A 246,368-nucleotide genomic window follows, 5' to 3' on the forward strand; every position below is an offset into this window, starting at 1 on the left:
ACGGGCTGGGAGACGCAGGCTGTGCCCAGTTGGTTTGTGTTACTAAATGGATAAGAAAAGATGTGGTGGCTCTTGACAAGTGATGCCTCAGGCTGTGCCCACAGAGAGGGGCAGGACTCCTGGGCCTGCAAGAGTTAAGCAGGGCTCTGCTGGAGGCTGCAGAGAGAGAGATAGCCTGTCAGGCTCAGATGGGACAGGACAGGTTTACAGGGAGACAATTAGACCAGAATCCATCCAGACCCATGGGGCGGATGAAGCCTGAGGGTCTAAGCCTAATGCACTGTCTGATTTTAGTAAGTTCAGGAAGTCAAATAGGCATATGCACTTGAAAGTAGATTTGAGCCCATCAAGATTTAGGAAGAAAAGACACAGAAACCACTGGCCAAAGGCCTAAGCTGATTCTAATATGTCTGGTATTTAAGCAGCGACTGTGCAGGAAATCATCAGAGTTCAAATGGACAATCCATCTTCAGACCAGAATGGAGGAGCAGTGGGAATAACCAGCAGCCAGAATGAGCACATGAGCTTCCAAACAACAGCTTTCTGCATCCTCCTCAATAGGGAAAGAAAAAGAATGAAAAGAAATGAAGTGAAAAATAAAGTCTGGGTCTTCAGTTGGATTTGTGCCTTTTGCTAAAGAGTAGTATTCTATCTTTCCTTCTTTCCCTCCCCATGCTGCAGCAAATACATGGAGAGAGGGTTGACTCCCCCACTGTGTTGCAATAGCATGATTTGAGGGGTTGATACCAGCTCCATGGATGGACTCTGTGGTCTACACTAAACAATTGTAATTTGGTCCTCTAAGTAGAGATTGGTTCAGGAACCTAGGCCTAAGCCCGTTAGGGAATGGATTGATTCAGAAACGGGCATGTGGCTCAATTCAAACCAACGCAATGCAAGAAGTCTGGGTTTCTGGGTTTCTGCTCTTCAGAGAACCACAAGACATAAAACTCTCTCCCACTGGATGTGAACAGAGAAGCACGGAGTCCTGACTGAGCTGCAGCCAAACCACGACTCCTCAGAAAGCTAGTTTGTGGATGAAACTGATATTGCAGATGTCAGAAGATACCTGGATGCTTGAAGACCAACCACACTGAGCTGCTGGATCAAACAGCCCCGGAGTGCACCATAACCTTGGATTTCTGTATGCGAGTCATTTCATTTTCTCTTAAAGCTGACTTTAGTGGAGTTTCTTTTTCTTTGCAATTAAAACACCCTAATGGTCCCCCCTCAATTTGGACGAACCCTCAGTCTCATGGTTCAGCATGCTTCTCACTCAATGTTCACCTAAGTGCGGGTGCTTGTCTATTAGCACCTTAAAAATGCAAAATGTGAATTGAAATTTCTAACATGATATTTTTAAGTTTGTTCTTTTATAATCTACAATGTTTCAACAAATTAGTGTTGCACACAATAAAAATTGTGCAATTGCAAGTACACAAACACACAAATACATTATTCCCTCCAAAACGTTGATTTTTTTTTCCCCTCGTTAAGATTACACTAAGTAGACAGTAGGGCTCTAGTAAAAACAGTGAGCAAAAACCATAGTAACAGGCATGACACCAAGGATATCACAATAGCCCACATTCTACATGAGTAAATAGTCTGTTTGCTGCGCTACTCTGTGGTCAGGTCTGCGCAACGCTAAACATCTGGTTGAAAACTAATCAAGTAATAATGAGGGTCTCCAAATAGTCATGGCTTTCGAATATGAAATAGAATTTTATATGTTAAAGTTTTCATCCCACAATCTACCTATAACACAGTTTGTTGGAATTAAATTAAAATCTAAATGTTAACATTTGTGTACTTTGCAAATTAAGAGTTAACATATTGTATTCCTCAATTACTCCATAGACCAGAACTAGAAAATAAAACATAAAATTGAAGTCCCTGTACTTTTCCTTAATAAGGTCATCTAAATTTTGAGACTCCTATACATTTTCCAGATGTAGATTCCACATTAATTTCACAATTTAATTTTGAAACATACATTTATTTCAAGTGTTCACAGATGTTAGAATTCAAATACTCATATTTAAGACACATACATTCTCTGGCAGTAGTAAATATATACTATATTTTTGAAGAATTCACAGAACACTTCAAAAAATGTTTGTGTAAGGTCGAAGAAAAAAGTAACGACATTTTAACTGAAATCTGCCTCATGACAATTATGAAAGAACAAAAGCAGATAATTAACCTGTTTATTGTAATATAAACACCAGTAAGTTTTAGATAAACTATCTAATGAATGGTCTAGAATATAACAATATGGTAAACATCATCTCCAAACAAATTTTTAAATATTTGACTTAAGTGGAAAATAAAAAGCAATAGTATTGGCATTTGCCCAAGACACTCACTTGCAGGTTCCTGTATTGATTTTCTAGATCTACAGAGTATCTTTCATCTCGAGAATTCCAATGTAATGTCAAAAATCTTGAAAATAACCAGGGGCTAACACACTGCCTAGTTCTCCTCAAAAAACTCCCTAAGCGATTATATATCCATCAACATGTAAGAATCAGCTTAAACAATTATATTTAAAGAATAACTCTTGGAGGCCAGGCACGGTGGCTCACGCCTGTAATCCCAGCAGTTTGGAAGGCCGAGACAGGTGGATTGCTTGAGCCCAGGAGATCGAGACCAGCCTGGGCAACATGGCGAAACTCTGTCTCTACAAAAAATACAAAAAATTAGCCAAGTGTGGTGGTGGGCACCTGTAGTCCCAGCTACTCAGGAGGCTGACGTGGGAGGATCACCTGAGCCAGGGAGGTCAAGGCTGCAATGAGCTGTGATCGTGCCACTGCACTCCAGCCTGGGTAACACAGTGAGACCCTGTCTCAAAAAAAAAAAAAAAAAAAAAAAGACTCCTCTCTCTCCCTCCTCCTGTCTTTCTCTTTCTTTCTCTTTCTCTCTCTGTCTCTCACACACACACACCCCACACACATGACCACATACATAAAGAAAAAAATACCAAATTGATTATTTGGATCTGAATAAATAGGCAGTAACTAACTATTTAGCCTAATGTTTTTAAGCTACTATCATCTGATATATTTTTGGAGACTCTCAAATTTTCTGCCTAGATTATTAAATTTTCACTTCTTCATTTCAGTAATAATCTAACATAGTGAATGCAAGCATGCTCTGGGTTATTTAGGTGTCTGATTTCATTTGTGGTTGTGCTTCTTGATTACATGGTCATCAGGTAACATCACTTTAAGTTTGGTGGGCTATGCATAGATAGACTTAATAGATCAAGGTTTTTTTTTTTTTTTTTTTTTTGAGACAGAGTCTAGCTCTGTCACTCAGGCTGGAGTGCAGTGGCGCCATCTCTGCTCACTGCAACCTCCCCCTCCCAGGTCAAGCGATTCTCCCACCTCAGCCTCCCAAGTAGCTGAGACTACAGGCATGTACCACCACACCCGGCTAATTTTTTTGTATTTTCAGTAAAGAAAGGGTTTCACTATGTTGACCAGGCTGGTCTTGAACTCCTGACCTCAAGTGATCCACCCACCTTGGCCTCCCAAAGTGCTGGGATTATAGACATGAGTCACCGTGCCCAGCCTAAGGATTATTTTTAACTCAGTGAAGGTAAATTTCCTTGCAGACCACAGAAGAAATACATATTTTGCAATATTCTGAATAAAGAAAAGAGTTAGCAGAATTGCATCGCCTCAAGAGCGGAGCCTGCCAAAGACCACAGAGGAGGGGAGGGGCAGACAGGAAGATTGTCAAGGTTAGGTGCAAATTTGTTTCACTGATGCTGTTAATTTGAATTAGATTGGTTTCATAACTTTGTTTGGATTAAATGATACATTAATCTTATTTTACAATTGAAGAAGATCTGTGTAAATAGAGATGTATAGGTTTGTATTTTTACATATTCATATTAAATACAATAAAAAATAATTTAAGGTTAAAAAAAAACAGCTAATTGAGTCTCCTGAATTCTTTCATTTACACACACACACACACACACACACACACACACAATAGGTTTCTTATTAAAATTTACCATTTCTCTGAAATTTCACCACAAATTAGCAGAGTGGGAAATTCCAGACAACTGCTAAATCATGGCCTAACCCAGGCTCCATGGCCTGCATCTTGCTAGCACAAAATGCAGTCTTACGACATATTCTTAAATACACAGATTTTCATCCAACAATATGTCTGCTTATAGCTCTCCAAACAGAGGTTTCATAACATAGGTTCTGGCATTAAGGGAATAAAAAAATAAAAATAGTCACTCTGATTCAGTTCATTCATTCAACCAATATTTATTAAGTGTACAGTACACTGTAGCAGGTTCTGGGGATACAATGCTGATTTTCTTTTCTTTTCTTTTCTTTTCTTTTCTTTTTTAGACAGGATCTCGCTCTATCTCCCAGGCTGGAGTACAGTGGCACGATTACGGCTCACTGCAGCCTCGAACTCCTGGACTCAAATTATTTTCTCACCTCAGCCTCCCAAATAGCTAGTATTATAGGTGCACCATCATACCCAGGTAATTTTTTTTTTTTTTTTAAGAGAGGATGTCTCACTATCTTGCTCAGGCTGGTCTCAAACTCCTGGGCTCAGGCAGTTCTCTCACTTTGGCCTTCCAAAGTGCTGAGATTATACGCATGAGTCCCCACACTCAGCCACAATGCTGATTTTCGAAACAACAGCAAGGCTTGTGCCTTCATGAAGCTTGTGACCAAGTGGAGGAAATAGCTATTAACCACACAATCACATAATCAAGAAGGTAATGACTAACTGTGGTAACTGCTCCAAGGCCACCTAGTACTTTGAGAAAGTTATACAGACAACCAAGTCAGGCTTCCTCAATCTAGCAGTCTATTGCCAAAAAGGAGCCCTTGCTTTGATCTAGGAGTTGATTTAGACTAGCTTTCTGGCTGACAACACAATGAACACAGCTTTAGAAATCACACAAGTCACACTTTAAATAATCTTTCATAATCTTCTCTCTCAACTCTCAGGAACACAGCTGACCCTTACATTGCAATTTAAGGAAAAAAATTTCATGTTGATCCACCAGGAGAAGGAAAAAGAGAGGAAGAGGAAAATGAAGGGGAAGAGGAAGAAAAAAAAGAGAGAGAGATGAAGCCTGGCCAACATAGCAAAACCCCATCTCTACTAAAAATACAAAAAATTAGCTGGGCCGTGGTGGCGCACACCTGTAGTCCCAGCTACCCTGGAGAGTGAGGCACAAGAATCACTGGAACCCGAGAGGTGGAGGCTACAGTGAGCTAAGATCACACCATTGCACTCCAGCCTGGGCAATAGAGTGAGACCCTGTCTCAAAAAAAAAAGGGGGGAGAGAGAGAGAGAGATGAAAGAAAAAGAAGGAAAAAGGAAAGAAAGGAATGGAGGGAGGTTAAAAGGAAGCAAGGAAGGAAAGAAGAAAGGGAGAGGGTGGGCGAGAGGAGAGAAAGGGAGAAAGGGAGCGGAGAGAGAGAAGGAAGAAGGATGGAGGAAAGCAAGGGCAGAGCGGAAAGAAGAAAGCTGTGATATACAAGCTGAGCAACGCACTCTCAACTCACACCCCATCCAATGGCTCCCATCTCATCAGAGCAAAAGCCAGTGGCCCTCCAGAGGCCAATAAGTCCTCAGGGAACCACTTCCCTAGACAATCTCTCCACCTTGAGCCCTGAGTGGGGATGGTCTTCCCTAGATATCTGTGTGTCTCACCCCAACTTTCTTCAAGTGTTCGCTCAAATGATGCCTCAGGGAGGCCTACCATGCACCCTTCGTATAATGCCCCCTCTTCCCCACAGTCTCGCTCTACTCTGCTCCATAGCACCCTCGCCCTCTCCTGTATTCAGTCATTTCCTTAATTTATTATGTTTCCTGCCTGCTCACCCAATGTCAACTAGAATACAAGCTTCTTGAGGGCAGGGGTTATTTAATGTTTTGTTCATTGCTCTATCACCAGCAAGTTAAATTACGCCTGGCATGTAATAGTCAATCAACAAATACTTATTGAATAAATGAATGAATGAACATTTTGGCAACAGCCTTACCATAATACCACAAGGGACCCCTGTCTTACAATGTTACCCCCATGCAGGCCAAGGACAGTACACAAATGTGCAGTTAATAACTATGTTAAAATAATTTTTAAAAATACATTAAAATATATCTCAGCTGGGTGAGGTGGCTCATGCCTGTAATCCCAACACTTCAGGAGGCCAAGGCAGGAGGATTGCTTGAGCCCAGAAGTCTGAGACCAGCCTGGGCAGCATGGCGAGATGGGATCTCGCCATGTATAGATATGGAGAGAGAGAGTACTTACTATGGGCCAGGCACTGTGTTAAGTGCTGTCCATGAATTATTTGTTTCATCATTGCCACAACCCTGTCAAGGGTATCTTTAACCCATCTTACAGATGAGGAAACTGAGGCAGAGAGGTCGGGTAACCTGCCAGCGGTACACGGCTGGCAAGAGGAAGAGCCAGGATCAGAGCAGGGTTCAGATCAGGGCCGTTGGTCTCCACAGCCCAAGCACTCAGCTACTTTCTTCTCCCCACCTGTTCAGTGAATGGAGGCCTACAAAAGGCCGCAATAACTCAATGCACATGGGCAGCAGCCCAATGGTCTGCCCAGTTCAAGAATAATTTCTAGAGCATCTAGCAAAGTCCAGAGAACAGATAGAATTTATCATCATTATAAAAAAGAAGAGGAAGCCCATGTTGAGGGTGGGGAGAGAGCAAAATCTATCATTTATGGATTACTGTGTAATGTACTAGGCAGTCATGCTTCAGACAAATTCCTATAAGTATTATTTCCTAATTTGTATAAATATTGGTCAGCAGTTTGGGGTTTTGCTCTGACAATTATCCAAAGTAAAATTACAGTATATGTTACAAATTACGGACAGGTCTACCCTCCTCGTGAACCAATAGGGTTGAGGCAGGGTCTCCAGAATAAACTACAATGTGCCATTCACTCCACAGGAGGTGGCCCGGGATGGCAGCCAGAGGCAGAGCCATCATTTCCCAGGGGATGGTTCCAGAACCCCTAAACACACAAATGGACCCTTGAAGTCCAAGCTGTAGGCCATTAAGGATACCCACAATAATTCTTACCAGGCAAGTGTTTTTAAATGAATTTTACCAAATACTATTTGTAGCTGGGTTTTTTTAATCTTAGTAAGGAGCCAGAAATGTCTTTAAACATTTTTACTTTTCAGAAGCTTAAATAAACTGAACCAATCATGCAGTGTGCTTAGCAATGAGCCTTCAGAATGACAGTCGGGCTTTGGAAGGGGCTACCTTATGTTACACTCCCTGATGATCATGAGATGTCTATTTAGACAACTCCTTGTTATTCATAATAAAGCCATCAGCATATGGGGTAATGCTTTCTAGTCTGTTTTCCTCAACTAAAAATATACGCCATCTTAACTGGTAAAAACGATGTACTAAAATAAAATGTGAGAAGGAAACACTCAAGGAGAGAACTGTTAGGTTCTAAGTATTCCCCATTTTAAATTGACACGCGCTAGGCGCCAAGCCCTGCGATAAGCTTTCAGGACACAGAAGTGAATAAGAGCCCCATTCCCACCCTGAGAAACTTGAAGTTGTGGAGAAAACAGACCTAGAAGCAGATTAAACCAGCAAGTACCAGAAAGAGGGAGGAGCAGAGGGAGTGATCGATTTGGCCTGGGACCTCAAAAAAAGGCACCGTTACACCGAATCACAGAGAATAAGGGGATTTTCCCAGACAGAAGGCACAAGAGAAACATTTGAGGAATCAGGAATTGAGAATTATAACTTACACAAATCGGATTACCTTCTTGTGGGAAGAAACTCCCAGGCAGGAAGTGAAGGGAATAAAATAAATACACACCATCATGATTGGCATTCGCACGGGCGGTTACCCTACTGCCCCTTCACATGTCCGAAAACTGACTGCGACAACCTGATAACCTAAGTAAGTCAGAACAAAGGATTCAGAAAAAAAAGAACTTGAAGCACGAGTTCTTGCCTTAGGAAATGTTTTCTAGATGGGTAAGAGAAAGGAGAACTATACCAGTGCATTCAAATTGGCATATGATAACAACTGATCCCTGGCAGATTGAGGCTGCCTGTGCAGTACTGCGTATGTAAGCTAAATACTCTACTCAAATGTATCGTACAAGGCAAATGGAAAGAGTGTTTTTCCATGGTTCCCACTTGCACGGGTCATGTCACGGGTCATGTCAGCATCTAATGCAGGTTTCAAGCCGGTTTTAGTCCAGGTTGTTGGAGGCCAGAGCCAAGGCCAGCTTCTTAGACGGCGGGACCTGTGCAGATGCACAGGGACCATACACAGAAGATCCTTACTTTGTTTAATGCTCTACTGGCACCATCTGCAAATCCTTAATAATTTTATCTTTGAACTTGTGTTTTGGACTTGAAGTCCAACACGACACAGAACATGTGAATGAGCAGAGGAGACAGGCACAATGCCCATGTCTGCAGTTCCCAGATGTCACATGCATAACATTGGCGATGCCCAGGAGCACAGAATTCCTGTAGCCCATGATGAGTGGCATTCGGTGACACCCAAACCAAGTACACGGCAAGTACATGCCACATTTGTGTCAGAGTAACAGGGCACCGACAGCTCCAGGAGCCACACTCTGCATTTCAACTAGAACCTTTTTCCAAAGTAATGAAAGGAACACAAAAGACCAAGGAACCCTATCATGTTCGTTATGACTCGTGTTATTTTGTTTTAACCAGCCAGCTACACAGAAAATAGTGAGGTAGAAGGAAAAGCAAAGAGAGGGCTCCACATCATTCCTTGTCCTTTCCATCCTCCCTTACTCATCAGTAAGCCAAAGGCAGAGAGTGTCATAGAATGTGCATACATCAGGAGGAAATAAAAACAGGTGAGTTAGTGCTGTACGGTGTTTCCACCTTTCTGGTAGGAACAAAATACTCCTGTACGATCTGCAAATTATGCATTGTGTCATTATCAGTGAGTCCCCATATGAGTTAAATGCTCTTATATTTGCATTGAAAACTAGCATTACGGCAAGGCGCTGTGGCTCACACCTGTAATCCCAGCACTTGGGAAGGCTGAGGTGGGCGGATCACCTGAGGTCAGGGGTTCGAGATAAGCCTGGCCTACATGGTGAAACCCCATCTCTACTAAAAATACAAAAGTTAGCTGGGTGTGGTGGCACACGCCCGTAGTCCCAGCTACTTGGGAGGTTGAGGCAGGAGAATCGTTTGAACCTGGGAGGCAGAGGTTGCAGTGAGCCGAGATCGTGCCACTGCACTCCAGCCTCTCCAGCCTGGGCGACAGAGCAAGACTCCATCTCAAAAAAAAAAAAAAAAAAAGAAAAGAAAAGAAAAGAAAACTATCACTGCACAACATAAAGATGAATGTTAAAATTAATGCTAGTAATTTAAATTTTAAATTATTCTTTCCTTAGAATGGCACTAAATAGCAAACAAAAATACTGTGAAAAGCTAAGAGAGGCTGTGAAAATACAGCAAAGGTCTATATTTCAGTACCTTTAATGGCCCTTTTTTTCTGCTTTTTGAACAAGGGACACCACATTTTCATTTTGCACTGTGCCTTGCAAATTATGTACACAGCTCTTGTGTGAATTCATGGTTTTCAATATATATAAATATAGAAATAAATGTAGCTGTATTTGTCTGATATATGTATATATGTATACATATGTATATCTATACATATATCTATGTATGTATACATATGTATATCTATACATGTATGTATGTATACATATGTATATCTATACATGTATGTATGTATACATATGTATATCTATACATGTATGTATGTATACATATGTATATCTATACATGTATGTATGTATACATATGTATATCTATACATGTATGTATGTATACATATGTATATCTATACATGTATGTATACATATGTATATCTATACATGTATGTATACATATGTATATCTATACATGTATGTATACATATGTATATCTATACATGTATGTATACATATGTATATCTATACATGTATGTATACATATGTATATCTATACATGTATGTATACATATGTATATCTATACATGTATGTATACATATGTATATCTATACATGTATGTATACATATGTATATCTATACATGTATGTATACATATGTATATCTATACATGTATGTATACATATGTATATCTATACATGTATGTATGTATACATATGTATATCTATACATGTATGTATGTATGTATACATATGTATATCTATACATGTATGTATGTATGTATACATATGTATATCTATACATATATGTATATCTATATATCTATACATATGTATAGATATACATATATGTATATCTATATATCTATACATATGTATATCTATATATCTATACATATGTATATCTATACATATATGTATATCTATATATCTATACATATGTATAGATATACATATATGTATATCTATATATGTATACATATATGTATATCTATATATGTATACATATGTATATCTATATATGTATACATATGTATATCTATACATATATGTATATCTATATATGTATACATATGTATATCTATATATGTATACATATGTATATCTATACATGTATACATGTATATCTATACATATATGTATATCTATACATGTATACATGTATATCTATACATATATGTATATCTATATATGTATACATATGTATATCTATACATATATGTATATCTATATATGTATACATATGTATATCTATACATATATGTATATCTATATATGTATACATATGTATATCTATACATATATGTATATCTATATATGTATACATATGTATATCTATACATATATGTATATCTATATATGTATACATATGTATATCTATACATATATGTATATCTATATATGTATACATATGTATATCTATACATATATGTATATCTATATATGTATACATATGTATATCTATACATATATGTATATATGTATACATATGTATATCTATACATATATCTATATATGTATACATATGTATATCTATACATATATGTATATGTATATATGTATACATATGTATATCTATACATATATGTATATATTTTGTATATGTATACGTACATATAAAAATATCTGTAAGTATGTGTGTATATGTATATATGTATAGCTATACATATATATCTATATAGGTATTTAGCTCTGCCCATCAAAAAGACCCACAAGCAATGATACTCTAACAGCAAGGAGCTCACTCGAAACCACTCTACACAAAAAGACCCAGGGCTCTGAGGAGAAATGGCTGCTTTGGGATCAGAGGAAATACAATTTGAACTTTGAACATGTTGTACCAGAAATTATTGATGGGCATATCAAAAGGTCATAAAAGACATCTCGAAGTACTTTCCACTGACTAAATCTGAAACAATTTGAGCATCAAAATAACCTATTGAAAGAAATAAAAATTCGTCAGTCTATAAATAAATAAATAAATAAATAATTTGAAAGTTTGATAATAAACATGATACATAGTCTCAAAGTAACTCCTCACAAAAGTCCTATTAGCTACAAAGGGAAAGAGAATCTGTTTCCAATGGAGAAGGCTGGCAGACACGAGGAGAATCAAGTGATCAAAGTTAACATCACTGATAATGAGACAAATCAACACGGTGTGCCATCTGATGGTATGCAATAAGATGTCTGCCAAATATGCGTAACTTGAATCTGATATTACAAAATTTAGACAATCCCAAATTGAGGGATATGCTACAAAATAATGCGTGTAATCTCAAAAGTATCAAGGTAATGGAAGACAAGGAAAGACTATGGAGCCAGTCCAGTTTGAAGGATGGTAGGAGATATGATAAGTAAATACTCGGGGTGATTGTGGACTGGGTTTTGCTACAAAGAGCACTACTGGAACAATTGGTGAATGGTATCTGAATGGCATCTGAGGATTACAAGATGGTAAGGTATCAGCGTAAATTTCCTGATTTTGATGGCCATATGGTGGCTATGGAGGAGAATGGCCTTGTTTGCTGGAAATGCACATAAAGTATTAAGCGGTGATGGGACGTCACGTCAGCAACTTACACCCCAGTGACTCTGGAAAAACTAAGGTTCTTGTACTATAATTGCAACTTTTATGTAAATTTTAGATTGTCTCAGAATAAAAATAATTTAAAAGTTTGATAATGAAAATAAAGTAAAAGATTATCAGTTCTCAGTGAACAACAACAAAAAAGTTCTGGGTAGAGCTCCTGTAATCTCTAGGGATTACACCTGTAATCCCAGGTACTCAGAAAGCTAAAGCAGGGGGATCTCTTTAGCCCAAGAGTTCAAGACCAGCCTGGGCAACACAGTGAGACTCTGTTTTATCTAAACAAACAAACAAACAAACAAACAAACAAAACAAAACAAAACAAAAACTTCTGGGTAATATGTGTCTTAGCAGAACTCCTTTAAGACTGTTCCAACACCCTGAACCCACTCTGCTTTTAGGTAAATCCTATAACGTGAAAGGCAGAAAAGTGTAGAAATACTGCCACCTACCGGTTATGGAACAAATATATTTAAGTTAATAGAAAAAAAGAATTCTGAGATTTACTTGGTTGATGGAAAATGGAGCTTTTAAGGGACATTAACCTTAGAAGTTGTTGGAGAGCAATGGAAACAGAGGTCTTTTAACCTTGAGGCATGCCTAGGAATTCAATCTGAAACTCAGAGCAGATGGCAGATGGTTTTTTGATTTTCAGATGAGCCCCAGGGCATACTCTAGAATGGGGAGTTTAAAGAGAAGAGGTTCATCTAGAGGGTATAATAAAGACAAAATAATTTTTCACTCCCCACCCCAACCTCAACAGCCTTGGCAAAGATGAATTCCCTAGAAAAGAGAAGAAATGGGAGTAGGGTACCAGGCCAGGACTCAAGGAGGGAGAAGACTGCTAGCAAGGCCTAAGCTAACTCGTGGGGCAACATTGTAAGACCCAGAAGAGGAAGAATATCCTCTTCCTCCGAGCAGGTGCAGCTCCACGGGAGAAGTTTCTGACCTTACCTGGAACTGAGTCAATTTAGAGAGCTGAGTGAATTACAGGGGTAGAAGAAGCAGCGGAAAGGCGCTGGGAGCTCACTGGCCCCCAAGCAGGCCATTCCTGCCTGGCACCACCAGGCACCTTCGGGAGGGTGGCCAGAGGCATGGTGGAGGTGGGGGAAGGATGCCACGGGGAGAAGGAAGTCTCCAGCTGAACTTTGTAACAATTTGAACTGGGTGAGAAGCCTCCTGCCCAGAACTCGGGGGAGGGTGCGAATCTGGTGTGCAGACTCCACAGGCAAGGAAAGAACCAAACCCTTTTCTTTCACAGCTGGGAGGTGGGTAGCCTGGGGCAAGTTCTGAAGCCCTGCTGGGGCTGTTGGCAGGGGCACTGTGGGAGTGAAACCAGCTCTTCGGATTGCATGGGAGCTGGGTGAGGCCTATGACTCCCGGCTTTCCCCCGCTTCCCTGACAACCTGCATGACTCTGCAGAGGCAGCCATAATCCTCCTAAGAACACAACTCCATTGACCTGGGAACCTAACTCCCAACCCCCACAGCAGCAGCAGCAAGACCTGCCCAAGGAGAGTAAGCTCAGACACTCCTAGCCCTGCCCCCACCTGATGGGCCTTCCCTACCTACCCTGGTAACTGAAGACAAAGGGCATATGCTCTGAGGAGTTCTAGGGTCCCGCCCACCGCCAGTTCCTCTCCATACTACCACCGCTGACGCTCTCTAGAAAGAGCTACCTCCAGCAGGAGACCAACCAGCACAAAAATAGAACATTAAACCACCAAAGCTAAGAACCCTCACAGAGTCCATTTCAGCCCCCTGCCACCTCCACTGGAACAGGTGCTGGTATCCACAGCTGAGAGACCCATAGATGGTTCACATCACAGGACTCTGCAGACAACCCCCAATACCAGCCGGAATCTGGCTAGACCCAGAAGAGAGATAAAAATTACTGTAGCTCAGCTCACAGCAAGCCACATCCATAGGAAAAGAGGGAGAGTACTACATTAAGGGAATACCCCATGGGACAAAAGAATCTGAACAACAGCCTTCAGCCCTAGACCTTCCCTCTGACAGAACCTACCCAAATGAGAAGGAACCAGAAAACCAATTCTGGTAATATGACAAAACAAGGCTCTTTAACACCCCCAAAAAATCACACTAGCTCACTAGCAATGGATCCAAACCAAGAAGAAATCCATGATTTACCTGAAAAAGAATTCAGGAGGTTAGTTATTAAGCTAATCAGGAAAGCACCACAGAAAGGTGAAGCCCAATGCATGGAAACCAAAAAAACACAATACAAGAAGTGAAGGGAGAAATATTTAAGGAAATAGATAGCTTCAAGAAAAAACAATCAAAAATTCAGTAAACACTGGACACATTTATAGAAATGCAATATGCTCTGGAAAATCTTAGCAATAGAATTGAACAAGTAGAAGAAAGAAAATCAGATCTCAAAGACAAGGTTGTTGAATTAACCCAATTCAACAAAGACAAAGAAAAAAGAATAAGAAAATATGAACAAAGCTTCCACAAATTCTGGGATTAAGTTAAATGACCAAACCTAAGATTAATTGGTATTCCTGAGGAAGAAGAGAAATCTGAAAGTTTGGAAAATATATTTGGGGGAGTAATCAAGGAAAACTGGCCTTGCTAGAGACGTAGACATCCAAATACAAGAAGCACAAAGAACACCTGGGAAATTTATCGTAAAAAGATCATCACCTAGGCACTTTGCCATCAGGTTATCTAAAGTTAAGATGAAGGAAAGAATCTTAACTGCTGTGAGACAAAAGCACCAGGTAACCTATAAAGGAAAACGTATCAGATTAACAGCATATTTCTCAGTAGAAACCCTACAAGCTAGAAGGGATTGGGGCCCAATCTTCAGCCTTCTCAAACAAAACAGTTATCAGCCAAGAATTTTGTATCCAGTGAAACTAAGCATCATTTGTGAAGGAAAGATACAGTCTTTTGCAGACAAACAAATGCTGAGAGAATTCACCACTACCAAGCCACGACTACAAGAACTGCTTAAAGGAACTCTAAATCTTGAAACAAATCCTGGAAACACATCAAAACAGAACCTCTTTAAAGCATAAATCACACAGGACCTATAAAACAAAAATACAAGTTAAGCAAAAACAAAACAAACAAACAAACAAACAAACAAACAAAAACAAGGTATACAGGCAACAGATAGCATGATGAATGCAATGGTACCTCACATCTCACTACCAACATTGTAAATGGCCTAAATGCTCCACTTAAAAGATACAGAACTGCAGAATAGATAAGAACTCACCATCTGCTGCCTTCAGGAGACTCACCTAACACATAAGGACTCACATAAAGTAAAGGGGTGGAAAAAGGCATTTCATGCAAATGGACACCAAAAATGACCAGGGGTAGCTATTCTTATATCAAAAAAACAAACTTTAAAGCAACAGCAGTTAAAACAGACAAAGAGGGACATTATATAATGGTAAAAGGCCTTGTCCAACTGGAAACTATCACAATCCTAAACATATATGCACCTAATACTGGAGCTCCCAAATTTATAAAACCTAATAGACCTAAGAAATGAGATAGACAGAAACATAATAATAGTGGGGGACTTCAATACTCCATGGACAGCACTAGACAGGTCATCAAGACAGAAGGTCAACAAAGAAACAATGGATTTAAACTATAGCTTGGAACAAATAGACTTAACAGATATATACAAAACATTTCATTCAACAACTGCAGAATATACATTCTATTCAACAGCACATGGAACTTTCTCTAAGATAGACAATATGATAGGCCATAAAATGAACCTCAATAAATTTAAGAAAATTAAAATTATATCAAGCACCCTTTCAGACCACAGTGGAATAAAACTGGAAATCAACTCAACTCCAAAAGGAACCTTCAAAACCATGCAAATACATGGAAATTAAATAACCTGCATTTAATAAATGAGCATTGAGTCAAAAACAAAATCAAGATGAAAATTTTAAAATTCTTCAAACTGAACAACAATAATGACACAACCTATCAAAATCTCTGGGATACAGCTAAGGCAGTGCTAAGAGGAAAGTTCATAGCTCTAAACGCCTACATCAAAAAGACTGAAAGAGCACAGATTGACATTCTAAGGTCACACCTCAAGGAACTAGAGAAAGAAGAACAAACCAAACCCAAACCCTGCAGAAGAAAGGAAATAACCAAATCGGAGCAGAACTAAATGAAATTGAAACAACCCCCCCGAAAAAATACAAAAGATAAATAAAACGAAAAGCTGGTTCCTTGAAAAGATAAATAAAATTGATAGACAATTAGCAAGAGTAACCAAGAAAAGAAGAGAGAAAATCCAAATAACCTCATTAAGAAACAGAATGGGAGTTGTTACAACTGACACCACTGAAATCCAAAAGATGATTCAAGGCTGCTATGAACACCTATATGCACATAACCTAGAAAACCTAGAAGAGATAAATAAATTCCTGGAAAAATACAACCCTCCTAGCTTAAACCAGGAATAATTAGATACAGACCAATAACAAGCAGTGAGACTGAAATGATAATTAAAAGCTTACCAACAACAACAACAAAAAGTCCAGGACCAGATGGATTCAAAGCAGAATTCTACCAGACGTTCAAAGAAAAATTGGTACCAATCCTTTTGACTCTATTCCACAAGGTAGAGAAAGAGAGAACCCTCCCTAATTTATTCTATGAAGCCAGCATCACCCAAATACCAAAACCAGGAAAGGACATATCCAAAAAAGAAAACTACAGACCAATATTCCTGATGAACATAGATGCTAAAATCCTTAACAAAATAATAGCTAACCGAATCCAACAACATATCAAAAAGATAATCCACCATGATCAAGTGGGCTTCATACCAGGGATGCAGGGATGGTTTAACATACACAAGTCAATAAATGTAATACACCACATAAACAGAATTAAAAACAAAAATCACAAGATTATCTAAATAGATGCAGAAAAAGCATTTGACAAAATCCAGCATCACTTTTTTTTTTTTTTTTGAGATGGAGTCTCGCACTGTTGTCCAGGCTGGAGTGCAATGGCACGATCTTGGCTCACTGCAACCTCTGCCTCCTGGGTTCAAGTGATTCTCCTGCCTCAGCCTCCTGAGTAGCTGGGCTTACAGGTGCTCACCACCAGGCCTGGCTAATTTTTTGTATTTTTTAGTAGAGACAGGGTTTCACTATGTTGGCCAGGCTGGTCTCGAACTCCTGACCTCGTGATCCACCCGCCTCAGCCTTCCAAAGCACTGGGATTATAGGCGTGAGCCACCGTGCCCAGCCCAGCATCCCTTTATGATTAAAACTCTCAGTAAAATCAGTATACAAGGGACATACCTTAATGTAATAAAAGCCGTCTAGGACAAACCCACAGCCAACATAATACTGAATGGGGAAAAGTTGAAAGCATTCCCTCTGAGAACTGAAACGGGGCAAGGATGCCCACTCTCACCACTCCTCTTCAACACAGTCCTAGAAGCCCTAGTCAGAGCAATTGAACAAGAGAAAGAAATAAAGGGCATCCAAATCAGTAAAGAGGAAATCAAACTGTCCCTGTTTACTGATGATATGATTGTTTACCTCAAAAAACCCTGAAGACTCCTCCAGAAAGCTCCTAGAACTTATAAAAGAATTCAGCAAAGTTTCTGGATACAAGATTAGTGTACAGAAATCAGTAGCTCTTATATCCACAACAGCAACCAAACAGAGAATCAAATCAAGAACTCAACCCCTTTTACAGTAGCTGCAAAAAAAAAAAATAAAATACTTAGGAATATACCTAATCAAGGAGGCAAAAGACCTCTACAAGGAAAACTACAAAACACTGCTGAAAGAAATCACAGACAACACAAACAAATGGAAACACAGCTCATGCTCATGGATAGGTAGAATCAATATTGCGAAGATGACCATACTGCCAAAAGCAATCTACAAATTCAACACAACCCCTATCAAAATACCACCATCATTCTTCACGTAATTAAAAAAAAACAATTCTATAATTCATTTGGAACCAAACAAGAGCCTGCATAGCCAAACAAGACTAAGCAAAAAGAACAAATCTGGAGGCATCACACTACCTGATTTCAAACTGTACTATAAGGCCATAGTCACCAAAACAACGTGGTATTGGTATGAAAATAGGCACACAGAGCAATGGAATAGAATAGAGACAGCCCAGCCAGCCACCCCATCCGGGAGGTGAGGGGCGCCTCTGCCCGGCCGCCCCTACTGGGAAGTGAGGAGCCCCTCTGCCCGGCCAGCCGCCCCGTCCGGGAGGGAGGTGGGGGGGGTCAGCCCCCCGCCCGGCCAGCCGCCCCGTCCGGGAGGGAGGTGGGGGGGTCAGCACCCCCGCCCGGCCAGCCGCCCCGTCCAGGAGGTGAGGGGCGCCTCTGCCCGGCCGCCCCTACTGGGAAGTGAGGAGCCCCTCTGCCCGGCCACCACCCCGTCTGGGAGGTGTACCCAACAGCTCATTGAGAACGGGCCATGATGACAATGGCGGTTTTGTGGAATAGAAAGGGGGGAAAGGTGGGGAAAAGATTGAGAAATTGGATGGTTGCCGTGTCTGTGTAGAAAGAGGTAGACATGGGAGACTTTTCATTTTGTGCTGTACTAAGAAAAATTCTTCTTCCTTGGGATCCTGTTGATCTGTGACCTTGCCCCCAACCCTGTGCTCTCTGAAACATGTGCTGTGTCCACTCAGGGTTGAATGGATTAAGGGTGGTGCAAGATGTGCTTTGTTAAACAGATGCTTGAAGGCAGCATGCTCGTTAAGAGTCATCACCACTCCCTAATCTCAAGTACCCAGGGACACAAACACTGCGGAAGGCCGCAGGGTCCTCTGCCTAGGAAAACCAGAGACCTCTGTTCACTTGTTTATCTGCTGACCTTCCCTCCACTATTGTCCTGTGACCCTGCCAAATCCCCCTCTGCGAGAAACACCCAAGAATGATCAATAAAAAAAAAAAAGAAAAAAAAAAAAGAATAGAGAACCCAGAAATAAACCCAAATACTTAAAGCCAACTGATATTTGACAAAGCAAACAAAAACATAAAGTGGGGAAAGGACACCCTTTTCAACAAATGGTGCTGGGATAATTGGCAAGCCACATGAAGGAGAATGAAACTGGATTCTCATCTCTCACCTTACACAAAAATCAACACAAGATGGATTAAAGACTTAAATCTAAGACCTGAAACTAAAAATTCTAGAAGATAACATTGGAAAACTCCTTCTAAGCATTGGTTTAGGCAAGAATTTCATGACCAAGAACCCAAAAGCAAACGCAATGAAAACAATGATAAATAGTTGGGACATAATTAAACTAAAGAACTTTTGCACAGCAAAAGGAACAGTCAGTAGAGGAAACAGACAACTCATAGAGTGGGAGAAAATCTTCATAATCTATACACCTGACAAAGGACTAATATCTAGAATCTGCAACAAACTCAAACAAATCAGTAAGATAAAAACAAGCAATCCCATCAAAAAGTGGGCTAAGGACATGAATAGAAAATTCTCAAAAGAAGATATACAAATGGCCAACAAACATATGAAACAATGCTTAACATCACTAATGACAAGGAAAATGCAAATCAAAACCACAATGTGATACCACCTTACTCCTGCAAGAATGGTCATAATCAAAAAATCAAAAACAATAGATGTTGGCCTGGATGTGGTGATCAGGTAATACTTCTAAACTGCTGGTGGGAATGTAAATTAGTATAGCTGAGAGATGAAGCCACTTGAGCTTCTGGGTCAGATGGTGACTTGGAGAACTTTTGTGTCTAGCTAAAGGATTGTAAATGCACCAATCAGTGCTCTGTGTCTGGCTAAAGGATTGTAAATGCACTAATCAGCACTCTGTAAAATGCACCAATCAGCACTCTGTAAAATGGACCAATCAGCGCTCTGTAAAAATGGACCAATCAGGAGGATGTGGGTGGGGCCAAATTAGGGAATAAAAGCTGGCCACCTGAGCCAGCAGTGGCAACCCCCTGGGGTCCTTTTCCATGCTGTGGAAGCTTTGTTCTTTTGCTCTTCACAATAAATCTTGCTGCTGCTCACTCTTTGGGTCTGCACTACCTTTATGAACTGTAACACTCATCGCAAGGGTCTACGGCTTCATTGCTGAAGTCAACGAGACCATGAATCCACCAAAGGAACAAACAACTCTGGACGCGCCACCTTTAAGAGCTGTAACACTCACTGCAAAGGTCTGTGGCTTCACTCCTGAAGTCAGCGAGACCACAAACCCACCGGGAGGAACAAACGACTCTGGACACACCATCTGTGAGAGCTGTAACACTCACTGCGAGGGTCCGCGGCTTCATTCTTGAAGTCAGCAAGACCAAGAACCCACTGGAAGGATCCAATTCCGGACACACAGCCACTATGGAAAACAGTGTGGAGATTCCTTAAAGAACTAAAAGTAAAACTAATGTTTGATCTAGCAATCCCACTACTGGGTACCTACCCAGAGGAAAAGAAGTTATTATATGAAAGAGATACTTGCACATGGTTTTTTTTTGTTTTTGTTTTTTTGAGATGGAGTTTCACTCTTGTTTCCCAGGCTAGAGTGCAGTGGCATGATCTCAGCTCACTGCAACCTCCGCCTCCAGGTTCAACCAATTCTCCTGCCTCAGCCTTCCAGATAGCTGGGATTGCAGGCATGCACCATCACACCCAGCTAATTTTTGTAGTTTTAGCAGAGACGGGGCTTCACCATGTGGGCCAGGCCAATTTTGTACTCCTGACCTCAGGTGATCCACCCGGCTAGGCCTCTCAAAGCACTGGGATTACAGGTGTGAGCTACCATACCTAGCCCAAACACACGCATGTTTATAGCAGCACAATTTGCATTGCAAAATTGTGGAACCAACCCAAATGCCCATCAATCAATGAATGGATAAAGAAACTGTAATATATATATATATACTGGAATTACAGGCATGAGCCACCACACCCGGCCCAAGCACACGCATGTTTATAGAAGCACAATTTGATTGTGGAACCAACCCAAATGCCCATCAATCAATGAGTGGCTAAAGAAACTGTGATATATATATATACATATATTCCATCATATATATATATATACACATCATATATATTCCATCATATATATATTCCATCATATATATACCATCATATATATATTCCATCATATATATACCATCATATATATATTCCATCATATATATATTCCATCATATATATTCCATCATATATACTATCATATATATTCCATCATATATATATTGCATCATATATATTCCATCATATATATAGTATCATATATATTCCATCATATATATATTGCATCATATATATATTCCATCATATACATATATATATTCCATCATATACATACACATATATATATGTATGTATATGATGGAATTCTACTCAGCCATAAAAAGGAATGAATTAACAGCATTTGCAGTGACCTGGATGAGATTGGAGACTATTATTCTAAGTGAAGTAACTCAGGAATGGAAAACCAAACATTGTGTGTTCTCACTGATATGTTAGAGCTAAGCTATGAGGATGCAAAGGCATGAGAATGATGCAATGGACTTTGGGGACTTGGGGGGAAGGGTGGGAGGGGAGCGAGGAATAAAAGACTACAAATACGGTGTCGTGTATACTGCTTAGGTGATGGGTGCACCAAAATCTCACAAATCACCAATAAAGAACTTACATAACAAAATACCACCTCTACCCCAATAATCTATGGAAATTTTTTTTAAAAAAAGATTAAATGAAGTCATAAGAGTAGAGCTTGAATCTGATAGGACTGTAGCTCGCTCTCTCTCTCTTTCTCGCTCTCTCTCTCGCTCTCTCTCTCTGTCGTGTGAAGAACACAGCAAAAAGTTAGCCAGCTTTTTGCACACCAGGAAGAGAGTCCTTGCCAGGTTCTTGGATGTCCAGCATCAAGAACTATGAGAAAATAATTGTCTCTTGTTTAAGCCACTCAGTCTATGATATTTTGTTATTGCAGCCCAAGCTAAGACAAACACTGTTGACTTCCTGTTGGAAAACTTATTCCATGGAGACAGCTACAACTCCAAAAGACATGGCTATATATCTGTCACTCCAACCTACATGATATTAATTGAGATATCGCATTTGATATGCTTTAGTTCAGGAGAATCATAAACCCTGGAATCAATAGGGACCATAGACAATTTCTAGTCTGGGGATTTCAAACTGCATTGTTAGAACCTCTCAGGGCCTGCCACAGGCAGAGGAGAGTTTGTATTTGAGCAACGACTACGTACTAGACACAGTGCCTGGAGAGTCAGCTATGGTACAAGGTTCCTGTCATCTTGAAGCTTACATTCTAATGGGGAGAGACAGATAATAGACAAATAAAAGAGTAAATAGCCAAGATAATGATAGACTGTCCTATGAAGGAAATAATAGGTTAAATAGGATGGTCAGGGGAGGCCTCTTGGGGAAGTGGGGCCATGAGAAGAAAGAGGAGTAACTTCTTAGGTGGAGGGAACAACAGGTTCCAAGGCCCAAATGTGCAAAAAGGCTGCAGGTGGCCTGGGAAAGATGGAATCCAGAATACCTAGCACATACAGAGCAAAGGGGAGAGGGTGTGAGATGAGACTGCAGAAGCAGGCAAGAGCCAGCCCATGCAAGACCGTGAACATCTTGGTAGAGGATTTTAGACTTTAAGAGCAAAAGAATGACACTGGACATTTTTCAAGCAGAAGAATGCACAACTGTAGGATTCTCCTGGTTGCTATGTAAGGAATGAGTTAAGGGGAGGCAGGAAGGGAAGCTGGAAGACCATTTATGGGGCCTTTGGAGAAATGCAGTTGAGAGAGTATAGGGAGGAGAAGGTTATATTCTGGAGGTAGACTTGCTGCTAAATTGGATAAAGGAAGGGAAAGAAAGAGAAGACTTAGGAGTAACCTAGGCCGAGCGCGGTGGCTCATGCCTGTAATTCCAGCACTTTGGGAGGCCAAGGCGGGTGGATCACCTGAGGTCAGGAGTTCGAGACCAGCCTGACCAACATGGAGAAAACCCATCCCTACTAAAAATACAAAATTAGCCGGGTGTGGTGGCACATGCCTGTAACTACTCGGGAGGCTGAGGCAGGAGAATTGTTTGAACTCGGGGGGCAGAGGTTGTGGTGAGCCGAGATTGAGCCACTGCACTCCAGCCTGGGCAAAAAGTGAAACTCCATCTCAAAAAAAAAAAAAGAGTAACCTAAATTCTGAGTTCAATCAATTAAGTGTTACCACTCACTGAGGAGAAAGACTCAGAGATGAGCAGATTTGGGAACTGGCAGAATCCAGAGTTCACTTTGGAGCAAGCGAGTTTTGAATGCCTATTAAACACTCCAGTGGAGCAGTGAGATAGGGTGTATGAACTACGAAGTCCAAAGAGTGGAGGCTGCAGCTGGAACTGGAGTGGGGAAGAGTGTAAGTCAGTACTCTTTTGACTGCAAGAGACAAAAATTCAACTCAAGTAGCTTAAGCAAAATAAGTAACTAAACAAAAATTGAATACAATAATATTAGTGAACTTTCAGCTCACATAACCAGTAAACCCAAGGATGGGCTTCAGGCCCAGCTGGACCCAGAGACTCATATAATGCCATGGATGATGCCTCTCTCCATTGCTTGGTTCTTCCTTCCTCGATATACTGGATGAGGTGGCACCATCTCATAGGTCCTCTACACAGGAGTCCAGAGAAAGGGGAAAACACTTTCCCACAGCCCATATGCTGAGGCTTCAGGACAATTCTCATTGGCACAAATTGAGTCATAAGCCCATCTCTGAACTTATCATGCATTCAAAAAATAAAAGGAGAACATGACTAGTGTGGGTTGTGAGCCAGTGCAATGGGTCAAACTGGGGAAAGGAAGCCACAGAGCACAGAGATAAACAATCTTACCAACCTCTGATGAAGGGAAAAGTAGTTGCTCCCCAAAAGAATAAGTAGGGTACTTTATCAGACAGTGGGGATGGCTGCTAGATGATGAGTAACGTTAGTTATTGTAACAAGCAAATCCCAACATTTCTATGTCTGAACACATTAAAATGCTATTTCCTGCTCACATAATTTTTCTTTTTTGAGACAGGGTCTTGCTGTGTCACCCAGGCTGGAGGGCAGTGACATGATCTCAACTCACTGCAGCTTGGCTCTTCCTGGCTCAAGCCACACTCCCACCTCAGCCTCCTGAGTAGTCGGGACCACAGGCATGAGCCACCATGCCCAACCACTCACGTAATCTGCGTGTTCTTGATCGGGAAGCTTTCTTTGAAGCAGTGATTTGAGGAAACGGGTTTCTTCTCTTCTGTATCTGTGCCAGCTTCAACAAGTGGCTTCTAAATTTCTAACAATAAGCCAGGCATGGTGGCTTATGCCTGTAATACCAGCACTTTGGGAGGCTAAGGCGGGCAGATTGCTTGAGCTGGGGAGTTCGAGACCAGCCTGGGAAACTTGGCAAAACCCCATCTGTATGTAAAAAATAAGACAAAAATAAAATAAAAAGTTAAAAACAAACAAAAAAATAAAATAGTAGCACTCACTCCTCTCAAGCCAGCAGAAAGGGGTGAAGAAGATTAAGAAGACACACCCATTTCTTCACCTCTGGTCACATACAGAACTAGCCATGCGGCCCCACTATGTGAAAGGAAGTCTTGCAAAAGTCATACCTGGCTGGGCAACAGCTCCCAGCAGCCACTCTGCACAATGGGAGGGAAACCTAAGCCTTTGGTGGACAGCAGCCATGTCTCCCACAGGTGCTGAGCAGACAAGGAGCAGATGTCCATCTCTAGCATCCATCCAGCAGTCCTGCACAGGACGCAGAGTGATCAGCCTGGGCTTACTCCGTGCTTTTCTGGGCTGGTCTCTCTCACAGTGAAGCTCCATGTTTATGATTCTTGGCCCTAGATGTGTATTAGAATCACTTGTTGCCGGGCGTAGTGGCTCATGCCTGTAATCCCAACACTTGGGAGGCTGAGATGGGAGGATCACTTGAGCTGAGTTCAAGACCAGCCTGGGCAACACAGATAAACCTCATCTCTACTAACATTAAAAAAAAAAAAAAAATCAGCTGGGTTTGGTAGCACATCCCTGTAGTCCCACCTACTTGGGAGGGGTGGGCTGAGATGGGAGGATAACTTGAGCCCAAGAGGTTAAGGCTGCAGTGAGCCCTGATTGTGCCACTGCACTCCAGCGTGGGTGACAGAGCAAGGCCCATATCCATGTTCAGACTGATTGAATCAGTCTTTCATGGGTAGAGCCTGGCATCATTATTTGGGTAAAACTCCTTTGAAGTGGCTCTAATGTGTACCCAGGAATGAGAACCATTTGGCTTAAATAAAAGAAAGACATTTGGCTGGGCACGGTGGCTCACGCCTGTAATCCCAGCACTTTGGGAGGCCGAGGTGGGCAGATCATCTGAGGTCAAGAGTTCAAGACCAGCCTGACCAACATGGAGAAACCCTGTCTCTACTAAAAATACAAAATTAGCCAGGCATGGTGGCACATGCCTGTAATCCCAGCTACTCCGGAGGCTGAGGCAGGAGAATTGCTGGAACCTGAGAGGTGCAGGCTGCAGTAAGCCAAGATCGCACCATTACACTCCAGCCCAGGCAACAAGAGCGAAACTCCATCTCAAAAAAAAAAAAAAAGAAAAGAAAAAAAGAAAGACATTTAATAGTTCTCAGTAATAAAGAGAGGAACCAACTGTCTTTTAAAATTGTAGTCTTAAAAATTTGAAGGAAGAAACCCAGTGAATCCCATCTTGGGACAGGTGGCCATCACTATACCGGGGACCATAGCAAAAAAAAAAAAAAGAAAAATGTGTCAGACAAAACTACAAATGTTCAGCACGGTGTTCAAACACACACTGGGCGTGGCAGCAAGATCAGAGGATGGGAGATGAGAAAGAAGGGGGACTGAAGTCTACACGTTCAAGGAGTTTGTCTCAGAAGGAAACTGCAAAATAAAGACCATCCCTGACATGTTGACATTGATGCTGAAAGGGAGAGAGAGCCCTGAAGGCCGGGCGTGGTGGCTCACGCCTGTAATCCCAGCACTTTGGGAGGCCAAGGCGGGCGTATCACCTGAGGTCAGGAGTTAAAGACCAGCCTGACCAACATGGAGAAACCCCACCTCTACTAAAAATCCAAAATTAGTTGGGTGTGGTGGCGCATGCCTGTAATCCCAGCTACTCCGGAGGCTGAGGCAGGAGAATCGCTGGAACCTGAGAGGCGGAGGTTGTGGTAAGCCAAGATTGCACCTTTGCACTCCAGCCTAGGCAACAAAAGTAAAACTCCACCTCAAAAAAAAAAAAAAAAAAAAAAAAAAAGGAAAGCCCTGGAGGAGTGACTCTTGAGACAGAAGGTTTGACACACTCAAAGTGAGAAAATTGATCATTCAGTATACACCATGCAAAGGCCCGAATCTGGCCCCAAATATCTCATTTTGTCTGAAAAAAATGAAAATGTCACTTTTGACACCCCCCAACCAAAATCTCAATTTGTTTACAAGAACCACATAAGGAATCTTATTCCTTAACCATTTGATGGTTGAGTTCCCCAAAAATAGAAATTAAAGCCACACACTGTCTTTCATCTACCCTCTTTGCAGGGGTACATTCACTTTGGGCTCATCCCAGGCATTCTTACAGAAAAGCTTAACCAAATAAAAATAAGCTTTTTAGGGGGTAAAAAACTGTTTTGTAAACAATGATATACTTTGGGACTAAGGAGGAAATGAAAGGATACATTTAAAACATGTATATCAAGAAGTAAATAAAAACATCAGTGGAATTACTTTATTAAATCAGAAAATTACAGCATTTTTGTACATGAAAAAGCTTTCCCCCTACAACTAATAAGGTACAAATAAAAGGCGTTCTGTCGGAATTATCATGCACTGTGGTGGAAAGAACACTAAGGCAGGAAGTGGGTTCCAGAACTAGTCTGGTGAATGTTCCATGTGCTGATGAAAAGAACGTGTGTTCTGCAGCTATTAGAGTGTTCTGCACCTATTAGAATGTTCTGTAAATGTCAGGTCCATTTGGTGTAAAGTGCAATTTAAATCCAATATTTATTGGTTTTATGTCTAGAAAATCTGTCCAATGCTGAGAGTAGAGTGAAGTCCTCAACTACTATTGTATTAGAGTCTATTTCTCCCTTTAAATCTAATAATATTTGCTTTATATCTGGGTCATCCAGTGTGGGGTACATATATATTTATAATGATAATATCCTCAGGCCTGGCACAGTGGCTCATGCCTATAATCCCAGCACCTTAGGAGGCCAAAGCAGGAGGACTGCTTTGAGACCCAGAGTTTGAGACTAGCCAGGCAACATAGCATAACCCCATCTCTACAAAAAAATTTTCTTAATAAAAAAATATGATTATATCTTGCATGAATTGATCCTTGTTTCATTACATAATGACTTTTCTTTTTACAGTTTTTGACTTAAAGTCTATTTTATCTCATGTAAGTATAGTTATTTCTGCTCTTTTTTGGCTTCCATTTGTATGCAATATCTTTCTCCATACCTTCACTTTTGGCCTGTCTTTACAGGTGAGGTTTCTTGTAGGCAGCATACAGTCGAGTCATGATGGTGGTTTTTAATCCATTCAGTCAATCTATATCTTTTAAGTGGGAGAATTTAATCCATTTACATTCAAAGTTATCATCAATAGAGGTGCAGACTTTTTAAACAAATCTCTTCCCAGGAGAATCACTTGTTTTTTGAGAGACAGGATCTCTTTCACCCAGACTGGAGTGCAGTGTAGACTCACACTGTAATCACAGCTCACTGTAGACTCCAACTCATGACCTCAAGGGATCCTCCCAACTCAGCCTCTCAAGTAGCTGGGACTATAGGGATGTGCCAGCATGCCCAGCTAAATTTTAACTTTCTGTAGAGATGGGGTCTTGCTTTGTTGCCCAGGCTGGTCTCAAACTCCTGGACTCAAGAGATCCTCCTGCGTTGGCCTCCCAAAGCACAGAGATTACAAGTATAGGCCACCACACTCAGCCTTGATAGGTGAAGACTTACTTGTGTCATTTTTTAAATTGTTTTCTGGTAAAAATGCTAACAGTAACTAGGAGCTAAAAGATTCATTTGTTTTTTTCCTCCAGGCATCCACTCTGAGCCCCAGTGAAGAATGGTGGCAGCTGTAAGCACTACCAGCAAGTATACCCTACTGGTTGGAGAACTTTGTTTAAAGGATATAAGTTGTGTGCCTTCTGTAAATGACGATTTAATAATATCAATATCCATTTATCCTCTATAATCATAGTCAATACACAGAGAAAACCAAAAAATGCCAGACTTGGGTTGGGTTCCAAGATGGCCGAATAGGAACAGCTCCAGTCTACAGCTCCCAGCGTGAGCGACGCAGAAGACAGGTGATTTCTGCACTTCCAACTGAGGTACCAGGTTCATCTCACTGGGGCTTGTTGGACAGTGGGTGTAGGACGGTGGGTGCAGCCCACTGAGCATGAGCTGAAGCAGGGCAAGGCATGGCCTCACCCGGGAAGGCAAGGGGTCAGGGAATTCCCTTTCCTAGCCAAGGGAAGCTGTGACAGACGGCACCTGGAAAATTGGGTCACTCCCACCCTAATACTGCGTTTTTCCAATGGTCTTAGCAAACGGCACACCAGGAGATTATATCCTGTGCCTAGCTCGGAGGGTCCCACGCCCATGGAGCCTTGCTCATTGCTAGCACAGCAGTCTGAGATCGAACTGCAAGGTGGCAGTGAGGCTAGGGGAGGGGAGCCCACCATTGCTGAGGCTTCAGTAGGTAAATAAAGCAGCCGGGAAGCTCGAACTAGGTGGAGCCCACTGCAGCTCAAGGAGGCCTGCCTGCCTGCCTCTGTAGACTCCACCTCTGGGGGCATGGCATAGCCGAACAAAAGGCAGCAGAAATCTCTGCAGACTTCAATGTCCCTGTCTGACAGCTTTGAAGAGACCAGTGGTTCTCCCAGCACAGAGTTTGAGATCTGAGAACGGAGAGACTGCCTCCTCAAGTGAGTCCCTGACCCCCGAGTAGCCTAACTGGGAGGCACCCCCAAGTAGGGGCAGACTGACACCCCACATGGCCGGGTACCCCTCTGAGATGAAGCTTCCAGAGGAATGATCAGGCAGCAACATTTGCTGTTCAGCAATATTCGCTGTTCTACAGCCTCCACTGTGATACCCAGGCAAACAGGGTCTGGCGTGGACGTCCAGCAAACTCCAACAGACCTGCAGCTGGCGGTCCTGACTGTTAGAAGGAAAACTAACAAACAGAAAGGACATCCACACCAAAACCCCATCTGCACATCACCATCACCAAAGACCAAAGGTAGATAAAACCACAAAGATGGGGAAAAAACAGAGCAGAAAAGCTGAAAATTCTAAAAATCAGAGCGCCTCTCCCCCTCCAAAGGAACATAGCTCCTTGCCAGCAACAGAACAAAGCTGGACGGAGAATGACTTTGACGAGTTGAGAGAAGAAGGCTTCAGATGATCAAACTTCTCCAAGCTAAAAGAGGAAGTTCGAACCCATCACAAAGAACCTAAAAACCTTGAAAAAAGATTAGACAAATGGCTAACTAGAATAACCAGCATAGAGAAGTCCTTAAATGACCTGATGGAGCTGAAAACCATGGCATGAGAACTACGTGACGAATGCACAAGCTTCAGTAGCCAATTCGATCAACTGGAAGAAAGGTTATCAGTGATTGAAGATCAGATGAATGAAATGAAGTGAGAAGAGAAGTTAAGAGAAAAAAGAGTAAAAAGAAACGAACAAAGCTTCCAAGAAATATGGGACTATGTGAAAAGACCAAATCTACGTCTGATTGGTGTACCTGAAAGTGACGGGGAGAATGGAACCAAGCTGGAAAACACTCTGCAGGATATTATCCAGGAGAACTTCCCCAATCTAGCAAGGGAGGACAACATTCAAATTCAGGAAATACAGAGAACGCCACAAAGATACTCCTCGAGAAGAGCAACTCCAAGACACATAATTGTCAGATTCACCAAAGTTGAAATGAAGGAAAAAATGTTAAGGGCAGCCAGAGAGAAAGGTCGGGTTACCCACAAAGGGAAGCCCATCAGACTAACAGCTGATCTCTCAGCAGAAACTCTACAAGCCAGAAGAGAGTGGGGGTCAATATTCAACGTTCTTGAAGAAAAGAATTTTCAACCCAGAATTTCATATCCAGCCAAACTAAGCTTCATAAGTGAAGGAGAAATAAAATCCTTTACAAACAAGCAAATGCTGAGAGATTTTGTCACCACCAGGCCTGCCTTACAAGAGCTCCTGAAGGAAGCACTAAACATGGAATGGAACAACCAGTATCAGCCACTGCAAAAACATGCCAAATTGTAAAGACCATTGAGGCTAGGAAGAAACTGCATCAACTAACGAGCAAAATAACCAGTGAACATCCTAGTGACAGGATCAAATTCACACATAACAATATTAACCTTAAATGTAAATGGGCTAAATGCTCCAATTAAAAGACACAGACTGGCACACTGGATAAAGAGTCAAGACCCATCAGGGTGCTGTATTCAGGAAACCCATCTCACGTACAGAGACACACACACATAGGCTCAAAATAAAAGGATGGAGGAAGATCTACCAAGCAAACGGAAAACAAAAAAAAAGGCCGGGGTTGCAATCCTAGTCTCTGATAAAACAGACTTTAAACCAACAAAGATCAAAAGAGACAAAGAAGGCCATTACATGATAGTAAAGGGATCAATTCAACAAGAAGAGCTAACTATCTTAAATATATATGCACCCAATACAGGAGCACCCAGATTCATAAACCAAGTCCTTAGAGACCTACAAAGAGATTTAGACTCCCACACAATAACAATGGGAGACTCTAACACCCCACTGTCAATATTAGACAGATCAACGAGACAGAAAGTTAACAAGGATATCCAGGAATTGAATTCAGCTCTGCACCAAGCAGACCTAATAGACATCTACAGAACTCTCCACCCCAAATCAACAGAATATACATTCTTCTCAGCACCACATCGCACCTATTCCAAAATTGACCACATAGTTGGAAGTAAAGCACTCCTCAGCAAATGTAAAAGAACAGAAATTATAACATACTGTCTCAGACCACAGTGCAATCAAACTAGAACTCAGGATTAAGAAACTCACTCAAAACCACTCAGCTACATGGAAACTGAACAACCTGCTCCTGAATGACTACTGGGTACATAACAAAATGAAGGCAGAAATAAAGATGTTCTTTGAAACCAACGAGAACAAAGACACAACATACCAGAATCTCTGGGACACATTTAAAGCAGTGTGTAGAGGGAAATTTACAGCACTAAGTGCCCACAAGAGAAAGCAGGAAAGATCTAAAATTGACACTCTAACATCACAATTAAAAATATTAGAGAAGCAAGAGCAAACACATTCAACAGCTAGCAGAAGACAAGAAATAACTAAGATCAGAGCAGAACTGAAGGAGACAGAGACACAAAAAAACCTTCAAAAAATGAATGAATCCAGGAGCTGGTTTTTTGAAAAGATAAACACAATTGATAGACCGCTAGCAAGACTAATAAACAAGAAAAGAGAGAAGAATCAAATAAATGCAATAAAAAATGATAAAGTGGATATCACCACCAATCCCACAGAAATACAGAGTACACAGAGAATACTATAAACACCTCTATGCAAATAAACTAGAAAATCTAGAAGAAATAGATAAATTCCTGGACACATACACCCTCTCAAAACTAAACCAGGAAGAAGTTTAATCCCTGAATAGACCAATAACAGGCTCTGAAATTGAGGCAATAATTAATAGCCTACCAACCAAAAAAAGTCCAGGACAAGATGGATTCACAGCCGAATTCTACCAGAGGTACAAGGAAGAGCTGGTACCATTCCTTCTGAAACTATTCCAATCAATAGAAAAAGAGGGAATCCTCCCTAACTCATTTTATGAAGCCAGCATCATCCTGATACCAAAGCCTGGCAGAGACATAACAAAAAAAGAGAACTTTAGACCAATATCCCTGATGAAAATCAATGCAAAAATCCTCAATAAAATACTGGCAAACTGAATCCAGCAGCATATCAAAAAGCTTATCCACCATGATCAAGTGGGCTTCATCCCTGGGATGCAAGGCTGGTTCAACATACACAAATCAATAAAAGTAATCCAGCATATAAACAGAACCAAAGACAAAAACCACATGATTATCTCAACAGATGCAGAAAAGGCCTTGGACAAAATTCAACAGCCCTTCATGCTAAAAACTCTCAATGAATTAGGTATTGATGGGACATATCTCAAAATAATAAGAGCTATCTATGACAAACCCACAGCCAATATCAGACTGAATGGGCAAAAACTGGAAGCATTCCCTTTGAAAACTGGCACAAGACAGGGATGCCCTCTCTCACCACTCCTATTCAACATAGTGTTGGAAGTTCTGGCCAGGGCCATCAGGCAGGAGAAAGAAATAAAGGGTATTCAATAAGGAAAAGAGGAAGTCAAATTGTCCCTGTTTGCAGATGACATGATTTTATATTTAGAAAACCCCATCATCTCAGCCCAAAATCTCCTTAATTTGATAAGCAACTTCAGCAAAATCTCAGGATACAAAATCAATGTGCAAAAATCACAAGCATTCTTATACACCAACAACAGACAAACAGAGAGCCAAATCATGAGTGAACTCCCATTCACAACTGCCTCAAAGAGAATAAAATACCTAGGAATCCAACTTACAAGGGATGTGAAGGACCTCTTCAAGGAGAACTACAAACCACTGCTCAAGGAAATAAAAGAGGACACAAACAAATGGAAGAACATTCCATGCTCATGGATAGGAAGAATCAATATCGTGAAAATGGCTATACTGCCCAAGGTAATTTATAGATTCAATGCCATCCCCATCAAGCTACCCATGACTTTCTTCATAGAATTGGAAAAAACTACTTTAAAGTTCATGTGGAACCAAAAAAGAGCCTGCACTGCCAAAACGATCCTAAGCCAAAAGAACAAAGCTGGAGGCATCACGCTACCTGATTTCAAACTATACTACAAGGCTGCAGTAACCAAAACAGCATGGTACTAGTACCAAAACAGAGATATAGACCAATGGAACAGAACAGAGCCCTCAGAAATAATACCACACATCTACAACTATCTGATCTTTGAGAAACCTGACAAAAACAAGAAATGGGGAAAGGATTCCCTATTTAATAAATGGTGCTGGGAAAACTGGCTAGCCACATGTAGAAAGCTGAAACTGGATCCCTTCCTTACACCTTATACAAAAATTAATTCAAGATGGATTAAAGACTTAAATGTTAGACCTAAAACCATAAAAACCCTAGAAGAAAACCTATGCAGTACCATTCAGGACACAGGCATGGGCAAGGACTTCATGTCTAAAACACCAAAAGCAATGGCAACAGAAGCCAAAATTGACAAATGGGATCTCATTAAACTCAAGAGCTTCTGCACAGCAAAAGAAACTACCATCAGAGTGAACAGGCAACCTACAAAATGGGAGAAAATTTTTGCAATCTACTCATCTGACAAAGGGCTAATATCCAGAATCTACAAGGAACTCAAACAAACTTACAAGAAAAAAACAAACCCCATCAAAAAGTAGGTGAAGGATATGAAGAGACACTTCTCAAAAGAAGACATCCATGCATCCAACAGACACATGAAAAAAATGCTCATCATCATGGGCCATCAGAGAAATGCAAATCAAAACCACAATGAGATACCATCTCACACCAGTTAGAATGTCAATCATTAAAAAGTCAGGAAACAACAGGTGCTGGAGAGGATGTGGAGAAATAGGAACACTTTTACACTGGTGGTGGGACTGTAAACTAGTTCAACCATTGTGGAAGACAGTGTGGCGATTCCTCAGGGATCTAGAACTAGAAATACCATTTGACCCAGCCATCCCATTACTGGGTATATACCCAAAGGATTATAAATCATGCTGCTATAAAGACACATGCACACGTATATTTATTGTGGCACTGTTCACAATAGCAAAGACTTGGAACCAACCCAAATGTCCATCAATGATAGATTGGTTTAAGAAGATGTGGCACATATACACCATGGAATACTATGCAGCCATAAAAAAGGAAGAGTTCATGTCCTTTATAGGGACATGGATGAAGCTGGAAACCATCCTTCTCAGCAAACTATTCCAAGGACAAAAAAACAAACACCGCATGTTCTCACTCATAGATGGGAATTGAACAATGAGAACACTTGGACACAGGAAGGGGAACATCACACACCGGGGCCTGTCGAGGGGTGGGGAGAAGGGGGAGGGATAGCATTAGGAGATATACCTAATGTAAATGACGAGTTAATAGGTGCAGCACACCAACATGGCACATGTATACATGTAACAAACCTGCATGTTGTACACATGTACCCTAGAACTTAAAGTATAATTTAAAAATAAATAAGTAAAAAATAAAATGCCAGAGTTGGCACCTTAAGATCCTCTTTCACAGCAAAGGAGCAGGACTAAAACCAGGCATCTTGACCAATATCCCACAGGTGCTCTGGTAAAATCTCCAAGACCAGGACCCAGGTCTTCCAGTACCTAATTCAATGTTCTTTCCATGCCCACACAAAGGCAAGCAGCAGAAGGAGGAGCAAGCATAAGGCCTTCCCAGTCACCACAGCCATGCTGTCAAACCTCTCTGTGGATATGCTGTGTTAACTTCTGAGCCTTGGGGATACCCATATTTACAATATGATAAATACATTAAGTCACATTGTTTAATATTTGGATATGGGCCCAGACGCACAAATGAACAAGAACCTCATGTCCTGGGACTTCATGGAGCACAAATTATAGTGGGCAGAGAGGCAAACTTGGAATCACCGTGACGCTGGGCATCGAGACTACTGGGTGCAACAATGGGACACACTGAAAGATGACTAGCATGTCATAGGAACTTGAAAGCATTCGTGCTCCTTCCTTTTCACAAACTGAGAAATCTTAAATTTTTTTTAACGTGTCCCAGAAGCATCTTGACAACAGAAGCACTCTCATTACTGTAAAGCCCACAATGAATAGCAGACAGCATGACTTCACCCTAGACAGGTCATGCCAACTTCACATCCCTTTCCAAATAGTATGCCAGTACTATACCAAATAGTATACCACTTTAGGAAGAGTGGTACCAGGTGGTAAGCTCCTATATTCCAATGACCAGAGTAAAATATCACCAGAACTTTATGTAAAATACATCTTGTAAAAGTATGATTACTTTATTTTTCAGAGTTAAGGCAATAATCTGTGGTTGGTTAATGTTCTAAGATGTTACAAGAACTTTAAGAGACAGGGTCTCACACTGTCACCCAGGCTGGAGTGCAGTAGCACAATCATAGCTCACTACAGCTGCAAACTCCTGGGCCTGTGATCCTCCTGCCTTAGCTTCTTAGTAGCTGGGATGATAGGTGTGAGTAACCACAACCAGCTATTATGAGAAATATATAAAATACTATTTGTGATCATGTTATTTATAAGAAATATATATATTGTCTCAATCCTTGCTTGGTCTCTTGGCTCCTAAACCCCTTGAAGTATCTTTGGTTTGCCAATGAAATGATTGGTGGCTGGGAGCCTCTAGGTAGCTTCAGGACGGGGGGCTGCTTACCAGAAAGACCAAGGCAAGATTGGAGGGTTTGGACTCCCAGCCTCAACCCCCAACCTCCAGAAAGGGGAGAGAGGCTGAAGGTTGAGTTAATCGCCAATTGCCAATGGTAATGCTGACATAATGAAGCCTCCGTAAAACCCCAAAGGGTCGGGGTCCAGATGAGCTTCTGGGTAGCTGATGACGTGGAGAGAGCATGAAAGCTCCATACCCCTTCCCACATGCCTTGCCCTGTGCATCTCTTCCATCTGGCTGTTCATCTGTATTCTTTGAAATATCCTTTACAAGCCAGAGGCAATGGCTCACACCTGTAATCTCAGCACTTTGGGAGGCTGAGGTGGGTGGATGACTTGAGGTCAGGAGTTTGAGACCAGCCTGGCCAACAGAGTGAAACCCCATCTCTACTAAAAATACAAAAATTAGCTGGGCATGGTGGTGCACACTTGTAATCCCAGCTACTTGGGAGGCTGAGGCATGAGAATCGCTTGAACTCAGGAGGTGGAGGTTGCAGTGAGTTGAGACTGTGCCACCGCACTCCAGCCTGGGTGACACAGTGAGACTCCATCTCTAAATAAAAAAATAAATAAATGAAATATCCTTTACAATAAATTAGTATTGTAACCAATATGTAGTTTTAATAAAGTAATAAAATTAAAAATGGGTAAACATAAGTAGAGTGTTTCTCTGTGTTCTGGGAGCTGCTCTAGCAAATAAATCAAAACCAAGGAAAGGGTCACGGGAACCCCACTTTATAGCCAGTCAGAAGTATAGGGACTTGCGATTGGTATCTGGAGTGGGGGCAGTCTTGTGGGCTGAGCCCTCCACCTGTGGGATCTGACTCCAATTCCAGGTAGACAGTGTCAGAATTGAATTATAGGACATCCAGCTGGTGTCCACTGGACAACCTGGTGTAAAAGTATTGAGTGGTATGTGACAACAGCAAAAACACTTTGGTTTTGTCGTATATCCCTAATACTATGCTTTTAGGTTATCAGATGATGTTATTACAGATATGACTGGAGATACAGGTCTTGGTCTTAAGAGTAATATTTCAACTACCCATTATTTACTATTCCTTTCCCATGGAAACTCAGTGAAAATGACAGAAGATTATAGGATTTTTAAAGTTTTTGACATGCAAGCATAATGCAGACCTCTTTGATGGTTGACAGATTCTTTTATTAACAGTCAAAAACTTCACACAATTGGAAAATAAATGTTTCTTCAATGAATAATCAAACAAAAATTATCCAGGACCTTATAGGGTTTTCAGTATGTACCAGGCTTGATGCACATCTTAGAAGACAGGACATTATCTTGCTGGGATCATTAGGGTATGACTGAAAGTGAGAAACAGTAATTTGTAAAACATTTACCTAATAATAGCTTTCCCAAACAGTACTTCCCCTGGAATTAAAACAGGAAATACAATTTATGTTTATACGTGGTTTTAGATATGACTCAATATACATAGATTTTAACTTTATGGTTTGGTATTACTTTTTTAAAGGCGCTCAATAGAAATTCAAATCTCACTTTAAGACCATGAATTTCAAGTTGCAATGAAGTGTACAATAAAGTTGTGATTTCTCAACATCAAAGTTTAATTATTACAAAATAGTTCAAGCAACAGATAGAATTTCAAAAACAGTATTTGCTTTGCTTCCTTGTTTTGCTCCAACACTAATCATGCTGAGGTTTTTGAAGCACAGCTATGACTAGGGCAGGCACTGCTGATTCAGTCACAAAAACCCTTCTTGGATGAACAATACTTGTTCTTTTCAGAAGAAAAGCAATTTTACCTTTTCTATTTCTATTATGAAAAACAGAGCTAAACAATTTTTGTATTTTTAGTAGAGACAGGGTTTCACCACGTTGGCCACGCTGGTCTTGAACTCCTTCAAGTGTTCTGCCTGCCTTGGCCTCCCAAAGTGCTGGGATTACAGATGTGAGTCACCCCGCCCAGCCCTAAACAATCTTAAAGTCTCCTTTTCCACCAGATGACTAAAATCTTTAGTTTGTAAATTCCCTTAGTCTCTTAAAATCAATCTATCCAGAAGACAAGAAAGACAAACTTAGTGAAGGAAAGAATGCTTCCTCACTCTCTCACCAGAAAGCCAAAGCAAAAATAGAGCCCCACAGAAATTTCAACATTGAACATTTTTTAAATCTTAAAGCTTAGTAGGAATCAAAAAGCTTTATATAAGTCAGCAGATCTGCAAACCTTGTTAGTTCAATACAAACCATGATCTAGCAGACAACTTATATTCAAAAGCTCATCTTTCAAAAGGTTCCACCTTGCCCGTCTATTTAAACAGTCACGACCTTCCTTAGAGAGGCAAGCAGTAATCTTACATGACACATAAAAGCTGTTTCACTGTGACACATATATAATGAAAAGTAATCAGTCTCCAAAGTTTTTCCAATCCACAAGCATGCATACACACACACACATACACACACCGCTTTGGTACTCTTGTCTCTAATAATTTTTAAAGCCTACTTTTCTAACTGAATTTTAAAAGTACCTTGAATTTAAATTTTTTTTAAACTTCAGTCTTCAATATTGAAACTGCTAAGTTACCCCATTTTTCCATGAAAAAAAAATAGAAAAATAAACTTGGGGAAAAAATTAAAAATAAAAAATAAACTTGGGAAAACATTACTAAATAGGTTTAAGAAAAAAGCCTATATAGGCCAGGTGCAGTGGCTCACACCTGTAATCCCAGCACTTTGGGAGGCTGAGCCAGACGGATCACTTGAGGTCAGGAGTTCGAGACCACCCTGGCCAACATGGTGAAACCCTGTCTCTGCTAAAAATACAAAAAGTAGCCAGGCATGGTAGCATGCACCTGTAATCCCAGCTATTCAGGAGGCTGAGGTGGGACAATCACTTGAACCCGGGAAGTGGAGGTTGCAGTGAGCTCCGGTCGCGCCACTGCACTCCAGCCTGGGCAACAGAGCAAGACTCTGTCTCCAAAAAAAAAGAAAAAAAAAAAACGCCTATATAAAGAAAATATTCCAATAGGAGATAAACCTATGTACACAGAGTTGCTCACCCCAGCATTATCTGTAGTAACAATTAGAAACAAATGAAATATTCAAAAACAGTAAATTAGGCAGATGATGAAACAACATGGCAAATGTATGATGCTAAGCCAAATATACAAAAAGATCCCTGTGAGACGGAGCAGGGACCCCTCTTTGGGGTGTGCCAGGGGGATTCCCACAAGCACAGAAATAAAGGAGAATCTTGAGTTTCCTTCACCGAAAACTCCAGGCACCCAGCTCGCCCCGAGAAGGAAACCAGCAAGCTGATAAGCAAGAAGGTCATAACAGTTTCAAACAATAGCCAGGGAAGTTAGAGTCACCTAGAGACATCCTTAACACGTGCCCCTGAGCTACTTTTCAGAAACCCAGACCCCCACCAAATGGATTCACACAGACGTCAGATAAGGGGGAACACCAGGGACTAAACTCTGACCTCCATTCTTTGCTCTCAGTTTCTTCCTGAGGGGCCTGGCCAGACCTTAATGTTCCTTTCTGCGGACCCCAAGTTTTTAGACAAAGCTTTGCTTCCTTAACCAATCACAAATCAGGGAGTCTTTGAATCCACCATAACCTGTAAGCCCGCCCCCTGCCTACCCCACTTCACCTTTCAGGCCAAACCAATATATAAGCTTCATGTAGTGATTTACAATTTTGGTATACAGCCATACCACCCTGAAGGCACCCGATCTCGACTGATTTACAATTTTGCCTTTAACTTCTGCTTTCCTGAAATTTACCACTGCCTTTAAATACTCTAGCTTGTAGGTCATCATGGAGATTGGGTCTCAAGCATGAGCTGCCCAATTCTCCTTGCTTGGCGCCCTGCAAATAAACATCCTCCTTTCTCCTACTGCAAAAACCACCTTTTTGCAGTTTTGCTGTTGAAGTTTGCCTTTACTGTGCAGGTGAGCAAACCCCAGTTCAGTTCACCTGCTACATTTAAACAGTATACAGCTCTATTTGCAAAAACTATACAGGAACATTTGACCTAACAAAAACCACTGGGTGACATCTACCAGAAGTATCACTGCAGAGGATTACTCGACAAAAAGTGCAATTTTCTATAGAAAGCCGAGTGTTTCCCTTGGGAAAGTGTTAATATTTTATTTTTAAGTAACTGGGGCAAAAGACTAGATTTTCTATAACTGCAATAGAATAGGACTAGAAAGGCATCCCTACAAGTCCCCAAAGTATATGGATGGAATATTTTTGATGGTTTTATAAATGACAATTGTAATTTAGCTCTCTGAAGAAAATGTCCAATCAGATTCAATCACACAAAGCATTTACTATTTTCAATCACTTGCCCAATAACAAAATGTTTAGTAAGAAATTATTCAGAACATTAAGTTGTTTATGAAATAAGTGACTAAGCAACATCAAGAAATGCTACAATAGAGCAGCTTACTGTATTCTGCAGTACTCTATACCACTACAAAAACAGTCATAAAGAGCTTAACATACTCAGCATAACGATCGTGGTTTACTTTTTGCAAGCCATGTATCTTTCAGTTACATTCTCCCAGTTGATTACATTCCAAATAGCTTTTAGATAATCAGGCCTGACATTTTTATACTGAAGGTAGTAAGCGTGCTCCCACACATCAATCCCCAGCAGTGGAATAAGGCCTGTTAGAAAGAAGGGGAAAACAAACCAACCATCAGTTTCAGTCTAAAACATTGCATCTTCTCAATTTCAACTTTTATTATTCTACTCACACAAAATTACCCTTTGTAACAATCTCATTCACTTGTTTTTTTATATAAGTAGGAAATCTAGATAAGAATGAATATTCCTATAAAATATTTTTAATTCACTGTTTACAAAGAAAATGTGACAAATACTAACAATAAAATAGACTTGGGAAAATTAACAACAGTACTTTAATAGCTATTCTTAAAAATACCAACAAATTAATTCAAGAGCCAATTCCCAGCCTTCCTCATGGTGGTCTTAGGAGCAGCAGGAAGGGTGGGTTACATCTGTGGGAGCAGGCAAAAGCCCACTGAGAACCTCCTCCAAAGGGTCTGGGCACTCACAGGGGTTTACGAGGAACCAGCTCTGCTCCCCAAGGCTAATTTTAATCTTTGGGAATACAGAGCAGTTGGAGGACACAGTGTTTTCAGAAATTAAGTGAGGTAAATGAAGAATTTAGTTCTATCTGTAAAACATCCATTTAAAAAAACTTTTGGTCTGGGCGCAGTGGCTCAGGCCTGTAATCCCAGCACTTTGGGAGGCCGAGGCAGGCAGATCTCTTGAGGTCAGGCGTTCGAGACCAGCCTGGCCAACATGGTGAAACCCCGCCTCTACTAAAAATACAAAAAATTAGCCTGGCGAGGTGGCAGGCGCCTGTAATCCCAGCTACTCAGGAAGCTGACGCAGGAGAATTGCTTGAACCTGGGAGGCGGAAGTTGTAGTGAGCCAAGATTGCGCCACTGCACTCCAGCCTGGGCAACAGAGTGAGACTCCATCACGCACACACAAAAACACTCAAAATAAATTATAGCTCTCTCTACAAAAACAATTCTTAACCAGTATGTCTTGATCAGTTGTGAGGGAGGTCACTAGTAATTTATTATTAATAATTTCAAGTAGCAAAATTTATTAATGATTTTTATAAACAAAAGGCCATGACATTCCCTCATTTTCCTTCTAATGTGCTTTCCACAGGGAGAGGAAGGAGTGTAGCTGGGACTCACTTACAAATATCAGCCTTTCTGGTCATGCAGCTCTACAAATAACCTGACTCTACAGATCGGTGCTTACAAATTTTTTGTGGCTTTTACAAATTGTTATGCCATGTCACTGTCCCAAAAGAGCTGTTCAGATTCTGCCAAAATCTGGGTCTATCCTGTGAAGTGAGCCACAGATCAAGAGTATTCCAATGTCAGGGGTAGAAGAAGGGGCAGAGAATGACTGTTGTTGATGTGAAGGTATCACTTTAAGTTCAAAGTCCCAACCCTCTGCCAGACAACTCATGGCTCTATTTCCCATACTCTTCAGTGACATTTTTTAAATCCAATTAGGCTCAACAGCAAAGTATTTGGTGAGCCCAGCCTGGCACTTCCAAGCCGAATATTTTCATATACTCTACCAAAGAGCCCCAGAAAGGCAGAAGGTCTGGAAACCTGAGATCTAGTCCCAGTTTAACCTCAAATGCTCAGCAGAGGAGGTAACAGTACAAGCTCTGAAATCAGTCTCTGCTTGTATTTCTTTTCCTCACTCTTGTTCTATAGCTAATTTTTTTTTTATTTTAGTACATATAATTATCTAAGCTGATATTAATTCTCTGTAGAATGAAGCAGGGTTAATAAGTAAAACATTTGGCTGGGCATGGTGGCTCATGCCTGTAATCCCAGCACTTCAGGAGGCCGAGGCAGGCAGATACCTGAGGTCAGGAGTTCAAGACCAGCCTGGCCAACATGGTGAAACCCTGTCTGTACTAAAAACACAAAAATTAGCTGGGCATGGTGGTATGTGCCTGTAATCCCAGCTATTTGGGAGGCTGAGGCAGGAGAATCACTTGAACCCAGGAGGCGGAGGTTGCAGTGAACCGAGATCGCACCACTGCACTCCAGCCTGGGCAACAGTGAGATCTGTCTCAAAAAAAATAAATAAAAATAAAACATGTTTGTTAATGTACCTATAAAATTACGTGTACTTAATTTTATGAAATATCAGGACTTCTAAAACATTTTTACTTACACAAGACTCTGGGTGTTATCTGTTAAGATTTGCAAATTATTACATGTTCTTAAAACACTGTTAGTTTTCCTTATTTCTAGTTGAATGCTTTACAGTAGAGCATCTCTCCCAAATGAAATCACAATTTTTAAATCTAACCTGTTGTTCCTTGCAGTGGATCCTGATTTGGACAAGCAGCAATTTGTAAGTGTCCCCGTTCCTTATTGAAACCAAGCCAACCCCAACCTGAGCCTTGGACACCAACAGATGCAGCCGTCAGCTTCTCCTTAAACTTGTCAAAGGAACCAAAGTCACGTTTGATGGCTTCCAGCAACTCCCCTATTAAAAAAAAAATCCAAAACCACCCACAAATGAACAGATTTCAATAATTACAGTAAAATGTTATATTACATGTATTAAAATATTTTTGTCATAGGGCCCAAGAAATTAGACAACATCAGAATGCGACACCTGGATCTAAGTTTCACAATTTTAATTCACGTTTTTGTTTTTTATAACTTCAACTTTTTTTTTTTTTTTTTTTTTTTTTCATTTTTTACCTTTTGAGACGGAGTTTCACTCTTGTTGCCCAGGCTGGAGTGCAATGCCATGATCTCGGGTCACTGCAACCTCTGCCTCCCAGGTTCAAGCAATTCTCCTGCCTTAGCCTCCCGAGCAGCTGCGATTACAGGCACGTGCCATCACGCCCGGCTAATTTTGTGTTTTTAGTAGAGACAGGGTTTCTCCATGTTGGTCAGGCTGGTCTCAAACTCCCAACCTCAGGTGATCCACCCGCCTTGGCCTCCCAAAGTGCTGGGAATACAGGCGTGAGCCACCGTGCCCGGTTCAAATTTTATTTTAAATTCAGAGGGTACACGCACAGGTTTGTTACACGGGTATCATATGATGCTGAGGTCTGGGGTGCAATTGATGCCATCACCCAGGTAGCGAGCTTAGTATACAACAGTTTTCACCCCCCGTCCCCTTCTTTCTCCCTCCCTGCTCTGTCCTCAGTGTCTGTTGCTGCCATTTTTATATCCATAAGTACTCCATGTTTAGCTTCCACTTGCAAGTGAGACATGTGGTATTTGGTTTTCTGTTCCTGGGTTAATTCGCTTAGGATAATGGCCTCCAGCTGCGTAGTTCACATTTTTTAATGAATCGTGTTAGAGGGATTTCCCCACTCACTGTACTATCTTTGTTAGGAAAGAAATACTACTTTCTGTTAGCTTTTTCTTTTCCCTGAATAGAAAATTTTCCTTTGACTTCTACCCTCCTTCTTCTACGCCTCCATTTGGGAATAAAGTCATTGTTCTTCTCCAAGGCAGCCCAGCTCTTCCTGTCTTGATGGGCAGTTTTCTCTACGACTGAACTAAGGGTATACTTTAAGAGCTGTAATCCTTTTATTCTGTAGTAATACAGAATATAATTCTAGATTAGTCACATCAACTAAATCAACTGGGTCAAAATCTCACTTCTCTTATTCTACGGGTTTAAAAGTAATCATCTTTATAAGCACAAATGATGGAATGTGGTACAGATTAAACAAAAATGGCAGCATACCAAAACCACTGGTTGCATATGAATATATCTGATATTCTGGTAACTGACAAAACTTCAAAAGTATTAACCGATAGTCTAGAAGACTGAACTCAGAAAAAAAATAAGTTGGCCAGGCACGGTGGCTCACACCTGTAATCTTAGTACTTTGGGAGGCCGAGACAGGTGGATCACCTGAGGTCAGGAGTTCAAAACCAGCCTGACCAACATGGAGAAACTCCTCTCTACTAAAAATACAAAAAAATTAGCCGGGCATGGTGGCAGGCACCTATAATCCCAGCTACTCGGGAGGCTGAGGCAGAGAATCACTTGAACCCGGGATGGGCAGAGGCTGCAGTGAGCCAAGATCAAGCCACTTCACTGTAGCCTGGGCGAAAGAGCTAAACTCCATCTCCAAAATAATAATAAATAAAAACAAAAATAAAGAAAAAGTTGCCCAGTTTCCCAAGCTTACTCTCCTCATTCATCATTACCTTAAAATGAAATTGCTTATTTCAAGTGCATAAGATAGGCTGCCTTCCATAACACTGATTAAAAATGAACAATAAAACCACAGAAACTTAGGGTGCATATCCGGAGCCCAGAAACAAGAGACAAGAACTACATTTACGCCTCATGCCCTCCCTGGGTGAAGAAGATAATTAAAGTCATCTGGGCCTCCACAAGCTACACAGGAAGTCAAGGAAACAGTGATAGCGAACAAGACCATCTAGCCCTGTACTCTCCTCATTCCCTGAACACTTTTTAAAAATACCCAGAAAACCTAATTTCCTGGAACAACTGACTTTTTATCAGTTAGGAAAGAGTGAAAAATAGCAAATGACACTATAATTTAATTCTCAAAACAACACCATTGTTATCCCTGTATCACATAGATGAAAAAAGGTACAGACGGTTAACTATCTAATCCAGGCCCTAGAAACTAGTAGACAGAAAGTTCATCTTTTCTAGACTGGCGCGGTGGCTCACATCCATACCACAGCACTTTGGGAGGCCAAGGTGGGTGGATCACTTGAGGCCAGGAGTTCGAGACCAGCCCCGCCAACATGGTGAAACCCTGTCTCTACCAAAAATATAAAAATTAGCCGGGAGTGATGCCACATGCCTGTAATCCCAGCTACTTGGGTGGCTGAGACACAAGAATTGCATGAACCTGAAAGGCGGAGGTTGCAATGAGCCGACATTGCACCACTGCGCTCCAGCCTGGGCGACTGTAAGACTCCGTCTCAAAAAAAAAAAGTTCATAAAATGAAGTCTCTCAGTCTTTCCCTAATATGAAGTACCATCCAGAAACCAGAAGGTGGAGTTGATGTGATATTCTATGTTGGCGTGAACATAAAATCTTATGACATAACCCCATGAAAGCATTCTCCATTCCTACTTGTGTCCTTTTGAAAGTTACAACTTTTATCATACTCGTTGTTATGAAAAATATGCCACTATGATACCTCTGGTAAGAATAAGGTAACTTAGGCCAGGCACGGTGGCTCATGCCTGTAATCCCAGCACTTTGGGAGGCCAAGGTGGGCAGATCATGAGGTCAGGAGTTCAAGACCAGCCTGGCCAACATGGTGAATGAAACCTCATCTCTACTAAAAATGCAAAAATTAGCCAGGCGTGGTGGCGGGCGCCTGTAATCCCAGCTACTTGGGAGGCTGAGGCAGGAGAATCACTTGAACCCAGGAAGCGGAGGTTGCAGTGAGCCAAGACTGCGCCACTGTACTCCAGCCTGGGCAACAAGAGCAAAACTCTTGTCTCAAAAAAACAACAACAAAAAAAACAAAAAACAAGTATAAGGTAACTTCAGTAAATCAACAATCGATTCCTACTGTGCACAAAATGTAGATAAGGGTGCACCAATATATACCAACCTTTGGGTTCTCCACCACCGTTAGGGCTGAGGTTTGTCCAGAAAATGCTATGATTGATATGACCACCACCATTGAACTTCAGTGCAGGCTGAAGAGCTATCTGGGCTGTAACATCTCCTGAAAAGTTAAAATGCAAACACATTTTTTTGTAACTCCTACTTTTTCAACCACTGTATACATTATATTTTTTTCTTTGTAAGCTATTAGATAATGGGACCAGCTTATCTATAACATCCGTTTGTCCTAAAATTCAGCACCCCCCCGCCCCAAAATTATTTGTCCCAGACATGCTGAACAACTGATGAAGGACCTAGCAGAGGTGGAAAAGCTAGAAAATTCACTCCTGGCTGCTAGGCTCAGGGATCTCTTAGATAGAAGAGATTTTAGGAAATGAAACACCAAAGAGGACAATCAAAATAATAGAATGCTAAAATGTATGGCTCAACATACAGACTGTACAGAAAACCTTCAACTCTCACTTTCAAGACAGACGACGATTCATTGGGAAATATCTCCAAGTCACATTAACAAGAAACTCAACATACTCAAAATTGAACTCCTGATGTTCTACCCCAAACTTACTCCTCCTATTGTCCTCCACGTCTCAGTAAATGCCAGCTCTGTCCCTCAGGACATCCTTGGGAACCTGATGTCATTTTTGACTCCTCTCCCTTCACCCCACATCCAATCCACCAGCATATCCATTAGCAAAGCCAGCTCTACCTTTAAAATACATCCAATCTATATAAAAGCACACAGAGAAAAATAAAAGAAAAAAATAAAACACAAGCAGAACCTAATCCCTTCTCCCTAACTCTACTGCCACCTCATTGGGACAGAGGACCAGTATTTCTCACTGCACTGGTGCCACTATCCCCTCAGTTTTGGGGGGTGGGGGTGGGCCTTGCCCCCTCCAAAGGCTCCCCTTCTCACTGGAGCGAACCCTAGGTGTTTACACTCAGCTACTCTTACTACCAAGAGGCGCTGCACTTGACCCCGTCATTGAGCACGTGCTCACGCAGCTGCAGCCTCACTGGCCTTTTTGCACTCACATGACCAACTTGGATGTTCCCCTCAAGGCTAGCTGAGCACTGCTGCCTCTGCTGAACACTCTTCCCCAAGACAGTCTCATGCTGCGTTCCTGTTCCTCCTTCAAGTCTCCACTGAAACATCAACCCCATCAGTGAAGCCTTCTCTAGCCACCATACATGAATTAGCAACTCCCTGCCACCCCTCCCAGACCCTTTACTCCTTCTCAATAGGCCCTGTAACTCCTGGCATACTGCATGGGTACCTTGCCAAATAAGTAGGCAAAATAAAATAGTCTTTTCTATGCCTTCAAGAAGCTACAGACTAAATGAACTATTAATATTAGAAAAAAATGGAAATCCTCTTGTTTAATAAATATTTTGTGCATATTATCCACAAGATACCAAGAGAAGCAAAGTAAAGGACACAGAGACCCACTGAGAGCTTTGCTCTCAAGGAGCTTACATTTTGGAAAAAGTTCTCAACTGCTGTTCTGAAAGTGTACGTTAAGAACATATGTCTGGGCCGGGTGCGGTGGCTCACGCCTGTAATCTCAGCACTTTGGGAAGCCGAGGCGGGCAGCTCTCTTCAGGTCAGGATTTCAAGACCGGCCTGGCCAACATGGTGAAACCCTGTCTTCACTAAAAATACAGAAATTAGCCAGGTATGGTGGCGCGTGCCTATAATCCCAGCTACTCAGGAGCATGAGGCAGGAGAATGGCTTGAACCCAGGAGGCAGAGGTTGCAGTGAACCAAGAACACGCCACTGCACTCCAGCCTGGGCGACAGGGCAATACTCCGTCACAGAAAAAAAAAAAGAAAGAGAAAGAAAAAAACATACATACAAGGCCAGGTGAGGTGGCTCACGCCTGTAATCCCAGCACTTTGGGAGGCTGAGATGGGCGGATCACTTGAGGTCAGGAGTTCCAGACCAGCCTGGACGACATGGAAAAACCCTGTCTCTACTAAAAAACCCACAAAAAGTAGCCAGGCGTGGTGGCGTACGCCTGTAATCCCAGCTACTCAGGAGGCTGAGGCAGGAGAATTGCTTGAACCCAGGAGACGGAGGTTGTAGTGAGCCGAGATCACATCACTGCACTCCAACCTGCGGGACAGACTGAGATTCCGTCAAAAAAAAAAAAAAAAAAAAAAGTATGTCTGACTAGGCACGGTGGCTCACACCTGTAATCCCAGCACTCTGGAAGGCCGAGGTGCGTGGATAGGGGAGCCCAGGAATTCAAGAGCAGCCTGGGCAACATAGTGTGACCCCGTCTGTTTTTTTTAGACAGAATTAAAAAAAAAATTTTTAAAAGGAACATACGTAGACAATGCTGCTTTCTGAAACAAGCTCCAGTTGTTTAGCGATTCAGAAAGGAGAGAACCAACTGATATCTGAATACACAGCTAATCTCAAAGGGTTTTTTAAAGACACCAACTTTTTTTTTCCTTTGTTAGGTTTACAAACAGTTTTTTATAGATCTGTGTTTCCCTTATTAAATTTTCTTGAGAGTCACTCTAAAAATAGATGTAACTTTTCTATTGTTTTTTAATAAATCAATAGTAACTGAATTTTTAAAATGGGAAAGATACATGCTTAATGAGAGATAATTTAATAATCTTAACATCTTACAGTTTGCTTACTCATTTTAAAATTAATAAAAATTGAGGGCTTAATATCTGCTTTTAAGAACACTTTTCTGAAATTCAACATTTTATTTGGTTTCAGTTTAGTTTTTGCCTCAAATAATAATAAAAGTCAAATGCTTTTTGTTGAAAAATATTCATATTAGTCAGTTAAATGTGATGAGATTATGACATTGTTTTATCTTTTTTCCCCAAGTTTTCAAACATGAAAATCTTTTTAATAATTTTTAAAATATGTTTAAGTAAAAGAAAGCTCTGCAGGTACTCAATCACTTATAAACAATATAGTACAATACAATAAAAAGCTTTTTTCCAGTGGGTTGTATTACATAAGTAAGGCTCTGATTCCACAAGTAAAGGACTGAAATTAAGTTGTTTTTAAAATACTGAAGAGAAAGGTTCCTGGTGTCAGATGTTGCCTTACAGGAAGTACTTTCACAACTGGGGTATTCCCCAGTCTCTCCCCATTACATGTTTCCCAAATTTGTTATTTCCTAAATCACGGGGCCTTTTCCCGTAATTCAAGGTTCGTCTGTCTCAAGTAAATCTTCCAGAATGTGGTAACTTCCTCCTCTTTTAATCATTTACTTCAAACACAATCAGGCTGAAATACTGCATTTTTCCACTAGATGCCTCCAGTCAACAAGATGTGACTGTCTAAAAATTACTCAACAAATTTCATAACCCCGAAATTCAAAACATTTAAGGAAAAGTAAACATTTTTTACTACGTAGCTTACCAAGCAATACAGAGAGTCTAAAAAACATGACTATCGATTATCTTCCTTGTGCAAACCACTAACGAATAAATTAAAAAGACAATACTATTTTGTAAAAAACGTTAAAACATAACATTCCCATACACACCCCCAAAAGGCACAGACTCAAAAAGTCCACATACCCCTGGTTTTATCAACCGAGCTCTTGAGAAAAAAAAAAAAAGTTAACAACATATATTTTAATTGCATTACAAATATGAGTAAATAGTAAATAAAAACAAGCCTGTTTCAGTTTCCCACTAAAGGGCTATTTTCCTTGTGAACTTTGACCCCTAAGGGAAATCAAGAAAAGTATCAAGTCTAAAGATCCTGAACTGTTCCACAGTTAGGTTACTGCTTTTTTGGTAACGCACACCACAACGGTGTGCCTCCTCCTCTCCCACCTGAAGTCAAGTGGGCTCAGTGAAGTTTCACCTGCAGGGTAGCTGGGGATGCAGGGAGTCTCCAAGTCCTAGGCTGGAGTCCCGACCCCGTTTGCTCTCAGGAAGATGACAAGGACCATGGTTCCTAGCACGGAGTAGTGTCCTCCTGTCTCCCACCTTCAGTGTGACCTGGCAGTAAGACACCACTCCCACTTCTATCAGGAGGTGACCCTGACACTCAGAGACACCTGCGGACCCGATGATGTCTGGCCACCAGTGGACAGGCGCTCTCAGCCCTCCTGCAAACGGCTGGCACACCTACCTGAGAGACCAAACATTTCCCCAAAGCACATTATACAACAAGAACAATTTCAATTTGCAAAAAAAACGAGTGACACAGTAGAGCTTTCTTTTCAGGCCCTACAATTCACCAGTGCTGGCAATATGTGTAACGGAATGTGGCTCACAACAGTAAGGCAAGCTCCTTCGCAGGACCCCAAGTTCCCTGAGATGACAGAAGTGTGTTCAAACCCATCGAGGCACTCCTTCTACAATGAGGTAGACCATGTGTTTAAAAGAGAGACTATCGTGCCTGGAAAACTCGGAACCGGTACAAATACGAAGCGAGTTCTCCTCCACGGAGAGGCCCGTCCGTATGGGGCCTGGCTCCCTGGGGTCGCCTCTGCCGGGGACTGCCTCCCGCCGCTCAGCCTGGAACCTACCCTTGGCCAACGCCTCCTGGTACTTCTCCTCGGTGACGTTCAGGTTGTTCACGTAGGCCGCGTGGTGCTTGCTGTGGTGCAGCTGCATGATCTGCGCGTTGATGTGAGGTTCCAGGGCGCCGTAGTCGTAGGGCAGGTCGGGGAGGCTGTGCTTCTGCCTGGAGCCCAGATACCCCAAAACCGGAGCCAGCTGCCTGCTGGTGCTGAAGACGAGAAAGCACAGCCCGGTCAGTCAGCGCCGCGGGACCGTCTACGCAGGCTGGGCTGCCGAGGAACGGCAGCGCGCGGCGTCCCCCGAGTCCCCGCGTCCCCTCCCTGCGGATCCCCGCTCCAGCCGCCGCGCCGGGCACTCCCGGGAGAACCGCCTGCAGGTGCCCCGGTCCCGCCAGGCCCGGTGCGGCCACTGTCGCCATTGCCGCGGAGGCCCTGCCCGCCGCGAGCCCCTTCGCCCTTGGGGCCGTGACCGGGTCCCCTTTCTTCTCACCCGCACACTGCCCGGCTCAACATGCTGCTAGTGCTGGTGCTACCGCTGATGCCGCCGATCTGCTGAAGCCGCTGCCGAAGCCACCACAGCCACGAGTGCCGCTCCTGCGCCGCCCGCGGGCCTTAAGAAAGCGCGGGGAGCAGGGCCGCGACCCCAGCTGCGCCGCAAGGGCACCGCCGCCCCGCCCCCCCCCCCCGCGGGCCCCGCCCCGCGCCCGCCGCGCCCAACCCCGGGGGTGCCCTGCGTGCCTGTCCCGCCCGCCCGCGCTTGCCGTACACCCCGCGCCCAGGGCACGGGAGAAAGGAGGCTGCAGGCTAGCCTCGGCCTCGGCAACCTCGCTGCCTGTCTGCCGTACTTGAGTGGCGCGCGGCCGAAGGGAGGCGGCCCCTGCCCCCGTGGAGTTGGTACGGCCCGAAGGCCCTGCCTCCGGCTCCGCCCCTGAGGGTGCCGGCGGGGATCTGGCTGCACTAGGCGGCTGCGGCGCCTGCCCCTGAGTTTTGGTTGCGCTGCCGGGGGGCCGCGGGGTCCAGAGGCCTCACTGCAAAAAGACATTCATACCCTCCCAGGGCCCCCGTGGCCGTTCCTAGGGAAGACGGGGCCTAGCTGCTGGTCAGCGCCGCCCAGCCGGCCTATGAGCTGAGGGTAGAGCCAGCGCCCTTCCAACCCGTATTCAGTACTCTTGCGCCGTACCCTTGCTTTGCAAGTAAGCCGACCTTGGGACCTATTCCAGGACAGGAGGCACACAGACTTTGTCCCCACCGGCTGCCTAAGAACAGTTCTTGGACACCCACGACGTGCCCGAGACTGCAGGCAGGATTTGCACACATTTATCTTTATTTTTACCCCTAGGGTTGGTATTATTGATTCTAGTAATAGTGAAATCCTTTGAGGTTAAGCAGCTTCTCCTGGGCACAGTTAACTGAGTCAGGACTAGTTCCCACCTTCCTCACTACTAAGCCCTGGCAGTCATGTTTTGTGTGTTTACAGTAACTCTGTGAACCAACTGTTCAGGATAACATAAAAGGACAACAGAGGATTCTTTCCTGCGCTGTCTTGTAGCCTAGTAAGCTGTTAAGTATCAAGTGCTCTCTCAACAGTTAAACAACAATCCTGAATGGTGTGAATCTTCCATGTGTAGAGGTTAGGAAATCTACACTGCCATTGGCGGGAGTTGCCCCTTTATTGAAAAGAATATGATGGAAGGTAGCAGGTGCTGAACCGTTTCCGTTGCTTCTTGCAACCCCCGTACAGCCCTCCGAAGGATGACTAGGCTTCCGGTAAGTGGAATGGGAAAACAGTCAGGCGAAGAGGAACCACCTGAACTTGGCTTCACAACAGGAAGGGCTGGGCTTGTTTACAGACGTCAGAAGAATGTAACTAGGGCTACGTGTTGGGGTGAAAAAGGAAATTCAGGCTGGGACCAGGTTATAGATACTCTTATTTTTTTAATTTATTATTTATTTATTTTTGAGACACAGCCTCGCTCTGTCGCTCAGGCTGGAGTACTGTGTCGCGATGTCGGCTCACTGGAACCTCTGCCTCCCGGGTTCAAGCGATTCTCCTGCCTCAGCCTCCCGAGTAGCTGGAATTACAGGCGTGCACCTCCACGCCCCACTATTTTTTTTTTTTTTGTATTTTTGGTAGAGACGGGGTTTCACTATGTTGGTCAGGATGGTCTCGAACGCCTGACCTCAAGTGATCTGCCCGCCTCGGCCTTCCAAAGTGCTGGGATTACAGGTAGGAGCCACGGCGCCCGGCCTATAGATACCCTTAAAACGCAGACAAGAGCAGGGGTTTGATGTGATTGTTAATTGGAAGCTGAGAAACATTTCTGCTGAGGTGAGACACACTGAAAGTGGTTTTTCAGGCAAGGTGGTCTGGCACTGACTTGGGGGGATGAAGGGAGTGCAGGCTAGTTAGGAAGCTGGTACATTCGTCTCAGCAGGAGGTACTGCAGGTCACTTTTAGGGCACTAGCTATGAGAACTGGAAGAAAAGGGCATTTTGAAGGATGAATCCACAGGATTCAGAGACAGATCAGTCATTGTAATGGAAAGACTTGATCTAGTGATAATGAAATATTCCTATTGGGAGGCTGAGCTCAGGCTACTTACTTGCACTTCTTGTTTGTATAGAGAGTGATACTTTGAGAGTTTAAAGCGACTCCTAGGACATGCCCTTTAGAACAAGCACCAAACGTTGGGGGCTGGTAGGACTGATAGCAGCAGTCAGGTAGAAGAATCTCCAACATCACACCTGTCATCAGCTACATCATTACAAAACACTACCATGACTGTGAGCACATCCAAGGTTGTGGGATATGGGAGGTAAAGAAAAGTTTACCTTGTCTACCACACCCAGTGAACAGGCTCCGTTTTCTTTTTCTTTTTGTCGCCCAGGCTGGAGTGCAGCGGCGTGATCACGGCTGATTGCAGCGACTTGCTGGGCTCATGTCATTCTTCCACCTCAGCCTCCCAAGAAGCTGGAACTACAGGTGCATACCACCATGCCTGGCTAATTTTTTTTATTTTTTGTAGAAACAGAGTTTCTTCATGTTGCCCAGGCTGGCCTCAAACTCCTTGGCTCAAGTGATCCTCCCACCTCAGCCTTCCAAAGTTCTGGGATCTATATAGGCTTGAGCCACCACACCTGGCTGCCTTTTTTTTAGGTGGCCACTGTAGAGGGTACTGAATGGCCTCAGAAGTTAGATTACAGTCGATTGACCTGTGTCCCAAGTTACTCCAGCCAGCTCAGGATGTCCTCTGCAACATCAGGACACCATGAATATGGATTTCCCATAGATAAACTTCCTAAGGCTACATCACAGCCATCCTGAGACCCACCACAGTACAGACCTATATATTGTTTGGAAGAAGCAACCAATGTGGGTTGAGATGAAGTCATTTTGAGCCAGTTATTAACTGCATTCATATTCCAGTAACAGATCCAACCACAGTTTCTTAAACACAGAAGAGTGTATTCCCTCATGTAACAAAGATCTGGGGCAGTCAGTCCTGGGTTGGGATGAAATTCCATTGAGTCATCAAGGATGCAGGCTTTCTGTCTTCAAAGCTGCCTCATGGTCCATAATAGCTTCCACAGCACCAGCAACCTCATCTCCCTTCTAGGCAAGGGGAAGGACAAAAGTCTGGGCTCCCACTGTCTCCCCCAACCTTTTTTTATTTTTTCTTTCCGAATCAAGAGTCTTGCTTTGTTGCTGGGCTGGAGTGCAGTGGTGCGATCTCGGCTCACTGCAACCTCCACCTCCTGAGTTCAAGTGATTCTCCTGCCTTAGCCTCCTGAGTAGCTGGGATTACAGGTGCGTGCCACCATGCCTGGCTAATTTTTGTATTTTTAGTGGAGATGGGGTTTCACCATGTTGGCCAGGCTGGTCTCGAACTCCTAGACTGAAGTGATCTGCCTGCCTCAGCCTCCCAAAGTGCTGGGATTACAGGCATGAGCCACCATGCCTGGCCCCACTATCTCCATTGTAAGGATCCTTTGTGGTAGATTCATCCAACAAATTCCACTTGCTGCTCACTGGTCAAAATTTAGGTACAAGGCTACCTAGCACAGCCTAGCCACAAAGGAAGCTGAGAAATGTAGTCAGGTATGGGGCCAGGTGCAGTGGTTCATGCTTGTAATCCCAGCTCTTTGAGAGGCTGAGGTGGGAAGATTGCTTGAGGCCAGGAGTTTGAGACCAGCTTAGGCAACATAGCAAGACTCTGTCTCTACCAAAAAACAGTAGCTGGGTGTGGTAGCATGTGCCTGCAGTCCTAGCTACGCCAGGAGGCTGAAGGCAGGAGGATCACTTGAGCCCAAGAGTTCATGGCTGCAATGAGCTATGATTATGTCACCTTACTCCAGTCTGGGCAAGAGAAGGAGACCCTGACACACACACACACACACACACACACACACACACACACACACACACGCAGTCAGCTATACACATTTGAAGTCAGAAAAAACTTGCAATTCTGTACCTACAGGAGAAAATGAGTTTAAAAAAATCGTTGTTGCTAAATATCCTCCTATAAGGCATTATTTCCACATGCTTTGACATAAACTGATCATTAATGGAATTACCTTAGCTACATTCTCTTGTTTTTCTTTCTTCCTGCCTGTGGTTTGTGGGGTTTTTTTCTGCTTTTTTAAAATTTGGGGTCACAAATCTTATCCAGGCAGGAATCTGAGAATTGGTTGTAACCTGTCCTTTGCAAGAGTGGTATTGTTAATAGGACCAAAAGTAGTACTTAAATTGCCAAAATGAAGTGATCTAGGCTAAAAGAGAAAATGATTATAGAGCTATATTAAGGTTTCAATGTGAGCTTAATTTTTTTCCCCACTTCGGGCAAAATTACGATTAGATTGCATCCTCAAAGAACACATTAACTACTGGAAAGGAAAGGAGGAGCTTGGTTCAGAACAAAAGTGTTCTGTTAAACAAAGGGATAAAGTGGGCATGTGTCGCAGGTAATCATGAGTTGATTACGTCCATAAAGGGCAAAGGGAGTCGGCATCATTGAGCAGATCCTCCATGTTGCTAGCTACTAAGTCAAATGCTTTATTCCTGCTGTAAGCAAAGACAGTGACTTGACCAAGGTCACACATAGAGCTAGTAGGTAGTAAGGGGGATATGAATGTACAGTTGACCCCTGAATGATGCAGTGTCAGGGGTGCTGGTCCCTTCACAGTCAGAAATCTGCGTATATGCCCAGCACCATGGCTCACGCCTGTAATCCCAACACTTTGGGAGGCCGAGGTGGGCGGATCATCTGAGGTCGGGAAATCGAGATCAGCCTGGCCAACATGGTGAAACCCCATCTCTACTAAAAATACAAAAATTGGCAGGGCCCAGTGGCTCACGCCTATAATCCCAGGACTTTGGGAGGCTGAGGCAGGTGGATCATGAGGTCAGGAATTGGAGACCAGCCTGGCCAATATGGTGAAACTCTGTCTTTACTAAAAATACAAAAATTAGCTAGGCGTGGTGGCACGCACCTGTAGTCCCAGCTACTTGGGAGGCTGAGGCAGAAGAATCGCTTGAACCCGGGAGGCGGCAGCTGCAGTGAGCTGAGATCTCGCCACTGCACTCCAGCCTGGGCGACAGAGTGGGACTCAGTGTCAAAAACAAACAAACAAACAAACAAAAAACAAAACAAAAAAAACACTTGAACCCAGGAGGTGGAGACTGCAGTGAGCTGAGATCCTGCCACTGCACTCTGCACTCCAGTCTGGGGAACAGAGCGAGACTCCATCTCAAAACAAACAAAAAATTAGCCAGGCATGGTGGCAAGCACCTGCAGTCCCAGTTACTCAGGAGACTGAGGCAGGAGAATCGCTTGAGCCTGGGAGGCAAAGGTTGCAGTGAGCTGAGATCGCGCCACTGCACTCCTGCCTGGGTAACAGAGTGAGACCTTGTCTCAAAAAAAAAAAAAAAAAAAAAAAAAATCCAATAAAACATTTAGAAAAAAAAAAAAACAAGAAAAGAAATCTGACTGTAACTTTTGACTCCCCAAAAACTTAACCACTAATAGCCTGCTGTTGACCGGCAATAACATAAAGTTTGTACATCACAGAGAAGACAATAACAAAGTTGATTAGCACATATTTTTTATGAATATTGTGTTCTTAAAGTAAGCTAGAGAAAAGAAAAAAATAAGAAAATCAAGGAAGAGAAATTATATTTACTATTCATTAAGCAGAAGTGGATCATCATAAAGGTCTTCATCCTCCTCATCTTTATGGTGAGTAGGCTGAGGAAGAGAGGTTGATCTTGCTGTCTGGGGGGTGGGGGGCGGGGGTGGAGGCAGAAGAAAATCTACATAGAAGTGGACCCATGCAGTTCAAACCCATGTTGTTCAAGGGTCAAGTGTATTGCTGTTAAACCTGTGTAGCTCCGTGCCTTTAAACAGCTGCCACTCCCTCTCCCACATTTTTCACACCCAAAAGAATTGGGCCCAGCCTTATCTAATTGGAGCCCAAGATTTGAAACTTTCTTCCTCCTTCTGTCCCTACACAACTTCCCAACTTATCCCTATCTCCTCAAATCCTGATTGGCCTGCTGTCCCATCTCTTACACGACTCTGGTCATCACTCTTGGACCTAAAGCTTGACATTGCTTCTATGCCCTGACCTTGGTCCATCTGCCCCTTAGATGGCATTTGCTTTGTAGCCTCAGTGAAGACCCAGCTTCCTGGAGTTTCCCTTCACAATGGCCCAGCTCATTCTTCCCAACCTAGTCTAGTGAAAGACTCAGACTTGCTGGGGACCCAGGAGGCCAAAAGAGAAGGGTTGTCCCATATTGAGAGTCCGGCAGAGCCCTCCATAAGATCCTTTCATGAGGACTTCCTGCAACATCCTGCCTCCTTTATGGAAATGGACACCACCTCTTCCCCATTACTACTCCACGAGAAAAAAAAAAACAAACATGGTCACTGCATTCTATGTAAGGGTGGGATCTGTCATTATTAAACTGCCAACTTCTAGTTCATATCCCAGGATTTGTCATGGAGTAAGATTGATTTCAGGTGCACAGTTCCAAGAATGACTCTCAAGGGCTACTCAAGCTACTAAAGAGTAGCCCAGACCACTGAGGGCTGTGAGCAAGCATAAGGATCTTGGCTGGCTGAATCTCTGGGCCAGCACAACCCAGGGGCTGCACTCCACACTGTACATCTACTCGGAGCAGCCAAAATAGGTACACAGGAGGAGTGGCCTCGCATACCACCCAGGTCCATGCCAGATTGTGGTCCACTGAGAACAGTATTGATATCACAGTATTTCTGGGAACCTATGTCCCATCTCAGGCAACTCCCAGGACTCAATCCATCTTGGCCTGCATCACCCTCCTCTCGTGCCAGCTTACATCTGCATTTACCCTCTGGTGAGAAATTAGATAAAATCGCATAAAATAAAACTTCATTTTCATGCTAAAGATATTTAGTTTGAGGAACTAGTCAGCTATATGTTGGTACACTAGAGGTGAGCCACTAAAAATGATCACTGTTCAGTTAGATGTGGACAAAACATATTTAAGAGTGGGACAATTATTAAACATTTAAGGGATCAGATTGGTTTCCAGGTGTCTTTAAATGCCACTCCACTTTAGAGAATTAATGGAAATTAGAGACAACACATTACTAGTGTGGTGATGCAGTAGCTCCAGTAATTTTCTGGTTCTTCATCTGAATTCATTTACATGGTTTAAGTTAAAATGCATTGTTGGCCAGGCGCGGTGGCTCACGCCTGTAATCCGAGCACTTTGGGAGGCCGAGGTGGGTGGATCACAAGGTCAGGCGATCGAGACCATCCTGGCTGACACAGCAAAACCCCATCTCCACTAAAAATACAAAAAATTAGCTGGGTGTGGTGGCAGGCGCCTGTAGTCCCAGCTACTCGGGAGGCTGAGGCAGGAGAATGGCATGAACCCAGGAGGCAGAGCTTGCAGTAAGCCAAGATTGCGTCACTGCACTCCAGTCTTGGTGACGTGCGAGACTCTGTCTCAAAAAAAAAAAAAAAAAATCAATGCATTGTTAACATGTGTGGCATGTTTTCCAACTCCCATTTTTTTGATGGCATGGATAAGACTTAGTCTCTAAGTACTAAATGAAGAACAAATATCTCTCTGAGTGCACTTTGAAAGTAATGCTTAAATGTCTGGTCTCTGGGACATAACATCTATCTTTGTTAAACTCTGACTTTTTACTGACCTGATTTTCATTTAGGTTCAGTCTAAGCTTTCCAAATCAAGCAGAGACCTAATTTTCTTAAGCTTCCCTGGAACACAATGTAGGATCTCGGCTTTTAGACTGAACTCTAGGAGACACAAATTCTCAGTGATGGGGTGGTCTCCAAAACCATGAGAAGGAGTCCACTTAAAGCAACTGTCAGGCAAGACAATATGTAAGATTTCCCTGTATTCCACCCACATGCCACCACTGTGAGCAATATAAATATAACCCCACACCTGCTTCCTCTCCAGGCCAATCCCTGGAGATTTGAGAAACCATGGTTAGCATGCTCAAAGATGAGCAGCAGCAGCAGAAGGCAAGACGCTAGAGAAGGCACCTGCCAGCTGCCAACATCTTTCTCCCTCTGTAGGCTGCTGGCCTGCTAGAGGCCTGTGATGAAGTTTTGACTTTAAATCACTTTCAGAGTTTTGCTTCTCACATGGGAGCATTTTGGATAGTGAATTGAGCCTGTGTTCTAACTTAAAGTGATTATAAGACTTTTTATTACTAAAGAACATATATTTTTTAAAAGGTCACGGGACCAAGCTGGGCGTGATAGCACATGCCTATAGTCCCAGCTACTTGGGAGGCTGAGGCCCGAGGATCACCTGAGCCCAGGAGTTCGAGGTTGCAGTGAGCCACGATCATGCCACTGCACTCCAGCCTGGTGACAGAGTGAGACCCTGTTTCAAAAAAAAAAAAAAAAAAAAGTCATGGGACCAGCATTTGATCCAGGGACGAAGGAAAAACAAGCCCATGAAGCAAATTTAATGACCTATTGGGCAATAAAGGAATATCACTTCATGATCTCATCCATGAGTCATTGTTACTGTTAATAGTCACACATCAGTGCTATGGTAGAATCTCAAAATCTCCCACATTTTTGGTATTTGAATGGTACCCAACATTTCCAGCTTGAATGTGGACTTTTCCCCAGCAATTTGTATATTCTATGAGTCATTTCAGTGGGGATTTTAGGAGAGAACCTGTGCTCATTCCCCTTCTTGCCAGAGGATCACCCACCCCGTCAGCCCAAGTGTGACCTTTACAGTTAGAAAGTGCTATACACAGCTGCTTTTCTCTCACTTTTTCCTAGAGAACAAGAACAAAATCTCCCTGCCTTGTATCTAAGGTTTTTCCTACTGAGAAAGAGACTTGTTATTCAGTTCAATGGTTTATGGGCATAAAATATGGATGCCCCAAATAAGGGACCTTACTTTATCATATAAATCTGATGAGCTTAAACATACTTTAGATTACATTCTCTGTAGTTAGTTGTGCCTTTATGCTGCTACGCATTTGTAGTGGCTAACACCTGTAATCCCGGTGCTTTGGGAGGCTGAGGCGGGAGGATCCCTTGAAGCCAGGAGTTCAAGACCAGCCTGGGCAGCAAAGCAAGACCCTGTCTGTATAAAATTTTTTTTTTTTTTTTCTTGAGACTGAGTCTCACTCTATCACCCAGGCTGGAGTGCAGTGGTGCAATCTCAGCTCACTGTAACCTCCGCCTCCCAGGTTGAAGTGATTCTTGTGCCTCAGCCTCCCTAGGAGCTGGGACTACAGACGTGCACTGCCACACCCAGCTAATTTTTGTATTTTAAGTAGATGGGGTTTCACCATGATGACCAGGCTGGTCTCAACCTCCCAACCTCAGACAATCTGCCCACCTCCGCGGCCTCCTGAAGTGCTGGGAATACAGGTGTGAGCCACCCTGCCCAGCCTATAAACAATTTTTTAAAACCTCAGCCAGCAGCAATACAGGGAAGCTCTATCTCTCCAAAAAAAAAAAAAAAAAAAAAAAAAGAAAGAAAGAAAGAAAGAAAAAAAAGCCAGGCATGGTGGTGTGCGCCTGTAGTCCCAGTTACTGAGAGGCTGAGGTGGGAGGATCACTTGAGCCCAGAAGGCAGAGGATGCAGTATGTTGTGATGGCACCACTGCACTCCAGCCTGGGCGACAGAGCAAGACCCTATCTCGAAAAAAAAAAAAAAAAAAAAAAAAGCCAGGTGTTGTGGTATTTGCCTATAGTCCCAGCTACTCAGGAGGCTAAGGTAGGACTGCTTAATCCCAGGGGTTCGAGGCTGCAGTGAGCTCTGATTGCACCACTGCACTCCAGTCTGGCCAACAGTGAAACCTCATCTTTAAAAAAAATGGCTTCCGGCCAGGCATGGTGGCTCACGCCTGTAATCCCAGCACTTTTGAAGGCCGAGGTGGGCAGATCACCTGAGGTTGGGAGTTCGAGACCAGCCTGACCAACATGGAGAGACCCCGTCTCTACAAAAAATACAAAATTAGCCAGGCGTGGTGGCGCATGCCTGTAATCCCAGCTACTTGGGAGGCTGAGGCAGGAGAATAGCTTGAACCCAGGAGATGGAGGTTGCAGTGGGCCAAGATTGCGCCATTGCACTCCAGCCTGGGCGACAAGAGTGAAGGGCTTCTGTTTTTGTATGTATGTATGGAAATTCTGTTGTGTGTGTTTCAAGGAGTGGACAAAGAAAGCAGCTTACTACATGGAAGTTGAGGCTTTACCTCTTTTTTTTTTTTTAAAGGAAGATTTAACAAGTTTCACTTAGTACAATACTTCTAAATGGAAATCACAAGGAAAGATTTAAACCAAAGCCTCAGAATTCCATACAAATGACATGACGAAACTCCTAAAGTATTAGTATTACATCTTAAAATTGTCCCATATGTTAAAAAAAAGTAAAAGTATACACTCAAGTGTACACTCACATGCCTTACAGGATATTAAACCAAAAAGCTAGAATTAACAAACATGCCAAATGTTTTCACTTTGAATCGCATACACAGCCCCTATATTTGATGAGCATCCAAACTTTTCAATGTATTTATGGGGTACAAGAGCAACATTTAACACAAGTGAAACTGCATCAACCTAAATATGCTTACTGCTTAGATACACTCCTACAACATAACTAACTTGAAGAAAGCTGAAAATTGTTTTAATAGTTATGATCAATACTGAACTTTGTTATGTCCTAGATGAATGTTTCAGTGTTCAAAATTACTGAGCTTGAAGTTTTAAAATAATCTTCCACTGTTACAGTAAGCATGTGACACAAGCCTGTAATGCAAAACTGTTAAACTTTTGTTTTCTTTAAAAAGGAAAGGCTGGGCATGGTGGCTCACGCCTGTAATCCCAGCACTTTGGGAAGCTGAGGCATGCAGATCATGAGGTCAAGAGATCAAGATCATCCTGGCCAACACGGTGAAACCCCATCTCTAATAAAAATACAAAAATTAGGAGAGGCGGATCCAAGATGGCCAAATAGGAATAGCTCCAGTCTACGGCTCCCAGCATTAGCGATGCAGAAGACGGGTGATTTCTGCATTTCCAACTGAGGTACTGGGTTCATCTCACTGGGGCTTGTCAGACAGTGGGTGGAGGACAGTGGGTGCAGAGCACTGAGTGTGAGCCGAAGCAGGGCCAGGCATCGCCTCACCTGGGAAGCGCAAGGGATCAGGGAATTCACTTTCATAGCCAAGCAAAGCTGTGACAGACGGCACCTGGAAAATCGGTTCACTCCCACCCTAATACTGCGCTTTTCCAATGGTCTTAGCAAACAGCACACCAGGAGATTATATCCTGTGCCTGGCTCAGAGGGTGCCACGCCCATGGAGCCTTGCTCACTGCTAGCACAGCAGCCTGAGATCGAACTCCAAGGCAGCAGTGAGGCTAGGGGAGGGGCGCCTGCCATTGCCGAGGCTTGAGCAGGTAAACAAAGCAGCCAGGAAGCTCGGACTGGATGGAGCCCACTGCAGCTCAAGGAGGCCTGCCTGCCTCTGTAGACTCCACCTCTGGGGGCAGGGCATAGCTGAACAAAAGGCAGCAGAAACCTCTGCAGACTTAAATGTCCCTGTCTGACAGCTTTGAAGAGAGCAGTGGTTCTCCCAGCACAGAGTTTGAGATCTGACAACAGACAGACCACGTCCTCGAGTGGGTCCCTGACCCCTGAGTAGCCTAACTGGGAGGCACCCCCCAGTAGGGGCAGACTGACACCTCACATGGCCAGGTACCCCTCTGAGAGGAAACCTCCAGAGGAACGATCAGGCAGCAACATTTGCTGTTCAGCAATATTCGCTGTTCTGCAGCCTCCACTGCTGATTCCCAGGCAAACAGGGTCTGGAGTGGACCTCCAGCAAACTCCAACAGACCTGCAGCTGAGGGTCCTGTTAGAAAGAAAACCAACAAACAGAAAGGACATCCACTCCAAAACCCTACCTGTACGTCACCGTCATCAAAGAACAAAGGTAGATAAAACCACAAAGATGGGGAAAAAACAGAGCAGAAAAGCTGAAAATTCTAAAAATCAGAGCACCTCTCCATCTCCAAAGGAACACAGCTCCTCACCAGCAATGGAACAAAGCTGGACAGAGAATGACTTTGACGAGTTGAGAGAAGAAGGCTTCAGACGATCAAACTTCTCCGAGCTAAAGAAGGAAGTCTGAACCCATCGCAAAGAAGTTAAAAACCATGAAAAAAGATTAGACGAATGGCTAACTAGAATAACTAATGCAGAGAAGTCCTTAAAGGACCTGATGGAGCTGAAAACCATGGCACAAGAACTACGTGACGAATGCACAAGCTTCAGTAGCCGATTCGATCAACTGGAAGAAAGGGTATCAGTGATTGAAGATCAAATGAATGAAATGAAGCAAGAAGAGAAGTTAAGAGAAAAAAGAGTAAAAAGAAACAAAGCCTCCAAGAAATATGGGACTATGTGAAAAGACCAAATCTACGTCTGATTGGTGTACCTGAAAGTGACAGGGAGAATGGAACCAAGCTGGAAAACACTCTGCAGGATATTATCCAGGAGAACTTCCCCAACCTAGCAAGGCAGGCCAACATTCAAATTCAGGAAATACAGAGAATGCCACAAAGATACTCCTCAAGAAGAGCAACTCCAAGACACATAATTGTCAGATTCACCAAAGTTGAAATGAAGGAAAAAATGTTAAGGGCAGCCAGAGAGAAAGGTCGGGTTACCCACAAAGGGAAGCCCATCAGACTAACAGCTGATCTCTCAGCAGAAACTCTACAAGCCAGAAGAGAGTGGGGGCCAATATTCAACGTTTTTAAAGAAAAGAATTTTCAACCCAGAATTTCATATCCAGCCAAACTAAGCTTCATAAGTGAAGGAGAAATAAAATCCTTTACAAACAAGCAAATGCTGAGAGATTTTGTCACCACCAGGCCTGCCCTACAAGAGCTCCTGAAGGAAGCACTAAACATAGAAAGGAACAACTGGTACCAGCCACTGCAAAAACATGCCAAATTGTAAAGACCATCGATGCCAGGAAGAAACTGCATCAACTAATGAGCAAAATAACCAGCGAACATCCTAGTGACAGGATCAAATTCACACATAATAATATTAACCTTAAATGTAAATGGGCTAAATGCTCCAATTAAAAGACACAGACTGGCAAATTGGATAAAGAGTCAAGACCCATCAGTCTGCTGTATTCAGGAAACCCATCTCACATGCAGAGACACACATAGGCTCAAAATAAAGGGATGGAGGAAGATCTACCCAGCAAGTGGAATACAAAAAAAGGCAGGCATTGCAATCCTAGTCTCTGATAAAACAGACTTTAAACCAACAAAGATCAAAAGAGACAAAGAAGGCCATTACATAATGGTAAAGGGATCAATTCAACAAGAAGAGCTAACTATCCTAAATATATATGCACCCAATACAGGAGCACCCAGATTCATAAACCAAGTCCTTAGAGACCTACAAAGAGACTTAGACTCCCACACAATAATAATGGGAGACTTTAACACCCCACTGTCAACATTAGACAGATCAACGAGACAGAAAGTTAACAAGGATATCCAGGAATTGAATTCAGCTCTGCACCAAGCGGACCTAATAGACACCTACAGAACTCTCCACCCCAAATCAACAGAATATACATTCTTCTCAGCACCACATCGCACCTATTCCAAAACTGACCACATAGTTGGAAGTAAAGCACTCCTCAGCAAATGTAAAAGAACAGAAATTATAACAAACTGTCTCTCAAACCACAGTGCAATCAAACTAGAACTCAGGATTAAGAAACTCACTCAAAACCACTCAACTTCATGGAAACTGAACAACCTGCTCCTGAATGACTACTGGGTACATAATGAAATGAAGACAGAAATAAAGATGTTCTTTGAAACCAACGAGAACAAAGACACAACATACCAGAATCTCTGGGACACATTTAAAGCAGTGTGTAGAGAGAAATTTATAGCACTAAATGCCCACAAGAGAAAGCAGGAAAGATCTAAAATTGATACCCTAACATCACAATTAAAAGAACTAGAGAAGCAAGAGCAAACATATTCAAAAACTAGCAGAAGGCAAGAAATAACTAAGATCAGAGCAGAACTGAAGGAGACAGAGACACAAAAAACCCTTCAAAAAAATCAATGAATCCAGAAGCTGGTTTTCTGGAAAGATCACAATTGATAGACCACTAGCAAGACTACTAAAAAAGAAAAGAGAGAAGAATCAAATAGATGCAATAAAAAATGTTAAAGGAGATATCACCACCGATCCCACAGAAATACAAACTACCATCAGAGAATACTATAAACACCTCTACACAAATAAACTAGAAAATCTAGAAGAAATGGATAAGTTCCAGGACACATACACCCTCCCAAGACTAAACCACAAAGAAGTTGAATCTCTGAATAGACCAATAACAGGCTCTGAAATTGAGGCAATAATTAATAGCTTACCAACCAAAAAAAGTCCAGGACTAGACGGATTCACAGCCAAATTCTACCAGAGGTACAAGGAGGAGCTGGTACCATTCCTTCTGAAACTATTCCAATCAATAGAAAAAGAGGGAATCCTCCCTAACTCATTTTATGAGGCCAGCATCATCCTGATACCAAAGCCTGGCAGAGACACAACAAAAAAAAGAGAATTTTAGACCAATATCCCTGATGAACATTGATGCAAAAATCCTCAATAAAATCCTGGCAAACTGAATCCAGCAGCACATCCAAAAGTTTATCCACCGTGATCAAGGGGGCGTCATCCCTGGGATGCAAGGCTGGTTCAACATACGCAAACCAATAAATGTAATCCAGCATATAAACAGAACCAAAGACAAAAACCACATGATTATCTCAACAGATGCAGAAAAGGCCTTGGACAAAATTCAACAGCCCTTCATGCTAAAAACTCTCAATAAATTAGGTATTGATGGGACGTATCTCAAAATAATAAGAGCTATTTATGACAAACCCACACCCAATATCATACTGAATGGGCAAAAATTGGAAGCATTCCCTTTGAAAACTGGCACAAGACAGGGATGCCCTCTCTCACCACTCCTATTCAACATAGTGTTGGAAGTTCTGGCCAGGGCCATCAGGCAGGAGAAAGAAATAAAGGGTATTCAATTAGGAAAAGAGGAAGTCAAATTGTCCCTGTTTGCAGATGACACGATTGTGTATCTAGAAAACCCCATCATCTCAGCCCAAAATCTCCTTAAGCTGATAAGCAACTTCGGCAAAGTCTCAGGATACAAAATCAATATGCAAAAATCACTAGCATTCTTATACATCAATAACAGACAAACGGAGAACAAAATCATGAGTGAACTCCCATTCACAATTGCTTCAAAGAGAATAAAATACCTAGGAATCCAACTTACAAGGTATGTGAAGGACCTCTTCAAGGAGAACTACAAACCACTGCTCAACGAAATAAAAGAGGACACAAACAAATTGAAGAACATTCCATGGTCATGGATGGGAAGAATCAATATCGTGAAAATGGCTATACTGCCCAAGGTAATTTCTACATTCAATGCCATCCCCATCAAGCTACCAATGACTTTCTTCACAGAATTGGAAAAAACTACTTTAAAGTTCACATGGAACCAAAAAAGAGCCCACATTGCCAAGTCAATCCTAAGCCAAAAGAACAAAGCTGGAGGCATCACGCTGACTTCAAACTATACTACAAGACTACAGTAACCAAAACAGCATAGTACTGGTACCAAAACAGAGATATAGACCAATGGAACAGAACAGAGCCCTCAGAAATAATACCACACATCTACAACTATCTGATCTTTGAGAAACCTGACAAAAACAAGCAATGGGGAAAGGATTCCCTATTTAATAAATGGTGCTGGGAAAACTGGCTAGCCATATGTAGAAAGCTGAAACTGGAACCCTTCCTTACACCTTATACAAAAATTAATTCAAGATGGATTAAAGACTTAAATGTTAGACCCAAAACCATAAAAACCCTAGAAGAAAACCTAAGCAATACCATTCAGGACATAGGCATGGGCAAGGACTTCATGACTAAAACACCAAAAGCAATGGCAACAAAAGCCAAAATTGACAGATGGGATCTAATTAACCTAAAGAGCTTCTGCACAGCAAAAAAAACTACCATTAGACTGAACAGGCAACCTACAAAATGGGAGAAAATTTTTGCAATCTACTCATCTGACAAAGGGCTAATATCCAGAATCTACAAAGAACTCAAACAAATTTACAAGAAAAAAACAAACAACCCCATCAAAAAGTGGGCAACGGATATGAACAGACACTCCCCAAAAGAAGACATTTATGCATCCAACAGACACATGAAAAAATGCTCACCATCACTGGCCATCAGAGAAATGCAAATCAAAAGCACAATGAGATATCATCTCACATCAGTAAGAATGGCAATCATTAAAAAGTCAGGAAACAACAGGTGCTGGAGAGGATGTGGAGAAATAGGAACACTTTTACACTGTTGGTGGGACTGTAAACTAGTTCAACCATTGTGGAAGACAGTGTGGCGATTCCTCAGGGATCTAGAACTAGAAATACCATTTGACCCAGCCATCCCATTACTAGGTATATACCCAAAGGAATATAAATCATGTTGCTATAAAGACACATTCACACGTATGTTTATTGCGGCACTACTCACAATAGCAAAGACCTGGAGCCAACCCAAATGTCCAACAATGATAGACTGGATTAAGAAAATGTGGCATATATACACCATGGAATACTATGCAGTCATAAAAAATGATGAGTTCATGTCCTTTGTAGGGACATGGATGACGCTGGAAACCATCATTCTCAGCAAACTATCGCAAGGACAAAAAACCAAACACCACATGTTCTCACTCATAGGTGGGAATTGAACAATTGAACTTGGACACAGGAAGAGGAACATCACACACTGGGGCCTGTTGTGGGGTGGGGGGAGGGGGGCGGGATAGCATTAGGAGATATACCTAATGTAAATGTCGAGTTAATGGGTGTAGTACACCAACATGGCACATGCATACATATGTAACAAACCTGCACGTTCGTTGTGCACATGTACCCTAGAACTTAAAGTATAAATACATATATATATATATATATAAAATACAAAAATTAGCTGGGCGTGGTGGCACGTGCCTATAGTCCCAGCTACTGGGAGGCTGAGGCAGGAGAAATCACTTGAACCTGGGAGGCAAAGTTGCAGTGAGCCAAGATCGTGCCACTGCACTCCAACCTGGCGACAGAGTTAGACTCTGTCTCAAAAAAAGAGGAAAAAGAAAGACGACAGAGAAGCTGACCAAGAGTGATCAGAATAAATTATATTTCTCATTTACCCATTATACGGGATATACTAGACATCCCTCCCATTCTATTCAACTCCCATAAGTGCACTGCTTTTATATCTGGAGTAGCTCTTTAGTGCTCCTTCTCTACCTAACCAAGCTTTGACTGACAGTCACTGGAGTTTTCCTCCAGAACGTGGTCATATCCCCTCATACTGCTCTGATCACCCTAACCACCTCCATAACCACCAGTCACACTGCTCTGACCACCATAACCACCACTCATACTGCTCTGACCTCCATAACCACCACTCAGCTGCTCTGACCTCCATAACCGCCTCCACAACCACCACTCACATTGCTCTGATCACCATAACCACCTCATAACCACCACTCAGCTGCTCTGACCTCCATAACCGCCTCGACAACCACCACTTACATTGCTCTGATCACCATAACCACCTCCATAACCACCACTCACACTGCTCTGACCTCCATAACCACCTCCATAACCACCACTCACACTGCTCTGACCTCCATAACCACCTCCATAACCACCACTCAACAGCTCTGATCACCATAACCGCCTCCACAACCACCACTCACATTGCTCTGATCACCATAACCACCTCCATAACCACCACTCACATTGCTCTGATCACCATAACCACCTCCATAACCACCACTCACATTGCTCTGATCACCATAACCACCTCCACAACCACCACTCACATTGCTCTGATCACCATAACCACCTCCACAACCACCACTCACATTGCTCTGATCACCATAACCACCTCCATAACCACCACTCACACTGCTCTGACCTCCATAACCACCTCCATAACCACCACTCACACTGCTCTGACCTCCATAACCACCTCCATAACCACCACTCAACAGCTCTGATCACCATAACCGCCTCCACAACCACCACTCACATTGCTCTGATCACCATAACCACCTCCATAACCACCACTCACATTGCTCTGATCACCATAACCACCTCCACAACCACCACTCACATTGCTCTGATCACCATAACCACCTCCATAACCACCACTCACATTGCTCTGATCACCATAACCACCTCCACAACCACCACTCACACTGCTCTGACCACCATAACCACCTCCATAACCACCACTCAGCTGCTCTGACCACCATAACCACCTCCAATACCACCACTCACATTGCTCTGATCACCATAACCACCTCCATAACCACCACTCACACTGCTCTGATCACCATAACCACCTCCACAACCACCACTCACATTGCTCTGATCACCATAACCACCTCCATAACCACCACTCACATTGCTCTGATCACCATAACCACCTCCATAACCACCACTCAGCTGCTCTGACCACCATAACCACCTCCATAACCACCAGTCACACTGCTCTGATCTCCATAACCACCACTCACATTGCTCTGATCACCATAACCACCTCCACAACCACCACTCACATTGCTCTGATCACCATAACCACCTCCATAACCACCACTCACACTGCTCAGACCTCCATAACCACCTCCATAACCACCACTCACACTGCTCAGACCTCCATAACCACCTCCATAACCACCACTCGGCTGCTCAGACCTCCATAACCACCTCCATAACCACCACTCAGCTGCTCAGACCTCCATAACCACCTCCATAACCACCACTCAGCTGCTCTGACCACCATAACCACCTCCACAACCACCACCCACATTGCTCTGATCACCATAACCACCTCCATAACCACCACTCACATTGCTCTGATCACCCTAACCACCTCCATAACCACCACTCACATTGCTCTGATCACCATAACCACCTCCATAACCACCACTCACACTGCTCTGATCACCCTAACCACCTCCATAACCACCACTCAGCTGCTCTGACCTCCATAACCACCTCCATAACCACCACTCACACTGCTCTGATCACCATAACCACCTCCATAACCACCACTCACACTGCTCAGACCTCCATAACCACCTCCATAACCACCACTCAGCTGCTCTGACCTCCATAACCACCTCCATAACCACCACTCACACTGCTCTGATCACCATAACCACCTCCATAACCACCACTCACACTACTCTGATCACCCTAACCGCCTCCACAACGACCACTCAGCTGCTCTGACCTCCATAACCACCTCCATAACCACCACTCACAATGCTCTGATCACCCTAACCACCTCCATAACCACGACTCAGCTGCTCTGACCTCCATAACCACCTCCATAACCACCACTCACACTACTCAGACCACCATAACCACCTCCACAACCACCACTCAGCTGCATAACTAGACTGGTTGGGTAAGCCCATCTCTCCCATCATTTGCCTACCATAAGCACCACCACTTGCCCCTGCTGTAGATTCAAGAAAAGTTCTACATAGGTGTGTTCATAAACCCCCCTACTTGTTCCTATAGCATTTAAAAAGGTCTCCCTGTACCTGTGCTGCATATTAGCTTTGTCTTTTGCCATAGCTGCCACTGCATCTTCGTGAGCAGCAAACTCAACATCTGCCCTACCAGTAAACTCTGTCATCGTGTCCAATTTCAATATGTACTCTCATGAGGTTAAGAGGTGAATAGAAATTATAACATTCTTAGTGGCTCTGTAAGGTAAACCCCTCGTGTGTACACAGTGCCCTGTGGTGCTCTGGAAACTGGACCCACTATCTCCGTATCTATGATCAGACATTCCTGAAAAACAGTAATTGCGGTCTTTTCCAAATCTATCAGACCTAAAGCCATATCCATCATTACAGCCACGATAGTCATCATAGCCTCTATACCCTCCACCATAGGGACCCTGCCTCATCTTTTCAAACCCAGCTCCTCTGCCAATGCTATTACACCTCAGCCAGCCCCTGGCCTATCACTGGGACCTGGCCACTGCACAGCCATGAGCTTCTGAGAGGGATCATAGTAGGTATGAACTTCAGCTTGGCTATTCTAGAAGATTTCAATGTACCTGTGCCCTATTCTTTCCCTGTGTTTCTTCAATGCCGTCTCAGCTATCTCCTGCGAAGCCAACTGCACAAAGGCTTCCCCTGTGCTTCTGCCCTGAAAGTCCACTCACAGTGTTATCCCATTTGGCACAATTTCCAACCCTGAAAAGAAATGAACAATCTCTTCCTTGGACAGCCAAATGGAAGTCCTCTAAGCCAGACGAAGCCATCGTTGGCAGTATCAGGACTATTCAGACCTGTGTGCTTCGATACCCAATCCATTTCAACACTATTAGACTTGAATACTTCAACGTATCTGTGTCCCATGGTTTCTCTGTCTTTAAAGCCAATTTCGCTTCATCTGCAGATTCAAGTTCAACAAATGCTTCACCACTTGGTCTGCCTTCTCCGGTGTAGATGAAACAAATACCTGATGTGCCATTTTGTATTTTGCAATCAGAGAAGTGCATCACTTCATCAGCTGAGCAGGACCAGGATAGGCCCTGGACCTTCACCACGAACCCCTCCCTGCCTTCCGTGCTCAGCATCGTGGCGACTGTTGAGCTCTTGGTGGCAAGTTTGGCGGAATGCAATTTTGGTGTAGTGGGCAATTATCCTCCTTCTGCCTTCAAATGGGCTATAGCAAGATGACAAGCAGAACTACTTCTGCTCACATAAGCAAGTGATCACATGAGCACACCGGCTTTACCTCTAATCTCTGCTGCCATCTGACTTCTCTGTGCCTCTGCTGTCCCATCTGTCACATAAGACTAATACAGGCCCTCACCTCCCTAGACGTCGGGTTGTGAGGACCAAAGAAACATCATCTCTGCCTATACCTTTTCCTCTATTCTTTTTTCCCTCCAGAAACCCAATGACCTTGGACTTCCCTGAGTCCCACACTGGCTGACATATTACATACGGATTCTTCCCTCCAAGGGAAGATAAGCCTAGCTTCCATCGGGAACAGACCCGCACATTCCATCAGTCCCTTCTCCTGACTGTACACTCCCTACTTCACTCCCCAGGCAGGGCCTGGGTAGTGAACTTTTAAGAACCAACACTGATTTGACTTCCACCAGCAGGCTCAGCAGCACAGCCTCTAGATGTTTTGCTCGTTTCATCGCCAGGCGGTACTCTTTCCCACGGTACTATAAAGCAATTCCTGTTTTTCACTTTGTTGAAAAGGTGTGCCAAATGACTGCAATTCTGTGTGCCCAGATTATGATAAGCCTACCCTGGTGTCCTGCCTAACTAATCACATCACAGCCCACTGGCATTTTCATCAGAAGCCTTTGCTTGAGTGGATGGGGGTAGGCTGCAGATTCTTCTCTGTTGTCTGGCTGGAGTAGAGCAGTTACTGTCTAAAGGTTTTCTGTCTTGGTAGACTGCCTCCTTTCTTGGACCTTTAGTTATACATAAGAGGCTTTTGCTGGTGGCTGTTTTTGTCTGTGCTTGTTGATGTGTACAGATTGCTGGCTTCTGGGATATATGAGGCAAAAATGAAACACAGGGAGTCATTCCTGTGTCAGTCCTTGGGTCCTGAAGTCCATAGCCAGTTTGCCTTTCAGTCTTCTTCTGCTTGTTTTACATATAATATTCAGGATTTTTAGCCATACTTGGTGAGAGGAACATGGAAAAGTATGTCTAGTCCATTTTCCCAGGAGTGGAAATTTCCCAGACTTGTGTTTAGAAAGGGCTTGTTGTGTAGGAGAGAGTTTGGATGGGAAGCAAAGATGGGTGGCAGAGGACCAATTGGGGGGCCACTGTTAGTCGACAAGAAAAGCTGAAGACCTGGATTGGCCAGTGGCACTGGGACCCAAATGAGTGGGATAGAGAAAACTATTTACAGGTTAAGAAAAACAGGGAAGAGCAACAAAAACATGTCTAACAGGAAGTCAGTGTGGTCAACAGTAGAACCATTGCTTAAGGCCCAGTGCTCTCCTCTGGCAGAAGAATGGATTTACAGTTTGTCAACAGTCACATAGTTTTTGAATGGACTGTCTCCTGTCCTAGTGGGTCTTTAATTTGTGGGGAACAAAAAACCGTCCTTTTAAAAACTGAAGAGATTTGACTGAAGGTTTGACCAAACAGGATCTTACCGTTGCATCCATAAGGTTAAACACTATTAGCAAGCAACAGAGGCAAACAGAATAGTATTTTGAAAAGTTCTGAATATAGGCCAGGCATGGTGGCTCACGCCTGTAATCTTAACACTTTGGGAGGTCAAGGTGGGAGAATCACTTGAGCCCAGGAGTTTGAGACCAGCCTGGCCAACATGGTGAGACTCCGTCTCCATAAAAAATGCAAAAATTAGCTGGGTATGGTAGTTCACACCTGTAGTCCCAGCTACCTGGGGGGCTGAGGTGGGAGTATCGCTTGAGCCCAGGAGGTGCAGGCTGCAGTGAACTGAGATGACACCACTGGTCTCCAGCCTGGGCAACAGAGCTAGACCCTGTCTCAAGGAAAAAAAAAAAAAAAAAGTTCTGAAAATAAAATCCTTCAAGACCCTTATATTTTTATTGTAGTTAGCTTTTTGTCTTATAAAAGTTTGGTTTTCTGGAAATGAATAATGACTTTTAAATTTTTGCTTTATTGTGAAACAAGGGCTATGGACATCATAATGTAAAAACAACAACAATAAAGCAAAGTGTCACAGAAAAACCTAGTTTTGCTGGCACCTCTCCATTTTATTTCACTTGCTGATCATGTAAATGCCCTTCCTCTCTAAGTTAGAATGTGTTTGGCTATGGGTAACAGGAATCCTGATGAACAGTGGTTTTAAATATAAGGACATATCTGTTTTACCTAATAAAAAGTACAAGAACTGGCAGTCCCTTGGTGAGTCTGGAAGATTAACAAGGTCATCCCGGACCCAGGGACTTTCCATTCTTGACTCTGAATTCCCAGCAGCCTGCTTTCATTTTCCAACTTGTTGCCTCATCGTCACAAGATGTTTCCTATAGGTGCAAGCAGCACAGCCTCTCACAGCCTAGTAAGAGACAACAAGGAAGGGAGGGGGAAAACATTTCACCTCATGTGCCTCTCCCCGGAAGGAAAATTTTTCTCAGAAGCCCCGAGAGATTTCCTCTGATCCCAGCCAGAACTGCTCAACTGGCCAACTCTGCCTGCAAGAAGACTGAGCACCATCACTATGTGGTAAAGACCATGACAGCCATGCTTGCCTTAGACCAGCAGTTCTCATCAAGGGCATGACGGGAGGGGGCAGTATTGAAAATATAGAAAGGGACACTTTCAGCTGTCACATATACAGAGAGGTGCTATTGGCATCTAGTGGGTTGGTGTGGGGATGCTAAATGTCCTAAAATGCACAAGATACTTTTCACACACACACAAATTGTCTTGTCCAAAATTCCAGTAGCACACTTGTTGAGAAACACTGGCTTACACCAGCCATAATTCATCTCCTGGCCTGAAGATACTATGACTCAAACACAATTTAGAAGTTCCTAGATTGTGCAAGAGGAGGAACATGGCTCCCAGTAGTGTGTGCCACAATACCCCAGCAGATGTTGGAAGGAGTACAGCAATGCCTAGTCATTCTGGCATGCTAAATCCTTTTCAGAAAGCTGCTATTATTTGTACTGAATGGGCAACTAGGAAAGAATTACAGGGATCAGGACAGGGAAATTACATGCAAAAGGTGCCTTTATTTTTCCTAATGAAGGGATTTTTTTCCAGTAGCTGGACAAGCCTGTTTCCGAGAATAATTGACTCTGAGCTACCCATACCTCTGTTACCTCTGTTGACCAACAGATGCTCCTTACTCCCACCAAGGAGTTCAGAATGTTTAAAACCTAACTCTATCTTTATTTTTTTACTATAATTATTTTAGAATTAGAGACAGGGTCTCGCTGTGTTGCCCAGGAGGGTCTTGAACTCCTGGGTTCAAGGACTTCTCCCACCTCAGTATCCCAAAGTTCTAGGCTTATAGGCATGAGCCACTGTGCCTAACCATAAAATTATTATTTTTATTTGACACATAATAACTGTACATATTCTGGAGTACACTGTGATATTTCCATACATGTATACAATGTGTAGTGATCAAATCAGGGTAATTGGCACATCTATCAATTCAAATATCTATTATTTCTTTGTGCTGAAAATATTCAAAATCTGCTCTTCTATTTGAAAATATACAATAAATTGTTTGTTATTATAGTTACCCAATGGTGCTGTAGAACACTAGCACTTATTCCTCCCATCTAGCTGTACTGTTGTATCTGTTAATAACCTCTGGCTGTCCCCTCCCTACCCCTACCCTTTCCAGTCTCTAGTAACCGCTATTCTACTCTCTACTTCCATGAGATCAACTTTTTTAGCTTTCACCTATCAGTGAGAACATGCAGTACTTCTCTTTCTGTGCTTGGCTTATTTCACTTAATATAATGTCCTCCTGTGGCTAAATAGTATTCATACATATATATGTATGGATATGTGTGTGTGTGTGTGTGTGTGTGTGTGTGTATATGTGTATATATATATACACTCACACATACACAATTTTTTTTTCTTTTTCTTTCTCTCTCCTTTTCTCTTTCTTTCTGGGATAGGGTCTCTCCCCTCTGTCACCCAGGCTGGAATGCAGAGGTGCATTCATAGCTCACTATAGCCTTGAACTCCTGGGCTCATGAAATCTTCTCACCTCAGCCTCCCAAGTAGCTGGGACTATAGGCGCACACCACCATGCCTGGCTAATTTTTATTTTTTTGTAGAGGTGGGGTCTCACTTTGTTGCCCAGGCTGGTCTCAAACCCTCCTTGAGCAATTCTCCCACTTCTAAATTCCCAGCCTCCTAAAGTGCTGGGATTACAGGTATAAGCCACCATGCCTGGTCATATATACCACATTTTCCTTATCCATTCATCTGTTGATGGACACTTAGGCTGAGTCTTTATCTTGGTTATTGTGAATGGTGCTTCAACATACATGGGAACGCAGATATCTCATCAACATATGAATTTCTGAAATAATATTTTAATAATAGTCTAGTAAAAATTATGATAACAATCTACTGAATTATTTTTTAAAAAAAACTTAGAATGTCAGAAGTCTTTGTGGTCTGCAGAGAAAATGAAGACTAAATGTTATAGCTTTAATTATAATTTTAAAAATCTAAATGTTCACTAAATCTGAAAGATTAGATATATTGGGTTATGTTGCATTGCTGCTCACAGTAAAATCTTGTAAGTCAGTATAAAATCCACTAGATTAGAAAAAGAAAAGTAGGCTAGGAAGTTTGGTTTGGCTTCCCTATCTGTAAAACCACAACTGTCTATGCTTGACACAAACTAAGGTAAATAAATAATGTGTCTTAGGCTAATTGCTAACTGTGAATAGGAGATAACCTGGCATAGAAGAGTAGAAAGAGCATTCCAGGCAGAAAGAATGGACTCAGCAGAGGTACTAACTGGTGAAACAGCATGACATGGTCATAGTCACACCAGACGTGAGCTCTTGAGAGCGTCGTGGATTAACATTAACATTTTTAACCAACAACTCTGATAATCTCTCCAGGATCCCTGGATTTCTGGGTGCCAATAACAAAAGCTAGACTTACTGTTTTTTTTTTCCTCTGTACTTCTGCAATAGATTGAATGTTTGCGTCCACCCAAAATTCATGTTGAAATCTTAACCCCTAATGTGGAGGTAGGTGGTGAGGCCCTTGGAAGGGGATTAGGTCATGAAGGTAGGGCCTTCATGAATGAGATCAGTGCCCTTATAAAAGGGACCCCATAGAGCTCTCTTTTCCTGTTTTCACCACATAAGAGATAAGAGAAGTCGGCTGGCATGGTAACCCATGCCTATAATCCCAGCACTTTGGGAGGCAGAGGCAGGTGGATCACGAGGTCAGGAGTTCAAGACCAGCCTGGCCAACATGGTGAAACTCTGTCTTTACTATGTCTCTACTCATGTCTCTAGCTGAGTACGGTGGCATGTGCCTGTAATCCCAGCTACTCAGGCTGCTGAGGTGGGAAAATCGCTTGAACCAAGGAGGCGGAGGTTGCAGTGAGCCGAGATCGGGAGAGGTGGCTTGTGCTTGTGGTCGCAGCTACTGGAGAGGCTGAGACAGGAGGATCACCTGGGCAAAGGAGGTGGAGTCTGCAGTGAGCCAAGATCATGCTACCTCACTCCAGCCTGGGCAACAGAGCAACACCCTTTCTCAAAAAAAAAAAAAAAAAAAAGTTGCAGGCTAAGTATTAGGCTGATGGCAAAGAAGTGGCCAATTCACTTAATCTAACTCAGTATTATGGTTTTTTCTTTTATTTTCTTTTTTTTTTTTGAGAGAGTCTTATTCTGTCCCCCAGGTTGGAGTGCAGTCACGCGATCTTGGCTCACTGCAACCTCCACCTCCCGGGTTCAAGAGAGTCTCCTGCCTCAGCCTCCCAAGTAGTTGGATTACAAATGTGTGCCACCATACCCGGCTAATTTTTGTATTTTTTAGCAGAGACAGGGTTTCACCATGTTGGCTAGGCTGGTCTCGAACTCCCGACCTCAAGTGATCTGCCTGCCTCGGTCTCCCAAAGTCCTGGGATTACAGGCATGAGACACCATGCCCAGCCTTGCTTTTTTTTTTTTTTGGTGGGGGGGACAGAGTCTCACTCCGTCTCCCAGGCTGGAGTGCAGTGGCACGATCTCAGCTCATTGCAACCTCTGCCTCCCGGGTTCAAGCGAATCTCCTGTCTCATCCTCCGGAGTAGCTGGGATTACAGACGCCCGCCACCACGCCCGGCTAATTTTTTTGTGTATATATAAATATATATTTTTTTAGCAAAGACAGAGTTTCACCATGTTGGCCAGGCTGGTCACGAATCTTGACCTCAAATGATCCGCCCACCTCGGCCTCCTAGAGTGCTGGGATTACAGGCGTAAGCCACCGTGCCCAGCCTGTATGTACTTTTTAATACAGTAATATGTAAATAACTGTGTGTGTATGGGAAAGCTGTTTTTCATTTCTCCAAAAACTGCACCAAGGCAAAGCAAAGCTCTAGTTGATTTCGGTGTGTTGTGCAGGAGTTAGCAGTACTGCCCTCACTAGGTACCCATTGGACAGTAGTGCAACCCCAAGAAAAGGATGGTAGTAAGTTAACTTTCATCACGCGTTGATATTTCATTTGAAATGGTGACTTGAAGCTGGTTAGATACTGAAACTGAGACTATAGTATGCCTAACTCAGCTGCTCAATAACTATTTATTGCTTATAGTCTTACGACTTTTTTTTTAGAATAATTATCTTTGCTAGTACTATCAGATTTGCATGACAACCCTTTCTCTTGTATTCTCTGTAAACTGGAGGTTGTCCCACTATTACTGATACTAAATTTGATGGTTTGGTTCAAATGGTGACCACCAGATGGCTCCACTATACAGGTGTATTTTCTTTACCTTTTTTTTTTTTTTTTTTTTTTTTTTTGAGACAGTGTCTTGTTGTGTCGCCCAGGCTGTAGTGCAATGGCGCGATCTCGGCTCAGTGCAACCTCTGCTCCTGGGTTCAAGTGATTCTCCTGCCTCAGCCTCCCAAGGAGCTGGGACTACAGGCACATGCCACTGCACCCGACTATTTTTTTTTTGTATTTTTATTTTTATTTAATTTTTATTTATTTATATTTTTTAATTTTTTTTTTGAGACGGAGTCTCGCTCTGTCACCCAGGCTGGAGTGCAATGGCACAATCTCAGCTCGCTGCAAGCTCTGCCTCCTGGGTTCATGCCATTCTCCTGCCTCAGCCTCCCGAGTAGCTGGGACCACTGGTGACCACCACCACGCCTGGCTAATTTTTTGTATTTTTAGTAGAGATGGGGTTTCACCATGTTAGCCAGGATGGTCTCAATCTCCTGACCTCGTGATCTGCCCGCCTCGGCCTCCCAAAGTGCTGGGATTACAGGCATGAGCCACCGTGCCCAGCCGTTTTATTTATTTATTTTTGAGACGGAGTTTTGCTCTCATTGCCCAGGCTGGAGTGCAATGGTGCGATCTTGGCTCACCACAACCTCCATCTCCTGGGTTCAAGCAATTCTCCTGCCTCAGCCTCCTGAGTAGCTGGGATTACAGGCATGTGCCACCATGCCCGGCTAATTTTGTATTTTTAGTAGAGACGGGGTTTCTCCACGTTGGTCAGGCTGGTCTCGAACTCCCAACCTCAGGTGATCTGCCTGCCTTGGCCTCCCAAAGTGCTGGGATTACAGGATTACAGGCATGAGCCACTGCGGCTGACCTTTTTTTTTTTTTTTTTTTTTTTTGTATTTTTAGTAGAGATGGGGTTTCACTATGTTGCCAGGTTGGTCTTGAACTCCTGACCTCATGATCTGCTAGCCTCGGCCTCCCAAAGTGCTGGGATTACAGGCGTAAGCCACCACACCCAGCCTGTAATTTCTTTTACAATTAGGTAAGTAGCCTGTAGAGTGATACTTTGATGGCATTTCCCAGCAATCTTTCATCTAAAGGTTTTGAAGTCCATTGATAGTCCTTGTCTGAGTCAATTATTTCATTAAGGTTTGCATCATGGTTATTGTCTAATTCTATATTTTATTTTATACTTATTAGCTGGCATCCTATAGTAAAGAAGAGTTTTTCCTCATCAACTGGGTATAAACCACATTCTTTATTAAAAAAAAAAAGAAAAAAAAAGCAGGGTAGGTTGGGAGCAGTGGCCCATGCCTGTACTCCCAGCGCTTTGGGAGGTTGAGGTGGGAGCATCACTTGAGCCCAGGAGTTCAAGACCAGCCTGGGCAACATAGCAAGACCCCATCTCTAAAAAAACAAAAAAGCAAGCAAAAACACTTAGCCAGGTATGGTGGCAGGCACCTGTAGTCCCAGCTTCTGACGAGGCACGAGGATCACTTGAGCCCAGGAGGTCAAGACTGCAGTGAGCCATGTTTGTGCCACTGCACTCCAGCCTGGATGACAGAGCAAGACTCTGTCTTAAAAACAAAAACAAATGAAACAAAAAACAAACAGGGTAAATGCTATCTCCCTTTAATAACTAATTTTCAGAGTATCAAATTGGTGTAATAGACACTACCAATGATGGAAAAATAGTTTCCCTCTTCTCATTCTCTCTTCTCTGTACTAGAGAGTAGACTTTTATTTATTCAGTATTTGCAATCAATTGTATTCATTTTCTTTTTGACGCTAAAATTGCCCTAAATTTGCCCCCTGGGAGATCCTTCAAGCTGGCTCCCATGTCTCTAAAATTTATTTTTGAGAGACTGAAAATACAAATGGTAAATGGCCAGAATATACATAAAAACAGAATTCTGACCCATTACCTACAACAACTAGCCCAGTAAACCAACCACTTATTTACCATAAGTGTACTCTCAGCCTGAAAGCCAAACCTGCTATCAACCAGACTTGTAGGAAGTCAGACTGCTATCTCTGGTAGCAATCCAGGAAGCTAAATAATAACTTCTATGACAATCAGCTCAAAATGGCCAGGACTTGATTAAAACTTGACAGCTTCCCTACTTTTTGTCCTCACTTCTAGCTTATGCCCATCCAGAGAAAGCCAAATATGCTCCTTTAACCAAGACCATAGGATGCCAACTTGTAGTTAGCTTCCAGCTTCCCCATGCCAACAGCTTCCAATCAGGCATACCTGTGAAACCTTTCCTTTTGTCCACTGTAAAGCTTTCCCACTCCTCTGCATGCCTTTGAACCTCTGCTAAAACATAAGGGATGGTGGCTGACTCCCTTGCTACAGCAAGTTCTCAATCGACTTTGCTTTTCTCATTTGGTTTGCAATAAAATGCATTCTTTACAGTGACACAATTTGATGAATTTTGACAAACGTATACATTCCCACTAACCATGACACAGAACATTTCCATCACCCCCAAAAGTTCTCCCATTTTCCTTTCCAGTCAATTCCTTCTCTCTTCCCCTCCTAACCAACCACTGATCTGCTATCTACCACTATGGATTAGTGTTGTTTGTTCTCCTAACTACAGTTGGCATAGCCTCATTGGTCTAAGCACTTCCTCTGCATTCAGGCACAACGAAATACCTGGCTCATCTTGTACCTTTCCCGTCCCAGAGCTGGAATCAGCCAGTTCTCCAAAGGAGCTCTGGATCTTTTTAGTGGGAAATGGAATTTAGAAACCAAGATCTCAGTGTCAGATGTGCTCACTGTTACTGTAGGGTGCCCATGCCTATACATCCTGGTTCAGCCAGGACTGTTCCAGTTTTAATCTGAAAGTCCAGCATCCAGAGAAAACCCCTCTGTTTGTGGCAAACTAGAACAACTGGTCACCCTAGTGCTTCTAGGCCCTTTCAGTCCACAGAACTAGGACTTTTTTTTGCAGTTGAAACTTTTTTTTCTTTTTGATAGGGTCTGTTGCCCAAGCTGTAGTGCACTGGTGAGATCACAGCTCATTGTAACTTTAAACTCCTGGGCTCATTTGGGCCTCTCGCCTCAGCCTCCCAAGTAGCTAGGACTATAGGCACAGGCCACCACCCCTGGCTATTTTATTATTTTGTATTTTGTAGAGACAAGATCTCACTGTGTTGCCCAGGCTGGTCTTGAACTCCTAAGCCACTTTGGCTTCCCAAAGCACTGGGATTACAGGTGTGTGCCACTGCACCCAGCCCTCCAGTTTAAACTCAATACTACAGACTTTTTTTTTCTGAACTTCTTAAAATTCTTTATATTAGTTTCCACCCCCACCCCCGGATGAATGAACGTCTTAAAAATTGTTTTAAATTTTTTAAAAAATGGAGACAGGGTCTTGCTATGTTGCCCAGGCTGGTCTCAAACTCCTGGACTCTAGTGATCCTCCCGCTTTGGCCTATCAAAGTGCTGGGATTACAGGCATCAGCCACCCGGCCCTTTTCTGAACTTCTTTGATCTTGTGTTTGTATCTCATTCTCTCACACACTGCACATCTTTGTATATAGTAACATTAAAATACTTATGTTATCCTACCATATACAGTACAGAGTTTTAAAACCACAGTAACAATGTTACCATTAATCATAAATCAGTGAAGCTGAAAGCTCCTGTGCACTTTTTTCATCCTTAGAATACACAGTTGACCCTTGAACAACACTGGTTTGGACTGCCAGGGTCCACCTATATGTGGATTTTTTTCACCCCAACACAGATGAAAAATACAGTGGGGCGAGGGACGGTGGCTCACACCTATAATCCCAGCATTTTGGGAGGCTAGGTGGGAGGATCACTTGAGCCCAGGAGTTCAAGACCAGCCTAGGCAACACAGCTCTCTACTGAAAATAGAAAAAAATTAGCTAGATGTGCTGGCACATGCCTGTGGTCCCAGCTACTCGGGAGGCTGAGATGGGAGGATTGCTTGAGCCCAGGAAGTCAAGGCTGTAGTGAGCCATGATCGTACCACTGCACTCCAGCCTGGACGACAGAGTCAGACCCTGTTCTCAAAAAAGAAAAAAAAAAAGAAAAGCAAGAGAAGGGAAGGAAGGGAGGGGGGAAGAGAGGGAGGGAGGGAAGAAGGGAGGGAAGAAGAGAGGGAGAGAAAGAAAAAAAGAAAAGAAAAAGAAAGGAAAGGGAAGGAAGGAAGAAAACAAAACAGAAGTACAGTGGGATGCAAAACACACCTACACAAAGAACCAACTTTCCCTATGCTCAGCTCCGGGACTTTAGTATGCAGATTTCTGTATATGCTCGCAGAAGGTCCTAAATCCAATCTCCTGCATATAAGGAAAGACTACACTATCACAACACAGATACACTACTAGAGTACTGTGTTCAAAAGCTCAGAGGGGCCAGTGGTGGTGGTTCATTCCTGTAATCCCAGCACTTTGGGAGGCCAACCTGCAGGCGGATCACCTGAGGTCAGGAGTTCCAGACCAGCCTGGCCAACATGGTGAAATCCCATCTCTATTAAAAATACAAAAATCAGCAGGGGATGGTGGCGCATGCCTGTAATCCCAGCTATTCAGGAGGCTGAGCTGAGAGAATCGCTTGAACCCAGGAGACAGAGGTTGCAGTGAGCTGAGATTGCACCACTGCACTCCAGCCTGGGCAACACAGTGAGACTGTCTCAAAAAAAAAAAAAAAAACCCAAAGAATAATTATTTTTTCTGTGTATCTTAGTTATATTAGTTAACAGTTAAGTTCATTTGTTTCAATTTGCTTTCAACCTTAGGATTTACTTTGTTTCCTTTTTTATTTACTTTTTTGGCTATGTAAAACTAAAAGTTCAAAGACAGAGAAATCTTGTCTCCACCCCCCACTCTTTATAGGCAACTAAAAATGTTAAGTTTCCAGGATATCCTTCCAATTCCTCCCCGAAAATAAGCATATACACATAAATATTCATATTAAATATAAATATATATTTTTATGTATTTAAGTAAATACATAAAAGCATATATGCTTATTTTTGCTTTTGAATACAGTGAATACTTACTACACTTAAATATTTAAGTGAATACTTAATACAACCTGAGACTCATTCCAAAGCAACACACGATTATTTCCTGAATCTTTTTAATGGTTGCATTGTGTTCTACTGTATGGATGCACCATTCCCAATCAGTTCCCTATTAACGGATATTTGGGTTATCCCTAACTTTTGCTATGACAAATAGCACTGCAATAACCTTGTATACCTATTGTTTCCATGTGTGGAGCTGCACCTTCAGAATAAGGTTAGGGTTAGAAGTATAACTGCAAGGTATAAGAATAAACACAAGTAATTTTGTACTCCGTGGAACTTGAACCATTTTTCCACTCCCACCAGGAAAGGTAATTTCAACGTGTATTTCCATTGTAAGTGAGGTGGAGCGACTTTCTATGTTTAAAGACCATTACGGTATTTTTTCTGAGAATCATCTGTTCATGTCCTTCCCCATTTTCTCCTTTGGCTTTTGCACTTTTTGTTTTCAATTTTTGAGAGCTCTTGTGATACGAGTTGCAAAGATTTTCTCCAGACCGATCTGATTCACTGGAAATATACTACGACCATCTGGAATGTACTTTAATCTTATCCTAATAAATCACCTTACTACAAGACACTCCTTTGGGGATGAACAGGTTTGATAAAGCCGGCTAAGGACAGACCAATCAAAAGAATTACGTGCTCTTCTAGTAAGTGTTTAGAGACTGTTTCACGTTCTCCAGGTAACACCGCCATTACTCGGCGGTCCAGATGGCAGTCTTACTTCAGGGAGTCTACTCCACTTGCAGGACCTCTTTGATTGAGTTCACTAAACCTCACAGGGCCGCCTTCCCCGTGTTCCAGTTAGCAAGGGGCCCTCAACGCCGCGGACACAGCGCAACCTCCGACGCCAGAGAACAATAGCTCCTCGATGCGTCTCCAGAGATGTCAAGGAGGAACGAACCCAGCGGCCAGGAGACTGCGCCTCACGACTGATGAGAGGGAAGGCATCGGTTTCTAAGTTCTCAAAACTTACAGGTGAGCTTCTGCTAAGAGTAAACGCCCGCGGCTCGCCGCCCACGGCCTCTCTCTTGAGGTGGCACCTGGTCCTCCGACACGCGGAAGCATCACGGATGAGCGTCACGAACACAGAGCGGCCAATCACGCGCCGCCTTCGCCCAGATCCCTCCGCACGAGGCAGCCCCGCAGCCGCAGGTGGCCCCGGCGAGTACTTCCACCTTCCCTTCCCGTGATGCCCTGGGGCTGACCTCCGACCTCGCTGGCCCGCCCCTCCCCTCGGCCGCTTCCCTTACTGAGCTTGCTGAGCTCCGGGGCCCGCGGAGCTCGCGCCAGGCTCCTGGGAAAGGACGGGGAGTGTTACCGGGGAGCAGCTGCTCCATTGTGCCTCGAGGCCCCGATCGGGCTAGGCCGACGGCCTCCCTCCCTTCACCTTTCCTCTCCTGGCGGGGTTCGGCGGCGGGCGAGTGACTGCGGCCACGCCTGAAAGGCGACTCTCCTGTGAGTGGGCCAGAAGGCGAACATGGCGGAGCGGGGAGGCTGGCGGGAGGCGGGAGGCGGGAGGCGGGAGGCAGTGGCGCTGGCCTGCGGCGCGTTCGGACCGGCTGTGGGGCGGGGCAGGGCGGAGCGGAGCCGTGCGGCGGGGCGGGGCCGGGCGGCGGGGCCTGGTTTCCTCCCTCAGCGCCATTTTGTGGCAGCGAGACCCACAAATAAAGGGGAGCGCAGGGGTTGCGGCGGGACTAGGAGCGCGGCGGGGCCGGCGGCAGAGCTGTCCGGCTGCGCGGTGGCCCGGGGGGCCCGGGCGGCAGGGCAAGCAGCGCGGCCTCGGCCTATGCGACCGGTGGCGCCGGCGCGGCTTCTGCCTGGAGAGGTAGGCGCGGGCCGGCTGGCGGGAGCGGACGCGGGGGACCTCCGGGGCCTGAGGGCTGATGCGCAGCCGCCCCCGGCGGGTAAGGGGCGGGCAGGGCCCGAAAGGCCACACGGGCCTGGTGCGGCACCGGTCTCTCGTGAGCCGCTCTACCTTCCCGCCTGCGGGGAACACTTCCGCCGCTTCGAGGCCATTTTATCTCTGTCCTCCGTCCCCAAGGCCCGGGTTGAGAGGGGTGCTCTGGCGGCCGGAGAGACCGGCCACTCACGGAGGCCGGAGGATGCCCTCCCCGGGCTGAGCGGCGGCGCTCGTTTTTTCCTCGCCTCGGGGTCGCCCCCTTCACCTCCCTTGGGCCTCTCCTGAGGACCTGGCGGCACTAACGAGTTCAGCAAGGAAAAAAAGAAACATTCGTTCCCTACATTTCATGTCACGCAGTAGGATGTTACTACGTTCTCTTGTAGACTTCCATTTTTAAATGAGTATAAGCATTCTGAGGAAAGAAACTGAATTATTGCAGATTTTTGTGAAATCCAAGTCTTACCTTGGATCCCTGTGAGACAGTTACTAGATTTTTTTTTCACCGTTTTTCATAAGTCTGTGTACACGTAATGGAAAAGCCCGAGTTCTTGTTTTGATAAGAAAGTCACTTGGTTGTTTGATCCCAAAGGATTAGCTTAACATTATCAAGGACTAGCATAACTGTGATTATGTAAAAAAAACAAAACAAAACAAAAAAACTATTATTTAGTCTGGTAGGGAAATACTTCTATGAGTATGTTACAATTGGAAGTTGTATTTGTGCCTATTTTATCTAGTTTTAGTTAATTCCATTGCTTCGGAAGATAAGTGGACGTCATAGATCCATCGCAAGTTCTCGTTTTTTGGATTTTAAAATTTTGACCATTAAGTTTTCTACGATAGATAAACATGTTGTGGACATTTAAAACCGTAATTTAAAACTATGAGCGAAAAATCTTTTCAAGATGGATACATTTTAATTCATTCAAGTAGCATCTGATTAGCCAAGTCGGGGAAAGATTGCAGTCCGCAAAGCTGGCTTGTGATAAGGTTGAGGTTACATTTTAAGGGTTTGGGTAGGTGTGTTTCTTACAGTGCTTTTATATGTTAAGGTATCTTAAGCAGACACATGGTTTAAAAGTTCAGTATTTTTAGTACTTTTTCATTGGCAGAATTTGGACAAGCTACCAGAATTGCTAACTCCTAAAGGATAAAAGTAATAATAATAGTGTGTCCCAGGCACTGCTTATTTTTACATGGCTCTTTTATGTCTAGCTTTTCCAATTCAACGTTGAGTCATGTTTGCTGAAAATATTTTTGTGTATTGTTTGTCAGAAATAAGCTGGTAGAGATGAAACACAATGTGTAAAAAGCCCTGTGATGTGGAGATGAGCATTGTCACAATTTGTACAGTACATTAAAGCGTTCAAGGTCTCTTATGGTCTTGTATGTAGTATTGAATCCCCTTGAATATATTGTTTAGCAGTTTTGATCATTATGTATTTGCTTCTTGCTCCTCAAAATTGTACGTTAGTTAGTAGGTCCTTCAGCAAAAGAAGACTGAAGATAGTATTTTGGTTTTATTCTTGTTTTTAATTTTTTTAGTTGTCTCCAACTTTTCTGCCTCTAAATATTTTGCTTCTTGTAGTTACTAAGCTTAACACAGAAAAACTTTTCAGTATCTCCACAATAGTAAACTTCATTGTGTATTGTGTATAACAAGATGTTCCATCTGACTAAAATATATTGCTGTAAATATTTTCTGCCTTTGAAGATGTAGTTAATAGAATTTAATCTTTTCTAAGTGCACATTGAAGTTGCCTTTTATGTTCATATTATGTTCATATTTTATTTGAAAAATCTATAGCATTTTTATTGTGCTGAAAGCATTAATATTTGCAGCACTTTGTGAGACAGGCAAAATTATCTTTTTGCTGACTTGGAAACTGCAAGAGTTAAAAGACTTGCTTGGAATCACACATGGCAGATAGAGGATAAGGAAAAGATGGCCTTTCAGTTCCTCATCAGTACCTTGCTACTACAGTGTCTGCAGATTGGTGTCTTACATTCAGCTATGATTTGTTCGCCAAGGTACCGTGTCTTCTTACTGAAGTTGTTTTGGCTGGCGCTTGCCTCCGTTCAGAGGGAACTGAGTTACCTAACTTTATGATGCTAAGAGCCAGGAAGGTACTGGGATCTGGGATGCTAGGCACCTAACCAGTCTAGACTGAACTCCATACTAAGCTGTTTTTCTGTGTTAAGGCATCAAGAGTAGATGGTGGTCCTGATTTTCTGAGATATATTATCTCTGAATTATCTACATAAATAACTGAAACTTTTATGTAATTTTAAAACTAGTCAATCATGTTACCACCCTTTTGAGGGGCACCAAATTTGAGACCCTTACCCCCAATTTATTAATTAATAGCTGTTTTAATCACCTAATAGCTGATCACCTAATGACTAACAGTCATTTTCATCCTGGAAAATGGGAACTAACTTTGACTTTGAAAAGTGCTGTTATTAAATGTGTGATTCATAAGAACTGAACATATTTTCTTTATTATTTTCCTTCAGGATTCAACTTTAATTGACTCCAAATGATGTTATGGTCATTCTGTTTTTCTGATACGAGAATAGATTGTTCTGAGAACCTAGAATATTCATTGCCTTTATGAATCTAGAATTGACTTTAAATTTAGGTTATTGTGTTTGTCATTTGCGCTAAAAAAAAAATTGCCCTGGGGAATACCAAACTTCTCGGTACATTCGTGTGGTGTGAAAGTCAAAATTGCCAATTAGGTTCTATTTTGACCAAATAGTTGAATGTTGTAGACAGTTGTAAATTTTGAACCTGTTCTAATTTGCCTTTTGCCAGATGGCGCATTTAACTTTGTGGCATATCATCGACTTTCAAGGAAAGATTTACTTTTCATCAGATTAAAGTTGAGGAAGGATTTTCTTTCTAAATACTGAGGCTCTGAATTTCCCAAGTTGGATACCCCAGACAGCTAGAGTGATCTTAAAAGTGACTCTGAGAGTTGACTTAGGAAGTGTAGACATTTATCCAAAATCTGTATTTACTCCTGACTTACATTACAAATACAGAGTTTTATTTTTAAAGAAAATTTCAATAAAAAGCACCATTTAATTAAAATCTACTCACCATCAAACTTTTTAAAAAGAACATAAGCCAATGTCAGGAGTTGGAGACCAGCCTGGCCAACATAGTGAAACGCTGTCTCTACTAGAAAAAAAAAAGAAATACAAAAATTAGCTGGGCATGGTGGTGCGTGCCTGTAGTTCCAGCTCCTTGGGAGGCTGAGGCAGTAGAATCGCTTGAACCCGGGAGGCGGAGGTTGCAGTGAGCCCAGATCATGCCCGTGCACTCCAGCCTGGGCAACAGAGAGAGACTACGTCTCAAAAAAAAGAAAAAAAGAAAAGAAATTTCAATAATTGCAGGCTGGGCATGGTGGCTCACAACTGTAGTCCCAGCACTTTTGGAGGCCCAAGCAGGAGGATTCCTGAGCCCAGGAGTTCAAGACCAGCCTGGGCAACATAGCAAGACCTCATCTCTACTACCAAGAAAAAAAAAACAAATTAGCTGGGCGTGGTGGTTCATGCCTGTGATCCCAGCTACAAAGGAGGCTGAGGCAAGAGGATCAGTTGAGCCCAAGAGATGGAGGCTGCAGTGAGCTGTGATCGAGTCACTGCACTCCAGCCTGGGCGACAGAGTGAGACTCTGTCTCAAAAAAAGAGAGGAAAAAAAGAAAATTTAAGTAACTTCTGTTTAGAATCCTAAATATTGGAGATGCCAAAGAATTCTGCAGTAAGTGTTAGAAACAGTCGGGAGGACAGTATGATTATTATCCTCAACCTGTGGATTATCTCTTCAGGTTTTTCAAGAAACACTGAGTCTGTGTTTTTGATGGGGAGAAGAAACTATTAATTAAATGCCCATTTTGTGCCAGTTACCATGCTAAAGATTAATGTCTGTCTTCAGAAATAGCACAGTATTTGGGCCCTGGTTGTGGTAATTCTTTTTGAGATGGGGAAACTGAGGTGCAGAGATTTTGCTACTTTTGTATTTGCAAAGTTGACAACCTGTTTCAGAATACCAAGGTTATCAGAACTTTCTTCATGTGTTTCTCAGTCCTTTTAATGCCCTTTAAAAACAGATTATCATCTCATTTTTTGCTAAGCTTACTGTTAATTTTATTTTAGTGGAATAAGAATATGGATACCTGTCTTTAAGAAGAGAGTAAGCAAGTAAACCTAGGGAAAGTATCAGGTTGTAGAACCACATACCGATGATCCTTGCCAAAATCCTGGCATAGGAATTTGAACCCTGGTGTATGAAAAGTCTGCCCTTTGCATACTCAGGTTTCGCATCCCGTGAATGCTGTATTTTTGATCCGAGTACTGTATTTTTTAATCTGAGTTTGATTGAAAAAAATCCAAATATAAATGGACCCATGCAGCTAAAACCTGGGTTGGTCAAGGACCAACTATAATAACTTTTATAAGCTGGAATTTATATTGAACAGCATCCATGATACTTTAGTATTACAACTAAAGTTGTACATACTGAGTAGGTAGGATGCCTTAGTAACTAGATAAAAGGTATACCACCTAGCCATAGTGATAAATATAGCTGTTTTCAAACTGTCATTCACAGATCTCTACCACAGTACCTGTTACGTGAAGTTCCTGGTTGGTTCTCAAAATTTTATGTTCGTATATACATAGATACAGATACTGATATACCGGTTAAATATGTACAGCTCAAATAGCTAAAATTGTCTTTAAGATTTTTTAAATTAAAAATATTATTGGCCGGGCGCAGTAGCTTACACCTGTAATCCCAACACTTTGGGAGGCCAAAGCAGGTGGATTACCTGAGGTGAGGAGTTCGAGACCAGCCTGGTCAACATGGTGAAACTAAAAATACAAAAATTAGCCGGGCGTGGTGGCAGGCACCTGTAATCTCAGCTACTCTGGAGGCTGAGGCAGGAGAATCGCTTGAATCCAGGCGGTGGAGGTTGCAGTGAGCCGAGATCGCGCCATTGCACTCCAGCCTGGGCAACAGAGACCGGGCGCAGGGGGAGGGGGAGTGTCTCTGTCTGCTTCTTTCTCTCTCTCTCTCTCTCTCTCTGTATATATATATAGTGTGTGTGTGTGTGTGTGTGTGTGTGTGTGTAAAATTGATATTTAGCTCCAGACAAATGGGAAATTACAAGGAAATGCCAGATTTGATATCTGGGTTCTAAGACTTTGCAGCCTAATGCATGTGTCATGCTAAAATAGAAGTAGTTAGACATGTGGAGTTAAATATGGTGATGGTTTCTGAGATGATTAAAATGACTGCCACCAGGTTAAGGTAGTTACAAAGCAGCTTTCTGTAATGGCAGCAGAGATAATAAACTGGGCAACAAGGGAGGAACCAATTTAAAGAAAAAAAGAATAATATACATTTTATATCATAGTAATATGGTTTATGTCTTCATAGGACAGAGTGACTTGCTCAGTGAAACAGACTGTATACAATTAGCTCAGAAACAAATACTGAGGTTTTTATCTGTTTGCTGTATCCCTTGAGAAAGATTAAAGAGGGAAGGCAGGGTGCAGTGGCTCACGCCTGTAATGCCAGCACTTTGGGAGGCCAAGGCAGTTGGATTGCTTGCGCCCAGGAGTTCGAGACCAGCCTGGGCAGCATGGCGAAACCCTGTCTCTACCAAAAAAAATTACAAAAAATTAACTGGGTGTGGTGGCACATGCCTGTAGTCCCAGGTACTCGGGAGGCTGAGGTGGGAGGATCACTTGAGCCTGGGAGGTCAAGATTGCAGTGAGCCATCATCGCACCACTGCACTGTGGTCTAGGTGACAGAGCGAGACTGTCTCAAAAAAAAAAAAAAGCCCAGCACGCTGGCTCATGCCTGTAGTCCCAGCACTTGGGAGGCTGAGGTGGGCAGATCACCTGAGGTCGGGATTTCCAGACCACCCTGACCAACATGGAGAAACCCCGTCTCTACTAAAAATACAAGGAAGTTAGCCGGGCGTGGTGGCGCATGCCTGTAATCCCAGCTACTTGGGAGGCTGAGGCAGGAGAATTGCTTGAACCCAGGAGGCGGAGGTTGCGGTGAGCCGAGATCGCGCCGTTGCACTCCACCCCGGGCAACAAGAGCGAAACTCCATCTCCAAAAAAAAAGATTAAACAGAGAAAGAAGCAAGCCAGTAATCTAAGATCAATTTATGATTTTTCCTCTAAATTCTGCTTTCTTCAACACAATTTACTTAATCTGAAAACCAGGGTTTAATAACAGTATGATTAGAATGTTTCATTTATAAAGTGGAGTTGAGATTGTACGTAGTATAAAACATGCTGTTGGAAGATTATCTCCTTTTGAGGAATCTCAAAATCAAGTGGGAGAAATCAAGTAGTCTTGGTGTGTGTGTGTTTTGTTTGTTTGTTTTAATGAGAGACAGGGTCTTACCACATTGCCCGGGCTCGGTTCAAACTCCTAGGCTCAAGCAGCTCTCCTGCCTCAGCCTCCCAAAGTGCTGGGATTACAAGTGTGAGCCACCACACCAGCCTCAAGTAGCTTTCGAGATGATGCCACAGCACTCCAGCCTGGCAACAGAGTGAGACTCCATCTCAAAAAAAAAAAAAAAAATTCAGTTTAACATACCAAGCTTTTGGTCAAATTTCTAGTAGTTTAGAATTTATAATAAGTATGGGTAATTAAAATAAACCATAAACACTTTAAAGTAAGGGAAGATTCATGAGTATACTATTAGAAATAATAACTAGGGCTGGGCGTGATCCTTCCACAGGTAGTTCTAGCTACTTGGGAGGCTGAGATGAGAGTATGACTTGAGCCCAAGAGTTCAAGACTAGCCTGGGCACTATGGTGGGTCCCCATCTCTTAAGAAAGAAAGAATAGGAAAAACTAAATTAGTATAAGAACTAATTACTTAATTTGTATAAGTTATGAATATGCCAAATGCAATTTAGATGCTTTTTCAAAAGAGCACTGGTACTCAGAACCCTGATTCAATTTTTTAATCCTCATAGAATTTTTATATAAAGATTTTATGTTTGTCAGGTTAGCTCTTCATGTCGTATACTTTTTTTTCCAACCTTGTATTTTAATGTGGTGTTTATGTTTATTACACATTTTTTCTTTGTCTTTTTTTTGTGTGTGGATTTGTAGTTTAATGAATAATACCTGCTATTAGCATTCGTTCTAAAAAACAGCATAATAAAGTGTTCCCTACTTGAATTCATTAACCTATCTTTGAAACAGGGTTAAGTGAATTTTGTATAATAAAGAAGCTAATTTTGAGATACAAAATATTTGGCATAAAATTAAATACTGTAGGAATATTTTTATTAAGGTGTGACATACATGTGTATGTGAGTTTTTGTTGTTTGTTTGTTTGAGATGGAGTCTCTGTTGCCCAGGCTGGAATGCAGTGGCGCGCCATCTCGGCTCACTGCAACCTCCGCCTCCCAGGTTCAGGCGATTCCTGCCTCAGTCTCCCTAGTAGCTGGGATTACAGGCGTGTGCCACTACGCCGGGCTAATTTTTTTAATTTTTTGGTAGAGACCGAGTTTCACCATGTTGGCCAGACTTGTCTTGAACTTCTGACCTCAAGTGATCCACCCACCAGCCTCCCAAAATGCTGAGATTACAGTCGTGAGCCATCACGCCCAACCAGTGTAACATATATTTTAAAATATGTAATAGGATGGGCGTGGTGGTTCATTCCTGTAATCCCAGCACTTTGGGAGGCCAAGGCGGACGGGTTGCAATGTCAGGAGTTCGAGACCAGCCTGACCAACACGGTGAAACCCCGTCTCTACTAAAAATACAAAAATGAGCCAGGTGTGGTGGCACGCACCTGTAGTCCCAGCTATTTAGGGGGCTGAGGCAGGAGAATTGCTTGAACCCTGGAGGCGGAGGTTGCAGTGACCTGAGATCGCGCCACTGCACTCCATCCTGGGCGACAGAGTGAGACTGTGTCTCAAAAAAAATAAAAATAAAATATATAATATATCTAAAAAACTATTGGGCAGTAGTAAATTATGGCTGTGGTAGGTACTACCTTACTTTAACAACATAATGCTATAAAAGGAAAGACTTAAACTGGTATTACCCTTTTATAGTCCCTTAGCAACATGCGTAGGATACTACTTGAGGTCATTATATTTCTCTTCACCCTTTATGGCGACATCAAATGATTTGAATGGCTGATCAGCTTTTTTACGAGGGAATTTGTAAAAACTACCCAATAACTCTAATGATGGAAGATGTTAACAAAGGAAGATCTGGGTACAGAGTATATAGGAACTCTGTAATATCTTTGCCACTTTTTTGTAAATCTAAAACTATTTTAAAATTGTTTATTTAAATTCTAATTATTCAACAGTAATTTAGTTCACTAATAAATTGATTTGAAAGAGTCAGTATTTTTTATTCCTACTTTCACTGGAAGAAAATAAATTGAACTTGTTTTCCGCAACTTTTTTTTTTAGGATTCAAGATGACCAACGAAGAACCTCTTCCCAAGAAGGTATGGGTTTTGGTTTTGGGTTTTTTTGTTTTGTTTTGGGTTTTTTGGGGGCTTTTTTAAGCACTTTAAAAAAAAATAGACTTGAAGGGATTATCGTTGTTTGCTTATTTTTCATTTCTTTGCCTTTATAACAATAATAGCATTGGAGTTGTACAGTGTGCCAGATATTGTATCTTATATCCAGTATATTTTTTAGAATATTTTCAGATTTTGGAAAACTTTAGTTATAATAATATTCCCATGGTCTACTCTTAATGTTCATTATGTGAATATTTCCAGGTCTACTCTTAATGTTCATTATGTAAATATTTCCAGGTACATATATACAAATAATGTCAAAAATGGACATTATGAGTATATTATTATTCTTTTCCTAGTGTAAATCCCTTTGATTGTAATTAAAAACTACTTTATTAAAAAAATGGTTATAGCTAATTTTCAAATTCTACCTTTTTCTCTGAAGTTTTGTTGTCTAGTCTCAAATCTCCCCCTGTTGTGCATTCCTACCTTGAGTTTAATTACTCTTACATACACACACATACACACACACAGTGGCTGTTATAAAAGAGGTAACATCGTCTCTAGGAGGAATTTGTGATTCAATTGGGAAAGCTTACTAAACTTAATATTTAAGTGAATAATTTAGATATTACAGAAGTTTCCTATTGTGGAGTCAGATTACTCATTAAATGAATAAAGGATTGTATTATGCTTTCATAATCTGAGAATTACTGTGTGCTCCCTCTGGTACCCTTTGATTTTCCTCCCTTGGAACAGGGTCTTGCTCTCTTGCCCAGGTTGGAGTGCAGTGGTGCAATCTTGGCTTACTGCAGTCTCCGCCTCCTGGGCTCAAGCGATCATCCCACCTCGGCCTCCTGAGTATCTGGGGGCTACAAGTACGTGCCACCACGCCCAGCTAATTTTTGTATTTCTTGTAGAGATGGGGTTTTACCATGTTGCCCAGGCTGGTCTCGAACTCCCGGGCTCAAGAGATAGCCACCTGCCTCTGCCTTCCAAAGTGCTGGGATAATAGGCATGAGCTGCCTCTGGCAGCCTTTCAATATGTTACATTATAATAGTTCCCTCGTTCCATTTTATGGTAATACTATTTTACTGGTTAGTATTATAATTTGAAACATTTTTAAGGAAAAAAATTTAAGTGTCTTGTAAGGGAATACTAATAAAGCCTTTATTTTATTTTTATTTTTTATTTTCTGAGACAGAGTCTCACTCTGTTGCCCATGCTGGAGTGCAGTGGTACAATCTTGGCTCATTGTGGCCTCATACCCCAGCTTATGCGATCCTCCCACCTTTGCCCCCCAAAGTAGCTCAGACTACAGGTGTGCCACTACGCCTGGCTAATTTTTGTATTTTTTGGTAGAGATGGGGTTTTGCCATGTTACCCAGGCTGATCTTGAACTCCCGAGTTCAAGATATACTCCCGCCTCAGTCTCCCAAAGTGCAGGAGGCATGAGCCACAATGCCCAGCCAAAGCCTTAATTTTATACTGAGGTAGGAGAGGTATCTCACCTTTACAGCCTTTATTTGGTGTAGTGAATATACTGTTTCTCAATTTTTGAAGCATGTTAGCTTATGCCCTTCTTTCAGCTTTTTGTTTTGAAATAATTATAGATTCATAGGAAGTTGCAAATAAATGTACAGAGAGGTTCTGTGCAACTTTCACTGAGCCTGCTTCATTGTTAACACCTTGCGTGACTAGCAGACATCTCTAATAACTGTGAAAATCAGGGAATTGACATTGGTACAATCCACAGAGCTTATTCACATTTCACGTTATACTAGCACTGTTATTGGGGGAAGTGGGGAAGAGCTATATGCACTATTATCATGTCTAGCTTTGTGTAACCATCATTAATCAAGATACATATCTGAACTATCACCATAAAGCTTCATCGAGTTATTCTTTTATAGCCACATCTACCCCGTCCCTCTCCATGCCTGACCCCTGGCAACCACTAATTTATCTCCATTTGTATAATTGTTACTTCAGAGTGTTATATAAATGTAATCATGTAGTATGCATCTTTTTGAGACTATTTTTTTTCCTTCCACTTAGCACAGTTTCCTTAAGGCTTATACAAATTGTTTCATGTATCAGTAGTCCTGTTTCTTTTTATTGCTTAAAGTGTTCCATGGTGTGGCTGTATGATAGTTCAATCATTTGCCTGTTAAAGGACATTTGGATAGTTTTCAGTTTTTTAGCTTTTACAAGTAAAGCTGCTTGCATGTTTTCATTTCTTTGAGATACATGTTTAAGAGTGCAACTGCTGAGTTATATGGCACATTCATTTTTAGTTGTATTAATAAAAGGAACTGCCATACTTCTTCAGATACCATTTTTATATTCTCACCTGCAGTGTAGGAAACTTCAGTTTCTCTGAATCCTCACCAGCGTTTGGTGTTGCCACTAATTTTTATTTTAGCCATTCTAATCAGTGTGTGGTGATACCTGGGGTTTTAATGTGCATTTTCCTAATGATGATGCCCATTGTTAAGATACCAAATAGTTTACCTTAAAAAAAAAAAACTTTTGTAATAAAATACTTTTTCAAAAAATCATAATATGTACTGAGCCGTTTAAATCTCACACTTGGGAGATGTTTCATAGGTCTCATTATAGAACTTTGTGTCTTCAGGAAGAACACTAAATTCATATTGTAATTCTCTTTATAGGTTCGATTGAGTGAAACAGACTTCAAAGTTATGGCAAGAGATGAGTTAATTCTAAGGTAAAATGTTCTCTGTTCAAAAACAAAGTCTTTCTATAGAACATTATATTGTGACTCTACACTGTAATTGTCTTTGTGCCAGATATTGTTTTTAATGTTGTTCTATCCTCAAATAATTTAATGTACTTTTTGAGCATACTATGACCTATTTCTTATATTAACACCGAGGAAAACGTAACACTTTAAAGAACTACTAGGAAGCTATAAGTTTAACAAATATATGGCTTGTTTTGTGTAGTTTTTCCTTTCGTGTTTAACATTTGAAAAAGAAATGTAATCCTAAAAGATGCACTTATATTTATGGAAGAAATACATAATTTACTAATGAAGTGAGGTTACTTTTTCTTATTAGTGTGACCTTCACCAGCTCATATAACTTCATACTCTTCATTTTCTCATCTGTAAGTTGAAGAGGTTGGGTTAAGTTATTGTTAAAGGTGACTTCCAGTTCTGAATTTCTGCGGTTATCTTGTAAATGTCTTACAAAAGCAGATTGTCAAGTACAACGTATAATCTTTTTAGATTGTGTAAGAAATCAGGAAGTAGGATGTTCTGTGTTTTGTAATTTAAATATATTCTTTCTGTATTTTATTGCTATGGTTAGTAAGTTTCTTGATAACTTAGATAAAAATAAAATAAGTATTTTAACAGGCTGAAAGCGGAGGAGAGAAAAGATGTTTTGTGAGATAGGCTAACACAGATTTTGTTGTTTCCTAGAGTGTGACAATTTCCTACTTTCACCTTTGGACAGCTACTGTATTATGAACACACTTTTTACCTTTTTTTTTTTTTTTTTTTTTTTTTTTTTTTTTGCCATAATCTCATACATAGGACAGTTTCCATTGCATACCTTTGTCTTTCTGCACATAAAATTTAAATTTTTGTTATTCTAAAACACTTCTGTCTTATGCTGAAGTATATACTTAAGATACACTACTACTCAATGCTGGGTTTTTTTTTGTTTGTTTTAATGTGCATATAAATTATAATAGAGGTGAGGTGCTGCTCAGGCTGGTCTTGAATGCCTGGCCTGAAGTGATTCTCTCACCTTGGCCTCCCAAAGTGCTGGGATTACAGGCATGGGCCACCATGCCTGGCCATGATTTTTTTTTTCCCTGTCTCTGGCATTGTATACTTTTTTTAATGCCTTCTTACATAATTGCTCTGGTTAGTCTGTGCAGTCATTTTTTTGATTTAACTGTAGGAGGGGAAAAATCAGTAATCTTAATAAAGAATCATAGAAATGTTTTATTTTAAGATACCTTTAAGGTTTCTAAATCATATGCAGTGTATTTCCTTGAGGTCAGTTTAACATCTTTCCTTAGGGAATTCATGTAAGACTTTTAGGCGAGTTTTTTCTCTTTGATTCCCTTGGAGATTTTAAACCAGCTGCTACTTATTTAACTAGTCTGTGCCTTCTATCCTTGTGATATACATGTTCTTGCTTCAGTTTTTATATTTTTCTGTACTTCTAAAATAAATCGTTCTTTTATAGCCTCCACTGAAGATCTTTCTCTATACATCCCCAAATATTTGGTAAACTACGTGTCTTAGGTTGTAAGTGCCGTAAAAATAAAGCATGGCCTTGGCTGAACATCAGTGTTTACATAGAAAGTGGATTAGTTTGGTATTAGGAAGGTTTTTTTTTTTTCTTTTTTCTTTCTTTTTTTTTTTTTTAAGACAGAGTCTCGCTCTGTCACCAGGCTGGAATGCAGTTGCGCGATCTCGGCTCACTGCAACCGCCGCCTCCCGGTCAAGCGGTTCTCCTGCCTCAGCCTCCCAAGTAGCTGGGACTACGGGCATGCGCCACCATGCCCTGCTAATTTTTTTGTATTTTCAGTAGAGACGGGATTTCACTGTGTTGGCCAGGATGGTCTTGATTTCTTGACCTCATGATCTGCCCGCCTCGGCCTCCCAAAGTGCTGGGATTACAGGCACGAGCCTTTTTGTTCATTATGTTGTAATATTAATAACTCATGACAAGCCTGTTTTTAAGATTATAAAATGGTTTTCTAAAGCCAAATTTTAATTAATTGTACCTGAAGAGCAGCTTGAAAACATGGCTCTTAAGTATGCAGGATAGCAGACATTCAGGGCAGGGTGCTTTCCATTAGGAACTGCCTAATAAGACTAGGAAAAATCTTTATTGCTAAGAGGACCTAGCAGTGTATATATTCAGGGTAGAGAAGTATAATGAAGAACAACGGTCCCCTTGTATTCTGATAGCATATGGCATTTATGCAGGTTTCTGACAGTTAGATGTGATTGTTAAATTACAGTCTTGAAAAATGTTATATTCTCCCCCTGTGTTTACAGGCAGAAATTGATACTACCTTGAGAAGAGTCACATGGTATTTTCCCAAAAGAGCCAAGATAAAGAACCTTCAATTCTACATAATGAGGCACATTTCTAATATGCCTTTTGTTCTAAGTGGACAACATATGAAAGCAGCAGTGGGATTTTTTTTTCAGCTTCTATAATCCAGGATTATCCTGAACATCAGTGATATCAAAGTGAATCTGGGGTTTGATCTCACCCAGGGCATGCTTGGCATGTTCTCAGCAGAAAAAACCTTCTCTATATATCTCTTTTTACCTGTTTCCTGTAAAATGGGAAGGAATAATGAGGGACTATTTTATGATCAGTTAAACTAGATTTAGGCTGGGTGTGGTGACTCAGGCCTGTAATTTCAGCAGTTTGGGAGGCCAGGGTGTGAGGATCATTTGAGCTCGGGAGTTCAAGACCAGCCTGGGCAACGTAGTGAGACCCCATCTCTACAAAAAAATGAGCCATGTGCCTTTGGTCCCAGCTATACAGGAAGCTGAGGCAGGGACATCGCTTGAGCCCAGACCCTGTTTGCGCCACGCTGCACTCCAGCCTGGGGGACAGAGCGAGACTCTGTCTAAAAAAAACTAGATTTAAAATGAAAAATCCAGAAGAATGCTCAGTATTACTAAAATCTGTGAGTTTATAGATATCTTCTAGTTTATTTAATAAACTATTTTATCGTAACAACTAATGTATGGATTTTTTTTTATTAGATGGAAACAATATGAAGCATATGTACAAGCTTTGGAGGGCAAGTACACAGATCTTAACTGTAAGTTTGAGTTTTAGCTTCCTAAAGACTGAATAATCTCCTTTTGATTGTTAAAATCAAAAGGATAGTTGTTTTTATTAAAGCAAATGTAATTTTTCTCGTGTTTTATTATAAGAACTGTACATAGGCACTGTGTTGGGTGCAAGAAAATATAAAGATGAATGAGACACAGTCTCAGTCATTGGAGAAGACAGAGGTGTAATAGTCATGTAATGGCATGACTTAGCAAAATTATATGCAAGGTTCTGAATATAGATGCAGTAACTCAGAACTACTTGAAACTTTTCTTACTTGTCCCTAACCCCTTCTGCATAGGAATTTGACTTGAAGCATGAGTTACTAGTCTAGAAGAGAAATAAACAGAAGCAACCAGTAACAGATTTATGACAGCTTAAATCAATATATATAACTTAATAATATATACAGATTTTTTTAAATCTGCTGAAAATAACGTTTATCATTTTAAGCCATTTTAGTCTCACTTTTTACTGTTTGAATCACATACTATTTGTTGAGTATAAAAACCAATATATATTGTTTTGTAACTTCAGAAGGGTTAATACCCTGAAATTCTAATTTTGCGTGACTGTGTTACCCATAGAAGTCATGAACATTGTGAAAGTTTAAGGCTAGGCACAGTGGCTCACACCTATAATCCCAGCACTTTGGGAGGCCAAGGTGGGAAGATCACTTGAGCCCAGGAGTTTGAGACCAGCATAGGCAACATAGGGAGACCTTGTCTCTACAAAAAAAAAAAGAGTCAGGAGGATCACTAGAGCCCGGGAGGTCAAGGCTGCTGCAGTGAGCCCTGATTGTGCCACTGGACTCCTGCCTGGGTAACAGAATAAGATCCTGCCTCAAGTTTAAAATACAAATTGTCCAGCAGTTATTACTATTTTATTTATTTATTTGTTTGTTTGAGACAGGGTCTCGCACTGTTGCCCAGGCTGGAGTGCAGTGGCACAATCTGGGCTTAGTGCAACCTCTGCCTCCCAGGTTCAAGTCATTGACCTGCCTCAGCCTCCCAAGTAGCTGGGATTACAGACATGCATCACCACGACTGGCTAATTTTGTATTTTTAGTAGAGACGGTGTTTCACCGTGTTGGTTAGGCTGGTCTGAAACTCCTGACCTCAGGTGATCTACCTGCCTCAGCCTCCCAAAGTGCTGGGATTACAGGCGTGAGCCTCTGTGCCCAGACAGCATTTTTATATTAAATAGGTTAAAACATACTAATCAGGATTTTGTGAATACTGTATAACACAGATGTTTTCTGTCTTCTGTTGGGAGTAGATGAAACTATAAAAACATAATTTAGTTAGTAGTCATGGAGCACTATGACACCATTGTCTCCTAAAGGAGCTCTCGTGACCAGGAAGAAATTCGCCTGTTATAAAAGTAGTTAGGATGGAAACTAAAGACTTGATTAATTTTTTGACCCTAGTTCTTATTGTTCTTGACAGAGGTATTTAGAACTTGATCTTAAAATTGTATTTATAATTTTTTTTTGAATCATCAGCTAATGATGTAACTGGCCTAAGAGAGTCTGAAGAAAAACTAAAGCAACAACAGCAGGAGTCTGCACGCAGGGAAAACATCCTTGTAATGCGACTAGCAACCAAGGAACAAGAGATGCAAGAGTGTACTGTAAGTATTTCAAGTTATATAAATGTCTTTAGTTGAGGAATTGGTTTTTAGTCCACATTATTACATGTTAATTTTAAACATTTAATGCTAAATATAAGAGCTTATCTTTTATAGGTACGTATGCTTTGAGCTTTAAGAATACTAGATGAAAAATTTTGATAATGTCTCATTTAGACTGTTTTTTGTGGCCAAGAAGGCAAAGTTTTAAGTTTTTTTTGAAATTTTCATGCCTTATAAGTATTAGTTCATCAATTCCAGACATTTTTCAGATATCTTGGTGTCTGAGGATGTAATCAATAAAAGAACATTTGCTCTTTATTGCTTTACTTTCACTGATTAGGAAAGCCATCTGAGGACTTTATCTCTGTTCTCTTGTCCCCTCTGTGTATAGAACTGTTTTTCCTAGTGTCAGCAACCTCTTTAGTGTCTCCTTTTTAATTGTTAGAACTTTGATGTGTACTGTGTAGTATTTACTATGTCTACGTAGATCTGAAATCTAGTGACATAATTGATCATCCAGCTCTGGTAGTTTAGGCTCAATCTTACGGTGTAATTATACAAAATAATTAGAGGCAGCTGTATCCTTGTTTCTGATTTTAAAATCTGAATGTTTCTTCAATTCTTTGTGTACTCTCCCTTCATTTGGTACATATAGAAGTCTTCTTATGTGTTATTAAAGTCTTCTAAGATAGTATTCTGGTCATTGGAGACACCAAAAATCTATGGGCACAGTCCTGTTCTGTTTCTTTTGCCAATAGAATGTTCCTTAAGGTTCAGTCACAGTCCTTTTACTTCCCTTACAGAGATTGTTTAAATTTCCACAAAAGCACGTATTTACTCTTCTTTCACTTGTTACTAAATGACTTCTTCACATTTTACTTTGCTAAAGGCTGGCTTTTATCATTTTCTTTACTTTTTTTTCCCACTAACCCCCCCGCCCTTTTCTTGAGACAGGGCCTCTCTCTCATCCAGGCTGGAGTGCAGTGGTGTAATCACACCTCACTTCAGCTTCCCGAGTAACTGATTTCAGGTGTGCGCCACCAAGCGCAGCTAATTTCTTAATTTTTGTAGAGATGAGGTCTTCCCTATGTTGCCCAGGCTGGTCTTGAACTGCTGTACTTTGGCAATCCTTACTCCTTGGCCTCCCAAAACTGTTGGGATTATAGGTGTGAGCCATCGCACCTGGCCCATTATCATTTTCTCTACCTTCTTAACACATTTTGTCCTTTTGTTTCTATCAGTTTTGTTGTAATTCTTACCACCACTGATACTTCTTTCTCCATAGTTACTAATGAATGTTTTAACAAATTTCCCTTTACACGAGAAATGGATCTTACCTTTAGACTGCTAGCACTTGGGAGATAGAGTGTGAATAGAAGGTGTTGATGGTAATATCTCATAGGATCAGAATGTCTTGAATTCCATTTCTCTTCCGGATTCCTACTCTTGACATCATAGTTGATGTGTGCACATCACAATGTTTGTGCTATTCATGCACATCTGATTCTCCATCTGTCCTATATGCGCTGGCAGTTTTGATCATATTACGCCTGGTCAAGGCCTTCGGTGATACCTCATCACTCTTGTCTCCTCGACCTGGATTTTAAGGTTATTTCAACTATAATGGAACCTAACCTTTTCCAGCTTTTTTTTTTTTTTAAAACAGCTGTCACCTGCATACGCCAGCTGAACAACTTCCTGTTCTTCCAATTATAATACAAGTGAGGTTTTGCAGACAGGGCAGGGCAGCAGGAGCAAAATCACAAGGAAAGGTCAAGATTATATATGGCAGATGAGGATAAAGTTTCAGGTGAGAGTGAAAAAAGATGAGGTCAGCCTGGAATCTTGGGTATTCTAGAAGAGAGGGGACTACTGAAGAATTCTTCAGCAAGAGATGTATGTGATGGATCAGATTTAGATTTACATTTTAGGTAGATCACTCTGACTTGAGTATGAAAGATAGATTTGAGAGGAACAGGACTTTAAGCAGGAAAACCAATTGTGAGGCTGTTAAAATAGTTCAGATGAAATACATGAAGCCACTGGTGGTAGCAGACAGGACAGAATAGGTGTTTTGGAGGCACAATCAATAGGACTTGTTTAGTTTGGATGCTGTTGTGGAAGGAATGAAAAAAATCTAGGGAGGAATCACAGCTTCAGGTTTGTCTTGTTTGACTGAGTAACGATGCTACTAGGATAGATCCTACAAAGATCAAATTTTAAAAGAAGAGTAGAGTGTGGTGTTAGGAAAACAGGAAATCCAGCATTCCCTCCTCCTTCCCCAAAATACAAAGTGATTAAAACAAAGGCATACATAAAGTTCTGTACAATACGAATTTAAAATTGTTCGTTAGATTTGGCAGTTAAGAGGTTGTTGGCCAAGGAAGCCAAAAGATTGGATACCCCTGCTCTAGAGGAACTGTCAAGTGGGAAGTGAGAGAAACTAAATTTAAAGAGTAGAAAGAATGGGAGTGATGTACTATAGGAGTTTGGAGGGAATAGGTTAAGCGAATGGTTGAAAGGATTGGCCCTGAGAAGGAGGGTTTCTTACCCTCTTGAGTGAAAAATAGTGGAAAGGTTTGTATTAGGTACCTGTCCTTTAAAACAGAGCTGCTGCATTTACCCTTGGTGTTTCAAATTAAGCTAAGCTTAGAAAAAATAAAATATACATCCTTAGGAATCTATTTGTGTAGATCTTTTGTTTGTCCAGCATACTAACTCATCCATTTGATCTTTTAATAATAATGCTTTATTTCTTTGTCTACATGCAGTCTTTGCCAAGTACATCAGTAGTCAATTTAGTTAGTTTTGAGCGTAAGGCATAAATTAGCCACGTAGTTACTATATTCTTAACTATATACTGTATTCTTAACTATATTTTATTTTGTTGGTAAGTAAAATCTGTCATTTTTGTTCACCTCAGTGGTATTTCTGTTTTTCATTTAGTCTTTTGCCAATCAACTCAAAATAGATTTAGGAATAAAACTAACTTTGAAAACACTTTACTCAGTGTTCTCTTCCCTAGAACATGGAATTTATTCTAGTCTGATTCACCTCTCTTTTCATGAATGAAAGTGTTGACTATTGGGTCTTTGTAAAGCTAAATAGTAACTGAGTCTCAGTCAGTGCTGTAGACTGTTTTAATCAGTCCTGTCAGTACATGGAGTGCACTGTAAGTCATGGTTTATTCTCGCTCTGTTATCTTAGCAGCTGGCTTCACATTGACTATGCAGTTGTACTAGATTTTTGCTCAGTGAAACAAATATATTCCCAAACCACTTAGTATATTTGTTCCTTTTACTAAATTTATATTAGAAAATTTTAACTGTAATCCTATTTAAGCCTTAGTATGGAGTTAGATCTTGGGCCAGATCTACTTTGAGTATGAAGAAAATGATGAATTTAATGCTAATAACTATATTTCATATTTTAGAAATGTATTTTTAGTGTGCTAGTAAATAGCACAACTGAAGTCGAAATTGAAGGTTTCATATGTAAGTAGAAGGGTTCTGGTATGGTGGAAAAAGCTCTAGACTGGGAATCAGAAGGCCGGAGAACTAGAATTGTAGTCCCGCTATGGCACTGAACTAAACAGTTGGGTTATTTAATCTCAAAATAAGCAGTTTGGATTAGGTGAGTTACTTTCCAGCTTTACAATTCTATGATTCGGATCTATTCAGAAGGGGAAAAATATGAATTATACTTTATTTTGGCTTAAGGTCCTATAGAGTTTTGCTTTTATAAAGCTGTAACAGCAACTCTTGTAGCTATAAGTACTGTATATTTTTTCCTTTAGAAATTCAAATGTGTATTTTAAGTTATAATCTTGCACCTGATGTATTTTTAGGGGACTTTACATAGAATAATTTCCACAGGTAAAAAATTAAGCAAACCAAAGACTTCATTAACTCTTAGGTAATTAATATTTTAAACTTTGCTTTTTTCCACTGGGTTGTCAGCATTTTTAGTAAATATAATGTTGATTTTCGTTTGTTTTTTGGTAATGTTTGGATTGTAAAGTAAAATGTATGTAGCCACTTTAAGTCCCAGATTTGGAGATGTAATCAAATGGCCTCAATTCCTAAGTGAGTAACCTTAAATAGTTATTTTTTTAATTGACAAATAAGTTTTTTACATATTCAAGGACTACTACATAGTGATGTTTCAATACATATAATGTATAGTGATCAGATCGGGGTAATTAGCATATTCATCAAATAGTTTTTAGTCTGTACTTTTTCTAGAAAGTTTTAAGATTTTTCTAGAGAATTTCAGGATCAAAGAGGGGAGGAGCTTAATGAAAGAGTTGGTAAATCAAGTGAATGGAGGGAGTTTTCCCCACCTTCTTATGTATGTTTCCTTTGATTTGGTCGTAATTGTTTCTTTTGCTTTGCACAGACTCAAATCCAGTACCTCAAGCAAGTCCAGCAGCCGAGCGTTGCCCAACTGAGATCAACAATGGTAGACCCAGCGATCAACTTGTTTTTCCTAAAAATGAAAGGTGAACTGGAACAGACTAAAGACAAACTGGAACAAGCCCAAAATGAACTGAGTGCCTGGAAGTTTACGCCTGATAGGTAAACAAATCATACTCCCCAGTCAAGACTTCCCTGACAGTCCCACTACGAGAAAGCTGTGGTGGGACAGCCAAGTACTCGTTTCCACACCAAGACTCAGACTTTTTGAGCCAAAAAAAAGCCACATTCTTACACTGTCCAGCTTGTAATGGTTAATGTAAAACTTACCAGATGAACCTTGTGTTTCAGCTTTTTTCTTTTCCCCTTCCCCTTGCTTCAGAGGCCTGATGGCGTCGGACTATTCCGAAGAAGTGGCCACCTCCGAAAAATTCCCCTTCTAGAACATGTAGACACTTGAGAAATGTTTCTGTTTGAAGAAAATAGAGGGAGAAACAGAAGTCTTAAGTCTGTGGCACACTGTGTCTTCAGACAGTTTGAAGGAATGAAAACCTAGAGATTTTAAATCATGAATTGAACATGTAAAATTCCAGTAAAATGTAAAAACGGAATATGCATCGCTCTTAACCTTGAGCATAGTGACTTAGAGACACTGTGTATCAGTTTTGCCAATAAGACTGTGGACTTCATGATTGTTGTTGAACTTCTGGGTCAAAACTCAAATGAGGTGAATTTTGCCTTTAAAGGGTTTATTTGCTGAGAACCAACTTTCAATAGTCATGAGAGAATCAAATAATAGATGTCCGTACAAGTAGCGCATATATTTAACCATTTAGTTTGGGGCTCTATATTACTTGCTTGAGCCTTAATCAATGTGGTTTTATTCAATGGTTTGTTCTTTGAATGGTTGCAAAAACTGTAGATAATCTTACTGAGGACTGTACAAACATGAAGGTGTGGTATCAAACTTCAGGTTGAAACTGTTTGAAGCATTATAAACATTCATTTCACAACTAGATTGTATAAGGATATTAGCTGTGATGAGACTCACTGCATTATTTTTTTTAGTGAATTTTATGAAATCCCCGTTCCATTCAACAGGCACATGTTTAAAAGAGCTTTGTCGTTGGTGTTAATGGGGGAATGTGTTCCTTCATTGTATTTGGGCCTTTTGTATTGCACTCTTGATATTAAATTAAATGTGCCTTGAAATAGTTGGTTTTTTTTTTTTTTTAAGTTCAAAGAATATTATGATGATTTTGTTGTACTCTTTAACATTTTAATTTGGGGCGGGGAGGGCCTGTTGAGAGCAGATTCATTTTGGAAATACTGTTGCTGTGCTCTTCAAAGTGAAGGAAAAGGCGCTGTGCCTCATTTTTAAAAGACCTACATAAAAGACAAGGAGACTTGACACTTGTTACTTTTATGACACTTTGTCCCAGGGTATTGCAGTAGAAAGTAATGTGGGACAGCTTCACAGGGTGTCTGCCAGAAGATAATGTGTTGGAACTGTGGGCTGGCCTAAGTAAGACATTTTGTGAATTGAAAAAAGGTATAGTGATCATTTCTAGCAAATTCATTTAATCATTTAGATAAATGAGGCATTATTTTCTTCATGCTTCCATCCAATCCTGGAGGTGAATTTTTTCCGTCAGATCATTCTATAAGTCACCAATTCAAATTTTCGCTTGGTGATAATGGAGTCTAAGATGAGTGGAAGATAAATGTTCCAGCTTGTCCCAACGTTTAAGTGCAGTTTTAACAAGGGTGACTTAAGTTCTCTCTTAATCATTCAAATCAATTGTAAGTATCATATGTTTGTGCTTTAGGGAACTGATTGTGGGGCAGAGGGTGGGTTGAAGAAGTGGTTTGTGTGACTTTTCAGCAAGAAATCTGCTTCTAAAATTCTCACTATTTGTGAGGGTTGGAGGGTAAGTAACCAGATCTGTTTGAAATTAGCTTATGTGCTTGCATTAAGGCTTTTGTAAATATTTTATGCCATTTAAGTTCACAGTAGAAATGGCCTAAGTATCTTTTTAGTAGATTTTAGTAGAAGAGTAATCCATAAAATGTATTATTAACATGTACTCAAATTGAGCAGGCATCTTTCTTTGACACTTAGATAACAGTCATGAGTTCTATGGTTTTTTTCTTGTCATTGTTAAAATTTTCTCTTTTAATAAGATAATACATGCTTATGTATAAAATTGAAATACTGTAGAGAAAGGGGGAGATGAAAAGTGAGTGTCACTCCCGGATGTGACCTTGACATCCTCATTCTCTTCTCCAAGAGCAGTAACTGCTATTACTTTTTCTTGGGTATCATCAAGATAATTTCTATGCATATACAGTTATTTTATGTATATTGTTTTAAACAAATGTGATCATACCATAAACACAGATGAGTTGCACCTTGTTTTTTTTTACTTGGTCTCTTTGGCATTTTTCCATTTTTTAATGTATCTAGACAACTACATTTTTAATGCTTACATAGTATATTTCCGTTATATTAAGGAATCATAATTTATTTGAATCACTTATAAATGGATTTTTTTCTATAAAATTGGCTGTAAGCCAGAGTATATCAGGTACTATAAATACATCACTAATTTGAAACAAATAATGGCTCAGGCAATCCCGTCTGGAATATTTCCAGTGGTGGAATGGGTTTTGCTTTGGGTTGCGTGCACGCGCACGCACGTGTGTGTCTTCGCTTTACTGTTTTTCTGTTCTAATTTTGAGGAAGAAAGATTCCCAGAAATAACCTGTCCAGTTCAGTTAAAATATTTCATTCATGTGAGAATGCACACATTTTAGAGTGTTTAGAGGTATATCTTTCAAAGTGCTTTCTATTATGTTTGTGGGTTAATCGATTTTAGGAATGGGTTGATTTTTTTGTTTGTAATTTTAAAAAATTATTTCAAAAACAACTACTTGTAATTAAATTATTTTTTCAAAACTGTGATTTTGTTAAAATTTATTTTACTAATCACTAGTTTTAAACGTGATATGACTATCTTAGCTTAGACATTTATTTATTAAAAGGTATGACTTTTTAAACGAAACCTTTTTTGCATTAGAATTTGTGACATTTTTATATGGGGTTAAGTCAGGTCACAGATTAATGTATCTTACAGTTGTCTTTTTCTACTCTTTAAAATTCATATAGTAAGAAGGTTAGTTGTAAACACCAATGAAATATATATACTTTGCAAGAAGACAGTTTTGAGAGCATAGGCAGTAAAGTGGAAGGAATTCCATTGTTTTTGACAATCTTGCATATCTCTCATTTTCCCATTGTTTAATTTCTAAGTGGATGTTCAGTGGAGGCTAACGCCTGAGAGTGCTGATGGGAAATGGTGGAAATCTGGAGCTACAGTAGCAGTGAACAAGAACACCAGCTAATAAAGTTATCATATCAAAGAATAAAGCCTTTACCACATGCTCACTGGTGGCTTTCACCCTCGGGCTCCTCTGAGCAGTAGTAACCCAGGTTGAACTCTTCAGGTATTTTCTGGAAGAAAGCTTAATTACAAACTTTTCCTTGAATTACATTAGGTTAGAAAACATGCAGCCAGGCACGGTGGCTCATGCCTGTAATCCCAACACTTTGGAAGGCTGAGGTAGGCAGATCACTTGAGCTTAGGAGTTTGAGACCAGCCTGGGCAACAAGGCGAAACCCCATCTCTACTAAAAATCCAAAATTAGCTGGGGGTGCTCGTGCACACCTATAGTCCCCAGGTACTCCGGAGGCTGAGGTGGGAGGATCACCTGAGCCTGGGGACGTCAAGGCTCCAGTGAGCTGAGATCACGCCACTGCACTCCAGCCTGGCAACACAGTGAGACCCCCATCTCAAAAAAAAAAAAAAAATGCTGTAGGTGAAAGAACCATGCAACACTTCAAAGATTGATAAAATATTTACAAAATGCTCTCATTTTTAAACTTATAAGGCATACTGAAGTAGTGTATCAGGCAAGTGAAAGCCTCACTAGAAGAAGGAAAGACTAGAATTTAAAAAATGTTTTAACCCATAAGGTCATCCTGGACTTACCCCAAGGACAAGAATGTCACACTGTCTTTATCCAAGTCTCAAAGGTAAATATCACAATTATTTACTTAGATCCCTTTAAAAGTGATCATTTCTTTTTTTTTCTTTTTTCATAAATAATTACAAGAACAAGCAAATAATTTCTCCTTTTATTGCTGAGGCTAAAGAAAAGCAGTAAAATTTTATTGGGAAACATTTGAGCTTTTCATTACATATTTGCAATTGCTATGTATGTGCACATAGGTTCAGTAGTATGTTGCACTAGCATTTGGAAACTATAATCTGTGGAAAGTGTGACACTCCTAGATTGGCAGATATTTGCGTGTTTGAATTGTGATACGTGACCACTGGTCTTATTTTTGTGTCAAAAGGATGATCTTTTCCAATAAAGTCTTAAGTCTTTAAAAAAAAAACCTTAACTGCTGAATGTGCCTCAATTAATATAATAGATAATATTCTTGAGAGTTATGGAAGATGGATGTACCAGAAAACTTCCCTCTCTCCTCCTCTTTTTTGAGACAGGGTCCCTGTTTCCGAAGCTGGAATGCAGTGGCATGGTCACAGCGTCAACCACTTGGGCTTAAGCAGTCCTCTCACCTCAGCCTTTCCAGAGGCTGGCACTACAAGCATGTGTGCCTGGCTACTTTTTAAAAAATTTTTTGTAGAGTTGGAGTCTATGTTGCCCATGCTGGAGGACTTCCTGTTAAGGAAAATCCTTATTAAATGTTTTTCTAGCAAGAATAAATACTCTCATTCATTTTTATTTGTAGGTACTGATTTTCATAAATATTTGTGATTGATGTTGCATGTACCTTTTCAAGAACTTTTCTGATAAAGCGCTAGATTCCTTAGTGTAATAATACTGGTATAGCCAAGGTGTGTGTTAATTAACTGGCTCTGTTTCCATTTCAAATGATAATTTGAGATGAAAATAGATGGATTTCAGAATTGATTATTGATGTAATAGAAACAAGGTGTAGCTGTTTGGGCACTTTTTGTTTAGGGTTTATTTTTACTGCTGTGTTGGCAAAATACTGAAATGCAGAAGATGGATGTGTCCCAGAAAAGAAGATGGTAATTATGGGGAAGCATCTGCTGTGATATAGTTATGTTTGTATGTGTTACATCTATCACTGTAATAATTGTAAGCAAAGACAGAGAGTTTTGTCTTCATTTTGTGATGGATGGCTCTTTCCTTTGCAGCCAAACAGGGAAAAAGTTAATGGCGAAGTGTCGAATGCTTATCCAGGAGAATCAAGAGCTTGGAAGGCAGCTGTCCCAGGGACGTATTGCACAACTTGAAGCAGAGTTGGCTTTACAGAAGAAATACAGTGAGGAGCTTAAAAGCAGTCAGGATGGTAAGGGGTTTGTTTCTTTTTGGAACGTTGTCTCAACTTTGCATTGGCTTTTTAAAACTGCCAGTCATGAATATTATAGGTTAGATTCTGTACATTGTTAACCTCTGCCCTATGATTGTATATTATTGTGAGTGAAGCATTTTTAGTTGAGTCCGCAAACAAAGCCATATAATTTTAGTTTGTTTATCCCCACCCTCCTAATTCTTTATTGTTCAAAATTTCTTACATTTTTGTTTTTAGTTGGGGGTAGGATTTGGTAAAAGATAAAAGGGTGTTGTATTACTTAACAAGATGGACAAATTTGTATTCATTGTTTGAAAGGGAGAATAAGCATTTCTCGTTAAGTGTAAATCTTAGAAACATGGGCAGTTTTCAGCGATCTGAAAGTAATAAAGTTGATTGTATCTGTGAAGGTTTTATTAGTGAATAAGAGATTTAATCTTTAAATTTGCTGAGATAAAACTTGTCAGCCTCCATCCTTTTTAGTGCAAGTGTAGCTGTATCTCTGTTTCTCTTCTTTGTAAGGTGCATTATTAATAAGGAAAATATCCAAATTCTTTGAAATTTTAAATTGAAAATTAGTGTCTCTGGTTAATTGCAAAGATGATCAGTAGCCAAGTAATTTCTTCTGAACTACCTACCTTTTCAAAATCTTCAGGAATTATTTCCTGTGACTTTTGTCCTTTTATATGTAACAGTCCTTGGTTGAGAACATGGGCCTCTTTGGAGTGTTATAGAGGACCACACTATCCTTAAGGATCAGACTTGCTATGGAACTAAGGCACTGGATCAGGAATAAGGGGATTGGCCATAGTGGGCCCATAGGTAAACGTGAGTCAAACTTTGGGGCTGTAATCAGGCATATGGCAAGATGGATCAAAACAATTTTAACTTGGTTGCTTAATACAGTTGCCCTCGGTATCCATGGTGGATTGGTGTCAGGACCTCCCACAGTAAGCCCCTCATATAAAATGATGTCATATTTACATATAAACCTATGTACATCTTCCCCTTTGAGCCATCTCTAGATTAACAGTACCTAATACAATATAAATGCTAGGAAAATAGTTATTTTACTGTATTGTTTGGGGGATAATGACAAGAAAAAAAATCTGTACATGTTCAGTATAGACCCAGTTTTTTCTTCCTTGAATATTTTCCTTCTACAGTTGCTTGAATTCATTGTTGCATGTGGAGGGCCAACTGTATATTATTTTAAGTATCTGACTTCCCCCAAAACAAACTCAGTCATATTTTAAGATTCCAAGCAAAATTTTTAAATGTAGTGTGATTTTAGAATTGTATTTGTTTACTTGAGCGTTTATTGACTCCCTTGCTTTGTGGCAGGCACTAAAGAAACATTTTTCAATGTTATAAACGATATTAAAGTTGGTCTGACTCTCCTTTGCACAGAACTGAATGACTTCATCATCCAGCTTGATGAAGAAGTAGAGGGTATGCAGAGTACCATTCTAGTTCTGCAGCAGCAGCTGAAGGAGACACGCCAGCAGTTGGCTCAGTACCAGCAGCAGCAGTCTCAGGCCTCTGCCCCAAGTACCAGCAGGACTACAGCTTCTGAACCTGTAGAACAGTCAGAGGCCACAAGTAAAGACTGCAGTCGTCTGACAAACGGACCAAGTAATGGTAGCTCCTCCCGCCAGAGGACGTCTGGGTCTGGATTTCACAGGGAGGGCAACACAACCGAAGATGACTTTCCTTCTTCTCCAGGGAATGGTAATAAGTCCTCCAACAGCTCAGAGGAGAGAACTGGCAGAGGAGGTAGTGGTTACGTAAATCAACTCAGTGCGGGGTATGAAAGTGTAGACTCTCCCACGGGCAGTGAAAACTCTCTCACACACCAATCAAATGACACAGACTCCAGTCATGACCCTCAAGAGGAGAAAGCAGTGAGTGGGAAAGGTAATCGAACTGTGGGTTCCCGCCACGTTCAGAATGGCTTGGACTCAAGTGTAAATGTACAGGGTTCAGTTTTGTAATATTTTTTCAGCAAATTTTTATACAGTGTCATTTAATTTGGGAGAGGATACTGTCCAGAAAATTAATGCATACTTTTGTCACAATTTGCCTTTTTGTGGGTGTACGTTTTGGTTTTTTTTTGTTGTTTTTTTTCTTTGTTTTTTTTTTCTTTTCTTTTTTTTTTTTTTTTTTTTTTTTTGCTTCAATACTTCTGCCGCTTTGGAAATTGTAACAGTTAATTACTTTGAATGTTGCTAAAAGGACATTTTGTGTAGGGTCAAGTTATTTTTATATGAGTTAATGTGAAATTGTAAATGGAAATTTTTCCTTAAAATACAACACAATGATGTCTGTATAAATCTGTCTGTTTAGAATCTGTGCTGTGTAAGGGCATTCGTACTCATGCTGTTACTGTACTTATGCACCATTCAGACTTGTTAGAGTAGATGTGGGTTTATGACTGCCAAGTTTGCCCAGTACAGTAGTTTTTTATCACTAAAAGTTGGACTCATTGATGGAGTCCTGTAGTAGTTTCAGTGTTAGATACAGTTTTTTCCACCATACATCTGTGCATTTTCTCTTTAGGTGACTGTTTAAGAAATTTGTGTGCATAGTTACTCAGTTTTTATGAACTGTTGTATCCTGTTAATGCATATTGCTCTGTGACTCCAGTATATCTTACCTGTACTGACCAAACCTAAATAAAGATTTTTATTGTAACTCCTTAATTAGCTTTTTTGTTTTGTTTTGGGTGTATGTTTAGCATTTGTCATTTTCATTGAGTCATTGAATTTCTACTCATTATCCTTCAAGTACCACAACAGTCAAACTTAAGACCAAGCATCGATTACGATTTTGCACACAATTTTTAATTTATGCCTTATTTTGCAAAACGGAGCTGGAGTTTAGGGCTACACTTAAAATTTTTTCTTGACTTATAATTGTTACAAAATATTTTAAAATACAGAAAAGTATAAAGAAAATAGTCATCTATTTCTTAGGCTTTTTTTTTTTTTTTTTTTTTAATTGAGACAGGGTCTTGCTTTGTCACTTAGGCTCAAGTGCAGTGGTGCAGTCATGGCTCACTGCAGCCTCAAAGTCCTCGACTCAAGTGATCCTCCCACTTCAGGCTTCCGAGTACCTGAGACTATAGGCATATACTACCACACCCAGCTACATTTATTTTAATTTTAGTAGAGACAAGGCCTCGCTATGTTGCACAGGCTGGCCTCAAACTCCTGGCCCCAAGGGATCCTTCTGCCTTGGCTTCCCAACGTGTTGGGATTGCAGGAGTGAGCTACAGCTCCTGGCCCTTTTTGAGTTTTAATTGAAAAGCAGCGTTGGTTTTTTGTGACCTGATTTCAAGTAGAGTATCTTTGTAGTTAGTGATGTTTGTTTTAAAACGCTGGCCAGCACTACTGATTTTTACTAACAACATATCTGGTAATATTATATGAGTAAGGGGTGTTAGAATGTAGGTAGGAGAAAATGTTTTTAAGGTGGAAGAATGTCAAAATTTGCTCCATTTTCTCAGAGGTAATTAAGTATAAAAGTATGATATTGAATGGCCTTCAAATGTGTAGCTTTCATATATGGTTGAAATGAAATTCCATTTCTGTTAAAAGCAAAGTATTGTTTTAGACATAACTTGTAATACAATCAAGGAACCTTGGGAGTGGAGTTATAATACTCGAAAACTGAGGTACAACTTATTTGAAAGTAATTGCTGCTTTTGCTTGTTTAGCTGATACAGGTATATCCGGTCTTCAGCAGTATGTTAAATACTGCACTGTCTCTTGATTAACCTTTTCTTTTTTTTCTTTTTCTCTTTTTTTTTTTTGCCGAGAGTCTCGCTCTGCCACCCAGGCTGGAGTGCAGTGGCACCATCGTGGCTCACTGCAACCTCCACCTCCCGGATTCAAGTAATTCTCCTGCCTCAGACTCCTGAGTAGCTGGGATTACAGGCGTGCGCCACCATGCCCGGCTTATTTTTGTATTTTTAGAAGAGATGAGGTTTCACTGTGTTGGCCAGGCTGGTCTCGAACTCCTGACCTTGTGATCCACCCACCTCGGCCTCCCAAAGTGCTGGGATTACAGGTGTGAGCCACCGCGCCCAACCTTGATTAACCTTTTCTACAGTCTGCTCAAGTGAGTAAAAAATCCTATACGATTTTTAATTTGCATGTGATTAAACATTTTGGTGTTTGATATATCAGATACTGTGTTTGGCTTTTGTTATGTACATCCTTCAACTTGACCAATTTAAACAAAAATGTAATTTCTCTGTCCTGTTGGTGTAATGTAATCAAGAGTTTGTGATAGGAAATTAATTTTTCAACCAGTGATACAATTTTATGACTGAATTTAATATGGACCTGTTAATGTGACATTTTCATGTTTCTGTTGAGTCTGCCTTGATGAATAACTCAGAGCACTTATTCTGTGGTACACAGAGTCAGTATTTCTCATTTCTGGAATTGGATGCTTTATTTTCTGGTATGCCTGTGATAAGAGAGGTGATAGAGTGGCTTCTGCATCTAATTGGTTTGAATCCTGGTATTACACTTAACTGATTTGGGCAAATGTATCCTCGAGGCTCGATATTTTGTTTTGTTTTTCTCCCCTGTAAGAGCACTCACTGCTGTCTTAGCTTGGGCTGCTGTGAAAAAAAAAAAAAACCACAGACTGGGTGGCTTTACACGCGCATTCCTCACTGTTTTTGGAGGCTGGGAAGTCTAAAGATCACAGTGCCCCCTGATTGGTGCCCCAGTTTGGTTCCTGGTAGTCCTCATACAGAGAGCGCAATAGATGTCAGTTTCCTTGGCTCCTCAGGTGTATTGGATACAACTGACTACTCCAGTTTTTGAGACACTTTTGCAAAACAATGTAAAGCCATTCCTTCTGACAACTTACTTTCTCAGATGTTCCCTCTTTCATGAGTAGTTATGCCCTGTACTCAAATCATTGCCTGCTGCTCTACGTCACTGTCTTGGGAGTTCACCTATCCCTGTGGTTATAGTGAACACTTTCATAATCCCAGGTAATGTCATTAACTGATCTGGACCCATCATGGGGTGGCTGTGCTGAGGGAGTGTTGAGCTAGCCCCTAGTGGTAAGGAGTACACTGCTGACCTTCATCCTATGGCAATTCCACTTTGGTGATTCACTGTTCCCCTCATGGAGACCAAGGAGGAATTTGCTGCATGGTAGGTTGGTGAATCCAGCCTGTAGCAAAGACCTGGCTTGGACTCCTGCAACTCTTTATGAAACTTAACCAAGAATGATTGCATCTTCCAGCGGGGGAAGATGCTGAGAAGGCCCCTTCAGGATAAACTGGCTCCATAGCACTGCTGTAATGATGGCTCCTCATGAGTAAGCACTTGGAGATTTTTGTGGCTTCCTGCCCACTCACCCTGCTCACCAGTCCAGGTAGTTTATGATTTGAGATCTAGATGTAATTTTATTTTATTTCTTTTTTTTTTTTTGAGATGGAGTTTCGCTCTTGTTGCCCAGGCTGGAGTACAATGGTGCAATCTCGGCCCACCACAACCTCCGCCTCCCAGGTTCAAGCAATTCTCCTGCCTCAGCCTCCCTAGTAGCTGGGATTTACAGGCATGTGGCACCACGCCCAGCTAATTTTGTATTTTAGTAGAGACAGAGTTTCTGCATGTTGGTCAGGCAGGTCTTGAACTCCCGACCTCAGGTGATCTGCCCGCCTCGGCCTCCCAAAGTGCTGGGATTACAGGCATGAGCCACCGCGGCCGGCCAAGACATAATTTTAAAAATTATCTTCCAGCTGGCCGGGCGCGGTGGCTCACGCCTGTAATCCCAGCACTTTGGGAGGCCGAGGTGGGCGGATCACAAGGTCAGGAGTTCGAGATCAGCCTGACTAACATGGTGAAACCCCGTCTTTACTAAAAATATAAAAATTAGCTGGGCATGATGGCACGGGCCTGTAATCCCAGCTACTCAGGACTCTGAGGCAGAAGAATCGCTTGAACCCGGGAGGTGGAGGTTGTGGTGAGCCGAGATAGCGCCACTGCACTCCAGCCTGGGTGACAGAGCGAGCTCCGTCTCAAAAAAAAAAAAAAAATTCCTCTTCTTTCCTTCATTCATTATTCTTAGTCTCTGTCTGTCTCATATGAGTAGATAATCATATGAGTAGCTATAATGAGGACTCCTCAGGGGACAGATTCTGTTTGGCCACTCAGCAGAAGCATGCAATTACCTTCTCAAGATTGGCTCCTAAACTTACTCTAGATAGAGCCTTCAGGCAGGAAACTCTATATCCCTTGGCTCCAGAAGAATATATTCATACTCATTCAAATGTGCTAGGCACTGGCCATAAAGAATATTGGTGTTCATTCATAACTGCCTATAATGTGCTAGGAGCTGTGCATAAAGCAGTGTAACAGGATCATCTTGGAAAGCTTATGTAGTCAGTAGAGGAGACAGATAAACTAGGAATTACATGGTAAGTTGAAAGAGGAAGTTAGGGGTAAGATGCTGCACCAAATGCAGGAGATTGGAAGGTTTTTCTGGAAGAAGTGATGTTTAGGGGGAGTTTCAGAGGTAAATTTCTGGTTTGGTTAACAGAAGATAGTTTCACTGCTCACTGAGATTACAGAAGAAACAGGCTGGAAGAGTTTGGTTTCAATATGTCAAATTTGATGTGCTTATAGGAAATTTTATTTATTTGAGACAGTTTCTCTCTGTCGCTCAGGCTGGAGTGCAGTGGTGTGATCTCGGCTCACTGAAACCTCTGCCTCCTAGGTTCAAGCGATTTTCCCATGTCAGCCTCCCCAGTAGCTGGGATTACAGGCGCACGGCACCACGCCCGGCTAATTTTTCTATTTTATGGTAGAAACGGGATATCACCATGTTGGCCAGGCTGGTGTCAAACTGCTGACCTCAAATGATCCGCCCTCCTCGGCCTCCCAAAGTGCTGGGATTACAGGTGTGAGCCAAGGTGCCCGACCTGATGTGCTTGTAAGAATTTAAATGAAGAGGGTCAGTCAGCTTAGGAGACGAGGTTAGATGTAAGGATTTCAGACTTGTCAGTATACAGGTGGTGATTGATGCCGTAGGAATGACTGGTATTACCCAGGGAGCTGGTGCAAAGTAGGAGCCTTGGGGAACATGTTAAGGGGATGTGAGAGTAAGCCCACAAAGACTCAGAAGTGGCCAGGGAGTAAGGGGAAAATGGGATAGAATAGAGCAAAAGCCACGGGAGGCATTCCTTGAATTCCTTGGACTCAGATATGTTAGGGGACAGGAAACACATTGAAGACAACTGAAGAGACTTCAGTGTGCTGCTGAGTTCTTAGCAGAGTAGACAGCTGATTTCACCACTATTCCAGACCCTAAAGATTTCTCCTGAAATTGCACTGTTATGCAATTTTTTTCCTTCTCTATTGCCCCACCTCTGGGGCCTACACTCTTTACCTTCTCTGATTTATCTGACCCATCCGCATATCTCTGCAAAGTCTTAATGTAGGTTTCCAGGATTTAATGATTCTTTCAATCAACTTTAAAGTTCTTCAGGAAGATTCTCCAGGTCCGTCAACAGTTTTCCCCTTCATGACTTTGTGACAAAGCTTTCTTGTTCCACTATCCAGGTGTTCCCAACAAGTTGCTGTAACGGTGGCCCCTCATAAGCTTGCCTGGAAACCCTAGAAAGCTCAGAAAAATTATGAACTTTGCCCAGTAAGAGGCTGGGAAGTCAGAAAGGGTTTTAAACAAAACTGACCCCACTTGTTACATGCTCCTTTCACTGTCCAAACGTCAACCAAAGGAACTTTTGTGACGCTAAGACGCTCCCGGCGTCCTCACCCGTTCACAGCCAGAGTTGATCTTAGAAGGCAGGGGGCTCGCACCGAGACGCTCCTAGCAAGCCCCTCACGCGAGCGAATGACTGGCGCCAGGAGAAACGCATAGGACCTCCCGAAGCCGCCGAGAGCAAAAGGACCCATCAGAGCTGTGCTGAGACCCGCCGCGGGCCGGGCTCGCACTCGAGATTCTCGCCCGTGGGATTCCAGTCCTGAGCTGAACGAGAGATAAGTCTTTGTCACCCCCCAGTCTTTACTGTTTCGAGAAACCCTAAGATTTTTTAAAAAAAAGCCCAAGACGTCAAGTCGGGGAACTCCAACATTGGGGTGTCCAGAAACACTGGGGTTTCAGGCGCTCTGTAAATGCGTCCGAGGTCCGCGGTTCTGCCCGCAAGCCCAGACCCCGGCCTCACTTCCGCCCCGCGCCCCGCGCCCCGGCCTCACTTCCGCCCCGCGCCCCGCGCCCCGCGCCCCGCGCGCCTCCGCCCGCCCCTGCTCCGGCCTTGCGCCTGCGCACAGTGGGATGCGCGGGGAGGTGGTGCGCGGGGAGGTGGAGGGCGAGGGGCGGGGCTACCTCAGGTCCCGCCCGCGGCAGGCCTGTGGGCTGCGAGGAGGAGCTTTGCCTAGCTTGCAGGCAGCGCAGGGCAGACGGCGGCAGGAGAAGCAAGATGAATGCAGGCTCAGATCCTGTGGTCATCGTCTCGGCGGCGCGGACCATCATAGGTGAGTGGCCGGCGGGAGCCGCGCAGAGTCCGAGGCGCCTGCTGCTTCGGCAGGAGCGCCGAGGGCCGGACTTGTGTAGGAGAGGGGCGTATGTGGAGGAAGCCGGTCAGGCCAAGCCGCGAGGAGCCGCGGGATCCCTGGAACCCTGCGGCTCCCGCGTTCCCTGACCTGGTGCTACAGCCCCACCCTCTCCTCTCCCGATGTGCGCACTCCGTCCCTCGTGCTTGGATTGGCTCCCGGGGTAGAGCCATCGCGTGGCCTGCCTCTCCCATTGGTTGGCGTAGGGAGGTGTTCTCCTCCGGGGCCCCTGATTGGCCGGCTCCGGGAGGCGCCATCGGTAATGCCTGCGGCAGGGGCGGAACTGCTAGGTGGTCTGAGCCCGGCTTTGGGCTGGGGTCGGGCTGTCACACAATGGCTAGAAGTCGTGACTTCGTCTCCTTCGTGCCGCATGGTTTTCAACGCCCTTGACCCGCCGGTTCCTTTTGTTTGGGAAGCATGGGGTCGCATCCAGTCCTTCGGATTTGGGGAAATAGAAGGGCTACAGCGGCGTCCCTAGGCCGTTCTGGAGGTCGCCTGTCCAGCCCTCGGCTGCTGCGAGTTGTGGCACCCACCTTGACCTTTGCTCAGACCAGCAGGTGTAGGAACGTGTGGGAGGAGAGGGCACTGCCTCCTCGCGTGGCCTTGCCAAACAGGGTCATGAGGCTCCCCTGCTCGTAGGTGGTTCCCGTATTACCCGCAGGCTTGTGATGTCCACGCTCTCCGCCTTTCTATTGTAGGTTCCTTCAATGGTGCCTTAGCTGCTGTTCCTGTCCAGGACCTGGGCTCCACTGTCATCAAAGAAGTCTTGAAGAGGGCCACTGTGGCTCCGGAAGATGTGTCTGAGGTCATCTTTGGACATGTCTTGGCAGCAGGTAAGTCTCAGTGATTCCAGGAGAAGTCAGGCTTATTAGAAACAGCCCATAAACACACACACACACACACACTCTCACACACTCACACACTCTCTCACTCACTCAAGTTCTTGCCTCCTTGCTTTTGCTCAGAGTTCCCTCTGTTATGATTCCTCCTGTTGGCCCCCTTCTTCCAGCCCTGTCAGTAGCTTCTATCCAGCTTGAGACTCAGCTTCTTGGCCAGGCAGGGTGGCTCCCGCCTGTAATCCCAGCACTTTGGGAGGCGGAGGAGGAAGGATCACTTGAGTCCAGAAGTTTGAGACTAGCCTGGGCAACAAAGCAAGACCCCGTCTCTACAAAAAATAAAATAGCCAGGTATGATGGCCTGTGCCTCCCAGCTACTGGAGAGGCTGAGGTGGGAGGATCACTTGAGCCCAGGAGTTTGAGACTGCAGTGATTGTGTCACTGCACTCCGTCATGGGTGACAGAGTGAGACCCCTTCTCTAAACAAACAAAAAGACTTAGCTTCATTAATATGCTTTTTGTGAATGAACTTAGACCACTGACCTACACCACCTACACTGCCTTTTCTTTTCCTTTTTTTTTTTTTTTTTTTTTTTTTTTTGAGACGGAGTCTCTCTCTGTGGCCCAGGCTGGAGTGCAGTGGCGTGATCTCGGCTCACTGCAAGCTCCGTCTCCCGGTTTCACGCCATTCTCCTGCCTCAGCCTCCCGAGTAGCTGGGACTACAGGCGGCCCACTGCCTTTTCATTCTTACGAAGCAGGGCCGGCCGGGCCCGGTGGCTCACGCCTGTAATCCCAGCACTCTGGGAGGCCGAGGTGGGCGGATCATGAGGTCAGGAGATCAAGACCATCCTGGCTGACACGGTGAAACCCCGTTTCTACTAAAAATACAAAAAATTAGCCGGGTGTGGTGGCGGGCGCCTGTATTCCCAGCTACTTGGGAGGCTGAGACAGGAGAATGGCGTGAACCCGGGAGGCGGAGCTTGCAGTGAGCTGAGATTGTGCCACTGCACTCCATTCAGCCTGGGCAACAGAGTGAGACTCCTTTTAAAAAGAAGAAGAAGAAGCAGCAGCAGGGCCAGCCTGACGCATAGGAAAGTATGCCTGCTCCTCCTTACTACCTCAAAGTGTCACTCATTCAACAAAAATGTATTCAGTTCCTCCTATGTGCCCCATACTGTGCTTAGTGCTGGGAGTATGGTTCCAACAATACAGGTAAGTTCCCTGCCCTCTTAGGGCTCAGTTCTGAGCTTGGAAAATAGGTGCCACATCATGCCCCTTGCAAATGGGGCATATCACTCCCCAGAGGAATATAGCTGAGTCCTGAGAGTGCCCCCATCTTCTGATTCTTTGGGTTTGAACACTCGTAATTAATTAATTAATTATTATTATTATTATTTAAAGAGACAGGGTCTCACTCTGTTGTCCAGGCTGGAATGCAGTGGTGTAATCAATCGTAGCCCACTATAACCTCAAACTCCTGGGCTCCACGGTATCCTCCCACCTCAGCCTCTGGAGTAGCTGGGATTACAGGAGCAGGCCACCACACCTGGCTAATTTTTTAAATTTTTTTGTAGAAGTGGAGTCTGTCTGTTGCCTGGGCGTGAGTGCAATGGCTGTTCACAGGCACAATCATGGTGCACCATGCCCTTGAACTTCTGAGCTAGCTGGGACTACCGGTGCATGTCTACTAAGTTTAAGGCTTTTAAAGCACTGTGCTAAATGCTTTCCTTTCATTACCTCATTTAATCTTCCTCACAAGTCTGTTATATCCTATTATCTTCATTTTACAAATGAATAAATGAGAGTTTAAGAGGTTAAATGACTTACCAGGGTCACAGTTTGAAGTGGAGCTAGCACTTGAACTTAGATCTGTCCTATTCCTTGAGCCAGATACCTTCTACAATCATGTAACAAATGTTTATTGAGCACCTACTTTGTGCCAGGCACTATTTTAGCAGCTGGAGATAAGCAATGTTCATATCAGATAGAAATTCTCATTCTCATGAAGCTCGTAGTATGCTAAATGCTAGCATTATTAATTGTGTTAGCACCTCATTTCTTTCTTTTTCTTTTTTTGAGATGGAGTCCCACTCTGTTGCCCAGGCTGGAGTGCAGTGACGCAATCTTGGCTCACTGCAACCTCTGCCTCCCGGGTTCCAGTGATTCTTCTGCCTCAGCCTCCCAAGTGACTGGGATTACAGGTGCCTGCCACTGTGCCCAGCTAATTTTTGTATTTTTAGTAGAGATGGGGTTTCAACATGTTGGCCAGGCTGGTCTCGAACTTCTGACCTCAAGTTATCCACCCGCCTCGGCCTCCCAAAGTGCTGGGATTACAGGCATGAGCCACCATGCCCAGCCCTGTACCTCATTTCTTCTTTTTCTTTTTTTTGAGATGGAGTCTCACTCTGTCGCCCAGGCTGGTGGAGTGCAGCCGTACAATCTCGGCTCACTGCAACCTCTGTCTCAGGTTCAAGCAATTCTCCTGCCTCAACCTCCTGAGTAGCTGGGATTACAGGCGTGCACCACCATGCCCAGCTAATTTTTGTATTTTTAGTAGAGAGGGGGGGTTTCACCATATTGTCCAGGCTGGTCTCAAACTCCTGACCTCAAGTAATGCGCCCCCCTCCCCCGGCCTCCCAAAGTGCTGGGATTACAGGTGTGAGCCACTGCTCACAGCCTGAGGCACCGCACTGGGCCTGTCTTTTTAATATGTATATGATCCTGCATATGTTTTCAGTCTCAAGTAACCTTACCCGTTTTTAGTTTCCAGCCTAATCCCAGATTGATAACATTGTGATGAATATAATCTCTAAGTTTTTATCAGCGACTTATTTGCTAGTTCTTCCCCACAAACTCTCCAAGGAAGGGTGGTAGGTTTGAGTATATCTGAAACTGGGAATAGAGTAACCACTTTATAAACATTTACCATTGACTCTGATAACAGACAATGGCGATTGAGAATATTTGAAACTTTTAACTCCATTCTCTTCTGTGCTACTTTAAGTAAATTATGTATTTCTTCCCAACTAAAGGAAGTCCCATAGTTGAATTATGAAAAGATATTTGTGTTTCAGTACTCAGAATGAGAAAAAAAGGTATTTGTGAATTCTGAGTTTGTATATATTTTGTTATATAACCATTTAAGCATAGTGTAATGAATACTAAGCAAGAACAGAACTGCTTATTATCAAAGGTTTTCCTTTTTAAGTAACCCTTTTTCTTCTCAAGTGTCTTAAGCCATGATCTTGGGAGCAAATGGCCCTAGTTAGAAACACTGATAATGCCTAGGTTATATCCTGTGTTTATTAGACATAGGTTTGATAATGCTTATTTAAGCACCCCCCCGCACTTTTTTTTTTTTGAGACGGAGTTTCGCCCTTGTTGCCCAGGCTGGAGTGTAATGGTGTGATCTCAGCTCACCGCAACCTCCGCTTCCCAGGTTCAAGCAATTCTCCTGCCTCAGCCTCCCTAGTAACTAGGATTACACTCATGCGCCACCACGCCTAGCTAATTTTGTATTTTTAGTACAGACAGAGTTTCTCCATGTTGGTCAGGCTGGTCTCAAACTCCCGACCTCAGGTGATCTGCCCTCCTTGGCCTCCCAAAGTGCTGGGATTACAGGCATGAGCCACCGCGCCCAACTATTTAAGCCATATCAAAAGATGAGGATGACACTTCTTTCTTAATGTATTAATGACTTATTTATGGAGGAGAAAGCTTATATCTATGAAATACCTACAGAGCAGCACAAGGCAGTATATATTCAAGGGCTAGACTGTGACAGGTGGAGAGTGTATACAGGCCTTTTTGCCTCCAGTGGGCACTTACTTGACCTGTAGGCTTTCAGAAGTGGCAGGTAACCCAACTGGCAATTTTCCACACACTTTCACTGTGACATTTTGTCTTTCTCCTTGATTGCTAAGAGTCCTCTGTGTTCCTCTTTCTAGGCTGTGGGCAGAATCCTGTTAGACAAGCCAGTGTGGGTGCAGGAATTCCCTACTCTGTTCCAGCATGGAGCTGCCAGATGATCTGTGGGTCAGGCCTAAAAGCTGTGTGCCTTGCAGTCCAGTCAATAGGGATAGGAGACTCCAGCATTGTGGTTGCAGGAGGCATGGAAAATATGAGCAAGGTAAGGCCTCTCTGATGAGGTGGCTTTCACTGACCTCACACTGAGAAACTCATGTCTATGCCAGAACAGAGTAAACAGATGCATAGCAGAGCTGGAACCAAACAGTGAACAAATAAACAGAAATGACAACCTTGATCCCTACTTGAATGTGAAGTATTCTTCAGTTTGGGTGGGAAATCCGGGTTGATAAGAAGTTTATCAACCAGTGTGATTGGAACCGAATATACTTTTTCTAAACTATTAATGAAGCATGTAATATTTTCTGAATTAAATTCATATTAGTTGCTTGATGTCCTTGGTTTTAAATTTCTTTCCCATTGTGAGTAAAAGGCAAAAAACAGATGTTGCCACTTACCTTCCTGCACATGACAAGGAGATCCTGGGGACCAGACTTTTTGACCTTTTCAGGGTATAGAACATGTAAAAGAGGACCACCAAGTGGTGCCCTTCTCCAGTAGGTTTGCCAGGCATGATTTGTTTCACCAAGTTCCATACCTCAAACTGGCATAGTGGTTGAAAGAAAAACTATACCCCCTGCTTCCTACTGATGCAGCTCAGGGGCTGAGGTGCAGATTCCCTAGATAGAAGCTGATTCAGCCCAGCCATTGCTGAGGTTCAGGAGGAGGCAGGCTAAAGGTAACAAAAATAATCGGAGTGATTTTGATGGGATGATACTGACATCTGTGTAGTACTTTACCAGGTGCTTTTGTACATGTGTTCACAACAGCCCCATATAGGGTAGATGATACCATTCCCAGTTTACAGGTAAGGAAACTGAGGACCAGAGCCAGCATTCAAATACAACTCTTCCGACTCTAAGTCCAATCAATGACTCTTTCCATTCTAATATACCTGCTGTTGAGTTGGTGAGAGTTAAGACTGGCCGCTACTCAGAAATCCCTCCCCATCATTTAGTTAGCCTGATTATTCTCACTGTAGACATTATGTCATCCATTGAAATAGGTAACACATTGTTAGCTTTACTTAAGCCCTTAGAGGATTTCTTCATTTAACAGATAATTAATTGCCTCGATGGAAAGAATAAATGGAATTCTTAAGGAAACAGGACACAGAATGGGTAGGTTTGAGGGAGAATTGAAAATGGGTAGGTAGGAGAGTAATCGTTCCCAACAATAGGAAAGATGAAGTCTGCTAATTCCAGGGGTCTTTAGACCTTGGCCTGGCTGAGGACCTAGAACTGGGGAGAAGGGCTGCAAAGGGGCCTAGATGAAGACTTAGGAAATACTAGATAGTTTTGAGTTGTATTCTGGGGAGAAGACTAATTGCAACTAAGCCTAAATCCATTTTTATTTCTGACTTCTAGGCTCCTCACTTGGCTTACTTGAGAACAGGAGTAAAGATAGGTGAGATGCCACTGACTGACAGTATACTCTGTGATGGTCTTACAGATGCATTTCACAACTGTCATATGGGTATTACAGGTAAGGCAGACATGGCTGAAACTGTATTAGCTTTAAAAAGGTTAAAAAGACCATATACTAATCTGCTTCTTAGGTGCTTTCGTCCTTATGGCCAGAGACTGTCTTAAGGATTTTTATATCTCTTCTTTGATTAACTGAAGTGAAGTAAGTATTCTCTTCTTTGTGAACTCTTGATTATCAGAGAATGTTAGAAGTGGGAAGTACCTCAGAGTTCTTCTGGATCAACCCCTCATTTTACCAAATGAAGAAACAGGGCCCACAAATAGTGCTTCTGTGGCAGAGGTAGTGACAGAGATAAACCAGTTGTTTTTTTGGTACCTAGCTGTACTTTTTGTACTACACAATTGGGTTATTGGTCATTCATGCTGAAGGGTCCTGTGGTCTAAGTTTAATGGCAAAGCAACTGGGAAATCAAAAGCACTCTTGTCTTTAGTATACATGTAAAACTTAAGAAACAGAATAGACATTTTAGAGTTAAAGAATCAAACCCTGAGAAGTTAAGCACCTTGCTCAAATGCATGCAGCAATGGCTCTGGTTTTATGTAACACATAAATATGTGAAAAAGGTAATGGGGAAAAGTACAAGATTCCAAGAGGGAACTGTGTGCATGAATGCTAGGAAGGAAGGAAGGGCTTAGGGATATGGGAAGCAATGAGAAGCTCAAGGCATCTTGACCACTTCTCGACTTACAGCCACAACAGAGAAGGCTATAAAAACACAGGCAGACAATGGAAGACACTGTGTGACCAACTGCCTCAACCATAACTAGAGGTGGTCATTAAAAATTCAGATCCCGAGCCCTTTCCAAGGTGTACTGTGGATTGAATGGTACTCTTCCAGCCTCCAGAACTGTAAGAAAATAAATTGCTCTTCTTTAGAAAAAAAGAAAAGAAAAAAGGCTCAGGTCATGATGGAGTAATTGACAAAGATTAGATTTCCTACTATAAACAAGCATAAAACTTGTGAAAATATATAAAGCCACTGTTTTATGTATGTCAGGTTTTGACTAATACTCATGTAAGACTGAGATCCTTGAGAGAAGGGAAAACCCCACTGTCACTGTCTCTACCCAGGGCACTTCCCAAACTGTGTTATGGAGAGGCAGAGCCTAAGCTGGAAACAGTGGTCTCAGTGATCTGAAGAAGCAGAGAATTTGGGGCTTCTGAGATGGCTGGAGTTTGTGGGGCAGAATAAGGGGGAGAAGAAAAAAAGAGCTCCAGAAATCTGCAAAAGGTTCCCCTTAAGTCTTTGATCAAATACTAAGCTTGTAGATAACAGCTTACAAGGCCTAGTAGAAAAGAGCTGCAAAGGAGAGGTGAACTGGAGATTTTATAGATTACTAGGAGATAAAAGTTCTGGACAAGCGAGTGGAAACCTTACTGAACTCCTTGGACACTCCATTGACATCTCAGAAAGACCACAGTTTAGGGGTAGGGCCAAAGCCATAGAGTAAAAGCTACTCTAGACCCAAACTAATAAGCTTAAAAACAAGCCTCAAAAGGATCAAGGTGATTTGCCAGTATTTTGACTGCTTGTGGAAACAAAACTCAATATATTCTCTAAAGATAATAAAATCTCTATGTCCAGTTATGTAGCAACTATAATGTTCAGCATGCAATGAGAACTTTCTAGATACACAAAGAATTAGGAAAATATAGCTTACAACCAGGGTGGAAAAAAACCACAACAGTCAACAGACCCTGCAATACTAGAATTATCAGATGAGGATCTTAAAGGCTCTATTTTACATATGTTTAAAGATACAAAGGAAAATATAATCTTCATAGAGGAATAGATGTGGACATCTCAGGAGTAAAAGGAAAAAATATAAACAAGAACCAAATAGAAATTCTAGAACTTGCAAAGTACACAATCTGAAATTAAGAATTCACTGGGATGGGGCCGGGCATGGTGGCTCGCACCTGTAATCCCAGCACCTTGGGAGGCTGAGGTGGGAGGATCACTTGAGGCTGGGGGTTTGAGACTAGGCTGAGCAACATAGTTAGACCTCATCTCTAAAAAAAAAGAAAAAAAAATTCTGAATGGCCTTAACAGCATCTTGGAGACAGAAGAAAAAGGGTCAGGAAGTTTGAAGATAGATCATATACACGACCTGAAGAACACAGAGAAAAATAATGAAGAATAAATGAACAGGCCAGGCACGGTAGCTCACGCTTGTAATCCCAGCACTTTGGGAGGCCAAGCCGGGTAGATCATCTGAGGTCAGGAGTTCAAGACCAGCCTGGCCAACATGGGGAAACCCTGTCTCTACTAAAAATACAAAAATGAGCTGGATGTGGTGGCCCATGCCTGTAATCCCAACTACTTGGGAGGCTGAGGCAGAAGAATAGCTTGAACCCAGGAGGTGGAGGTTGCAGCAAGCTGAGATCACACCATTGCGCTCCAGCCTGGGTAACAAACAAAACTCTGTCTCAAAAAATTAAATTAAATTAAATTAAATTAAAAAATAGGCCAGGTGTGGTGGCTCATGCCTGTAATCCCAGCACTTTGGGAGGTCAATGCAGGCAGATCACCTGAGGTCGGGAGTTTGAGACCCACATGACCAACATGGAGAAACTCCATCTCTACTAAAAATACAAAATTAGCCAGGCTGGTGGCGCATGCCTGTAATCCCAGCTACTCGGGAGGCTGAGGCAGGAGAATCGCTTGAACCTGGGAGGCGGAGGTTGCGTTGAGCTGAGATCACGCCATTGCACTCCAGCCTGAGCAACAAGAATGAAACTCCGTCTCAAAAAAATAAAATATAAATGAACAGAGCCTTGGTGGTCTGCAGGACAAAATAAATAGGACTAGCATGCATGGAATAGGAATCTCATACATAAGGAAGAGAGAGAATGGGGCAGAAAAAAACTGAAGAAAATTTCCACATTTGGTGTGAAAAGAAGTTCAAAGACCAAGATAGACAAGGGAAAAATTACACCTTAGCAAATTGTAGCAAAAAGTTAAAAAAAGATCATGCCACTGCACTCCAGTCTGGGCAACAGAGTGAGACTCTGTCTCAAAAAAAAAAAAAACAAGAGTGAAAGTGAAGAGCCATTTTTAGATGAAGGAAAATGAATTGCCTGCACACCTACACTACAAGAAATACTAAAGGAGCCAGGCATGGTGGTATGTGCCTGTAGTCCCACCTACTCAAGAGCTGAGGCAAGAGATTGCTTGAGTCCAAGAGTTTGAGTCTAGCCTGGGCAATGCTATCATAGTCTACTATGATTGCACCTGTGAGTATCTACTGCATTCCAGTCTGGTTAACATAGTGACACAACAACAACAACAACAACAAAAGAATAGCTTCCAGCCGGGCGCGGTGGCTCACGCCTGTAATCCTAGCACTTTGGGAGGCCGAGGCGGGCGGATCATGAGGTCAGGAGATTGAGACCATCCTGGCTAACACGGTGAAACCCCATCTCTACTAAAACTACAAAAAATTAGCCAGGTGTTGCAGCAGGTGCCTGTAGTCCCAGCTACTCTGGAGGCCAAGGGAGGAGACTTGCTTGAACCTAAGAGGCGGAGGTTGCAGTAAGCTGAGATATTGCACCATTGCACTCCAGCCTGGGCAACAAGAATGAAACTCCATCTCTAAATAAATAAATAAATAGTGTAAATAAATACTGTATAAAATGCAAAGCACTCAGAATAGCCAAAACAATTTTGAAGTCAGAAAATAGCACTTACATGCTCTGATTTTAACATTACCTATAAAGCTGTTGTAAACAAGACAATGTGGTTTTGGCATAAGGACAGAGAAAGAGAACAGAGTTCAGAAATAGACCCAGACTTATGCTTGTTTTCAACAAAGGCATCAATGGAATGAAATGGAGAAATTAAAGTCTTTTCAACAAATGGTGCTGGAATAACAGATTACTCACATGGGAAAGATGAACCTAGATCCCTACCTCACACCCTATATAAAAGCTAATTTGAGATAAATCGTGGATTTAAAAATAAAAGCAAAAAATGTAAAGCTTCTAGAAGTATATATAAGAGAATAGCTTTTACAGGGTGCAGTGGCAGGTGCCTATAGTCCCAGCTACTAGGGAGGCTGTGGTGGGAGGATCACTTGAGGCCAGCAGTTTGAGGTTGTATAGTATACTATGGTTGATTTTGCCTGTTAGTAGCTGCTGCACTCCAGCCTGGTCAACATAGTGAGACATCATCCAACAAAAAAAAAAAAAAAGAAAGAAAAACAGCTTGATAAGTAAAGACAAGACATAGAAAGCAAAGCAATAACTTTTTTGTGTGTGTGTGTGGAGACGGGTCTCACTCTGGCACCCAGATTGGAGTGCAGTGGCTCAATCTTGGCTCACTGCAACCCCCACCTCAGCCTCCTGAGTAGCTGGGACCACAGGTACTCACCACCATGCCTGGCTAATTTTTTGTATTTTTTGTAGAAATGGGGTTTCACCATGTTGCCCAGGCTGGCCTCAAACTCCTGAGCTCAAGGGATCCTCCCACCTCAGCCTCCCAAAGTGCTGGGATTACAGGTGTGACCCACCAAACCTGGCCAATTCTCACATTTGTAGAAGAGAGTTACAAATACGGAAAGGGAGAAGAATGTAGCTTGTGGTGTTAGGTTGCATTTTGGAGAACTCAAAATGCAGTATGAACTCAAGGTGTTACCATGAGTGTGTGTGTATATGTAAAATTATAAATAATACATATGGAAGTTTCTACTGAACAGACCTAGAAACAATGACAAACCAGTAACAACAAGCAGTCCTGACACCCAGATCTTCTAAATACATTTATCCACTAAAAGGAACTAAGGTTGTTTGGAGAAATGGCCCTTTCCAAGGCTAGGGAAAAAATGCTAAAAAATTAAGGACATGCTCAGGGACATGTTGAAAGCACACAGGAGGCAGCCTACGGGGCTTCCACTTTCCTGTAGTGGAATTTTGAACAATTTGAGCATCAGAGTCAGTAATGATAGTAATGGGTTGTAACTGCCCAAATTTTGAACAATTTCAGCGTGCAAATAAGTTATGATAGTAATGGGTTGTAACTGCCTAAATTTTGAACAATTTCAGCGTGCAAATAAGTAATGATAGTAATGGGTTATAACTGCCCAAGTATTGAAAAATTTCAGCATCAAAGTAAGTAATGAGAGTAATGAGTTATAACTTATTCAATAAAATGAAAATGTATGAGTCCATCCTGATATAAATAACTGAATAAATGGGAGAAAAGGAAAAGGTTTTCTTTGTGGTAAAATGCCAATTAATATCTTACCAATAGAAGGAATGTTGGAGTTAGAAAGTCATGAATGAATGCTAAAACTAGTGGGTGAAAATATGATGGGGAAGAAGATATTTGGATAATCCAAAAAGAACCTCTGATAAATTATTGATTACTTATAAATGAAAAAATGGTACCTTTAAAAGCTAGAAACCTGGTGAATACCAAACCATTTTAACCAAGTGATCAAAGATAACATCACCTGGGATAAACTGATTGTCATTTGTGTCCTAATAAGACTCACTGAGAAAAATCATACTATCATTCAGTGGTATACCTGCCTTTTGGCAGAATCTTAATCTAATTCTGAGGAAACATCAGACAAATCAAAATTGATGACCCTTAACAAAAGAACTCGCCCATGTTCTTCAAAAATATCAAGCTTAAGAAGCATAGTCTGAAGAACTGTTACAGACAAAAGCAAACTAGAGAGATTGATAGTTGTACAATGCATGCTTCTTTATTGGCTCAAATAAAGGAGCTAGAAGGACATTACTGAAATATAGGTGAAATTTGAATGTGGACCAAGGATTAGATAATAGTGTTTGATTCATGTTAAATTTCCTGATTTTTGTTTTGTTTTGTGAGACAGGGTCACCCAGGCTGGAGTGCAGAGGCACAATCATGGCTCACTGCAGCCTTGAACTCCTAGGCTCAAGTGATCCTTCTGCCTCAGCCTCCCAAGCAGCTAGGACTACTAGCTACATGGCACACACACCATGCCCGGCTAAATTTATTTTTAATGGAGACAGGGTCTCGCTGTGCCCAGGCTGGTCTCAAACTCCTGGGCTCAAGTGATCCTCCCACCTCGGCCTCCCAAAATGCTGGGATTACAGGTGTGAGCCGCCACACTTGGCCCAATTTCTTGAGTTTTATAACTGTGCTTATGTAAGAAAGTGGCCTTGTTTTGGGGAAGTATACACTGAAATTAAAATTTAAGAGTAAGAAGGCATTGTATCTCCAACTTTCTCTCAGATGGTTCAGAAAGAAAATATTAAAGCAAATGGAGGGAAAATATAAATGGTGACTCTGGGTGAAGGAAATTTCTGTAAGTTTACAATTATATAGAAAGGGAAGGAGAGAAGTATGACTCCTGAGAGTCACTGCAACATTTCCAAACCAACTGCCAGTGGCAGGCAGGGCCACCCCACACAGAGCATTGCACAGGCCACCATGAGCCTGCTAGCATATGTGGTCAGTCAGTGCTTGGTCAAATGTGGACGACTTGAGCTATCAAATGCCAGTTCATGAAAATGTTAGTTTTTTGCTGTTTTTCTCCTTTCCCAGCTGAAAATGTAGCCAAAAAATGGCAAGTGAGTAGAGAAGATCAGGACAAGGTTGCAGTTCTGTCCCAGAACAGGACAGAGAATGCACAGAAAGCTGGCCATTTTGACAAAGAGATTGTACCAGTTTTGGTGTCAACTAGAAAAGGTGAGTATATCATAGTGGTTTAAACATCAACCTATTTATAGGTAAGAGTAACATCTAAAAGAGTAATACATAGGAATCTTTAGAAATTATATCTTAGTTATGTTTTTCAGGTTGCAAATATATGTCCTGGATACATGAATGTGGGGAGGGGGTATGCTGGGTTTACAGGACACGGTAACATGGGACCTATGTCAGCACTCAAGCACTCTTGGTTCCAGAGCGTCCATGACCACTGTGCACACACAGCAGGTTTCATGAGAAGCTGGAGCACTGGCTCATGGTTGTTAGGAGGCACCAGCTGACCTGTTTCCTGTATAGGCTCAACCTCCTCAGAAGTGGACACCCATTACTTCTCGCTGTTTCTGTGTGATCTCCATTTCACATTTCTAAAGGGTGGATCTTTTGGGGTCACTCGCTATTTTCTAATACAGAATGCTCCCGTCAAGCTCCCTTATTGATAACTGATATCTCTTATGTCCTGCCAGCAGTGCACGATTGGCTTTGAGACTGCCTGATCCACTCACTCGTAACCAGCCAAGTACTATGACCCAAACTATAGCAGAATTTGGCACAAACAGGTCCCTGGTAGCTACTTTCCTCAGGAAGGCCTATGGATTTGGAAAACACAGGTGTCTCATAAGGACATACTCATAAATTGTTTTCATGTACAATAATTCTTGTGTGTACTTTCCTCCTGTTGTCATCAAAGTGGTCACATATTAAAACTTTTCTGCTAAATATGAATCCTCATGTTTAATGGCAGAGAACCCACCATTCCCAGCACACTTACTTCTGTCTCTGGACTAATCTTGAGTAATTGGTTTTCCTTTGCTTAGGTCTTATTGAAGTTAAAACAGATGAGTTTCCTCGCCATGGGAGCAACATAGAAGCCATGTCCAAGCTAAAGCCTTACTTTCTTACTGATGGAACGGGAACAGTCACCCCAGCCAATGCTTCAGGTTAGATTTTCTGAAGGACATCTGGGGGAATACTATGTTCTATAATGTCTACCGAGTGAATATTTTTCTCTTTATTTATATACAAAAGTACTATTTTTTGGGACAGGGACTCACTCTGCCAGCCAGGTTCGTGTGCAGCAATATGATCATTGCTCACTTGCAGCCTCAAACTCCTGGGCTCAAGTGAGCCCCCTGCCTTAACCTCCCAAGTAGCTGGGGGACTACAGGCATGAGCCACCACACCCAACTCAATATTTATGTACAAAATTATTCTTAAAACAGTTTAAGGAAACATGTCATTTCTCTGTATTTGATCATTGACTTAACCTATACTGAAAGAATTAATTTGGTTTCTTGACATCCCAACTAGACATACAAATGAAGAAGTAAATTAGGGAACTTCAGTTTATCTACCTTTGTATTTTTCCAGTACCAGAAACTCCCAATACCTCCTTGTGAAGCCCAGGCTTATTCTTCCATTTCCTGTCAGAGATCTCCCCTCCCCAACTGCTGTAATCCTTTTTTTTTCTTTTTGAGACGGAGCCTCACTCTGTCGCCCAGGCTGGAGTGCAGTGGTGCAATCTTGGCTCACTGCAATCTCCGCCTCCCAGGTTCAAGCAATTCTCCTGTCTCAGCCTCCTGAGTGGCTGGGACTACAGGCGCACACCACCACACCGGCTGATTTTTCTATTTTAAGTAGAGATGGCTTTCACCCTATTGGTCAGGCTGGTCTCAAACTCCTGACCTCAGGTGATTCACCCTCCTCCACCTCCCAAAGTGCTGGGATTACAGGCGTGAGCCACCACGCCCAGCCCCGACTACTGTAATCCTACCACTTTCTCTAGTTGGAAAGTTTTGTGGTCAATATATTGCCAAACATAATTTCTATGTAAAGTCTGTTGAATTATAGTAAATGCCTTAGCCAACAGGTAAAATCATTTAACTCATGTCTTCAGGTGGTAAAGAAGCCACAGATATGTAACTGAGGTTAATAAGCATGGTAGAAATTAAGTCACTCATATTTTACAGGAATAAATGATGGTGCTGCAGCTGTCGTTCTTATGAAGAAGTCAGAAGCTGATAAACGTGGGCTTACACCTTTAGCACGGATAGTTTCCTGGTCCCAAGTGGGTGTGGAGCCTTCCATTATGGGAATAGGACCAATTCCAGCCATAAAGCAAGCTGTGAGTATAACCCTATTCCCTTTTATGAAATTTGTCTTCCTGTTAGCCTTAAGTGAGCTTATTCATGTAGTTAGCTCTAGTCTTTCCCTACCAGAAGAGTAACCAAGAGCATTTATTTCTATTTTTGAGATAAGGTCTTGCTCTGTTGTCCAGGCTGGAGTGCAGTGGCACCATCATAGCTCACTGCAGCCTCAAAACTCCTAGGCTCAAATATTCCTCCTGCCTTAGCCTCCCATTACCTCGAACTACAGGTGCACCACGCCTTCTTCATTTCGTAGAGACAAGGTCTATGTCGCCCAGGCTGGTTTTGAACTCCTGAGTTCAATTGATCCTCTTGCCTTAGGCTCCCCAAGTGTTGAGATTTCAGGTGTGAGCCACTACCCCCAGCCACTGAGAGCATTTGGATCACATGCTTTCTAGGGGAACTGATTCTGTTACATTAGCCTTAGGTACACATAACAGATGCTACTGGTTCAAAATTTTAAGACAATTTAGAATTTCTAAGGGATCTTTTAGATCACACCCTTAACCTTTTGGATGGAATGGATGTCACTAAGGCAAAAATGTGTGAGAATGTCACTGTATTAACCTAAGAACAAACCAAAGTAGCAGTTACCAGTATCATGCAGCATATATTTATGTTGACAAAGAATGGTTTAACTTTAGCCTTTCCACCCAAGTTTAGACCTCTTTTCTATGAATCTTTCCTCTAGGTTACAAAAGCAGGTTGGTCACTGGAAGATGTTGACATATTTGAAATCAATGAAGCCTTTGCAGCTGTCTCTGCTGCAATAGTTAAAGAACTTGGATTAAACCCAGAGAAGGTAAAGATGCACAAGTAACCCTGAGAGCTTACCAGTGAATTTCACAATCCAATTTTAAGATAGTATCTTCTAGGTGTTGGCCATGTGGGTAATAGTTAAAGAAATACTAGTTACTAGGACTGAGTTCATTACTTCCCAAGGTTTAAAAAAAAAAAAAAAAAAAAAAAAAGACATTGGCTTACTTGGCATAAAAGGAACGAGGTAAGATAGGCAGGGATGAATTTTCACAAAGGTGTAAATTTATTCCTAAGCAGTTAAAATGAAAATTTGAGTTTGAAAGGGTAGCATGCTGATACATTAAGAGGAAAAAGACAAGTTTAAGATTTTAAACTGTGTCCACAGAAGAATAAACAATCTAAATCTTTTCTCCCCCGTTAGGTCAATATTGAAGGAGGGGCTATAGCCTTGGGCCACCCTCTTGGAGCATCTGGCTGTCGAATTCTTGTGACCCTGTTACACACACTGGAGAGAATGGGCAGAAGTCGTGGTGTTGCAGCCCTGTGCATTGGGGGTGGGATGGGAATAGCAATGTGTGTTCAGAGAGAATGAATTGCTTAAACTTTGAACAACCTCAATTTCTTTTTAAACTAATAAAGTACTAGGTTGCAATATGTGAAATCAGAGGACCAAAGTACAGATGGAAACCATTTCCTACATCACAAAAACCCAAGTTTACAGCTTGTACTTTACTTTAATGTGTAATACTCAACTCAAGGTACAAGACAATTGCATTTAACATTGTTATAAATAAAAGGAACATCAGATCAATCATTAAGGGCTCCAGAGTGAACAGCATCTTCATAACTTCCATGTTTATCATCTTTACTTTCTGGATGTAATTTAATAAGATCATCAATTCGAAGAATGGTGATTGCAGCTTCTGTTGCAAATTTCAAACTCTTAACTTTAACTATGGTTGGTTCAAACACCCCTGCTTGTTTGTTGTCTCGAGGTTTACCATTGCTCAAATCAAGACCAATCCTGCAATTAAGAAAGAATTATTTAACGGCCGCTTACAATTTCATTAGGTGGCCTATTAACTCCAGCATTTCATTCAAGTATTAAGGTTGATTTTTAAATCAGACTAGAGATCTTGTAGGTAGTCTTTCTACCAAAAGAAGCAGGGAGAGATTAGCAATCACAGTTAACGAAGACACACCAGTGCTAATAATTAGTCATTATCCCTTGAATTACAGTGACTGAACAACAAATGCTTGCTGTGAAGTTTTTCATGTTAAGTATTTGACAAGTCTGTTACTTATGTTTGCTGACATGTAATTGACTACTATCCTTTTTAATGCAACCTGTTCTGCAGAGGTTAACAAAGAGCGGGAAACCATGCTTACCATTTTAGATTTTTACGTTCTGGGTTAACCTGGGCCTCATTATGAAAAGCTCTTAATTTTGCAACCAGATCTGTGGAGTCCTGGGCAGCATTAACTGCTAGTGTATTGGGAATAACAAGAAGTGATCTTGCAAACTCTGCAATCGCAAGCTGTTCCCGAGACCCCTAGGAAAAGAAGAAAATTAGGTGACTTCACAAAAGGGAAAAAAAAAATTGAAGTCCACAGCTACTGCTCTCAGGCCTCTAAGACAAGAAATGACTGTTCTTACCATGCTGGTTGCATAGTTTTCAAGGTATATGGAAAGGGCTGCTTCTACAGCACCCCCACCGGGAACCACAGATTTTGACTCCAAAACTCTCTTCACTACACAAAGTGCATCATGTAAAGAGCGCTCCATCTCATCACACATGAAATCATTTGCCCCACGTAAGATAATCGATGCAGACGTACGAGCCTTAGTACTGTTCAAAACAAAAGTACAATTCTTGTAATAGCATTTTTAAAAATTTTTTTTTGCCAAGACCATCAATTTCTCAAAAAAAATGGCATTTTAATAAAATAAGTCTACATAAAGTTCCCTTAAGTCCTGCCTACACAGGATATTTAGATATACTATACAGAAACAATGTCTAGTCCCTGCAGAAGAGATGAAAATGGTTACTTCATCTCAATTTACAGTGGCCCAATGTTATTTTATCCCATGCGTATAACTGCTCGTATCACTGTGAGACTACAAGCAGCAAATAAATGGGAAGAAAACCTACTTTTACTTAACAAAATCGGTATAACTTTACAATTTTAGAAAGTGGCTCTTACTTTTTGATTAAGATCAGCTCATCATCACAAATTCTCTCCTGTACCACTTCTTCTGCCTGTCCCAACATTGCAGCTTCAAAAGTTTCTTCACCTTCCAAATTGGCCAGGGTTGACAGAATAGTTGCTAATAAGAGAGTTACAAAGGATCTGTGAATATTGCTCTTTCATGATTTTAATATCCTTGGACTCAGTAGCATTTGTGGTAAAAGTGCTATATTACAAGTTTAGAATTTAGTTAGGCAGCACACGGTAACTCCTTTTATCCTAAGATGGAACTGTCATTTTAGAAATGAACAAATTCAGTTCACAAATTTCCAACAAAATTTCTCCAGTTACATGAAAAATGGCTCTATAAATGTGTTGGTAGCACAAAGCATTAAGAGAATATAAATGTTTTTGAGCTGTTTTCTGTCAATATTCCAATGTAAAAAGACCTTTGATAGGATCAGGGATAATAAAAGTATTTTATGTGACAGCCAGCACAAGACATACCTCCAGAAGCTTTGGCAATGCGTTTAAGGTCCCTTTTTAAAACTCTTCTAACTGCCATAGCACCAGCCTCCACAAAATACTTCAGACACATATCATCAATTCCACCAGTGGTTAGAATAACATTGGCACCAGTTGCCAGGATCTTCTGAATTCTCTCCTTGGTGATATCTGATTCTCTGCAAAGTATTTTTGTAACCTGAGTTACCTTCTGTGATTTTTAAAAATAATTTAACTTCCATTAAGTATTTATCACAAGATAATCATAGATCAAATTGTATTATCCTTTGTTATCTCTGACCAGAATTTAAATTAGTCCAATTCATGGAAAATTTGAAGGAATTAAAAATTACCACTTAGCTCTCCCCAACCCAAATTTGAATTACTAATTGAGAACTATGGTTAAACAGGGAACACAGGTCCTGCCTTCAAGGATCTAGTGGGGAGAGGGATTACCAATCACACTCCAGGGCAAGTGTCACTAAAGTGGTATGCAGAGATTACAAGCACATAAAAGACATAAATTTAGCCTAGGAGGTGGACAATGAAGATGAGTCCAGGCCAAGTGCAGTGGCTCACGCCTGTAATCCCAGCACTTTGGGAGGCTGAGGCGGGCAGATCACCTGAGGTCAGGAGTTCGAGACCAACCTGGCCAACACGGTGAAACCGCCTCTACTAAAAATACAAAAAATTAGTTGGGCCTGGTGGTGGGCGCCTGTAATCCCAGATACTCAGGAGACTGAGGCAGGAGTATCACTTAAACCCGGAAGGCGGAGGTCGCAGTGAGCCGAGACCGTGCCACTGCACTCCAGCCTGGGCAACAAGAGCAAAACTCCGTCTCAAAAACAAACAAACAAACAAAAACAGGAGTCCAGAGTTGAAAGCACAAAAGAAGGCAGAACCAGAAAAGTGAAAAACCTTGCAGGTTACACCAAACAATCTAGATACTAAGCTTAATATCTCTAAGCAAGACTAGTATATCATCTGTGTTTTCAAAAGGATTCCCTGATTATCAATGTGGAAACTGCACTGAATGGCTGAAGACAAGAAGATAATAACATGAGATATAAGCTGAAAGACAACCTAAACAGAAAAGTCAAATTTTATGGCTTGGGTGACTCCTGGAGTAAAATAAATAACAAGAGTTTTGGGGGCAGGATGGGAAATGAGAGTTTAGTTGAGGACAAGATTAAGTTTGAAGTCTCTGCTGTTACTCAGGTGAAGCTCCCAGGAGGCAGTCACTTACATCATGGAAACCATAAACTATGGGAGATCCAGATTTGAAGAGTCAATATGAGTGAAGCCATGTGAATAGATCATTCGAAGAATTTTTAAAGTAAAATGAATTACAGATCAACCTCAAAAGCAGCTTGTCTACTAAACAAGTACTGTGTGCTACACACTGTTATATAAACTCATGGTAAAAACTGTAATAAGCCCCAGGAAGAAAAAATACAGGAAGTTACAACAGAATATAATTTAGATTGAAGAAGAAAGAAAAGCTTCTCTAAGAGACTAGCTTGGGTGTGTTTCTACAACAGTCTAGGCAAGAAAATGAAAAGTAGGTAAATTTAATTTGGAGGTAGAAATCAAGCGGTCTTGGTGACAGATTAGGAGAAAAAGTGTTGGTAAAAAGGAGGAGTTAAGGACATTTCCTAGTTTTCTGCCTGTGTGAAGGACTCCCCATCACTAAAATGGTCAAAAGCAGATTTGCGGTATTATCACAAGTTCAGTTTTAGACATGTTCACTTTGAGATGCTTGAAAAGCATTCTACTAGATAGAGGTATGTGTGTTTGGAGCTTAGAGAAACAGCTGAAAGAGTCTCTGGCATAGAGAGATAATACATGAAGTCATGGGAACAAAGGGGCTATCCTGGAGAGTATTATGACATGGTCCAGACAAAGCAGCATCACAAAGCCTTCCATCCCCGAAAGCATTTCAAGAAGGACATAATCAAAGGGTTGCTAAAGGTCAAGTAAGAGGAAGGCTGAAAATGTCTTCCGAATTTCACGCTAGAGACCTTAACATGCAGTCCCTCAAATGGAGAACAGGGCTGAAAAGGGATGAGAAGAAAAGCACCAGAGAAGTTTTGTGTAGTAAACCACTCATGACATCTGCCTGTAAAGATGTACGATAGGGAGTACCTATAGCACAAGGATGTATGAAGAAGCTTGAAGGACAAAAGAGCCACAGGAAGAATCCAGGAAAGAGCATAATTAGTTGAAGATGCAAGTATGAAACAAGAATCAAAGAAAAGGCTCTAGAGCAGAAGGAAACAGACTCTAGAACACTTACTGTAGAGGGACTGGCTTTGATGGAAGAAAGGACACTTTGTTGTATGAGGAAGGAAGGAAAAAAGAACACCCGTGCAGACTGATTTAAAAGATGACAGCACATTTCTTACTCTTGGCAAAGCTTTCTTGTAGGTCTAACTACTGTTTAAACTATTTTTTTTTTTTTTTTTTTTGAGACAGGGTCTCGCTGTCACCCAGGTTGGAGTGCAGTGGTACAATCACAGCTCACTGCAGCCTCAACCTCCTGGGCTTCAGATTCTTGCCACCTCAGCCTCTCAAAGTGTTGCGATTACAGGCATGAGCCACTGTGCCCAGCCTAAACAATTTATTGTTTTAAGTGACTGTCAGGCAGTCAAATCTATAGCAATGGTCACACTACCTCCACCATTAGCTCTTCTGGCATGCCAACCACTAATATCACCTGCACCTCCAGTATCTAGCAAACAGTAGGTTACAGTCAATACTATACTGCTGAGTTCTGTACTGCTTTGAGGAAATTAGATTCCTGTCTTTTACATCTTTAATATTAATAGACTCATACAATCAAAATTCCACAAAAAGGCCGATTTTCATATAGGTTGTATAACCCCAAATCCCTCTAAAAACACCACCAGGCTAATTTTTCTGGAAGTAAAATAGTTTGACTTGGCTAAAAATGTTAAAGTCCTCCAAGACACTCACACTTAAAAGGCCAAAAATAATCTCTCAACATACCTCTGTCTAATTTGGTCCAGTTTTTCAGGGTCTGTAATGACCACCTGTACACCAAGCTTCATTTTTGTTTTTTGCAGGCTGAAGTCAAGGCAAGCAATTTTTGCATTTACGATTCTCTTGGGCATGCCTACAATTGAACATAAGATTAAGTTAATACGTCTATCCTTAAAAGCATAATAAAGAGTACCTATAATCGATTGTATGTAAACACACAAATTTAGACTAATTCATTGCATTTTATCTTAGAAAAATTTTATGGCATTAAATGCACGTAATTTCTTTTAATTCACATTCCTTCTACCATGTTGTATGTGCTTTAAATTACAAAAAGATGTACTGCACATAATCCACAAAAAAACATTTTTTATTTTTTTTTTTTTTTGAGACGGAGTCTCACTCTGTAGCCCAGGCTGGAGTGCAGTGGTGTGATCTTGGCTCACTGCAATCTCCGCCTCCCAGGTTCCAGTGATTCTCCTTCCTCAGCCTCCCAAGTAGCTGGGACTACAGGCAGGTGCCACCATGCCCAGCTAATTTTTGTATTTTTTAGTAGAGATGAGGTTTCACCATATTGGACAGGCTGCTCTCAAACTCCTGCCCTCGTGATCCACCTGACTCAGCCTCCCAAAGTGCTGGGATTACAGGCATGAGCCACCGCGCCCAGCCAAAAGAAAAGCTAGTTTTAATCTGTAGCAATCTCATTCTATAAACCAAATCCCAAACCTTACCCTGGGATCCCACCACACAGTTGAGTGCATAGCCACTGATGAGCATACTCTCCATTTGACTTCTCCCATGGGCTTTCAAAATATTAACAGAGTTGACTGGATAGCGTGGCTGGCCTCTTATGTCTGTGTATTTAATAGCAAGTACAGCATCTACTACCATGTTAGCAAAGAAATCACCATTTCTACGCCAAAAGTTAAGGACAGTAACAGGTTTGGAATGGACAAAGGGTACACACGTGAAAAATCAAGGGTAATTTCAAGGGACTTCCTTTTAGTAATCTAATCTATTAAAGCAGCAAGCATTACTTGTCACCAAAATGTTACAACATTATCACTATCTGCAATTCATATCACTTTTAGACATGCTTTTTATTACCTTTTCACCCTAAAAAAGCAGGGAAGGCAACAGGTAATTTCAATACAGCATTACTCCTCTCTATTGATATCAATTTGCATAAAATTGGTTATTCAAAATTTTATTGCACAAAATTGATACTGCTGCTACTACGCACGCGTGCGCGCAACACATGCGCACACACGCACCCACTCCCGAGACAGGGTCTTGCTATGTTGCCCACATTGGACTGGCACTCCTGGGTTCAATTAATACTCCTACCTCAGCCTCCTTAGTAGCTGGGACTACAGGCACATACCACCATGCCCATCTCAAAGTCTTATGCTTTAAAAAGTCTAAATTTTATCTGACAACCACAAGGATACATTCCAATGATTTTGGAAGACATGGATGTCTTAGCAGCATTAATCAGGCAATCTCTTCCCAGTTCATCTGTGTTAACAATTAGGTTTTCATTGATATAACGCACTGCTTCCCTGTTTAAAAGTGTGGGGGAGAAAAACGCTTATAAAGTCACTACTCAAACTCTTTGCATTCATCATGCTTAACACAGAGCCAAAATGTCGTAAGTAATAATATCCGTTCAGCCATTTCATATAGGAGGAGGACATGAAAAAACCCTCCCTCTTCAGATCATGGCAAGTTTAATCTATCCCATAAGCATAGCCACTAAAATCTATTATTAGGAGAAAATGTGGTAGTCAAATGAGAAAAAAGATACTGGTCCAAGTTTTTAACTTCAAATATTACTACTTAAATGCTAAAACATTTAAATTGAAGGTTTTCAAATTAAAATTTAGTTATTAATCAAAACGTTAAGACAACACAGTTTACAACTATTACATCAAAAAAAATTTCTCTGAATGCAAACAATCTTACTTGCAAGCAAGTCGATAGCCACTAATAACTGATGTGGGATGAATTTTCTGTTTGACTAATTCATCTGCATTTTTTAGGAGTTCTGCTGCAATAATAACCTGTTGAGAAAACATTCACTGGTCTGAGTGTGCCGGATATTCAACATGTGCAATACATATGGAATGACACTAAAATGGCCATATATTATTAACCAAAATGGTAGTGATGAAATGAATTAACTGGTTATTAGAAACCTGGGCGTGAAGGGAGAAGAACGCTACAAAACACTCCAAGTCCTCCACGTTACTCATAAATTCTTGGAAACTGCCACTTTAAGCAAAACAATGGACAGCAATTTCTCAAATACAGTTGTTTATTGTAACGCTGATGGGGGGAGGAAAACTTGTTTTTTTATACATCATCTTTCCTCTTAAAGTCAGTTTCCATGAAGCCACTGTGGATGTTCAGTGAGGTCTTATTGTATTATAAATGCAAATGGCCAAAACTGGGTAGGAGCCAGAAAAATGTTCTAAGAAACTAGTTCAGCAATAAGAAACTAGTTCATCAATACAACCGTAAAAGACAACACATCTATTACCTTTAGAAAAAATGCTCAACAGAAGCTAAACCGAGTGTGACTATTCATATGACCTATATTAAGCTATTATTTTATTTAAAAAAGATAGTTCTTCAAGTTGATAAAACACTAAGAAATATTTTTAAAGCAAAAAGACTGTCAGCTTCTTATGGAAGGAAAACTACATTTGTTAAATCACATTATCGTAAGTTAGACAAAGATCATATTCATATTTTAGGAGTAGATTCCATTCTTTCATGGCTAAAGTTTAATCTAGAAATACATTTTCCCCACAAACTATCTAGTTTCTCCAGAATTAACATCTTTCTCACCAAACAATAGTGTTTCTACTATACCAGCATGCTGGATGATCTATGAAGAGTTTATACTGTGTATCACATTTACTGACTCGGTAAGATCACACTGTCATATCATGATGTATTTATTAATTTCTCACACTCCCATTTTGAATTCCTGAGATTACCTGTCAGGATTTAAAAAATAGAACAGGCTGAGTGCAGCTCATGCGTGTAATCCCAGCACTACAGAGGCCGAGAAGGGAGGATCACTTGAGGCCAGGAGTTCAAGACCAGCCTGGGCAACATAGCGAGACCCTGTCTCTTAAAAAAAAAAAAAAGAGGTTTTTAATTAGTTGCTTGTGGTGGCACATGCCTGCAATCCCAAGCACTCTGGGAGGCTAAGGCAGGAGGATTGCTTGAACCCAGGAGTTCCAGGCTGCAGTGAGATATGACAGCACTGCAGCACTTCAGACTGTGCTACAGATGGTCTCTTAAAAATAATAATATAAAAACATTGTTTCTCCCCCAGATTGGTAACATTTTATCCTCCAAATAATCAGAAAAGTTGAGAGCTTTCCAAGTCTCAAGGGGTGATGGGGGAGGAAACAAGACTTTTGAGAGACCATAAAAAAATCTGTGTGATGTCTGAATACTGCCATAAAAGGAAAAATAAGCCCTCAAAACTTGTGAATACCAACATTTAAAACAATGGGGCTATGTCAAATGAACTCAAATTCTTTCCTACTTAAACTGTACAAACTAGCTGTAACTATCAACTTACAAATTTTGTTTCTGAATCTGTACCTAAGAAGCTTATTTCCCCTCTTAAATGTGTAACTTCTTTTGTTTTTTCTTCTTGCTCAATCTTCTGGGCATTCAGAATATGTAACTTATTTCTGACACAGCACAAATGACCCACTTATGGCTTCAACTTTCTGAAAGTCGGTCGTTTTTAGAAAAATGATCATTCTTTAGCCAGTCTACCTACCACTGAAGTAGTTCCATCTCCAACTTCTTTGTCTTGCAGATCAGCCAGCTCACAAAGAACTTTAGCTGCAGGATGTTCTACCTCCAGTAACTTCAGGATGGTTGCACCATCGTTAGTAATGGTTACATCCTAAGAAATTCGCAGGAAAAAATATGAACCACTTATAGAAATCAACACAGCCCCATTATAATACACGTTCACCTTTAATATCACCTTCCAGTACGTGGATTCTGATAAAGTCAAAGAAAGAACATAGCAAAACACTGAAGATAGTTTTACTTTAAGGAAACTAACACAACAGTTATGTGTACTTACACCAATATCATCCACCAACATTTTATCCAAGCCAACTGGACCAAGAGAACTTTTTACAATATTGGCAATCGAAGCTGCAGCCATAACTGTAGACAATCAATTAAAAATAAAAAAGAAATGAGGATAAGCCACAACTCTGAAAGACAGTAATTTCAGCCTAAAGGTAAATGACATCCAACAGCCCCCGTATTTCCCAAATCTACAAATCTGTGTTAATTATTTAAAAACCACCTACTAAGAGTGTAAATGGGGCCAGACACTGTGGCTCACAGGTGTAATCCCAACACTGCGAGGCCGAGGCAGGAGGATCGCTTGATGCCAGGAGTTTGAGACCCCTTTGGGCAACATAGCGAAACCCATTTCTACAAAAAATAAAAACAAAGCCGGATGCGGCGGCGCGGACCTGTGCTTGGAGAATGCAGTGAGCTATGATGGCACTCTCGTCTGGGCGACAGGTGGGACCCTGTCCCTAAACAAAGCGAGCCTATTTGGCACAGCTTTGATGCGGGGTGGAATCTGATGGCGGGGAAAAAAAAAAAAAGTAATAACCACCAATTTCATGCTCTGCCACTTCGTACAGCTATACCAGCCTTTTCCTTCAGATTCTGCAAGTTTTTTGCTCATTAAAACTCTCTTTATCTGTGAGGAGAGAAATCGGTAGTCAACGGGGAAGGTGGTGACTTTCAGATTTGTTTACGAAAAAAATTAGGAATCTATCAAGAAACAGTAAGCTCTGTAGGTATCCAAAGGCCTGACAGCAAACGCTCTGCTAAGTTAGCGCTGCCGTCTCCTGGGGTCAATGCACTCGAGTGGCGTTTCCTGGGCTAACTCTACTGTAAGAAGCTGTCAACCCGGATACGGCTGGACGCCGGACGCCCGACCTCGACTGCAGCTGCGGGCGGACAGGGCACCGGGCTCATCCGAGGGCGCGCGGATGGACCTACTCTTTTTCTGGTAAATGGTCCTAAAATAAAACCTGGCGTTTAACATGGACACTCAGGGGGTCGCCCTGAAACAAAAGGGGGTGCGAGGCGTGGCCCGCACGTGCGAGCCCGGGAGGCCCGCTTTCCCGCGGAGGGCGCGTTTCCAACGCCGCCCCGGACACCACATCCACGCGTTGCCGGTCTCAAAACCCTGCCGCGCGCGGCGGGGCTCCTCCTCGCTGTGGGAAAAGTGGGGCCACAGCGCCCTGCCCCAGAGAACGGCGGGTGGGCTGGGTCCGGCTGCGGGGCCCCGAGGCCCTTTCTGCGGAGGTAAAGGAGAGAAACGAGGGCAGCCGGGGTCCGGTCGCGGTGGGACTCGGCCCTCCCCGGCCGCAAACCCGACCCAGGCCCGGCCCGCCCTTACCGTTTTGGGAGCGGATCGTTTCCCCAGTGCTGCGGTCACCGAACACGGACAAAGGCCCCTCCATCTTGACGGCAGCGATACACGTCGAATTCTGCTTACACCGCGGGCAACCAGTATCGCGGCCCCTCGGCCGACCGGCGACCACAGCAGTGGCTGCGACGGCGTGGAGCGTACCCGAGCGATGTCCCAGGAGCTACTGGGTAACACACCACCCCACCCGCTTCCCGGCTGCCCCGGCCCGGCCGCGGGGCACGGCGGGAAGGAAAAAGAGGCAGGGACAACAGGGAGAGAAACAGGACTGTGACGGAAGTGAGGCTCCGGGGAAGGGGCGGGGTCGGCATTTTTGTCCAATTAGATAGCCGATGGGAAGGGCGCGAAAGCGGAGAACGGAAGTCGGATGTTGGACCGCTGGGAAGAGGTTGAACCTTCGCCTCAAACGATGTTGCGCAGACGCAGTGGGCCATTCTAGTGCCTTCTAGAAAAGGTTGTAAGAAGGGTGGAGCTTGGAGCTGGGGTGTAACTGGAGGGGCGGGCCCTTCTCCAAGTTAGAGTTGGGGTTCTGAGCGAGTCGTGCGTTTTAGGTTTAGTGTCTTTTCCTTGTCCCTGCTCGGGGAGCGTGAGGCAGATCGGCCGGCTTTGCTCCAGGCCTCAGGAGTGTAAGTTTAAGGGCGCGAACCTGGGTGGGACGGGGCAGTTTTTCCAGCGGGCCATACGGGAAAATTTTTGGTTCGAGGAAGACAACCACCCTTTTTAAGGAGAAAACTGCATCTTGCCCTGCCTTATTCCTACGCGGTGCCCAGGTGGGGTGTGTGTGGACCAGTCGATGACCGCCCAAGCTCTCCGAGTAGAAAACCCAAACATGGTTTTGTGGGGTGTGTGCCTTTGACCCCGGACTTAAGCAACAAGCGTGGTCTTGGGCGTAGCTACGAGGTGGTTGGTGGGCTCCAGGGCCTGCGTGCCCCTCGACGTGAGCGATGATTGGCGATGAAGGATAACAGATCGCCTTCTCGGCCACTCAGTGGCAGGGGACTTGCTACTTCCGGGTCGGTGGCGTCTGGCGTGGAGAGTTTGGGGATCTACAGCAGCCAAAGGCTTGTCCCTGACTTTATATGGCTGCTCCTGGCGAGCGACTGAGTCGTCCGTGAGGAAAAAGAGGCGAGGCTTTTCCGAGATCGTCTCAGCGATGGCGCTTCGGTCGCGGTTTTGGGGGTTGTTCTCGGTTTGCAGGAACCCTGGTAATTAGTCTTGCCCCCCTTCTCCCAGCTCACTCGCCTGGGCTTGCACAGTACATTGGAACGTGCGGGTTCTATTTTGTATTCGACGTGCCGGATCGAAATAGAGCTCGCGGCACTGCGAAGACCACAGTAGGAAGTTAAGGACGGGGTCAGTGCTGACTCCACCCTGTGGGCATACGTATTTTTCGTCCCCTCGGGCCTAAAGATTGGGGGTGTAAAAGCGGATAGACGTTAGAGCGGGTTCGTGCGCTGTCCATATCCGTCATTTTTAAGCCCTGTGCGGTTTTTCCCGTTGCCCAGGGTGCAGGTTCGCAGCCCTGTCAACCAGCTCCGAGCCGGCAGCGAAACCTGAAGTGGACCCTGTGGAAAATGAAGCTGTCGCCCCAGAATTCACCAACCGGAACCCCCGGAACCTGGAGCTTTTATCTGTAGCCAGGAAAGAGCGGGGCTGGCGGACGGTGTTTCCCTCCCGTGAGTTCTGGCACAGGTAATTAAATCTGCTTGTGATTGACAAGGGCAGTGCACCCTACAGACTATTTTCATTCATTCAACTCCAGGCACTCTCCCAGGTAGCTGCCATGCGGCGGGTAGAGGCAGGGTTCGCGGAGGGGCTGGAACAAACAACAAATAGGTGTGATGGGGGCTATTTAAAGAGGATGTTACAGTAGCGGACAGGATACCTGCCTGTCTGAGGTGACATTTAAGAAGGTGAGATCTGAAAGAGGAAGAAGCCTAGTCATCTGCCAGAAAGAGCAGTCCTAGCAAAGGAAACTGCTGGGGTGAGGAACTGAAGGGCTTGTGGATCTGAAGCTCAATGGGCAGAGGATGAATGGCCCAAGATGAACATGGAGGGGTAAGGAGGCGACAGATGATTAGCTTTGTAAGTCAAGATGAGCACTTTAGACTTTCTTTTCATTATAGTGGGAAACTACGAGAGGATTTAAAGCTTGAGCCCGAATTGGTTTTTCAAGATCATTCTGGCTGGGCGCATTGTCTCATGCCTGTAATCCCAGCACTTTAGGGAGCCAGCCGAAGAAGCCGGATCATCTGAGGTCAGGAGTTTGAGACCAACCTGGCCAACATGGTGAAACCCCGTCTCTACTAAAAATATAAAAATTAGAGGGGCGTGGTGGTGCACGCCTGTAATCCCAGCTACTCCAGTGGCTGAGGCACGAGAATCACTTGAACCCAGGAGGCGGAGGTTGCAGTGAGCTGAGCGCCTGGGCGACAGAGCAAAATTCTGTCTCAAAAAAAAAAAAATCATTTTAGCTGCTTTTTGGAAGATTAAATTTTTGAGGGAGCAGGACTTGAAGAAAGACCAGTTAGGAGTCTAGTATGACTTGAGATACTTTGTTATAAAGGTGGTTGTTTAATGAACACTTACATTTGCCAGGAATTATGCTACTTGCTTTATATGTTTTTTCTCATTTAATCCTTAAAATTACATCATGAAGCAGTTATAATTTCCCCCATTTTACAGGATCAAAGAAATTGAGGTTTAGGGAGACATGATTAGTAAGTGCCAGAGCTAAGATTTACATATGTTTTAACTGACCTCAGAGCCAGGACGCTAGGTTATTACCACTATACTACAGCATGTAAGTGTTTATCAGGTTTATCTGCTGCTTATCTGCTTGGTGAGGATTTTTTAGAATTTCTTAAGGACTTCTTAAGTACTATGTAAAGTTGTAAGAGTAAATTGGAAATCATTACTGTGTGATGTATTATTTATTTATTGAACAAGCATCATACCTGTATCACTTGCTAGGCATTGCGTTAGAGGCAGGAGTTACAAAGATAAAGTAGATGTTATCCCTGTCATCAAAAGTCTTAAGTTTCATAGTGGAAAGTGGAATGGGGATAATGATGTGTTACAGTTGCTGTAATACATTTTTACTCATAGAGGAGGGAGTCCAAGAAAGGGAGTAGGCAGTTCACTTTTTAAATAATCTGGATCTTAAGGCTAAAAATCTTTTGAAACACCCAACCTATTACTTTCTTTTTTCTTTGTTTTTGAGACAGGGTCTGGGTCTGTTGCCCAGGCTAGAATGCAGTGGTATGATATCTGCTTACTGCATCCTTGACTTCCCTGGGCTCCAGCAATCTTCCCACCTCAGCCTCCTGAGTGGCTGGGACTAGAGGCGCATGCCATTACTCCCAGCTAATTTGTTTTGTTTTGTTTGAGACAAGCTCTGGCTCTATCACCCAGGCTGGAGTGCAGTGGTACAGTATCAGCTGGCTGCAACCTCTGCCTCCCAGGCTCAAACGATTCTCCCATCTCAGCTTCCTGAGCATCTGGGACTGCAGGCACACACTACCATGGCCGGCTAATTTTTTTCTTTTTCTTTTTTTTTTTTTCTGGTATTTTTTGTAGAGATGGGGTTTTGCTGCTGCCCAGGCTGGTCTCGAGCTCTTGAGCTCGAGAGATCTGCCTGATTCAGCCTCCCAAGGTGCTGGGATTACAGACGTGAGCCACTGCACTCGGCCCCAACGCATTACTTTGATTTAATATTTGGATCATTAAAAATAACTAAAGATGTATTTCCTCATTTTTTCTCTGTCTGCCTTACTCGCAATATTAAAAGTAGAGAATTTCAGAATATTATAGTAGGAAATGACCTTTGACATAATGAATCGGGCCCTTCATTGAACAAATGGTTCAAGTGTCAGCAAACTACGGCCCGTGGGCCAAAGGTAGATTGTGAGCTAAAAACTTGTTTTTACTTTTTTTAAGTTAAAAAAAAAATCAAAAGAATATTTTGTGGCTTGGGAAAATTAAATGAAAATCAAATTTCGTTGCCCAGGTTCTTAGAACCTAGCTGTACCTACTCTCATTTGTTTACGCATCACCTGGCTGTTCTAGCACTACAATGGCTGAGTCGAACAGTTTCAACAGAAGCTATTGGACCTAGAAAGCCTAAAATATTTACTATCTGGCACTTTGTGGAAAAAGATTGTTGACTCCTGGTTTAACAGATTGTGATTTTTGGCCGGGCGCGGTGGCTCACGTTTGTAATCCCAGCACTTTGGGAGGTCGAGGCGGGCGGATCACGAGGTCAGGAGATCAAGACCATCCTGGCTAACACGGTGAAACCCCGTCTCTACTAAAAATACACAAAAAAATTAGCCAGGCGTGGTGGCAGGCACCTGTAGTCCCAGCTACTAGGGAGGCTGAGACAGGAGAGTGGCGTGAACCTGGGAGGCGGAGCTTGCAGTGAGCCGAGATCGCGCCACTGCACTCCAGCCTGGGCAACAGACTGAGACTCCGTCTCAAAAAAAAAAAAAGAGATTGTGATTTTTTACTAGAGCCACCAGGAAAACCAGGAGTAGACTCCATATTTCCAAATCTAATGCCTCTTCTATTTCACATTGAGAATCCTAGTGAGAATCTAATGATTTGGGTGTGTTTTCTTTAACTTAAACTTGACTTTTTAAAGGGTAACATATACGTATGTTATAAAATCCAAAGGGAGTACAGTTTCTTGTGTGTCCTTCTAAAGATTGTCTATGCATATAAGCAAAAACTGTTAAAAACAATAAATCTTAGCATACGATAAACACTTCCGCATCTTTCTTCACCACCACCCTCAACCACCCCAAGCACGCACTTAAAAATACATCTTGGAGATTCTTCATGGTAGTTAAGAGCATTGACTCTGGAGCCAGACACTGGGACTTAAACCATGGCTCCATTACTTACTAGTTTTAATCTTTTTCAAGTTACTTAACCTTTCTGTGTTAGTTTCTGCAGCTAAAAAAAAATATAGAAAAAATAATAGAATTGAGACATAAGCTTTATCTATAAACCGTTAAGACAGGCCTGGCATATACTAAGTGCTCAGTAAATGTTAACTATTATCTTCATCATTATAAAGCATTATTTCATTCATTTCAGTAACTGTATGGAATACTATTGCATGGATTTTACTTAACTCGCTCCTAGAGGGTGATTATCTTTTATGATTACAGTGTTGCATCGAATTGTCTTGTCCATGCATTTTGTTAGTGAGATTGAGCATATTTTTGTGAATTTGAGTCATTAATATTTTTCTTTTCTGTGAACAGTCTGTTTGGATAATGCTTTGCCTATTAAGTTATGAAGGGGTGGGTTGCCCCTCCTCACCTGTGGGTGTTTCTTGTTAGGTGGAACGAGAGACTTGGAAAAGAAAAAGACACAAAGTATAGAGAAAGAAATAAGGGGACCCAGGGAACCAGCGTTCAGCATATGGAGGATCCCGCCAGCCTCTGAGTTCCCTTAGTATTTATTGATCATTCGTGGGTGTTTCTCTGAGAGGGGGATGTGTCAGGGTCACAAGACAATAGTGGGGAGAGGATTAGCAGACAAACATGTGAACAAAGGTCTTTGCATCATAGACAAAGTAAAGAATCAAGTGCTGTGCTTTTAGATATGCATACACATAAACATCTCAATGCTTTACAAAGCAGTATTGCTGCCCGCATGTCCCACCTCCAGCCCTAAGGCGGTTTTTCCCTAACTCAGTAGATGGAACGTACAATCGGGTTTTATACCGAGACAGTGCATTGCCCAGGGACAGGCAGGAGACAGATGCTTTCCTCTTGTCTCAAGTGCAAGAGGCATGCCTTCCTCTTATACTAATCCTCCTCAGCACAGACCCTTTACGGGTGTCAGGCTGGGGGACGGTCAGGTCTTTCCCTTCCCACGAGGCCATATTTCAGTCTATCACATGGGGAGAAACCTTGGACAATACCTGGCTTTCCTAGGCAGAGGTCCCTGCGGCCTTCCGCAGTGTTTGTGTCCCTGGGTACTTGAGATTAGGGAGTGGTGATGACTCTTAACGAGCATGCTGCCTTCAAGCATCTGTTTAACAAAGCACATCTTGCACAACCCTTAATCCATTTAACCCTGAGTTTGACACAGCACGTATTTCAGAGAGCAGGGGGTTGGGGGTAAGGTCATAGATTAACAGAATCTCAAGGCAGAAGAATTTTTCTTAGTACAGAACAAAATGGAGTCTCCTATGTCTACTTCTTTCTACACAGACAGTAACAATCTGATCTCTTGCTTTTCCCCACAAGTTATTGATCATTTTCTTGTTAATTATAGGAGGCTTTTAACATATTGTGTAAATTAGCTCTTTGAACAATATATGAGTTTAAAATATTTTTTCTTTTTATATTTTTGTGACAGGGTTTCACTCTGTCACCCAGGCTGGAGTGCAGGGCATTATCACGGCTCACTGCAGCCACAACCTCCTGGGCTCAAACAATCTTCCCACCTCAGCCTCCCAAGTAGCTGGGACTACAGGTGCACACCATCACGCCTGGCTGATTTTTTCTATTTTTTGTAGAGACAGAGTGTCACTGTGTTGCCTGGGCTGGTCTTGAACTCCTTGGCTCTAGCAGTCCTCCTGCCTCAGCCTTCCAAAGTGCTGGGATTACAAGCTTGAGTCACATGCCCAGCCTAAAATATTTTTTGTTTCATTGCTTTTCTTTTGACTTCATTTTACTTTTTTTTTTTTTTTTTTTTTAACCATGCAGCAAATTTTGTCCATCATTTCTTTTTTATGCCATATGAGGGGCTGGGCATGGTGGCTCAGCCTGTAACCCCAGCACATTAGGAGGCTGAGGTGGGTAGACTGCTTGAGCTTAGGAGTTTGAGACGAGCCTGGGCAATATGGCAAACCCTGTCTCTACAAAAAAATACAAAAATTAGCTGGGTGCAGTGGCATGCGCCTGTAGTCCCAGCCACTTGGGAGGTTGAGGTGGAAGGATGACTTGATCCCAGGAGGCAGAGGCTGCTGTGAGCCAAGTTCGTGCCTCTGTACTCTAGCCTGAGAGACAGAGGCAGACCCTGTCTCAAAAAAAAAAAAAAATGGCCATATGAAGCTGGACACAGTGGCTCATGCCTGTAATCCCAGTGCTTTGGGAGGTTGAGAAGGGTGGGTCGCTTGAGGCCAGGAGTTTGACACCAGCCTTGGCAACATAGGGAGACCCTGTCTCTACAAAATAAAAATTATCTTGGTGCAGTGGCATGCACCTGTAATGCCAACTACTTGGGAGACTAAGGCAGGAGGGTTGCTTGAGCCTAGGGGTTTGAGGCTACAGTGAGCTGTGGTTGCACTGCTGTACTCCGAGCTGGGTGACAGTGAGACCCTGTTTCTGAAAAATAATAAAAGCCATATGACATGGTTTGATGTCATATTTAAATATGCATACCTTGAGATTATAAAAAAATTTCTCATGTTTTCTTCTAGTACTGTTATGATTTCAGTTTTTGCATTTAAATTTTTGTTCCGTCTTATATTTATTTTGGTGCTAGCTATAAATAAAAGCAAAGAGTAAGTATATCCATGTCATGCATATGTTCAGTAACTTAGCTCTGTCTCTTCAAATCTCTTTTTGAAGTAGATCTGTAAATAAAACTCAGCTCTTCAGAAACAAATTTCTTCATGATACTTGAACTATTTAGTTTGTTATTATTGAGGATATTCTCATAAAGGCGGAGGAAAAATACTTTTCCCAAGCAAAATCCAAGTTAAATATGTTGAAGTAAATGAACCAAACACTGGATTGTTGAAAAATATTTAGTCATTTATTCACCTCAATTAATGTAACTTTAGGATACAGATTCTTCTGTGATTTTATTATCTTCTCACCCCATTTAGGTTGCGAGTTATAAGGACTCAGCATCATGTAGAAGCACTTGTGGAGCATCAGAATGGCAAGGTTGTGGTTTCGGCCTCCACTCGTGAGTGGGCTATTAAAAAGCACCTTTATAGTACCAGAAATGTGGTGGCTTGTGAGAGTATAGGACGAGTGCTGGCACAGAGATGCTTAGAGGCGGGAATCAACTTCATGGTCTACCAACCAACCCCGTGGGAGGCAGCCTCAGACTCGGTATTTTTGTTTTCATGTACTTATTGAAAAGGTATTGTGTTAATTCTTGGCATTAGATAACTTACATAATAATAACAGTTTTTACTTACCAAATACTTTCCATGTGTCAGACCCTTTGGTGAGTACTCAACAGTGTTACTTCATTTAATCCTCACATCAGTCCATAGGGTAGGGACTAGTACTCTCATTCTATACAGAAATAAACTGAGGCTTACTTGCCCAGAGTCAGTGTATGGTGGATTTCAAACCCAGGGTGACTGATTCTGTAGTCCATGATGTCAGCCACTGTATTTCCTGTTCATATATTGACATCTTGTCCATATAATATTTTGAAATGCTGCTGAACCTTGACATCTCTACATTTCCTTTTTACTTACATCATTATTAAGATCACTTTCTGAAAAACCGTTGTAGGCTGGGAAGTTAGCAAGAACAAATCAATTTATTTCTGTCTTTTGGAAGGTGAAAGTATTTTCAGCCTACTCGTGCTGCTGACTTAATCTTTTCCTTTTTTTTCTGATTTTCAAAACCAGATGAAACGACTACAAAGTGCCATGACAGAAGGTGGTGTGGTTCTACGGGAACCTCAGAGAATCTATGAATAAATGGAAGCATTAATTGTTTTGAACATGTAAATATAAATCTGTCAGCCACTACAGCCATCAAAAGAGAGCATCTGGAAGAACAGCCAGCTTGGAAGTTTTACAGCAATAATGTTGCAGTGGAATATTATTTGTAGTTAAGGTCATCCTCCTCCCCTTTCTGTTTTTTTAAATCAAGAACTACGTTCTGCCCCTCTCTTGGGCTTCAGAAGCATCTAAGAAAAGCAGTCATCAATTATAATTAACTTTCAAAGGGCAAGTCAGAAGTTGTTTATAAATTACAAAATAAAGGCATATTATGAACTCTTATTTTCTGGTTATATGACATTGTCTGAGCTCACTGTGGCAGTGGAGCACATATGAGGTTGATGTAAAGCACTTATTACTGTGTCTAGTTCATGGCGAGTGATCTCAGTGAATGACAGTTGTTTGCTGCTCGGAGTGTGGGTTGTTTTTTAAAATAGGAAATGTCAGTATCAATCTAATACTATAGAACAGTCAGTATGTGAAAATGAAAGGACCAAATGCCAACCTCACTTGGACTCTTGGTTCCCAACAGTAAGAGAAACAAATTTGAAAGAGGAAGGAGGTGGCATCAGGAGCTGAAAGCAGAGGTGGAAATGGTTGGGGTTAGTGGGCGCTCAATTTGCCATGAAGTGAACATTTTATTAGATAGGAGATGAAACTTGAAATGCATGCAAGTTAATCTAAAATTTGAGCTTGGGTAGATGGGAATCATGGCAGTTCTCTGAAAGGAGCTGATTAAGGTGTTAATTTTTGGCTATTTGATAAATGTGAGAAAAAACCTGTAGGCAGTTAAGGTGGCTTCTAGAGCATTGTTTTCCAGTTTTTTTAATGTATACCCCAATTAAATGTTTGTTTAGAAGTGAAATATGTTACTTCTGCCAATTTGAGTATTCAATGTGTTATTTTAAATGGAACACATCTGTATGAAGTATGATTTGTTCTGAGAGGTCTTCAGAATCAAATGGCTTAATAGTCCCCTTTTGCTTAATTAATGTCCCGGAGAGGCATTTAAAAGTATAATTGAAGATCGGATGCAGTGCCTCACACCTCTAATCCCACCACTTTAGGAGGCTGAAGCAGGTGGATCACTTGAGGCCAGGAATTCGAGACCAGCCTGGCCAATACGGTTTAACCCTATCTCTACTAAAAACAAAAATGAGTTGGGCGTGGTGGTGCATGCCTGTAATCCCAGCTGTTCAGAGGCTGAGGCGGGAGAATCGCTTGAACTCAGGAGGTGGAGATTGCAGAGAGCCGAGATGGCACCACTGCACTCCAGCCTGGGTGACAGAGTGAGACTGTCTCAAAAGGAAAAAATAAAGTATAACGGTAATGTTTTCTCCGCTAACCTTAAAGATTGATTTGAGCACCTCACTTTGAGGACCATAGTTCCAAAACGCTGTTCAAGTAGAAGCCTAGAATTCAAGGGAGGACACTGTAAGGAAGACCATGGACTAGTTGCACTGGAAACAGTAACAAAAGTAAAAATTAAGCTCACATGTATGTGATGATGTAGGTAGGGATTTCCGCAAGGAGTGAGTGCACGAGATAATCCCTGGGGACCAAGGATTCCTTCAATTTAATGGGCAGTTCTTGAGGCTTTGCAAAGTTTGATTGCAGGTGTGAAGACAGTGGTAAGGTGGACAGCAGAATGAGGAAAAAGATGTCCAGGGGCGTGGGAGAGGGAATGGGGACAGACATACTGGCAGTGATGGAGAAGTTGGGAAGAGGTGATTTAGAAGACCGTGAGCCGCAGCAAAGGATCTGCTTATTGCAGTTGCGTCCGGTGTTGTTCCTGCTCCGCTTTTCTGATTTCACCCTTTCTGGACTCTGTCTTCGTCTCCTGCCACGCCTCTTAACATTCTAAGTCCATGTAAATGACATTCTCACGTTAAGGGCTGCAAAGAAATTGCTGAGGAGCCAGGTAAACAGGCTTTGATTGCAATTGCAATCAAACCTCTGTAGCAAATCGTACAATTAAAACACCCGCAGGCAGGTGTGGGCGACGCCAGCAGCACACGGGGAAGCTGGGCACGTGGGGCGGAGGCAGCTGCCTGGTTTCCATGTGTGCGCCCTTTAAGACCCGGCGGCGCGACGGAAGCGCGTGGGCAGCACGTGGGCAGCACGTGATAGCGCTGGGCGACTCCGCGGAGCTGCACGGCCATGGACGTGGGCGCCGACGAGTTCGAGGAGAGCCTCCCTCTGCTGCAGGAGCTCGTCCAGGAGGCCGACTTCGTGGGTGAAGAGCCTGGGATTCGCGGCTGTGCCGGACAGAGCCCCTTGCCCCGGGCGAGCTTGAGGAGGGGGTGGCGGGACGGTTGCCAGGCCACAGGGCCTCAGAGAGGGCCTCGGGAAGGACAGGGGGGCTTCCTTCTCCAGCCCCGGGGCGGTGGGACTTTGAGCAGCAAGTACACTCCGAGCCCCACGTCCCTTGTTGGCCAGAGCCCCGTGCGCCCAGGTGCCTGGCTGCTCCTTGCCTTGGTTCCTCCATTTTCCCTTCCTGACCTCACTTGGCTTCTTGAGCGCAGAGGTGAGCGCGGGTGCCTTGGCCGCCTGCAGATCTACAGTGTGAGGAGTGCTGGCGATGTTCTGCACCCGAGGACTGCTATTTTTTGCCTTCCTGGCAGGTCTGGACATAGAGTTCACGGGCCTTCGTTCTAACCTGTCTGGGCCCCAGCAGATCAGGTAAAACTAAAGCTGTGTCCCCTCTGTATAAGAGCCTGGCCAGACCAGCACTGTTTCTGGCCAGCAGCCTGTTGGCATTTGGGGGGCAGGACGTTTTGTGTGGCTTGCTCCTACGTGTTGGAGGACCTTGCTTTTTTCTGTCCACTAAATGATGGTAGTGCTCCCTAGTTGTTGTAACAAGGAAAAAATCCTCCCCGGTTGCGAGTGGTGGTCCTGCCGCGGAGGCCATAGTGCCGGGATGGGATGTCATTGCTCGTGGAATGAGATGCCTGTTTGTTCACAGTCTTTTTGATTTGCCATCGGAGTGGTATCTAAAGACCCGTCAGAGTGTTCAGCAATTTACAGTCTGTCAGATTGGTGAGTTTAATATCAGCTGTTAGAGTTTTTCAAGAAGGTATTTTTATTGTCCTTGGATTTCCTACTGTAAAAACAGCTCTGAGATTTTTCAAGGATATTGAGTATCGTTTTGTATGCTTGTTTTGTGTTGGGCCATTGTATACATATGGAAATCAACACTTCGGAGCAAACCAAATTTAGCAGCATTGTTTCCGTGCTTAAATAAGTCAGTATTAAGGAACACTCACTGTTACTCTTTCAAGTAAAACTGTGTGTGTGCGATTTTTATTTTATTTTTTGAGACAGGGTCTTGCTCTGTCACCAAGACTGGAGTGCAGTAGCATAGTCTTAGCTCACTGCAGCCTAGACTTCCTGGGCTCAAGTGATACTAGCACGTCAGCCTCCTGAGTAAACTGGGACTACAGGCTCACCACCACACCTAGCTAATTTTTAAATTTTTTGTTCAGATGGGTTTTCGTCATGTTGGCCAGGCTGTTCTTGACTTCCTGGGCTCGAGCAATCTTTCTGCCTCTGCCTCTCAAAGTGATGGAATTATAAGCGTGAGCAACCACACCTGGCCTGTGATTTTTTTTTCTTAAGAAAATTTACACACAAAAATAATTTTTTTTAAGGTCATCTCAGTTTCAGAAACTTTTTTTTTTTCCTTGATGGGATTTGGAGATCTTTCTGTATCGGTTCATACAGATCTATTTGTTGATTTAGTTATTAGTTTATTTTCTGAGATGGAGTCTCGCTCTGTTGCCCAGGCTGGAGTGCAGTAGCGCGATGTGGGCTCACCGCAACCTCCACCACCCAGGTTCGGGTGATTCTCCTGCCTCAGCCTCCAGAGCAGCTGGGATTACAGGCAATTGCCACCAGGCCTGGCTAATTTTTGTATTTTTAGTAGCGATGGGGTTTCACCATGTTGGCCAGGCTGGTCAAGACAGAGCTGTTAACGGTTGCGTAATGCTGTTTCTTTTACAGCTACTCAATCCTGCTTTTGTAATGTGAAATTAGCTGTAGAGAATACATGAACAAATGAGCATGGCTCCATTCCAGTAAAATGTTATTGTATTTACAGAAACAGACCCTGGGCCAGATTTTACTTTTCTGGGTTTGTCTGTGCCCTCTCCCGCACCATTGGGTTTTTGCTGTGTTGCCCAGGCTGGGCTCAAACTTTTGGGCTCTGGAGATCCTCCAGTCTCAGCTTCTGAAGTAGCTGGGAGTGCTGCCACGCCCAGCCCCTGCTTTTACTATGAATGATGCTGAACGTGTGTGTGTTTTCCTCTCTATCCTGATCCTTTGCTACTTTTCTGTTATGGTTTTTTTTTTGTTCGTTTGTTTGTTTTTAATTATAAGACCTCTTTGAGAAGTATAGGAAACAGTTGTAGTTATGTTTCCATTGTTGTACCCAAATTTGTTTGGGGGGAAGGGGGACAGAGTCTTGCTCTGTTGCCCAGGCTGGAGTGCAGGGGCACGATCTTGGCTCCCTGCAACACCCTTGCCTCCCAGGCCCAAGCAATTCTCCTGCCTCAGCCTCCTGAGTAGCTGGGATTACAGGTGCGCGCCACCACACCTAGCTAATTTTTGTATTTTTAGTAGAGACAGGGTTTCACCATGTTGGTCAGGCTGGTCTCGAATTCCTGACCTCAAGTGATCCACCTGCCTAGGTCTCCCAAAGTGTTGGGATTACAGGCATAAGCCACCGCACCTGGCCTGAAGTCTTTTTTTTTTTTAACTTTGCATATGGTTTTCTTTGAGGGGGGAGGAATAGACATTTTAAATGAGTTAAATATATAAATCTTAATGGTTTTTGGTATTTTCTGTGGATAGTTTTAAAACTATGAGAATGTCATTTTAATATTTACTTCTGTATTTGAAGAACAGGCCACAATTAGATTTTAGCAAATTCAGTGTGAATTACAATTTGACATTTCTCATGCTTCCAGTCTGTCTTTTCTTTTTTGTCATTAAAGATGTTATCCTGTTGTACAGCCCACATAGTATCTGTGGGCGCAAAGTACTGTTTGAGTTGTTTTTGTCTTTGTAGTGAAATTCAGGTTGCTTTTCCTTGGCATTCATTCCCTCTACGGTCATTCTTCCAGGATTGTCTGTGTTTTCCGCTATTGAAGGAGAGGCAAACAAGTATGTATCAAGAGCTTCTGCAAACATAGGTGCTTCCCACCTATGTTCCACAGCTGCCACCTTCAAATTCTGCCTCAGGTGCCCCGATCACTTTTGCCCTGGATCTTCCGTATTCTCTCCTGTGTCTGTTCCTCCACTCACTCTGCCCTCTGCGGATTCCAGCTTGTCTTTGATGTCTCTCTGGAAGCAGTACCTTTCCCGCCAGCCTTGCTCTGTACCTTAAGTGCTCCTTTCCCCATTTCCATTGTCTCCAGTGTGCACCTATATTAATAAAAGCGCCTGACACAGTGTGGTGTAATGAAAGTGATGTTTAAACTACCTGACACAGTAGGCAGAAAGGATGCCCCAACTATCAGGATGCCTCCCCACCCCCCATGAGCAGTTGAGGGTGCCAGCCTGCACGCCCTAACCTGGCATCCCTGGGCAGCTTGTGGAGGGGCTGTCTCTGTGGTATACGCTGGCCCTGAAGGCAGGCTCTCTGCCTTTTTCATTTAGCACCCCCAGTGCCAATCATAGCTCCTGAAACACAGCAGACACTCGGGCACACTCAGATTCTTCTTGCCTAAAAGAAAGAGCCCACCCTGAAGCCAGCCCTGGGAGCCAGAGTTTTTTAAATGGTTGTGGCTTTTTCTCTGTATGTTTGTTTTATTATAGGTATATAGCCCATTCTTGTAACTTCTATCTCTTCCCTACAACGTTTGGGATTTTGGACTCAGAATTCTCCTTCCAGGCTTCCAGTGTTCAGTTTTTGAATCAGTATGGCTTCAACTATAACAAGGTATGGCATTGGAGGAGGGGAACGGGAATGTCTTTTGTTTGTTTCTGAGATGGAGTCTCGCTCTGTTGCCCAGGCTGGAGTGCAGTGGTGCAATCTTCGCCTCCCGGGTTCAAGTGATTTTCCTGCTTCAGCCTCCCAAGTAGCTGGGATTACAGGCACCCGCCACCATGCCCAGCTAATTCTTTTTGTATTTTTAGTAGAGACGGGGTTTCACCATGTTGGTCAGGCTGGTCTTGAACTCCTAGCCTCAGGCAATCCACCTGCCTCGGCCTCCCAAAGTGCTGGGGTTATAGGCATGAGCCACCGCACCCGGCCTGGGAATGTCTTACAAGTGATCTAGACGAACTGGCTTATACAGCCCGTCTCCTTTCCCCTTTCTACCTGTCCTCGTGAAATCAGGCACAGAGGATCCCTCTGACTTGTCTCCTTGTTCTGTTTGTTGTTCTGTTTCTGTCTTAAGTTTCTCAAAAACGGAATCCCATATATGAATGAAGAACAGGAGAAGAAAATTAGACACGATATCCTGACTGGGAACTGGAGAGTTCGCAGGTATGGCCTGTTTCTCCAGGTGCCTTTTTGTTTCCTTGTTGCTGTTGTCTGCATTTCCCGTGGGCGGGCGTGCCGTTTCCAGGAGTGTGGTGACCTCCATCCATGCTTGGCGGGGATGGCTTCAGCTGCCTGTGCAGCTGGCGCTGCTCTCCCTGTGCCCCAACTGAGAATGGCTTTCACCTGTCTCCATCATGTTCCACTCCCTAATGAACCTCTCACTGCGTTGAGTGTGAGTTTCAGTGTTTAAAAAGAAAAAGAAACTGACTCCTAATTTGGAACTCAAAGAAACAAGAATTCCATTCCAGTGCTAGAGGGGAAGAAATCGTTCTGTTGGACTTGCTGTGAGATGTTATGTTGATCCCCCATGTGATCTTCTGAGGGATTTTTCAAGGATATCTCTCGGGCAACCTTGACTGTGCCAATCATACTGGGCACTGACTTCAGATGTGTGCCTTGGTTAGGCTGTGTCTGCCCTGCTGTGCCTGACCCTGCTCCCCTAGGCCGGGACCTCTGCCTTTTTACTTTGGCTGTCTGTGCCAGCCCCAGTCTCCAAAACCTCGTATTCCTGTAGAGCTGGGGTCAGGAGTGACCACAGCGAGAGCAACAGCATTGTGGGTAGACGGACCGGGGGCCTTGGGGCTGGTACCCTCACCTGGAGCCAAGTGCTATCAGCTAGGTGTGGGTTTGAACAAGGTATGGAAGCTCTTTGCCTTTATCAGGAAGGGGGAGATTAAATGAACATCTGAAATGCGATGAGTGATGATCTCTTCCAGATAATTCTGTTATGTTGGAGGAATTTTTGTCTCTTTGTATTTTTCCTGCTGGTTTTCATATAAAAATGTAGCTTTTTGTAAGGGAAAAACAAGTTGAATTTTTAACCTTCTTTCATTTTCAAGAGTTGGAGAAAGGCCTTTCCTTATCTCAAAATGATGTTAGGTTCTGTTTCTGATGCAAGAGGCAATGTGTTTACCAAAGTCCTTGTCTTTTCCTGATTATCCCAGATAGAGACTTTATCACCCCTGAAAGCTGAATAAAGAAGACGGTCCTGATAGCAATGCTTGGTATTGGCTAGATACCAATAGCTTTTCCTCCATACATCCTAGTGAAGCAGGAGGGGATTGAATATATGCCTGGATCCTATGGAAGGTTGTGGGCTATTCTTCCAATTGTTTGGCTTCCTATTGCATAAGAGCCTCAGAGAAGAAATCGTCTTCTTTTGGTACATTTTCTTTGTATATTGCAACATGAAAACCAGAGGGTTCAGAAACTGCTCTCATGTTAACATAGTCTTGCGGTTCTGAAGTGTTTTTCTCTGACATGTTCACTTTCATGCGCCCATTTTCAGCTCTCCGGATAAAGACCAAATCAAGGTGGTGATTGACGAAGTGACGCGGTGGCTGGAGCTGGCCAAGGAAGGCGACTGGATGACTCTTCCTGGGATCACTGGTAGGCAGGGCCTGTTCCTCCCAACGCAGGAGCATTGGGACAGGTCACTGTCACCTGCCAGGAGTTGGGGGAAACACACCCTTTCTTGGGATCCTGGTCCCAAGTGCCTCATGACTGAGTCTGATGCAAGCATTTGTTTGGCGGTTACGGAGTCTTTGTGGTTAAAGTTCTGACCTGCATTCACACGTTGAAGGCTTTCGACATACTTTGGGTTTCAAGGCTGAGAAGGTCAAGTTCCATTCCTGAGCCATTCCTTTTATTTCAGTCCTGGGTGCCCTGTATTATCTTGACTTTTGTTAATCACTAAGCTTTTCCCCCAGCATGTGGTGTGGAGCCACAGTGAACACGCCATAGCTTAGCAGCTCTCAGAGGCTGGTCTATGGATCCTAGAGTCTCTGGGACCCTTTCCAATGGATATGTGAGGTCAAAACGGTTTTCCAAGTATCCCTCAGCTGTACTTGCTATTGTCATTGTGCCATTTGCATTGGTGCCCAAGCGATGTCGGACAAAGCTGCTGGCATCTCAGCACACATTAAGGCAGGAGCATCATACCGTGTTCTTCATTACCACTTACTCTCAGTTAAAAACGGAAAGGCCAATCTTAGTAGCAGCCTCCTTGATTAAAAAGTAATATTCTTGGTTGTATTAAATCTCAATCTTTTGATTACTCATCTTTTAAATATATGTCAATATAGGTATGTAAAAAATAAGTATGCATAAAACATTCCTTAGGTGTGTGCCAAAATACAGTGATTGTGTCAAGGAAAAGTGCTTGTGCAGTCTTTTGAGAGCTGAATTAGCTGCCTTTTTTTTTTTTTTTTTTTTGAAGATATAGTTTTGCTCTTGTTGCCTGGGCTGGAGTGCAATGGCACGATTTCAGCTCACTGCAATCTCCGCCTCCCGGGTTCAAGTGATTGTCCTGCCTCAGCCTCCTGAGTAGCTGGGATTACAGGTGCCTGCCACCATGCCCGGCTAATTTTTGCATTTTTAGTAGAGATGGGGTTTAACCATGTTGGCCAGGTTAGTCTCAAACTCTTGACCTCAGGTGATCCTCCCACCTTGGCCTCCCAAAGTGGTGGGATAACAGGCATGAGCCACCGCACCCGGCCCCATGAAATATCATTTTTACTGGAAAGAACTGATTGGTTGCTTAGACTTGAAGGTTTCACAATCATTTTCTCAATGAAAAGAGCTTGTTGGCCAGGTACAGTGACTCATGCTTGTAATCCCAGCATTTTGGGAGGCCAAGGCAATGAGCTAAGATGATGCCACTGCACTCCAGCCTGAGCAACACAATGAGACTCTGTTTCAAAGGAAAAAAAAAAGCCTGTCACTTCAAGGAAGATAACTCGCAGTATTTCCTAGTGATAAAATTACAGCTTTCAATCAACTGGAATTTTGAAGAATTTACATGTGCCACCGTAAGCTTGACAGCTTCCCAGTACCACAACCTTTCTGATGAGATCAGTGATCATATTTTCCAATGTCTTCTGTTGGTATTGTGTAATAAAATGTGCAAACATTTGGGAGACCTACATAACCCTGCCAACCAGCATTTTCCAGATTACTAGCACATAATGTTACTATTGTGCGCTATCTTATCTCATAGATAAGAGATCTATTCTAGGTGTGAGATAGGCCAGTGGATTGTAATGTAGCAGTACAATAAAACTCATTAATGATGGTTTCAGATTCCACAGTGCAATTAATCTTTAAGAAACTACCACTTGTTGAGTTTGGTACAGTTTTAAAGAATATCCAAAGTCATTTGATAAGGCTAGTAATTCTGTTCCCTTTTCCACCTACACATCTGCTTGAGGCTGGATTTTTTTTTTCTTTTTTTTTTTTGAGAAGGAGTCTTACTCTGTTGCCCAAGCTGGAGTGCAGTGGCACCATCTTGGCTCACTACAACCTCCGCCTCCCGGGTTCAAGGGATTCTCCTGCCTCAGCCTCCTGAGTAGCTGGGATTACAGGCATCTGCCACCATGCCTGGCTAATTTCTGTATTTTTAGTAGAGTCAGGGTTTCACCGTGTTGGCCAGGTTGGTCTCGAACTCCTGACCTCAGGTGATCCGCCCTCCTCAGCCTCCAAAAGTGCTGGGATTACAGGCATGAGCCACTGCGCCCAGCCGTGAGGCTGGATTTTCTTATGTTTCAATGATCACAACATATCAACAGATTGGATGCAAATGCCGATACAACATTCCAGCCAAATATTAGAGATTTGCAAAAATGTAGAACAGTGTCACTCTTCTCGCTAAGTTTTTGTTTTAGAAAATAGTTATTTTTTATAAGTGTTATTTTTGTTCATGTATAATGGGTTTTTGTTACTTAAAAAACTTCTTTAAATGTAAGAGTTTTAATTTCTAACATGTTTAATATCAATAGCTGTAACTCACATAAACACAAGCTCTATGGCATCCCCAACTTAAGAGTGGCCCTGAGATAAAAAAAAAAAAAAAAAACTCTTAGAATGCTGCCCCAGATCCCATCATGACAGGCCAGGCCCTGCCACATGGCTCATGGGCTTGGGCACCCTTCAAGCTCCCTTTCCACTTGACCTTTCCATCTCAGCTTCTGCTCCTCCAGGGCTTCTCTTGTGGGGAACATGCCACACGGTTCCAGGTGCTGTGTGCCCCTGTGTTTCCCTGCTGCAGGCTTCCAGGCCTTTGAGGTCCAACTGGTGCTGAGGCAGGCCCTCCCCAACATCTGGACGGTGCTGAAAGATGAGGGGGTGAGTTCTCACTGCGAACGGGGCATCAGTGGCTCCATTGTTTCTCTCTCATAATTGGCCAAATCTGGCCTCTGAAAAGCTTTTATCTTGCACGCTGCTAGTTTTTCCCCCTTTCCTTTTGTTTAGAGATGCAGAGCCATTTCTTTAGGCCTCATTCCTAGTAACCCAGGATTCAGGGAATTTGTCCCTGCTTTTCAGGTGGTAGTGAAGAAAGTGAGTAAACAACATCGTTGGTATCTTCAGAACACCTCTTGTGACCGAGAGAGCTGTTGGAAGGAAAATATTCTTCTCTCAGCAAGGGGTTTTTCTGTCTTTTTCCAAATGCTGGTGAAAGCCCAGAAGGTAGGAAAACATGTCTCTTTTCTTGGCCTAAAGGCAGTCTTTAGTATTTCTGGTCATAGATACTAAAGGCTCCTTCAACAACAAGATAAAATTCTTTGAGATAAGTGATTCCTTCTCATGAATTTTTTCATGTTTTACTTTCAGATAGGGTCTCACCTGTCACCCAGGCAGGAAGGAGTGCAGTGGCATGAACACGGTTCACTGCAGCCTTGACCTCCCAGGCTTAAGTGAAACTCATACCTCAGCTTCCTGAGTAGCTGGGACTACAGGCACATGCCACCATACCTGGCTAATTTTTTTTTTTTTTTTTTTTTTGGTAGAGACGGGATCTCGCAGTGTTGCCCAGAGTGGTCTCGAACTCCTGGGATCAAGTAATCTGCCTGCCTTGGCCTCCTAAAATGGTGGGATTATAGGCATGAGCCACTGCACCTGGCCTTCCTTCTCATTTATAACTAGCTTCCTGGATCTAACCTTGCTTTCACCAAATCATGATAGGTTAATTTGGGGCAAGAGTATCCATAAGAAACAGTACGACTTCTCTGCTCCTTTCCGTAACACAGGAATTTCAGTACTAACTGACCTAAGACTCTTTGGGGAAACTGCAAGTGCCTGCTTCACAGTATAGGTTTCCAGCGCAGACCCTGCCTTACGTGCCTCCTACTTGTGAATTGTTTTCTTTTTTCTTTTTGTTGGCATTTAAGCGGTTGAACTACCTTTCACAGAGGCAAAGGAAGGTTAGGATGGAACTGTCAAGTGATCAGAATTGCAGTGGGTTCTAACACTATATCTTTTGCAAGAAACTGTTAGTCTGTAGTGTCTGGATTACATTTTTTTATTTTCTCTCACCTGTTGATTTACTCCAAGTAGCCCTTAGTGGGACATAATATGATGATGGACCTGCTGCACCTCCATGAGAAGTTCTTCAGACCCCTCCCAGGTAGGGGCAAACCTGTCATTTCTCTTCCTTCACGCTAGTTTGCCATCTGGCAGAGGGATTGGTACACAATCATACCCCTGAGGCAGCTCCTAAAATGCCCATTCCTCCCCAGTGTCTGCAGGTTTCTGGAGAGTTTGGGCAGAGGCCTGTACTCTGATCTGTTACTGTCTCCCCAGAGTGGAAAACCAGGAGACTTTGTCAAGGGGGAAAAAATTTAAATTTGAATTGATACCCCTCTCCCCATTACTGAAGCTGTTCAGAGTTATTGTATGAAGCTTGGCAAAATCAGAAATGCATGAAGTCAGAAGTCACCTTTAATCAGCTAGTATCCTGAATTTTTACATATTTGATTACACTATTTGATTTTTGTTTGGCTTTTTTTCCACTTACCCAAAGCATTATTTTATGTTGTTAAAAACCTAATAAATGCTGCTTCAGTGTCATGTGACACTGTCTTCTGGCTGTCCCCTACTGTTTCATGGTTGATTCCATTATTGGACATTCAGTGGTGCAGCCTAGTGGGTAAAGTGGGGCCTCGAGCCTTGGTGATCTCATCCATCCCACACTCACTACGTGCGTAGTCTCCAGCGAGTTGACATTACCTTAATTGTAAGATTGGGATAATAGTGCCAATATCAGAGTTGTGAGATTAAATGAATTAATAAACGTACAAAGAACACTAGTCTAGATTACGAGGGGTAAGAAAGTTTTAGGAGCCATTTCCCCAAGAAACAATGAAACACCTGAGTTTGGGCATATTGAGAGAGTTGGAGAATTAGCAGTGAAATTAATAATACACATTCACCAAAAAACTAAGTACAACAAAATAAGCGCTGGGAGAACAAAAGCTGTGCAAGAAAGGAGAAGTCATTGTAGCCACCACAGAGCCTTTTGTGAATGACGCGCGTGGGGCGATACGGGCATGTGTGTGGAGGTGGAATGAGAGGGGTCATCACCCTCTCAGCCGGTGGGAGGTCGGGAGTGAGGTGTCTAACACCACACCATGCATGTGCGAGAGAGATGGGAATAAATACCAAAAGGAAAAGAACTGCGAGTGGTTGCCTTTGGGGAGTAGGAAATGGGAGAGTAGCGGGAAGAGATCACAGGGTTTTGTTTTTAGTGTGTGTGTTTTGCAATAAACCTCTTTAGGTGCAGGTATAACTGATAACTTTACCAACTGAGTTCTTGCATAAATTTTCTTTTATCAGGACACTTTACTAGTTATAATTTTTGATTTTTTTTCTTGGATTTTTCTCTGAGCAATTATTTACAAATGATATCATGTCTGCCTTTCTGATAATACTTCTATTTTTAAGTCTTATCCCATCGGCTAGAGCTTCGCAAACTACATTAACTACGGTTGGCAATAGAATGCATCCTGAATTTAATAGAAAACCGTTCGGCCTTTACTATTAAAAGTGGTGATGGCAGCTTGATCTGAGTTTAGAAATCCTTAGTGGCTAGGATTAATGGTGTTTTCAATTCCTGTTTTGTTTCAGTTTGCTTTATTAATCAGTGCCAGTGGCAAGCTAGGTTCAAGAATGTTCCTTCCCATTTTTGCCAACAAACAAATTCACTCTTGACTACCTGGGTTTTTCCCCTCAGAAAGCTACGATCAATTTAAGCAGAATATCCACAGCCTATTTCCTGTTCTCATTGATACCAAGAGTGTAACAAAGGATATCTGGAAGGTAATGAATAGAACTGCTTTGGGTTAAGAACTGCTTTTTCCATACCAGTAACACTTAGCTTTCTCTTGTGGGGTTTTTTTCTTGTGTTTTTTTGTTTTTTTTGTTTTGTTTTGTTTTGTTTTGTTTTGTTTGAGAGGGAGTCTTGCTCTCAAAGCCAGGCTGGAGTGCAATGGCGCGATCTCAGCTCACTGCAACCTTTGACTCCCTTGTTCAAGCGATTCTCCTGCCTCAGCCTCCTGAGTAGCTGGGATTACAGGTGCGCACCACCATGCCCTGCTAATTTTTTTGTATTTTTAGTAAAGACGGGGTTTCACCATGTTAGCCAGGATCGTCTTGATCTCCTGACCTCATGATCCACCCGCCTCGGCCTCCCAAAGTGCTGGGATTACAGGGGTGAGCCACTGCGCCCGGCCTGCCACTTGTGTTTTTTAAAGTTGTTCCTTGATTGCTTTTCTCTCTTCAAACCAGTATCAGTTTCCTTTTGTATTTTGGCACCTGTGCATCATTGTATTAGCTTATATATGACTTATTCCCTTTCTCTCCCTCCAGTTTCCACATTTTGACTTATTTGTGTAGAGTTTTTGTGCTTATTTAGATCAGACAACAGAACAACTTATTTTAGAACTTGATGCATGCCTTAGGAATATTTGCAACATGTGTACAGAGCACTGGGGGGGAGGGGGTTCCCTCCTGAAGAATCTTGAGAAAACCTCTTCTTCATTGAGCCCTCCAGTCATGGGTTCTCAGTCCTGAAAACATGTTGGAATCACGTGGAAAGTTGAAAATGCTGATAGCCAGGCTGCACTGGCAGCTTTTTGTCTGACCTAGAGTGGGGCCAGGTGGTATTTCTAAAGCTCCCTGGGTGATTCTGTTGTGGAGTCGAGGCTGTGTACTATGCATAGAGAAAAGCGACCTGACTGGTTTAAATGCTGCTTAGAAACGAAGCTGAGAATAGCCAGGCACAGTGGCTCACACCTGTAATCCCAGCATTTTGGGAGGCTGAGGTGGGTGAATGGCTTGAGCCCAGGAATTTGAGACTAGTCTGAGCAACATGGGTGAAACTCCATCTCTACAAAAAATACAAAAATTACCTGGGCATGTTGGTGCACACCTCCAGTCCTGGCTACTTGGGAGGCGTAAGTGGGAGGATCACTTAAAGCCCGGGAAGTGGAGATTGCAGTGAGCCGAGATTGCACCCCTGTATTCCAGCCTGGGCAACAGAGGAAGACCCTGTCTCAAGGGGAAAAAAAACAACAACTGAAGAACAGAGAAGGGGGCATCAGATCAATCTTGTGAAGCCTTAGAGTGATCCCTTACAAGTGAATTATCCAGCAAGGATGCCGCACAGATGGGAGTGGGGTCTGTGGTCTGTCTTTGCCCAGAGGCTGTTATTATTTGTAGTTGGTGTATTTCCAGCTACTATGAACTTTTAGGATTTAGTAACCAGGCATTGCCCCAAAGCCCTCTAGGCCTTAGAATGCCTGTATGCTCCATGTATGTCCCTGGCCTTTGTCCTCGTGCCTTGCTTTCCTGTGTTTATGGGTAATCTGTTGAACACATTTTCTAAGGGAGATAGTGTGTGTAGAGTTTTTTTCTAGCCTAGGTTTTTGAGAGTCCTTCTAGGAAACCCAGGAATACTGCGTACCCTGACATCCTAACTAAGGAATAAGGATGGTTGCACCATTTGAAGAGAAAGAGGAGGTTGTAGGAGTGAGCATTTTCCAGGCCATTTTAATGACCATTTGGTACTGCCTGAAACAGAGAATAAACAAAAGCGCAAATGTTTTCCTCTGGTTTGTTTTCCATGATTGTAGGAGATGAATTTCCCGAGGGTGTCGAATCTTTCGGAAGTCTATGAAGTCCTGAACAGGTGAGGACGGCGATTCCTGGAGCTACTGCTGGAGCGGCCTTGGTGGCCTCCCTGTGCTCCGCAGGCCTTTGGGCTCTCTAGGCGTGCCCACCATTCACAGTGATGCCTGCTTGGGACTTGGTCTCCTCCAGCTCCTCCTGCTTCATGGCCCCCTTCCTCCGATGACCCTCTTGCCTCCGTTTCCAAAGAGAGAGAAGCCAGAGACAGGAAATCTCTCAACCCCTGCCCCTCAAACAGTTGCGCGATTACTGTCCCCTTTTTCATTGTCTCGCCCCTGTCACCAGCAAATGGAGCACCTTCCCTGTGCAAGGCCAGGCAGGAGGAGCTGCCACCTACTCGTCACCTTCACCCCTGCTCAGCAACTCCCCACCCCTACCTGCCCCTTCCCGGGGTGTCTCCACCTCTTTCTGTCTCCCTCTCATTTCCTTCCACATCAACAAGTGTTCTCCCAACTTAACGACAAAGCCTCCTGAACTCTCTATGCTCCTCTTTCCTCAGCCCACGGCAGGCAGGGCCTTGTCTCCTTCACTCTGCTCTCCGCAGGGGCACCCAGAGCCGCCAGTCTGTCCCCAGTCAGCAGGACGAGGCACGAGAGGCGTTTGGAACAGGGATGGCACCCTGTTCTGGATGTGTGTGTGCGATTTTTTAAAACCCATTCCTTGTGATTCGTGTTCTCTACCTGTCTCCTACGTTTTCTCTCAAGGGCCCCTCCTCAACCGTGTTCCTGCTCATTCCTAGGCTCCCATGTGGCCTCATCCACCCCCTGGGCTTCAACTCCCAGCTCCTGTGTACCGCTGCGGTCCAGACCTCAGCATCTAGGACACTGCGTTTACCAGCTGTCTTCTTGATGTTCCCACCCTACATGACCTATGGGCACCTTCAACTTGACCCTCCTCTCTGTCCCTCAAGCACACTCTAGTGCCTGCAAATTCAGAAGTCTTGATGGTACCAGGCATGATACTGAGGGCTGTGTGTGCATGAGAGGGCAAAGCGGGGAGAGAGCTTTGTTGTAAATGCACAGGCTCTGATTCCAGGCTTCCTGGGTTTAAATCCCAGCTTTGCCACTCACTGGTTCTGTGAGTGACCTTGAGAGAATTACTTAATCTCTCTGTGCCTCAGTTTAACTATCTGTGAGATGAGAAAATAGTGTGTAACTCCAAGGTTGTTGTGAGGATTAAATGAGTTTGTAGATGTGGAAGGACTTAGAACAGCCCCTTGCATGTAGTCCAGGTCTGTTGAACCTTAGCTGCTGTTGACAACTATCCCAATCCTAAAGGACAGCTCATGGCACACCCACGACGACGACGCCTGTTTTACAGATGGGGACATTAGGGGTCAGGAGGCTAAGCACGTGAGGTTCCAGAACATCTTATTGAAAACCAGTGAAGCAAAGGTTTCCTTGTCACACACCATCTCCATTCACCCAGGTCCTGGAGCCAAGACCTAGAAGGGGTCACAGAGCTGAGTTGCTCACATCTGTTGAGTCAAGTTTTATGGACTTGACCCTGTAAGTCTCTCAAACCTCTCCTTTCTCTGCATTCTCAGGATTATTGTCTTTTCATTCCAACCAAGGAACTGTGGTAGTAGCCCCTGAGTGGTGTCCCAGCCTTGTGGCCTGCCCTCTTCATACCCCACACCGCCCCTTGAGTGATGATCTAGAATGTGAATTTGAATGGGCTCTTTTTTCTGATCAGTCTTTCTGTGGTTTCTGAAGCCCCTGCCTGTTGTAGGGGCTCCTCCCCACCCTCTTGGCCCTCCCTTCACACAAAGGCTTCAGCCCCACTTCTCAGCTCACTGCTTCTGGGGTCAGACCTCCTCCTTTTCCTCACTGTCTTTGCCTGCTCGAAATGCCTGCCGTCTCCCCATTCCTTGAACTCCATTGGATCATGTGGTTTGGGACTCTCCATGAGTGCTGTCTGCCTCCAGAAGCCTGCAGGGTCCTGGCGTGACTGTCATGCCTCAGGCCTTGCATTTACAAGAGGCAGGCATAATTGTCTCCGTAGTCGCTAGACAGGCCACTAGACAGCTCCGGAGGACAGAGACAGTATCTTGTCTATCTTGGTGCCTGGGCTCAAGTGAAGCATTTGATAAATGCCTGGAGTAACTCCACTGGGGCCTCCTGCACCATTGTTCTTTCCCCTTTCCTGTTGCCCAGTTACTAAGATCTTACCTGTCCATGCTTAGATTTGCACCTTAAAGATATGTCCTCAGTACATTTAAAAAATTTATATTAACTTAAGGGACTGAGGGGGAATACAAGAAGGGATTACTTTCAGCAAATTGTTTTTTATTCTATTTTTCTTTTCCAATAGTGACTTGAATCCCACCAAGAATTCTGGACCAGAGATTGTTCACGCGAGCAGGTGTGAGAAATATGGTACGTTCCCATGAGCCCATAATCCTTGCACAGTCGGCAGAGTGCTGAGGTGCTCAGCTGAGCTTGTCCTTGACCCTGGTTCCCCCACACCCCTCCCCACCCACCCGCCACACCCCTCCCCACCCCCCCACACCCCTCCCCTCCCCCCCACCTCTCCCCCTGCCCCGCCCCAGGCAGCAGGGGAGGGGGAGGTTTGTGTGGGGTTTTCCTTCACTCTGCTTACTCCATGTAACTCCTGCCCCAAATGAGCGAGCCCAGAATGCATCCAAGAGCCCTGGGAGTTGTCCATTTCCTCCTTAATGTGGTCCTTAGTCTATAAGGCAGCTCTGATCTTGGGGCTTTCTCCACCGTGGGGAGGACCAAGGTGAAGTTGGTGTGTGGGCCTGGAGAAGGGTATGCAGGACCATGGGAGGTTGTATGAGCTGCAGCCACTGTGGATGGTGAGCTAGGATGGGGCGTGTTTCTAATGACTGCTCAATTCTCTGTCCTCCTGGTGGAAAATGCCTCAGTTGAGACAAAGTGCCCCCACGAAGCCGCGTATGATGCCTTCCTCTGTGGGTCAGGTAAGGATTGCGGTTCCTTTAAAAGGAAACTCACTTTTTTTTTTTTTTTTTCTGAGACAGGGTCTCACTCTGTTGCCCAGGCTAGAGTACAGTGGTGAGGATCTCGGCTCACTGCAGCCTCTACCTCCTGGGCTCAGGTGATCCTCCCACCTCAGCTTCCCGAGTAGCTGGGACTACAGGTGCATGCCACCATGCCTGGCTGGGAATACAGGTGCATGCCACCACACCTGGCTAATTTTTGTATTTTTTGTAGAGATGGGGTTTCACCATGCTGCCCAGGCTGGTCTCAAACTCCTGGGTTCAAGCAATCCACCCGCCTCGGCCTCCCAAGGTGCTGGGATTACAGGCATGAGCCACCACACCCAGCTGGAGACTTACTTTTTGTTGGCAGTATGCCCCTGCCGTCCCTAGATTCTACATTTATTTCAGATTGGCTTGCACATAATGAGATAAAGCATAAGCATGCACATTTTGATAAGCTCTATTGCATTTCTGTCTTTTTTCCTTCCTAGTTCTTTTGAAAGTGGCACACTTGCTTCTACAGAAGATATACCAGTAAGTGTTCTTTCTTTTCATCCTACTGTTCAATCGGTGGTCAGGATTTATTGAGCCCTTGCTGGAAGCCAACACCTCTCCAGTCCCAGGGTTCTACCAAAGAAGGGAGAATGTGAGGTGTCACTGGTATAGAAATCTTGTCCCTGACTGGGCAGCAGCCCACAAATGGCTCTGTGCCACAGGAGTAGCCCTTCCTACCACCCCTGTGCCTGCCTGTATGGGTCCTGGCCCCCTCATCCCCGCAGATGTCAGGAGGCCAAGGCAGTGGGGTTAGGCTTAGGTTCTGACACCTGTCTCAGTCCTTCCCAGCCTGGTGTGTGCTTGATTGTCTCTCACTTGCTTTCTTATAGCCATGTAAGCAACAGTGAGGTATGAGGAGAAAGTGTTCAGGTCAATGAATGACATATCCTTTGTTGGGGGCACATAGGCTAGGGAGAGATTAGTGGAACCCCACATTGGAATCTTCAGTGCATTTCCCCATGGCAACACCATCTTTGATGCCTGCAGCCCTGGGCACGTAGGCACCAGAAACACATTAGCAGCGTGCACGCTACAGCACCGTCCTTGGCATGCACGTTAGTTAAGTAGGACTTAGCCAGCCAGGTGAAGGAGCCCATCAAAATTCTAATGTGTGCTTTGGGATTGATGTAGAAATATCTTTTTGGACTATGATCTATTAACTTGGGTACTGCCTATATTTGTCCATTTTAGCAGTGGATGTTATAAATACAAAAGTTCTGTGACACACGGATGGGAAGCTTATTTCTTAAATGTGCCAGCCTAACCCCCTCTCTTGTGGTTTGACTGTTAAAGGGCCCCCTGGTAAGTACGTGTGTGCTGGACAGTGAAGGAGCTAGCAGTGGTGGGGCACCTCAGTGCCTGGTGTCACACATCTTTTATTTCTTTTAATCCTCATGGCCTAAAAGCCCTCCCTGCCTGTCTGTGTGGCCCGTGGTTTTGCCGGGGCCCTGCGCTCAGGTGTGTGTGCTCCCTGGACAGAGGGGGCACTGGCAGTGGGAGGAGGCTGTGGGATGAGGGATGCCCTTTTGGAATCAAAGGTGATGTCTTACCAAGGGGGGACAGCATGGGGCTTTCTCTGAATAGTGGCCTCGCACTGATTCTCTGAGCCTATTGCTGTTTGTCACCAGTGGGACCCTCACCAAACCATCACCAGCAGATGGTGACTGTCTGGAAGCTCTTCTTCTATGTGGCCACGGAGAATGCTTTTAGACTTGCCAGCTGGGGAAGCACCCAACCAGAGCCCCAAGACTTGTGAGGGCAGGAGGGAGGGAGAGCCGTCCGAGGGAGTGTCCTTCTGTTCTGTCACCGGATTCTTGGCTGTGGCCGAGGAAGTGGATGAACTTCTGTGCGCCCGACAGCTTTGGGGTTTTCTGTCCTTGCAGCATCGACCCCGTGCCCGAGTCATCCTTTCCTCAGTACCTTGACGTGCTGGCTCCTTACGTGAACCAAGTGAACCTCATCCGAGCGGGGGTCCCAAAGATCGTGAGTAGATCTCATTTGGCCCCCTCGCCCCATTCAGAGTTCAGAGGCTTTGCTGGGAAGCGGCCAGTGCTCTCTGGGACTCGTGAGAGGGATTTCGGTGGTCGGTGAGATGAGAGCTGGGTTTTTCTTTCCTCTCATGTTTCTCCACTAAAGCCAACATGGACTCATCCTTCCTTCTCTTCCCCTCCCTGCCCCAAGCAGAGCCTTTCCTAGTTTCTTTTGAGATCTTCAGACTGGATAAGAAGTCAGGAAGAACTGTGGAAAATCTCTTGTGTTCTGCATGTTTTCTAGAATTTTTCTGGTCCAGATTATCCCAGTATCCGACCTCCCATCCTCATCCTCAGCGTCAAAAGGTGGCCTGGGGTCAGCGAGCAGCAAGTCTACCATAAGTTTCAGAATCTCTGCAAGTTTGATGTCAGGCGACTCACAAGAAGCCAGTTCTTACTCCTGACCAATAAGTTTAAGGAGTAGGTGCCTCTAAGTCCGCGTCCCCCACCCCTCGTGCGTTCATCCCTGTATCTCTCTGACTCCACCCGCCTGATCACAGCAGGCGGCGCCATCCTGCTGCCTGGCTGACCACAGCAAACTTGTTTTGGCAGTGCGCGGAACATCCTGAAGGAGTACCGGGACCACCCGACCCTGTGCATCTCCCTGTACCGCTACTGGAGGCACTCCCCAAACGTCAACTGCCTGCTCCAGTAAGTGACAGGCTGAGGCCACCTGCCTGTCCTGGGGTCCTGGAGTGCCCGGGGTCCCAGCATCCCAGCATGGTCTGACTCGAGCACAGCTCACTTGCTGGTGTGTGTTGCCAAGGGGGTTGTGTTGACGAGTGTGGTGCCCTGAATGTCCTTCAGTGATGCCGCGTGTCTGTCGAGCACCTGCTGTGCTGGGCACCATCGTAGTTCTAGGGCCTCGTCAGTGAAGCAGAAAATCCCTGCTCTCGTGGAGCTCACGTGCTGGGGGAGACAAACAGGATAAACAAATGGACCCTATAATGTGTTGGGTGACAAGTGTTTATTAAAAATGAGAGAAGGGTCAGGAGTGGGTGGCAGGCTGCAGTTCAAAGGAGCTGATGGGGGTCTTCATTAGAGACTTGGAGTGAGCCAGGCGGAGGGGGCAGCAGGACGGAGCCTTCCAGTCAGGAGGTGCCCGGAGTGTCACGGGGAGAGGCCATTGTGAGCAAAACAGCAAGGAGGGGGATGCAGGAGAAGGAACCAGTGCCCCCCAGCTGGGGGCCACCCAGGGAGGACGTGGGCTTCTCTCAGGAGAGAGGGAATCGCGGAAGTTACAGCAAGAAGGTCTATAACCCGACTCAGGTTGTCTTCCGTGTTGGGGTAGACTGTGGAGGCGAGACGCTGTGAGAGCAGTCAGGAAGGAGATGCTTCAGCTGGGTCACAGCTCGGTGCAGCCAGGGGCAGCGGGGTGGAGTCAGCGACAGACCAGAGAAGGATCAAGTACGAATCCAGGGTTTGAGTCCTGAACAGCTGGAAAGGCAGAGTTGCTGTCAGTTGAGCTGGGTGAGGTTCTGGCTTGCGGGTTAGGGGCACATCCGTTAGAAAACAGCATTGCTGAGGAAGCACAGTGAGCTCCGAGGCAAACCCTTTTTCTTTCAACCTGCGGTTTGCATCCCAGAGCCAGCCTAACCTCGAGAGGCAGAAGTTCAGTGTTGTCGTCGGGAGAGTGACAGCAAGAAAGAACATCTGAGTGCACGGGGCTGGGAAGGAGGAGGGGCAAGCCTGTGTCGGTGCCTCTCGGCCTGCTGGGTGCCCCGGCCACTGACACGTGTCATTGTCTTGCAGAGTCTGTGGCATAGTGACTGCCTGGGCCCTTCTCGCGTTCATCCTTGGAAGATCTGGTACCTGAGTGCAGCGAGGCCTCCTGCGGCCACCCTCGGGTCCCCATGCTCTCTGGGAGGTGTGCTGGGTGTGTTCGTGTAAATCAGATTCTGTTTGCAGATGGATCTGTTTGGTCTTTTCTAGAAATTCTGTTATGTCCTGAACGTGAAATTCTGTCAACACTCTCAATGATAAATCAGTCCTTAGATATCGTACCTGTATGTGTGGTCAGAACTTTTCTTGCTATAAATGCAGGCGGAGCAGTCAGCACCTCGAGATTTAAGCTAATGTCTCAGGAGCAGGTCATTGTGCTAGGAGCTGGACACCAGATGAAGAAAAGGGGACGTTATTTCTGGGGGAAAAACTAATGGCTTATTATTGGCTGTTGTTGACTTAGTTCTGAGAAATGGCCTTCCTAAGTTTAGTAAAGGAAGGATGTGAAGCTTGGAAGAGGGGAAGTCGTGTGCACTGGGGACATTTTTGACAAGTGTTATAAACCGTAAGACATCCACGTGCATTTAGAAACAATGACCCGCAGCCACAGTGTGCACCTTTGACGTTGGCACAGTGGGACACTGTGTCCTCCACAGTGGTCTGCACTACACTCAGCTTTCTCGGTAACTTTTCTCTGTGGGGATCTCGACTCGGCTGGGCTCTTTGCTCAACCTGGAGCTTCACTTGTGGGCTCTGCAAAGCTGATTGAAATTTAGCCTGGGAGACATTTTTCCTCTAGAGAAACAAGCGTTAGTGGTGGTAGCTGTCCACAGGGGGGTTTGGGAACTGCCTTTCCAGAGGTCGCACCCCTTTCCTGAGGGGTGAGGGGCCCGGTGGCCCTACAGGATCCTTTGCGACTTATGATCTGACCGGCCACGCCACACTCGGAACAGCAGCTGTTTCCTCATCTGCTCAAACCGCATTGTAAGGGAGTGTCAGGGTGTTGGGTATTTTGTTTGTTTGTTTGGTTGGTTTTTTTTCATTGAAAGTAACTTGTTTTGAGACAGGGTCTCTGTCGCCCAGGTTGCAGTGCAGTGGCACAATTGTGGCTCACTGCGGCTGCAGCTTCTACCTCCAGGGCTCAAGCAATCCTCCCACCTCAGCCTCTCGAGTAGCTGGCACCACGGATACATGCCACCACACATGACTAATCTAAAACAATTGTTTTTGTAGTGATGGGGTCTCCCTATGTTGCCCAGGCTGATCTTGAACTCCTGGCTTCAGGCCATCCTTCTGCCTCAGCCTCCCAGAGTGCTGGGATTACAGGCGTGAGCCACCAATCCAGGCTGGTTGAACGTAACTTCGCTGAGGAGAATTCCACTTTTCTTTCATGGGCTTTGGGCTTGACTGTGTTTGGGTAAGCCCTGCTTTAAGTACTCTTGCGAGCCCCTCTCAGCTGCCTGTCTTGAGGGCTGTTTGGCATCCCAGCGGTGGAGCAGGGCCGGGCGCTGTAAGCTGTTCCACAGTGCTCTGGAGTTGGAGGCACACAGCACTTTCATAAGGCCTTGTTCATTCACCTCTTCTCTGTTCAGCGTGTCTTCACTGGGCACCTGGTGCATGCCCTTCGGTGCACCATGCTATGGGCAGGGTCCTCATGTCCATGGTGACCTGGCTGACCCCACAGCCCTGTGTCGTGCCTGCTGTTGCCTAGGGCAGCCCTGAGCTGGAAGAGCTGGAAGCTGTGCCACAGCCAGGCTTTGTAGATCAAGTTTACTTTCTGAGCAGTGCTCAGGCGCTGCTGACCAGGGCACTGCTCAGAAATGCTGAGTGGTTCGGGGCCTCCTGCCCTTAGCAGCTCTTGCCCTGCCTAGATGGCGGTGAGGGAACGAGGCAGGCTCTGAGTCTCTCCCAAGGTGCTCTCCCCGCTCCCCTAGCTCTTCAAGGCTGTGTTTTACCTGCAGGTCTCCCTCCAATCAGTAAATGAATAAAACCGAAACAAGGCAAAAAGCCAGCCATTCTTCTCTCCTTCCCTAACTCTATCCCCTCTCCCTGTGGCCCAGCTGGTCTTTCCCTCTCCACCCAGGCTTTCGAGCACGTGCTTTCCATCGTTCTCGCCCCTGCTGCCCGGGGCCCAGCCAGTCATTAGGGCTCCCTGGCTTCCCTCTCACTCCTCCATGGCCCTGGGTGGTGCAGCTCCTCTGGACGCTCTCCCCAAGTCTCTGGTCACTCTCTTCTCGATTGCCCTCAACTCTTCCCCTGGCCCTTTAGATGTTGGTGTTCAAGGACCTGGCACCATCCGCCGTGACAGTGCCGGGCCCCAGCATGACTCTGAAGTTTGTTCTCAGCTAACGTCTCTCTCCTGGGTCCCAGTTCACCTACTGAGCCTCTAGATTTTCCCACAGACACGCCAAGCTCCACACAGGCAGGATGGATCACTTTCCCTCCAACTCACCTGCCTCGATGGAGGTTGTGAGCACCTCCCCAGCTGTAGCTTCCAGCTCCTAAACTCTCCCCACCTCCCTGCCCCGCCTCTGAGCAGCCACTCACTTGCAGCTCCTAGACTCTCCCCGATCCCTGCCCCTCCTCTGAGCAGCCACTCACTGGCAGCTTCTGTCTTCGTGCAGTTCTCCTGGCTGTCCAGACCCCCTTCACATTACCTAGACAGTTTCAGGGTCTCCTCAGTTCTGGGAGAGCCCTGCCTGCCTCCTCTTCTCCCTTTTCTGCTGTGGCCCTCACGGACATAAGTGGGCTCCAGAAGGCAAATCTGGTCATCTCTCCTGCCCAAGCTCCTTCTGTGGATTCTGCCCCAAGTCCACAAGCCCTTTCTCTCTGTATTTGGGGCCCTGCTGTGTCTCTGGTCCCCCACGGGTGTCTGTCCTTGGGATCACTGTTTCTCTTCCTCTTCTCTGAGCCACTCACCACTTGACCCAGCTCAGTGGACATCTCCTCTAGGTTCTAGGTCACTGTTGCCTGCTGTACCTGTCAGGTGTCGGGGGCTCAACCTGTCTGAGTGCCTCTTGCCTGTCCCTGCTAGAGCACTTGGTGCTGTGTGGCAGTGTCCCCTGGCCTGGCCCTGCACAGGTGGGCAGTGGAGTTCTGGAACCTGCAGGGGCCCTCAGTATCCTCACAAGCCAGTGCTCCCCATGGCTGGAGGCTCTGCTGTGTTTTTCGACAGGGATTTGAGTTTGTTGCTGCTGCTCAGGTGAGGTGCTTTGAAAATGGCCTTGAGTAACTGATGTGCTTCTGCAGCAGAGGGAAAAGACAAATGGCAGCCTCCGAATCTGCCCAGCCCAGGGTGTTCTCACTGACCCACACGACCTGATCACTTAGAAGTGATGTGATTTCATGTCCTTGTTCTTACAATTTTGGTTCTTGTTTGTGGTTTAAATTATTTCTGTGAGATTTTTGGTATGAGAAAGAAAGTGACTAGAAATAGCCTTAAATGATCTTAAAATTAGCTAATCTTTCTCTTTACATCCTTCAGGTACTAAGTTCAGGCTGCCGTAACAAAAATACCATAGACAGGGTGGCTTAAAAAACAGAATCTTATTTCTCACAGTTCTGGAGGCTGGGAACTCTGAGAGCTGGCGCCAGCTGAACTGGCTCCTGGAGAGTGCTCTCTTCCTGGGCTTGTGGAGGGCTGCCTTCTTGCTGCATCCTGGCGTGGCAGAGACAGCGAACATCTCTCTCACTTCTCTTCTTGTAAGGGCACTAATCCAATAAGAGGGCCCCACCCTCATCACCTCATCACCTCCCAAAAGGCCTCACCTAAGACCATCCCCTTAGGGGTTAGGATTTCAACCTGGGAATTTGGGGGAAACACAAACATTCAGTCCATAGCAAGTATCTTTCCTTTTCTCTGAAAGATACAGAGGTTCATATCATTTATTGTTACTACAGAAAGCTTTTCTCTTTCTCTGTGGTCTTTTTAGCTCATGAGACAGCAATACTAATTTTCTTGGCATGAAGTATGTGGTAGAGGTTGTAAATTTTGAGATACTTTCTAAGGGGAAAAAAAGGCTGTTACTTTCTAACCACTAAAATCCTTTGTGTAATTTTCTATAAGTTTGTCTGAAAATCCACTGTAAGACTAATTAAAACCTCATTTTTTTGTATGGTGGTGACTTGCCAAATTAAAAATTATCTGGGGCCAGGCATGGTGGCTCACGTTTGTAATCCCAGCACTCTGGTAGGCTGAGGTGGGCGGATCACATGAGGTCAGGAGTTCGAGACCAGCCTGGGCAACATGTTGAGCCCCTATCTCCACCAAAAAATACAAAAATTAGCTGGAAGCAAGGTGGAGTGGCTCACATCTGTAATCCCAGCACTTTGGGAGGCCGAGGTGGGTGGATCACCTGCAGTCAGGAGTTCGAGACCAGCCTGGCCAACATGGTAAAACCCTGTCTCTACAAAAATACAAAAAATTAGCCAGGCATGGTGGCGGGCACCTGTAATCCCAGCTACTTGAGGGGGCTGAGGCAGGAGAATCACGTGATGAACCCAAGAGGCAGAGGTTGCAATGAGCCGAGATCGCACCATTGCACTCCAGCCTGGGCAACAACAGAGAAACTCCATCTCAAAAATAAATAAATAAATATAAAAATAAAAATTAGCCAGGCGCGGGCATGCCTGTGCTCCCAACTACTCAGGAGGCTGAGGCCGGAGAATCGCTTGAACCCGGGAGGCAAAGGTTGCAGTGAGCCGAGATCGTGCCACTGCATTCCAGCCTGGGCAAGAGAGTGAGACTCTATCTCAAAAAAAAAAAAAAATTATTTGGGAAAATATAACAATCAGGAAACTTCTGAAAAAGATAAGTGACCAAGATGACTTGTCCCACCTGCCGTATGGGAGTACATTGATCCAAGCTGTGCATTTTCTACCATTTTCACATCGTTGAGATTGGGTTATTTCTTACAGTCAATGGTGTGTGTTAATTTAATTGGTGTTTTCTTAATGTGCACAAAATTGGTGCCTTTGTAATTGCATGTTGATGAGACTATGGCGTAAAGTTATAATTAATACATTGTGAGATTGGCATAGTAATAGAATCTAGGTAAGAAATAGACTGAGTGCATCTGGGAATTTTGCTGTGATAAAGGTACCATATTAAATCTGGGACAAAGAGCCGTTTAGAAAAAAAAAGCCAATTCTTTAGTCCTTACACCAAAATAAATTAGACATGTCATATATTTAAGGTTAAGAAAGGCAAATCATATAAAAGGAAATGAAAACGATTTAATCTTGGGATGAAGAAGGGCTTTCTAAGCATGAAACAAAAGCTTCAAGTGGTAATTAAATAGTTGATTGATTTGGTGCAACCATGTCTCATGTTGTCTGAGACATCCTTCACTGGAGAGTGACCACTGTTTTGTGTTCCACTAAGGGATAAATGCTGCCGGGGAGGTTTTTGTCCCTCATCCTAAGATACACCCTGATCTCAAAGATGTTGAAATGGAGGGAAAGTGCGTCTTGGAATGGGTGAAATACAGAAAAATACGCTTACTTACAACCAAAAATCTAAAAACCACCCAAAACTACTTGAACATGGGAAGCAAGCATTGTCACGGTGGGTTAGTTGCAGGACAGTTTTGGCAAAACTGGGGTGGCCTTGCTGCTGCCACTGCAACTGCTACTCTAGTTTTTGGCGGTTTACCCTGAGGGGGTTACGAGGATGCTGCTGGTGGTGGTGGACGAGAGGCAGGAGCCGGCGCTGGGGCCGGGTGGTCTGCAGACTCTCGTCCTCTCCTGCGCCTCCTCACGTCGGTTAGAGCCATCGGCCCTCCTCTGTCCCCTGGTACTTTCAAGTGCTTATCATAATGTAGAGAGGTAGATTTGTGTCCCTAACTCCCCAGTGTGCCTTCCCTACAATGCAGCTTCTCTCCAGAGCGGGGTGCCTCCTGCTCATGTGGGCTGGCAGCACCACTGAGGGCCTGGGGCTGGCCCAGTCCCTGCCCACTGTCTAGTGGGGCGACAGTACACAAGCAATGGCTGTAAAGGTCAGCATGTCCTGGCTAGGGAGGGGCTGGGGCGTCCCCGCCAAGGGCACCTAATCCAGAACAATTCCTAAGGATGAGCGACAGGGAGGATGTTTTTGTCATGAGCACAGGAAAACCACTGTGTTAGTCTGTTCTCCCACTGCTATAAAGAAATACCCAAGACTGGGTAATTTGTAGGAAAAGAGGTTTGATTGGCTCACAGTTCTGCAGGCTGTACAGGAAGTGTGGTGCTAGCATCTGCTTCTGGGGAGGCCTCAGGAAGCTTTTACTCATGACGGAAGGTGAAGCAGGAACAGGCTTCAGATAGTGGATGCAGGAGAAAGAGAGGGGGCGGAAGGGGAAAGTGCCACACACTTCTAAACAACCAGATCTCGGGTGAACTCAGAGCCAGAGCTCACTCATCACCCAAGGGATGGCCCAGGCTGTTCATGAGAACTCTGGCCCCGTGAGCCGGACACCTCCCACTAGACCCCCACCTTCAGCATTGGGGATTATAATTCAACATGAAATTTGAGGGGGGACAAATATCCAAACTGTATCAACCACATACAGTGTGGTCATGAGTACACTGGAAAAACCTGAGAAGGTGCACCCCAAAATGTTAGGGAATGACATTGCTGAGCAATTACTGCACACCCGATGCTGAATAAAGTCCTTTGCAGTTATTAATTCATGTGCTCCTCACAGTAACCTTCCAAGTAAGTACTCTCACTGCCCAGTGACCTTCCAAGTACTGTCACTGTGCCCGCATAGGACGGAGACGCCTGACACCCACAGGGCGGGTGCTTGGCCTTGGCACGCCCCGGCCAGCGGTGGGCAGCTTCTCTTGATGCCACACTGCCTGCAGGGTCATGAGTTATTTCAATTTTCTTTTTTTTTTTTTTTTGTTTTATATTGGAGTTGTCTATCGTGAATATATATGGTGTAATTTCAAACTGGTTTAAAAAAACAAGGCAAGTCGGGCAGCATCCACAGGACTGCAGCTCGTGCCTCAGGCTCAGGCTCAGCCCCGGCGCCTCCTGGCGGAGTGGGGCCCTGGGGCTCTCCCAGGCTGCTCTTTGGCTGCGGCTTCTGTTCCAGCTGCAGCCATGTGGCTCTTGTGTCCCACCTGTCATCTTGAGACTCGTCCAGCTCTTGAAACCACAGTTGGTGCTGAGCTGCTGCAGCACTCCAGGTATGGAGGGAGGAGTGGTTCTCAAAAGACTGTTTCTCTTCTCCATAGGAACAGAGCTATAGAGTATTTGTCCTTTCTTGCACTGCTATAAAGAAATACCTGCCAGGCACGGTGGCTCACACCTGTAATCCCAGCACTTTAGGAGGCCGAGGCATGCAGATTACTTGAGGTCAGGAGTTCGAGACCAGCCTGGCCAACATGGTGAAACCCTGTCTCTACTAAAAATGTAAAAATTAGCAGGCGTGGTGGCATGAGCCTATAATCCCAGCTACTTAGGAGGCTGAGGCAGGAGAATCACTTGAACCCAGGAGGCGGACATTGCAGTGAGCTGCGATCATGCCACTACACTCCAGTCTGGGCGACAGAGTAAGATTCTCTCAAAAAAAAAAAAAAAAAAAGAAAAAAAAATACCTGAGACTGGGTAATTTATAAAGAAAAGAGGTTTGACTCACGGTTCCCTAGACTGTACTGGTAACATGGCTGGGGAGGCCTCAGGAAACAAAATCATGGCAGAAGGCGAAGGGGAAGCCCGCACATCTTACATGGCTGGAGCAGGAGGAAGACAGAAGGGGGAGGTGCCACACTCCTTTAAACAACCAGAGAACTCACTAGCACAAGAGCAGCAGGGGGCCGTTCACCCCCAGGATCCAATCGTCTCCCACCAGGCCCCTCCCCCAACACTGGGGATTCCAATTCCACGTGACACTTAGGTGGGGCAAAGAGCCAAACCATATCAAGCATCATCTGCTGCCTGTTTTTATGGCCAAAGAACTCGAGTGATCTGGATCTTTGGATTGCTGACCTTTAAATAACTCGGACTGTTGTTCTGTGATGGAATCTGGGGGATGGTGGTGGTTGGCAGGAAACACTAATAACCTGTAATCAATCATCTCTCCCCTCTTCTAACACCTGTGATTATTCCTGTGTAGGCAAGAAAAGGTGTACTATATAAGGTATTCTCAGTTATCCTTTAAAAAGACTAATAAAATATGTTAAAATGTTATCTCTCGAGGGGCTCCTGGTGATTTCGAATTTCTTTGTCATATATTTTTCTGTACTATAAAAATCTTGAGTGTGCATCCCTTCAAAACCAGAAATGTACTATTTTTAAAAAATTAGTACATAGAACTTAGCATCTGAGTGATGACAGTTATATTTTAAAAGTGAAATCGGCCATGCGTGGTAGCTCACGCCTGTAATCTCAGCACTTTGGGAGGCCGTGGCAGGTAGATCACCTGAGGTCAGGAGTTCAAGACCAGCTTGGCCAACATGGTGAAACCCCGTATCTACTAAAGAAAAACACAAAAATTAGCTGGGTGTGGTGGTGAGTGCCTGTCATCCCAGCTACTCAGGAGGCTGAAGCAGGAGAATCACTTGAATTCAGGAGGCGGAGGCTGTAGTGAGCTGAGATCGCGCCACTGCTCTCCAACCTGGGCGACGAGTGAAACTCCATCTCAAAAAATAAAAAATGAAAGTGAACTTAAAGGCCAGGCACAGTGGCTCACACATGTAATTCCAGCATTTAGGCTGAGGCAGTTGGATTGCCTGAGCTCAGGAGTTCCATCCCAGGCTGGGCAACATGGCAAAACCCCATCTCTACCAAAAATACAAAAAGTTAGCCGGGCATCATGGTACCCACCTGTGGTCCCAGCTACTCAGGAGAATGAGGTGGGAGGACCACTTGAGCCTGGGAGGTAGAGGTTGCAGTGAGCCAAGATCACGCACCACTGTACTCTAGCCTGACAGAGTGAGACCCTGTCTCCAAAAAAAAAAAAGAAAAGAAAAAAAAAAGTGAACTTAAAGCTGAAAGAAAACGCACAGAAGTCTTGGTGGGGGCTACCCAGAGTAGGTGGACCATATGGTTTTATTTTCTGTATATTTAGGGATCTTTTTACCATTTTTTTTTTTACAATGAGCATGTATTTCTATCACTTTAAACATGAAAATGCATTAAAATTTTTTTGTTGAAAATAGAGCTCTCTTGTCCTGCTTGTGGGGACAGCCCTGTGAAATATCTTTAGTTCTTATTTAATTGCATTTTACTGGACACAGTCATGCCTACTTCTTTACATTAGTTTCCTGTTTCCTGCTGTAACAAGTCATCACAAATGTAGTGGCTTAAAATAGCACACAATTACCATTTTGCATTTCTGGAGGTTAGAAGTCCAACACAGCTCTCGGGGCTAAAATCAAGAAGTCGGGGCGGAAGGGCTGTGTGCCCTTCCAGAGGCCTCAGAGAGAAGCTGCTTCCTCCCCTTTTCCAGCTTCTAGAGGTCACCAACATTCCCAGGATCGTGGCCCTGTTCCTCCATCTTCAGCAGCAGCAATGTGGAATCTCTCTGATCGATCTTTCTGTAGCTTCGTCTCCTCTGACCACAGCAGGGAATGCTTTGCCATGCTTTAAGACCCATGTGATTAGGCGGACCCTCCTCCTCGGATGACCCTGGATAAACTCCCCATCTCAAAGCCCTTAATTATGTCTGTAGAGTCCCTCTTGCCACATCAGGTGCTATACTCACAGGTTCTGGGGTTAGGCTGTGGGCACTGGGCATCTTTGGGGAGCCATTATTCTGCCTGCCACATTCTCCAGCGACACACTGATGAAGCACCTGCCCAGGTAAGTGCTATTCCTACCTCATACTCCCCAGTGAGTGGGGTTAGCCCTGCGCAGTGAGTGGGGTTAGCCCTGCCCAGGAAGCAGGGTCTGATGCGGCTGAGCTGGTTACAGGCCTTGCAGACTGCGTGGCCACCACGGTGACCCAGCACCCACCATCCACCCAGTCTCCTGCGTCGCTGTTCTGGAAGCTCTGCCGCGGTGCTGGATGGCTTCACCCGATTTCAGCATTCGGAAGCTCCCCTAGAGGTCCCTCATTCTGCCCCATCCCTGCCCCAGCTCTTGCTATTGTTTGCCTTTATCCCTTTTTCCTACAGGAAGAACCAGATTCAAACATTTGCCTGCTGGCAATAGTGTTTCTGAGGAAGACACTGTGAGGGGAACTGCGGGCCGAGCCTGCTCTGAGCGCAAGATAGTAGGAGAGCTCTCTGGCACACAGCTGCCTACTCTGTCCCTACTCTCCCCTGGGAGAGAATCCCTGGTGTAGACTTAGTCCTAATCCTCAGAAGAGCTCCCCCAGTGTGTGATGTGGCTCTGCCAAAGATCGTGAGAAAGTGGAGATCCAAAAACAAGTATTCTCTGGGCAGCACAAGCCAGATAAAGTTGTTCTCAAGTTGGCTCTGGCTGGGTTTGTGGAGGGCACAGAGGCTTTGACATGTGAGCTTGTAAAGATGCTTTCTTTCCCATCCCAGGGAGCTGCCCAAACCTTCCTCGCTGCTGAGGCCGTGTCCTCAGCCCAGTGGAGCAGCAGCAGTGGCCACTGCCTGCGTGACCCTGCTGAGACCTGTGCTCGTAGTCAGATGGGATGTTCTGAACTCCTGGAAGCCAGAGGTTATAGTTTTTTAAAGACTAAAAAAGGAATATTGTATTGTGTAAAACAGAAAAGGAAGGGAAGCACTCATTCTCCCATTCCCTTATTGATCAATTTGGGCTTGTTCCTGTCTCTAAAATCTGCATGTGTTTTATACTGGAAGACCCTGGAGCGCAGGCTTTCATTCCATGCAAATGTACCTGCTCTGTACCAGGCACTGTTCCAGATGCCCCGGCTGCAGCCATTAAAGCAAAGATTCAGGAATTTGCATTTGTGTGGAGTCATTAGACAAGCAACGAGATGAGAGTGCCTGTGAGGTGATCAAGTGCTGGTTACAGAGAAACTTGGAGGAGAAGTCGGGTGCTGCCTTCCAGTGCTCAGGCAGGGTGCGCAGAGAAGGGGATGCCTGAGCAGAGACCTGGCAGAGATCAGGGCTGAGACACCTGCCCGGCTGTGGACAGAGCTCCAGGTGCTGTCTGGCCCAGGGCCCAGTGGAAGCACCTGGCCCTGCAAAGAGGCTCCAGCCACCAGGATGGCTGAGAGAACTTGGGTGGGTGAGGCAGGAGCCAAGGCCAGGGAAGAAGTGGAGGGCCGGTCAGGTGGGGCACAGAAGGCACTGGTGATTGCTTTGACTTCTCAGCAGAGGTGTGAGCCATTGAGGGGCTGCCAGCTCAGGGTGATAAGGTCTGGCTGACTAGGGAAGGAGGAAGGCAAAAGAGGTGGCTGTGGCCCAGTGGGGAGGTGTGCAGGGGCTCTAGATCTGGGTGTATTTTGACAGTGGAGCTGCTATGATGTCCTGACAGAGTGAATGTGGAGTTAAGAGAAAGAGGGGTCAAGAATGATAAAGTTTTGGCCTGAGCCAAGGTGTGGAGTTGAGGTAGAAGGTGGGACTTGACTCCGGAGGCAGGGCTCAGACACCGGGCCAAACTGAGGACTAGCTAAAACAGGTTATAGGGGAAGCAGTTTTCCAGAAAACACACCCATCAGTGTGCCATGTCAGTTTACCATTGCCATGGCGACACCCAAAAATTATTGCGCCTTTCCATGGCAATGACCCAGTGATCAGGAAGTTACCACCCTCATCCTAGAAATTTCTGCATAAACCACCCCCTAATTCATGTATAATTAAAAGTGGGTGTAAATATTAGTGCAGCCCTAAATCTGAGCTGCTCCTCTGGACACACTTCCTGGAGAGTGCCCTGTACCGCAAGGAGCAGTGCCTCTGCTGCTCCTGGATGCTGTGGCTTCAATACAAGTTGCTGTTGAACACCACTGGGTAGCTCTTGAATTCTTTCCTGGGGGAAGCCAAGAACCCTTCCGGGCTAAGTCCCAATTTTGGGCTTCACCTGTCATGCATCAGAGTTGCCATCTGGTTGTATCTAAATTGTTTTATCTCTGTGCCTGTGAATGACACAATGCTGTTGTTTCTCCTTTATTGGGGATTAGGGAAAGCAGAAAGGTGGAAGAAGGAGATGAGAGCCTCATCCAGAGCTGCAGGGCCAGGCTGAGGGCCAGGGTGCCTGGGTTCCCTAACAATGCACACCCCTCCCTTTAAATTTCCTATTTTGTGGGCACAATGGTTCACACCTGTAATCCCAACACTTTGGGAGGCTGAGGCAGGAGGATTGCTTGAGCCCAGGAGTTCGAGATCAGCCTGGGCAACATAAGGAGACTCCATGTCTAAAAATATAATAATAGTAATTTTCTTATTTTGTGTGTTTTATCATATATGCAATATATTAGTACATGGAATACATGTATGTACATTATTAATACATGTGCACAGCCAGGGTTTGTCCTCAGCTTTGTTTCAGTGATAAGGAAATAGGATTGAAATAGTTTGGAGACCGTTTGCTCTAGTAATTTCCCTGGGTTCAACGTCAACATGAGGAGTTTGACAGGGATTTATGAGAAGCCTTGGAGGCTGGTCCATGGTTAGCCACACCCAGACCTGTAGGCACAATGTCTTCAAGATCTGATGAAGTCTGACGCTACCTCCTGAAAGGGACACCCTCAATCCTGGCCGTCTTCCCTTCAGCTATTTTTTGGGTGGAGCAGAAAAGAGGTTTAACTGGCGGGTGAAATTGCACATACTTCACAGGTGGTGTCTCTCTTCTTTGGCTGGCAGTAAGGGAAGGAAGGCCCTCTGCAGCATAAAGCACACTCATCATGCCTAATCAGCGCAAGCAGGCAGGAAACAAGTGGAGCCTATCAGAAGGCAGAGTTGGACACTCCTAGCATGAAAAAAGCATTCAAAGTATTTATTCACTTATTTTATTAGAGACAGGGTCTCAATCTGTTGCCCAGGCTGGAGTGCAGGGGCATGATCATAGCTCACTGCAGTCTTCAACTCCTGGGCTCAAGTGATCTCCCTGCCTCAGCCTCCTTAGTAGTTGGGACTACTGGCACCCACCACTGCTCCCTATTAATTTTGAAAAAAATTTAGAAATGGAATCTTGCCATGTTGCCCAGGCTAGTCTCAAACTCCTGGCCTCAAACAGTCCTCCTGCCTCAGCCTGCCAAGGAGCTGGGATTATGGGCTCAAGTCATCATGCCCAGCCAAAGTACTTATATTTAATATAAGATTTCAATCAGTTCTATCTGAGGACCTAATTGGAGAGGGCCCTGGCACTTAGGAAGTCCAGCTCTATAAAAATTGGAGCTGCAATTCTCCAGCGGTTAGTCAGAGTCCAAGCTTCCACGATCCTGCTCACCAGATTTCTACCATGGGAAGCACATTCTGAAATTTGCCTCACTGCTTGTTCTAGTGGCCAGTCTGAGAACCTCCACAAAGCTTCACTCTAGAGATTTAAAGGGTTATAAATACAGCCAAAATGAATTCACAAACCATGAGCTCAAATGTGCACATGTAAGTTCCTTTAACTCAATTTAATTCCTTGCTGCAAGCTCCCATTCTGCCCAAGCAGAACCCATAATTTAGGCAATACCAGATAAACGCTGCCCATTCAGGGCTGTTTCCCTTTGGTGTCCACCCTCCTCCCTACCCTAAGACAGAGGCTAAGCTCTGAGAGGCAGATGCAAAGGGCATGAAGTTGGGGGAGAGCGGTGGGGGGTCAGTTTGGACTTCTCTCTGTCCTGATTCTAAGCCAGTAGCCTTTGAGGTGTGACTTACCTGGGTGGCCTTCATATGCTCCCACCTGTACATGGGCTGGGAGGCAGGGGCTTCCTCTGGGATCTCTGTGGCGATGGGCCACCCAATCTCTGCCACTGGCTGCCCTTATCTCAGCTGAAAGGCCCCCAAAGGTGCTTCAGATCCCTCATATTCTCTCTTCTTCCCCTCCTCCCCACTGCCGCCCCCCACCCCTCCCTCACCCCCCACCATTTCCTGTGGCAGGTGGAAGGGCTGTCTGGCTTCCTGCACACCCCTACAGCTCACTCTGGATACCTCTTGTAGCCTCTCTGTGAATGTCACATGAGGGACCCTGGTGAGGCTGCCATGTCAACTACCTGAGTTCTAGAAAGACCAACCAGGTGACAGGTACGCTCTGCGTGAGAATCTATTAAGAAAAAAATTATCCAAAATGTGGATGTCAGGCAAAAACAAGCCACATGACTTTTTTTTTCTTTTCTTTTTTTTTTTCTGGAGACAGGTTCTTGCCTTGTTACCCAGGCTGAAATGCAGTGGGGCACAACTGTAGCTCACTGCAGCCTCAAACTCTTGGGCTCAAGCAATCCTCCCATCTCAGCCTCCCAAGTAGCTGGGACCACAGATGTACGTTACAATGCCCATCTAATTTTTTAGGTTTTTTTTTTTTTTTTGTAGAGATGAGGTCTATGTTGCCCAGGCTGTCCTTGAACCCCTGGACTCAAACTCCTGGCCTCAAGCAATCCTCGCACTTCAGCTTCCCAAAGTGCTAGGATTGCAGGTGTGAGCCACTGCGCCCAACCCACATGACTTTCATTGTCATACTAACAAGCTCACCTGGAGTCGTTTTATTTTAAGCCAATGTAACTTTGATTGGCTTATTAGTTTCTACCGATTAGAGGCCAAACATTTTACAATCCTGTAAAGTTAGGTGTTCACTTTTTGAAAACTGATAAGATGCAAATAATTCTTGTCCAATAACAACGAAAATAGTTCTTGCTCATAGGAGAGGATAACCCCAAAACCTGTGGTTTTATTGTCCTATAGGACACTAATCAGTCTATATGTAGCTTTGCAATTTCCCTCTAGCATTCTCTTTGTTGTTTTTGTTCACTTACCAGTTCACACTTCAGTCTCTCACCTCCCCTTTAAACTGGTTCCCATCGTTATTGCGAGGCCTGGAGGCACCTATCTTCATTCTCACTCCTTCCCTGCCCAATGCCAGGGATCCAGCAACAGACAAAAACCCAAGTTTTCCTAACTCTTTCCTGGCTCCTTTTTCCTCCACCTGAAGTGGAGGTGCTGCAGGTGCTGCCTGAGAAGCCAAGAGGCCTGGAGGAGAGGAGGAGGGAAAGCAGCTTTGTTGAATAGGACAGACTTGCAAATCTTTCCTGTTTTATTTTTAGCTTAAAAGCCAATAACTGATTTCTTTGTTTCTCTGGTTCGCCCATTGCTCACCACGTCTAAATGAGAAAGTACATTTCAAGGCCACCATACAATTGTCCAAAAAGGCCTTCAATATGGAATAATCCACTTTATTATCCCATGGCTGCTCTCCTGCCTGGCTGCCCAGATGGGGTAGGGGGAGCCTACGGTAAACAGCACATGAGAGAAGGAATATATCAATGGATCTTCACATAATGCTAATACATGAGATTTGTATCTGAGAAGGCCCCGGGCAGTCTGTTTTCTTCTCAATTTCATTGCCATTGGCCAGGAATTTTCTTGAATGCCCAACTGTCTTTATCAAGACAGGAATTGGGATACAATTTGCTCAAACATTAAAGAAAATGGTTGTTGATTTGCCAGTAGTCAGTTGGCAAGAGAAGAAAAACTTTATTTCTTTATTTGTAAAATGGCAATAATGTAACAGGATACATTTTGGAGATTTTATTTTTCTATTATTATTATTATTATTATTTTAGTTTTTAGTAGAGGCAGGGTTTCACCATGTTGGCCAGGCTTGTCTAGAACTCCTGACCTCAGGTGATCCACCCGCCTCGGCCTCCCAAAGTGCTGGGATTACAGACGTGAGTCACCGCGCCTGGCCATTTTGGAGATTTTAAAGCTGAGGTTCCTGCTCCTCCTATCACAGCTCTTTATCCACCATAATCAGGAATATTAACTGTCCCAGGGGGATGGTAGGCTATAGCCTCTACCAAAAAGTCAAATTCTTGGCTTCTGAGTTTAATCTATGTAGGATTTTGGAAGACAGAACAGAGGCAACTGTATGAAAGCCAGAGTGCTTTTGATTTGCAAAGCTGACTCTTGAGAGAGGTTTTACTTCATGTTTTTCACAATGCTGAAAACTTGGCATGGCATATCCCCAGCAGAGCCTCCTGGATGCTGCCCAGTTTGTGAGGGAAGTCATGGGTAGAAAAATGCACGATGATAAGGAGCCGTTTTCCATCCAAGAAGAGATACGTGCTCGAGCAGCCGCGCGGGGGAGGCCAGGGCTGGAAGGCCCAGGGTCTCCGAGGAGCTGTAGAAAAGAAGCCTGGAGGGACCCCGGAGCAGAAAGGCTACTGGGGGCTTCCCAGGGAGTGGGTGAGACCCCACAACAAACAGGAACGGCGAGGCGTGGCGGGGGGGTGGGCCGAGGGCAGGAGCTGCTAAGTGTCCTGCGACTTTCTATCAGGCAGCTTCGCATCAGGAAACCATAACCCACTTTAGGGAGTTGGATGCGCTGTTTCAGTTCTACAGACGATGGAAGAGCCAAAAGGCTGCACAGGGAACGAGACGGGCCCCAGAGCTTAGTAACACCCGAAATCCCCATGGCCCCTTGGGAGGGCTGGGAGGGAGGCGGGTGCTGCGGGGGCTGTGGAGGTCCTGCAGGTGCTGCCTGAGAAGCCAAGAGACTGGGTGAGAATGGATGACATCAGCTGGCTCCCCCATTCCTCCTGCCCCCACCTCCCCGCAGGGCATCCCACTGACTGAATCCAGCTGACGGTGGCTGGCAAGTCACCTGGGGCGGGGGGCCTCCAGACAGAGCGTGAGAAAAGTGAGATGTGGCTCTCAGGGCGCAGAACTAGCTCGCCCCAAGGGGACCACATCAGCTCTGGGGGACCAAGATGCAGCAGGGGAGCGCCACGCGAGCAGGAGCCCACGCCAGGACGTAGGATCTCGGCAAGGAGGCAATGCATGACTGTGAGGACCAGCAAGAAACAGATTTCACAGAAGCCAGCAGAGGAAGCCAGAGGACCGGGTGCTCCTTCCCTGTGGCAGGAGCAGGAACCATCCGCCCTCCCCAGAGGGCTGCCATCACCTCCAGGGAGACGAGGAAGCGTCGGAGGAAGGGACTCCTGAGAAACTGAGTTCTGAATTGGTAGGACTGAATATTTTCGACCTCACGACCTAGGAAATGGAGTTATTTTTAATTGTGGAGAAATTATGAAGGGACATTTCTTCACATCCAAGTCTGTGGTTGTGAAAGTAGTGCCAGTAGTGTTAATGTCAACCTTGCCGTTTTCGTGTTTGGTGAGATGGTGTATGTGAGATGCTTATAGTGGCCCGGTGCAGTGGCTCACTTTGGAAGGCCGAGGCAGGGGGATTGCTTGAGCCAGGGAGCTTGAGACCGGCCGGGGCAACACAATGAGACCTCCATCTCCACAAAAAATTTTAAAAATTAGATGGGTGTGGTGGTGCACGCCTGTAGTCCTAGCTACTTGGGATGCTGGGGTGGGAGGATCTTTTGAGTCCAGGAGTTGGAGCAGGCTGCAATGAACTATGATTGTACCACTGCACTCCAGCCTGGGCTACAGAGCGGCATCCTGTCTCTTAAAAAAAAAAAAAATGCTTAGCACAGGTGCATACAGTGGTAATTATTATCCCTTTCTAATCAACTAAAAATATATTTCATGTGTGAGTTTGTTACTAAACACCAGGGGTTCAGTCTAGGTCACCTTGCTTACTGCTCAGAAAGCTAATACTGAGACAAAAAGTATTGCCAGGGAAGAAGGCTCTAATGTATTATGGATGATACCAGCTGTAGAATCCAGAGCCAAACCTCAAATCCATCCCTCCCTCCCAACTAACGTCAGGGGTTTATACAGCCAGGAAGAAAAACAGGCAGGGCAAGGAGGAGGAGTTGGTTAACAGGTAGGAGGTGGTTGAATGGGTTGGGGGAGGGGGCTCTAGCCTCTCATGGTAGGTACTTGTAGGAAATCAGGAATTAGGGAGTAGTAAGGAAGTTGGTCAACAGGCAGCAGATGTGTCTTATAGTGCAAAGGTAAGTTTCTCAAGCTTCAGTTCTATGGGCATCCAGCTTATTGGAAGATTGGACTTGTTTCCATTTCAAGTACAGCCTATGATGCTTTTCTCTCCAGGCAGAGTCAGTGCATGCAAAGCCCCATTCAACCTCCAGGTCTCAGCCTAAGTGTCGTCTCCCCAGAAGGGCTTGCCCTCCTCCCCAGTTCAGCATTACTCCCATTATCCTACTCTGTGACAGCACCTTGTGCTTTTCTTTCACCGCGTTTGTCACGGTGTTGGAAATGACATGTGTGTTAGTTTGTTTGATGTTTGTCTTCCACCCTCCTGTCCTGCCACCGTAAGCCCCATGAGAGTGGCAACCTGGCCGATTTTGTTGTTCATGTTATTCCCAGTGCTAGCCCAGGCCTGACACAGCGTGGGTGCCTAATATTTGCTGAATGGAAGAAATGAATGAGTGGAGGAAGAGGGATACTGTGAAGATGAAGTGAAACAATCCGGTAGACCACCACACAGCACACACAAGTACTTACTAATAGTAGCCATGATTATTAGATCTATTATGTGCTCAGTATGAAAATTCGAAGGATCCTTGGATAACATAAAGCCCTTAAAAGAAATTAAGAGATCCTCAAATTATCTTATTCTTCTGAATCACCCTATATCATCAGTCCAACTCATAGGGATGACTCATAGTTAGGACTTCCGTGATAAGAGTTGAGAAGACAGCAGTCTCTTCTCTAAAGTCTGGAGTACCCATCTAAAGAAGGATCATAGAAAGGGCCTAACTATATTACAATCTAAACAAGGGCCCCAAATTCCCATTTTGCTTTTTTTTTTTTTTGAGACGGAGTCTTGCTCTGTCGCCCAGGCTGGAGTACAGTGGTATGATCTCAGCTCACTGCAACCTCCACCTTCCAGGTTCAAGTGATTCTCCTGACTCAGCCTCCCAAGTAGCTGAGACTACAGGCACCCGCCACCACGCACGGCTAATTTTTTGTATTTTTAGTAGAGACAGGGTTTCACCATGTTAGCCGGGATGGTCTTGATCTCCTGACCTCGTGATCCACCCGCCTCGGCCTCACAAAGTGCTGGGATTACAGGAGTGAGCTGGCCCCATTTTGCTTTGAATAGCTTTCTCCCTAATTTTGGCAGGTAATTTGCCCAGATTTAGTTAGTCTACATCCAGTAAGTAAACTAATGTATTCACTGAGAGGTTCATTTGCAACCTATTCATTTTAGTGGGTTGATTTGGAAGTTACGTTCTCAAATTCCAGCTTTTCATGGGTGCGTTAATGTTTTTCTATGATAGTGGTAGGCAACTGCTAACTGCTGCTCTGAAAGTCTTCAAGATCAAAGTCATCTGAGCGGGGCTTTAAGCCGTGCAAATTTATTTTTCATTCACAAGCCGTGGAAGACTCAGAACAGTTTGTTTGTGTGTATGTGTGTGTGTTGGTTTTTTTTGTTTTGTTTTGTTTTTTGTGTTTGTTTTGTGTGTGTGTTTTCTTTTGAGATGAGTTTCGCTCTGTCGCCAGGCTGGAGCACAGTGGCATGATCTCGGCTCACTGCAACCTCCACCTCCTGGTCCAAGCGATTCTCCTGCTTCAGCCTCCCGAGTAGCTGGGACTACAGGCGCCCACCACCACGCCTGGCTAATTTTTTGTATTTTTAGTAGAGACAGGGTTTCACCATGTTGGTCAGACTGGTCTCGATCTCCTGACCTCTTGATCCGCCTGCCTCAGCCTCCCAAAGTGCTGGGATTACAGGCGTGAGCCACCATGCCTGGTCCTCAGAACAGTTTTCTAAGTAAATCCCTGTCTCGACCTGCCAGGGCTCCCGTGACCTACCTTCATGCACAGATGGAATGGTTGTCTTTCTAAGTATAAATCTTCATTAGGTTTCTTAATTTTCACCAAAGGTTCTTTCTTCATCTCATCTGATCAGTTAATTTTTGATGTTTGTGAGTCAACCTTCAGTCTGGCTAAGCATGTGTCTTGCTCGTCCAAGCCTTTAGTCAGTATACACCTGGGCTGCTCTCTACTCAATTTTGATTAAATATTCCCCTGGAAAAGTTTAGGAACATAATTGAAGAATTTGTTGTACATCTCATCTCTTAGATATTCTGTTAACTCCATGGGACCCAGCTGGATTACCAGAAAGTCTACCCACCCCGACCCCCCTAGAAGTGTATTCTCTGTGTAACTTTAAAAGAGACATAAGATAAATCCATATGGTAGAATATTATTTGGCAATCAAAAGAAATGAAGTATACACATGCTAAAACATGGATTGAAAACACTGTGCTAAGTGAAAGCCAGTGACAAAAGACCACATATGGTATGATTCCATTTATATGAAATTTCCAGAATGAGCAAATCTATAGAGACAGAAATGTGTGGTGGTCAGGGAGTAGGGAATGACTGCTAATGGGTACATGCTTTTTCCTAGGGATGATAAAATGTTCTAAAGTTAGGTTGTGGTAATGGTTGCACAGTTCTGTGAATATGCCAAAAGCCACTGAATTATACATTTTAAATGGGTGAATTTCATGATATGTGAATTATATTCCAGTAAAAATGTTTAAAAGGGTCATAAGAGGCTGGGCGTGCTGGCTCACCCCTGTAATCCCAGCACTTTGGGAGGTGGAGGCAGGTGGATCACCTGAGGTCAGGAGTTTGAGACCAGCCTGGCCAACATAGTGAAACCCCGTCTCTACTGAAAATACAAAAATTAGCCAGACATGGTGGCACACTCTTGTAATCCCAGCTACCTGGGAAGTTGAGGCAGGAAAATCACAGAGGTTGCAGTGAGCCGAGATCATGCCAATGCACTCCAGCCTGGGTGACAGAGCGAGACTCCGTCTCAAAAAAAAAAAAAAAAAAGGTCTGGGCACAGTGGCTCACGCCTGTAATCCCAAAGCCTAGCACTTTGGGAGGCCGAGGCTGGTGGATCATCTGAGGTTGGGTAACATTGTGAAACCCTGTCTCTACTAAAAATACAAAATTAGCTGGTCATGGTCGTGGGCACCTGTAATCCCACCTACTTGGGAGGCTGAGGCAGTAGAATCGCTTGAACCCAGGAGGTGGAAGTTGCAGTGAGCTGGGATTGCGCTACTGCACTCCAGCCTCAGCAACTGAGTGAGATTTCGTCTTCAAAAATAAAAAAAGAGTCATAAGAAACACCATCTCAGGCAACCCGCTCGGGTCCCCTTCCACGCTGTGAAAGCTTTGTTCTTTCGCTCTTCATAATAAATCTGGCTGCTGCTCAAAAAAAAAAAAAAGAAAAAAGAAAAAGAAACACCATCTGATGACTCCAGAGTTGCACTTATTGTAAAGTTGATTTTGAAGCCTTTGTTCACTACATCTCTAGGAAGATCCATCATAGAAATTCTATTCCGACTGAAGTTGTGTGTGTCTCCTCCCTGTTCCTACTATGTCTCCTGGTCAGGAATGACTGGGCCCATAGTGATGCAAGTCACCAGCACTGCTGTGTTTTTCCCTCTGCTTTGACTCTAGGAAGCTTAGAGCCCAGAGGCTGGTGCAATGGTCTGCGTATTTACTCCTATATTTTCCCCACAGCCTTCGTCTCCCGTTCTACCTATGCTTTTCTGCTTTTCACTTTTATCTCTATCCACATTTTCATTTAATTTATTTGTATTAGCCACTTTGCATCCTTTGTGAAATAAAGGCAAGTAAAAGAAACAAACACACACCTATGGACATTCCTTACAGATGCCTACAGACAATGTCCTCCTTCAATCTTCCCCATTATCTTACGATGTGCCTGGCAGGTGAAACACTTACTCCTCTTCAACAGTCAGACAGAAAAGAACCACTCTCACCATTTGGTTTTGGAGTGACCACTAGATGACCTATTTTAACTAGCCACTAGGCGGCCTATTTGCATGAAGGTTCCAGAACCCTCTGGACACAAAGAAAGGGAGACTTTGACGACTCTCCACATTGAATGGTCAGGTAGGTCTGACTTAGAATCAGGCACTCTGGTGTTTGCACTTTTGACTAAGAAACAAATAATGAAATGCCATTTAAAAAATCTAGTAGGTTGACGACTTTGTATAATGTATACCAAATATTTTTGTTAAACATATGACAACTCTACCCCTAAAATAAACAACTAACTCCTAGAAAAATTCTGTGCTTTTAAGAAGATCAAAGTTTAGGAAAAGGTAATTTCATTTACTTCCAGAAGGAGTAGAAAGGTAACAATAAATACAGTAATGAATATAATCATTAGAACCACTTATTAGAAACAAAAAAGACACATAATAGCACCCAAAATAAAGAACTAAAAGCAAGTTTCCACCGATCAATGTTGTGGTCGCTGTAAACACAATTATTTTCTCTTTTGGGTTATCTATAGGACTTTTTTTTCCTTTGTTCCTCTTTTTTTTTTTTTTTTTTTTGAGACGGAGTCTCACTTTGTCGCCCAGGCTGGAGTGCAGTGGCGCAATCTCGGCTCTCTGCAAGCTCCGCCTCCCGGGTTCACGCCATTCTCCTGCCTCAGCCTCCTGAGTAGCTGGGATTACAGGCATGTGCCACCACGCCAGGCTAATTTTTTGTATTTTTAATAGAGACAGGGTTTCACTGTGTTGGCCAGATTGGTCTTGATCTCCTGACTTTGTGATCTGCCCATCTCGGCCTCCCAAAGTGCTGGGATTACAAGCGTGAGCCACCACCACTCCTGACCTTTTTTTTTTTTTTTGAGACGGAGCCTCACTCTGTCACCAGGCTGGAGTGCAGTGGTGCGATCTCGGCTCACTGCAACGTGTGACTCCCTGGTTCAAGCGATTCTCCTGCCTCAGCCTCCTGAGTAGCTGGAATTATAGGCACATGCCACCACACCCAGCTAATTTTTGCATTTTTAGTAGAGACGGGGTTTCACCATGTTGGCCAGGCTGGTCTCAATTTCCTGACCTCATGATCCGCCCACCTCAGCCTCCCAAAGTGCTGGGATTACAGGCTGTGAACCACCGCGCCCAGCCTTTTTTTTTTTTTGAGATAGGGTCTTGCTCTGTCGCCCAGGCTGGAGTGCAATTGTGTGACCTTGGCTCACTGCAGCCTCTACCTCCCAGATTTAAGCAATTCTTGTGCCTCAGCCTCCCGAGTAGCTGGGATTACAGATGTGCGCCACCACGCCTGGCTAATTTTTGTGTTTTTAGTAGAGATGGGGTTTCGCCATGTTGGCCAGGCTGGTCTCGAACTCCTGACCTCAAGTGATCCACCCATCTCGGCCTCCAAAAGTTCTGGGATTACGGGAGTGAGCCACCCCTCCTGGCCTCTATAGACCTTTTCTGTAGCAATATCCTCTTAAAAACATTCAGTGGGTATATTAATGTCACAAAGTTTCATTTTTCCTGCCTGGTTTCTTTCTAGATTATCTTCAAGAAAGATAACAGAACAGAATTATTTTCTTTCTTTCTCCTCAATCATTTCCATTTGACTTTTCTTTGCATTTGATTTTCTTATTTTTATTTTTTTGAGATGGGATCTCACTCTGTTGCCCAGGCTAGAGTGCAGTGGTGCAACCATAGCTCACTGTAGCCTCAACCTTCCCAGGCTCAAGTGATCCTCCTGCCTAGGCCCCCCGGCATAGCTGAGGCTACAGGTGTGTACCACCATGCCTGGCTAATGTTAAATTTTTTTATACACAGTCTTTCTATGTTGCCAAGGCTGATCTCGGCCTCCTGAGATCAAGCAGTCCTCCCACGTTGGCCTCCCAAAGTGCGGGATTACAGGTGTGAGCTACTGCACTTGGCACATTTGATTTCCATTAACACTGTCCCTTCCTTCATTACCACCCATGCAGAATGCTTCTGCTACTACTGAAATGGTTTTGCTTTCTGTTGAGTACAAAGCCAAGGCCTGGAGTGGTGCTAGAAGGGCCCTGGGTGGACAGTGAGCAGATGCTGTGGCACACAGCTCTCGCCACTACACTCCAGCCTGGGTGACAGAGTGAGACTCCATCTCAAAAAACAAAAAACAACCACCACTTGTGATTCTTATAAGGCTCTTAGATTAAAACTTTTCAAATTGTTGACAATAGTAGCTCTCTTCACTGACAGTGGCTGTGGTAAGTCCTTCCTGGGACTGACATGTGATCCCTGTGCTGGGGTTTGGGGGGTGGGGGGAGGCAGATGCTGTCGTTGTCCCCTCCTACTGAGGAGGGACTGAAATGTTGCACACTTGGGTGAGTTCCTCAGGGCCACAGAGCCAGTGAGTCTGGAGCCGGGCAGGATCTGAACCCAGGACCTGCTGCCCTGGTGCGTGGGGACAGGGCGTGGTGGCATTTCCCTCTCTGGGTGATGATCCTGAGGGGTCTTGGGCAGACTGAGGGCATGAGGGGCTCTTTGCTTCCTCTGCCTTCCATCCCCAGGCTGAGAGGTGGGGTGGGGCTGTGGGACAGGTTTTGAGACTGGGCTCGCCAGCGGGCAGTCCATGGTGTCTCAGTCCCACAGCTGTATTGACTGGATCATGTGGACAGCAAGCTACCAGGCTAGATTTTAAGTGCAGCTGTATGTGACTAGGTCACAGGGACAGCAGGCTTCAGGTTACATTTGAAGTGTCACAGTGTTCCCAGTTCAGCCCGCAGTCAATCTGGAAAGGGTGGCACAGCCATTTCCAACACCTGCCACCTCTTGAGTTCAGAACCACTGTCTACCTGCCCTCACCCACTCAGCGCTACCCAGGGCTGGCCATCAAAAGTTGTTCTCTGTCAGGCAGTCACTGACTGTGGTAGCTTTGTCTCTCCAGGGCCTTGGATGGGGGCATGCTGGTCCTCTGTGTCACTCTGATTAAGGGAGGGGGATGGTTGGGCTCTTGGCTTCTCCCTCCTATGAGGCTGTGGGATCCTTAGGAGTTTGCTTCACCCTTTCCCTACCCCGCCTTCCCCTTGAGCCCTCCATCCTGTCCCCTAGGCTCTTCTGGTGCCATCCAAGGGGCAGAGGCCCAGTGCCGGCTCTCCTGGGAGGCACGAGGCCTGCAGTGGCGCCACTCTCAGCCCTGGGCTTATGGCCTGGCCCTGCCTGCAGCCTCCTGGCTCCAGCCCAGCTGCCCTTGGAGGCGCCTTTCCATGCCAGGTTGAGAGGAAGGGAGGCATCCTTTACAGCAAGTTGGGGGTGCTGTGCCCAGCTTGGCTCAGTCCTCTTCCCCTTCCCCGCTGGGTGCCCCTGCCTGGGCTGCTCTGGAAAGGAAATCGCCGCCTGCATTCCTGGCAGATGCCCCCTCTTAGGAGTTGAACTGTGTCCCCCAAAAGATATGTTCAAGTCCTGATCCCACCCCGCTGTGAATGTGACCTTACTTGGAAATAGGGTCTTTGCAGATGTAATTGGTTAAGATGAGGTCACTAGGGCGGTCCCTTGGCCTGGGCAGTGAGTTTGCAGGTGAAGTGTTAAGTGTCCTGGTGTTCCCAGCTCACGCCACCTCCTTCTCGCCTGGAAGCTCAGGAGCGCCCTGGCTCCCTGGAGACTGCACCTCCGTCTCTGCACCCGCACACCCCTAACGCCCATCCTTGCTTTTTCTCTTTAGCTTTTCCCATAGCCCAACGCTGCCTATATTATCTAATCCTTTCTTTTTTTTTTTGGTATATCTTCCTCCATAGATTTTTTTCCCCAATTCAACAAAAATTTATTGAGCACCGACTGTGTCCACAGGAACTCCCTAGGCTTTCAGCTGGGGCACTGCAATGAATCGGTCACGATTCCCCAGGTGTCCCCTGAAACATCGCTTTTTTTGTTTATTTAATTGTCTTTCCACTAGAGTTGAATCATTCTGCAAGCAGGGATTTCTGCTGTGTCTATTGTTGTGTCCCAAGGGCTTAGGGTGGCATGTGTCATCATTCGGCTCTCAATGCGTATCTGTGGCTGAGTCATGGATGAATGGCTGTGGGAGAGGCGCTTATGGGGGCTTCCCGCTTCCACTGGGCACTCGAGAGCCCACCCTGCAGCTCAGTCCCGAACCTTCTCGATCTCAGGACTCCATGATCTCAGGGTCTCCGCTCGGAGGAGCAGCCCTCTCCGAGAACAGCCAGTGTCTCCTGACTCAGGGACAGGGACCTGAGGAGTACCCACACAGGCCCAGGCCAGCTCTTTCCTTTCCCATGCCGGCTGGGGGCAGGAGGGCACATCTGAAAAGTGCTGAACACTCTCTAAACAGTTGGTCAGTAGTTCAACCTCTCCGCCTGCATATTCTCATAAAGGGAAAAGCAAGGGCGGTGGGGTTGGTGTCATGTTTTCTGTCTAATCTACCATGTATCCACTGGGGCATAGGATTGTGGAAGTGAGGAAAAAGATGGGAGGAGGGGCAAGGACTGGTTAGGCAGTTGGAATAACTGAGTTTATCCAGAAAGACAGTGATTCAGGCTGGTACAAAATCACAATGCTGACTTAACGTGCTGTGCCTTGTTTGCACTGTGGTAACTTGACAGTATTTTTATCTCCTATGGTATTTTTTAAACTTATGTATGTATTTATTCATTTTTAGAGACAGGGTCTTCTATGTTGCCCAGGCTGGCCTTGAACTCCTGGGCTCGAAGGATCCTCTTGCCTTAGCTTCCTGAGTAGCTGGGACTACAGGCGCATACCACCGCACACAGCTATGCAATGATTTTAATACTTCTCTGTATGGGAGCTCTTACATGGCTATAGTTTCCAGAAATTTTGGAATTGAGAACGTGTATCCAATTGTTGGCTATCGATTCTGAGTGTAGCTCCTAACTGCAGTGTATGAACATTGGCCTCTACTGAGCTCTGCAGTTGGTGTGTGATTTTGGGTGCTATAGCTGGGTATTTTTCAGACTCCAGAAGCAAGGCTAATTAGAAACATCTTTACCTTTGTAACCTGCCACCAAAATCATTTGTTAAGTGCACACTGGGAGGGGAAAGGAAAGTTAAATGGTCCTGGCCCTCTGCAGGTATTACATAAGACAAGCAATAATGACAGAGACTTCCAGGGAATACAATGCAAAACATTACTATTGCTTCATTATATGTGAACACAGAAGTGTTACAAGCTAATGACCATTAGTAGTGACAAACTGGATGTAGAAATTAATTTATTCATGGAATCTAATAAGTTTATTAATAATTCTGAGTTAGATGTTTACAAAGCACTCAGTAACATTTTGTGGTGCCCCTGCTAGCACAGTGATAGATATATAGGTAGGCAGGTAGGTAGACAGATACTAGCACTTGACAGCTGGATAGAAACATAGACATCTAGGTAGATGTAGTATGATTCCTGTCCTCAAATAGCTTATTGTCTACCCAGGAGGCTGTGCTAACACACATAAAACAACAAGCAAACAATAAATGAATATATGGCACTAACTAAATCAATCAGCAATGTAATGGGAGATACCAGAAGGCATGATATGGTTTGGCTCTGTGTCCCCACCCAAATCTCATCTTGAATTGTACTCCCATAATTCCCATGTGTTGTGGGAGAGACCCCATTGGAGATAATTGAATCATGGGGGTGGTTCCCCCATACTGTTCTCATGGAAGTGAGTAAGTCTCACCAGATCTGATGGTTTTAACAGGGGTTTCTGCTTTTGTATCTTCCTCATTCTCTCTTTGCCTGCTGCCATCCGTGTAAGATGGGACTTGCTCCTCCTTGCTTTCCACCATGATTGTGAGGCTTCCCCAGCCACGTGGAACTGTAAGTCCAATTAAATCTCTTCTTTTTTAAATTGCTCAGTCTCGGGTATGACTTTATCAGCAGCATGAAAGTGGACTAATACAGTTAATTGGTACCAGTAGAGTTGCTGAAAAGATACCTGAAAATGTGGAAAAGACTTTGGAACTGGGTAACAGGCAGAGTTTGGAACAGTTTGGAGGGCTCAGAAGAAGACAGGAAGATGTGGGAAAGTTTGGAACTTCCTAGAGAATTGTTAAATGGCTTTAACAAAAATGCTGATGGTTATATGAACAATAAGGTCCAGGCTAAGGTGGTCTCAGATGGAGATGAGGAACTTGTTGGGAACTGAAGCAAAGGTGACTCTTGTTATGTTTTAGCAAAGAGACTTGCAGCATTTTGCCCCTGCCCTAGAGATTTGTGGAACTTTGAACTTGAGAGAGATGCTTTAGGGTATCTGGCAGAAAAAACTTCTAAGCAGCAAAGCATTCAAGAGGTGACTTGGGTGCTGTTAAAGGCATTCAGTTTTAAAAGGGAAACAGTATAAAAGTTTGGAAAATTTGCAGCCTGACTATGTGATAGAAAAGCAAATCCTATTTTCTGAGGTGAAATTCAAGCCAGCTGCAGAAATTTGCATAAGTAACAAGGAGCCTAACATTAATCCCCAAGACAATGGGGTAAATGTCTCCAGGGCATGTCAGAGGTCTTCACAGCAGCCCCTCCCATCACAGGCCCAGAGGCCTAGGAGGAAAAAATGGTTTTGTGGGCCAGGCCCAGGATCCCCAAGCTGTGTGCAGCCTAGGGACTTTGTGTCCCGCATCACAGCCACTCCAGCTGTGGCTTTAAAAAGCCAATGTAGTTCAGGTGCAGTGGCTTATGCCTGTAATCCCAGCACTTTGGGAGGCTGAGGTGGGCGGATCACGAGGTCAGGAGTTCGAGACCAGCCTGACCAACGTGGTGAAATCTTGTCTCTACTAAAAATGCAAAAATTAGCCGGGTGCGGTGGTGTGCACCTGTAATCCCAGCTACTCAAGAGGCTGAGGCAGGAGAATCACCTGAACCCAGGAGGCAGAGGTTGCAATGAGTTGAGATCATGCCATTGCACTCCAGCCTGGGCAACAAAGCGAGACTCTGTCTCAGAAAAAAAAAAAAGTCAGTGTAGAGCTTGGGCCATGGCTTCAGAGGGTGCAAGCCCCAAGCCTTGGCAACTTCCATGTGGTGTTGAGCCTGCGGGTGCACAGAAGTCAAGAATTGGGGATTTGGGAACCTCCACCTAGATTTCAGAAGATGTATGGAAACATCTGGATGCCCAGGCAGAAGTTTGCTGCAGGGGCGGGGCTCTCATGGAAAACCTCTGCTAGGGCAGTATGGAAGGGAAATGTGGGGTCAGAGCCCCCACACAGAGGCCCTACTGGGGCACTGCCTAGTGAAGCTGTGAGAAGAGGGCTACCGTACTCTAAACCCCAGAATGGTAGATCCACTGACAGATTACACTGTGTGCCTGGAAAAGCCACAGACACTCAACACCAGCCTGTGAAAGCGGCTGGGAGGGAGGCTGTACCCTGTAAAGCCACAGGGACAGAGCTGCCCAAGACCACAGTAACCTACCTTTTGCATCAGCGTGACCTAGATGTGAGACATGGAGTCAAAGGAGGTCATTTTGGAGCTTTAAGATTTGACGGCCCTGCTGGATTTCTGACTTGCATGAGGCCTGTAGTCCCTTCGTTTTGGCCAATTTCTCCCATTTGGAACAGTTGTATTTACCCAATGTCTGTACCCCCATTGTATCTAGGAAATAACTAGCTTGCTTTTGATTTTACAGGCTCATAGGCAGAAGGGACCTGACTTGTCTCAGATGAGACTTTGTACTGTGGACTTTTTGGTTAATGCTGAAGTGAGTTAAGACTTTGGGGGACTGTTGGGAAGGCATGATTGGTTTTGAAATGTGAGGAAATGAGATTTGGCAGAGGCCAGGGGTGAAATGATATGGTTTGGCTCTGTGTCCCCACCCAAATGTCATCTTGAATTGTACTCTCATAATCCCCACATGTTGTGGGAGGGACCTGTGGGAGATCAATTGAATCACAGGGGCATTTCCCCCATACTGTTCTCATGGTAGTGAATAAGTCTCACAAGATCTGATGGTTTTATCAGGGGTTTCCGCTTTTGCATCTTCCTCATTCTCTCTTTGTCTGCTGCCATCCATGTAAGACAGAACTTGCTCCTCCTTGCCTTCTGCCATGATTGTGAGGCTTCCCCAGTCATGTGGAACTGTAAGTCCAATTAAACCTCTTTCTTTTGTAAATTGCCTAGTCTTGGGTATGTCTTTATCAGCAGCATGAAAACGGACTAATGCAAGGCAGGAATTACAAAATTCTTATATGTGGAATCTAATAATGCCAAACTTACAGAAGCTGAGAGTAGAATGGTAATTACCAGGGTCTGGGCAGGGGCTGGAGGGATTGGGGAGATGTTGGCCAAACAGTACAAAGTTTCAGTTAGACAGGAGGAATAAGTTTTCAAAGTCTATTGCACAGCATGGTGACCAGTTAATAACAATGTATTATGTATGTCAAAATTGCTAATAGAGTAGATTTTAAACATTCTCACTATAAAAAATTATAGGTAGGTAAAGTGATGGATATGTTAATTAGCTTGATATAATCATTTCACAGTGTATACATGTATCAAAACATCACATCATACCCCACAAATGTATATGATTATTCATTTGTTTATTTATTTTTGAGACAGGGTCTCACTCTGTCATCCAGGCTGGAGTTCAGTGGCACCATCATGGCTCACTGCAGCCTCAACCTCCTGGACTCACTCAATCCTCCCACCTCAGCCTCCCAATTAGCTGGGACTACATGCAAGTGCTACCACACCCAGATAATTTTTGTATTTTTAGTCTCTACTAAATTACAGGGTTTTACCATGTAGTCCAGGCTGGTCACAAACTCCTGGGCTCAAGTGATCCACCTGCCTCAGCCTCTCAAAGCACTGGGATTACAGGCATGGCCACCATACCTAGCCTACAATTATTATTTGTCAATTAAAAATAAAAATTTTGGAAAAGAAGGCAAGAGTTATAAGATAACATTTGCTGAATGCCTCTGAGGTGCCCAAAACTGCTTGGTGCTGGAAATACAGAGGTGAGTAAGACATAGCCTTAGCCTCAAGGGTCACTAGCCTGCAGGGCCAAGGGGACCCAGACTCCTGCAAAGCTATTAGACATCTTCCCGGAGTCTTGAGCCATGCCTTTCACACTTCCCGGAGTCTTGAGCCATGCCTTTCACAGTAGGTGCTTGAGATAAGTTTGTGGAATAAGTAAAAATATAAATGTAACGATAATATAATAATAGTGTTTGCCATCATTATTTTCTAGAAGGAATAGAGATATTTTATGGATGGAAGCTGCTACTTAAATAAGCAATTACTTATACAGAAATTAAAATATACATTTAGAGATGCCTTAGGTTTTTTTTATTTTTTTTTATTTTTTTTAAGATAGAGTCTCACTCTGTCGCCCAAGCTGGAGTGCGGTGGTGCGATCTTGACTCACTGCAACCCAGCCTCCCAGGTTCAAGTGATTCTCCTGCCTCAGCCTCCTGAGTAGCTGGGACCACAGGCTGTGCCACCATGCCCAGCTAATATTTTTGTATTTTTAATAGAGACAGAGTTTCGCCATGTTGACCAGGCTGGTCTCAAACTCCTGACCTCAAGTGATCCTCCCCCTTGGCCTCCCAAAGTGCTGGGATTACAGGCGTGAGCCACTGTGCCCAGCCAGATGCCCTAAGTTTTTTATATCCCCCAAAAGCTATTTGACCTAAAAATGACACAGAATGTTAGAAAAAGAACAGAGTCTCAGTTAAGAGCTTCCAGATCTGATCTGGGATTTCCAAACTTTTTCAAAAATTCATTTCCAAACTTTCAAAAAGCCTCCTTTGACATCCAGTTGGAGCTTATGAGTTTCTTTTAATCGTTTTAGTGAACTTACATTTATTTATACCCACTTCCATCATTGCCGTGGTTCACCAAAACAGGATGAATACTGAAGGCTGAAATAAATAACTGCAGACTGCAGGGGAAGCGTAACTATAGCAATGAATTAAAACCCATATTAGCAAACAACACAATTACTATATGGTCACGTAAAGTCACTTGAGGTAATTCATAAATTTCTTTCTGAGCTTCCTGGCAGTCAAAGCAAAAAGAGAAAAATGCTTAGCTTTAAGGGTTATACTTATAGGTTCATAGGTATTCAGAAGAAGCATAATTTTCCTGATCCTGAGATTTTTTTTTTTTTTTTGAGACAGTGTCTCGCTCTGTCACTCAGGCTGGAGTGCAATGGTGTGATCTCGGCTCACTGCAACCTCCACCTCCCAGGTTCAAGCGATTATCCTGCCTCAGCCTCCCGAGTAGCTGAGACTAAAGGCACCCGCCACTGCGCCCCAGCTAATTTTTATATTTTTTAATAGAGATGGGGTTTCACCATGTTGGCCAGGATGGTCTCGATCTCTTGACCTTGTGATCCGCCTGCCTTGGCCTCCCAAAGTGCTGGGATTACAGGTGTGAACCACTGCTCCTGGCTGATCCTGAGATCTCTTAAAGAGGACACACCGCATGATGTGATGGGTGACATTCTCAACTCCATGTCATTGACAAATAGAGCAGGAAAGTTACGAGGGCAATTTCTTACCATGTTTCTCAGGGCAAGCCAAATACATCCCATCAAAGGGCAATTTTGTAAAGGCAACCTTCAAGAGAATGACACAGTGCTTTCTGACTACTCAGCTCCAAAGTGGCCTGATTTCCCTTCAGAGTAAAATCTCCAGTGTCTGGAGGCACAGAGAGATGGAGCCTTTGTTCTTCTGGCGGGGATTTATGATTATGCTTTCTCCCGTTGCGTTATTGACGAGGATGGGATTCCAGAGAGTGCAAGGTAGTATTCACAGTTGGGAGTTTGGAGGGGACATACTCTGTAGCTGTGAAGACATCCTCTTCACTCTGTCAGCCGGGCAAAAGGCAGGTTAAAGTTCTCTTCTCAACACAGAAGAACCAGCCCAAGTAGCTGTTTATTCTCCTATCAGCAGTTTTTGTCAATGCCCTTCTCGCCACCCTCTGGCTGGCTATAAAATCACAATTTTGTTTATTTTAGGCTTTGCTGTTTGTATAGGTTAAAATTGTGTTCTGTTACTCTAATTTTAGATTTTTGATTACTAGTGAGTTACAACTATTTTTATGTTTGCAGGCCATTTGTTTTGCTTGTGTGTTTGTGTGGTACGTTTGGGTTATAAATTACCTACCATGTCCTTTACCTATTTAATCTGTTGGTGTCCTAATGTTTTTCTTCTTAATTTAATTGGGCATTCTATATTTTAAGGGATATTCACCCATTGTCATATTTTCTAATTTACGTCTTACAATGCACATTCTCACCTTGTGTTAGAACTGTCCAAACACCACCAAATCATAGAACATTCAGTAAAATTTCTGGTTGAGTAGAATTAAATTTTTTTTTTTTGAGATGGAGTCTCACTGTGTTGCCCAGGATGGAGTACAGTAGCATAATCTCAGCTCACTGCAACCTCCGCCTCCTGGGGTCAGGTGATTCTCGTGCCTCAGCCTCCCGAGTAGCTGGGATTACAGGTGCGCACCACCCAGCTAATTTTTTTATTTTTATTTTTGTGATTTCAGTAGAGACAGGGTTTCACTATATTGGCCAGGCTGGTCTTGAACTCCTGATCTCAGGTGATCCACCTGCCTTGGCCTCCCAAAGTTCTGGGATTACAGGCATGAGCCACTGTACCCAGCATAGTAGAATTAAATTGAAGAAGGATTTATTATGTGACAATCAGGATGGACCAGGAGATTATCTCAGTAAGAAAATGGAAGAATGAGCAAAATCTATAAATAGTCCTGGAAAGTGCCTTGGACTCAGCTGGCTTAAAATAGTGAAGTCCATCAGTAGTGCCTTGGGACTGTGGCAGAATGTTTTCTTTGTGATTTAAAAAAAAAATCAAGCACTCATTCCAAAAAGAATTGGCAACATTCAAAATCTGCTACTCAGTAATAAATTGAGGAATGATAGATGGTGGGCTGGAGAGATTGTGTAATAGCTGTTTGCCAAAATACCCTAGAAAAATACATGATTTTGTTTTTTATACATTTTGCAAAGAAAATGTTTATCAGTGCTTTACATTTTACGCATGGATGTATACATACTCCATGTTAAGAACACCAAACAGAAAGAAAAAAAGTGAAAATTTCCATGTTCAAGTCAAGCTACAATAATTCTTTTTGAAGCTTCTGATAGGAGGCCTTTTTTTTTTTTTTTTTTTTTTTTTTTTTAGATGGAGTCTTCCTCTGTCACCCAAGCTGAAGTGTAGTGGCATCATGGCTTATGTAGCCTCGACCTCCCAGGCTCAAGTGATCCTCCCACCTCAGAGGATGACGTTCTTAAAGGACTTTTGGGGCATCTCATCTATTTCCCACTCCATCCCAGAATGAGTTCTTAACAAGTGCACAATAAGGACATCTCTGTAGGATATTCCTATAGTCTTTCCATAACTATTAATATGCACTCTCGTGCTCCAGCAATAGTTCCTATTCCTAAGGGGAAAAAAATGGTTTCCCTCTGATGAACAGTGCAAGATTTAAAAAGGAGACACAAGTGAAAGAAAGTGGGGAGTGGTGTCAAAGGCAGCATGAAAAATAGTTTACAGTGCTACCTCTCAAGGACTGTCCTTGGCATTATGGTTGTAAGCAATGGCTTGGGGGTTAGACTCCTTGGGTCCTGGCATGGCTCCGTCACATCTATGCTCTGCAACTTTACTAAACCTTTCTAAGCCTCACTCCTTCATGTCATGGTAGAACAACAATATTGGCTCACAAGTGTCAAGAAGATTAAATGAGACAACGTATGTAACACGTAGCTCAGTGCCTGGAATATAGTAATGTTCAAAAATGTCAGCTCTCGCAAAACCAGCAATGGCAAAGTAGAGCTCATGGACATCATATGGTATTGTTAGAATTATTAATTCCTAGGAGGAACTGAGGAATTTCTTTTTTAATCTTAGATGAGCTACCAGGAAGGAAAATAGAGAAGTGACTTCAGAACAGTGTTATCTTTTCCCACACTGAGATGACATAGAATAGTCTTCTCCCAAGGACATCCTAGCTGAAGGCCGTTGGGGGTGAAGAAGGTTGTGCAACTTTCTCACTCAAGCCTGGCACTGGTTTTTCTTCCAAGGCCTTTTTCTGTTTTTGACAATGAATGTTCAACATTATCTACTTCCAGTTTGGATGAGCATTTTGCTCTCTACACCACTGTCCCACCCAGCCACCATCTTCTCAATATACGTGGACCTGATTTTTAATTAGGTTCATTTTTCTTCATTTTTCCCTTTTATTTTTAGTTGACACAATATAATTGTGCATATGTATGGGATAGAGAGTGATATTTTGATATATGTATATGTGTGGAGTGATCAAAACAGGGTAATTAACATATCTGTTACCTCAAACATTTGTCATTTGTGTTGTGAACATTCAAAATACTCTCTTCAAGCTTTTAAAAAATACTCAACAAATTGGTTATCTATATTTACCCTATGCTGCTGCAGAACACCAGAACTCATTCCTCCCATCTAGCTGAAATTTTGTGTTCATTAACCAACCTCTCCCTATCCTCCTCACCCCCTACCTTTCCTAGCCTCTATAGTGCCCACAATTCTACCTTCTACTTTTATGAGCTCCCACATATGAGTGAGGACATGTGGTATTCTTGTGTACAAGAATTTTGCTTGAATATAATGTCTTCTTATTGTGCTCTAATTTAATGTCTTCCAGGCTCATCCATGTTTCTGTGAATGACAAGATTTCATTCTTTTTATGGTTGAATAGTATCCCGTTATACACACACTCTCACACACACACACACACACACACACACACACACATATTTATCTATCTTAGATATGTAATCTTTCTTAACTCATTCATCTGTTAATGGACATTTATGTTGATTCCGTATCTTAGTATTGTGAATAGTGCTGCAGTAAATGTGGGAATGCAGGTATTCCTTTAATACGCCAATTTTCTTTCTTTTGGATAAATACTCAGTAGTGGGTTTGCTGGATCATATGGTAGCTCTGTTTTTGGTTTTCTGAAAAATTCCACACTGTTTTCTATAATGTCCGTAATAATTTATCTTCCTACTAATAGTCTGGTAAGAGTTCTCTTTTCTCCACATCCTTGCCAGCATTTGTTATTTTTTGTCTTTTCGATGTAGCCATTTGTTTTTTTGTTTTGTTTTGTTTTTTGTTTGTTTGTTTGTTTTTCTCAAGACCAAGTCTCACTCTGTCACCCAGGCTGGAGTGCAGTGGCGCGATCTTGGCTCACTGCAACCTCTATCTCCCAGGTTCCAGCGATTCTCCTGCCTCAGCCTTCCAAGTAGCTGGGATTACACGTGTGTGCCACCACACCCAGCTAATTTTTGCATTTTTAGTAGAGACAGGATTTCACCATGTTGGCCAGGCTGGTCTCGAACTCCTGACCTCAGGTGATCCACCCATCTCGGCCTCTCAAAGTGCTGGGATTACAGGCGTGAGCCATCATGCCCAGCTGATATAGCCATTCTAACTGGGGTAAGATGATATCTCATTGTGGTATTAGTTTGCAATTCCCTGATGATTAGTGATGTTGAGTATTTTTTCATACACCTGTTGGCCATTTGTATGTCGTTGAGAAATGTCTGTTCAGCTCACTTGCCCATTTTTCATTGGATTATTTGTGGTTTTTTTGTTTGCTTTGCTGTTGAGTTCCTTGTATATTCTAGATATTAATTACTTGTTGGATGAACAGTTAGCAAATATTTTCTGTCATTCTGTAGGTAGTCTCTTCACCCTGTTGATTGTTCCTTTGCTGTATAGAAGCCTTTTAGTTTAACATAGTCTCATTTGTCTATTTTTATTTTTGTTACTTGTGCTTTTAAAGTCTCAGCCATAAAATCTTTGCCTAGACTAATGCCCTGAAGCATTTCCCCTGCTTTCGTCAAGTAGTTTTATAGTTTTAGGTTTATGTTTAAATCTTTAATCCATTTTGAGTTGATTTTTGTATATTTCTTATTTGCGTATCCCCACCAGTGAGTTTTATACTTTTGTGTATTTTCATTATGGTAGATATTGTCCTTTCTCTTCTAGATGTTCTTCTTTAAGCATTTTTTATAGGGCTGGTCTAGTGGTGATGAATTTCCTGTTTTTGTTTGTCTAAGAAAGACTATTTCTCCTTCATATCTAATGGATAGATTTAGTGGGTGTGGAGAAGTTTATCCTTTTTTCCTTTTTTTCCCTCCTTTTAGCACCTTGAATATATCATCCCATTCTTTCCTATAAGGTTTCTGGTAGCCTGTAAGGTTTCTGCTAAGAAATGTGCTGCTAGTCTGATGGGGATTGCCTTAAATATATCTTGACTTTTTTCTCTTGCTGTTCTCTTTGTCTTTTACTTTTGACAGTTTGACTATAATGTGCCTCCAATAAACCTTTTTGGATTAAATCTATCTGGGACTCTTTGAGTTGCCTGTCTGGATATTTTCATCTCTTCCAAGACTTGTGAAGTTTTTAGTGATTATTTCCTTAAATAGGTTTTCTATGCTGTTTCCATTCCCTTTTCCTGTAGAACAAATTTTATGAAAATGTGTTTGGTTTACAGTATCCCAAATGTCACATAGGCTTTCTTCATTCTTTTTTTTTTCCTTTTTTCTTTTTTCTTTCTTTTGTTTGACTGAATTATTTCAAAAGACCTATCTTCAAGTTCAAAAATTCTTTCTTCTGCTCAATTTATTTTTGAAGCACTTCAGATCCAGGATTTCTGTTTGGTTGTTTTTTATATCTATCTGTTCAATTGCTCATTCAGATTATGAATTATTTTTCTGATTTTCTTGTATTATCTATCCGTGTTCTCTTGTAACAACTGGCCACTATTTTAAGTTCCTTTTCAGGCATTTCATATATTTCCTTTTCTTTGGAATCTGTTACTGGAGAATTATTTTGTTCTTTTGTCAGTGTCATGTTTCCTTGCTTTTTTTCTGTTTCCTTTGTCCTTATGTTAATATGTGTGCACCTGGTATAATACTTGCTTCTTCAAATTTTATGGAATGGCTTTCATAGGAAATAATTTTCCCTGTAAATGTATCTGTAGTGTTGGTTGGGTAGGGTGCTTTGGCTTTGATTCTGGATGGGCACAGTAATGTAGTCTCTGTATGATTTATTCAGCTTTAATCAATGTCAGTGGGGTCTGTGTGTTCTTCAGTGGCTTAGGCTGTGGTTATTAGTGGAGGCTGTGGCAAGGCTTTTCTGGGGACAAGAACATCAAGTAGGTTGGTCCTTGGTCCCCTGGGTAACATAAGCAGCCATCAGTGGTAGTAGGAGGGGGCCTGGGTATACTAGTTATTGGGCCCCTAGGCAGTGCTTGCAGCACTGGTGGTGGCAGTGCTCATGGCAAGCTGGCCCTCAGGTCCCTGGGCAGTGCTTGTGGCACTGGCAATGGCAGTAGTGATGGCAGGCTGGCCCTCGGGCCCTGGGTGGCACACATTGGTGCTGGTGGCTAGTTAGGTTTTCATTTTTATGATAACAATGTAAACATTTTCATCTAAGGGTCAAGTGGTTTATTGTCATTATTTTATTTTTTCTTGGACAAATTCTTGTTTTCCCTAGTTACATATTGCCTTGTATTTTTCACTTTCACAGTTTCCTATGTATTTATTCTTATTTTTGCTTATACTATGCTCATTTTTTCCATTTAGTATGTCATGTGCCTAGCAATACATTATTTTTTTTTAAATACTCAAACATATTGAGTAATCTGTTCTGACTTTTCCTGGGAACGCTTCCCCATGGAGCACCTTGTCAGACTTCCTCCCTCTCAGCTAGCCCTCTGTGGGCCCACGTCCCTTCCATTACCTGGGCTTTTCTTGACTGCTTTTTGTGTTGAGGATTCCATGGGTTCTTTCCTGTAGCCAGTCTATGAAGGAATTTAAAGGAAAGGGTATGAGGGAGGTGACTTTTTAAAAACTTTGTATTATGATAAATTTTCAACAAAACCAAAGTAGAGAAAAGAGCATCAGAAGCTCTCATGTGTCCTTTTCCAAGTTTCCACAATCATCAACATAAGGCCAATATTGTTTCAGCTAAACTCTTTCCCACTCCCTTTAACCCATGGATATTTTAATGCAAATTCCAGATATCATATATTCATCTGTAAATGTTTTATTATGCATTTCTATTTAAAGACCTCTGGGCATGGTGGCTCATGCCTGTAATCCCAGTACTTTGGGAGGCCAAGGTGGATCACTTGAGCCGAGAAATTCAAGACCAGCCTGGGCAACATAGCGAGACCCCCCCCTCTACAAAAAGTTTAAAAATTAGCCAGATATGGTGGTGGGTGTCTGTAGTCCCAGCTAGCCAGGAGGCTTAGGTGGGAGGATCGCTTGAGCCTGGGAGGTTGAGGTTGCAGTGAGCTGTGATCACTCCATCACACTCTAGCCTAGGTGACAGAACGAGACCTTGTCTCAAAAAATTAAAATAAATAAATAAATAAAACTTATAAAGAAAACTCCTAACCACAATGCCACAATGCCATTACCACACCTGAAAAAATTAGCACTATTCTCTAAAGTCATCAAATATTCACTTGGTATCATACATGTGTTGGCTTTTTAAAAATACAATTAGTTCGAATCAGCATTCAAATAAGATTTGATTGTGATTAGTTATGTCTCTTAAGCCTCTTTTAACCTATAGGTTTTTCTCCCTTCCTTTTTTCTTGCAATATTTTTGTTGAAGAAACCTGGTCATTTTTGGCTGTGTCTCCACATGCATTTAACCTGTTCCTCTGTCTTGGTGTTCTAGAGCCTCCATCTATTTCAGGTCTGATTTTATTTTGGCAAGATTATTTCACATGGATGTACTTCCAGCCATCAGATTGACTCCTCTCTTTCTGTGGCGCTATCAGCCATTGATAATTACCTGAATCAACCAAAAGCAGTTTTACCCCGACCCCCACCCCACCTAGGGACATTTGGCAATGTCTGAAGACATTTTTGATTGTCCTGACTAGGGAGGAAGGATGCTACTGGCATCCAGTGGGTAGAAGACAGGAATGCTGCTATATATCCTACAACAGTCAGGACAGCCCCCTAACCCCCAACAAATATAATAATATGTTGATTAACAACAGGGATACATTCAGAGAAATGTGTCGTTAGGAGACTTCATCATTGGGCAAACACCATAGAAGGCATTTAGGCAAACCTTGGTGTCATAGCCTAGTATACACCTAGGCTATATGGTATAGCCTACAAATCTAGGCTACGAATCTGTATAGCATGCTGCTATACTAAATACTGTATGCGACTGTAACACAATGGTAAGTATTTGTGTATCTAGACATAGAAAAGGTACAGCAAAAATACAATATTAAAACATTACGGGACCACCGTCATATATGCAGTCCATCATTCACTGAAATGTCATTTTGCAGTGTGTGACTGTAATTATCTAATCTAAATTGTCAATAGTACTGAGATTCAAAATCTTTGATAAGATCTGTTTATTCCTTAGAGTTTCAAAGGGGGTTATGTTCTGCTTCTATTATGTCTTCTTTACTTATTAGCTGGAACAGGGCCAACATATATTAGGATTTTGACACATTTACTTCATCTATGCCCTTCCTCTTTTTTTGTTGTGGTTGAAGGATTGAAAAGCAAATCCCACATATCATCTTATTAATCCTAAACATATTTAAAAAATGGACATTTTCTTACATAGTCATAATGCTTTTATCGCACCTAACAAAATTAGCAATAATCTTGGTATCCATATTCAAATTTACCTCAGTAAATGTGAACTACATATTTACAAATGCTGAACTACAGCATTTTCCCTTTTTGTTTTATTTTTCAAAATTAGGATTCAAAAAAATCCACATGTTGTATTTTTAGTGGTTCTGTCTTGAGAACTTTCTAACCTAAAGCAGTGGAGCTGTCTGTGTAAGCCCTTGTATGTCTGCAATATTTTTCTTCTACCCTCATATTTGACTCATAGTTTTGTTGGTATAGTGTACACCATGGCTGCCTTCCTAGGATTCATTTAAACTTCCTCCTTCCTGATAAAATCCCGATCTTATTTGGATGTCCACTCCTCCCTCTTCAGCCACATGCCTCAAGAGAGGCTCATTCTGGAGGAGAGCATGGGTAGTCTAAGTGTATTTCACCCATCTGGACAGATTGGTTCAACCATGAGCATGCGATTCTTGGCTCTAAACCCTGAGGGGATATATATAGTTTTTTTGTTTTGAGACGGAGTCTCGTTCCGTCGCCCAGGCTGGAGTGCAGTGGTGTGATCTCAGCTCACTGCAACCTCCACCTCCCGGGTTCAAGCGATTCTCCTGCCTCAGCCTCCCAAGTAGCTGAGATTACAGGCGTCAGCCAAAACACCTGGCTAATTTTTGTATTTTTAGTAGAGATGGGGTTTCACCATGTTGGCCAGGCTGGTCTCGAACTCTTGACCTCAAGTGATCTGCCCGCCTCAGCCTCCCAAAGTCCTGGGATTACAGGTGTGAGCCACTGCACCCAGCCTGAAATGTACTTTATTCTAAAAGAGAGACACTCAGACATGTTTCTTTTCTGGGCATCATCAGGTCTGGATGAGATGCTGGAACTGCACCTCTCACCTCAGGACCCATCTCAGAGTTAGCCTGACCCTAAAGATGCCAAAACAGAAAGAAGGAGAGAACCTGGCCCAGCCACTCCTAGACCTGGTCTGTCTTTGTGCTTATTTATATAGCAAGAAAATATAACTTATTTTTAAAACCCTGTTCAAATGGTGGCTGCTCTTATTTGCAGCTGAAACATCCTCATGGATAGACATGGGTATAGAATTTTAGGTTGAAAATATTTTTTTCCTTAGGATTCTGGTATCATTGCTCCAATGCTTGCTTTAAAAAATACTTCTATTTTGAAATAGATTAACAGGAAGTTGTAAAATTAGTACACAGAGGTTCCACATACCCTCCCCAGTTTCCCCCAGTGGATACATCCTACATAACTATAGCTAAATATACCAGGAAGGCGACTTGGGTTCCAATACTTTCTTATGTTCAGTATCGTTATTGGAAAGTCAATGCCATGATGAGTCCTTTTCTCTTTTTAATGTAACCTAATTTTTCTCTGCGGAAGCCTCCAGCATCTTCTTCTTAGCCCTGATGTTCTGAAATTTATTGACGGCATGCCTTGATGTGGTCTTTTTTCATTCATTGCTCTGAACATTCTGAGTCTAGAGGCTTGTGGCTTTGGGGTCCTGGAAAATTTATGGTATTATGTATTTGACAATTTCCTGTCCTCTGTCTTTATTTCTTCTTTGAACAGTGTTTTGGTGCTGAGCTCCCTGGATTGCTCTCTGATGACTTTATCTTTTGTTTTCTATTTCCCGTCTTTGCCACTTTGTTCTTTTCTGTGTCTGACATTGCCTCCACCTCTGTTCTGTCCCTCCTGGTCCTGGTTCCTTGTTTTCTTCTCAGAGGGGTCTCAGGATGAATTGGCCCATGTATGAGTTTTCTGTTGTTGGCCTAATAAATCCCCCTAAAGTCAGCAGTTGAAAACAGCACACATTTATTATCTCAGTTTCCACCAGTTGGAGTCCAGTTATGGGGCCGCTGGGCTGTCTGTTGAGGTCTCCCCAGGCTGACATCAAGACATTAGCTGAGGCTGGGGTCTCCTCTGAGGCCCAGGACCCATTCAGGTTGTTGGCAGAACCTGGGTTGTTGTAGTTGTAGGGCTGAGGTTCCCACCTCCTAGGGGTGCCCCCCATTTCCTGGCAGGTGGTCCTCTCCACCTGGGTAGTTTGTTTCTTCAAGGCCAGAAGGAGAAGGAGAGTATCTGCTGTGCTTCCTGTGTCTTACCTCTAGACACACCAGGACAACATCCCTTTTTATCAACTCAAAGTTAACTGATGAGGGGCCACACTCCAGGGGAGGGAATGCTATAAGGTGTGTACACCAGGGGGTGGGAATTGGAGGCTACCTTAGGATCCTTCAGCCCACAGTACCCTCATGTGCTCTTCTCATGCATCTCTGATTATAGCCTCTTGTTCTCACTCCCCAAATTTTGTTCCTAGTTCTTGCCTGGCAACATTACCTCGCCTATCCTTTCTGTCTTTTCACTTCATCTTAGTGGTTCTTTTTTTTTTTTTTGCAGGTTGGGGGGCATGAATGTTTGTGGTTCGTTTACGATGTTTAACTCAAAGTCCTTGAGCAGTTAAATTTTTGAAGGTGTGAGTTTTTTCTTAATGAGTAATGCAGAGTGTTTCAATGCAACACACTCTTGTCTGATAATTTATCGCTGAACAGCCTACTGAACAACTTTTAGATAAAACCTACCTGAGGGAAAAAAATCCAAGTCACCACTGGATGGCACCAAAAAACAAGGAATTTAAAGGGGCTTCTCTGCCTGCTGACGTGTCACATAGAGCTTCATTTTCCCAAATGTGAGGGAGAAATGCTATTTATTTATTTATTTAGAGACGGGGTCTGGCTCTGTTGCCCTGGCTGGAGTGCAGTGGTGCGATCACAGCTCACTGCAGCCTCGACTTCCTGGGCTCAAGCAATCCTCCCACCTCAGCCTCCTGAGTAGCTGGGACTACAGGCACACACAACCATGTCTGCCTAATTTTTTTCTATTTTTTTGTAGAGACACAGTCTCACTATAATGCTGGTCTCTAACTCTTGGGCTCAAGTGAACCTCCCATTTTAGCCTCCCAAAGTGCTGGGATTACAGGCCTGAGCCACCGTGCCTGGCTGGGGATGCTATTCTTTGAGATACGTGTTGATGAGCTTTTGTTAGAAGAGCTTGTTACCGTGCTCTTTACCCTGAGGCTGAGGCTCCCTCCCCTGAGAAGCTGCACCACCTGGGACAGACATAATTGCCTGGCTGGAGTCTCACACAGGGTTTTATTTTTTATTTTTTTAAAATTTATTATTATTATACTTTAAGTTTTAGGGTACATGTGCACAACGTGCAGGTTTGTTACATATGTATACATGTGCCATGTTGGTGTGCTGCACCCATTAACTTGTCATTTAGCATTAGGTATATCTCCTAATGCTATCCCTCCCCCCGCCCCCCACCCCACAACAGTCCCTGGTGTGTGATGTTCCCTTTCCTGTGTCCATGTGTTCTCATTGTTCAATTCCCACCTATGAGTGAGAACATGTGGTGTTTGGTTTTTTGTCCTTGTGATAGTTTGCTGAGAATGATGGTTTCCAGTTTCATCCATGTCCCTACAAAGGACATGAACTCATCATTTTTTATGGCTGCATAGTATTCCATGGTGTATATGTGCCACATTTTCTTAATCCAGTCTATCATTGTTGGACATTTAGGTTGGTTCCAAGTCTTTGCTATTGTGAATAGTGCCACTATAAACATACGTCACACAGGGTTTTAAAAAAGTTCATTGCAGCTGGGCGCGGTGGCTCACACCTGTAATTCCAGCACTTTGGGAGGCCAAGGCGGGCCGATCATGAGGTCAAGAGATCAAGACCAGGACATGGATGAAGCTGGAAACCATCATTCTCAGCAAACTATCGCAAGGACAGAAAACCAAACACCACATGTTCTCACTCATAAGTGGGAGCTGAGCAATGAGAACACATGGACACAGGGAGGGGAACATCACACACCGGGGCCTGTTGGGGAATGGGGGGGCTAGGGGAGGGATGGCATTAGGAGAAATACCTAATGTAGGTGACAGGTTGATGGGTGCAGAAAACCACCATGGCACATGTATACCTATGTAACATAACTGCACGTTCTGCACATGTAACCCAGAAATTAAAGTATTATAATAATAATAATAATAAAAGAGATCGAGACCATCCTGGCCAACATGGTGAAACCCCGTTCTACTAAAAATACAAAAATTAGCAGGAGACTTGCTTGAACCCGGGAGGCAGAGGTTGCAGTGAGCCGAGATCATGCCACTGCACTCCAGCCTGGCAACAGAGTGAGACTCCGTCTCAAAAAAAAAAAGTTCATTGCAGATACCATTGAAGGACAGGAGTTCTGGGAACTTCTGAGGCCGAGCTGTAAATATCAGAATGTCTGGCCTGAAGGACGAAAGCACGGAGTGTTAATTTTCAGACAGACTGTGGGGATGTGGGGTGAAGAGGGGACGAGGTCCTAGAAAGGGAAAACCAACTGTGCTTCCTTCTACTGTCACACACTTCACATCAGACACCAAACAGGCAGGGTTTTCTGACACCAACCAATTCTCCATTTTTCTGTGGATGCCAGCTGGATGTCCTATGATTTAATCCAGTTCTGACACCATCTGCCTAGAGTTAGCATCAGATCTCACAGGTGGAGGGCTCAGCCCCACAAGGCTGCCCTGCTTCAGATGCCAATCGCAGGTCTGGACCTCCCTTCTGACTCCTGACTGGCCGGCTATGAACTGTGGATTCCCACAGCCCCCTCCTTGAATTCGATCGTTTGCTAGAATGGCTCACGGAACTCAGGGAAACACTTTACTTTTGTTTACCCGTTTATTATGGAGAATACAACTTAGGAACAGCCAAATCGCACTGGGCAAGGAGGGGAAAGGGTCACGAAGGCCCAGCACTTCCGTGTGTTCATCAACCCAGAAGCTCTGAGAACTACGTCCTTTTGGGTTTTTACAGAGGCCTCATTACGTAGACACGATTGATTCCAACATTGCCCCCTCAGAGGCTGGGGAGTGGGGCTGAAAGTTCCAGTCTCCTCATGATCTGGTTGGTTTCTCTGGTAATCAACCCCAACCTTAGGCCTTTCCAAAAGTCACTTCACTCACACAAACTCATGAAGCAAGAATAGCCTCCCTACAAGCAACAAGAGATGCTCCTTTTTCACCTTTGTAGCTCCAGAGCTGTTCGGGAACTGGAGACAAAATCTAAATATTGTAACAAAAGCTGCTCCTGTCATTCTTATCACTTAGAAAAGTACAAGAGTTTTAGGAGCTGTGGCTGGGAGCCAGGGACAACACCACAATGCGTGTTTTTTTTTTTTTTTTTTCCGAGACGGAGTTTCGCTCTGTCGCCCAGACTGGAGTGCACTGGTACCATCTCGGCTCACCTCAACCTCTGCCTCCTGGGTTCAAGCGATTCTCCTGCCTCAGCCTCCTGAATAGCTGGGATTACAGGTACCCGACACCACGCCCGGCTAATTTTTGTATTTTTAGTAGAGACGGGGTTTCACCATGTTGGCCAGCCTGATCTTGAACTCCTGATCTCGTATTTCTTATGATCCCACAGTATCACCAGAGCCTGCTAGTGCTGCCAGTAGGCCCTGGAGAAAGGAGGCCGAGGTGGACTGGGTGCAGACCCTCCCCATGCTCAGACTCCAGGGTGGTCGGCCCAGAAGCTTCCAGAGCCTGGAGGTGAGGCAGCAGTGTTCTGCTTCCTGCCTGGAAGGCCAGTGGGGGGGCTGAGGAGCCTTGAGTCCCTGGGTGGCCGCAGGCTGGTGGAGTGTGTGTTGGCAGGAGCCTGCAACAGCGTCCTGGGAGGCTGCATCTGCCACAATTCACAGAGAAGATGCACACAAGCTCCCCTGTATCACTGTGCGGGGGCTCGGGAGGTGGCCGGGAACGAAGTGCTCGTGTGACTGTCTTGGAGAGATGTCGGGTGGGGCAGGGGTTGTCTCAAAGCCAGGAGAGACAGCTGAGGGAGAGCAAGGCCTGGAAACAGGGGCGCCTTAGGCCTGCCTGTCACCTCAACTGCAGGGGCCACGCTGCCCGGGGCCTGGCTGTGCCTGGGGTCCACCTCTGCCCAGCTTCCTGGGGGCTCCCTCCAGGGTGCTGCAGAGGTGTGGGGCCGGCCCGTTTCCTGGGACACCGCTGACAGCCAGCCCGGGCTCAGGGACGCCTTGTGGCCTCTTGGAGCCTTCCCTGGGCCACAGGCAGGCCAGTCCCCCTCACCAGCCCTAACGCTTCCTGCCCCTGCCCCTGGCAGGCTTCTCCGGCTCTCTGGGTCCTGCGCGTTCAGCCGCCTCTGTGTAAGCGCCCTGAGGACCAGGTCCCCACTGCCCCTGATGCCGCAGGCCCCCCCGCAATGCATGCAGGCCCGGCATGCAGGCCTCTGATCTGCAAAGGGGAAAGGAGAGGAAAGATTTCAGAGAGAACAGCCCTGCATGGAGTTGGAACCTTGAAATGACTGAATTTAGAACCAGAGTTGCCTGCTTACGGGAAAGGAGCTACTCAAACAGAAGAGACAGAGTGACATTGAGGTGCCAAGATGAAGTATGTTTCCCGAACAAAGTGGGTATAGGAATTTGAGAGCCAATAGCTCCACTCTAGAAAATTAAAGACGGGCGTATTTCTGCATATCGGGGCCAGAGTGAAGGAACCTCCGCCGGCTTCACTGCACATTAAAGACCCCCCTGGGCTGCTCTTGCCTCATGAATCTGATGCCCCCTGAGCAACCTCTCACCCTTCAGCACTGCTCAGGTGGGCTCTGTGCTGCTGTGCAGTGGAGCAGGTGGGAAAGGAATCCGCTGTTCCTCCAAAATTCACGTTTACCCAGAACCTCAGAATGTGAGTTTGTTTGGAAATAAGCTCCTTGCAGATGTGATTAAGGCTCCAGCTGAGGTTATACTGGATTAGGGCAGGCCCTAAATCCAAGGAGAGAGCCTTGTAAGAGACAGAAAAAGACATACAGAGACAAGAGGAAAGAGGCCAGGGAGATGGGGCAGAGACTGGAGTGATGCTGCCACGAGCCAAGGAATGCTGGAAGCCACCAGAAGTGGGAGGGGGTGAGGAAGACCATTCCCTAGAGACTTCAGCGGGACCATGGCACTGCTGATAGCTTAGTGTTGGGCTGCTGGCCTCCAGAACTATGAAAGTAAATTTATGTTATTTTAAGCCACCCAGCTTGAGGTAATTCTTATGGCAGCCCTACAGAGCAAATACACTTCTCTGACACAATTATGGTGATAAGAATTGGCCCAACCCTAACAATGTGGGGTCTGGCATAAGCGTACACATCCCCCATGTCTAAATATTTAAAACCACACACTGCTCTTCATATCCGTTAGGATGGCTATTATTTAAAAGAACCCCCACAAACACAAAATAACAGGTGTTGGTGAGAATGTGGAGAAATTGGAAATCTCCTGAATTGCTGGTGGGATTGTAAAATGGTGCAGCCACTGTAGAAAACAGTTCTCCAAATAGTTAAACATAGATTCCCATTTGATTCCCTAGTTACACTTTGGGTATGTACCCAAAAGAATTGAAGGCAGGAACTTGAACAGATACTTGTACACCAGGGATCATAGCAGCCCTGATTCACACTAGCTGAAAGGTGGAAACGACCCAATTGCCCATGATGGAGGAATGGATACACAAAACGTGGTATGTAGCTACAATGGGACATTATTCAGCCATAAAAAGGAAGGAAATTCTGACACATTGATACATGTGATCTGACACATTGACACACGTTGATACACCTCCTTGGTTAAATTTATTCCTATAATATGGATGAACCGTGAAACCGTTATGCTGAGTGAAATAAGCCAGATAGAAAAGGAAAAATAAATATGATTCCACTTGCATGAGGAACCTAGAATAGGCAAATACATAGAGAGAGAAAATACAATGCTGGTTACCAGGGGCCGGGGAGAGAAGAATGGGGAGTTAGTGTTTAATGGGCACTAAGTTTCTGTTAGGAATGATGAAAAGTTCTGGAAATGGATAGTGGTGTTGGTTGTACAACATTGTCATTATACTTAATGCCCCTGAATTGTACTCTTAAAAATGGTTAAAATGGTAAATTGCATTTTATGTATATTTTACCACAATAAAAAAATTTAAAACAAGCTACTAAACTGTTAAATAAAATGTTCTATTCTTTACCTTGACCAATATACATTTTTCATTTATAATTATTTTTTTTTATTTATTTACTGATTTTGAGATAGAGCCTTGCTCTGTTGCCCAGGCTGGAGGGCACAATCTCTGCTCACTGCGACCTCTGATTCCCAGGTTCAAGCAATTCTCATGCCTCAGCCACCCGAGTAGCTGGGATTACAGGCATGTGCCACCACAACCGACTAATTTTTTGTATTTTCAATAGAGACGGGGTTTCGTCATGTTGCCCTGGCTGGTCTCAAACTCCTGGCCTCAAGTGATCCACAGCCTCGGCCTCGGCCTCCCATAGTGATGGGATTATAGGTGTGAGCCACTGCAACTGGCCCCGTTTATTATTATTTTTAATTGACACATAATAATTGTAGATATTTATGGGGTACATTGTGATATTTCCGTACACATATACAATATGTAATAAGCAAATCAGGGTAGTTAGCATATCTATTACCCCAAACATATTTTGTTTCTTTGTGTTGGGAATATTCAAAATTTCCTCTTCTAGCTATTTGAAAATATACAATAAATTATTAATTATAGTTACCCCATAGTCCCATAGAACACTAGCACTTATTCCTCCTGTCTAGCTGTGCAGTTGTATCCCTTCATTAACCTCTGGCTTTGCCTCCCCACCCTTCCCAGTGTCTAGTAACCACTCTTCTATGCTCTACTTCTGTGAGATCAACTTTTTTAGCTTTCACAGATGAGAACATGTTTTATCTTTCTGTGCCTGGCTTATTTCACTTAACATAATGTCCTCCAAACTCATTCATGTTGTTGCAAATGACACAGATTTTTGTTCTTTTTTATGGCCAAATAGTATTCCATTGTGTATATATGTACCACATTTTCTTTTTTTAAAATTTTCTTGGATGCGTAATATATGTACATAGTATATCACATTAAAAAATCTATTCATCCATTGATGGACACTTAGATTGATTCCATATCTTCACTAGTATGAATAGTGCTACAATAAACATGGGAATGAAGCTATCTCTTCAACGTACTTATTTCCTTTCTTTCGGATATATACCCAGTAGTGGGATTGCTGGGTCATATGGTGGTTCTAGTTTTAGTTTTTTGAGAAACCTCAATACTGTTTTCCATAATGGCTGTACTAATTTACATTCCTGCCAACAATGTATAAAAGGTCTTTTTCTCTTCATCTTCACTGGTATTTGTTATTTTGAAAATCTTTTCATGACAGCCATTGTAACTGGAGTAAGATGAATAGCTCATTGTGGTTTTGCTTTGGATTTCCCTGATGATCAGTGATGTTGAGAAATTTTTCATATACTTTTTGATCATTTGTATGTCTTTTAAAAGATGTCTACTCAGCTCATTTGCTCATTTTTAATGTTTTAATTTGTTTTAATGAGCCAAACAAATACATTCTATTTGTCTTGCTTTGCTGTTGAGTTGTTTTTGAGTTCCTTGTATATTCTGGATATTAATCCCTTATCAGTTGAATAGTTTGCAAATGTTTTCTCCCATTCTGCAGGTTGTCTCTTCACTATGTTGACTGTTTTCTTTGCTATGCAGAAGATTTTTGGTTTGATATAATCCCATTTGTCTATTTTGCTTTTGTTGCCTATGCTTCTGAGGTCTTCTCCATAAAGTCCTTTTCCAGACCAATGTTCTGAAGTGTTTTCCATATATTTTCTTCTAGTAGTTTCATAGTTTTGGGTCTTACATTTAAGTGTTTAATCCACTTTGAGTTGGTTTTTGGATATGGTGAGAGATAAGGAGTCTAGTTTTATTTTTCTGCACTTACTTATTGAAGCAACTGTTGAAGAGACTCTTCTTTCTCCAATGAATATTTTTGATATTCTTCTTGAATATTGGTTGGCTGTAAACACGTGGATATATTTCTGATTTCTCTATTCTGTTCTATTGGTTCATGTGTCTGTTTTTATGCCAATACCAGGCTGTCTTGGTTACTGTAGTATATTTTGAAGTCCAGTAGTGTGATACCTCCAGCTTTGTTATTTTTGCTCAAGAGTGCTTTGGCTATTCAAAGTTTTTTGGGATAGCATACAAATTTTAGGATTGCTTTTTCTGCTTCTGTGAAGAATGTCATTGGTATTTTGATAGGAGTTGTATTAAATCTGTGATCAGTTGTGGCAGTGTGTTCGTTTTTACAATATTAAATCCAATCCATGAAAATGATCTGTTTTTTGTGTCCTCTTCAATTTTATTTTTTTTAGCAGTGTTTCATAATTTTCCTTTTAGAGATCTTTCACCTCCTTGGTTAAATTTATTCCTAGGTATTTCATTTTTTGAAAAATAGACTTTTGAAACAATTGGAAGGCCAGGTTCAAGTTTAGAATTCTTGGACTCCTTGGAGTTCCTTGACAGAACATAGCCACAGAGTATGCCCATGGCCTATAGCCCAACCCTCTTCTCTTACTGAGCTTGGCCCTGTTCCTCTCTGTGAGGAGCTTTACTTGCAAATGTGTGGCTACCCCTGGGAACATATCCAAGTTCCATGCACACCCTTTGAAAACAGCCCTGACTTGGCCACCCCTTGGCCCAGGAGTATAGCCACTGGCAGCATGCATTACCTTCAGTGGGACAGACCCAGCGACAAGGCCTGTGCAGGCCCTGGAAGCAGGCTCAGAGCTGTTTGGCCCAAAATACCAGGGTCTTTGATATCTAGAGTGCAACAAAAAGGGGAGGGCCATAGGCTGCAGGCAGGCACATGGCCTGGGTCCCACAGACTTTGACCCTATGGTGGAACGTGATTGAGGAGGCCACTGTAGGCCTGTAAAGTGTGGGCTCAGGTAGCAGCCCCACATCATCAGGCCTAAGGCAGGATTAAATAGTTTGGGATGCTTACTACCTGGGATGGACTGAAATGGGGCTGCAGAGGTCATTAATACCTGAAGCGAATCTTTGTCTCTCCTTTTGGCCACCCAGAGTCTAACGCCCTTTCCATGTTGGGGGAATTCTCCACCTCTATAATCTCACTTTCCCAGCTTCCCTTCCTGTGGGCCATGGGCTTTGATCTTGGCACAGCCAATTAGATGTTTCTGGTCCCGACTTTGCCTTATCTGCTGCTGCCAAGAAGGGGCAGGCCACAGAGAATGGTCTCCCTGGTGGGGGTGGTGATGGCAGGAAGATGGGTAGCAGGAGCAGTGCTAACAGCGCGTCGGTGCAGGGTATCAGTGGTAATAGGAGGTGCATCTGAGTCATCGTGGCTTGGGGGAGGTAGCAGCAGTGTCTTGATGCAGCTAATGATGCTGCATGATTTTAGCTCATGCAGTTGTTTTTGGAATTCTAACTTAGCCTGGATTTTTTTGTCTTCCTGGAGATTCTGTGAGCTAGATAATATCCTTTTAATAAATCATCTTTCTACTCAGCTTAGTTGGTGTCTGTTTCTGTTGCTTGCACTTAAGAGCCCTGACTGACACAGGTTGCTTGTCACATGTGTAGTTTGGGGTCAGAAGTACCTGCAAAGTACCTTCCATTTAGCTTTAGATGAAGCATACCAGCCTATTGATTGCAAGAGGGCTCCTGAGAGCTAGATAGAACAAAGGATATTTGGGAAGTGATCTAGAAGCATGTCCTCCAATGCAGCGCTCTTTAAAAAGTTGCCCTCCAGCAACCCAAGTGCCCATCTACACATGAACAGATAAACAAAGTGTGGTTTACGCATACAGCAAAATGTCATTCAACTTTCAAAAGGAGGGAAATTCTGACACATGCTATAACATGGATAAACATCGATATCATGGATAAACCATGATAAATCATGCTAAGTAAAATAAGCCAGACCCAAAAGGACAAATACTGTGTGATTCCACTTACATGAGGTCCCTAGAGTGCTCAGATTCTTCAAGAGAATATAGAATGGGGGTTGCCAGGGGCTGGGTGGAGGGGAAATGGGGAGGTATTGTTTAATGGGTCTGGAGTTTCAGTATGGGAGGATGAAACAGTTGTGGAGATTGATGGTGGTAATAGCTGCACAACATACTTAATGCCACTGAACTGTACATTTAAATGTGCTTAAACTGGTAAATTTTATGTTATATATATTTTACCACAGTAAAATCAATTACAGGTTGGGCATGGTGGCTCATACCTGTAGTCCTAGCACTTTGGGAGACCGAGGTGGGTGGATTGCTTGAGCCTAGGAGTTCAAGACCAGCCTGGGCAACATGGTGAAACTCTGTCTCTATAAAAAATACAAAAATCAGCCGGGCATGGTGTTGTGCACCTGTAGTCCTAGCTACTTGGAAGGCTGAGGTGGGAGGTCACTCGAGCCTGGGAGGTCAAGCCTGCAGTGAGTGGAGGTGGTGCCACTGTACTCCAGCCTGGGCAACAGAATGAGACTCTGTCTCAAAAAATTAAATCAATTATGAGGGGGGTGGGGGAGAGAGAGAGAGATACTCCACAGAGAAAGTTTTGTGTGTCAGAGTCTGAAAGTGAGACTTGAGCCCCACGTCAAATTAAATTTCCTAGTCCTCAGATTGGCCCTTATAAACTGGCTTCAGGCATATGGTATGGAGTCATCTCTGTGGTAAGGTCTGACAATGTTCTCTTCGGGTAACCCCTCACTGGAGCCAACACAGGTGCTGAGGTCCCAGGTGGGTGTCCGTAACCATGACCTCGGGGTTCATCATGGACCAAGCTGCAGCAGCGAAGATGTGGACACCCCTTCCTGCAGATCCCATACATGGATCCCTGAAAGTCTTCCCCAGGAAGGGCTTGAGGAAATCTAGACTCGAGGTCAGGAGATATTCATGGTCTGGCTAGAGATTCATGGCCCCCGCTCTCAAAGTAGCAAACTCCATGGCACCAGGCAGGCAGCTCCATGCCACTGCAGTTGAGGGAGGGAACGGACGAAGAGGCAGTCGGGTGGCCCTGAGCTGAGTGAGTTATAAACAGGAACAAATCTTTCATTCCCAAGGGCCTCATACTTTTACTGTGGAACTAGAAGAAAATGAGGTGTTGTCCTGAGTACTTCAAAGTCATGTCCCAGACTAGTGGCAAACAACCGATCTTTCCTCTTGAGACATGTTCACTGGTTCTAAAGGCATTAAACAACGATTCCATTAAACAATGGACTTCTGGGGAGGGTACTTTTTGGGCCCCAGTTGACAGAATATGGCAATTCTATTTGAGAGCCTTGGGCCGTCTGTATCCAGATGAAGGTGACTGATGTCAGGGACATCTTAGCTATGGACTCTTCAAAAGCAGCAAGCCATGGGTGTTAATGTTCCTCAACAGCATGTCTTTGGACCTTGAGAGTGTGAGCCTTGGGAGCGCATTGGTGTGCCTGCCAGACCACCCTCAGCACACAAGTGGAGTCCACCCCGGAACAGAAGGCAGAGCCCACCTCTGGATTTCCAACATTTCAGCATGGGGGCTCCTGGCTAGAACCATCCCATAGTGGGTAATATACACAGGACATACCTCAGCTCTGAGAAGGACAGAAATCCAGAACTGTCTATCAGTCACTCTCTCAACTGGAGGCCTCAGCTGGAGAGATGTAACTGAACTGTCTAAAGATGCTGGGCATTAGGATGTCCATATGTCTCTAGGAGTGAGGCCAGAAGACTTCCTCCTTATGCTGGGGAACTGGAGGGGAGACCTAGGCTGCCCATCTGCCTCTGGAAGGAGTTGAGACACTGGAGACCTAATTCAGTGTGCAACTAATTTCAGGAACAAAACACAGGAACTGTAACAAGCAGCCACCAACACATCTTGGAACAGCTCAGACTGGATCAAGCCGTGGCCGGCTGCCAGGGTAAGGATGTGGGAGCTTTTGGCAGACAGAGTGTTGCTAGGAACCAGGGGCTGCAGGACAGGAAGCAAAATGGTCAACTGCTGAAGCCTCTTTGTGTCTTGTGCTACAACTGTTTAGAACCTTACCCACTGTTATGGCTGAATGGTGTCTGACTGCACCCCAATTCCTATGCTGAAGCCCTAACATCTGGTACCTCAGAATGTGACTATATTTGCAGATACGGCCTTTAAAGAGGTGATTAAGTTAAAATGAGGTGGTTAGGGTGGGCCCTAATCCAGTATGGCTGAGGGTCTTTATAAGAAGAGGAAATTAGGACAGAGTCATATACATATGGAGAAAAGATCATGTGATGATACAGGGAGAAAATGGCCATCTGCAAGCCAAGGAGAGAGGCCGCTCTGCCAGCACCTTGATCTTGGACTTCCAGCCTCTGGAATTGTCGTTTCTACTACTTCAGCCTCCCAATCTGTGGCACTTTGTTCTGACAGCCCTAGCATGTGAATACATCCAGGCATAAAGTAGGGGAGGAGAATGAAATAGGACAAGATAGGGTAACCCACAGGAAACATCTGCCCACTGGTGAGCTTTCCCTGTGTACACAGGGTTGGCCAGACAGAAGGTCCTGCCACTTCTCCAGAAAGGTCAGGGCCACTACCCCTCTGCTATGGGTTGGATGTGGTTTGTTTGTTTCTGTCAGAACTCATGTTGAAATTTGATCTCTAATGTGGCAGTGTTGGGCGGTGGGGCCTAGTGAGAGGTGTTTGGTTACTGGTGCGGATCTCTCATGCATAGGTTGGTGCTATTCTCAAGGAAATCAGTGAGTGCTCGCCCCGGGGAGACTAGATGAGTTCTCTTGGGAATAGATTAGTTCCTTTGAGAGAGGATTGTTAATAGAGCCAGCATTCCCCTGGGACTTTCTCCTCTTCAAACGTGTCCACTGCCCCTTTGATATTCTCCACCACGTTATGATGCAGTTGTGATAGTCCTCACTGGAAGCCAGGGCCATGCCCTTGAACTTCTCACCCTGCAAAATTGTGAGCTAAACGTATTTTTTTAATACATTACCCAGTCTCAAGTGTTCTTTTATAGCAACACAAAATAAACTAAAATACCCCCTCAGAGGATCTAAGTTGGGGATGGGGCAGTGGCCTATCTTGGAGGAGAAACCTCGGCTAGGTGGGTCCAACCCTTGCATCAGAGCATGTGTGGCTAAGTGGCAAGGCTGAGGCCTTCAGCACAGGGGCAGGCACAGGGGCAGGAGAAGCAACTCCACGTTGGGCAAAGCAAGAAATCCATTCTGCTCTGTGGCTTTGCTGTGTGTCACTAGGGAGACAAGTGGACAGTGTCACACAAACAGCCCATTGCTGACTGGTAAGGGGAGTGGGGAACAAACCATTCTGGAGGAACAGATTGAGGACAGAGTCCTAGCACCTCTCTAGTCGAGGGAAACCTGGAAGAATGAAAGTCTTTGTGAGAACGCAAAGATTTTCCAAGTTATTCTATCTTCTCACCATTGGACCCCGAAGGCTCTCCCCTGCCCCAGCCTGCACTGCTCAATATAATCATCCACTGCAGTCACAGGGGAAAATGAGGCTGCAATTCACCCAGAATGGAAAGATCAGCTGCATATTTCCAGACCAATTTTTTCCACTGACAGTGACTCGATAAATAACCACAGGCTGGGAGAAGGAGAAGACCGTGTGGATGAGAGCTGGGTGGGGCATGTACTCTGGTTGTCCTTCCACCCTTCAAAGAATTACAGGCTGGCCAGCAAGACTCAGCCTCCAGCCATCCCTCATCCTACTGATTGTCTCTAAGGTCAACTTGTTGTCTACAGTGCAGTGAGGCACTCCCCTGTGCCTCAGACCCCACCCAGCTCTAACGTCCACCTTGTGGAGTGGACAACCCTCTACTGCAGGATCCTCTAGAACACAGCAGGAAACTTGCACATCTTTGGACTAATGAGGCACACAGGGAAAACCCTGATTCCTGCTGGAGGGGCACAAAATAGAGCAGCTCTGTTATTATTCAATGTATATGCTTTTAAAATTATTAATTTTTTAAAATTTTAGATTCAGGGGATACATGTGCAGGTTGGTTACATAGATATATTGCATAATGGTGAGGTTTAGGCTTGTAGTATACCTATCACCCAATCAGTGAACATTGTACCCAATAGGTAATTTTTCAACGCTCACCCCCTCCCACCCTCCATTGATATACTGATTACACGTTTTTGATCTAGCAAAGCTATCCACTAAAAACACTTAGAGACTAATAATGTTATACCTAAGTTTTCCACTCTCTTACTCTTTTCTGGACTTTTTTTATGGATATAAAATGTGTATACAGAAATATTAACAGACTTTAAGGGTACAGGTCAATGACTGCTGATATAAGTAGATACCTGTATAACCACCACCTTACTCAAAATAACAGGAGCAGACATTTTTAAAAGGATGACAACAGAGAACTGTTTCTTTTCTTTCTTTGCAAATCATTTCTTCCCCCAGTCACCATCCCTCAACATACATGAGAGATTTTTGAATAATGTTGGAATGCTTCTGGTTGCCTTGGACACATGCCAGCAGTGGGCTGGTTTGGGGTCTGGGAGGGTACTGGTGGTCAGGGAGACCACTCGGGGCTCACAGGACACCCACTATTGCCTGGGGCTCATTCCCCAGAGCTGCCTAAGCACGGTCTCAAGAACATGTTCCAATGCCATCCCAGTGTGCAGCAGGCCAACACAATTCAGCTTTGTAAGGCACCTGTTACAGGTTGAACTGTGTCCCCTAAAAAGATACGCTGAAGTCCCAACCTCCAGTACCACAGAATGTGGCTTTATTTGGAAGTTGTTGCAGGTGCAATTAGTTAAGATGAGGTCATACTGGAGTAGAATGAACTCATATTGAATGAATCCAGTGTGACCGATGTCCTTATAAGAAGATGGTCATGTGATGACAATGACATGACCACAAAGGCAGAGACTGTGCAAGCCAAAGAGTGCCAAGGATGGACAGCCAGCCACCCCAGAAACTGGGAAGAAGCAAGGAAGGGCTCCACCTAGTCTCAGAAGGACCAACGTTCTGGTGACACCTGGATTTAGGATTTCCAGCCTCCAGAACAATGAGAGCATACATTTCTGCTGTTTAAACCACCCAGGGCGTGGGGCCCTTTTGCCACAGCCCTAGGTGATCTGGTAGAGCAACGTACTGCACAGCGAGCACCACACAACTACAATGTCTCACCCTCCATTTTCTCCATCCCATGCCACCAAGGTGACTTTATTGAGTCCTATTCTTTAGTTTGTATTATGAGAACAACTGACTGACTTATTGAAGATATAGATAGAATTTCAAATTACATATCCTATGGGCCACACTGGTATGTCCCACGATAGCTGTAGAACCAACAATGCAATTATGGCTAAGATTTATCCACACTTACTAGGAGTCCTTCTTGCATCATCCCATTTAATTATCCCAACAGCCTTTATTAGGTGGATACGTCATTGTCCCCATTTTACAGACAAAGAAGCTGAGGCTTTGCAAAGGGAAGTAACTTGCTCAAGGTCAACAGCGGAGAAGTGGATTGCTGTTTGGACACACAGTGCCACGTGTGGTGTTAGGTGGGCTGATCTCCCCCCAGCTCCACCAAGAATCACTGTGCAAGTGTGGATGAGCCTCCTTCACAGCAACTCAAGGTGTGAAGGTCCTGTCGGAGGTGGACATGGGGAACGTACAACCTTGCTGCATCTTGGGGTATAACAAGAATGAGCAAGTCCATTTCCTGAGTGTGGTGTTTAAAGCCCCACCTCCTGGTAAAGGCAGTCAGTCGGTCCTTCTGGCTCCAAGGCTCCTTGTTGTGCCAATGAAGAGAGAACCTCAAGGTTGGCCTCTGGTAAAGCAGCTGCCAGGGAGGGCCCACCTCCCCCGGGAAGCAGAGAGTGTGCTGGCATGGTATCCTGTCGGGACTGCACGCCCAGGGCAGAAGCACACAGCGTTGCAGGGTTTATGCCTGTGGAATCGCTTGGGAAAGGTCTCCAATCTTAGAACTATCCTATTCTAGAGCTTTCTAGAATATTCAGCTCAGCTTATGCCTTTTACAATCCCAGGGCATCAGAACTATTTAAGGGATTTGCATGTAACTTGGATGAATTGTGCTATGAATCTGGGTTAGTGTGGCTTCACCTATGTCAACAAGTCTGTGCCCTCTGACTCTGACCTCTCCCCAGGGATTCCGGGGATTCCCTGATGGCGAAGATATACTTCCATGGGGCCACTCATTTTTTGCCCTGTGCATAGGAGTCTTCTGCTTTTCCCATTATCCCCATTATCCACTCCTTTCCTGTCAGCACTTAGGAACCCAACCCTCACCTCCACTTCACTATGGAAGAGAGGCCAGGTATTAGTCTGTTCTCACACCACTATAAAGAAATGTCTGGGCTGTGCGCGGTAGCTCACGCCTGTAAACTCAGCATTTTGGGAGGCCAAGGTGGGTGGATCACGAGGTCAGGAGATCAAGACCATCCTGGCTAACACGGTGAAACCTTGTCTCTACTAAAAATACAAAAAATTAGCCAGGTGTGGTGGTGGGCGCCTGTAGTCCCAGCTACTTGGGAGGCTGAGGCAGGAGAATGGCGTGAACCCAGGAGGCGGAGCTTGTAGTGAGCTGAGATCGCGCCACTGCGCTCCAGCCTGGGCAACAGAGCGAGAATCCGTCTCAAAAAAAAAAAAAAAAAAAAAAAAAGAAATGTCTGAGAATGGGTAATTTGCAAGAAAAGAGGTTTAATTGGCTCATGGTTCTGCAGGCTGTACAGGAAGCATGGCAGCATCAGCTTCCGGGGAGGCCTCAGGAAACTTACAGTCATGGCAGAAGGCAAATGGGGAGCAGGTGTCTCACATGGCCAGAGCAGGAGGAAGAGAGTGGTGGGGAAGGTACTACACATGTTTAGACAATGGGATCTCACAAGAACTCACTGTTTTTTTATTATTATTATTATTATTATTATTATTATTATTATACTTTAAGTTTTAGGGTACATGTGCACAACGTGTAGGCTTGTTACATATGTATACATGTGCCATGTTGGTGTGCTGCACCCATTAACTCATCATTTAGCATTAGGTATATCTCCTACTGCTATCCCTCCCCCCTCCCCCCACCCCACAACAGTCCCCGGTGTGTGATGAAGAACTCACTGTTGTGATGACAGAACCAAGGGGGATGGTGTTAAACCATGAGAAACCGCCCCTGTGAGCTAATCGCCTCCCACCGGGCCCCACTTCCAACATTGGGGATTACAATTAGCCAGGAGATTAGGGCGGGGACATGGATCCAGACCACATCAGGCCATATAAGGGCTGGTGTCTTCTGGCTCAGAGTTCGTGGCCTGAAGTGGCTTCTAGATGCCCACAATCAACCGTTAATGTTCCTTATCAGCAGAGCACGGTGGAGAACACAGAAAATCCCTTAGTCTCATTTTGGCCAATCGTACAGGCTGCTTCTCTAGCACATTCTCATAAGAACGCGAGTATGATGAGCTTGCCCCATGCTGGTCCTCTTGTGTTCCCTTTCTGTGGCGGTAGGTCTGTGGAAATGAAGAAAGAGAAGCATGGGAGGAACAGGTCTTCTGTGCGGAGACCACACACTGTGTGGGTGAGCCTGAGCCGTGGGAAGGTGACTGTATTTTCCTCTTTCCCCTGAGCAATGCTTAAAGTTGGGACAAAATTAAGAAGGTCTATTTTATTTATTTTGCTGTATTGTGTGGGCTGGACACATTTTTGTTTTAGTCTACTATAATTTTTTTTAAATTTTAGAAACAGCATCTCTCTCTGTCACCCAGGCTGGAGTGCAGTGGTAGAATCGTGGCTCACTGCAACCTTGACCTCCTGGGCTTAAGTGATCCTCCCACCTCAGCCTCTTGAGTCCCTGGGAGAACAAGCATAAGTCCCCGTACGTGGCGCCTGTAATTTTTATTATTAAACATTGGGTATTTGAATAGCTCTTAAGTAGCTAACAGTTGCCAGAAATCATTAAGCTGTGATTTTCCTCATTGCAGATGCCGAGTGCACCTCATTAGAGCAATGTATGGGCACTGACTTACCAATAATGAGCCCAGCAGATGGTGTGGAATGTGGGTGATGTGCAGGCTGTTTTCAGATACATGAAGCAAGGCTAGTTGGATACATTTTTACCTTTGTAATCTGCCACCAAAATCATTTAGTAAGTACATTTTATGATGCACAGAATACCGTGATAAGGTATCCTGGCTTTACAAAAACAAGTTAGCAAGTCCTTACTCTCTCAAATATGACAAGCAGTAATGACAAAGATGTCCCAAGCATCCTCTAAACGTATGTAAGTTATTAGTATTCTACCATGCTATATTCAGGAAAAGGTTTGCTAAATGCTAGTTATGATCAACAGAGACAGATTGCTTCAGCAAAATGTCAGCGAAGGGCTCTAGTCAATTTACTCAGTTACAGATGTTTGTTAAATCACTTAGCCGTGGCAGGCATGGTGGCTCACCGTGTAATCCCACCACTTTGGGAGATTGAGGTAGGAAGATTGCTTGAGACCAGCCTGGGCAACATAGTGAGACCCCGTCTCTATAAAAAAAATATATACATACATACATATATATATATATATATATGTACATATTAGCCAGGCATGGTGGCATGCTTGTCGTCCCAGCTACTCAGGAGGCTGAGGTGGGAGGATCACCTGAGCCCAGGAAATCGAGGCTTTGGTGAGCCGTGTTCATGCCACTGCACTCCAGCATAGGCGACAGAGTTAGACCCTGTCTCCAAACAACAACAACAACAACAACAACAACAACAACACAGAACAGTGTTCAGCCCCTACTGTGTTCTCAGGCACACAAGGAAGGATTGATGTCGTTCATTTCCCATATGACTTACATACAGTCTAACTGAAGGAACTAGACTAACATTCAAGAAATAATGATAACCAGCATTTAAAATTGTGGTAACGATTCTAAACATAATTGATTTATTCAACTTACTGTTAGGCTCAGCCAATACTAGATGAGTTAGGCATGACTCTTGCCTCAAAGAGCTATTTTTAATCAGGTAAACAGACACATAATAAAGTAACTCTAATAGAATTTAGCAACTGCTGGCAGTGAGCCGAGATCGCGCCACTGCACTCCAGCCTGGGCGACAGAGCAAGACTCTTGTCTCAAAAAAAAAAAAAAAAAAAAAAAAAAGAAGAATTTAGCAAGTGCTATTGAGAATTTAGAGGGCTCCTTTCTTCAGGAATTCAGAGTCACTGCTATTTTGTTAGCTATTTGTAGTATTCCCAATATACAAGTTATTATCGTTTAGAGGTGACTTTTTTTTCAGTATCCTTGAGGATATTATTGGTGAAAAAACATTGCCAAAATCTATAGTTACTGACAGAAAAAGGATGATACAAATTTATGGTGCCCAGATTTGACCTCTGACTAAATAATTTTGAGTATTTTTCTTTTAGGTAGCCATATGGTACCTTTGCAAAGACAGGTCAAATACATATCTTCAGGCTTCTTAGCAGGAAAAGAGAAACAAACATTCCACCTACCCAATTTATAGTTTTCTATCAATACAAACAGATTGGCTGCTGCTCAGAAGAAACTCAGCTACTCCAGATGTAGAAATCTCAAAAAGGAAACTTTGTAGGTATAGTGGGAAGGGTGTTAGCCAACCTTCATGAGCACAATTTTGATCTTTTTGTGTGTCTCTTTTGTAGAGCCCTGAAATGCTAGCTGATGAATATCTCCAAAGGATAATTGAGATGGTACAGTTCCATGAAGGGCCAAGTATGCAGGGCTAAACCCGGGGTAATATTTAGAACAGCTAGAGGAGTGGATAGATTCCATGATCCAAGGCAATACTCCAAAAATACTCTTTCTCACAACTGGATTTTTTTTTCAAGATGTTTGGGTAAGAAAGAGCACAGGATTATAATCTAGGTAAGGAATTAGAAGGCAAAGTGTCTGTATAGCAGATTACGTGCCGATTCAGAGGACAAGAAAACATTTCATTTATTTTAAAAATCGCATCACCATCCCAATGCTCATGTCTGCATGGATGGCCACCTGACTATGGCCCAGGAAGGCCCCGGGAATTCTTTCACCTTGCATACCAGCTAGTGTTAGTAATATCTGTAGTAGCAACATGTATGAATGCCTGCCTCTTAGCACCCTTACCAGCACTGAATATTTTAATTTTTAAGTGTTTGCCAACCCAGTGGGTGAAAAAGGGAAACATATTTTTTAAGTGTGCATTTCTTTAGCTAATAATGAGGTTGGTTATTTTCCATGTGCTTTGACCATTTTTCTATTTGGAGTCTTACTGTCTTTTTCTTATCAATTTGCATGGGCTCTCTATATATTCAACATGTTCATCCCTATTAACCTGGATCTTGAGCCACTCCTTAGTGGAAATATAAAGTGGCCAGCAGAATCCAGGACCAGTTTTGGAAAGCATGGTGGGTCTAGTTGGTTTAAAGTACTGTAATGTGGCCGGGCGTGATGGCTCACACCTGTAATCCGAGCACTTTGGAAGGCTGAGGTTGGCAGATCACCTGAGGCCAGGAGTTCGAGACCAGCCTGGCCAATATGGTGAAACCCTGTCTCTACAAAAAATACAAAAATTAGCTGGGTGTGGTGGTGCATGCCTGTAGTCCCAGATACTCAGGAGGCTGAGGCTGAGGCAGGAGAATCGCTTGAACTCAGGAGGCGGAGGTTGCAGTGAGCTGAGGTCACGCCACTGCTCTCCAGCCTGGGCAACAGAGCAAGACTCCGTATCAAAAAAAAAAAAAAAAAAAAAAAAGGTACCATAATGCTATGATGCTTTAGGCTGGTATCAAAACCCTTTACTTGTAATTCATTTTTAAACCTATCCTTACTCCCCAAAAGACTAGCAGCAAACAATGTAAGCTGCTTTAGTAATAATTTTGGTGTGAGGCAGTGGCGGAGAAGAAATGGGGGCCATAAAACAACATGTAACTTTAGCACATAATTTGAAATTATTAAAAAATGAATTCAGAATTCCATTTCCTTTCATAGTTTGCAAAGAAGGCATTTCAGTTTGACATTATATAAGTATATGCTTCTGTATGCGTGTGTCTATGTGTATTTTGTGGTTTTGTAACAAATCACTTTCCTTAGCCACTAAGGGAAAACAAAGTGTGAAGATTTCAATGACTAAGCTCAGCTATAATACTTGTTTTAAATTAAGAAATACTTTTATTGAGGTATGAAATTTACATATAGTGAAATGCACAAATCTTAGTTATTGAGTTTGGTGAGTTTTGATAAATGCATACATCTACATCGGCCATACCTCCAAGATATAGGATGTTATCTTCACCTCAGAAAGTTCTCTGGTGCCCCTTCCTAGTCAATCTGCCACTTCTAGTAAAAAACGATCAGATTTCCATCACCATAGACAAGTTTGCCCCTTCCAGAACTTCATATATGCGTATGGATTCAGATAATATATACGTACTCTTTAGTGTCCGGCTCCTGTCACTCAGCCTTATGCTTCGGAGACTTACCCATGTTGTTGTATGCAACTGTATCTGTGGGTTGCTCCCTTCTGTTGGCAAATAATATTCCATTGTTCTATGGTATGAATGATCTTCACTTTGTTGATCCAGCTTCCAGCTGATGGATATCTGGGCTGTGTCTAATTTTTATTATTTATTTATTTATTTTATTTTATCATTATTATTATTATTATTATTTTTATTTTTGAGACAGAGTCTCGATCTGTCACCCAGGCTGGAGTGCAGTGGTACAATCTCAGCTCACTGCAACCTCTCCCTCCCCGGTTCAAGTGATTCTCATTTCTCAGCCTCCTGAGTAGCTGGGATTACAGGCGCACGCCACCATGACTGGCCAGCTTTTGTATTTTTAGTAGAGATGGGTTTTGCCATTTTGGCCAGGCTAGTCTCCAACTCCTGACCTCAGATGATCCAGCCACCTTGGCCTCCTAAAGTGCTGAAATTATGGGCATGAGCCACTGCGCCCAGCCCTAATTTTTATTTTTGTAAATAAAATTGCCATGAGCATTCTTACACAAGGCTTTTTGTGGCTATAGGCTTTAACTTCTGATGGATAAATACCTAAGAGTGAAATTTCTGGGTCATAGGGTAGATGCATGTTTAATGTTTAGGAAACTTCCACGGTTTCCTGAAGTGGCTGTGCTATTTATACTCCCTCCAGAGCTATGTTAGAGTTCTAATCAGTCTACATTTTCACCAACATTTGGTGTGAACAACCTTTGTACCCACACTTTGGTAAGTATGAAAAGGTATCTCATTACAGTTTTAATTTACCTTCCTCTGATGATTAATGATATCGAATACTTATTTTTATTTTTTTATTTTTTTTTGAGACGGAGTCTCACTCTTTCGCCCAGGCTGGACTGCAGTGGTGCTATCTTGGCTCACTGCAAGCTCCACCTCCCGGGTTCAAACGATTCTGCTACCTCTGCCTTCTGAGTAGCTGAGATTACAGGTGCCCGCCACCACGCCTGGCTAATTTTTGTATTTTTAGTAGAGACGGGGTTTCACCGTGTTAGCCACAATGGTCTTGATCTCCTGACCTGGTGATCTGCCCACCTCGACCTCCCACAGTATGGGATTATAGGCATGAGCCACTGCGCCCAGCCGATATTGAATACTTTTTCATGAGCTTCTTGGCCATTTACGTATCTTCACTTATAAAGTATTTGTTGAAGACTTTTGTCCATTTCAAAAAAAAACTGTATTGTCTTTTTTAAGTTGTAGGAAGTCTTTCTATATTCTTGATACAAGTCCTTTGTCCGATATATGTTTTGCAAGAATTTTCTCCAAGATTGTGGCTTGCCTAGAAATTTTGTCTTTGATGAACAGGCATTTTTAATTTTAATAAAGCCCATTTAATCAATTTTTTTACAGTTCGTGCTTTCTGTATCCTAAGAAATCTTTGCCTATCTCAATATCAGGAAGATACTCTCTTGCTCACTCTAGAAACTTTGTGATTTAGCTTTTATACTCACATCTGTGATCCCTCTCAATGTCACTCTTATGTACAGTGTGAGGTAGCAGCTGAGGTTCACTTATTTCGCTGTGAATATTCATCTGCTCTATAAAGACTTGGCTTTCCTCATTGAATTGTTTTGTCACCCTTTTTGAAAGTCATCTTCTCATATGTGTGTGTCATAACTGTACTCACTATTCTATTTCATTAATCTATTTGCCTATTCTTTTACCAACACCAGCCTGCCTTGGCCTCCCAAAATGCTGGGATTATAGGCATGAGCCACTGCGCCCTGCCTACACTGTCTTAATTACTGTAGCTTAGTAATAAATCTTGAAGTCAAGCGGAGTATCATACTTTAACTTGAAATCCTCCTTTAATAAACTACAAGGCTTCAGACATCTATCCTGCTTCCCAAATCAGAGATACCGTAAAGTATCTATGGGTGTGCACCACCAGTCATTTATTCTCATATTGAGCTGTGAGTGCCGTGAATGTCATGAAGTCCCTTTTGCTGTGAATTTATTATGAGCACATACTTTTGAACATCTCCCACTCCACAATTATTTCCAAAGTTTTTCAAGAAAAAACTTTCTAGTATGGTGTTCTGGATTTAGAAAAAAGAGAAAAGTGAGATTAAAAAAAGAAGAGGAGAATGAAAATGAGTTTATACTTTACAGCTTTTACGTCCTAGGTATAGGTGGGGATGGTGCACTCTGGTGTCGCTCTCTCCTTGCTCTGACAAGGGAGATAGGGCAAGTTACTTAAACTCTGCAAGCCTCACTTTCCTCATCTGTAAAATGGGGATAAAATATTAAGCACTTAAGAAATGTCCTTGTGACTCCTGGGGGCAAAAAAAAAAAAAAAAAAAAAAAAAGGAATTTTGAGGACTTCCTGTATAGCTCTATTAACCCAGATGGTGCTGAACTGGAGGAGGGACGGACAGGAGTACACACACCTGAAGCGGAGATGAGCTCTCACGTCGGATCGAGCGAGTCATCCACGAAGTGCTCGTACATTTTCACCTGTGACTCAATGCGAACTTTCTCTAGGGATGTCCCTGTGAGCAAGATCATCCGTCCTGAGCAAAGGGCTCTGGCACTGGTTTTCCTCAGGGGCCCTTTTAACAAAGATTCCCAGGGAAAGAGGGGAGAGGAAGGGAGGAAAATTAGTTGGGGTAAAGGTATTTTCCCAAATCGTCAGAGCGTGTGAGCCTCTTCAGGCAGACCCCGATCTCCCCCCGGGGATGGAGTGTGCTCCTCTCCTCTTCCCTCCTTCCCCACCCTGCCCTGGCACCCGGTGCCACCCCTGCCTTCTCCCCATCTTTATTATGTTGGCCCGGGCTGCCTCACAGCATGCTCGGTTTATTTTCTAATTATTTTCTCCTGCTGCAAACTTTAGCCAGCCCTGTAGATATGATATCTGGTGATTCTGGGGGACTCAGAGAGGCATTTATTTATTTTCTTATTTATATGAGCTATATTAGTTGGGAGTTCTCCTTTTGGAACTAGTGAGGTCTAGTTTGTCCACTGCGATGATCTCTGGGGCAGCGGACACCATCCCAGGCTCTCCCGCAGGAGGGAAGCAGCTCCCTGAGCCTCGCCCCGCCCCTCAGTGGAAGAGCTATCCTGGATTAGGGATGCCCGACTCTGGTCACTTCACATCCTCCTCACTGCTCCGCAAAGGCACTTGTGCCAGATGAGAAGTCTCCTTTTGGGCAGATTCCTATGATTGAGGGGAGGCTGGGGGGGCCCTGGGGGCTGGAAGCAAAGCCTCCCACATGCTGAATTCTTATCTGCAGCTGTGCTCTGTTTGGGCCCTTCCCAGGGTGCATCTTGGAGGACTACTTGCACTGTGTCTGGTGGGTTTGCTTCCCCGTTTTCATAGCTATATAGTTTCTGCCCTTTGTAGTACTCTCACTATGCTCCCCCATGTGGACCTGACTAGCTGGAAGAAACCGAGCACGTCGGGGAGAAAATGTCATTTCTCTTTCAGATCTGATGTTTAAGAAATGTATGCTGAGCGTAAAGATTATTACTGGGGACAGACCCAACCAATTCCAGGGCAGGGTTGGCTAGCAGAAGCCTGGAGAAGATTCCCTGAGGCTGATGGGGATCCGATCAGCCTGGGAGAGTTCTGTTCTCAGGGTTTTATCTTGGGCTTTTATCTGGTCAATGAGGTCTGAAGCCTCTTTTGCAGCTCCAGAGGGCAGAGGGCAGACCAGTTCCACTCTGAGACTGTCAGTCAAACAGATGGGATAATCACTCGTCCCTCCGGTCAAGTTTGCAAGTCTAAATTTCTAGCATACCTGAAGTTGTTCTGCTCCTGAATGGTGAACCGAGACAATGTGTCCTAAGCCAGTTGCCTGCCATTCTGTGGACCTTCCGTGTGTTTCCACTTCTTATTCTGGAACCGTCTTCTGTGAAAGTGAGCACTCAGGCACTGACCGTTCCCTCCGTCGGTGCAGCCCAGCCCCCTGCCCTCCTGACTCTCCATCTTTCTAACACGGAGGGGAGTGCTGGGCTTTTGTGAGGCACTTAATGGTTATCTCCCCAGAATATAGGCTCAGCGTCGAGGGCGTAGAAGAGTTCCTTCCAGATAAGGAGCACATCTTAGGATGTGACTTGAATTCTCTAGACTTCCTTGGGTTTAGCGCTGAGTGAAGAGGCACGGAGAGGGTTTGGAGCTTTAGGGTAAAGCACTGATGGAAGAAAGGAATTCTGCCACTTACTGGGGTGCCTACGGGCTCTCCCACTTATGGTCTACGTAGGGATTCTACCACTGTACCCTACTTAAACGGACCTACCACTTGTGCGTACTGCCACTTATGGGTCTGCTGCGTGGCCGTG

At 43.6% G+C, this 246,368-nt stretch overlaps 6 protein-coding genes, 1 long non-coding RNA gene, 2 other non-coding genes and 2 pseudogenes across 45 annotated transcripts, besides 26 other annotated features; 4 read left to right on the forward strand and 7 right to left on the reverse strand.

Annotated features, from left to right (window-relative positions):
• Positions 26,861 to 120,073, reverse strand: SOD2 (superoxide dismutase 2). Of its 9 annotated transcripts, NM_001322817.2 has the most exons (8): positions 118,829 to 120,073; positions 106,330 to 106,468; positions 88,677 to 88,757; positions 50,453 to 50,655; positions 45,918 to 46,034; positions 42,646 to 42,825; positions 40,266 to 40,430; positions 36,856 to 37,090 (listed from the first exon to the last, which is right to left on the reverse strand). In NM_001322817.2, the coding sequence occupies exons 4-7, from the start codon at positions 50,538 to 50,540 to the stop codon at positions 40,285 to 40,287; spliced, it is 531 nt and encodes a 176-aa protein (NP_001309746.1). In that variant the 5' UTR covers positions 50,541 to 50,655; positions 88,677 to 88,757; positions 106,330 to 106,468; positions 118,829 to 120,073; the 3' UTR covers positions 36,856 to 37,090; positions 40,266 to 40,284. The 9 variants fall into 9 exon arrangements, with proteins under 9 accessions (NP_001309748.1, NP_001309749.1, NP_000627.2 ...); NM_001024465.3 differs by lacking the exons at positions 88,677 to 88,757; positions 106,330 to 106,468; positions 118,829 to 120,073 and adding an exon at positions 50,937 to 51,033; NM_001322819.2 differs by lacking the exons at positions 88,677 to 88,757; positions 106,330 to 106,468; positions 118,829 to 120,073 and adding an exon at positions 85,058 to 85,176 and having other exon boundaries at positions 26,861 to 40,430.
• Positions 45,109 to 45,359: a silencer, noted in NCBI's record as "fragment chr6:160108349-160108599 (GRCh37/hg19 assembly coordinates)". NCBI's record gives its function as "represses an EF-1alpha promoter that drives an FKBP-Casp9 reporter gene in an ReSE screen in phorbol 12-myristate 13-acetate-treated (for megakaryocytic differentiation) K562 erythroleukemia cells {active_cell/tissue: K562(+PMA)}" and the evidence as "EXISTENCE:reporter gene assay evidence [ECO:0000049][PMID:32094911]".
• Positions 50,276 to 50,345: an enhancer, noted in NCBI's record as "active region_25388". NCBI's record gives its function as "activates an Ori minimal core promoter by ATAC-STARR-seq in GM12878 lymphoblastoid cells {active_cell/tissue: GM12878}" and the evidence as "EXISTENCE:reporter gene assay evidence [ECO:0000049][PMID:35858748]".
• Positions 50,716 to 50,895: a silencer, noted in NCBI's record as "silent region_17751". NCBI's record gives its function as "represses an Ori minimal core promoter by ATAC-STARR-seq in GM12878 lymphoblastoid cells {active_cell/tissue: GM12878}" and the evidence as "EXISTENCE:reporter gene assay evidence [ECO:0000049][PMID:35858748]".
• Positions 51,096 to 51,385: a silencer, noted in NCBI's record as "silent region_17752". NCBI's record gives its function as "represses an Ori minimal core promoter by ATAC-STARR-seq in GM12878 lymphoblastoid cells {active_cell/tissue: GM12878}" and the evidence as "EXISTENCE:reporter gene assay evidence [ECO:0000049][PMID:35858748]".
• Positions 52,066 to 52,235: a silencer, noted in NCBI's record as "fragment chr6:160115306-160115475 (GRCh37/hg19 assembly coordinates)". NCBI's record gives its function as "represses an EF-1alpha promoter that drives an FKBP-Casp9 reporter gene in an ReSE screen in HepG2 liver carcinoma cells {active_cell/tissue: HepG2}" and the evidence as "EXISTENCE:reporter gene assay evidence [ECO:0000049][PMID:32094911]".
• On the reverse strand, positions 70,519 to 71,790 carry HNRNPH1P1 (heterogeneous nuclear ribonucleoprotein H1 pseudogene 1; annotated as a pseudogene).
• Positions 78,207 to 78,332, reverse strand: RNU4ATAC18P (RNA, U4atac small nuclear 18, pseudogene; annotated as a pseudogene).
• On the forward strand, positions 84,485 to 114,111 carry WTAP (WT1 associated protein). Of its 10 annotated transcripts, XM_047419578.1 has the most exons (9): positions 85,298 to 85,495; positions 90,189 to 90,223; positions 94,050 to 94,087; positions 96,782 to 96,837; positions 99,880 to 99,938; positions 101,457 to 101,584; positions 105,983 to 106,161; positions 111,252 to 111,406; positions 112,820 to 114,111. In XM_047419578.1, exons 3-9 carry the CDS (start codon positions 94,058 to 94,060, stop codon positions 113,401 to 113,403), a joined length of 1,191 nt encoding a protein of 396 aa, XP_047275534.1. In that variant the 5' UTR covers positions 85,298 to 85,495; positions 90,189 to 90,223; positions 94,050 to 94,057; the 3' UTR covers positions 113,404 to 114,111. The 10 variants fall into 10 exon arrangements, with proteins under 10 accessions (XP_016867003.1, XP_016867005.1, NP_004897.2 ...); XM_017011514.3 differs by lacking the exons at positions 85,298 to 85,495; positions 90,189 to 90,223 and adding an exon at positions 84,485 to 84,645; NM_004906.5 differs by lacking the exons at positions 85,298 to 85,495; positions 90,189 to 90,223 and adding an exon at positions 84,909 to 85,125.
• Positions 84,509 to 85,106: an enhancer, noted in NCBI's record as "H3K27ac hESC enhancer chr6:160147749-160148346 (GRCh37/hg19 assembly coordinates)". NCBI's record gives its function as "activates a minimal SCP1, AML or CMV promoter by ChIP-STARR-seq in primed H9 embryonic stem cells {active_cell/tissue: H9 hESC(primed)}" and the evidence as "EXISTENCE:reporter gene assay evidence [ECO:0000049][PMID:30033119]".
• Positions 84,509 to 85,156: a biological region, named in NCBI's record as "H3K27ac hESC enhancer GRCh37_chr6:160147749-160148346".
• Positions 84,587 to 84,676: an enhancer, noted in NCBI's record as "active region_25389". NCBI's record gives its function as "activates an Ori minimal core promoter by ATAC-STARR-seq in GM12878 lymphoblastoid cells {active_cell/tissue: GM12878}" and the evidence as "EXISTENCE:reporter gene assay evidence [ECO:0000049][PMID:35858748]".
• Positions 85,027 to 85,156: an enhancer, noted in NCBI's record as "active region_25390". NCBI's record gives its function as "activates an Ori minimal core promoter by ATAC-STARR-seq in GM12878 lymphoblastoid cells {active_cell/tissue: GM12878}" and the evidence as "EXISTENCE:reporter gene assay evidence [ECO:0000049][PMID:35858748]".
• Positions 85,107 to 85,704: an enhancer, noted in NCBI's record as "NANOG-H3K27ac-H3K4me1 hESC enhancer chr6:160148347-160148944 (GRCh37/hg19 assembly coordinates)". NCBI's record gives its function as "activates a minimal SCP1, AML or CMV promoter by ChIP-STARR-seq in primed H9 embryonic stem cells {active_cell/tissue: H9 hESC(primed)}" and the evidence as "EXISTENCE:reporter gene assay evidence [ECO:0000049][PMID:30033119]".
• Positions 85,107 to 85,716: a biological region, named in NCBI's record as "NANOG-H3K27ac-H3K4me1 hESC enhancer GRCh37_chr6:160148347-160148944".
• Positions 85,167 to 85,716: a silencer, noted in NCBI's record as "silent region_17753". NCBI's record gives its function as "represses an Ori minimal core promoter by ATAC-STARR-seq in GM12878 lymphoblastoid cells {active_cell/tissue: GM12878}" and the evidence as "EXISTENCE:reporter gene assay evidence [ECO:0000049][PMID:35858748]".
• Positions 91,480 to 91,740: a silencer, noted in NCBI's record as "fragment chr6:160154720-160154980 (GRCh37/hg19 assembly coordinates)". NCBI's record gives its function as "represses an EF-1alpha promoter that drives an FKBP-Casp9 reporter gene in an ReSE screen in HepG2 liver carcinoma cells {active_cell/tissue: HepG2}" and the evidence as "EXISTENCE:reporter gene assay evidence [ECO:0000049][PMID:32094911]".
• SOD2-OT1 (SOD2 overlapping transcript 1) lies at positions 118,050 to 120,124 on the reverse strand. The gene is made up of 2 exons (NR_037166.1): positions 119,786 to 120,124; positions 118,050 to 119,428 (listed from the first exon to the last, which is right to left on the reverse strand). It is a non-coding gene; the product is annotated as an SOD2 overlapping transcript 1 (long non-coding RNA).
• Positions 119,090 to 119,149: an enhancer, noted in NCBI's record as "active region_25391". NCBI's record gives its function as "activates an Ori minimal core promoter by ATAC-STARR-seq in GM12878 lymphoblastoid cells {active_cell/tissue: GM12878}" and the evidence as "EXISTENCE:reporter gene assay evidence [ECO:0000049][PMID:35858748]".
• Positions 119,580 to 119,639: a silencer, noted in NCBI's record as "silent region_17754". NCBI's record gives its function as "represses an Ori minimal core promoter by ATAC-STARR-seq in GM12878 lymphoblastoid cells {active_cell/tissue: GM12878}" and the evidence as "EXISTENCE:reporter gene assay evidence [ECO:0000049][PMID:35858748]".
• Positions 119,660 to 119,809: a silencer, noted in NCBI's record as "silent region_17755". NCBI's record gives its function as "represses an Ori minimal core promoter by ATAC-STARR-seq in GM12878 lymphoblastoid cells {active_cell/tissue: GM12878}" and the evidence as "EXISTENCE:reporter gene assay evidence [ECO:0000049][PMID:35858748]".
• On the forward strand, positions 119,837 to 136,904 carry ACAT2 (acetyl-CoA acetyltransferase 2). 2 transcript variants are annotated; one of them, NM_005891.3, is made up of 9 exons: positions 119,837 to 119,934; positions 120,711 to 120,845; positions 124,797 to 124,978; positions 126,303 to 126,420; positions 132,962 to 133,105; positions 133,942 to 134,064; positions 135,094 to 135,248; positions 135,962 to 136,072; positions 136,451 to 136,904. In NM_005891.3, exons 1-9 carry the CDS (start codon positions 119,880 to 119,882, stop codon positions 136,619 to 136,621), a joined length of 1,194 nt encoding a protein of 397 aa, NP_005882.2. In that variant the 5' UTR covers positions 119,837 to 119,879; the 3' UTR covers positions 136,622 to 136,904. The 2 variants fall into 2 exon arrangements, with proteins under 2 accessions (NP_005882.2, NP_001290182.1); NM_001303253.1 differs by lacking the exon at positions 119,837 to 119,934 and adding an exon at positions 120,271 to 120,571.
• Positions 121,218 to 121,718: an enhancer, noted in NCBI's record as "H3K4me1 hESC enhancer chr6:160184458-160184958 (GRCh37/hg19 assembly coordinates)". NCBI's record gives its function as "activates a minimal SCP1, AML or CMV promoter by ChIP-STARR-seq in naive H9 embryonic stem cells {active_cell/tissue: H9 hESC(naive)}" and the evidence as "EXISTENCE:reporter gene assay evidence [ECO:0000049][PMID:30033119]".
• TCP1 (t-complex 1) lies at positions 136,290 to 147,394 on the reverse strand. Of its 2 annotated transcripts, NM_030752.3 has the most exons (12): positions 147,197 to 147,394; positions 145,850 to 145,935; positions 145,535 to 145,663; positions 143,692 to 143,789; positions 143,178 to 143,288; positions 142,458 to 142,639; positions 141,733 to 141,859; positions 138,727 to 138,902; positions 138,235 to 138,358; positions 137,687 to 137,879; positions 137,419 to 137,582; positions 136,290 to 137,053 (listed from the first exon to the last, which is right to left on the reverse strand). In NM_030752.3, exons 1-12 carry the CDS (start codon positions 147,258 to 147,260, stop codon positions 136,837 to 136,839), a joined length of 1,671 nt encoding a protein of 556 aa, NP_110379.2. In that variant the 5' UTR covers positions 147,261 to 147,394; the 3' UTR covers positions 136,290 to 136,836. The 2 variants fall into 2 exon arrangements, with proteins under 2 accessions (NP_110379.2, NP_001008897.1); NM_001008897.2 differs by lacking the exon at positions 145,850 to 145,935.
• On the reverse strand, positions 138,042 to 138,173 carry SNORA20 (small nucleolar RNA, H/ACA box 20). The gene has a single exon (NR_002960.1). It is a non-coding gene; the product is annotated as a small nucleolar RNA, H/ACA box 20 (small nucleolar RNA).
• Positions 143,386 to 143,525, reverse strand: SNORA29 (small nucleolar RNA, H/ACA box 29). Its single transcript, NR_002965.1, has one exon. It is a non-coding gene; the product is annotated as a small nucleolar RNA, H/ACA box 29 (small nucleolar RNA).
• Positions 146,592 to 147,256: an enhancer, noted in NCBI's record as "H3K27ac hESC enhancer chr6:160209832-160210496 (GRCh37/hg19 assembly coordinates)". NCBI's record gives its function as "activates a minimal SCP1, AML or CMV promoter by ChIP-STARR-seq in naive and primed H9 embryonic stem cells {active_cell/tissue: H9 hESC(naive and primed)}" and the evidence as "EXISTENCE:reporter gene assay evidence [ECO:0000049][PMID:30033119]".
• Positions 147,257 to 147,920: an enhancer, noted in NCBI's record as "H3K27ac hESC enhancer chr6:160210497-160211160 (GRCh37/hg19 assembly coordinates)". NCBI's record gives its function as "activates a minimal SCP1, AML or CMV promoter by ChIP-STARR-seq in naive and primed H9 embryonic stem cells {active_cell/tissue: H9 hESC(naive and primed)}" and the evidence as "EXISTENCE:reporter gene assay evidence [ECO:0000049][PMID:30033119]".
• MRPL18 (mitochondrial ribosomal protein L18) lies at positions 147,604 to 156,221 on the forward strand. 9 transcript variants are annotated; one of them, NR_134860.1, is made up of 5 exons: positions 147,659 to 147,852; positions 148,460 to 148,579; positions 148,732 to 148,918; positions 155,079 to 155,310; positions 155,844 to 156,221. NR_134860.1 is itself a non-coding variant. In NM_014161.5 (4 exons), the coding sequence occupies exons 1-4, from the start codon at positions 148,380 to 148,382 to the stop codon at positions 155,913 to 155,915; spliced, it is 543 nt and encodes a 180-aa protein (NP_054880.2). In that variant the 5' UTR covers positions 148,259 to 148,379; the 3' UTR covers positions 155,916 to 156,221. The 9 variants fall into 9 exon arrangements, 2 of the variants coding, with proteins under 2 accessions (NP_054880.2, NP_001305746.1); NR_134864.1 differs by lacking the exon at positions 148,460 to 148,579 and having other exon boundaries at positions 147,604 to 147,680; NR_134862.1 differs by lacking the exon at positions 148,460 to 148,579.
• Positions 148,177 to 148,356: an enhancer, noted in NCBI's record as "active region_25392". NCBI's record gives its function as "activates an Ori minimal core promoter by ATAC-STARR-seq in GM12878 lymphoblastoid cells {active_cell/tissue: GM12878}" and the evidence as "EXISTENCE:reporter gene assay evidence [ECO:0000049][PMID:35858748]".
• Positions 148,387 to 148,446: an enhancer, noted in NCBI's record as "active region_25393". NCBI's record gives its function as "activates an Ori minimal core promoter by ATAC-STARR-seq in GM12878 lymphoblastoid cells {active_cell/tissue: GM12878}" and the evidence as "EXISTENCE:reporter gene assay evidence [ECO:0000049][PMID:35858748]".
• Positions 152,759 to 153,630: an enhancer, noted in NCBI's record as "NANOG-H3K27ac-H3K4me1 hESC enhancer chr6:160215999-160216870 (GRCh37/hg19 assembly coordinates)". NCBI's record gives its function as "activates a minimal SCP1, AML or CMV promoter by ChIP-STARR-seq in naive H9 embryonic stem cells {active_cell/tissue: H9 hESC(naive)}" and the evidence as "EXISTENCE:reporter gene assay evidence [ECO:0000049][PMID:30033119]".
• A 1,025-nt stretch (positions 156,222 to 157,246) lies between the features above and the next one.
• Positions 157,247 to 178,496, forward strand: PNLDC1 (PARN like ribonuclease domain containing exonuclease 1). Of its 10 annotated transcripts, none has more exons than XM_017010312.3 (19): positions 157,251 to 158,171; positions 158,564 to 158,621; positions 158,905 to 158,978; positions 161,063 to 161,102; positions 161,757 to 161,880; positions 162,341 to 162,429; positions 163,775 to 163,875; positions 166,532 to 166,608; positions 166,807 to 166,950; positions 167,818 to 167,887; positions 169,493 to 169,578; positions 171,393 to 171,448; positions 173,761 to 173,825; positions 174,335 to 174,388; positions 174,901 to 174,943; positions 176,347 to 176,446; positions 176,738 to 176,913; positions 177,046 to 177,144; positions 178,246 to 178,496. In XM_017010312.3, exons 1-19 carry the CDS (start codon positions 158,000 to 158,002, stop codon positions 178,307 to 178,309), a joined length of 1,692 nt encoding a protein of 563 aa, XP_016865801.1. In that variant the 5' UTR covers positions 157,251 to 157,999; the 3' UTR covers positions 178,310 to 178,496. The 10 variants fall into 10 exon arrangements, with proteins under 10 accessions (XP_024302107.1, XP_016865801.1, XP_016865803.1 ...); NM_173516.3 differs by having other exon boundaries at positions 158,068 to 158,175; positions 158,465 to 158,621; XM_011535491.3 differs by having other exon boundaries at positions 158,068 to 158,175; positions 158,496 to 158,621.
• Positions 177,000 to 177,726: an enhancer, noted in NCBI's record as "H3K4me1 hESC enhancer chr6:160240240-160240966 (GRCh37/hg19 assembly coordinates)". NCBI's record gives its function as "activates a minimal SCP1, AML or CMV promoter by ChIP-STARR-seq in naive H9 embryonic stem cells {active_cell/tissue: H9 hESC(naive)}" and the evidence as "EXISTENCE:reporter gene assay evidence [ECO:0000049][PMID:30033119]".
• Positions 179,374 to 180,180: an enhancer, noted in NCBI's record as "H3K27ac-H3K4me1 hESC enhancer chr6:160242614-160243420 (GRCh37/hg19 assembly coordinates)". NCBI's record gives its function as "activates a minimal SCP1, AML or CMV promoter by ChIP-STARR-seq in primed H9 embryonic stem cells {active_cell/tissue: H9 hESC(primed)}" and the evidence as "EXISTENCE:reporter gene assay evidence [ECO:0000049][PMID:30033119]".
• Positions 188,297 to 189,030: an enhancer, noted in NCBI's record as "NANOG-H3K27ac-H3K4me1 hESC enhancer chr6:160251537-160252270 (GRCh37/hg19 assembly coordinates)". NCBI's record gives its function as "activates a minimal SCP1, AML or CMV promoter by ChIP-STARR-seq in primed H9 embryonic stem cells {active_cell/tissue: H9 hESC(primed)}" and the evidence as "EXISTENCE:reporter gene assay evidence [ECO:0000049][PMID:30033119]".
• Positions 233,056 to 233,708: an enhancer, noted in NCBI's record as "OCT4-NANOG-H3K27ac hESC enhancer chr6:160296296-160296948 (GRCh37/hg19 assembly coordinates)". NCBI's record gives its function as "activates a minimal SCP1, AML or CMV promoter by ChIP-STARR-seq in primed H9 embryonic stem cells {active_cell/tissue: H9 hESC(primed)}" and the evidence as "EXISTENCE:reporter gene assay evidence [ECO:0000049][PMID:30033119]".

Source organism: Homo sapiens, chromosome 6 (genome assembly GCF_000001405.40).
Source record: "Homo sapiens chromosome 6, GRCh38.p14 Primary Assembly".
NCBI lineage: Eukaryota > Metazoa > Chordata > Mammalia > Primates > Hominidae > Homo > Homo sapiens.

Excerpts from the sequence above, each read along its gene's own strand:
- SOD2 (NM_000636.4), bottom strand. The coding sequence starts at position 50,959 with ATGTTGAGCCGGGCAGTGTGCGG. Across the intron at positions 50,656-50,936 it reads TTGAGCCGGGCAGTGTGCGG|CACCAGCAGGCAGCTGGCTC; the intron begins GTGAGAAGAAAG and ends TCTCGTCTTCAG. Across the intron at positions 40,431-42,645 it reads TCCACTGCAAGGAACAACAG|GCCTTATTCCACTGCTGGGG; the intron begins GTTAGATTTAAA and ends TCTTTCTAACAG.
- WTAP (XM_017011514.3), top strand. The coding sequence starts at position 84,603 with ATGAGAGGGAAGGCATCGGTTTCTAAGTTCTCAAAACTTACAG. Across the intron at positions 99,939-101,456 it reads CAAGTACACAGATCTTAACT|CTAATGATGTAACTGGCCTA; the intron begins GTAAGTTTGAGT and ends TTGAATCATCAG. Across the intron at positions 111,407-112,819 it reads GCTTAAAAGCAGTCAGGATG|AACTGAATGACTTCATCATC; the intron begins GTAAGGGGTTTG and ends TCCTTTGCACAG.
- ACAT2 (NM_001303253.1), top strand. The coding sequence starts at position 120,430 with ATGGGGTCGCATCCAGTCCTTCGGATTTGGGGAAATAGAAGGGCTACA. Across the intron at positions 124,979-126,302 it reads GCATGGAAAATATGAGCAAG|GCTCCTCACTTGGCTTACTT; the intron begins GTAAGGCCTCTC and ends TCTGACTTCTAG. Across the intron at positions 136,073-136,450 it reads TTGGATTAAACCCAGAGAAG|GTCAATATTGAAGGAGGGGC; the intron begins GTAAAGATGCAC and ends CTCCCCCGTTAG.
- TCP1 (NM_030752.3), bottom strand. The coding sequence starts at position 147,260 with ATGGAGGGGCCTTTGTCCGTGTTCGGTGACCGCAGCACTGGGGAAACG. Across the intron at positions 145,664-145,849 it reads TGTTGGTGGATGATATTGGT|GATGTAACCATTACTAACGA; the intron begins GTAAGTACACAT and ends CGAATTTCTTAG. Across the intron at positions 137,880-138,234 it reads GAGCTGATCTTAATCAAAAA|TACTAAGGCTCGTACGTCTG; the intron begins GTAAGAGCCACT and ends TGTTTTGAACAG.
- MRPL18 (NM_014161.5), top strand. The coding sequence starts at position 148,380 with ATGGCGCTTCGGTCGCGGTTTTGGGGGTTGTTCTCGGTTTGCAGGAAC. Across the intron at positions 148,432-148,731 it reads CTCGGTTTGCAGGAACCCTG|GGTGCAGGTTCGCAGCCCTG; the intron begins GTAATTAGTCTT and ends CCCGTTGCCCAG. Across the intron at positions 155,311-155,843 it reads GGGAGGCAGCCTCAGACTCG|ATGAAACGACTACAAAGTGC; the intron begins GTATTTTTGTTT and ends TTTCAAAACCAG.
- PNLDC1 (XM_017010312.3), top strand. The coding sequence starts at position 158,000 with ATGTGTGCGCCCTTTAAGACCCGGCGGCGCGACGGAAGCGCGTGGGCA. Across the intron at positions 161,103-161,756 it reads ATTGAAGGAGAGGCAAACAA|GTATATAGCCCATTCTTGTA; the intron begins GTATGTATCAAG and ends GTTTTATTATAG. Across the intron at positions 174,944-176,346 it reads CTTCTACAGAAGATATACCA|CATCGACCCCGTGCCCGAGT; the intron begins GTAAGTGTTCTT and ends CTGTCCTTGCAG.